This window comes from Chanodichthys erythropterus, chromosome 8, assembly GCF_024489055.1.
Source record: "Chanodichthys erythropterus isolate Z2021 chromosome 8, ASM2448905v1, whole genome shotgun sequence".
Classification (NCBI taxonomy): Eukaryota; Metazoa; Chordata; class Actinopteri; order Cypriniformes; family Xenocyprididae; genus Chanodichthys; species Chanodichthys erythropterus.
In genome coordinates this window covers 11895794-12120793 of record NC_090228.1, presented here as the reverse complement: position 1 = coordinate 12120793, position 225000 = coordinate 11895794, and the positions used below count along the sequence as shown (strand labels likewise).

At 36.5% G+C, this 225000-nt stretch overlaps 8 protein-coding genes across 22 annotated transcripts; 2 read left to right on the top strand and 6 right to left on the bottom strand.

Moving 5' to 3' along the window:
• Positions 1-21429: 21429 nt before the first annotated feature.
• pdzrn4 (PDZ domain containing ring finger 4) lies at positions 21430-51504 on the bottom strand. The gene is made up of 9 exons (XM_067391003.1): positions 51436-51504; positions 32889-33136; positions 31885-31987; positions 27682-27780; positions 26201-26263; positions 23404-23505; positions 23110-23206; positions 22308-23054; positions 21430-22184 (listed from the first exon to the last, which is right to left on the bottom strand). The coding sequence occupies exons 1-9, from the start codon at positions 51502-51504 to the stop codon at positions 21430-21432; spliced, it is 2283 nt and encodes a 760-aa protein (XP_067247104.1).
• Positions 51505-88518: 37014 nt separating this feature from the next.
• cntn1b (contactin 1b) lies at positions 88519-102267 on the bottom strand. Its single transcript, XM_067391832.1, has 23 exons — positions 102213-102267; positions 101352-101393; positions 101082-101208; positions 100725-100906; positions 100518-100613; positions 98102-98308; positions 97882-97981; positions 97443-97624; positions 97052-97176; positions 96846-96963; positions 96599-96749; positions 96361-96488; positions 95642-95814; positions 95422-95545; positions 95020-95187; positions 93714-93863; positions 91819-91889; positions 91500-91731; positions 91310-91422; positions 91048-91237; positions 90819-90934; positions 88995-89151; positions 88519-88772 (listed from the first exon to the last, which is right to left on the bottom strand). Exons 1-23 carry the CDS (start codon positions 102265-102267, stop codon positions 88690-88692), a joined length of 3090 nt encoding a protein of 1029 aa, XP_067247933.1. The 3' UTR covers positions 88519-88689.
• A 3184-nt stretch (positions 102268-105451) lies between these two features.
• nrcama (neuronal cell adhesion molecule a) lies at positions 105452-164948 on the bottom strand. Of its 8 annotated transcripts, none has more exons than XM_067391823.1 (30): positions 164877-164948; positions 143405-143476; positions 130844-131058; positions 127157-127174; positions 126573-126678; positions 123888-124081; positions 123652-123774; positions 123167-123337; positions 122772-122831; positions 121767-121878; positions 121428-121612; positions 120946-121077; positions 120264-120407; positions 120015-120126; positions 119731-119894; positions 119440-119587; positions 118192-118316; positions 117227-117328; positions 116938-117135; positions 116780-116850; positions 116366-116588; positions 115560-115675; positions 115247-115451; positions 115012-115134; positions 114738-114914; positions 111260-111382; positions 110381-110536; positions 109763-109894; positions 109457-109535; positions 105452-108012 (listed from the first exon to the last, which is right to left on the bottom strand). In XM_067391823.1, exons 3-30 carry the CDS (start codon positions 130935-130937, stop codon positions 107778-107780), a joined length of 3828 nt encoding a protein of 1275 aa, XP_067247924.1. In that variant the 5' UTR covers positions 130938-131058; positions 143405-143476; positions 164877-164948; the 3' UTR covers positions 105452-107777. The 8 variants fall into 8 exon arrangements, with proteins under 8 accessions (XP_067247924.1, XP_067247925.1, XP_067247928.1 ...); XM_067391824.1 differs by lacking the exon at positions 164877-164948 and adding an exon at positions 146283-146383; XM_067391829.1 differs by lacking the exon at positions 105452-108012 and adding an exon at positions 109156-109334.
• A 6508-nt stretch (positions 164949-171456) lies between these two features.
• Positions 171457-186908, bottom strand: pnpla8 (patatin-like phospholipase domain containing 8). 2 transcript variants are annotated; one of them, XM_067391821.1, is made up of 10 exons: positions 186778-186908; positions 182917-183941; positions 182100-182249; positions 181834-181985; positions 180828-180922; positions 180560-180731; positions 180283-180340; positions 180009-180203; positions 174741-174939; positions 171457-172646 (listed from the first exon to the last, which is right to left on the bottom strand). In XM_067391821.1, exons 2-10 carry the CDS (start codon positions 183793-183795, stop codon positions 172372-172374), a joined length of 2175 nt encoding a protein of 724 aa, XP_067247922.1. In that variant the 5' UTR covers positions 183796-183941; positions 186778-186908; the 3' UTR covers positions 171457-172371. The 2 variants fall into 2 exon arrangements, 1 of the variants encoding a protein (XP_067247922.1); XR_010895707.1 differs by lacking the exons at positions 171457-172646; positions 174741-174939 and adding exons at positions 176204-178847; positions 179038-179217.
• Positions 185688-186764, top strand: akap14 (A-kinase anchoring protein 14). The gene has a single exon (XM_067391822.1). It carries the CDS (start codon positions 185909-185911, stop codon positions 186374-186376), a length of 468 nt encoding a protein of 155 aa, XP_067247923.1. The 5' UTR covers positions 185688-185908; the 3' UTR covers positions 186377-186764.
• A 995-nt stretch (positions 186909-187903) lies between the features above and the next one.
• ccdc87 (coiled-coil domain containing 87) lies at positions 187904-197628 on the bottom strand. The gene is made up of 19 exons (XM_067392231.1): positions 197008-197628; positions 196772-196923; positions 196313-196563; positions 196039-196195; positions 195870-195963; positions 194741-194820; positions 194479-194633; positions 194259-194379; positions 193964-194161; positions 192597-192716; positions 192353-192468; positions 192136-192265; positions 191938-192038; positions 191587-191702; positions 191457-191488; positions 188744-188926; positions 188542-188656; positions 188270-188412; positions 187904-188192 (listed from the first exon to the last, which is right to left on the bottom strand). Exons 1-19 carry the CDS (start codon positions 197168-197170, stop codon positions 187965-187967), a joined length of 2655 nt encoding a protein of 884 aa, XP_067248332.1. The 5' UTR covers positions 197171-197628; the 3' UTR covers positions 187904-187964.
• Positions 197629-198449: 821 nt separating this feature from the next.
• Positions 198450-207984, top strand: irf5 (interferon regulatory factor 5). 6 transcript variants are annotated; one of them, XM_067391819.1, is made up of 11 exons: positions 198450-198727; positions 200584-200618; positions 200703-200757; positions 201791-201913; positions 203969-204155; positions 204463-204488; positions 204603-204630; positions 204706-205152; positions 205628-206017; positions 206559-206677; positions 207259-207984. In XM_067391819.1, the coding sequence occupies exons 3-11, from the start codon at positions 200707-200709 to the stop codon at positions 207445-207447; spliced, it is 1560 nt and encodes a 519-aa protein (XP_067247920.1). In that variant the 5' UTR covers positions 198450-198727; positions 200584-200618; positions 200703-200706; the 3' UTR covers positions 207448-207984. The 6 variants fall into 6 exon arrangements, with proteins under 6 accessions (XP_067247920.1, XP_067247917.1, XP_067247921.1 ...); XM_067391816.1 differs by having other exon boundaries at positions 200552-200618; XM_067391820.1 differs by lacking the exon at positions 200584-200618 and having other exon boundaries at positions 198450-198677.
• A 246-nt stretch (positions 207985-208230) lies between these two features.
• Positions 208231-224035, bottom strand: tnpo3 (transportin 3). 2 transcript variants are annotated; one of them, XM_067391812.1, is made up of 23 exons: positions 223632-224035; positions 222032-222232; positions 221720-221793; positions 220476-220632; positions 219732-219875; positions 219463-219638; positions 216316-216454; positions 216091-216237; positions 215830-215937; positions 215592-215683; positions 214212-214351; positions 213931-214122; positions 213679-213770; positions 213520-213596; positions 212208-212280; positions 211977-212117; positions 211757-211873; positions 211243-211337; positions 210961-211117; positions 210706-210873; positions 209989-210101; positions 209307-209399; positions 208231-209025 (listed from the first exon to the last, which is right to left on the bottom strand). In XM_067391812.1, exons 1-22 carry the CDS (start codon positions 223749-223751, stop codon positions 209339-209341), a joined length of 2784 nt encoding a protein of 927 aa, XP_067247913.1. In that variant the 5' UTR covers positions 223752-224035; the 3' UTR covers positions 208231-209025; positions 209307-209338. The 2 variants fall into 2 exon arrangements, with proteins under 2 accessions (XP_067247913.1, XP_067247914.1); XM_067391813.1 differs by having other exon boundaries at positions 208232-209025; positions 212220-212280; positions 223632-224034.
• Positions 224036-225000: the final 965 nt, after the last annotated feature.

The window sequence follows — 225000 nt, the reverse complement described above, 5'->3', positions numbered from 1 at the left end:
AAATGTATGTGGGGTAAAGCAGCGCTGTTTATCATATTAGATACATTTGTGTTTTGAAAGTTGATATAATGCTACTCTGCGTTTGCTCGGCTGCTACTATAGACACTTGTTGCACAATGTAGTAAGCGAGATCAATATTTGGCATGGTAAAACATGGTACTCGCGGTAAATCAAGAAAACGAGATTTAAAGGTGCCCTAGAATTTTTTTAAAAAGATGTAATATAAGTCTAAGGTGTCCCCTGAATGTGTCTGTGAAGTTGCAGCTCAAAATACCCCATAGATTTTTAATTCATTTTTTTAACTGCCTATTTTGGGGCATCGTTATAAATGAGCCGATTCAGGGCTGCTGGCCCTTTAAATTCTCCTGCTCCCCACCCCCGGAGCTCGTGCTTGCCTTGAACAACATAAAAAAAGTTCAAACAGCTAATATAACCCTCAAAATGGATCTTTACAAAGTGGTCGTCATGCAGCATGTCTAATCGTGTAAAGTATAGTATTTATTTGAATGTTTACATTTGGTTTGATGGTGCTCCGTGGCTAAAGCTAATATTACACACTGTTGGAGAGATTTATAAAGAATGAAGTTGTGTTTATGAATTATACAGACTGCAAGTGTTTAAAAATTAAAATTTTAAAATAAAAATAAATGCATTTTTTTAGCTATTTTTTTATTTTATTTTATTTATTTAAATAGATTCTAGGTCATCTTGAGGTTTAAAATCCTTTAAAAGTTTGCTGGGGCCCTGTGGTTGAAACAACCAACAATCAACAGGAGACAAGCTAAAATAAAAGACAAGATAAATCAACCTGCATCTCTTACTGTGGAGAACACCCTTAAATGAAAAGAAATACGATTAAGCCGTTTCCTGTGATATGTCTCACAAATGTCAGTATTCATCACCCTGCTACTGAATTAATGTATGTGCTTAAGGTGACCTGAATAGACATCTCTTCTCTTATACTGTCTCTGGAGCTAGAGATGCCTTCTTCCCAAGTGAGCCAATTTACATTGGAGTCCACTTCATTGTGTGCTATATCGATTTAGTTTGAACTCTTTTTCCTGATAAAGAAAGCCAGTGAGCTGGATGCAGATGTCTGCGGGGTGAGATGGCAAGGGAATCTCATTCAGGAAATGAGAGCAAAATTCAACCTGTGGGCTTCAAAGTGGCAAAACATGTCAGTCAGCTGTCCTTGCCCAAAGGGTAATTCAAATCATTTTTTTAGGTGTATGTCAATGAGAAGCTACTTGTGTGAGATTACAGCTTTCAACAAACCCACCATCATATGTGTATTATATTGCATGTTATGTTACACTAATGGACAATTTTTTTGTTGAAAAAAGAAGAGGACCATTTCTTCAGGATACTATAGTCAATATGAGTGCTTTGGCTGGTACCTGAGCAGAGGAAAATACCAAGGACATCTTCAGGGAGACAGATACACTTTGATCTGAGTTAGAGCTGGGAGACACTAGGTCTGACAGGTTATATAACTTTAGCTTTTGTGACTTAGTTCATGACTGACTCGATGTTGGGGCTGGGAGAAAGGAAGAGGAAAAGGGAGGAAAATCCTAATGAAGATTAAAAGTCAAATATTAAATTCAAACTAAACATGTAAATGGGTAATGGACAGATAAAAATGTGAAGTTCACGTCCTTGTTAAAGTTAAAACAAATCAAAAAGGAAAGTGTCTATTTTTTTTAAGAGCTCATAAAACCTGCATATATATATATATATATATATATATATATATATTTACAGTGGGTACGGAAATTATTCAGACCCCCTTAAATTTTTCACTCTGTTATATTGCAGCCATTTGCTAAAATCATTTGTTCATTTTCCCTCATTAATGTACACACAGCACCCCATATTGACAGAAAAACACAGAATTGTTGACATTTTTGCAGATTTATTAAAAAAGAAAAACTGAAATATCACATGGTCCTAAGTATTCAGACCCTTTGCTCAGTATTTAGTAGAAGCACCCTTTTGATCTAATACAGCCATGAGTCTTTTTGGGAAAGATGTAACAAGTTTTTCACACCTGGATTTGGGGATCCTCTGCCATTCCTCCTTGCAGATCCTCTCCAGTTCTGTCAGGTTGGATGGTAAACGTTGTTGGACAGCCATTTTTAGGTCTCTCCAGAGATGCTCAATTGGGTTTAAGTCAGGGCTCTGGCTGGGCCATTCAAGAACAGTCACGGAGTTGTTGTGAAGCCACTCCTTCGTTATTTTAGCTGTGTGCTTAGGGTCATTGTCTTGTTGGAAGGTAAACCTTCGGCCCAGTCTGATGTCCCGAGCACTCTGGAGAAGGTTTTCATCCAGGATATCCCTGTACTTGGCCGCATTCATCTTTCCCTCGATTGCAACCAGTCGTCCTGTCCCTGCAGCTGAAAAACACCCCCACAGCATGATGCTTCCACCACCATGCTTCACTGTTGGGACTGTATTGGAGTGCCTGGTTTTCTCCACACATACCGCTTAGAATTAAGGCCAAAATGTTCTATCTTGGTCTCATCAGACCAGAGAATCTCATTTCTCACCATCTTGGAGTCCTTCAGGTGTTTTTTAGCAAACTCCATGCGGGCTTTCATGTGTCTTGCACTGAGGAGAGGCTTCCGTCGGGCCACTCTGCCATAAAGCCCCGACTGGTGGAGGGCTGCAGTGATGGTTGACTTTCTACAATTTTCTCTCATCTCCCGACTGCATCTCTGGAGCTCAGCCACAGTGATCTTTGGGTTCTTCTTTACCTCTCTCACCAAGGCTCTTCTCCCCCGATAGCTCAGTTTGGCCGGATGGCCAGCTCTAGGAAGGGTTCTGGTCGTCCCAAACGTCTTCCATTTAAGGATTATGGAGGCCACTGTGCTCGTAGGAACCTTAAGTGCAGCAGAATTTTTTTTGTAACCTTGGCCAGATCTGTACCTTGCCACAATTCTGTCTCTGAGCTCTTCAGGCATTTTCTTTGACCTCATGATTCTCATTTGCTCTGACATGCACTGTGAGCTGTAAAGTCTTATATAGATGGTGTGTGGCTTTCCTAATTAAGTCCAATCAGTATAATCAAACACAGCTGGACTCAAATGGTGTAGAACCATCTCAAGGATGATCAGAAGAAATGCACCTGAGTTAAATATATGAGTGTCACAGCAAAGGGTCTGAATACTTAGGACCATGTGATATTCCAGTTTTTCTTTTTTAATAAATCTGCAAAAATGTCAACAATTCTGTGTTTTTCTGTCATATGGGGTGCTGTGTGTTAATTAATGAGAAAAAAAAAAGAACTCAAATGATTTTAGCAAATGGCTGCAATATAACAAAGAGTGAAAAATTTAAGGGGGTCTGAATACTTTCCGTACCCACTGTATATATAAATTTACTAAATGCGATTTTTTACATTGATTAAATTACTCTTAAAAATGGTACTGTCCCTGGGGCAGTACCCTTTCAAAAGTACATTTTTGTACTTTTTTTACCCATAAAGTACTGCATATTAGTACCGGTATATTTTATTACCTAAAGTGCATATTTAAAGTACCTAAAGTACCTACATAATTACTACCTTGTTGTTTGGTGTTTCCCAAACTGACAGCTGTTCTATCATTTTTCTGAGAGTGAAGCAGATCACATGAGACCCTGCTATCACTTTCCCAAACATCAACTACCAAATGTTTTTTCAAACCATTAAACCTTGAATACACTGTGGTAAAAGCAACATCATTTAAACTCAGCAAAGCGAATGGCGTTATGAACACAAAGTCTAATCATGTCTGATTTCAGCTGCGGATCCATGTGAGGGATGAGGAGGTTCCAAAAGTGCTGTGCTTGCCAAAACAGCAAGCGTTTGTGTGATTCATAGGATCATTTAAAGGAAAAAAACCCACTGTAAAATGTACATGTGCTCTCAATGACTCAGACCCTTTCCATCTTCACGTTAGGCAAAGGTAATTAAACTGTCACGTTTGCATTAAAATGCAGTAGTCACCACATTCCCCTAACGTCGAGGAATATCTGTCACTTGTGGATGACTTCTGAATGGTTCATTTCCTTATCTGAACCTTTGATTTGTGCGAAGACGCGTGTCAATAAAACCCCCCCTCCTCCACATCACCGCTGATGTTGTCTCAAAATGAACATCTCCAATTAGACACAAGCAATCATTCATTTATGGCTTACTGTTTACGTTCATTGTCGCAATATGTGCGAATGTGTGTGAGATAATTCGTTGTACCTTGAGGGAAATCTAACTCTTAATCACTGTATGAGAATAATTATGGCTCCTTTGTGTTTATGCTGATAAACTCATCATAATTTGGCACCACAACTTCATCAAATTTTAGACAAGACAGATTAAAAACAGATAAAAACGCAACCTGGATCATTAAAGAAATGGTATGCGTGAAGAGTAATGAATTGTCATTCAAAACACTTGAGTTAGCGGTTAGCGTTAGCTTAGCTTTGTATTTAGATCTTTTTTTCCTCAATGCGATTGACTCAAGCACACAAACAATAACATGAGACTTTGAGGGGCTTTCTGTATTCGTTTGTGCCGGGATACGAATTCTGAAAGGCCTGTGTAGTCCTTTGTTTTCGTACTGTGCGCTACTATGCCGTCTCCCCACTCATTAAATTATACATGAATAGGAAACAATTGAGCCATAATTGATAGGCCTCTCCGTTCATTCTCCTCACAGACTCTCTTTATCAGCCACGTAGTGACAAAAATCACAAAGGCTGTCTTCTCCGCCACCTTTTCAGTTCATTCAGGCTTGGACTGGTACCATTGTTCTGGCCCAGGCCTGATAAGGCACCGATAATGTTAACCGGTTATCACATTTGCAGAAAAGAGGGCAAAATAAAAGACCCAAGACAGCCGGCGAATTAGCGACTTTGATGAATCGTCGGTTTGAACACGAGATTAGCATACTGATTGGACTGATTATTTGTAATTGCGGTTGGAAGTGAAAGCGGGCCGCACTGGATCGTGCTGGTTTCTGTTCCAACCAGCTGAAATCATGAGCTTTGTAATGACATTGAATTAATCTTTCTTATCCTCCTCACCGGGTTAATATTATTGCAAATCAGGGGTTTTGTTTGAAAAATTGAATTGTGAAACGGCAACAGACGGTTTTTCTGAGTACATACTTCTCCGACACATGGCAGCGTCTTAAGGGGCAGACAAGTTGTACGATAAGGGAAATCTACGTGAATTTGTGCAAGTGCTTTCACCTGAAGTAGAGCAAGTGTCCTTCAAAGCCATCTGTTAGAATTTGCAGCAGCTAATTAATTTGTCCTTCACAGGATGTGTCGGTACAGGCAGGGGAATACAGATCCTGACAGATGCTGAACACTAGACAGTCCTGACGCTCGGGGGATTCTGTGCACCGTCTAGAGGATATCGAGACACCTAGCGAGATTAATCAATCATGATAGCGCATGAAGTTGTTTTGAAGAAAGAGACACTCAAGCTGAGGTAAAACTAGGCCTTCAGCATTTACATAATATTACATTTCTTACACAGCTGACTAAAGCAGGAATCATTCCTTTGTAAGTTCAAGATGATTGATGTTTGGTTGTGGATGTCAACTGATACCCCCATCATCTCAGATACCACTAGGGAAACTGGCCAAGAGCATTATCATATATTACTTTTTGTAAACAAGCTCTGCCTGCAGTAAAAACCAGTGTAGATTGCTTTCTAGAATCCATTTATAGACACTTCCATTTCCAGTACTTCAAAAAGATCATGGCAGATGACACTAGAGACAATCGAAAGAGGAAAAATAATGTCTGCTGTTCAACTTACAACTGCAAGTTGTTGGAAGAGTTACGTTTTTCAATGGAATATGGCAGCTATTTATTGGTAAGGTGCGATTCTAACATACCTACATTTTCATATATATTAGTGGCAGCATATAATATATATTTAACTTAATTTAATTTTTGATATTTTGCATCATGCAACAGTTAGGTCCTCAAAAACACTGACTCACTCAGGAACTAAACAACTGGCTGAATTCAGAATTGCATACTATTTATTCCATGTCTTTATATGACAGAAATAGTAAAAGTATTCTAGTTTACTATTCAGAATTCAACCACTGTCTTTATAAGTGAGTCACTGAATCATTAATTGATCATTACTTCATTTCATACTTTATCATCTCATTTTAATAGAAAAGGTGGGGCAAAAATGAACCATAATATAATAACTATAGAAGGAGTATAGTAAAATATAACTATACAAGCATATAATATAACAGTATAAATTGTTCATAAAGACCTTGATGTTTCTAATGCTGAGCATACATAAATACTTTTACTTTTTTATTGTAAACCTATCCGGTAACACTTTACTTGAAGGGGTGTGAATAAGACTGACGTGGCCCCTTCATAATCATGACACATGTCATGAATATGAAAGAGGTTTTATGCATGGTTATGACAACTGTCATTAAATGTCATTCACTCAATTATGTCAGTTTTAATGCAAAGAAGATGACATGTTTGAGATGTCTGTGTTATGACAACTTGACATGAACCAATACATCATAACCTGTCAGTGTCTTTGTCATGACAACTTGACATTATTTAGCTTTATATGTTAACATTACATTAAACTGTCATGTGGTTGGTTTTGATATTGGCTGTCATGAGGCCATTATAATAGTGTCATGAATATTTTCTTGACCTCAACTACAGTGGTACAAATTGAATTTGTCATTAAAATGTTATTAAGTGTTAATACTTGTATGTAATAATTGTATAACAGCATCATGTATAGTTTTAATTTAATAATGTTTTTTTTTTTAAGGTCAGATAATAGACAATATCAAATTTCTTAAAAAAAGATGACACTGTTATAAAATAATGGTAACACTTTATTTTAAGGTCTTTTAACTAGTTGCTTATTACCATTAGCATGCATATTACTAAAATATTGGCTATTTATTAGTCATTATTAAGCACATATTAAAGCTGTATTCTGCACGACCTTATTTTACATTCATAATCCTACCCAATACCTAAAGTTAACAATTAACTATTAATAAGCAGTAATTAGGAGTTTATTGAGGGAAAAGTCATAGTTAATAGTTATGTGTTCCCTATACTAATGTGTTACCAAAATAATGTAATGTAATGTTAACCCATAAAGCTAAGTAGTTTCTTAAGTTTGATCATTTATCTGCTATGTCATGTTTATGACAGGTTATGTTGTCTTGGTAATGTCAAGTTTTCATGACAAAGATACTGATAAGTTATGAGGTATTGGTCAAAGTTGTCATAACACAGACATCTCAAACAATGTCATTTTTGCATTAAAACTGACATAATTGAGTGAATGACATTTAATGACAGTTGTCATAAACATACATAAATCCTCCTTTATATTCATGACATGTGCCATGTCAGTCTTATTCACACCCCTTCAAGTAAAGTGTTACCGGATAGGTTTACAATAAAAAAGTAAAAGTATTTATGTATGCTCAGCATTAGAAACATCAAGGTCTTTATGAACAATTTATACTGTTATATTATATGCTTGTATAGTTATATTTTACTATAGTCCTTCTATAGTTATTATATTATGGCTCATTTTTGTCCCACATTTTCTATTAAAATGAGATGATAAAGTATGAAATGAAGTAATGTGTCATGTCATGATTATATAGGGGTCACGCAGTCTTATGCACACCCCGTCAAGTAAAGTGTCACCATATAATGCATATTCTTGCATGTTTAAACATATCTCCAAACAATGAAGAACGTGTGTAAAACCATTACATGAGCACTTACGAATAAGGAGATCAGGCTGAAATATCAAATTCAAAACTTCAATCATTAGAAAAATACTGTTCAAAAGTTCACCTAGGTCTATAGTTCATTGAAGTCAAAGCATAATTCTGTTTTGATGGAATATATCATCACATTCAAGGAATATCAAGAAATACATAGTTCACAAGACCCTTACACGTCTCTTCACAATAGGTTGCATTCATGCAACCGCACACACATACGCTAGTTCTCAGTCTCTGTATCTAGGTCTTGCTATATTTGCCCAGTTTTGCTTTCCACAGCACTTTTTATGAACAATTACTCCCTTTCGAGTTATAAGCAATACTCCCAGCAAGCTCACTGGTTCATAGAAAGAAACACCCAGTGTATTGAGGTCAAAGAAAGCCTGGAGATTATATCTATGCAGACACATAATTACATTTGTGCATTTATAATAGCTGAAATCAGACTTACACAAATGGATAAGTGGGAAAAATTCAAGGACCTTGCATACATCACCAGGCCTGGTTTTGTTTTGAGTGAACAGCTGTTCCCAAAAGACATTTACTCTAATGAACAGCACATCATCATAATATTGCAGTGCATCGTTGTTGCATGTAGGCATTAAAAATGAAGAAAAAAAACTCTTCTAATTTACTCTAATAGGAAGTAAAAATGTTGAATGCAATAGTCCACACCTCAACCATTAGTTCAACCAGTTTAAAAGACACCTTCTTTCATTTCTGACAGCCTGCAGTCATGAAACATAATAATGATTATGACGTTAAACAATCTCTGCTTACATTCTTTTAATGCATTATCTAATAATAAAATGAGCAAAGAAATAGAGTCATCATCTTGCCTTGGGCCAGTAATGAACCTTGTTGGAACAAAATGCAGGTATCAATTATGAGCTTGACTAGACGAACTAGACGGCACAAAACAGTCACTCTATAAGCTAGATAAGAGATGAACAGTTTAGAAAATGTAGGTGTAATCAATTGCAGAAAAATACCCGTTAATCATATTTTTTTCACATGGACTGGGATTATAGCATGATCCACTAAAACAACTAGATTTTCCAAAGAACTTACCTATATACGAACTATATATGTATGATGGATTTTCAATCCATTACTAGTCCCATGATAGAGCAGGTGGCCACTATAGGTGCAAAAATACACACATGATTGTTAGTGTGCCCTAAATCCTTCTCTTTTCACTTGGTTTTGCATTTTTTTATCAAATGAAGCTTGACCTTTCTCCGAACTAACTTCACTTTTTGCAGCCATTTTTATAGAGATATAAAGTCATAAGATATAAAGTTAGTTCTCCTCAAATTCACACAAGGTCCTAGCAGACAAACCACATTTGTAGCTCATCACATGATGACATCAGCATTTAGGTAAATTACAGCATTCTGGGAAATGAAGTGTTCTTCCATTATGGCCCATAAAATGAAAGGTAATTTAGTAAATAAAGAAATAAATGGGCTATATATTAAGTGCAAAATTTCAACAGTTATTCATATTTATATCTTCTAGTGTGTCTGGAAATACCCTGTGTGTGTGTGTATAATAACATTAACGTTAACATTATAACATAAAAAATATGATTTAGAAACTAGCTACATTTAAAGCAATCATGTGTTGTTTTTTTCATTCTACTTTAATTAGATCTGATTTTTGTGCATATCCGATTGAAATTCGATCAGATTTAGGGTGCGTTCACACTTGTCATGTTTGGTTCGATTAAAACGAACCCTGGTGCGATTGCTCGGTTAGTGCGGTTCATTTGAATATATGTGAACGCTGTCATCCGAACCCTGGTGTGCACCAAACAAGCGGAACGAGACCGCTGAAAAGATGGGTCTCGGTCCACTTCCAAACGAACTCTGGTGCGGTTCGAATGATATATGAACGCAACACGGACCAAAGACATGTAAATGAACCAAAAACAGGAAGACGAGACCCTTAAAAGGACAGAATCTTCACGCATGTCGGTTTTTCTCGCCATAGTCGCGAGTTTGCCCATCACAGGCACCAGACGCGCGTCTCCACGCAGCAGATCGTTTGTGTGTGTGTGACGGATGGATTCCCGTCACTGTTTAGGGTGCGTTCACACTTGTAGTTCGGTTCGTTTGGTTCATTTGGTCCGGACTATGACGAGAAAAACCGACATGCGTGAGGATTCTGACCTTTTAAGGGTCTCGTCTTCCTGTTTTTGGTTCGGTTACATGTCTTTGGTCCGTGTTGCGTTCATATATCATTCGAACCGCACCAGAGTTCGTTTGGAAGCGGACCGAGACCCATCTTTTCAGCGGTCTCGGACCGCTTGTTTGGTGCGCACCAGGGTTCGGATGGCAGCGTTCACATATGTTCAAATGAACCGCACTAACCGAGCAACCGCACTACTTTACACATTTTATAAGCTCTTCACGAGTTCCCAGCTGGCCAAAATACCATCACATACAGGCTACACACACACAACGAGCGCATTTACCTCAGCAAACAGCATTGTTTTGAATGTTCGGTAAGTTCAGTCTCAAAATATGCAATATGTCATAAAATCCGACCAATCAGGTTGTGAATGTATCCCTTTGCCTTTAGGTTCGGTATCTTTTGATTCGGTGATAAAATTGCCAATCTGAACGCTAATCGGACCAGGACTAAATATTTTTCTTCTTTGGTCCGGACCAAATTAACCAAACGAACTGAACTACAAGTGTGAACGCACCCTTAGGGGCCGTTCACACAGAACGCGTCTTTGCGTCTAAAAAAACGAGACACGGCGCTCAGGAGTGGTTTTAAAAAAAGCGCAGCGTAGAACGCGAGGGTCTCGAGACGCGCTTTTAAAACGTGAGGCAATAACGGAAAAATAGAAATAGGCAAACAGCAGAATTGACAGATACAAGTTTTGACATGGAAAAAAAGAAAATAAGATAATAATGAGCGCCCCCTCCGCCATGTTGCCGTCATATAAAACAGTTGTCATGCCAACTTGCTACTGTAAACAGAAGCTCGCAACGCTTGCCCCGCCTCCGAGTTCTTCTGATTGGTCCACTGTTTTGGAACTGACATTGATGAGCGGCGCTTTTAACTTGACACGGCGTCTTAAAAACGCGGCGCTCATGTGAGAGGCGCTGCAAAAGACGCGAGACGCGAGCGTAACGGTCATGCACGTCCGTCAAGCGCGTGTCATAGAAAAACAATGGGAAAGTAGCGCTTTGGAATAGAAAAACGCGTTCTGTGTGAACGGCCCCTTAGCCAGTGTAAAAAAATGTGATTCTTACAAATCTGTTTCAAGCTACATTCGGAAACGCCAGACGCCAGAAACAAGGTAGTTGTTGCAAAGTGACGGACGAGCAGAAAATGACAATATAACAGAGACATGTTTTGAAACTGGCGGAGACGACAGCACGAAATAAGCCGTTCATACCAGCCTCCTAAACGTTTCTGCCATTGCCTCAGAAGACGCAGTAGTCAAGTGTGGCAGATATACATCGTTATGTAAACTGCAATATATTGCAAACCCCTCCATGTTGCGGTTGTTGTTGTTGTTATCATAGCCTATGCCTACCAACGCAATGTATTCAGGTGTTGTGCCAACTTCTGACCCCCGCCAAATTATTACCCCTTAGTAGGTTTAGGATTAGACGTAGGGGAGGGGTTAGGATTAGGGGGGATTAGGATTAGGCAATCAGGTAGCGACTTCAAAGAGGGTGGTTATAATTTGGTAGGGAGTCGAAATTCAGCACAACACTGAAAAACGAAAGTACGGCATGGACACACAAATCGGATCTGAACAGTTGCGATATACAATGTGGACATCAATAGTTTTAAATTAGATTCCAAATGGATAAACAAATAATCTGATTTGGTTTAACAGTAGACTAAACATAGCCTAACTGTACTTCCTTAAAGTTGTCTCAAAATTCTACATGTTTGCTATTCAATCGATTTAATTGGAATTTAAAAGGCATTCTTATTTCAATAAATCCTCTGTGTAGATTTTAATTGGGACTGCCCACTTGCTTACATCTAATGGACCCTCTTTTATTTTTAATTAAAATAAAAGCTTTCCATGACATACATGCGCTGATCCCATCTTCACTCCTAACGCAACAAGTTACTCAAGAACACTCAACTTAACACAACAGTCTGGAGCCGAAGTAATGTGGCGCCAAAGTATGTTCAATACATTGGATACACAAATGCAACAAGTCTCATTTGCAGACCCGCTTGCATCGACTGACTTTTGGTTATGAATCCAATCACAAACAGAACTTTCATTGAGTTTAATTAGTTAAATCAATATCTCCATGTAGGACTGTTCATCTTTCTGTCAGGTAATCTGATTAGTCTGCACATAGAGTGGCTGGGCGTTTACTTATACACTCACATCCTTTCCTCAAATGAATCTTTTATTGATCACAGAAGTGCATGTCTGACTCTTGCATTATGCATCCTGCAGTTTGTGCACTTTTGGAGTGATTTAACACTGCATTTATTGTGGAACAAAGTGTCATATTTCAATTGAATTCCTTCTACTAAAGAAGAAAAACAATGGCATTAGGGATAATATTTTCTTTCTGAAGTCAGTGCTCTGCTAAAATGTTGATTGCATATCAAACAATGAGATAAAATAAATCAATAACCTGCCACAATGTGAAATATCAAACATCCGTCTCCTTTCTGCAATAAAAGTCTGGCGATCACACTTCTGTTTCCTGTAAAGTCTGAATCAGCCAGTTCAATCTTCTTGAGTGGATCTCTTAATTTATTTTCACCCGCTCTTCATTTTTCATGGCTTCAAAGGGATTTCAAAAGGATTTCTATGAGAGGGGTGCCATCTGCGCTCCTCAGTCGGAACAGGAGTGGGCCGTCAGACTTCACACCTCCATAAAGTTTTTCACAGAGAGAGAAACAAGTGGAAGACCAGCCACATTCATGTTTATAAAATGAGTCTCACTTACTGCACCAAAAAACACTTAGAGTAGTGTTGGAGATGGAGGAAGAAAGGAAACTCCATATGGCTGATTGGCACATGCCATTTCAGGCTTATTAGATCCAGCACTCAGAATATTGGGGAGCCAAGCTGAACAATGTGCACCGCAATAGCGGATGCAATTATTTTAAAAGGAAAAACTAGAATAAATCAGTTCCTTTTTAAAATCTATATCAAAATTTTATGTTTAAATATAAATGCAATAAGGAAAGTATATAGTTATAAACATTTTTAAATATGTTTGTCAATGGCTGCCTTCGGAGGATGCATTCCAAGGTAGGAGGGCATCAGGGCACATCCGAATCAATGTTAGAGATTCACTTCCTGTCACCTGAGATACCTTCATCTTATTGATTTTTTTAAAGGCAGCATAAATGTATCCTTTGCTGCCTTTGATATCCTACAGTGCTTTCCATTCTATGACAGCTGAGCTAAAAATAAAAATAAAGATGGCGTCTGAAAGTTGTGGTTGGTGGTCATTTTGTATGTACAAACCCGATTGCAAAAAAGTTGGGACACTGTACAAATTTTGAATAAAAAAGGAATGCAATAATTTACAAATCTCATAAACCTATATTTTATTCACAATAGAATATAGATAACATATGAAATGTTGAAAGTGAGACATTTTGAAATGTCATGCCAAATATTGGCTCATTTTGGATTTCATGAGAGCTACTACACATTCCAAAAAAGTTGGGACAGGTAGCAATAAGAGACCGGAAAAGTTAAATGTACATATAAGGAACAGCTGGAGGACCAATTTGCAACTTATTAGGTCAATTGGCAACATGATTGGGTGTAAAAAGAACCTCTCGGAGTGGCAGTGTCTCTCAGAAGTCAAGATGGGCAGAGGATCACCAATTCACCCAATGCTGCAGCGAAAAATAGTGGAGCAATATCAGAAAGAAGTTTCTCAGAGAAAAATTGCAAAAAGTTTGAAGTTATCATCATCTACAGTGCAATATCATCCAAAGATTCAGAGAATCTGGAACAATCTCTGTGCATAAGGGTCAAGGCCAGAAAACCATACTGGATGCCAGTGATCTTTGGCACTGCATCACATACAGGAATGCTACTGTAATGGAAATCACAACATGGGCTCAGGAATACTTCCAGAAAACATTGTCGTGAACACAATCCACCGTGCCATTTGCCGTTGCCGGCTAAAACTCTATAGGTCAAAAAAGAAGCCATATCTAAACATGATCCAGAAGCGCAGGCGTTTTCTCTGGGCCAAGGCTCATTTAAAATGGACTGTGGCAAAGTGGAAAACTGTTCTGTGGTCAGACGAATCAAAATTTGAAGTTCTTTTTGGAAAACTGGGACGCCATGTTATCCGGACTAAAGAGGACAAGGACAACCCAAGTTGTTATCAGTGCTCAATTCAGAAGCCTGCATCTCTGATGGTATGGGGTTGCATGAGTGTGTGTGGCATGGGCAGCTTCACATATGGAAAGGCACCATCAATGCTGAAAGGTATTTCCAAGTTCTAGAACAACATATGCTCCCATCCAGACGTCTTCTCTTTCAGGGAAGACCTTGCATTTTCCAACATGACAATGCCAGACCACATACTGCATCAATTACAGCATCATGGCTGCGTAGAAGAAGGATTCAGGTACTGAAATGGCCAGCCTGCAGTCCAGATCTTTCACCCATAGAAAACATTTGGCACATCATAAAGAGGAAGATGCGACAAAGATGACCTAAGACAGTTGAGCAACTAGAAGCCTGTATTAGACAAGAATGGGACAACATTCCTATTCCTTAACTTAAGCAACTTGTCTCCTCAGTCCCCAGACATTTGCAGACTGTTATAAAAAGAAGAAGGGATGCCACACAGTGGTGGCCTTGTCCCAACTTTTTTGAGATGTGTTGATGCCATGAAATTTAAAATCAACTTATTTTTCCCTTTTTTTCTCAGTTTAAACATTTGATATGTCATCTGTGTTGTATTCTGAATAAAATATTGAAATTTGAAATCTCCACATCATTGCATTTTGTTTTATTCACAATTTGTACAGTGTCCCAACTTTTTTGGAATCGGGTTTGTAAATGTATACATTTTTGACCAACCTTTTTCACTTTTGATGTCCTTTCTAGTGAGAAATTACTATTGCAGTCATTAAATATTCACTTAGCTATCACCAAGGCTCACATTATTTTGTTGTAGATCATTAAACAAATGTTACACTGTTTCAGAAGTCTGTCCGAATGTACCTTCGTGATGTACCTTTATCTGCAGAAGCTGCCTGCAAAGCAAGGCAACAAGTCAGCTGCCTAAGCTTTCGGACACAGCCAATATTTCACTGTTTTTTTCCTACACTAGTTAATTTTAAAGCTGCAGTTCGTAGGTTTTGCCTCTTTCTTGCATCTCTGTTTGAAACCTGTACTTGCAGTTATTTGCAGAATTATCATCTTTACGTGGGTTGTGCATCAGCATGGCTCCTCAGAGGGGATGAATCTAATGTTTTGAGGAGAATGTTTGCTGTCAGTCACCACACTGCTGGATACTGTACTTCAGAATCACAGATTCTATCACCAAAATAAGAATATTCACTGGAAAATGTCAACATGAACAAGTAACAAATCTGACATTTTTGTTCAGACCAACTGAGAAAAAAGGCATTACAATAAATCTCACTAGCAATGGTGATTAAATATAACGATTGCTTATCTCATATCCAATCAAAACGTGCAAATTATTGTTGTTATACTTTGTTCTCACATTGTTATTGTTAACAACATTAGCATTGCATTGCTATGTGTATTTAGTGTGTATTAGTGTTACCTGTAGAAATTTCTGTACAGTCTAATCTCTAATCTCTAAAAAAAAAAAAAAAAAAAAAAAAAGAGCTTTAAGTGGTTAAACAGTGAAAAAATTAGTATTTTAAAATACAAATGTTCTATAGACTCTCAATATGAGTGCACTAAGCTGCGTGCATAATAATATAATTATAATAATTATATAATTAATGATCAAAATATTATCAAAATGGTTTTTAGATGGAGTACAGCATGTCACACCACAGGACGTCAACTATCCAAATGTATTCATCTACACAGTAACAAAATACCTGAATGCATGTTTTTATCAGATTTGAGTACAAAAAAAAAAAAAAACTCAAAAGGCCATTAAAGCTCATTTAATTCAAATGAAACATTTTTACTAAAGAAATTGTGTTTTTGAGGGATATAAAAGGAACAAAAAGAAACATCCTTGCCATGTATTGCTCTCACTGGGGTTTTGAGCATTTTTAAGGACTGGCGAGCTACAAAAGAGTCAGACAACAAAGAGAGGATCTATGAGATGTGCCAAGAAAACATCTCACCTGTGCTGGATCAATACAGCTGAACTGAGCAGCTATAGAAAAGAAGACAGCTGAGCATCTTCAGTGAAGAAAAGGAGAAATTATCTTTTGTCATAAAACATCACTGTTTCCTTTCCCAACCAACACCCATCCAACAGCCAAATTTCTGCAAATCACAACCTATTCTAAACAAAAGAACAATAATAATGCGGAGGCATTGATCCACAATACCAAACTCTTATTCCATTAATATCAGTATGTTACTATAGATTTCCAATCTGGATAATTGCTTGAAATGGCATTTGAAATACAACAAAGTCAATGTAAGAATAGGTTGAATGTTCATTCTTTTGAAGCAAAATGAAAAGAAGACAAAATGAGACTGAAAAGTGTATTTGTGTGTGTGAGCTGCTGGCATGCTGTCAGCTCAGCTAATTATTACTATGCTTCTCCTCCTGTGTGCTCATGTTTTTGACTGCCAAAACTTGCCTGTGCTAAAAACTGCACCTTAACAAACCAATGAGAGCTGAGGGGCCAGGAGGGGGTTGATTTGAAATGTGTAGTGCACCTGCTGAGATCTGAGCATGGAGGCTGAATGGATTTTCAATGGGCCTTGCACTACATGCAAAGATAGAAATGAAATCACTGCATAAATTTAAACTTTCATTAACTTTGTCATTGGACATCAGTCAATGTCCTTCATGTCGCTAAATTCACCAACTCTCATTGACAACGAGTGACTTCAGGTCAGTTCGCTTCTGCCTACACTATCAGTGTGAACGACCCTTTATGTGTGACACAAAGTCACCAAACCTGCCAAGATCTACAGATGTCCTCATCTATTTTTCCTCTGTCTTTTATTTCTTCCCTCTGTCTATACAAAATATTCCTTCTTGCCTGCAGAAATTTATTCTTTTTGTTCTCAGTGTGCACAAGTGTTGTTTTCCTGAATGCGAAACATGAATCCGTAATGCCGCGTGGAGGATTAGAGTCACTGCCGTGTTTGTAGGAGCACTGCCTTATAGTTTCAGGTTGACTCCATTTCCATGCACAAACAGCTGCGTACTGTGGGATTAACACCCATTGTTCAGTGAATCTCAACATGGGCACTGATGTCTCACAGTATAAGCCTTTAATTATGCCAGACACTGTTTTTCTCTGTTTCAAGACTCTGTTTTCAAATATGGTATTTCATAAGACTCACAGTGAACTGCACAAGAAAAATCTAACAGTTTTAGTTGAAATTAAATCATGTAACATTATTGTAGTATTATATAGAGTGCAACAGTTGGGTTCCGGAACTCCATTCATTTTCTCCATAAAGAAATTGATTTTGAACGATAAATTATAAACCTTTAAAGACAGACTTACTGCACTCTAAAAAAGAATTGTTGGTTTAGCTTAAAAAAGTAAGTTACCTGGTTGAGTTCATTGAAATTAAAAATTTGAGTTAATACAACAAAGTTTATTGGTTTAATCAACAGAAACTCTGAACCACATTAATTATTGAAGTTGATTTGAAAAAAGAATTTTTTTTTTGATAAAGCATAAACATTTTTTTTTACAGTTTGTGAGCTACGAGGTTCTTAATTGATGCTATTTTCGTCTGATGAAGCCATCAGCCCGCATTATTTCAGCTTATTTAAAAAAATAATCGTTAACAGTGGAATTCCTGGAGAAAAGCTACATTACCCATGATGCAAGACAATCAGAGAGTCCAAAAAAGAAAACACGATCCAAAATATCTCTTTAGCCCTGCCCACTTCCATGAAGCACTGAGAATGACGTAATCGAGTCAATCTCTTTTTGTCTCCATCGTTTTTAATTTGATTATGCTGTTCACAATGCTTCATGGGATTCTTATCCTCACTAAAACCTTTAAGAACTTGTGTCTTTGTCTTTTTGTCTGATATGTAGTGTTGTGATTCACATTGGCTTGGTTCATAGCTTATAACTCTTTAACCAAGACTATTTTAAAATCCCTATGGGAAAAATGAATGAAAAAATACTTTTTTCTTCTTTACTTTTTTCACTATTATTTTAGTTTTAGATTTCTGCTTTGACCTGAATTCCTCTATTAACTTTTCATCTCCATCTTATTTTTTGTGTTTGACAGCTTGTTAAAAAATGCCAGAAAATAAATGTTCACAATGCAGATTCATAGCCTGTGTGTCCATCACCAAAGTCAGAAGATGTCATATAGAAAAGATACACTACTGTTCTCCTCCCACCCCGTCAGCTCTCTATTCTTTTGTCTGTTCATCTGCCCTTGTTTTTGGATTCACCCCATTATTTCTGTCATGCTCTCTCATGTCTCTGCTTTCCCAACGGGCTTAGAGAGAACTGGAGCTTCAAAAAACATCAAATACTGCTGAGTTCAGCTCAAGTACACTAAAAACTTAAGAGGAATGTGACACTCTACACCACTGAAATGAAAAGTCATTACACAATATCAGGAGAGAAGTTGTGTCAGGTAAGTTATACTGTGTATTCTGTGTCTAGACGGCTGACATTATTTTCTCACACTCATGTTGTTTCCAACCTGTATGCATTTTTCCCTTTTTTCTTTTTTTTTTTCAAAAAATATTTATATTTTAGGTATACTATATATATATCACACAGCTCTATGAAATGTATGAATCTGACTGGTCAGTCAGTTCTATTTGCTATATATATATATATATATATACATACACACACACACACACACACACACACACACACATATATATATATATATATATATATATATATATATATATATATATATATATATATATATATATGATTGATTGAATGGTTTTGAATGATGTGAGGGTGAGTATAAATTATAAATAATGACAGGATTTTCATTTTTTGGTGCACTATTATTTTAAAGTGGATGAGGCTCTTCTGCTAGGTGTAGTGTGAACATCACAGAAACTGACAGCAGTGCTCTCCATTATTCTTTGTAGTAAAGTAGGGAGAGAGAGAGACAGCGAGGAGAAAAAAAAGGCACTTGCTTTGATATCCCTTCTCCCGTTTCACAAATCTCCGCTCTGTCAGTCATAATGAGCATTTATGAATAAATAAATGTGAAAGAGAACCATAACGAGGTAAACGACTGGCACACATACATAATACAGCATTATTTCGCCATATTCAGTCCGAGAGAACATCTTTCCACATCAGGGCCATAACGCAAGATGGGAGCAATTTCTGTAGCTGGTAATTAGGAAAACTTCATAAATCTGAGAGTTCAGCTTAGGCGGAAGTTTGAAAACATGAAAGATGGGAAGAATCTAATGATTGAACAACTAAAAATGGAGAGGATTTATGATGAGAAGATGGATCCACCCACCTCTACATGCTGAAATATTCAAGAGCTCCTGTGGCATGAATTTTGTTGGCATCCCTGATTTATCATAACACAAAAGAGCCTTCTATCAACTGTATCACACAGGTGATTTGGGATACATTCTTACAATTAGAATACTGTCAATTTCTTCTCAAATTTGGCACATAGTGTTAATTTTAGACCCCAATTAGGATGTCACAACGAAATCAGTTCTAGTGATTCAATGCAGCTAAGATTTATGGCACCCGTGCATGAGATTTATGGTAGTGTTATCACTTTGAAACAGAGGCAGACAGGTCTTTACATGCAGCACACATTCAGACCAAAGATGAAAAACATTAGACTTCAAAAAGCCTCCCTCACACACAAACCACCCTAACAGCCTCGGGCAGCTTTCATCCATTCAGAACAATCTGTGTAAAAATAATATGCACATATTACCAACCTAATATCAATCGAACCTTTTTATGTATTCATTTTGATTATTGGTTTTTAGTGCATTTGTTGTCACACTACAAAATAAGCAAAAGTTTGTCTGGTTTTCTATCTAAATATCCTTAAAAAATACATATACTTGTGGAGCAAAATGGCATAGGACTTGTTTTCAGAGAATATATTTGCTACCATTGGCAAATAAACCAATTAAGCATAAATGTAACATTGTTTTATGAGGTTTGTGCTTAAAATAAGACTGAACAATATGCTAATTGGGTAAGAAAAGTTAATATCTTAGTCAATTTTTGTTTTAGGTATTTAGGTTAATTAAGAACATGATCTTTTTTTGCAGTGCAGTGTTTGAACGGCTGATGGCAAGATAACCATTTAGATATTCGTGTAAAGAATTACACTTATACATAATCAAACAGATCTGATTTTAATGCTACTGTCTGACAGGATGTCAGTTTAACAACGACAGGTGTGGTATTTGGGTGAGATGCGAATCGACAAATGTCAATGTTGTCTGACTTTAATGATATAGCCACAGTTTATCTCAGAAATGCGGTTCTTGATCTCGAGCTTAATTAGTTCAAGCCGTCAATCAAGAAAACGAATCAATCAAAGCCGTAAGCTACAAATATCTTTGTATGCTGAACAAAACTAGAAAATCTGGAAACCATCATTTGAGAAGAAAGGATAACAAAACTGGTAATGTTTATTAACTTATATAACAATAATTTATTATCCTTTTTTACCCCATGTAGCACACCTAGAACACGTAGACCCGGCTACAAAGATGTCTTACACATCAAAAAGAGACTAAAAACATGACGGCAAGATTAATTAGGGTGTCTCTTCACAAACTGTGGTAGAAAAATGAGCCTCCATACAAGGCACAATGAGTAACTCCATGTTTAGCGCTTGACTGAGATACAGACTGGGTCATTTGGCATTATAAAGATGGAATAAGATAACTTATTAGACTCAAAAATATAAATAATGTTCATACAGAGCAGTACAAAAACTGTACGTATTGTATACAATACCATTAAAATGGTAACATTGTGTGGTATGTCAAATGACTCTTGTAAACCCATTAAGCTGCAATGAAGACCTTTACCCATGAAGATCTCGATAAGAACAGTTACAGATATTTACATTTCAGATTTAAAAGATGTAATGGCAGCAAAAGCCAATATTCAAGTACTGTATTTTATATCGCATGAAAACTTGCCGTTTATAAAATACAAATGCATGGAAAGAAACACTACATTAAATGACAATGTAGTGTGTAAAATCCTATTAAAACAGTTTTTTATACATTCTAGTATGAAAACACAGCGAGGTCTGTAACGGTAGTGTAAAGGTGTCAGTATATCAAAAGAGTTTTTGAACATTCACATTTCTTGAAGTCTTGAGTTTAGTTGAAATGAGTTTTCACAAAGTATTACTCGGTTTCACAAAACATGAAAAATATCTGCATCTTCACCTTTAAAAAATGGCCACTTGGAATGAGGCAAGTACATAAACCGAGATCGCCTGGGGTGGCGTTCTTCACTAAACTGTGGTGACTGAAAGGAAGGCATTGTGAACTTTGGTGCCCTCAGGTGCTCTTGCTCCATGGCTCATGAGCTCTTGAATGGTCATCCAGTTGTCAAGGATCTTCTTGTTTCGTTTCTTCAGCATCTTCTTATGGCTGAGCTCCAGGATGCTGACTTCCCCACTTGCCGTCCCCATGGTCTCCCTGAGGCACTCAAGCCGGCTCCTCTGCATGAACTCCCTCCTGCGTCGCTGTTCTCTTGCTCTTGCTAGCTGCTGTTTTCGTTCTTCTTTACTCCAGTACCGCCCCATCTTCAGCTCGCTGACTGCATCGTCATCCGTAGTCATCCCACCGCTGCGTTCCTCTCGGATCCGTAAGGCTCTTTCGCGTAGGATACGGTCTCGTGCGGGCCGACGTGCCACATACCTGGTTCCGTCTGCTCGCACTTTAACTTTCCATTCAATTCGGCCAGGTTGTGAGGGTCCAGGCCGTCCACGGAGGCTGAGGAGGCTAAGCTGGCTCTGGGAATATTCCAGAGAGGAAGAGGAATGTTGTTGTAGGAGCTGTAGGTAACTCTGGTAATGGCGTGTGCCGGGAGGCTGGGTTGTTGTGGTGTTGCTGTGATAGGGCGAATGGTAGTGCCGAGCGGTTGCAACCCTATTCCGGTTTCTTTCTTTCTCACAGCGCTCGTCATCAGCAGGAAGCGCTGGGTCTGACTCCGAGGGGTTACTGGGGCTTTGTTCCAAGCTGCTTGAAAAGGCCTGGCTGGGTCCTTGTGAACCGGGACTCGTGATGGGGGTCTGTAAGGGTGGAGTGGAGCTGGTGTTTGTATGGGCACGACTGCAAGTAGGGCTACTTTGGCTGGGTAAAGACAAGATGGGACTATTGTAGGGACTCTGCAGGTGTTGGGTACTCCGCAGATTCCTCTGATTGGTCAGGTGGACTCGACGCTGTAGCGAGTGGTCGGGTGATCCTTCTGTTCCCAATGGAGTTGAGCGGGAACTTTCGGCTGTATTGTAGGCACTAGAGCTGTCTTTATCTCTGAGCTTCTCACTTTGTAGTCTCTCAGGATGCTCGTTAATATCCGCAAGCTTGCCACGACGCAGTCGACTTTCCTTATCCGTTCGGGGTGAGTCATGCTTACTCCTGCGCAACTGGTGGGCTTGCATGATGCTCTGGCACTCACGTTCAATGCTGCGCAGCTCTTCGTTGAGCATGTGCAGCTCCCGTGCCACTCCACTTCCACCCTGCTCAGTCAGGCTGCACTCGATAGTACTACTTCGCCTGTAGACCAACCCGCATTCTCCACCATTGCGTATCTGGCACTTTAGCTCCAGGAGTTGCTGGAAATGGTCACATTCCACCCCATTCTCACTCAACCTGCCCTCCTGACCCTTCTCCTGCCTGGCTAAGTTAACGGTGTCCATAGGAACCAAATGCGAGCCTGCTTCCCACCTGTCTCGAAGTTGTTTTTGAGTCTGTGTTTGGGGATGAGAGAGCAATTCATATTCAGAACTCTCCTCAAAGCTGCATTTCACACCACTGTCCTTCTCTAGTATGGAAGAGGAACATGTTGCTGTATCTGTACTTGCGGAGGCTTCCTCGTGTCTTTTTGACTGCAAAACATTAACAGATACAACCCCTTAATGCCTTTCAGAACATAAAGACTAAGGAAGTTTTGTCAAATATGGTCACACTTACTCGCTTTGCTTCCCTTTTCTGTTCTTCTAAAATCTCCATCTTCAGCTCCTCTAGAAAATCATGATGGTCCTCATCGAGCCAGCTTCCATCCATCTAAGAGAGAAAAGCCCAATAGGGTTCACCAGTTCACCTGGACTATCAGCCAATCAGAATTTTACTGATATAATTTTCACATGGCTTTAGAGAACATGGCATTTGGTGATTGGCTCAAAATAAATACATAAAGCCACACAAATAAAACTGTGGCATTAATGTGGGATAACTATGGCAACTATGTTTACTAGTCTCACCTGTCCTTCAGGTCTGGTGACGAGTAATACTATGGATCTGGAATTTTCATTTGAGAGGAGAGCAACAGCCTCTTCCCTGTTCTGTACGTCATGACCATTTATCTGGAAGAAACATAGACACAGAGTGACAATTACATACACAAAAAGATAATGACAGAGTGTCAGGATTTCCATACAGGAAGCACACTTCAGTGACAGAAGTACAGCAAAATTGCATTTCCTCATACACACCAAAAAAACTAGGCCCCCCTCGTGAGATAACAACCTCAGTCAATTATGCATTTACTGGAGGAGAGACTTTGAATCGATTACTAAGACTGCCGACTGGGCTGCAGGAGCCAAGCATTTATAAAAAGCGTTGTGACTGTACACGCCCAGACACACAATTAAGCAGCCTCTGACAGGTGCCGTTCATCTTTTCTTCTATAGAGTAATAGCACTGTCAAAAGAAGATAATAGGGGTGGAGAGAGTGAGACAGACATGCACTGAACCACTGTATTCATCTCCCTCAATGTTACATCCACAGATGCCTTGCGTCCTTTGTATCTTGCTCTTTCTTTATCTTCTTTTGCTCATAAATTCTCCAAACCTTTCACCTTACTGTCTCTGCTGAATGTCACACCAACTTGGTCTACATTCGGCAAAAGCAGATCCATTTAAGATTGCTATTTAAGTGCAATTTATCATGATGATCCAGTTTATTTACTAGTGGCTGACTTTGTTTTTTAAGATTTGTATACCCACACACACATACAAATATCTACAATGGGAAGTCTCAGACCACTAGTGAAAATCCATTGTAGATTATTTTAGATTTTATATAGTCATTAAAAAAACAATGAAATATAGCTGCAAACAGCAATTAACAGGGTTCAAGCATTTTAAGGCCTTTTGTTTTTTTGTCTTTTTGATTTTTTGTTTTATTTAGCAAGCCTGTAACCATCTCGATCATACATGGAAAAGACCATTTACAACCAATACAGGCAATTTACAATAGGAAATATATGATTTTTAAAGCTTTTTAACAGTTATCAAGGTTGAGACAAAAACCTAGGACTAGTTCGGCAAAGTTGGTTTTTGAAATAATCCCCAATAGTTAACGAACGATTCAGTGGACAGCGGTGGTCCTACAGGCAAAGTTGCTCAGAATGAGTTCTACCATGTGGAACGAATGTCATGGGCATGCGAGAAAAATTGGCAATACACAATACTTTACGTAAGAGAAAAACGTGAAGGCGTGCCCCGGTGGCCTATTTCTTTCAAATTTCTCAAAGGCCTCTCGGGCTGTGAGTCAAACAGGCCCAGCGACTTTACATTCTGATCGGCCTCTGTTAAAGGGATAGTTCACCCAAAAATGAAAATTTGATGTTTATCTGGTTACCCCCAGCGCATCCAAGATGAAGGTTAAAAACACGAAACGATCGGTTTGTGCGAGAAACCGAACAGTATTTATATAATTTTTTACCTCTAATACACCACTATGTCCAACCGCGTTCATCACTCGATTCGTTTGGTCTGATCACGCTCTGACAACAGCAGTAATGTCTCGCGCTTATACTTCAATGAGTGCTAGACATCACTTCCGCTGTCAGAGCGTGATCAGCCCTCACTAAGCGAGTGCTGAACTCAGTTGGACATAGTGGTGTTTTAGAGGTAAAAAATGATATAAATACTGTTCGGTTTCTCACACAAACTGATTTCTGTTTCTTGTCTTAGGACATCAATGTGTCATCACGAGCCGCAGGGTTTAATTTGGATTTGTCTGTGCGTCTTTTATTTACTCTTATAGTAGAAGTTCCCATTCACTAGCATTATTTGACTGACAGACGGCAACGGTTGGAGTTAAAAATCATAATTTGTGTTCTACTGAAGAAACAAAGTCACCTACATCTTGGATGTGCTGGGGGTAAGTAGATAAACATCAAATTTTCATTTTTGGGTGAACTATCCCTTTACCCTTGTCTGATAGCTGCTCAAATTTCAGTGGCCAATGGCATACATTTTTTTCTAGATGCATCAATGTCCTCAGGCAGTCGTGGCCCTTCGGACAAAGACACTGCATGCCAATTTTCAAGTCAATTGGACCAACAGTGAAGTAGTTTTAGCCATTTTCATGTTTTTTTTTTCCTGTTATAGCACCACCGGGTGGCCAGTCGCCACTTCCTTTTTCTCGCAACCACAGAATGAACTCTTACATAGGTGTACTGAGTTTGGTGAAAATATCTCATTCCGTTCACGAGTTTTAGTAAAGGGGCTCCACCCACTGCGAACATTGTTAAGGACCGTGAATCGGAATTTCAACTTTTTTTTTGATAACTATTGACTCCAAAGAATCTTGCTGCACTGGTTTGATTCCGATCAGGTCAAAAACTTAGGACTAGTTCACAAAAGTAGGTTTTTCAAATCCAAAATACCCAAAAATTCTAGGTCTAACAGTTTAGGAGTTATAAGCCATTTCGTACTTTTGAACACCGTAGCGCCCCCGTCAGGCCGATCGGGTCAAGCCTTGGTGACGTCATAGAAGGTGTGAATACCACCTGCACTCAAAGTTTATGTAATCTCTACGATTTACGATTTGGTCTGCCTGATCACTTTTAGGGGAGAATGCTGATCCTTGGAAAATTGAACAATTACAATAGGGTTTCAGCACTACATGCATAAATTCAATGAGTTTCTAGACTTTTTGACCCACTATATCTATTAAATAAATAATCAAAATCTTTATCTAGATTTATAGGATGGTTGTAAGCGTGAATGAGCCTGTGTATATGTGTAACAAGATTAAATGTGTCCCACCTGTAAAATTCTGTCTCCCTCTCTAATGCGTCCATCCCTTGCAGCTATGCTGTTGAGCTCGACCTATCAACAGTACAAAAAACATGGCATCAATATGTAAATTGTCATAATTCATCTCAACACACCAGCAATAATTCCATGACTTATCACAAAAAGAATTCATTATTGTAACAGATTAATTTGCATATCTGTTGTATAATGAGAAAAATCCATTCCTTTCAGACAATTTACAAAAGAAGGCAATATAATGTAATATCATATAGAAGGATTGGAAGTGAATACTGCACTGCAAATATATAAAGGATGTGGGAATATTTTTGTTTTTCCCCGTCAAAATAATACATATTTATCATTTTACAAGATTGCTGATTAAAACAACCATATTCTTTATGAATTATAAGAATTTACAAAAGAATCTGATTAACTTTTCTCCCTCTAAAATGAATGGCCTCTCATATCAGAGACATCCTGATAGAGGAAGGAGGCTGAAAACATCATTGTCGTACACAGACAAGCATTATACGCATAAATGCATTTTTAATGACTAATATTAGCATAACTTACTTCCACAGACATGTATTAATAGAACATTTCTGTAGGTTGTTTATGAAACATTTTCTGGAGATGATGAAAAGCAGAAGCAGTTCCCTTCTGTTTGATGTCAGGTGCTCCACATTTACATATCTCTGAGCGAGAAATGGTGTAAGAACAGGCAATATCTGTACAATAAGTAGAATTCTCCCTGTTGAAACGCAGTCCCTGTTTTCAGCCTTTGTTTTCCTTTGGTGTGTCAAGGAGGTGAGAGCGAAAAAAAAAAGTGCCATTTTACACTCCACAGGAGACAGGAGGGGTGCCATTCCTTGCTAATTAAAATCAGCAATTAAAACAACTGTCTGTATGCAAAATAATTTTCCAAACTTGACTTGCTCTCTTCATGCTTGGCTCAGTCCTGGTAGACTTTCGTCTGCCATTTGAACTTTGGAAAACAGGGAAATTTTCCATATTAAACACTTTCAAATTCAGTGAAGGAATACAGTGATGTGGAACAATGAGAATGGATCAAACTGAGCTTTTATCTTTTAATTACTTTTCACACAATTTAAATTGATGTTAAAAAAGGGTTTGGTCCGATTAATTTGATTGCCTGCCTCAAATTTGATGCTCAGTGCCACATCTTACAGGTGACTTCAACGTGTGCTGATGAATTAAGCACAGATCACCACATTAACATAATAACGTTTGTTCTAAAAGCATTATTCAGTTCATTTTCAGTAGATCTTTGTCTGTTAAATTGAACTGCTGCATTAAAAACCACAAAATTGAGTCTGAAACTATAAAGTCACCTTTTTTTCCCTTTTTCAACACTTGGTCTATGAAAGGAGATGATTAACCTTCAGAAAATGTTGAACTTCGATAACAAGAACTATTTTAATGTCCATCTATCTCCAGTTAAAATAAATAAAAATAAAATAAGTACACACCTGACCAACAAAAATTGCCATATCTTCCTCATCATCAGTGCGATAACAGAGAGTCAGGCCCAGTTTTTCCTGGCTGTTCATTCGACAGAGCTCAACCTCCTGTAACACACACACACACACACACACAGATATATATTAAAATGCAGGAGTAGTTTACCATTTTCCTTCCTATTTAAGGGCCAGAAAGAGGAAAATACATGCAGTTTGAATAGAAACATGAGCAACTATGAGCTGAACTATAATCAAAGCTCAGACTATTTCATTTATGCTGATTTACCAGGCATTTCACTAAAATAACTCAGCTCAGTACAGTTCTCTACAGCATTTCTCTTTTTTTTTTTTTTTTTTTTTAAAAAGCCACCTCTGATAGCTTCTAAACTCCAGCACTAATAGCATTGTTTTAGAGTAGCAAAGTCATCTTAAATGTTTGGCTTTACATTAAAATGAAACAACGACCAGTTCCTTTGGCTACAAATGTGTCCAACAAAAAGATGAGGCCACCCTGAAATATGATATAATCAAGCAGGCAGAGAGGGGTTATATGTCAAGACTGAAGCCTGGTGCAGGTGACAGGGCTGCATTTGAGAGACATTCATCTGTCAAAGCAGAGCAGTTAGCCACAGCTCGACATACCACTGACACGAGTCTCAGTTCAGTCAAGCAGAACGACTCATTTATCGGTTGACGCTCCTGACCGAGCACTAGCATCATACATCAAGATCTCAACCCTCCACATTAACCAGATTTACCACTCCATCTATATTAGGTTTTCCCTTTTCTTCCACGAACACATACACCGAACTGTCAAGTGTTCTTATTTGGCAAATAATTTCTAAAAATGCGATACCAACATGTTCACGGCAATGACTGTGGTGTGATATAAACAGGCTAACTCTTTCTTGTATTTCAGCTGAATCTGGGTTACTGTCAGTCTGCACAATGGATGCAATTCATCACCAGCAGCTTTAATACGGCTTCATATTGATCTGCTCCATAAGCTCAGCGATACTTCATATTTTCTGCAAGTCTATTGTTCAGACCCCATGCTCATCAAAGAGGATCAACCGACCTGCCGAGTAAAATGATCCACACAATCTCCCCTTAAACTACTGCAATGAGTGACGAAACTGGAAAATCAGAGAGATAATTTTACAGATCATAGTATTAATCTAGGATTTGTTCAGTATTCAGAGAGCTAAAGTGGTTCTGTGGTTTTCTTCTTGGCCTGATATGAAAAATTTGCTAGTGATTGACAGAAGTTAACTTAAAAGGGTTCATCCAGGCATGAATCAATGCAGGACCCATAGAGGACATTTATCACTGCTTATACATACTTCTGCAAAACGGTCACTAATTCACTTACAGAAAAAAATGATCATCATACATATATATATATATATATATATATATATATATATATATATATATATATATATATATATATATATATATATATATATATCCCAAAATCTCACTCTTTTGAAGAAACATGTGGTAACAAGCTGATTTTATACCTTCAAACAATCCTAATAATAATGATTCATTAAAGGTGCCCTAGAATTAAAAATTGAATTTACCTTGGCATAGTTAAATAACAAGAGTTCAGTACATGGAAATGACATACACTGAGTTTCAAACTCCATTGTTTCCTCCTTCTTATATAAATCTCATTTGTTTAAAAGACCTCCGAAGAACAGGCGAATCTCAACATAACACCGACTGTTACGGAACAGTCGGGGTGTACGCCCCCAATTTTTACATATGCCAGCTCATGATCGAGGCATTGCACAAGGGCAGCCAGTATTAACGTCTGGATGTGCACAGCTGAATCATCAGACTAGGTAAGCAAGCAAGGATAAAAACGAAAAATGGCAGATGGAGCGATAATAACTGACATGATCCATGATATCATGATATTTTTAGTAATATTTGTAAATTGTCTTTCTAAATGTTTCATTAGCATGTTGCTAATGTACTGTTAAATGTGGTTAAAGTTACCATAATTTATTACAGTATTCACGGAGACAAGAGCCGTCGCTATTTTCATCTTTAAACACTTGCAGTCTGTATAATGCATAAACACAACTTCATTCTTTATAATTCTCTCAAACAGTGTGTAATGTTAGCTTTAGCCATGCAGCATAGCCTCAATCTCATTCAGAATCAAATGTAAACATCCAAATAAATACTATACTCACATGATTCGATCCATGCACGCAGCATGCATGATGAACATCTTGTAAAGATCCATTTTAAGGGTTATATTAGCTGTGTGAACTTTGTGTTTGCTGTTTAAGGCAAGCGCGAGCTCTGGGGCAGGGGAGCACATGATTTAAAGGGGCCGCAACCTATATATCGGTGCATAGTTAATGATGCCCCAAAATAGGCAGTTAAAAAAATTTATAAAAAAAAACATTTGAGCTGAAACTTCACAGACACATTCAGGGGACACCTTAGACTTATATTACATCTTTTAAAAAGAAGTTCTAGGGCACCTTTAACACACATGCATTTGTTTTCCAAAATGAGCAAGAGACCCAGTAGGAAAGAACATTAATGTCACTAAAATAAAACTAATTACACCTCAGTGGAGTCTAATCTGCCCCTGTTTATTAGTCCAAGGAAAAATGGCATTGTTTGAAAGCTCTCAGCTGTAACATGCTACTTTAACTCATTAATAGTGAAGGAAAATGGCTTTTTGAAACTCTAATTTTTTAAGTTTCACAACTCAATACCTCATTTGACCATATAACTCATTCTGTTAACATTTAATTCAATTATTTATAAAAAAGGTAACACTGTACAATATAGTTTCAATTGTTAAAGTACATTAGTTAACATGAACTGACATACAGCATTTATTAATCTTAGTTAATCTCAACATTTACTAATACATTTTAAAGGGTTAGTTCACCCAAAAATGAAACTTATGTCATGTATTACCAAAGACTATAGAATAACACAAGACATGTCACTCGTATTGTTTTGAATGGGAGAAAGTGTAACGCGCAATATGGCGGAATAAGTCCCGCCTTCAAAATAAGAGCCAATCGCCGACTGGTAAAGTCATCGCGTCACTTCAGCGGCCGTTAGAATCACCGGTTTCAATAGAAACAGTCAGACGCGCGCCTCCGAAGAGAGGCGCATTTAGGTCTGCGCATGCGCATTAGCTTGATCCAGCCTGAATAAAGTTTTTTTTTGTCATGATTCGAGCGTTTAGAAACTAAATTTATGAGCCGGTTGTTGTTAGATTTCATTGTTGATTTCAAATATCAAATTTAATCGTAAGGTTGGCGAACAGTTTTGGAGAATCTGATGTTTCCCCATTCAAAGAGATAGGAGCTGCATGATGCCCAGGATGCCCGAGAGGCGTTTCAAAGATGGCCGCCGAGTGAAATGACTTGTCTTAAAGGGACTTTGGTATTACTCACCCTCATGAAGCTTCAAAGCTTTACGAATCTTTTGTTTTGAATCAGTGGTTCGGATCACGTATCAAGCTGCCAAAGACACATGAACTATTGAAATTTCGAAACACTTATGATTTAACGAAGCCTCGTTTAATGAAATCATGTGATTTTGGCACTGATTCGAAACAAAAGATTCGTAAAGCTTCGAAGCTTCATGAAGCAGTGTTTTGAAATCGCACATCACTATATATTGTTGAATAAAGTCGGTATTTCGTTTTTTTCTCATCGCTTCATAACATTAAGGTTGAATCCACTGTGTTCACATGAACGGTTTTAAATATGTCTTTAGTCGCTTTCTGGGCATTGAAAAATGAAATGATCTTGCTGGCAATGCAGGCCTCACTGAGCCATCAGATTTTATCAAAAATATCTTAATTTGTGTTCTGAAGATGCACAAAGGTCTTACGGTTGTGGAACGACATGAGGGTGAATAATTAATGACTGAATTTTCTTTTTTTTGGTGAACTAACCCTTTAAGATCAAAAGTTGTATCTGTAAACATTAGTTAATTCAGTGTAAACTAGAACATGCACATTTTTATTAACTAACATAAATTAGTTATTTTTATTTTTTTGCATTGTATCAACATGCATGAGCAATAATGTAGTGATGTATTTAATCATGCCATCAGAGTCCCTTGCATTTGAGATGCATGTAAAGTCATATGTTTATATTTAAACAGTAAGTAAGTAGTGTATATGTCACTATTCAAAGAAAGCATTTTTCTTTTACTTACCTCACACTCAAATTCAACTGCCCTGTCCACCTCTGCCTGAGTGCTGGCCACATATTCTGGACAATCAAAATATTCATGCTCCATAGTCTGAATGGAATGACAACTAGAGAAAGAAAGAACAAGAGAAATGAACTTTATGCCCTAGGCTATAGCTTTATGCCTGCAATTTTATTTGCAGAACTACAGACTGACCCTGAAGCCATGCATTACACTTCTAAGAAGATAACAGAATTTGTTTGTAGTCAGGGGAAGCATGTAATTACAAACAATACTCATTAATCTGTTAACACATCATGCTGGGGTACAATTGCAAATGCACTGTTCCAAGAACCTAAGCAATCTGTGCAAAGCGCATACACACACAAATGAGCTGAATCTTTGATTTTGCTGAGTTGTAGCCAGACAAACAGATTAGCATAAAGCACATGCACATAAGGAGCCAAATAATCAGATGTGGCCTATCATCCCCAGTCACAAGTTTTATTGGACAAACTCAAGCAATTGAAAAGCTGTAAAGTGCATTAAACACCAAGAGAAACCTCTGTACCAGCATGTTTGATATTTTAGCACTCCATTAGGTTTTAATCACCCTGTATACTACTCATTACAGGAAATGGATAAGGGAAGCCACTACAATAATTACACATCGGCCCTGGCGTGACTTTTATGACAGAAGAGAGGGATATTTCATGGGGGGAAGGAGGTTATGGCTGTTGCCTGGTGATGAAGAAATTCTTGATAATAAGTGGTGCTTATGTTAGTATGCATTGTCTGCTGGTTAAGAAAGCATAACTGGTTTAGGCTGCATTTGTCAAAACAAGTAACAAACAAATAATAATAATAAGAGAAATATATACTGTATATAATAACTCTGAAATAAAAATGTAATAAACAATTTATTTATTTATATATTTTTTTTATAGTAACGACATATATATAGGATTAGTTCTGAATCTAATTAAGCCTAAATGTAATTAACAGTTTTGGCAGCATACTGTATGTACCTGTCCGACAGCAGAAAGGGGCAGATGTCTGGCACAGGTGGGGTAGTGGGTCTCATCTTAGCCAGAGCCATGATGTGCTCAAAGGTGATGTCTGTCTGAGTGCATACATCCACCACACACACTTCCTGTAGGCTGTTCTGGTTCCGGGCAGAGGGTCCCCGCCTCAGCACCTGCACCACAATGGGTTCCTTCCGCATGGCCTCCACTGTTCCCTCATGTCCAGACTTGGAAAATTCACGCCCATTCACCTAAAGAGATAAGAAAACCAATAGATTTATTCACGATTACAAATTATTATATAACTTTTTTATTCTTTAAGTCATATAAGGGTCAAAGACGGCGACGAGTCATTTTTTTGTCCAAAGGCCTTAATAATAATAAAAAACAAAGATATGACATCAAAAGTATGTAAGGTAGTACAATTAGATCACTTTTATTGAATGCAAAATGTTTTAATTATATTTTGCTACATATAAAGGTATTTTAAAGATTTTGAAGTGTCAAAAGGTCATTTGGTTTAACCATCCAAAGGCCAATACAACCATTTAATATGTGATTAAAATATCTTAAAATGTAATAAATGTATATATTTTTTATTCTGCCATGATTTTATAGTGCAAAATGGTATTAAAATTATGTGTAGAAATCATTGCTTTGTTATGAGAAAGAATGTCCAGAAAAATTAATTTAATTGAAGTCATTCGGAGTAACCAATATAATGGGACCATTTTGGATCGAGTCATGCGGTCAATATCATGTGACAGGATGTGACATCATTCAGACACCTGCAGAGGACCACATGGTCATGAAGCAAAGTAACTAACTCTCTCTTAACTGAAAAAAATTCATTGCTCATACACATGTTCCGAAACATCAGGTCATTCAGTATAACCGCTATAAAACATGGAAAATGTTTAAAAACTTGTACTAAATATAAAATGTTTGATTGTCCTTTTGCTAGATAGATATCAGCCTGTTAGCATTGTTTGAAAATATCTTGATTCAGTGTAACCAAAATTTTAGTTAAACTGAATGACTTCTTTGGTAACAAATTTTGTCCATTTAGTAAAACATGACAAAAGCAGTGATTATAAAAACCACATAATCTCATTGTTAACACTTTATAAAACTTCAAAATTAATTATATGTCCATTAGGTTTCTTACACTTTTAAAAACCTTATTCGTCAATGACCCATGAATGAATGATTTCAAGAGAGTTCCAGATTCCTAAATCAGAGCGTGCTTGTGTAGCTCTGATATATGGATCTCATAAGTGACCAAACAGTCTTCGTAATCATAGTGACATCTGACATGTTGCACCTGACACCTGTCAAAGCCTCCCCATCAGAATTCACTCACCCGCATCAGCAGGTTCACTGCCAGACCAATTAAATGAGCTTGTTATAAGCTCAAACTACTCAGCCTTTCAACCATTTATTTAAGACAGAATCATACCCGAGGGAACACACAAACCCCTTTACCTTTATATTATAGGTTTGCAATATAAATGACAGGTCAATTCCCACCATACCGCTGCTGAAAATATTTTTGTCATTTGTCTTCAATGTGTAAACTTATTTTACTGGCCCACAAACACACAGAAACCCAACAAAAATCAATGAAAAGTGGACCAAAACCTTTATTTGGTCCACAAATAGCTTCAGTAGTGCAATGCAATGCGATTTGAACATACAGGCAAACTTACTTTGGACTCAGCTAATGTTGAAAGTCATATTGTCCACAGTGAGATTGCAAGGCTGGAGCTCCTTAAGTAGCTTTACACATGATTTATTCTAAACTGAGCAGTTTTCCTTCACCTATGTGGTTCCTGTAAGGCATAACAGGCATTAACTTCTTTAAGATTCCTTATCCTTGTGAGAAATTGCTTGTAAGTGGGAACAACTAAGAGTGGCCTTTAGATCTTTTTCATCTCTTCTTTTGTTTTAGGGCAGTGCATAGCATTTTGTGCCTCAGGCTGTCAGGTACAACCGCTGTTGAACGACCTCAACATTCAACACAACATGACAGGAACCTTTGCTCTCAGACATTCATCAAGTCATACTTGCATCTTGCACTGTTCCTTACAGGAAGAACGAAGAGCTAGTTGTGTCTCACCAGATGGGCCAATTAACAGGGAAAAGTATGAGATGTGATCCTCAACGCTGAGAATGATACTTGTGTCTGGTTGAAGCTAGTTAAATTTCACCCACAAAAGAATGGCACACCAAATGAGACACCAATACCAATGAGATATCAACCAATAATGAAGTCACTCAAATATCTGCATTGAATTACTGGACTTTAAACAAATTAAACTGAAAATAGGCATACATGCTTGGTTTACAAGGCTGGCTACTTTGTTTTTTCACATAACATTTGTTACTTACTGTTTAAAATCAGGCATAGTCAATGAATAGTCACCGCCACAGAAACCGGCAATTGATTTCTATATAGGTTTAGATCTTGTCTAAAAGATCAGCAGGTGAAGAAACTCTGAAGTTCATGTTGGTGAACGTTGATCCACAGCGATATGAATTTAAAGGTCATTAACGCCAATGAAACATGGCCATCGCACACCAACAAAGCTTCACCTACCCACCTCCACATTCCACCTCAATACATGACTCTGAAAAGGTCAGGTGCCAACTGGGTTTGATAACAAGGTCTGAAGCTGGAATGTACCACAGTCACCTCAGACCCGTCATATTGATTTCAGACTTATAATACCGGCTCTGCCTCAAGAGGACCATGTATTACATCTGAATGCTGAAGTGGAGAGCAGAATCACAGCTAACATCAGTGGTGGAGACTATAATGTGTGTGTGTGTATTGTCGGAGCTGTCATATTTGGGTCAGTTCTTGTCAGGTGACACATATCTAGAGGCTTGTTTATTTTCTCCCAGCTGAATGATTTTGCACAGGTGAGATAAGCACAAAGAAGTGATAAGACTGCATGTGTGTATATGTGTGTGTGTTTAAACACATGTGGCATGTGAGATAAGAATTGGATGAGAACCTCTTGGCCATACAACCAAATAGTGGAAAATGCAAAAGCTACTGGCACATGCACACACAAACAGCATTACGTCAACCCAAAAAGGGCCAATGGTTGTTTGGAAAGCTGACTGTGGTAACAAAGGACCACAGTCCAATGAGAAAAGCCAGACTATAGTCTTTTATATGGCACATTTGTAAGGGAGTCACACTGAGTTTCTCAACACTGTGAATCCAAAAGGAATAAAAGAGAGCATAACATAGTGAAATCCCACCCGGGAAGTGTCAAGCAATCAGAAGAGATTCTTCAGGGTATTATGTGCAAGCGAAAAAACAATATCTGACACACGCTCCCATTCAAAACCCCAAAACGTATCTTATTTTCGTATTGAGCACATGGCGAGACACCCAGACACACATCTATTCACTGCAGGTGCTCAATGACAATGCCACATGGAAGTCTAATTGAAAAAAGAAAGACTTTCTCATCATTAGAACTTATAATTTCAATAAAAAGAGTCTCTCTTTCTCTACACAGCTGCAGGAGTCTGTAAAACGCTTGTCGACAGCCATCATTTCACTTGCTAACTGCGGAAAAGAAACCACATAGACTCTGTCACACAGTCTGTTATTATTCTAATCCATTTTCTTCATTAGATTTACTCAGAGACTGATAACTAACTCACCATGTCGTTAACTATTCAGATATTCAAAAAGAGACTATTAACTATTTGCATATGCTATTTTCCATGTCTTCTCTGTGCTGATTAATCAATGTGGCAAGAAAATAATGAGAGGCAATTAGTCCCCTAACGAAATGCATGACTGAGTGACAGATCAGTAGAGGGAAAAAAAGTGCAAAGACTTTCTGTATAAGTAAAATTTGGTGCAAATTACTGTTGATGTGTGGAAGCAAAAATTGAGTTTTGTCTCATTACAAGTATAATCCAAGCATACTAAACAGCTTGTAAACAAACAAGCAAATTGAGCAGATCAGTCATGATAATAAATTGGGGTAATTATTTAAAATCAGTCTCTACGCCATGTACCCACATTATTCACCATTACGAATTATGTGAAAATTTGACAAACCTTAACTCTTTCCCTGCCATTGACGGAATTTTTTGTCATTTACGAAACCATTGACAAAATATTCCCACAATACATGTTTTCACTGTTTTACAGTAGGGGGCGCTATTACGCATCTTCTGAAAGAATACAGAATCTCTTGTTCAAAACACAGGTGAAGAAGAAGCAGAAACAAGTGACAGAAGCATTGCTTATGCACGTGTACGGTAAAATAACACGATTATCAAACATTAAACACTATTTAAATCAAAACTGCATAATGTTAAGGCAGGAACACCCCAAGCCGATGCCGACGAACTAGTGGCGACGAAAGCAGACTGCGGGGTTGGCTCACATCGGCAGCGTCTGGGTCCAAAGTTCGACAGCCAACGGCCAAGTAGCACGTCCATTCTGCGCCTGCGTATGATGAAATGCCTTTTCTGTACCAGCAGATGGCAGTAGCTGAACAGCCAATGAGAATGATCAGATGGTCTGACGGACCGACGAGCTCCGACGGCGATTCAACATGTCGAATCGGCCGAAAAAAAGCCAACGAGGACCAACGTCAGCCAACGGACTTAGAAAACTTAGTCAGCTGATGAACAAAAACTGCCCAACGGCCGACCGTCTGCTTGGTGTGTTCCTGCCTTTATAGAATGAAATGCCATCCCAGGAAGAGCTTTAGGGGTGTTGATAGAAGTGAAAAAAAAAAAACGCAAATTTCTCAGTTTTTTGTTAAAATTTTTCTTTTATTGAAACTTACCCAGTGTTGATAAAAAGGAATGCGTGAAGCTTTTCATGGAAACCTGTTTGAAAACAATCAGTTTTGCTATTCTGTTTGGTGATGCTATTACAACAGAACACTTATACAAACTTCACCTTTTATTATTCTAAACCTAATACTATGTAAACAAGATATAACACCTAGAAATCCTTAAGCACCTGAAGCACCTCCCCCATTTTGTCATTTTTTTAACAAACATCACATATGCACAGTATTCCCACATCAGTATCTGTGATTACACAGTATCACCATAGAGATTCAACCATCTCCGCTGCCATTGCTTATGCTTTTGTGTTAAATTAAAATTCCTCTTTAGGGACAAAGAATTACTCCTCAAAGAGGTTTTCGACATCAATATGCCACTGACTTATTCCGTGGGAATCATGCAGTGGGAGTTTGACTACACAACACAACGCTGACAAAGTTCACCCTGCAGGCAAATGTCTATGTTTCACAACATAATTAAATTCTCCATTAGCACCAACCTTGGGTTGATCTTCCGAGCAGAAAAAATGCCTCTCATTCTTCTCTATTTTCAGGTACAAAAATAAATAATGCATTTGAAATAACAGGCACATATATCACAGAGAGCTGTGTATGTGTAACTAATGAGTCCTTCAGCAGGACCCAGCCATGGATGACATGGGTTATGACAAACTGCGTCAACAAAACGCTTATTTAGACTCAGTACATCGATACAATAACCTGATGCAAGCGCTCCCCAAAAGCACGATCATACCGCATGCTGTCATTGAGTACATCATGTGTGCTGAATCTAGATGTAGGGAATTGTTTTTCCATTACTTGTCTACAGGAGTGTGAATAAATGAAATATTCTCAGATTGAGAACAGAGTTTTTTTGACAGGGTTGTGTCTCTTTCTCCATGTGTAGCCTGCCCTATTTCCAGGCCTTAAACCAAACGTGCCACAACATGTCCAGGCTTGTTGTTCTTCTATGGTCACTGTTGGGTTTCTTTGGCACTAGAAATTGGTTTCCCCAACACTCCTCAAACCGCCACTGGACATCTTTCTATGGCAGAAATAGTAATAGCACTACGCAAGTTTGTGGTTCCAAATTCAGCAAAAGTTTTGATAGTATTTTAACACTGAAAAAAATGCACACTTTAGCTTTAAATCTACCAGCCTTCAAAATCACTGATCCTTATTGAAGCAAAAAACTGGACCTGAATTTAGCTATTGGCTTTGCTATGCACTCGAGTTCACTTCAAGGTTCACCAATAAATGTCATGGCGAAAGTGCTGTGGAACGAGCCAACATTAATCATAACCACCACGACAATAACACAAGGCTATGCAATACAATAGTACAAGTAAGGGAGACCTAAGGTTCAGGGCTAACCCTGCCTTTTTTGTACATGCTGACTCCCACTTGACCTAATGCTGAAAATTTTGATTGTTCCTGAAAGGCAATGAAGCCGGTGTCTTGGCCTTAAAATGCCTGAGAAATCAGTCAAGCGAGCCAAGGAGAGTTATGGGTACTGCAGTCAGGCTGAGAGAGAGCAGGAGAGACAGATCTGAGGGTGATTTGTGGTTTCAGTGGGTATGCTTCATTATTTTATCTGATTTCACTAGCAGGAGTGTCCCACCATGCCTCACTAATGACTTTAATGAAGGACTCTCCTCTTGAGAAATACCAGCTCTGTTCCAATGCCTATATGAGCTACCTCACTACATAGGCAGCATTCTAACAAAGGCATGGAACATCATAAGTGACTGATTTGGAACGCTCTCAGCAACTCTACTTGCCAAACAAATGAACAAACATTTGATTTCATTAGAGTTTCATGTTAGCTTGTTGAAAGAATTTGTAGTTCATTTCGGCATTGAAATAAATTTTTGATATTCCTCTAGCTTCATCCACAATCTTGATTTTCCTCACAATGCATTCTGTGGTTGCCTTAGTGGGATGAATTTTTTTTTTTTTTTTTCCATGAACACAAACTTGCGGTAGATTGCATATTTTTACATTTTTTATGTATTGTAGTGGTGTCAAATCGATTAACCATGATTCATCGCATGTAACATAAAAGTTTATGTATATATATATATTATATTATGTATATATATTTCCACATATTTCTGATGTCACCTCTCACATTGACTACTGTAGTTCTCTTTTAATTGGTTTACCACACAAATCTCTTCATAAACTCCAACTAATTCAGAATTCTGCTGCTCGTATCATAACCCGGACTCCATGTGTACAACATATTTCCCGATCACTTCAACAGCTACGCACAAGTTGCACAATGTCCTTTGAGTGAAAACTGTAGTACTAGTGTCCTAGTAAAGACAAACAGTCTAAAGTAGTGCCTTATCTTCCACTGTGAACTCATATGTCTCCCTCTCGGACTGACTCTAATGTGGTGAATCTAGATGTGGTGTGTCCAGTGCCAGAGGCTTGTTGTCTGTTACTTCCTCCTACACACATTACACACAGATTAACCTTACATCTGCCATCATTACAGGCAGGAACACCACAAACAATAGTCATATGAATAGACAAACACACACATGCACTATGTTTCAGGCAATATTTCTAAATTAAATCAAGGGAGGGATACAGTAACTGCTTTCTAATCTGATGTACGCAAGTTCAAGAGGAGGTCAGAGCTTTAACCAAAGCAAGCATTCGACAATGCATAGTTTATTTCTGAATTCTGAAGTTTATATAACCTGAGTGTGGCCTAGCTCATCAACATAACAGAAAGCCTCCTGTTAATGTAGTTTTCCCCCATAAAAGCACAAAAATTGTTGTTGCACACTTCCATGCCAATTCAAACAAATCTCTACACAAAAAAACATACTAATCAAAGTCCCTCCATCCGCATGATTCTTTTGTCCTGCATCCCACGTTTGTGGATCCAAAGCCTGATGAATGCATCTGGCAGTTGTGCGTGGGTTGGCACGGGTCGTCATGCTCTGCGTGTAGTTAATGCACCACTACAGGTGTGGCACATGGCGGCCGCCACCACACGGCCAAAACCGACATCTGCTCCCTATCAAATCTTAAGCCCTAATATTAAGATTATACCAATAACCAGCCGCACAAACGTAGCATTTAATGTGAAAACCTGCACCTTATGAGTAAAACCGGGTACATTGTGCGAGTAGTTTAATGTGTGAACGACAGATTTAAATCAAATTATGTCAACCTTTTAATGAGCTACCAGCCATGTGATTTTTTTTTATTTCCATTAATATGTGCGTAATTCCTGGCTCTTTCTGTTACACGCCAATTAGCATTATTCATCATGTGTGGAGTTGGATTCCACTTTCAAGGAAGGCGGATGGGAAAAAATAATGCACGCCTTCACACCTGAACAGTCTTCAAGAACACATCAGATGTGTGTGAATGGACATCCAAACATGCACGCTTGCTTAAAGATTGTCTTTGACTCGCACAGCCACATAATGCACAAAACACTGGGATGTTTTGTGGTGTAATTTAGCTCCATTCAGCCTGTCGGCAGTCAGTCAGCTCCTGCTTTCACAGTTGCTCAACGGATGACTTGGAGTTTGAATTGGGAGTAATTGGCTAATCAGAATATGGAAGAATTTGAATGAGCAGATAAAAAGACAGAACAATATTTTTCTTAGGATAGTGCAAGGATAAGGGTAACACTTTTGAATTTTTGAAGTTTATATTATATTATATTATATTATATTATATTATATTATATTATATTATATTATATTATATTATATTATATTATATTATATTATATTATATTATATTATATTATATTATATTATATTATAAATGTTGAATAGTCACACTTTTGACTCCAGTCAGTATTTCTTAATGTACATTTGTGTTTCAATTTATTAGATTTATTCTAAATAAATGCAGCAAAAACAAACATTTTATTTGAAATAATATATAATATAATATAATATAATATAATATAATATAATATAATATAATATAATATAATATAATATAATATAATATAATATAATATAATATAATATAATATAATATAATATAATATCCGTAAATGTGGGATATTCTCACTTTTATATTTATTATAAACAAACAAACAAATAAATAAATGTAACCATGGACTACAATAACAGTCAATTGGTCAGTTTTGTGGAATTGAGATTTATACATCATCTGAAAGCTGAATATAAGCTTTCCATTTATGTATGGTTTGATAGGATATGACAATATTTGGCCGAGATACAACTTTTTGGAAATCTGGAATCTGAGGGTGCAAAAAAAAAAAATCAAAATATTGAGAAAAATCACCTTTAAAGTTGTCCAAATGAAGTCCTTAGCAATGCATATCCACTCACAATTTTATATATATTATATATATTATATATATATATATATATATATATATATATATATATATATATATATATATATATTATATATATTATATATATATATATATATGGTAGGAAATTTACAAAATATCTTCATGGAACATGATCTTTACTTAATATCCTAATGACTTTTGGCATAGAAGAAAATTTTGAGCCATACTATGTATTGTTGGCTATTGCTACAAATATACCCGTGTGACTTATGACTGGTTTTGCGGTATAGGGTCATAAATAGCTTTTGAAACATTTATGGATTTTAAGTAAATTATTCTCATTTAAGAGAGTTTTGAACTAGATTTTGAAATCAACACGCTAAACAATAATATTTCAATAAACTTCTAACCTTAAAATCCTTAATATTCAGCCCTTGTGACTACTATATTTTATATTCTTTAATAGGCCAATGCTACATATGAAAGCACACGATAGGACACAAAAATGCTCATTTCCCAGAAAGGATCTCCTGTAAGACTTGAACCCTACTGATGTTTCAGAGAGCAGATCTGGTTACTGAGCGGAGACACCACGGTGTGCCCCACAGATGGGCCGCTTGATACTTAATACGCAAACGGACGGCGCTAGAGACCTTAGAGAGCTGCTAATGACTTTTCAAGCACGCAAGAAACCCAATTCAAGTTTGATAGTGTCACAGTATCGAATGAACATACAGAATCTGTCCAAGATGTGCAAGTTTGGACTCATTGACTGAAAAGACCTGTGTGACAAGCAATGACAAGGGGGATCAAGCGAGGACATATGAGATCTACACAACTTACACAATTACAGACTTTTTTCCAGTCAAACACACTACAACCAAACACAGATATTAATGATTGGGAGGGATTTTAAGAAAATAAACAAATCTCAACCTCTCAGACATGCAAGTTTGCAGTTAAAGAACACTTTCACTCATAAGGAATGTGTGACTGATATCAGCTTATCATTGTTGTTGAATAAAGGATGTCATTGTGTGCTGGTGTCAGACTCAGAGGAAATGACCCAGGCCAGTTTGTGTCTCACACTGACAGACTGTTCCTCACACAGGGGGCCGGGGCCAGCCAAGAGGAACAGACAGGAGCAGTGACCTCCCTGTTTGTGTGTGTGCGTGTGTGAGACGGATGAGAGGTGAAATGCGTCCGATCCTGTCTGCTATTGCCAGATGTAAGACAGCATGTCTGCAATGACACAAGGTCTCTCTCCATACTTCATCTCCATATAACAGTCCATTCAAGTGTACAAACAGTGTGAAGTTGACTCTGATAAACATTGCAATTTCAGTATCCCATAACTCCTCAGCCTTCTGCTCACTGTTTTCTGTCAGAAAATATCTCACCTTTGGAAGAACAAAAGAAGAGACAGAAAGTGAGGTGGGGGAGGGGTATCATCCATCGTTTCGTGTGCTGTACAGACACAAAAATCCACTGAGATCTATTTCTGTGCTTTAACCTTGCACACACAGACGCTTCATTAACCTATTTGATCCTTACCAAGTAAATGCGCTACTGGGCTGAGCTGCAATGCTTACAGATTTTTAATTTTAATATTGCACATCACACATAACCCATAAATTAACTGAATTTGACTGAAGAGCCCTTGAACTGTAATTCTTCACAATACACTGGCAGCTGCACAATGCACAAGGTATTTCCTCCCTGGGTCCTCGGCCAGATGGGATATTAGGAATTGTCATCTAGACTTATGTACCTGCTAATTGTGTGTTAATTACAAATGGATCAATCCGCAATCCTCCAGTGCACTATAAACCTGCTATAGAGACCCAATCAGTGCTGAACAAATCAAAACAAAACAACCTGATTTACAGTAGATGTGAATTGCCATTTGAAGCCAATTTTAATAGCTTGGTGTATTTCAGATTGAACTGCGATATTATGAATGGGACAAAACATTGCTGGTTGATTTTATCCATAGGAAATCAATTGGATAATGTTATCTACCTTTTAATTTGGCACTAAAAACTAAAACGATGCTACGATGGGAATTTAAGCATCACAACATTATAATGTACAGTGTGGGAAAAAAATAGATAATTCAGTTTGTGTTATAGTGAAGATTATTAACACACTGTAAAACTGAAGAGTGACATTAATTAAATGAAATGAGTTGGTTTAACTCAAATAATAATGAAAGTTCATTGTACTTAATAGAAAAAAAGTTGCATGAACTTAAAATGTCATTGTAGTAAGCTGAACTTAATATGATTGAGTTGTTGCAGATTTCTAATTCCCAGAATCCTTGTGTCAGACTGTATAAATAAATGTTGAAATTAAGTGTTATTTTGTGTGTTTTTACACAAGATTAACATAGGGAGACATAAGTTAGTGTTTGATGTTGTGTTATGTTGGGATTTACAGGGGGTTCTGTTATGTTAGTTAGTACAATAACAGGATAGTTATAATAGCATGTGTTATTTCTACTATTTAACTAAGATCTAAATGTGATGTTTATGTAAATTAACTGTATATAATTAACATTATGATGAGTTGGGCAAACTGTGAAGCGAAGGGATGCCGGTGACGTGATTGTTAATCAGAGACACCTGTGCACCACACTGGCCTTGCTCCGCTTCCACGGCTCTTGGCCCCGCCCCACTTGTCACAAAACATTTTAAGTTCTACACTAATTAAAAAAAATGAGTTAGATTACTTAAATGTTGAGGTAATAAGTTTCCTCAAATGTTTAGAATATTCTGAACATATCGGGCCCTATAATACACAGCGCAAGTGTGTTTGCTAGTTTGCGTCCGGCGCCGTTCGCGTTTTCCCGTTCAGCGCCACGTCCTTAAATTAGTAAATGCATTTGCGCCAGTTAGTGCGCCCATGGGCGTGCTGGTCTAAAAAAGAGGTGTGTTCAGGTGCATTGCCGGTGCATTGCTATTTTAAGGAGCTGAAAATAGACTGCGCCATAGACCAACTCAAACCTGGTCTAAAGTCTAAAGTCAATGGCGCAATATTTTTTTGTTGGTAGAAACTGCGCCTCTGGGCGCGTCCACAGTGCGCGTTGACTTTGCTTATTACACACAGGGATGCGCTTCACACAAACATGCCAAATATTAAAAACAAAAGGATTACAGTGTAAAAGAATATTATTGTGTAGGCTACAGAAATATAAAAATGTAATGATGAATAGTCATTGCGTGTATTGGAATTAGGCTACCTATTTTCAATTCAGCCTATTACTACTTATAATGATGAACGAAATTGGCTAATTAACTGAACAATCGTGCCAATACACACACATATATATTAACTGACTCATTGCGCGGAACTATTTGAAAGCCTGCATTTGCAAGTCCGCTTTAACTTCGCGCACGAGCAGATCGGTTTCAGCATTTCCGCCAACAAATTCCGCCATGTAAATAGCAATCCGCCATGGCACAAGCGCATCTCGCTCTTAAAGGGAATGGGAGATGACACTCTGATTTATTGAACGTTACGCCCATTACTCATTAAGAGAATAGGGACAACCCATTTCAAAACACGGAGCGTTTTTCCGTCGTTAAAATAGCAAAAGTGGATTTGGACACACCCTGAGTGCACCTGCGCCGTGCGCTTTACACTTTGCGTTTAGATCGTTAAAATAGGGCTCATTGAGTTTTACAGTGCAGTGTTATTAACATTTGAGTATTTTCATGTATTTTGAACTAAAATATAATAGAGAGTTTAAAAAGCAACAATTTAGGTTGATTCTATCCACAGGAAATCAGTTGGATCATGAAAAGTGGATGTTGCATAACAGCTATTTTGCTATTGGTTAACATTATTTTAAGGCCTAAATGACATCTGTGGACAGGCAAGTCGTTTAAAAGAGGAACTTATAAAGATTATAAAGAGAAAATCTGATAAACGATCGCAATGAATTAATTAGAAAGTAAATAGTCAGTTCTGATTTCATTCTGCCTTCTTTTGTGTAAAACATGAGGCAGTAACAGGTTCTAGCTCAGTTTAACAATATCAGTGATTTTATCCAAGAACCGTGACAAAAAACATCACTGAAAGATTTTCCAATTTTTTTAATGCTAGATCCATCACACTAGTACTAATCATTAGTCAAGTGAACAGTGGTGTGTAGATTTAATGCCCTGTGTTTCATTCGTGTAGCACCCAAGTGTGACGGAGGTGTAATCAGCCCCTTTTGACTTGGCAAGTGGGCCGACTCAAAGAGGATTGCATGATGAAGGAAAGACAAAACTCCATAACTTCTTATAATTACCAATCAGCTCTGAAGCCCAGCACTAATTACACACCAGTGTGTCTAGGGCAGACAAGCAGGTCGTCTCCACTGTGGTTCCAGACAAAGAACTTTTATTATCTCTTCTGCTGAAATTAGACTATGATTGTCTTAAGACTGAACGAGAGGACAGGATCAGTTTAAGAATATAAAGTGACAAGTTTGAGACAAGATGCACATATTTTTTTATGCGTCGTCATCATTTTTGGTTTGTTTGGACTTCATAGTTCATAGTCAGGGAAAAACGATGCTAAAACCCAAACAATAAAATGCTCCTAACTGCAACTTGGCACACTCGGGTGCACCAAAAAGTGGATCAAGGAAAAAATAAAGCATTTTAAAAGGGGAGTTGTGAGTTAAACCCTATGCAACAAATATCCTCCAGAATGTCAGGCTGATGCAAAGAACATTTTAGCATGGATAGTGCAGCCACAGGTGGTGTATATGGGAAAAAATGAGAGCAGAGAGAGGGGCTGATAGTGAAGAGCTTCAATCAGAGGGTCTGACTGGTCGAGTGGTTTTGTTATACGTAAAGGTCAAGCCTGCACTTTTTAAACTGAAATAGCACAAAAAAAGAAAAGGTCACCTCATAATTTCACTTGAGATACAGGAAGCAGATCAGACAGAAGTGTAAAATCCCATGAAACTTAATCCGCATGAGCGGTCGAGACAGTAACAGCAATAACAATGTCTCTGTTTGGACTTCTAATTACAGTCAATGCTATACAAATTCTGTCAAGAATATTAAAACATATTAAACATATTAAAATTGTGGACGATAGCAATAAACCAATGGTAATAAATAATCAGTATTTTAAAGACTAACCTGAATGTTAGATTATGATAAAGGTAATCTAAATGTTTAAATAAGCATTCACAATTAATTATCCAATCTCATCCCATTCAAATGAATACATAAATAATCAGAATTTCCACTTATGACTAATATGGTACCGAAATATGCTGCATCTCTAACAAAAGTGGCTAATTTCAAATATGTATTAACTATCACACATCTGTTCATGTATGCTATTAAAAGTTGAGATTACCTTGTACATATTCACATGAAGTGTGAAAAATGTAATGTGGTAAATGTGAAACCATACACACAACAGTAGGTAATATGGTGCGTCTGGTAAGGAAGATCAGTGACTGTGTAAATGACATGAGACAGAGGTTTAGATGAGGTCATCTGCTCTCTTTCCAGATCAGGATGAAAATATGAACACAGCATCTGTAATTTCACTAAAGCAAAAAAACCACCCAGACCACTGAGAGAGAAAAGTCTATTTTTAGCAATAATTATGCAATGTTATAGCCAAAAAGAATGATATGGGTTTTAAATGGGATTTCCATGATATGCACACACACACACACACACACACACACACACACACTTCGCCTAGGCTGGAGTTGGCAGGGTCTGCTGATATGATCACCCCAGGGCCTGTACTATCTGACAGGCTTATCATCCAACAAGCTCACAAGATCAATCAAAACTACATGTTTCTGTATCTCTGCCTTCTTTTGCTCCACACCCATCGCGTTTCATCAGCGAAGAGCATCATTCAGAGAAAGGCTCCGGGACAGGAAGATGGATGAGAGTGTTCTGAGAGAGAGACAAGGGACGTGGCCCAACAGTGACGATGCCAATAAGCGAGACCTCAGTTCAGGCAGGAGTGTGAAGCATCCTTACACACATACACACTCGAAACTCAATCTAACACTCTTCACAAAAGCCAGTTCCTTTTGGCAGGTCTCTCTAAAGGTTGTCCTCCATCTGGAGACCCATTAAACTTGAAGGCTGTGATACACTGAGTGCACAATTCACTCGCACGGAGCCAGATCGGTATGGTTGTTAGCGCTCTCGGGACCGACACTTCATGTGACCCTCACTGGACAGTGTAGAAGGTGAAGAGGTAAACTGGTGCCTGATTTTCCTTGTAAATTTAAAATCTCATTTTTATTTCAATTGAGATTTTGGAACAGATCTTTTAGAGCAAGTTGAATTACAAATAATTCTTAGTTTGGATAGGGTAAAATTAAAGCTGAGGATGTAATTTCGATTTTTTGGTTTGTTTGTTTTGTTGTGTTTTTTCATTATCTCTGAATTTGGTGGATCTATAGATGCTAAAAGTGAATGTGTGAGCGAGAGTGAGTGAGTGAGTGAGTGAGTGGGAGGTGATATCTCTCCTTCTCCCATGCTGATTCACAGACTGGAAATTACACTGAGCATCTGTCCCCATACAGGCTCCTGACCATGGCTGTAAAATGCACTGCTCCCATGAGCCTCAGCGTTTCAGCTCGACTGAGTGAAATAGACTATCACCTCAAGATAATACAGATTCGCTGCTCAGCAGTTACTAGAGTTTTAGAGATTACTGAGGAAGTAAATACTTTAACATCTGGGTTTGATTTTAATAGTTGACTGACTTGCACCTTGCGAATTTAGTGAATTCTTAGCACAAGACAAAATCTTTAAGTAAAATCAAAGTTGCCATAATAACAATGTGTTAAGTGATAAGTTCATTGCACATTTTTGACCATTTTGGATTCCTATGCTGATGAAGAATTGTTATATAGTTTTAAAATGAATTAATTTATTTACCTAGCATGTGCTACTTCCCATTGGGAGTAAACTAGTTAAATCCAAGGATTCACATAATTTTATCATTTTATGCAGAAATCCATTCAAGGGTGCACATACTTTCCCCCCAGCAACTGTATATTAATAAACATCCACCATAATGTAATCATATCCAACTGTCTCATGGGTATTTGCAGTCGCAGACTTGCAGAAAATAACATTTTGTTTCTCAAAAGCTGTCATTTTGAAAGGTTACCTGATTTCATTTAGTGTTTACGTCACCCTCAAATCAAGACATCTATAATAAGACTTGAAATTACATCACATTTTACATCATAATGGATAACCAGCAGCCAATCACAGAGCCTGCCAGCCAAATTAAGGTGAAATGGCTCAGATCTTACAATCCAAAACCTGATCTTGCTGACGGAACACAAACACACAGCTAAGTCCTCTGAGACTGAGAGTAAGAGAGAGAGGGAGAGAGAGAATACGGGATGTCTTTGTAATGTGGCTAACAAAGAAAGAAGAATATATTTCCATGGTGAGCCCGTTGAGGGTGAACACTCACACTAAACTCATAAATCTCACAGACTACCAGGGCTAAAGGGGCTGCTGCCAAGAATAGTGTCAAAATTGTCAAGGGGCGTGAAATTGCAGTGTAGGTGTGTGTTTGTGTTTATTCATGTCCGCTTGCTGTTGTGACTTCAAGAGTAACACTGTGCAAGATTTTCTTTGATTTCTTGTTGCAAACATAAAAGCTCAAAAATTTAAATTGCTGAATACCAGGAACGGAAACATCTGAGGCAAACACTTCCTTGACACACTTTCTTTTCAGCTTGGGAATTTACTCCAGGGAGAGCAGATCCAGATTTCCCTTTCCTTTCAACCTTCCCCAGTACCTTCATCCTTCCTGGAGACATTGTATTATTTCTTTCTCTTCCCTTTCTGGTGTTCTTCTACCGAGAGTTGCATTCCACTGCTAAAACACCAAAGGGACCAACATGTAACATAAAAAAAAGCAAACAGTAACCCACCAGACACATACACACAATGTCTAGGGTGTCAAAGCGGCAACACGCCGCTCGAAAAATGCTGCCAGACCCTCTTCACTCTATAATGCCACAAAAGAGCAAGCGCGTATACAAAACTCACAATCACAGGACGTGCTACCCTGCTGACAGCAAGAGGCTAAACAAGTCACTCCAAAGACAAGCCCACTGTTTTGAACCAGTAGAGATCAAACTTCTATTACCTCAGTTCAGCCACCAACAGGGATAATCTCCCAGATTGGCGTCCACACAGACAAAAGGCACATTTTACCATCTAATTAGGGACCAAAGACATTTTGTACAACAGCTTAATGAGGCGGCGATCAGAGCAACATAAAAATATAATTTTGCACGCTTGATGCTCGGGGAGGGAGCAGGGACTCTGACCTCCTGTGCAGCACTGGAACATGGGTAATTCTCCATTCGGAGAGGAGCGGAGCCAAGGGTTGAGTCAGCCTGAGTATAGCATCAACCCTGAACATTTGTGATGACCAACAAAGCAAAATGATCTTCCGTTGTATTGTAGTACATACTATTGTGCAATCTGTTGCGGAGTTCCAATGGGTGCCAACTACAAAGACAAGGGTTTGGAAATATAATGGTATTATTCAGTGATATAATAAGCTACATAGATATGATATATGTTCCTTTTGCAACTATTTGAGATAGGCTTTATCCAATTCTGGAACTAGCACCTTATCCAGGCTTGCATCTCTTTCTTGAGACTTGAAAGACAAGTTTCACCAGTCTGTGCAATCCCAAATTCTCATCCTCCTACCTGCGAGCATCTTGTACAACAGTTGTACCCAAATGAACAAGAATATTAGAACACTTGTAAAGAGTGTGTGCTGCAAAACTTCCTTTGATCCCTGACAAATGCTTCCAGGTAAGTCCCCAATGCAGTTGGGAATTCATCACACAACAACAAAGAGCTCTCCTAAAGATCTCTTCCCACAAGATCCCAAAACAGAACAACTACTAGAATCAAACTGAATGTCTTAGAAGACACTTTTAAAGCAGAGAGGTTGAAGACTCATGGGCAAGCATTCTGACACGCAGCTTTGGGCAACCTGAGTTTGAATCCCAGCTTGTGGTCCTTTCTATTCCCACCCACCTCACTCTCTTCTATCCACTTTCTGACTGTTGTTATCCAATTAGGACAAAAAAGCTCAAAATAAATCCCTATTCACTACTTGTAGGAGTATGTGTAGTGTCCCATCCCTTGAAACAACTGGTTCTGCATGTGATATTCTCATTTGTAAGTTTCTTTGGATAAACAAGTCTAAATGAATAAGGGATCCATTAATCAGAATGAGATGCCCAAGAAAAGATAGTGAAGATATGTCTAGAGAAGGTGAAAACTTGTGTTTTAATATGGAAATCCCATCTGATCTCATAACCCAACTTCACAAGGATCTCAGGATATTCCAGAGTAGGTTTAACAAGTCGACTTACCTGTGCAATCTCGTACAGCAGCTTATAGTGCTCCTCTCTCTTCTGCAGCGTGCACAGGTTACAGCCCATCTCGGCGTCGCGGGTCCCCCAACAGATCTCTGGCAGTAGTGCACGCAGACAGGCACCCTGGGGATTTCCCTCAAATGTTGAGTAACGTCTTTCATCAGTGGGTACCTTTCACCCGTTCTTCTTTGTGTAAAAATCACACATTGACCAGGCTGCCTGATGTAGCAGAATTCCTTGTGAATGACTGTGTGTGTGCGTGCATCATACCCCCTCGATCTCCTTGTGTCTATCTCATCCACACTAGCTGACTCGCAGTCATCCACGCACGCTGTACTAAACCCCTCTTCAGAGAGACACACCCCCCTTTTCTCACTCGCCCATCTCTCTCTAGCTTCCTCTCTCTCTTTCTCTATCTAAAGCTCAGTGCACATGACTACACCTACTCTAGCTCATGAATAATAATGACTATCTGTTGGATATTCATAAAAGATGATGCGTAGAAGGTGCTGTGACTGTGTTAACTGGGTATTTATCTCAAGGCATTAAATAAGGTGGTAACGACCACCAACTGAACAACTACAAATGCATCTCACATTCAGACAACACTAATTTATTTAATAATTGATTGATTTATGTTGTTCTTTTCACTGTCATTAGTGAGTATGCAGTATTTCAAGAATGGTGATCAGCCTTCAATATTTTCAAAGTGAGAATTAATGTTGTCTAAAGAGATTTCAACCATTTTGTGAACACTGTGTCCAATCCAGACATGATGCAATACAGCAATAAGAGATAAAAGTATGTATTTTATGTAAATCAGAGTTTTTGTTTTAACCAGCTGCAATTGCAATAAGCAACAGGACATTCTGTCGGTGGCTTGGTTTCTATGTCTGCTGTGTGGGTTAGCCTTGCCAACTGTGAAATATCATTGGTTCAAATTTGCCTCCCTAGTGGTAGTTGTAATGAACTTTCATGAATTGTGTTGGCTTGTTCCTCCAGTAAAGCAAAATGTGAGCAAGAGCTCTTCGCTTATCATAACTATCCATTTTTAAAAAGTAGCAAGACTTGAAATCACATTCAAAGCTCAAGTTGAATCCGAAAATCCTATATCTCACAGAATTTATAATAAGCATTGAAAAGGAAGCTAGACAAATTGCTCGAACTTTGCATAGCAGCCCACCTTGTTAGGTCATACTATCATTAATTGCATTATAACTGACATTATATTGGCCATCAGCCACCCTGCTTTTTATATCGGCAATGACATTTTAAACTATAAAATCGGTTGACCACTACATGTAGCTGCATATCCTGGACAGGGAGAAGAAATCGACTACTGAAAAATCTTAACTGGGCAACCACTATTCTGAATATGGCAAGGGGACATCTGTAACTCATACTCTATGCTGTTGTATTTACCCACACATGTCAGTGGTTGATAAATTAGATTTATGTTGAAAGACAATGGTCCAGTGAATATGCAAAAGAAATGGGAAGAGACACAGACCACTTTTGATTGTCCTCAAATTAATTTCCAGATTCACAGTGAGAGTAAAAGAGAGAGACGCGTGGTGATAACAGTATACCACAGAGGCAGTTGTCCACTGGCTGCGAGACAGCTCTCTTGGGAAGCAATAATCCGATTTGCAGAGCTTTAATTTCACTCGGCGGGTTTGGAAAGAATCTGAGCCAACTTTGCCCCAACAGGAGCTTCTCTCTCCCAAAAGCATCTCTCAACAGTCATCCAAAACCTACGCCTGGAGATACTGAATTCTGGAAGGTGCTTACTAACTCCATTTCTCTCCTTTTATATTAAAATCTATCTCTAAAGAGCCTCTAATCAGAGATGGTGGATTAAGAAAAAAAGAAAAAAGAAAAAAAAAAGAATCACAACTACTATTACTACTAATAATAACACTGATACTAATATAATCAAAAGGTAAAAGCTTTAAAACAAACCATGTTTACTCAACCACAAAAGATAATATACTGTTGGTAATGAATCAATACTTAACCATTAACCATCAAAGGGTTTCTTTTCCATTTAATCTCATTCCATTTCATTCATTGCCATTCCATTGTATTCTATCCTTTTCCATTCTAATTCAAAATTCTAATCCATATTCACCAAGGAGGGAAAGGTCATCTGCAGGGATCAGAAGGCGCTGTTGCAGATAATATCAGATGGTGACACCATGGGTCACTGAAGATGACCCCTAAAGGTGACATCATCAGGGATAAAAGTGCCTAGAGATGCTACAAAAAGGTGACCCCATGTATCTATTGGGCGAAAGAGAGAATTGAAACTGCTTAATAATATGTCTGAGTTAGCAAATACAGCTAAAGCAATGCCCGTCAATAGGTTAAGATTAGCATTCATACTTCTACTCTCATTTTATCTGCAGTTAAGACAGCAGGGGTGCGTGATCTTTCATGTAGCTACTGTTCAGGCACCTTGAGAACTGCACTTTTGTTCTTTTGCTATCAAGAGCGGGAGGAGATGTGAAACGCCCTTCAGTGCCATTCACACTGTTAGGACGAGTCATCAGTTTAGAGACACAACATCCAGCAGACATCACCATCTGGGCCTCTGATTTCTTTCGAGTATTATACAACTTGTTTATAAAAGTCCCATATGTTAAAATGATAAATAAATGAAGTTAATTATGGTCTAGAGCCATTAATCATGTTACAGATATCTAATGGATGGTCTTTACCTATTATACGGGATACTTACGAAGACAATACTGCATTACGTAATTGATATATATTATTTAAGGGCTATTTGAGACCCTCACATGTTGGCGTATGTGAGCAACTTTAGATGACTGTTCACACTGTACACAAACATGAAAATACAGACTAAAATGATGCACCCTGAGCAGGTGGTGTTTGAATGGAGATATCAGAATGACTGAGGGCTAATGTGCCGTGTATCTCAATGCCCAAAAAACATCAATTATTTAAACCTATGAATCATTAATTGGAGCAAAAACACAGTATAGCTGTTGTTGGAGCCCAGGTTGAGGCGTAGGGACGTGAAAACACTCCTAATGGAGATGCTTCAAAGAGCGATGTTCAAAATGTATGAATACTTAAGGCAGCAAGAGTTTTGAATGAATAAAATAATAAAAATCACAGAACTCAAGACAATCTGTTACAACAATATGCAATATAAACTTATGAAATATTAATACAATGGGGTGAAAAAGTGTCACAAAGATGGGATTCAATATCTAATTTAAAACTGGACTGGCCAGATGTTTGTCTATTCAACAATCTTTTCAATTTGTCAAATATATATATATATATATATATAGTGCCTATACTATACTAGAGTGCCTATAGAAAGTCATCATACCCTGTGAAAATCTTTACCTTTTATCACCTCCTGGAAAATAAAATAAATGAAGTCTAAATTTTTGGAGCTGTATGTACACATTATAACCCTCATCATCAAAGTGAAAATAACACTTAAAAAAATTCTGGAGGATTATAATTCGTGAAACACCTAGTTTGGTAAAGTTATCAGTCTCTATAAACTTGCTCAGGTGCAACAAATCCTAAATTGCCCTACCTGACATCAGTAGTGGTAGTGGTTTTGATTACTTCAGAATAAAACCAGCTGTTTCTCGAAGATTCCACTGTTAGTAGTACATGGTACTGCAAAAAATTCACCATGGTTGGGAAAGTGCCTCTGGTTTAAAGGCACAAATTAAGAGAAGCCTACAAAAACAATTCAAAGGCTTTAGCTATCCCTCTGAGTACTGTGTAGAGCATCATTAAGAAGTGGAAAAAGTTTGGCACCACCAACACATTGCCTAGATCAGGCTGTACGTCAAAACTGGATGACCGAGTCAGGAGAACATTGATCAGAGAAGCTACCAAGAGGCCAAGGCAACCTTGAAGGACTTACAAGGCTTTATGGCTGAGACTGATCAGTCTGTGCACGTGACAACTATCTCACAGGCTTTACACAATGCTGGCTTGTATGGCAGGGTGGCAAGAAAGAAGCCTTTCATGCAAATACACACCTGGAAAACACTGATGCCATCTGGCAAAAGGTGCTATGGTCTGATGAGACCAAAATTGACCTTTTTGGACTGAACTCCAAGTGCTATGTTTGGCAAAAAGCAAACACAGCACACCACACCACCCAAAACACATTGTGAAGCATGGTGGTGACAGCATTATATTATGGAGGGTGTTTCTCTTCAGCGGGGACTGGGCAACTAGTCAGGATTGAAGGGAAAATGGATGCTGCCAAGTATATCCAAAATCTGTGGATTGACTTGAAGAGAGCAGTCCATTGCAACTCACCATGGAATTTGACTGAACATGAGAGATTCGGCAAGGAAGAATGGGCAAATATTCCCCAATCTAGGTGTGCAAAGCTAGTACAGACATATCCAAAAATATCTTTTCTTTGCGTGTGAGAGCTCATTAACATGCTGTGACAATGGCAGATGCACAAAGTTCAATATTACGCTTTTTCAAAATAAGCGAGAAGGAGAAAAAGTGGCATCTACATACTTCACCTTTCCACAAGGAGACAGTGAGTGACCTGAGGCTTACCATTTCCAGGACATGCATATTTCACTGTGCTGTAGTAGTGAGACTTCCATGACACAAATTGCCTCAATGCCTAATGATTTTGTCTCATTGCAGGGGAGATAACTTAAAATACTCCATTATTTATAGTCATACAGATAAGAGTAAGGCATCATTCAAAACTATTTTTATTTGTGTACACTCACAATAAAAACAAAACCACATGCTGTTTTTGTAAAATAAAGAAAACAAACAGGAAGCTGCTTTCTATATATACAAAAGGAATATCATATTGTGGCCCCCTCATTTTAAGATTCAAAATGACCTCCACTGACTGTCCCACCCACAAACACACTCAGACATAACTTGCTCTCACAGACCGCCCCAGTAGTGGCCCTAGGGCACGATAACCAACCAACACAAACACACACTGCTGGAGGCCTATTCCATCTCTGATGTTTTAACTCAATAGACCACTTCTCATAAAACGCATTATGGGGCTTCCCTGGTGCCCCCTCCGGCTTCCACTCTCAGGTGGTCGAATTGGAAACAGCACTGGAGGGCCCCTTTACAGCCAAACAGCATCTGTGCCAAACGTGAGATGCCTGCCATTAAGAACTGAAATAAACTGCTCGCCATGGCCGAGATAGCTATACGGTTTCATTTCAACAGCAGGTCTACCGTAAACCAATGCCTTTCTGTGTCTGACTCCATCCTTTTCTCTCTAGCCATCTCTTTAAACTCCTCTCTGTCTCCCTCTCCTGATTAGTTGAACATCCGGTTGGTGTCAGGTTGTTCATGGCCAGCTGTCTGTTGCTTCACGTTTGCCCCACATTTATTGTCTCAAATGAGCCACTTCACACTTTCTGCTCAGAGTGATTGTGTCTGAGTGAGTTTCACGAAAAACATTTTCTGGTCATATATCACCCTAAAAGACAGAAAAATATAGGCTATAATATAATAGGCTATAATAGGCTATAATAGGCTATAATAGGCTATAATATAATAGGCTATGATAGGCTATAATATAACATAACATAACATAACATAACATAACAAACATAACAAACATAACATAACATAACATAACATAACATAACATAACAAAACATAACATAACATAACATAACATAACATAACATAACATAACATAACAAACATAACAAACATAACATAACATAACATAACATAACATAACATAACATAACATAACATAACATAACTAAATATAATATAATATAATATAATATAATATAATATAATATAATATAATATAATATAATATAATATAATATAATATAATATAATATAATATAATATAATATAATATAATATAATATAATTATTATAAAATGTAACAACAACAATACCAACAACAATAATTATTATATTATATTGCATTATATTATAATAGGCTATAATATAATAACATAATATAATAATTATTGTTGTTGGTATTGTTGTTGTTACATTTATAATTATTATATTATATTATATTATATTGCATTATATTATAATAGGCTATAATATAATAACATAATATAATAATTATTGTTGTTGGTATTGTTGTTGTTACATTTATAATTATTATATTATATTATATTGCATTATATTATAATAGGCTATAATATAATAACATAATATAATAATTATTGTTGTTGTTCCATTTATTATAATAGGCTCTAATAGGCTAAAATAGGCTAAAATAGGCTAAAATAGGCTAAAATAATCTATAATATAATAGGCTATAATAGGCTATAATAGGCTATAATAGGCTATAATATAATAGGCTATAATATAATATAATAGGCTATAATAGGCTATAATAGGCTATAATAGGCTATAATATAATAGGCTATAATATAATAGGATATAATAGGCTATAATATAATAGGCTATAATATAATATAATATAATATAATATAATATAATAGGCTATAATATAATAGGCTATAATATGCTATAATATAATATAATAGGCTATAATATAATATAATAGGCTATAATAGGCTATAATATAATATAATAGGCTAGGCTATAATATAATATAATATAATAGGCTATAATATAATATAATAGGCTATAATAGGCTATAATATAATATAATAGGCTATAATATAATAGGCTATAATATAATATAATATAATATAATATAATATAATATAATATAATATAATATAATATAATATAATATAATATAATAGGCTAGGCTATAATATAATATAATAGGCTAGGCTATAATATAATAGGCTAGGCTAGGCTAGGCTAGGCTAGGCTATAATATAATATAATATAATATAATATAATATAATATAATATAATATAATATAATATAATATAATATAATATAATATAATATAATATAATATAATATAATAAATATAATATAATATAATATAATATAATATAATATAATATAATATAATATAATAAAATAATATAATATAATATAATATAATATAATATAATATAATAAATATAATATAATATAATATAATATAATATAATATAATATAATATAATATAATATAATATAATATAATATAAATGTAACAACAACAATACCAACAACAATAATTAATATATTATATTATATTGTATTATATTATAATAGGCTATAATAAAATAACATAATGTAATAATTATTGTTGTTTTTTCCATTTATTACGATATGATATGATATGATATATGATATGATATATGATACGATACGATACGATAAATGTAACAACAACAACAATACCAACAACAATAATTATTATATTATATGATATTGCATTATATTATAATAGGCTATAATATAATAACATAATATAATAATTATTGTTGTTGTTCCATTTATTATAATATAATATAATATAATATAATATAATATAATATAATATAATATAATATAATATAATATAATATAATATAATATAATATAATATAATATAATATAATATAATATAATATAATATAATATAATAATTATAAATGTAACAACAACAATACCAACAACAATAATTATTATATTATATTGTATTATATTATAATAGGCTAAAATAAAATAACATAATATAATAATTATTGTTGTTTTTCCATTTATTATAATATAATATAATATAATATAATATAATATAATATAATATAATATAATATAATATAATATAATATAATATAATATAATATAATATAATATAATATAATATAATATAATAAATGTAACAACAACAATAACGACAACAATAATTATATTATATTATATTACAATTATTACTAATGTATTCATATATTCAATATATTTTGACTTTTAAGATTTTTTTCTTTTTCTTTTTTGCACTGTGCCATTACTTTAAATGACAGCTATAAATATTTTCAGGATTTGGATGTTTTACTTGTAAATTTGTTTATCATTTCTTATATATTTTGGGGAGAAATATATGCAATTAATGCAAATTAATAATTTGTATCAGTAAATTATAATTAATATTAATATTAAAAATGTTGGTCTAAAGGTTGGTCTAGAGTCTATAGTAAGTAGCTTTATTAAAAAAAGTCTCTATATAAAAAAGTCTATGGTATATATTCATATAGATAGCTAAGCAAACATATGTCTACACCAGCTGTTCCCAATAATGCCACTGCTTAACTTGATTACTGTTGTGCATGATAGATCAAATGATGGGCTGAAGATGCCACTCTAGTAAATAAACAGGACAGTCTTTCTCTCTTCCTCTCAACACTTTCTTCGATCTGTGTGTCCAGCGCAGTGAATCTGATATTTATCCGAGGTGTGGTTAAAAGCCAACACACTTTGCATTTAAGCAGCCTAATCTAAGCTTACCCAAGAGAGAGCTGGAGGCTTGGGGTCAGATTTGTCACACTTCAGCAAGCCCCTCTCTGGGTTTAAAGGAGATATTCAGATATCCACATGTACTTCCGTCTGGTTATGTGGTTCCAGCTGGTCGTGATCTCCTCTTCCTCCTTGCTGGCCGGGTGGTGCGCGTCTGTTCCTGTGATAAGACGACACTTCCATTGTCTCTTCCTTCCTCCCTGGACACTCTTTTATCCACAACTCAGCTGTATAAGCTCAAACACATAAGCTTCCCCTAAACGTTAAACTTTATCACACTGAGGATTTACATACAAAAGAGGCCTTTATGTTGAAGTTAAGCAGAAGGCGACAATATGCACAGTCAGCAGGGGCTTGAAGTGGCGTGTGGCATCTCTCCTGAGAGAAAGTAAAACAGTAGGAGGTGCATTAAGCTGGATGTGGCGGATTTTAAGAGCTCAGGTCTAGTCAGAAGCTGTAGTGCTTACTAAATTCATTTGAAACTCTTTCGCTGGGACTAGCCAGCGACCAATCAATACTCCACATAACAGTCTAGATGGAACAAGGGCTTCGGATCCTGTGGATCTGGCTAAAACAGATCTATACGACCAATCTAAACAAATCCAAACACACAGCTCTACACCATCAGGCCGCCCATTGCTGCAGTAAACAGCCCAATAAAACTTTTACTGGTCTTGATCCCCAGGGCAATGTAGCTTTTAAATGATACAATGACCTATCTGACACATTTGTGATCCAATTTTACTGCCATCATGGGGCACAGTAATCGTTGAGGAGAATATAACATGGTTGTGGTTAGCACTCCTCCTTGTATGGTCAATACAAAGCTAGTTTTGTCCTTTCATGCAACAATTTCGTTTTACACTTTTTTCCTCATTAATCAAATAAAATATGTTGAAGTGCATCCCATTATAGCACTAAAACTCCCTTTTAAAGGGATTGTTCAGAATAAAAATAGCTATTACAGAAAAATCATCATGTTCAAAAATATCACAATAAGCTATTACATGTCTAAAATTAAAAAAATATATATATTTATATAAACAAATAAACCTATATATAAAACCTTATATTGGCACATTACTAGTACCAGGTTGGATGCTTTTTTGCATTCAGAACTGACTTAATTCTTCATGGCATAGATTCAGCAATGTGCTGGAAACATTTCTCAGAGATTTTGGACCATATTGACATGATAATGTCACACAGTTGCTGCAGATTAGTCAGCTGCACATCCATGATGTGAATCTCCCATTCCACCACGTCCCAAAGGTGCTCTATTGGATTGAAATCTGGTGACTGTGGAGGGCATTTGAGTGTAGTGAACTCATTGTCATGTTCAAGAAACCAGTTTGATTTGAGCTTTGTGACATGATGCCTTATTCTGCTAGAAGTAGCCATCAGGAGACGAGCACACTGTGGTCATAAAGAGATGGACATGGTCAGCAACAATACTCAGGTAGGATGTGGAGTTTTAAAGATGCTCAATTGGTAGTAAATGTCCCAAAGTTTTCCAAGAAAATATCCCCCACACCATTACATCACCACCACCAGCCTGAAACGTTGATCCAGGATGTATCCATACTTTCATGTTGTTTAGGCCAAATTCTGACCCAACCATCTAAATGTCACAGTAGAAATTGAGACTCATCAGACCAGGCAACGTTTATCCAATCTTCTATTGTCCAATTTTGGTGAGCCCATGCGAATTGTAGCCTCAGTTTCCTGTTCTTGTGTTACTTTTGCCTTTCTATCAGTTTAAACCAGTCTGGCCATTCTCTTCTGACCTCTGGCATCGTTCTCTGGATATTTTCTCTTCAGACCATTCTCTGTAAACCCTAGAGATGGCTGTGCATGAAAATCCCAAAAGATCAGCAGTTTCTGAGATACTCAGACAACAACTATGCCATGTTAAAGTCACTTAAATCACCTTTCTTCCCCATTCTCATGCTCATTTTGAACTTCAGCAGATCATATTGACCATGTCTACATGCCTAAATGCACTGAGTTGCTGCCGTGTGATTGGCTGATTAGATATTTGCATTAACGAGAGGTTGAACATGTCCTAACATACCTAATAAAGTGGCTAGTGTGCAGGTGTTTGTGCAATATATATATATATATATATATATATATATATATATATATATATATATATATATATATATATATATATATATATAGTACAAACTCCCGCACACACTGCATACACACTATACACACTGCATAGCTATATAGAATATATAATATGCAATAGCTATGTAAATCCCATTATTCAGAATTCACATAGCTATTGCAATATATAATACAATATGTGAAAGAATGGAAGAAAGCAGTTTGTTAAGGAACTGGCCACACAGCTGTGACACTGAATGAAGCTTGACATGAGGTTTGTGCTCATGCCCTCTTCAATATGCTATTAGAATGGTGTGGTACACTATCAGCTTACAGGCCCATCCACAGCCTCGCTGAATACACACACACACACACACACACACACACGTAACCTTAGGGAAACACACAAAATCATTCAATAAAACTAGACACTTCTGCAGAGAAAGAACCTATTGAAATGTTTTTTTGTGCTGCAAACAATGGCAGCAAAAGGAAAGAGCCGAAGAGAAAAAGCGAATGTGGCCCTGGGGAATTATTCCTCATTTAAAGATAACCACATAAAAGCCCCAGACTCAAAATCTGAGTTATAAAAAAAAAAAGATCATTTAAAACAGTAAAAATGCAGGACTTCGGAAAAAAAAGGAGAGCTTAAAAGGAGAGCTTAAAAGCTATAGAAAGATGCTAATATTTTCCAGGAATCGCTTAACATTAAAAATCACAACCTTCTTTGCATATTAAATATTACAACTCAACATATTTTTGAGAATCAACCACGTCTTTCTCCAATAATCATGCACTTTACAACTGCGTTTCACAAATCCTATGACGGTAAAGTGTGACACTACACATTTTACTGGAAAAGCAACAAACACACCATAAAACAAAACATCTTTATTACGAGTCCGAGAGCCCTCAACCCGAACGAATGTGAAGTTTTACTAATAACCTTGTAAAATAAGCAGAGCGCCTCATAAGCAATGGCTTAACTAGCAAACCCATTTCCAAGGTTGAACATCGATTTTCGAGTAGGGTCGAGCAAAGACGCATGCATGGAAATCCACTTGATGGAGCGCTGGCTGTTATGATTTTTCTTTCTCTCACCCTCTTCAAAATTGTTCCCCCAGCCTTGTTGCGGTTGTCATAGCAACCCTGCTGTATGACGGAGTTGGTGACAAAGAGGTGGAGAGGTGAGATTTATCTCAGAAATGGGCTGTGGAGCCGCAACGGTGCTCCTCGCGTTCCTGCGAGTGCTGTCGTTGCATAAAGCATGAATGCGTTTATTTAAAACAGGCCTGACAGATGACATATGCTTATATGGCCACGTCTTCACATGCCATGGATGGACGGAGCACTTGATGAAAGGAGCAGCTTTTATCCTTCTAAAAGCGCATATAGAGGTTGACTGATTCAGAAACAGCAGAATAAAGGCTGTAAGTGACAGTTGTTTTATTTCTGAGGTAGCGATTGCTCCTCGTTTTATTGTCATCGAGACAGATGTCATTGTGCATGTGCCATCAGCAACAGTCCACTTAATAAGTGTGCTGTGCAGCTGCACTTTTTTTGTTATTGTCCATATAATACATCACATTCACAGAAAAATAGTTTCAATAGAAAAAAATTGATGTTGATCCAATGACTTTTATATCTTTTAACTACACTGTATTTTAAATACATACATACAAGTTACAATTATATCATTAGCTTAAATATTTGAATGAGAATCAAAATATTTATATCATTTAGTTGTGAAATGGTTCCCAAATTGACTGACAGGCTCTTTATGCTATTAAGACCCGTTCAAACCAAGGTCGATAACTATAAAGATAAAAAAAAAAAAAAAAGTTTTTTTAAAATCATTTCTAGGGCTTACATTCTCATTTTACATGACAGAGTTAAACAAAACAAAAAACAAAACAAAAAAAAACACTTTGGACGTTAATTTACAGGACAACAGCATTTCGTTTTGAAAACGCAAACTTTTGAAAATGTGTTTCAAAGTGCATGTTTTTGCAATTTGTTATTGTCACACAACACAACAACAACAAACAAACACACAACAAAAACGCGAATCTGTGAAAACGGTGTGGTGAGAAATTGAGTCCCCCCTAGGAATAGGGACTGTTTTAGGATCCAGGCCGTAATGCCTGATCAAAAGTTGTTATCACAATGTTTTGACTAATTATAACCTATTTACCTATTGTATGATGTTTAGTAAGTGCACGAAACAACATGCTTAAAATTTAAAATAAATGCTTATGTATTGCATAATAAAACAAACTGGAAACACAATCATGCCTAAAAATGTATTTATTTTTATAAGGATAAGCATTGTTGCAACATACTATGTTGTCTAAAAGTAAGTTAAAGGTGCCATAGAATGGAAAATTTAATTTACCTCAGCATAGTTGAATAACAAGAGTTCAGTGAGTCTCAGACATCATTGTTTCCTCCTTCTTGTGTAAATCTCATTTGTTTAAAAGACCTCCGAAGAACAGGCGAATCTCAAAATAACACCAACTGTTACGTAATAGTCGGTATCATTAATATGTACGCCCCCCAATATTTGCATATGCCAGGCATTAGACAAGGGCAGCCAGTATTAACGTCTGAATGTGCACAGCTGAATCATCAGACTAGGTAAGCAATCAAGAACAACAGCGAAAAATGGCAGATGGAGCGATAATAACTGACATGATCCATGATATCATGATATTTTTAATGATATTTGTAAATTGTCTTTCTGTTTCGTTTGCATGTTGCTAATGTACTGTTAAATGTTGTTAAAGTTACCATCGTTTATTACTGTATTCACGAAGACAAGAGAGCCATCACTATTTTCATTTTTAAACACTTTCAGTCTGTATAATTCATAAACACAACTTCATTCTTTATAAATTTCTCCAACAGTGTAGCATTAGCCGTTAGCCACGGAGCATACTATCAAACTCATTCAGAATCAAATGTAAACATCCAAATAAATACTATACTCACATGATCTGACGCATGCATGCAGTATGCATGACGAACATTTTGTAAAGATCCATTTGAGGGTTATATTAGCTGTGTGAACTTTGTTTATGCAATGTATTAGAGTCGAGAGCTCAGGGGTGGGGAGCGCAAGGATTTAAAGGGGCCGCGCGCTGAATCGGTGCATAGTTAATGATGCCCCAAAACAGGCAGTTAAAAAAATTAATTAAAAAAAAACTATGGGGTATTTTGAGCTGAAACTTCACAGACACATTCAGGGGACACCTTAGACTTATATTACATCTTGTGAAAAAACGTTCTAGGGCACCTTTAATATTAATTTTTTCACAATAATAGCAATGTGGTATAGTATATAATAATGCTATAATACATTTTTTAATAAATTAACTGTCATGCTAAGTACACACAAACATCATTCATTTGAAACATGTAATTGGGAACAATAATGGAAGTAAAAAACATACCTAATATAATATAAGCTAAGCTTGCAAGTTAATCAGGTAGAGAGCCAATCGGCCAGAGAGCCAATTATATATTGAAAATATAGGAAGTGAAAATTACAACTCAGCATTAATACAATCAGTAGGGATTGTAACTCTAAGAAAAGCAACATGTTCTCTAAGCATGTAATGGCTAGACAGAGATACAGAGACACAGAAAAACAGGCACAGGATGTTCTTAGAATCTTACAACCATGTTATTTAAAAGACATTATTGGTCATTATAACGCATTTTAAACAATATAAACCATCACATGATTTTGCAGGAATTGTAATCAATTGCTAAAAATACAACCCATTAAAAGTCTGCTGAAACAATGAAATCACTCGAGGTCCTAAAGGAGACCCGATTCCTGGGGGACTTGATTTCTCACCCCACTGGCATGCATATGTGTATTATGTGTTTAGTCTATGGCGCGAGTGCTTTGTAAAAGAATGCGTTTGTGTGCAGGCGTGTAGTCTTGCTTTACAAAGTGACATCGCAAACTACTGACCCATAATACAGCATATTTAGTCATTTTCACGGACTTGTGTGGATTCAATGGGGGTCGTTTTGATAACATTGTCATTTGTTAAAAGAAAGAATCTTTTGGGGGTTATTTTACATAGTTGTCGTGTAAACGTACCCTAAATTTAGAAGAAAAGCACATTCCACACCACAGCTAGATTAGGGAGGGGAAAAATATCTTTGGAATCACTTTCAGAATGATTTTTCTCCAGCTGAAGAATGATAAAAACACAATCAGAATCCACCTGAATTTAAAGTGGTAAACGACAGAACTAGTGCTTACAATAAACAACATTATCATCCAATGGTGTGGACACTAAAGTTACGGTTACAGTTATATATCGTCCTTGGTGTGAACAGGCTTTTAGTCTTATGTAGCTATTCTTTTGTCCAGTCCACTTTGCAGCTTATTGAGTCCAAGAACTACCTAATTAGACAGGAAGCTGATGCTCTTTGTAGCGCTTCCAACCAGACATGACATTGATTTCTTTAGCACATAGGAAAGTGTGAGGAAAAACTTGCTTAAAAGCTTAAATAACAACTTAATTTCACCTACTACTGGCTGCCTCTGAATCACTTATGACCCATTGAGTTCATGTTAAACCAAGCACAAACCACCTATTAAGTAAGGCTCTTACTGTAAAGACCTTCAGAAGAGTTACAGATGGCAAGCAATAACCCTGGAGGACAATAAGGCAGGCAACCTCACAAAAGCTGTCACTGTAAGAGCAGATCGACTTTGTGTTATCACACGGCTCAGTGAAGACAGATATCACAGAACTCTAGTTCAACAGATTTTTGATCTAAAGAACTGTGCTCACTCATGCACAGCATACTGCAAACCATTCTGCAACTGATAAAGTAAATGCAGTAGGCGGCTTAGTGGTGTTTTGGCTTAATGTCATCCTTTACCTTCACATAACTTCAGAGAATTTGAACTAGTATAGAGTTATCCTTCTAAAATCACCTAATTTTTAAATCAAAAGAGAGGATATCTTTGTCAAATGAATCATTTAGAATGAATCATAATGGTGCCATTTAGTTTTTACCGACATATTTCCAGAGAGATAATACTAATTCACAGTACCAATGCAGTAACTCCTTTTCATCAGTTTCTCTCTCCATAATGGTCGTTTTACCCAGTCTACTGCCTTATGAGAGCATTATAAGCCTTCATATTCTTTGTGTCTAATTAAAAACTGATTTATAAGACCTCACGGACCATAAGTCCCAGGGTCAGAGGCGGTCAGTGAGACGCCCATCAACCAGGAAGTGAATACCTCACTGATCTGGGAATGACATATGTAATGGAACAAAGAATTGTGGGATCAGGTGTTTCGGCCTGAACTGTACATGGCTTTTTGAGCACCTGCAGCCCACCCCCTCAATTTGGTCCCAGGACAGCCATTTGCTCATTGGCCTGTTACGTCCAATAGCAGCTGCAGTAATTGGCTATTTCAGGGCCGTGAAGGTTGAGCTAGCAAGGGGAGAAAGGCCAAGCAAGCCAGCTGTCAGTAACAAACACGGCCCTCATTTATCAATTACCACAACCTACATGTGAGTGACATAATCGTGGTCTGGCTGTTTGTCAGCTGAAGCATCCACCAAGAAAATCTTACATACTTCCTGTTGAACATGAGTGTTTTTTGCAGATAAAAGCATGAGAACTTAAAGGGTTAGTTCACCCAAAAAAGAAAATTCTGTCATTAATTACTCACCCTCATGTCATTCCATGACCTTTGTTCATCTTTGGAACACAAATGAAGATATTTTTGATAAAATCCGATGGTTCAGTGAGTCCTCCATTGACAGCAAGTAAATTAACACTTTCAATGCCCAGAAAGCTACTATAGACTATAGTATTTAAAACAGTTCATGTGAGTACAGTGGTTCAATCTTAATGTTATGAAGTGACGAAAATACTTTTTGCATGCCAAAAAAACAAAATAACGACTTTATTCAACAATATCTAGTGATGGGCGATTTCAAAACACTGCTTCATGAAGCTTCGAAGCTTTATGAATCTTTTGTTTCAAATCAGCAGTTCGTGTATCAAACTGCCAAAGTCACGCCCCCCATGGTGAACCATTGAACATTTGAACCATTGAACCAGGGAACATTTATGTCGTAACGAAGCCTCGTTTAATGAAATCACGTGACTTTGGCAGTTTGATACATGCTCCGAACCACTGATTTGAAACAAAAGATTCGTAATGCTTTGAAGTTTCATGAAGAAGTGTTTTGAAATCACCCATCACTAGATATTGTTGAAAAAAGTTGTTATTTTGGTTTTTTGGGGCACAAAAAATTCGCTTCATAACATCAAGGTTAAACAACTGTAGTCGCATGAACTGTTTTAAATGTGTCTTTCGTAGCTTTCTGGGCATCTGAAAGTGTTGATTATCTTGCTGTCAATGGAGGCCTCACTGAGCCATCAGATTTCAGCAAAAATATCTTAATTTGTGTACATGAGGGTAAGTAATTAATGACAGAATTTTCATTTTTGGGTGAACTAACCCTTTAATTTCTGGCCTGGTTTTGCCAGTGCTTCTTGTCTCAGCTGACCACTTCAACACAGGAAAAGCTGTTGTACATGATAAAATATTCCTCATTTCCAAAAGGCACTGGGCTTTTAAATTTAATTTTCAGCCTTGGTGATAATGCCTCCATTTGTGTGCTTGTGTATGTCTGGGTGTCTGTTATCGAAGGGCTCTAACACTATAGTCCGGCTGCTGGTCAGATGATTAAGAGACAAAATTTTATGACTACTCACAGAGTTCCAATAATAACTAAGAGATGGAAGGAAAACACCATTTCAGAGTCTTCTAATTAAAATATTAGACTTTCAGGAATTAGGGTCTCCAGTGATGTCAAACAGATATATAGCTGCTTTAATACGCAAGATGGTGATTATGGCAAACGACAGAGCCCTGCTTTATTCCTTCTCTCATTAAAGACGATAACTGCACCGCACATCAAATAAAAATAGACAGGAGGGTATCAGAGTGTAAGCATGTTTAATATTGTTACTTTTCCGGCGCAATTTTAACTGGACACATTTGCTAACAGCATAGCGGCATCCATTACGAAAGGCTTGATAAATTACGGAGGTCCGAATTGCAGTGGCAGAATAAATTTCAATTACTGTCTCCATTATCTAAAATTGGATTTCTCTGAAACCCACAAACACACACGGACACATGTATCCACCCACTGAGCACACACAAAAATCACAGATGCAAAAAAAAAAAAAAAAGGTCACCCAGAAGCTCTGAATCAAGACTTTGATGTGGTCAACAAAGTTGGTCAAAATCAAACGATTCGCATAAAGCATTAGCATCTTGCAATTCTTTGAAGATGAGCAAGTGTATTTGGACCACCGCCTGTGTTGTGTTTGATTGTGAAGACTGCTGGTTTCTCTGCAATTTGAGGTTATTTCCCAGCAACCATTGTCCACTGATTATCTGCTGGAAACGCAGTGCATCTCAGATAAATCAATTGGTAAAAATACAGACTATAAAATAAATAAACTGCCAAAGTACATACCAGTGGGTTCACAATTAAGATAACAGGTTTTGTTTCGAAAAACTAGTCAATAGACCTTATTCACAGCAGCACCATCTTTGATTTTTAGTGGGCTGTACTGCTATTTAACATGTTTTTGGATTGTTCTGTTGACGAAACGCTGCAAAATGATCTTTCCAAGACATTTCTCTAGACAAAAAAAACTAGACAACATGAGCTGTGGAAAATTATAAGTGATCTTTTTAGTGACATGTGACATGTGAACGACATTGAAAACATGGTACGGTAAGTCTATCCCTCACAACCTCGCTTTTATACCTGTCATGGCCTTGCTCTGAATAAGAAGGGGAAGCATTGTGTCATTAATGACAGAAAATCTCATCAATAGAAAGACACCCTATATCTTCTTGGAGCATTCATGATGAGAAGAATCTATGCCAGATTTGTGAACAAACTCAGATCTTCTTGATGAATTAGTTGAACTAGACACTTTGCACCAATATAAGGGGGAAAAAAACTTGAAATCTGAGATCTGAGAACTTGAGATCTGACAGATTTCTGAGACAAAAAAAAAAAAAAAAAGCATAATAGGATTTCAAACCACATATTTCTGTGGCTTGGATTAGGTTTGCAAATATGGTTTTATACAGTTCAGACTACAAAATAATGAAACGGATTTGAATCACATATAACAAAAATAGAAAAAAAAAAAATGTCTGAACAAAGAGTCCAGAATCCCTCTCTTCAGATAAAAACATCTTTATGTGGATTCTCAAAGGTGGGCAATCATGATTTCAGCTAGACTAATGGCATTTGAGTATTTTTTGCTCTGGAGGTAATTGCAGGTGTGTGCTCATATTTACACAGGAAAACTCAGTTATCATGAAACAGAAGGTATAATTGCCCTGGTAACCTATAGACCATCTCTTCTCTGCCTCAAAAATGGATCTGGTGTCTTATTTTTCACAAGGAATGGAAAAGACAGTTATTGAGACCAAACACAGATGTTCTTTCACTATAATTACTTTGTCTTTAACTGATGACTGGACACACAATAAACTTACAATATACACACACCAGCCACTTTATTAGGTACAGTGGCATGAAAAAGTATGTGAACCACTTGCAGAATCTGTGAAAATGTGAATAATTTTAATAAAATAAGTGAGATCATACAAAATGCATGTTATTTTTTGTTTAGTACTGTCTTGAGTAAGATATTTTATATAAAAGATGTTTGCATTTAGTTCACAAGACAAAACAATAGCTGAATTTATTAAAATAACCCCATTCATAAGTATGTGAACCATTGATTCTCAATACTGTGTGGTTACCTGATGATCCACGACTGTTTTTTTTTTTTTTTTTTTTTGTGATGATTGTTCATGAGTCTCTTGTTTGTCCTGAGCAGTTAAACTGAGCTCTGTTTTTCAGATTAATCCTCCAGGTCTAGCAGAAATTTCAGTTTTCAAGCATTTTTGCATATTTTAACCCTTTCCAGCAGTGACTGAATGATTTTGAGATTCATCTTTTCACACTGAAGACAATTGAGGGACTCAAACTCAACTATTAAAAAAGGTTCAAACATTCACTGATGCTCCAGAAGGAAACATGATGCATTAAGAGCCGAGGGGTGAAAACTTTTGAACAGGATGAAGATGTCACAATTTTTCTTATTATATTTAAAAATCATTGTTTTTTATTTAGTACTGCCCATCGGAAGCAACAGAAGATACTTGCATGTTTCCCGGAAGAAACATTAAGTACAATTTACCTTGATATTTGAATACAAAAGTTTTCACCCCTCGGCTCTTAACGCGTCTTGTTTCCTTCTGGAGCATCAGTGAATGTTTGAACCTTTTTTAATAGTTGAGTTTGAGTCCCTCAATTGTCCTCAGTGTGAAAAGATGAATCTCAAAATCATACAGCCACTGCTGGAAAGGGTTCAAATATGCAAAAATGCTTGAAAACTGATGAATCCGCAGGAGCTGGAGGAATTTTCTGAAGAACAGAGCTCAGTTTAACTGCTCAGAACAAACAAGAGACTCATGAACAATCATCACAAAACATAAAAACAGTCGTAGATCATCAGGTAACCACACACAGTATTGAGAATGAATGGTTCCCATATGAATGGGGTTATTTTAATAAATTCAGCTATTGTTTTGTCTCGTGAATTAAACGCAAACATCTTTTATGTAAAATATCTTACTCAGGACAGTACTAAACAAAAAATAACATGCATTTTGTATGATCTCACTTATTTTATTAAAATTATTCACATTTTCACAGATTCTGCAAGTGGTTCACATACTTTTTCATGCCACTGTACGTCTATTCAACTGCTCGTTAACGCAAATATCTAATCAGCCAGTCACATGGCAACTCAATGCATTTAGGCATTTAGACATGGTCAATATGATCCGCTGAAATTCAAAATGAGCATGAGAATGGGGAAGACCAACAAGTTTGTTGGTCTAAGTATTTAAGAAACTGCTGATCTACTGGGATTTTCACACACAACCATAGGGTTTACAGAAAATAGTCCAAAAAAGAGAACATTCTGTGGCAGTTCTGTGTATCTGAAATGCAACAGTAACTCAAATGTCCAGTCGTTACAAGTGAGGTCTGTAGAAGAGCATCTCTGAACACACAACATGTCAAACCTTGAAGCAGATGTGCTACAGCAGCAGAAGACACACCGGGTGCCAGGACTGTCAACTAAGAACAGGAAACTGAAGCTACAATTTGCACAGGCTCACCAAAATTGGACAACAGATGGACTGCCTTGTCTGATAAGTTTTGATATCTGCTGTGACATTCAGATGGCAGGGTCCGAATTTTAGCATAAACATGAAAGCATGGATCCATCCTGCCTTGTATCTATGGTTCAGGCTACTGCTGGTGGTGTAATGGTGTGGAGGATATTTTTTTTGCACGCTTTGGGCCCCTTAGTACCAACTGAACATAATTTAAATGCCACAGCCTATCTGAGTATTGTTGCTGACCATGTCCATCCCTTTATGACCACAGTGTACTCCTCTATTGATGGCTACTTTCAGCAGGATAACACATCATGTCACAAAGCTCAAATCATCTCAAACTCTTGAACATGACAATGAGTTCACTACACTCAAATGGCCTCCACAGTCACCAGATCTCAATCCCATAGAGCATCTTTGGAATGTGGTGGAATGGGAGATTCACATCATGGATATGCCGACAAATCTGCAGCAACTGCATGATGCTATCATGTCAATATGGACCAAAATGGACCAAAATGGACATGGGCCAAGGAATGTTTCCAGCAGCTTGTTGAATCTATGCCATGAAGAATTAAGGCACTTCTAAAGGCAAAAAAGGGTCCAGCTCGGTACTAGCGAGGTGTACCTAATAAAGTGGCCGGTGAGTGTAATGAAGCTGGATGTGCAAAAAGTGAACCCAAGAATCAGTAACAATTGATCTTGGACTGAAAACCATTGTTTTTCAATACAGCACCTCCAAGATGGTTAGTCTGACTGCTAGTCTTCACTAAAAAGCTGTCTGGATTGCCTCCTGAGAACAGACAAACTTGCAACTAATGATGTATCTCCTGAATTAAGTACAGCTTTAACCACATAAACATTAACAATTAAAGTAAGGATTGACAGATGGGAAATCCATTTGCATGCCTGAGACAACATTGAGCCTAAACTCCTACAGTAACAATAGGAAGGAAACTGCAGTGCTGCTAATGTTTTCAGATAGTTAGCATAATTAGCATTAATAATAACTAGAGTTAAATGCCAATTCATACATGCTGTAAAAGTACATTTTTGAACATTCTTCAGTGTTATAAAAGTTTGTTTTGATATTACAATCTGTTTATTTTGATATTAACAAATTAACATTCTGTTTGTATTAGCATGCAAATGTTAGCATCTAGCTAAATTCATTCAAAACAAGTCACTATACAAGCAAAACCATAGTTTTTTTTTTTTTTTAATTATTTTGCTTCAGTAACATCCTAAAAACTCAAGGGCTTATGAGTAATTTTAAACTAAAGCCATGCTGGGATATGTAGTACCACAAATAGTGAACCATATGGACACCTCTGGCATACTATGCTCAACATAGCCTACTGTGATTCGGGATGCATCTGTGATCTGGTATACTAGTGTGGATGTTAGGATCAGCTGTTAATTAAATGCAGACAAACTTATTATGACTCTTTAGAACTGGTTTTCGGCAAAACAGCCATCAAATTAAACATAAAATGCACTGAAATTATGGAAGGCAATACGACCTTTCATTCCTCCAGAGATATTTACTCTAATGGAGTGTTATGTTGCCTAAGCCAAAGACATCTGGTTTCATTAAACACACCGAGGCACTCAGCAATATCATTTTCATACAAAGCAAACACAATTTGGCTAAGAAACTGAAGTGTTTACGCTGATTAAAGGCTGATAAATGTGAGCAATTCTAATGAGAATGAGTTACTGGGGGAAAAACTGATGAGTCATCTCAAAATGGTATTTTGACCTTGTCATGGTCGGGGGTTTGGGATGCCATGAGTGGGATGGACCAGATGTTGTTCGTTCTCTCTGGAACAGATTCAGCTTCACCCCTAAATCCCAACAGGGTTACTCCTGGGCCAAAGGTCATTGGAAAGTCCACACACAAAATCTGCATATATTCAAGGGTATGTAGCTGTCGTATGATGGGATAGACGGAATGGGACGTAGGCAACTGTTACCAGATATATATCTTTTAAAACAAGCCACGATAGCTATAAAACATGTATTTAAATGCAATAAAGCTTTTTATTAACAGGCTCCTACCACATTCAAAGCTCAACCTTATGAATAAAATCAATTATATTATACACACACTCTATTACGAACGATCCCATATATCTCCAACGACTCACAGATAGGCATTATATTAAAGTGCGAGCACTGTAATGCATCATTGTCTGACATAATTAGCCTGACACGGACCTTGTGACCTCTACACAATGCTCCCAAGTACCTTGAGGTCACCAGCACCTGGTGTGTACTATAGTGGTGCGCTAATAAGCAAAAATATTATGACAAGGTGCACCTGCGCTATTTACATCCAACACAAATTAACAACGCTTTGATACTTAAATGTGTGACTTTAAGGGTTGTGAAAAGCTAATTGCTAACATTGGTCCTTCTCGCGACTCTCTCACAAAGTCAAAACACGGACCCAGAGGAGTGGAGCGGCTGGGGGAATGTGTTTAGTGCTAATTTGAGTGCGGCTCAGACACGAAAGGACAAAGTTCACATAGACCACAGCATAATCCATCAAATCCTAAATACTTTGCGGAATCAGACAGATTTTCATATGTCTATACTATACTCTGAGTGAATCAATGTTATTTTAGTACCATTGAAAACTGAAAATATAAAAATTTAATATAATTATTAAACCATTTTAATAGTTTTAGTTACCTATTACAAAACTGGATTGAATCACTCTAGAAATAAAAGAACTTTGCACGTCATAAGTGTGTTTATATGAGATTATAAAACGTGTTTGCTAGCCACCATCTAAAATAATACAACAATCTTTATGTCATAATAAAAACAGTTATGGAAGAGATATAACGAACATTATTTTTGAAGTTTAGAGGGGTGATAATTGTCCAGCTGATGCAGGCAGAGACATTTTAACCTGATTTATATATCATATAAACCCGGACATGTATATGGTGTAGCGTTTGCACTTTATAGAGTCAAGGCCTGCGTTTAATGGAAAGTGCTCGGCTCACATCCATGCTCAGGGTCTCTCGCTCTCATTTTCTCTGAGTGATTAAGCTCAATTAACTCATCTCATTAAGGTTAATGATCTACTCCACCATTTTCCATTCCAAGTTCTTGGATGAAGGAGCAGCATAGACTGAAGTTGACATCCGTTATCTTCCAGTGAAAAAGGAACAAATCATTTTCTCTCAAATGACTTTTGTATTGTGCTTTAATGTGCTTTAATTATTTGTTTCATGCGGTCTCCATTGCGGCCTTATTGCAGAAACATTGGTGGAATATTGTGTTTTCTTCAGCTGTGGCTGTGAAATGGGCCATTTCATGTCATGGTAGGTTTTAAAAACCCATTGCTAATTTATTGGCTATGTTTGGTACAGCAAAATTTGTATACTCAGTATGGAAATACTACTTGTGCTATTTTTACAGTATGTGTCCAGGGCACAATATGCAAATTTTCAGTATGACCTACTATATTTGGCATAAGGTGCAGTAATCCTACAGAATGCATCCCACAATGCAATGCATTTGACTTGACCTTCAATTTCCAGTGTGAGGAATTAACCTGAAATGATTATTACATCTCCTTGACCCATTATTTGATCAGAATGACAAATATTAAGCCATTGCATATATATACTAGGGCTGACAAATGAATGAAGAATAAAGAAATTGGCCATAAATATTAGGGTCCCACTTTATGTTAAGTGGCCTTAACTACTATGTACTTACATCAAAAAATAAGTACAATGTACTTATTGGGTTCATAATGAATTGTAAAACACTTTTGCTGCTATTGAGGTGGGATACGGGTTAGATTAGGGAAAGCTTTGGTGGTATGGGTAGGTTTAAGGGTAGGGGTAAGGTGTAAGGGATGGGTCAACAGTGTAATTATAAATGAAATTACAGAAATTAATTACAGATCTAATTACATGCCTGTGTTTTTAAAATATAAGTACAATGAAAAAACATGTATGTACACAATAAGTGCATTGTATCAAATGATTAATTTAAATCTAAGTACATGGTAGTTAAGGCCGGGGACCCTAATATATATACTTTTCCATTTTACAGTGAAATTATACAATAATGGTATTCCTTATCTTGTAATATTATTGCCTGTATATGGACAAATAGTGCAGCCTTACTAAAAAGTACAGCAAACCTCGAGCTGAAAAAATAATAATAAATTTAAATCGCAATCAATTTTTTCCCCTAAATCATGCAGCCCTAGTCTATACCGCATAGTACACAGTAAGCACGTCACTAATAATCCGTTCCAAGCATGGCATTGCCCGTAGCAGAATCCACATATCCCAGCATGCACTTACGCATTCATCTCTATTCCACTGACGATCCCCGGCTGGAAAAATCATCTATGCAACCATGAATACTTAAGACGAATATCTAATGCTTTCTGCAGCCCGTGGCTAAAAATAAATGTTACAGATTGCAAAAACATGAGTTATTGAGGAGCAGATTAGATTACTGTGCTTTCAAGGACATCGTTATTCTTCCCGCAAGCAGAGCAGGTGTTCCTAAAATGCATCCCGCCTCAGATGCTGGGAGATTTGGGAGTTTTCTTCCTCCTTGTAGAATATTTCATTAATTACCGGTAGGTCCATGGGAAAACGACATGTTAACGCTCATTAACGGGGCATAATGGTGTAGAGGGCAAATCCTTTCTGTGCTAACCTGTGAGGATGTGAGGTTGCGAATAACGCACTGATAATGAAGAACCTGGCATGAGCTGGAAAATGCTCACAGTGTTTTATTAGCTAATCCTGAACAACATTTATCCACCTCTATCTTGTCCCCGAGGTACCATCTTTCCACGGGGGTCGATTTCCTGCTATTTTTGTGTTCTGTCTGAACCAAGGATATCTTTCATAAAGCTTTGCATTATCTCTGGAGACTCCTCTGGAAAAATACACACTTTGTTGCCAGACAAAAGAGTAGACAAGAGAGTGTTTTAGGAAGCATTTCTCTCTCTGCTGGGGAGACGGTGGAATGGCGAGGAGACTTTTACCTCCAGCACTGTCATGCTCACTAAAAAGAAAGAGAAAGAAAGAGTGTGAAAGAATGAGGTTTCTGGGGGAACAATTATGCCCCTTGAATCTGAATCTGAGGAGCTCAGTTCTGCTGATACTAAAGCATAAGGGGTTCAATCCCCTACTTAAGGCTTGAAGCCTGCAGAGAAAGTCGAAACAAAAAGCTGGATCTTAAAAGTACACGTAGAAGTGTCTATTTGGATTTTCTAACATTTCAGTAACCACAAGTTAGTAAAGGCTTATTTTCCACTGCAGGTAAATAGACACTTAGGTGCGAAGGTAACCATAGCAACTGCAGACTCGAGCACTTTTGTTAGGATCATTATCGGATAGTGCATCAACAAAACATAAATACTGTCATTGCTTATCATTTTATTATAGATTTACATTTCACACAACTGTAGTGTTTTGTTTACAAAAGTTGTGTCCTATACACTATACATGATGTTAATATACATAATGTAGGTACATTTGGGTATTATCTGTGTAAACGCACGTACAGTACGAATCTTGACGTTTGGCTAACTGTGCTAACTAATTGTGCCTTGAAAACATTCCTTTCAAGAAGTCATTTTATAATTTGTTAGAATGTTAAATGTTAGAGTTATTAGCTCTTAAAATGGAGGCAACTCTCTAAAAATACAAATAGTGTTCCACACATGAGCAGCAGGAGACCAATACAATTTGACATTAGCATGTTGCTAAGCTAACAACACAAACACTTTAACAAGCATAAATTCACACCGCTTACACAAATATCAGGTAAAATGGTCCATTTTGATTCAAAATTCAATGTAAAGTTCTCACATCCTCACAAACATTTCAGTGAGCATACTCAAAATGCATTTTGGGATTACATCTGTGAAGGACACGTGCAAATCCATCTTAGCATGTTGCTAAGCTAACAAAGCAATGTTTTAACAAGGATAAATATATACAGCTCACAATAATATTAGGTGAAATACTATTCCAATTAAAATTTCAATGGAATATAAGTGTTTTTAAAAAATAAAAAATTTTCACATCCTCCATCATGGATGAATATTTTCAACAATCTCAGTCACATTCTGGGATCACCTAATCTGCAAAGCACACATGTACCAAAATTAAGAAACAGCATAAATAGCAGTATATTCTTTCATTTTCAAAAACCTCTGTGACAGAAGCGCCTGTGATGCCTAAAATGCTAATTTACCTTCCATCTGAAAAGTCTGGTTGATTAGGAACAATGTCCTAATTGCAAAAAATGCTAATCGTAAGGCTCTAATCGTCTAATCTACAACATAACCTAATTTGAGCGACTCCAGACGGAGCGAGCAACTGGCGTAAAAGCTCTAAACCATTAGTAACAGAATGGACAAACAATACTGTTTTAATTGAATTTATGTGCTTCAGAGTAACATCACATTTTCCTAATCGAACCCCAGCGAGTCTTCGCCTTCAGAGTGCGCCGTCTCCTTCTAAAAGACAGACAGCAAAGTCGAGACTAGAGCTAATTATACATCACTGTGTGAGGAATTCCTGCAGAATCAGTCCTATTCAGAGGGGGAGCATCTTCCCAGATGATTAATTAGGCACTCGTGTGTGTGTGTGTGTGTGTGTGTGTGTGTGTGTGTGTGTGTGTGTGTGTGTGTGTGTGTGTGTGTGTGTGTGTGTGTGTGTGTGTGTGTGTGTGTGTGTGTGTGTGTGTGTGTGTGTGTGTGTGTGTGTGTGTATGAAATGGAAACTGATAAAATTCAAATCAAAGTCTGGAACTCACTGACAGTAAAAGCAGATATGCTCATACATATACTGCCTTTAGGTGTCTTGTCTTCAAACAAAGAATACCACAGAGATGACACGCTCTGCATCGTTAGACGGGGCTGATGGGATTGCAGAACAGTGAGGGTGGGTCTCGCCACAGAACAGCTTATTAGTGCAGTCCACTATGTGGGTAAATTTTAATGTCTTCCACAGCAGATGAGGTTCAATAAAGGCTGCTTGGTCATTAAAAATGCATCCATCTCAATTAGGTGATGAGTTTGGTGATTTCCCACAGAATATCCATTATCCTCAGTTCACGGCAATGGATGCTCACACACACACCTCACAGGTGTTCTGCATGTGTTTTTTAGTGGGACAAGGTTTTCTCACGTTAACTGATACACGTGTGAAAGCAATTCATAGTTAAAGAAAGACTAAATAAATACAGTGACGGTTAAAGTCGTAATGTAACAGAACTAGAAGTAGAGCTTTTGGTAACACTTTATTTTACAGTGTCCTTGTTACACGTTACATGTACTTACTATAGTAATAACAGTAAATTATGTGCAATTACATGCAACTAACCCTAAACCAAGCCCTAACTCTATAAGTACATGTTGTTAATTAACATTACTCAGTAGGCTATATAATTTCACTGTAATAGGGATAGGGTTGCAGATTTTCGGGAATTTTCAAAGCTGGAAACTTTCCATGGGAATTAACGGGAATATATGGGAATTAATGGGAATAAACAGGGATTTTGCAAAATTGCAGGTTAGCCTATAACAGGGTACTTAAATGTAGTTGAAAAAACATCTTGCAACATAATTTTGGTTAAAACAACCATATTTAATGCAATTTTAGTTAATTTTTTTGTTACCCTGCACATTCCTCACAGCACACTACTCACTGCAGAGCAATTGCATGCACTGTGCATTCCCCCAATCCATAACATGCACATTTGATCAAAAATACAGAAAAAACTGGTATTGTGAAACATAACTACAATTTAAAATAATGGTATAATATTTGATATACATAAAAATATATTTCTGTGATCAAAGCTGAATTTTCAGCATAATTTCTCCAGTCTTCAGTGTCACATGACCCTTCAGATATCATTCTAACATGCTAACACAACTGTTTCCAACAATGATAATAACAAATAAGTATCAAATCAGCTAAATTAGATTGATTTCTGGATCATGTGACACTGAAATAAATAACACATAACAATAGCTGCAACAAATATATATTTAATTTACATATTTACTAAATTAGAATGAATTGAATACGAAAAATAAATAACTTTTATTTCATGTTATGACCAAACACAATGTTTATATTTGTTTTATATGATACATTTTATATAAATATTATAAATCTGTATAAATTTCCCAAAATTTCCAATTAATTCCCATAAATTCCTGTTAATTTTCAAATTGGAAATAATCCAAATTTGAATATTTCCAAAATTCCCAAGGTTCCCAAAGTTCCCATGGAAAGTTTCCGGAAATTTACCAGAAACATTCCGCCCCTTTGAAACCCTAAATAGGGACACCTTAAATAAAGTGTAATCAAGCTTTTCTTTTATTTTGCGACAATATTGTTTATATCTGAGTGCAACAAATTATCAAAAAAGAAAAAAAGAAAAAAAAACTGTAGGGTGGGCACTTTGAATTGGTTGTTGATTGGATGGAGGCAGAATGGCTGAATGTGAGTTTGCTGTCAATTGTAAGAAAGGGACGGGGTTTAAGCAGACTAAGGCCTGGTTTCACAGACAGGGTTTAGATTAAGCCAGAATTAGGCCTTAGTTCCATATTATATATATATATATATATATATATATATATATATATATATATATATATATATATATATATATATATATATATATATATATATATAAATATATAAAGTAAAACAAAACGTGAGGGTGATACAAGTGTCAGTGTCCCAGTGAAATATCATAGAGAAGACCCCTGAAGACCCTTATGACTGCAGTCCAAAATATCAGATAATTTGACCTGACATGGAAGGTTACAGTAGTTCAGATTATAAAATGTCACATGCTACAAGCCCTAACCTAGCCCCTTCAAATAATGAAAAATAAACAAAACTAAATACTAATTTTGTCTGTGCTGGGTTAATATGACCATTTAAAGTCAGTCAACCTAGTAAATTTTGCCTGAAATGAGCAATGATACTAGAATGGGATTATTAACATTGAAATAATCCACCCAAAATATGAGACTTAAAAAATACTTTAAAATACTTTGAAACCATCCTGAATGTTTTTGTTTTACTATTGGAGGGATGAGTGTGTGGTTACCAAAAGCATATACTGTAGCTTAACTTGATATAAACCCATATAACTCCACAGCACTACATAAGGCATGACTGTAACACACACTTCAGCTCATCTGCTGCTCCTGGGCTCAAAGTGATGAGCACAAGTGACATCTCCACTGTCGATCTGTCTCCCTCACAAGCTGCTCTCAGATTGTCAGCCCTGTCATTTTGCTTCCTGTCACTGTAGGCGAGTGATGACAATTCCTGTGCCTTGAGTTTACAGTACACCCCCTCTCACCTCTCCTTCTCTGTTGGAGGGGCTCTTAATAAGGTAAAATACTGCTGTAGAAAAGACTGCAGGAATTAGCTGACAGGAAACACTCACGTCGAACACTTTTTGACATTTTAGACAAATTCAAGCTCAGTTATTCCAACAGGGTGAGAGAAAGTTGTGCATCCATACCTCTCCAAGGAATAGTTCACCCAAAATGTTGTTTGCAAGCAAGAATAAGGGAAAAATCGACTTAAATAATTTCTATTGATCCCTTAATAATAATAATAATAAAATCAAAATCTGACCACAGAATACAAAACAGACATCTTCACTTTAATGCTCCTAGTGCATTCCCTGTCTTCAGTCAGTACCCATCCTCAAAGCGAATTCAAAGGTTGGGTTTTTGAGAACATCATTCTGTTCCCAGCATGACATGAACAGACCTGCACTGTGTTAGACCAGCCTCAGAGATGCATTCGAACACACACACACACACACACACACACACACACACACACACACACACACACACACACACACACACACACACACACACACACACACTGAGAGTTGAGAGTGTGAAAAACCAGAGTGTTGGTTAGAGGTTACTATAAGAGGACAGTGACTGTCTCAACAATGACATACTGCACTCTTTCATTGCCTCTCTCTCTTTGTCTCTCATATTCACCCTTTCCACTGAAATGTTGTTGTTGATGCTCATATTAGGCCCAGTACATGAAAAAAAAGATGGTTTAACTCGGTGTGTATGTTATAATAATTACAATTATTATAATTCATAAATAATAAATATAAATAAATGCTTAAAAATATAAAATTACTATATATTGTATGGTAAAAAAAAATATGGCAGCTTGCTGGAAATTTACCATAAAAATACGGTAGCAACATTTTAGTTTTTACAGATTTGACTTAAATTTTCAGTAACTGATATAATGTTAATTTACCAACAAATCAAAGCTCATAACAAGCAGCTTTTCCACAAGCTGAGAAAAACTGTAAATTTAATGGTATTTTGCTGTAAAATTACATTAAATGTTAAAATCACAACCATTTTTACAGTGTATGTGTGTACATGTGTAAAATGTAATCATCATTATTTTTATATTTGACATGAAGGAAAGGTGGTTCCAATTTTTGAAGCAAGAAGATTTAAGAGACCAATGCAGAACCAGTTTTTCCTGGATCAAAACCACCTTTCCTTCATGGAAATGGGACTGGACCAAAATGGGTTTCCACAGCACTATTGTGGAAAAAGGGTAAAACATAAACAAGAATTGATGCTATCTGTGTCCATCACTATCACTAGCAAGTCAAAAAGTGCATAACATAAAACATAACATTACACAAAATAACGGGTCAATTAATAATAATAATAATAATAATAATAATAACAAGCCTTAATAATAATAAAAAAACAAAGAGATGACATCCAAAGCTTGTAAGGTAGTACAACTAGATCTCTTAATGAATCTAAATTATATTTCGTGTCAAAAGGTCATTTGGTTTAACCGTCCAAAGGCCAATACAGCCATTTCATTTGTGATTAAAATATCTTAAAATGTAATAAATGTATATATTTTTTATTCTGGCGTGATTTTATAGCATCAACATAGTGCAAAATTGTATTAAAATTATGTGTAAAAGACTAGAAGTCATTGCTTTGTTATGAGAAAGAATGCCCGGAAAAATTTATTTCATTGATGTCATTCGGAGTAACCAATATAAATGGACCATTTTGGATCAAGTCATGTGGTCAATATCATGTGACAGGATGTGACATCATTCAGAAACTTGCAAAGGACAAAGTAACTAACTCTCTTTTAACTATCTGAAAAATTCATGTTTTCCGCTATAAAATTTTAAATAAAATTTATAAATTCCGCTATTAATATTTTAAAAACTTGTACTAAATATAAAATGTTTGATTGCACTTTTGCTAGCTAAATATCAGTCTGTTAGCATTGTTTAAAATATCGTCATTCGGTATAACCAAATGTGTCATTTGGTAAAATCAAAGTTTTGGTTAAACCAAATGACTTTTTTGGTGACAAATTTTGTCCATCTTGTAAAAAAAATGTCAAAAGCAGAGATTATAAAAACCACATAATCTCATTGTTAACACTTAATAAAACTCCAAAATGTATTATATCTCCATTATGTTTTTTTTTTTACACTTTTAAAAACCTTATTCGTCAATGACCCTAATATAAAATAAAACAAAATGCCATTTTGATGTGCCTTAACAGACTATTAACTCAATCACAAGCACAGCCGGTTATCTGTGCTTGGCTGTTGATGCTTTGGGCTGGATATAATCAGTGGTTCAGAACTCATTTCAGAATTCTGGGTAATCCTTAATTACGCTGGGAGATGATGGTGTTGATTACCATCTGTATTGCCAAGCTTTGTGCAGGAGTGAAAAATTGTGATTTGGTAGGAAGAGCCTATGGAAGTAAAGGGTCTCGCAGCAGGCGAATACGGCCAAAGTGCTGACAAGCCAGAGAAAAGATTTGAAGAGCAATATCAGACTGAGCACACTAAAAACCTCAATATTTTCTCTAAAGGAGGTGAGCTTCTATTGTGGGCCGTAAAACGCAATCGATCACCTCTGCGGAGCTTAGAGTCACGAGTTAAATGAATTTACACAACACATTTGGTTCTCCGAAGGCTTCGTTTTCAGATCCGCCTGATTGTTGCATTAGGGGTGCGAAATGCTGTTAGATGATCCTAAATAAGATGTCACAAACAAGCAAATCAGCATGGGATATGTTGAAGTGGAGGCACAGGGGAACACGTAGCGCTTCTTTACTGTGCAAACAATCCAATAAAAACGTCCGCACAACCAGCAATTACGCACATATATGACACCCCCTGCCAAACCAATAAAACTACAGGGGGTTTGACAAGCGCCGTAATGCTTTGGTGTGTAATATGAATGACAATCCGCATCAAACCGGCCCAGGAGGGTTGTATATGTCATATATGTCCTCACCGAGACCCCGCTGAACCCTGAGATTCAGCAGCCCACTTCTCAAAAAATGCTTGCAACTGCACCGCAGGCCCTGCCACACACATACAGTGATTTATGATCGTCTGTCAGAGCAAATACAGCCTATTTTACATGCTCCCTACCAAGCAAAAGGAAAGCCAGACCCGTCCACCAGCACTTCCATTCTGCCTTTCTGCCACAGTGGCGCTCCTAAATAACAGACAATGCGCTGGAAGATGAAACATTGAACGTATGGAGCACAGATGCACACCTGATCTGCATAAAATGCATCTGTAGGCGGACACAGAATTACCTGGAAGAGGAAAAGCAGACAAGCTCTAAATCACAACTCTTGAGTTTTCCTGGTTTATTGGTGAGGCATGAAGTGTTTTGTTAAAAGGGTTCCAAACCTGTAAGACCTTTGTTCAATTTTGGAACTGAAATTAAGATATTTTTGATGAAATCCAAGTTTTTTTTACTCCCCATAGCAAGCAATGTAATAACCACATTCAAGGTCCAGAAAAGTAGTAAAGACATTGTTAAAGGTGCCCTAGAATGTTTTTTCACAAGATGTAATATAAGTCTAAGGTGTCCCCTGAATGTGTCTGTGAAGTTTCAGCTCAAAATACCCCATAGATTTCTTTTAATTAATTTTTTTTAACTGCCTGTTTTGGGCCATCATTAAATATGCACCGATTCAGGCTGCGGCCCCTTTAAATCTTCGCGCTCCCTGCCCCCCCGAGCTCTCGACTATACAGTGCATAAACAAATTTCACACAGCTAATATAACCCTCAAAATGGATCTTTACAAAATGTTTGTCATGCATACTGCATGCATGCATCGGATCATGTGAGTGTAGTATTTATTTGGATGTTTACATTTGATTCTGAATGAGATTGAGGCTATGCTGCATGGCTAAAGCTAACATTACACACTGTTGGAGAGATTTATAAAGAATGAAGTTGTGTTTATGAATTATACAGACTGCAAGTGTTTAAAAATGAAAATAGTGACGGTTCTCTTGTTTCCGTGAATACAGTAAGAAACGATGGTAACTTTAACCACATTTAACAGTACATTAGCAATATGCTAACGAAACATTTAGAAAGACAATTTACAAATATCACTAAAAATATCATGATATCATGGATCATGTCAGTTATTATCGCTCCATCTGCCATTTTTCGCTATTGTCCTTGTTTGCTTACCTAGTCTGATGATTCAGCTGTGCACAGATCCAGACGTTAATACTGCCTGCCCTTGTGTAATGCATTGAACATGGGCTGGCATATGCAAATATTGGGGGCGTGCATATTAATGATCCCGACTGTTACGTAACAGTCGGTGTTATGTTGAGATTCGCCTGTTCCTCGGAGGTCTTTTAAACAAATGAGATTTATATAAGAAGGAGGAAACAATGGAGTTTGAGACTCACTGTATGTCATTTCCATGTACTGAACTATTGTTATTCAACTATGCCGAGGTAAATTCAATTTTCAATTCTAGGGCACCTTTAAAATAGTCAACGTACCAACAGTGGTTCAACCTTAATGTTATGAAGCGACTTTGTGCGAAAAAACAACAATTTCTTCTCTTCCCTCTCGGTCTCCTACGCTGTTGACGTAGTAGACAGTGCAGCGCTTCTGTGTTTACGTCCGAATGGTGGCTGCGTTTATTGTGACAACGGCATCTGAGACTGACAGGGAAGAGGAGAATATGAATAAAGTCGTTACTGGATAAAGTCACTTTATAACATTAAGATTGAACCACTGTAGTTACCTTTGCTTTCTATGTGGGATAAACAAAAAAAAACTTGGATTTCATCAATGATATTTTAATTTGTGCTCAGAAGATGAATGAAGGTCTTACGGGTTTGGAATGACATGAGGGTGAGTAATTAATGACAGAAATTTCAGTTTTGGGTGAACTAACCCTTTAAGTTACAGTGCTGAGAATCTTACTCTTGTAACACTGAATTTTGTTCAAAAGTCTCAATGTAATCTCAATGCTGTAGAAGAAACAAATGAGATATGAAAGAGACACATATCTGTACCCAACCAATACAATCAATTCATAATAAACATCCACTTATTTTCTGGTAATGCATAAACACTATACATTAACATTACACATAGTCAGTTATATTCAAAAACTTCCACCACCATAACAACTTGCAAGGACAAAACCTCTGAATGATAAGACAGGATTAAATTAAACACACAGAAGAAAAAGGCCACGTGTGGTGTTACAGAAGAAGTAAATCTGTGCTCTGTATGTCACTGCCAGTGCTGCTTCATTAAGAGCCCTAATGATGATGTTTAATTAGTGGTTTCTCATCCACAACTGATGATATATGAGTCAACCAATGAGAGATGAAGCAAGATGTGTATATGGACCATGAAGTGTTTAGAGTACACAAACACTAATGCATTTCTGTAATGCAGAACAACTCTATTCTATCATACACAAACTATATTACAATCATCTCCACAAATGTAGGCAAAATATGACTTTGAGGTACATTTCTGTATATTTAAGCATATTTTATCACTCTAGATATTATATTAGGCTACAATTTAATTGCATACTATAAAGAAAATGAATGAAATACAGTACAGTATATGAAATGGGATTCATTGTTCTGCCTCTATTGTTTATGTTATGCTGACATCTACTGGATGACTCCGAACATCAAGGCCAGTGCGTCTATTGTTGGATGGCGCCATTTGGATTTTGAAATTAAAACATTGCAATGTTGTTTTAACAATTACCAGGTGTAAAACCTTGTTTTTTCTTCAATAAGAATGAGAGATAAACCGAAAAACTCACTCATTTTGCTTCCAACGATAAGCTGCTTTTATGGACTTAACAGATGTGATTGTTTGTCCAGTTTAAGTACATTTATATGGGATGAGAAGATAAATACCGCACGTGCACCACGCTGTTTATTGCGTCCTGTCTGTTGTACCACTGATAGTCACTAGAGGACGTTTATTAAAATAATTTAGACTGCTTATGGATTTATATCTAAATTGAAGTCTGTTGTTAACATTACTTTAAGAGACTAGATACGTTTTTGTACAAAATAAATTACACACATTCATTCCCAAAACGTGAATTATTAAGAACTATTTCGCTAACAAGTTAGCAAGCTAAATAAGGACAAGTACCACAAGGATGTGTTCATTGACTATTGTGACTGTTCAGACCAAAATTGTGAAGTTAAGGTTTTTAATTAATGAATAAGGACATTTGAAGTGTTTAAAATTAGATACTTTTCATACTAGTTTAATGTTGTCACATGATTTATCAAACATATACATAGTTTTCACAAAAGATTTGTCTGATTTTGGAATGTAACACTATGGCATTTAGGGAAAAAAAGTTGAATATGATATAATTTTTGTGAGCATATCAGCATGATTCAAACATTCTTTGTTTTTAGGTAGAGACTTTAATGGTAGGATTTTAACAGGGAAATATACTGTAACTGGTGGTTTCAATGCCATTTCTGAGATGAAAGATTGGTAGGAAGACAAAAGAAAAGCAATTTGTTTAATGTTTTCGATGTTTACTGATATACAGATGAAAATTGCAGTGTACATTTTTAGCAAAATAGTAGGAAGATACTAAGAAAGTCACTTTAAAATCAAACACAGTGACAAAAATAGATTTGTAAACATGAAACGCAAATTAAATGTGGGCAAACAAGTGTAAAAAACAAACAACTGAAGTTTAAACATTTCTATGAACATCGCAGCTGATGACATGAAAAAAATGACTTACAAAGCATGTTCTGTAATAAATACATATGTCTTATTTTTGAATAATTGATGGAAAGTCATCAAAAAAAATATCCTGATACTATATATTTACTTATTTTACAACACCATTTCATTAGTTGATTGTGGGCATTTTGTAAGGCAAATCAAGAGGGAAAATACAAACTTTTTTTTATATTTTACACTCCCAAACAAACTTTATCTGCACCATGAAAACCTTCCCTGTGAGGAAATGCACTCAGACTATATTAGGATTGTTTCTCAGAAGTCGACTTTGCCAAAGTTTTGACAGTCTTCTTGTTTGCCTACAGGCCTAAATTCATCCAGCCCAGAGCCAACAGCAAGACAGAGGCAATGCTGAGAGAGTCAGCACTCAGAGCCGCTTTACCTGAAAACAATACAAAACAATGGTAAGAAACACAAGTATACGATCTGTGGAACTGCATCAGTCTGAAAATACTGAAAAGGATGAGACTATGAGAGGGATTTCAAATATATTTTAAATGATGCTAAACTTCAGATATCATTTTGCCATCATCAGCATGATTGGGGTAAGAAAATGATGAATGAGGTGAATCATCTTTATTGATTAGTGAAAGGAAGTATTCACCTTGTACTCTGATCTGTGATATGGGTCCATCACCTCCCTCACAGCGGGCTCGGACCTCTATGACGTAATCGCCGGTCTCTGGCATGGGGAAGTCGATGTAGTGCCTGCCGGTGGTGTAAAGCTTCCCATAACGCTCTCCTTCCTTACGGAACAAAATCTAAAAGAAAGATACAAATGTTCACAATATTTCTAAGGCATCAATAAACAACAAAATCAGTGAAAATAAAAAAAATAAATTTAAATAAAAAGAATGAATTAAAATAAAAGCATTAAAATAAGGTTTCAGTAATAAAATAATAGAGCAAATAAAATAAAAAAATAGTATAAATGATAAATTGAAATAAGGTAATAAAATAAAATAATAAAATAGTATAAATGATAAATTGAAATAAAGGCATTAAAATAAGGTTCCAATAATAAAATAAATAAAATGAAAAATAGTCCAAATGATAAACTGAAATATTAAAATAAGGTTTAAGTAATAAAATAAAATAAGCAATAAAATAAGGTTCCAGTGATAAAATATAAAAAATTATAAATGATAAATTAAAATAAAGGCATTACAATAAGGTTCCAGTAATAAAATAAAATAAAATAAAATAAAATAAAATAAAATAAAATAAAATAAAATAAAATAAAATAAAATAAAATAAAATAAAATAAAATAAAATAAAAATAATAAAAGCAATCAAATAAGGTTTTGGTCTTAAAATATAAAAATGTATAAATGATAAATTAAAATAAAGGCATTACAATAAGGTTCCAATAATAAAATGAATAAAATAAAAAATGTCATAAATGATAAATTGAAATAAGGGCATTAAAATAAGGTTTTGGTAATAAATAAAATAAAATAAAATAAAATAAAATAAAATAAAATAAAATAAAATAAAATAAAATAAAATAAAATAAAATAAAATAAAATAAAATAAAATAAAATAAAAAGATTTCAGTAATAAAATATAAAAAAAGTATAAATGATAAATTAAAATAAAGGCATTACAATAAGGTTTCAATAATAAAATAAAATTGATAAATTGAAATAAGGGCATTAAAATAAGGTTTTGGTAATAAAATATAAAAATGTATAAATGATAAATTAAAATAAAGGCATTACAATAAGGTTCCAATAATAAAATTAATAAAATAAAAAATGGCATAAATGATAAATTGAAATAAGGGCATTAAAATAAGGTTTTGGTAATAAAATAAAATAAAATAAAATAAAATAAAATAAAATAAAATAAAATAAAATAAAATAAAATAAAATAAAATAAAATAAAATAAAATAAAATAAAATAAAATAAAATAAAAAGATTCCAGTAATAAAATATAAAAAGTATAAATGATAAATTAAAATAAAGGCATTACAATAAGGTTTCAATAATAAAATAAAATTGATAAATTGAAATAAGGGCATTAAAATAAGGTTTTGGTAATAAAATATAAAAATGTATAAATGATAAATTAAAATAAAGGCATTACAATAAGGTTCCAATAATAAAATAAATAAATAAAAAATGGCATAAATGATAAATTGAAATAAGGGCATTAAAATAAGGTTTTGGTAATAAAATAAAATAAAATAAAATAAAATAAAATAAAATAAAATAAAATAAAATAAAATAAAATAAAATAAAATAAAATAAAATAAAGGTTCCAGTACTAAAATATAAAAAAGTATAAATGATAAATTGAAATAAGGGCATTAAAATAAGGTTCTAGTAATAAAATGGAATAAACATTAAGATGAACAAGACATTAAAGAATGTGTCTCTCAAGTCTTTTGTCAACAGAATACTAGGTAAAATATAACAGACTCACTTTGTAACCCTCCACATAGGACTCATTCCAGTAATTATAGATGTGATCCCAATACAGATAGAGCCATTTGCGCGTAAAGCTGACATATTTGTATACTCTCAAACGACGACTTGGAGCTGGAAAGATAATACACATATATTATCAGTACATTTAAGCTCTCGTTTCAAATGTAAGGCCTGTATAAACCAATAATCTGGGCGAGTGATCTAGAGAAGTGCAAATCTCTTACGAGGTCTCCTGGTGAACATTTCACAGTGCTCACTGGGCGGCCCGAGCCCAGCTCCGTTGAACGCTCGAACCTCTATAAGGTAGTGAGAGTCAGGCCGCATGTTCTCCAGGCGAGTTTGGTTAATCATTCTATGAACAATGACTCGAGAGGCAGCAGCTTCATTATCATCGTACTTTCTCCAGTAACGAATCTAGACTCCAAATGAAGAGACATGAGGATCAAAACTTCATGATTATTTTCTGTTATTTCACTTAGGACTCACCTGGTATCCGTCAACCCAGTTTGGCGGCACCTGATAGACCGGTAACCACCAGACCAAAGCCTCTGTAGAGGTGACCTGACGGGCATAGACGTCTAATGGAGCTTCAGTCGGAGCTGAGAGTGATATTACATGTGTTAAAGGATACTAATTTAAGAGCAAATAAGAGCTGAATACCATCAAACCTTCTCACCTTGGCGTGGCGAGTAGACCACAGATATAAGACTTGAGGGTCCTTCTCCTTTGTTGTTGTAGGTGTTCACTTTGACCTGTATTTCTGTGTCTGGGGTCATGCTCTCTTTGTAGACATACCGTCTCGTCTCAGGATCCTCCACGGTCGTCCATTTCCACTCATAATCCTCATGCGGCTTGAACGCCACAACGTAGCCAAATTTTTTACCAAAGAAGAACTGAGGTTTCACGGGCTGCAATGGAATGAAGGAAATGAGAAATCTGCCACTGACCACTGATCAATAAATATAGCATAAATGCAGTAGCATATGAAGACGTACAGTCCAGGTCACGATTAGCTCGCCAGTTATTCCTACTTGACCGAAGACGTCAGAAGGAGCTACTGTAGGCCCTGAGATAAGAGAAAGACTGGGTGAGACTACATGTGCTTCACAGAACTGATTTTACTAAAACATGGATAAATATGTATGTATATATATACAGTGGGTACGGAAAGTATTCAGACCCCCTTAAATTTTTCACTCTTTGTTATATTACAGCCATTTGCTAAAATAATTTAAGTTCATTTTTTTCCTCATTAATGTACACACAGCACCCCATATTGACAGAAAAACACAGAATTGTTGACATTTTTGCAGATTTATTAAAAAAGAAAAACTGAAATATCACATGGTCCTAAGTATTCACACCCTTTGCTGTGACACTCATATATTTAACTCAGGTGATGTCCATTTCTTCTGATCATCCTTGAGATGGTTCTACACCTTCATTTGAGTCCAGATGTGTTTGATTATACTGATTGGACTTGATTAGGAAAGCCACACACCTGTCTATATAAGACCTTACAGCTCACAGTGCATGTCAGAGCAAATGAGAATCATGAGGTCAAAGGAACTGCCTGAAGAGCTCAGAGACAGAATTGTGGCAAGGCACAGATCTGGCCAAGGTTACAAAAAACTTTCTGCTGCACTTAAGGTTCCTAAGAGCACAGTGGCCTCCGTAATCCTTAAATGGAAGATGTTTGGGACGACCAGAACCCTTCCTAGAGCTGGCCGTCTGGCCAAACTGAGCTATCGGGGGAGAAGAGCCTTGGTGAGAGAGGTAAAGAAGAACCCAAAGATCACTGTGGCTGAGCTCCAGAGATGCAGTCAGGAGATGGGAGAAAGTTGTAGAAAGTCAACCATCACTGCAGCCCTCCACCAGTCGGGGCTTTATGGCAGAGTGGCCCGACGGAAGCCTCTCCTCAGTGCAAGACACATGAAAGCCCACATGGACTTTGCTAAAAAAAACACCTGAAGGACTCCAAGATGGTGAGAAATAAGATTCTCTGGTCTGATGAGACCAAGATAGAACTTTTTGGCCTTAATTCTAAGTTGGCCTTAATTCTAAGCGGTATGTGTGGAGAAAACCAGGCACTGCTCATCACCTGTCCAATACAGTCCCAACAGTGAAGCATGGTGGTGGCAGCATCATGCTGTGGGGGTGTTTTTCAGCTGCAGCGACAGGACAATCGAGGGAAAGATGAATGCGGCCAAGTACAGGGATATCCTGGATGAAAACCTTCTCCAGAGTGCTCAGGACCTCAGACTGGGCTGAAGGTTTACCTTCCAACAAGACAATAACCCTAAGCACACAGCTAAAATAACGAAGGAGTGGCTTCACAACAACTCCGTGACTGTTCTTGAATGGCCCAGCCAGAGCCCTGACTTGAGCATCTCTGGAGAGACCTAAAAATGGCTGTCCACCAACATTTACCATCCAACCTGACAGAACTGGAGAGGATCTGCAAGGAGGAATGGCAGAGGATCCCCAAATCCAGGTGTGAAAAACGTGTTGCATCTTTCCCAAAAAGACTCATGGCTGTATTAGATCAAAAGGGTGCTTCTACTAAATACTGAGCAAAGGGTCTGAATACTTAGGACCATGTGATATTTCAGTTTTTCTTTTTTAATAAATCTGCAAAAATGTCAACAATTCTGTGTTTTTCTGTCAATATGGGGTGCTGTGTGTACATTAATTAGGAAAAAAAATGAACTTAAATGATTTTAGCAAATGGCTGCAATATAATAAAGAGTGAAAAATTTAAGGGGGTCTGAATACTTTCCGTAACCACTGTGTGTGTATATATATATATATATATATATATAGAGAGAGAAATTAATAAATAAAATTTCATATAGATATTGAAAGCTGTACTCTTTCTAAATAAACTCACTGGCATCCCATGTCTTGATTTTAATGGACGGGCGGCTGTTTTCCCCAGCTCCAAATTCATTGATGGCATACACACGGAATTCATATTGCATCCAGGGGTAAAGGTCAAGAACTGTTGCTGACTCCGTAGATCCATCCAAAAACACAGGAGCTGGGAAAACAATATTTGTTCACTTACACAAGAGCAAAATTCATTAAAATCACATTAAGAATACATTAAGATCTTCTCAAATGTGACAGTCAAATCAAATTTATTATATTTTAAAACAGAATGCAAATACCTACGAAAAACTCCATTCTGTATTATTGTAAAGTTTTCTAAGGAAATTAGCTGGAAAGGGTTAGTTCACCCACAAATGAAAATTATCCCATGATTTACTCACCCTCAAGCCATCCTAGATCTTCTTTCAGATGAACACAATCAGAGTTATATTTAAAAATATCCAAGCTTTATAATGGTAGTGAATGGGGGATGTGATTTTGAAGCCCAAAAAAATGCATCCATCCTTCATAAAAATAATCCATAAGGCTCCCAGGGGGTTAATAAAGGCCTTCTGAAGCGAAGCAATGGGTTTTTGTATCCCAAAAATATCCATATTTAAAACTTTATTAACTATAATAACTAGCTTCCGGCAGATGGCTGTACGCATCGATTTACGGCGGAAGAGAATCCTCTGACCTGACGCATGACGTAATTACAAACGCAGAAGCACAGAGGATAGAGCAAAGCAAAACACCGGTCACGAATTACAGTAGAAGTCTAAAACGAGAAATTTTAAAGAGAAATGTGAGAGGATGATGATATAAAAGAAGAGGAGCTTGAGTTTGTTGCACAGCCCTATTTGTTTAAACCGCGAGAGGCGTCTAAGCTTACGATGCTCCTACATCCTACAGTGTACATCATACATCGCATCAGTTGATACTCTTTTGGCAAAAGTCGACTTGCGTAGTATGCGTACAGTTTTGCCAGAAGCTAGTTATTTTAATTTATAAAGTTTTAAATATAGATTTCTTATAAATCTATAAACCCATCACTTCAGAAGGCCTTTATTAAGCCCCCGGATCTGTATAGATAATTTTTTTTTTGATGGATGGATGCATTTTTTGAGCTTCAAAATCTCACTCCCCATTCCCTACCATTATAAAGCTTGGATATTTTTCAGTATATCTCTGATTGTCTTTGTCTGAAAGAAGATAGTCATATACACCTAGGATGGCTTGAGGGTGAGTAAATCATGGGATAATTTTCATTTCTGGGTGGACTATCCCTTTAAGATATGTGTTTTGTCTCCCTCTAGTGGACTCACAAGTGGATGCAGTTTTCCAGTCCTCTGGATCCAGGGCGTAAAAGTCTCGTGTTTGTACAACATGCTGGATGAGGGGACTACCATGGTCCGATCCCAGACACCATCGTAGTTTTACTGACGTGTCTCCAATCTCTTCCACGCGGATGCCACCCGGAGGACCAGGCAAGCCTGAAGCGAAAACAGTCGACATTCTCGACAATGTCATGATGGTCTATTTGATGTAAATAATAATACAATACAAATGGTTAGTTGTTGAACGGCTAAACACCACTGCATTGTTTTTAAAGAGGCCACATATTATTCTTTTACAAGGTATTGATTTTGTTTTTAGGGACTACTAGAATAGATCTTCATGCTTGAATGTTCAAAAAAAGCATTAGTTTAATAAGCTAGGACACCAACCTTTGACAAAAACATCAGCTTCGGCGGTGGCGTTGTCCACTATAGTCTGAGCTGTGCAGATATAGTGTCCTGCATGCCTCACCTGAATATTCTTGATCAGCAGGTCTCCACTGTGCTCATTACCCTGCAAAAACAAACACAAAGAAACAATCAAAGTACTTCTACATGTCCTCCTGTATTTCTCATCAAAAGAACTCCTGGGATTCTTGGCTCTACTCACCATGAGCTGTTCGTAGTGTTCAAAGTCTGTGAAGAAGTTGATTTCGTAGGAATCGACATTCCAGATGAAGGTGATGTCCAGGCTGGGGTCATATGATGCAGAGCACTGGAGAATTCTACTGTCACCTACAACCGCCTCAGTGTCTGATGGAGCCACTGTAATCTTGGTGGCCTCTGGGAAAATTTAACAAACGATGCATTCAGCAAATGCATTCGCCTCATATTAAATAAGAGGCTACATGGAATATCTATAAAAGTGAAAAATGTATAAAAGGAATATTTGCAAAATTGACCAGTCACAAAACCTATGAGAAATACTTGCCCTTATAAATGTATATACTGTACTGTACATTTTAACCTAAAATCTTTATGTTGATAAAAGAGTAAATTAAAATGCTCAACTATCTATTCAGCCCATAATAATTCTATTTATAAGATAATCTCAATTAATTTCAGAAAAATTCAGTTAAAATTATTTTGTTAATTAATTATGATTAAAAAAAAAAACTCAATTAAATATCTACATTTAAGTCTACATATAATTGGGCAATTTTTCATTTTCATTTTCATTTTCATTTTCATTTTCATAAAATAAAATAAAATAAAATAAAATAAAATAAAATAAAATAAAATAAAATAAAATAAAATAAAATAAAATAAAATAAAATAAAATAAAATAAAATAAAATAAAATGGTGACAAGATTTGAATTTTGTCTGACCAGTGATAGTGAGGGTCCCTGTGCTGTTGGATTTGCCGCGGTCATTCTCAGCGTAGCAGGTGTACGAGCCCTCGTCACTTTTTGTTGCATTCAGAATCTCCAGACTTCCATCATCCCAAATTAACATCCTGAAAAATGTGAAATGATGATGAGGCTAAGCTTCTATCACCACCACCACCACCACCACATTTTGATTTAGCTGTAACTAAATGCATGTATTTAAGATGGACTGACTAACCTTGAAGAGTTGGTCAGCAGCTCTGAGCCTCGTTTCCAGATGAACTTGGGTTTAGGAGCAGCACGGGGTTTGCACTCAATAACCACACGTCCATTTTCAGCCCCTAGCAGAACCTTCTTCACTGGATTATATATGAATGTTGGTGCACAGGCTGTGAAGAGACCATTGGAGACACTCAACCTTTCTATTTTTCTATGTAGACTACTACTTCAGAAGCACGACAGTAAAGAAGTGTGTTAAAGCTCACAGACGACCCGAAGCTCTGCGCTGGCATAGATGGTCCCCCATTCATTCTCAGCAATGCACTGATACATGCCTGAATCCTCAAATGTGAGGCTGGAGAATTTCAGCTCTCCTTTGCCATACTGGAGATCAGAAAAAACACACATGATTACTTGAACAACTTGAAGTACTCATATGGGATTTTCACAGCAAATAAAACAGGGTATTAACCGAATAGCCATCCTTCAGCCAGCGTATCCATGGTTGGGGCTTCCCTACGGCGACACATCTGAGAGTGAGTTCACTACCAACATCTTTTTCTGTGTCATTGATGTGCTCCGCCCACTCTGGAGCACCTGAGGAGACAATATAATATAATATAATATAATATAATATAATATAATATAATATAATATAATATAATATAATATAATATAATATAATATAATATAATATAATAATTAAAAATCGATTAATCGCGATTAATCGAACTACTGTTAGATGCGATTAATCGATTTTACAGCACTTTATAATATAATATGCTTTCTGTAATTTTATATAAGCCATGTTTATCCAGCAAATACATAAAACAGAACTAAACCAGAGTCTGAGTTTGTGTTACCTTCCACATAGAGCCACTGTCGATACCAGTCCATCCCCTTAACATTGAGCGTCTCACACTCATAGCTGCCCTCGTCCTCGTACTGAACATTAATCAGATGCAGTAAAGCTCCATTCATGCTGACCTCATAGTTGGGTGGGAGATCAGCGTCTAACTTCCTCCAGCGAATGTGTGGGAGCGGACTGAAAAGTATAATGATTGAGTTTATATGGTTGGAAACAACCCTAAATGAGTGAGGAACAAATTTAGTGCTATTGTGTGAGTAACAATGCATTATTAGCAAAAAAGTACTATTGTATTACCATGTTTTTTGGACATATCATGATTATATCATGATATTCTTTGAAATGACTGTTAATACTATGGTAATATGTAATACCATTGCAATGTATATATGAATGTACTATGGTATCAACATGCAGAGTATATACTGACTCACTTTCCAAGGGCAAAGCACTCCAGAGTGATGTTTTGTGCCACCAAAGCATAAGTCTTGGGAAATTTCACACGGATATCAGCAGGATACCGCTTCACCTCCTCTGTGTAAAGGACAGAGATGTAAAGCTAGGTCATTAATTGACCTTTAAAAACAACAGTGGTCTCAGTAGGGTAATTATGAGTTAAACTCTTGGTATTGTGGGTAATGTGAAAGCACTCACTTTCTATTTGTGGAATCAGAGAAATCGGCATGCTGAAAACGCTCTTGCCAATGGTGGGACTTGACACAAAACAAGAATAATTCCCAACATCGGACGCCTCGACTTTGGCAATGTACAGATTCCCAGTGGTCTGAGACACGAAACGCCTCTGGTCTGGGATGATGAAGTTGGGGAAGTCGTTGTAGATCCAGCGGAACATCACTTCACCTGAAAGACGAACAAAATAATTGACAGAAATTTGATTTCAGGTGCTGGAAGGCAAGTGGATATGAATTGTCTTTTTTAGCACTTCTTTTTTTACTACGGATGATGGTTAGGTAATTATGGAAGTTTGTTTCCTTTATGGAGTAAAACAATAAAAAATGTAATTTCAACATTTTATCTCACAATTCTACATTTTTTTCCCTCACATTTCTGAGTTTAAATCTTACAATCAGGGTTCCCACTCGCCTTGAAAGTACTTGGATTTCAGACACATGAATTCAAGGCCTGGAAAGTACTTGAAAACAAATATTGGTCCTTGAAAATGCTTGAATTAAATTTGAAATAAATTTTGTGGAAATTATAACATGCCCCTCTTAGTCCAAGTATATTTTTTTTGGAATATTGTTTTGGAACCAAACAGATATCGCCCCCCCATTGATTACCATAGTAGGAAAAATAATTACTATGGTAGTCAATGGGGGGCGAGATCTTTTTGGTTATTGACATTCTTCCAAATATTTTTCTTTGTGTTCAGCAGAACAATGAAATTCAAACAGGTTTGGAACAACTTGAAGGTGAATAAATGACAGATTTTTCATTTTTGAGTGAACTAACCCTTTAATAAGTCAAAATTGCATGATTACACTCTAGAAAATGCTGGGTTGAAAATGGACCAACCCAGCGATTGGGTTGTTTTAACCCAACTGTTGGGTTAAATGTTTTCCCAACCTGCTGGGTAGTTTTATTTAACCCAACTATTGTTAGAAAATGACTATATGGCTGACTTAAAATGAATATAAAATGAAATTAAAATGTTCATTTATTAAACATATTAATAAATGTTAATTTTCAAGATATTTTGGGTTCATTTTAAGTAAGCAATACTGTAATTTTTAAACAATAGTTGAGTTAAGTAAAACTACCCAGCAGGTTGGGCAAACATTTAACTCAACTGCTGGGTTAAAACAACCCAATCACTAGGTTTGTCCATTTTCAACCCAACTTGGGTTGTTTTTAACCCAGCATTTTTTAGAGTGTATAAAGCCACAATTGTGTCTTATAAAGTCAGAATTGTGATATATAAATTGCAATTCTGATATTTTTCTCAGATGTGTTAATTTATATCTGTCAGTTCTGACTTTCTTTTCTCAGAATTGCAAGCTTATATCTATAATATATTGTATATATTCTGACTTTAAGCCACAATTATGATCCATATGATACTTTTTTTCACACAATTGCAAAATGTATTTTTATAATATTCTCTTTATATTATAATGTTTTTTACTCAAGTAATGATTCATAAAAAATAAAAACCAAAACTAGTATGGAATAATTGTTAACATTAAATCATGAAAGTTCATGAAAGAGTGGGAACCCTGTACAATTCTGACTTGTTTTCTTGCATTACTGAGGGGAACAAATTCAGAATTGTGAGATATAAACTCACAATTGCACGAAAAAATTGCGACTGAGATAAAAAAAATCACAAATACAGAGTTCTGTCATGAAACTCTAGATGGCGCAGACTGACAGGTCCTTAACTCAATCTGCTTGCAATCACATCATTCTCTATAGGGCACGTCTGATTGGATCCTGATGTATCAGTAGCCAATGAGCTCGCTTCTCAACCTTCAAATAATCAGTCAGCATTTGCTGTAGCAGTTGCAGTCCATTTTCAGAAACCCTCCACCTTCCCCAGCTCCACCTGTATGGATCTGCAATGGGTTATTCATGCATGCTATATTGTACAGCAGCAGCATGTCTTACTTGCTACTTATAGCCCACAGTTTTGAGGGAAAAGGTCAGGATTTTGCAAGATGTAAAAAAAAAAAGTCAGAATTGCAAGTTATAAATTTGGAATTGCAAAAGTCAAAATTATGATACAAAAAGTCACAATTACCTTTTTTATTACTCTATAAACCATATATTTTTAATTATATTTACTCTATTCAGTAAATTCATTTACAATTATTTATATTTATTAAATGATTACTTAATTTTAAATTTACTTTTATAATTTAATTTAAAATAGTGTGCAAAAACTTGCAACATATATTCTAGTTAATGTTATTTGTTATTCTTTCAGAGTTGAGACTAGCAGAGAATAACAAATGGGGTCATATAAATCTCCTAGGGAACTTTGTATAAAGTTGTATAAGTTTTATATTACGAGTGGGTTCTCCTGGTAATATATGCCATCATGTCTTACTTGGATAGCGAGAGGGAGGAGAACACAGCAGGACGGCTCCCTGTCCCTCCTTAACATTCACCGGCTCTCTCTCATCTGTAGGGAACTGGTTCAGGTCTGCGGCCCGAAAAATAAAAAAAAATGAACTAAGGAGAGGATATGACAAAAGAGACATCTGGTAACAATTCACAGTCTTTACAAACACAATAAGTCCCGTCTGTCACATACATCCAAATTTGACGGTTGCCTCTTTGCTGATGACAGTGCCGTAGACGTTCTTGGCCACACACACATATTTCCCAGCATGCTTGCTCTTATCTGGGTTGGTGATGACCAGGTTTCCTCCCACCAGGCTAAAGTGTTCATCAGGCTGTTCCATCAGTTTAATTTCCCAGTTGTTTAACCACCATCTGTGAAATACAGGCTTTCATTAATGACCTTCTGACTGATTTTCTCAAAGATTCTTCTTGTAAGTGCAAACAATTTGGTATGTAAACACCTCCCTGCAATTTGGCTTTTCCCCAAAGATAGAGTACAGAGAGGGGTCATGACAACAAACAAAGCACAGGATTAGAAAATATTTACTTGATGATGGCCGGTGGGTTGGCCCGCACCCTGCAATTCATGGAGATTTTGTTCTCTGGTGAATCCTCTGCATACACAGTGTCTAGAGGCTCCTCCTCAAATATAGGGCCAAATCCTGTGGCCTCCTCTGATGGACATGACATGAGCCAGCATTATACTCAATCTACAAAAACCTAAACCTAACTAACAACAAAATAAATTATGGTGAAAAACATCAACATACTGTCTACTAATGTTTGGTGGACTTCTAAGTGAAAGTTAAAGACTTACTGTCAAAAATTCTGGGTTCAAATATCCTGGGTTTAATTGCAGCTGGAGTGGGAAGAAAACAAATCAGAATTATTTTAATTCAACTTCATTTACTTGGACAGCAAGAGAGACTATCCATAATATAGACCTCATTTTTACAGGTTTAATTTTTAACGAATTCAGGTGAATCACACACATCATTTAGTGTGTTTATTAAGCTGTTTTCTTCATGGGGATCATTGACTGCACCTACATTTGGTTTTAGCAATACAGGCAAAATCTACACAGCAAAATCCCCAGAGTTAAATAAACTCTGCTAAGATTACATATTGTCCCTCTCTGCTTAGTGTTAAAGTATAACACGGAAGCAGAGTTAAAGTTAATGAGATAATTAAGTGATTAAGTTATGATTGAGCTTTAGTGATGAACACCTGCTGTTAACAAGCAGAATCACTGAAGAAAAACACAAGAACTACAACTGACTTCAGCCACAGTCTTAGATGAAATCAACTGAACGTAAAAGACATAAAATCTCTCAAGATCTGATTAAACAACTCCACAAACAGCATGTTATCTCATTAACTTATTTTAACTCTATGTAGAGAGGGGCCATATGTTCTCTAAGCAGAGTTGATTTAACTCTGGAGATTTTGCTGTGTACAAAAGTACATAAAATAGACTTTTGTAGATTTTACATAAAGTTCATTCTCATGACTACAGACTAATCCAAACCAAAACAAAAAAGATTTTTAGAGTTAAGATTATACTACATATCTTGTTTAATGTCATTTTCTACTCTTGAAGACATTCCTATAAAGAAATGATTGGGATAATTATGTTCCCAAGTGTGTTCAAATTAAACACAAGCATTCAGTTCCTCACCGGCCGATAAGAAGAAGTAAGAGAGAGCACACAGAAGCACGGCTGGGGTCACCATCTTGAAAATCTGACAGTTAAAAACCAGGCCTGAGGAAGAGGAATGGAAAATTAAAATGTGTGTGAGAGTGTGTGTGGATGAAGTGTTGCAGCTGCATTGTCTTGCTCTGATGTGCCAGAAATGGAAATATCAACAATTTATCAGTGAATCAGCGAGAACATGCATGTTTACGCCCAGAAGTTTAGTCATGACTGCAGATGTAACACATTAAGCACAGTTAAGTCTAAGAGTGTACACACATTTATGCACACATACTCGCACAGTTGCTATATTGTAAATGCACTTCTAAGTATGAGAATGCAGTTTCCTTGATAACACATGCAGCATCTCTTTATCTGCTGTTGCTGCACTTTTACACTTTAACCCTTGCAGACAGTTAGCAAGGACATTTTTTGTATGCCTTGCAAGACATGTCCATTCATTATGCATCTCAAGAACCTGGCTAAGACTCTCACACATGCAATTTCATCCTTGAGCATCTTGTCTGTCCCCATGTTTGGCCATCCAGCTCACAAAAATACTCGTAAAAGACTGTCTTTGTAGCAAGTTGTGCACATGTGGTCTACTTCTATCCATGGTATTTTCACCAATCTCTTATAATCTCATTGCATCCTCTGATCTGCTGTCTGCTCTTGTTCTGCACACTGGGATTTAGGTCACTGCCTGTAAGCTCATACTAAGGGAGTGGCAGTAAAAATCTAGCTGCTGATTCCAAATGATCTTTAAACACACTGGAATACTTTATATTTTAATTTAGCAGAGCAATAGAAATCATGGCTGATGTCACTGTCCTTTTCCTCAAAATTTTTGCAAAACTATTATGCAGAGAATTAAAATCGCGTGATCTTAAGTGTATATTCAGGCCCTAATAAATGCGTCATTGATAACTGCTATTTAGCGCCGCCTTCCGACATAACACTGTCATTACAATCTTTATTGTTACCAGGAAACCGAGGACTAACTTCTGTCCTGTTTAAACTTTAGACAAGTAAATATCATGTAATTTAAAACATCACAGTTTGTTTAAGCATAAAAATTAGAAAATGTAGGCTATTTTTTTTAATAATGTAATTTGTATGAATCCACACTTTTTATTTATTAATTTTATTTGTTTGCATTTGTAATTTAATTTAAATATGTAAGCTATTCTTATTTTATTATGTATTTGTTTATTTATTTTATGCATTTTTTTTTTTTTTTTTTAAACGGATGACATCAACTATGACCGGACTCGTCCACCCTGTTCTTCTGCATTGCGGTATTCCCAAACTGCGCGGAACACCTTCATCCAGACTTGAGCATGCAGAATAAACTCTTGAAGGTCATAACATATCATATTTTCACCAGAATGCCCCATACATATCATTCTATCAGCAGCAAACTTACCGGAAGAATGTGTTAAATCCTTCGTCAAACCCACAGACCTGGATCAGAACCACCGCATCGTCCCGCAGCCCAGTAGGGAGACAGACACATGGCCCGTGCGGCACCAGCCTGCTATTGGATGAGAGCGGAAACTGCGCATGCCAGGATGCCGTAACACAGACTGATGCTCTCTGAGTCCATGTGCTGCTGCAGTGATCTTAAACTGGTCAAGGTGATTTTACGGCATTTGCGAATGAATAAAAATGTATATGGACTAAGATATTTGGTGGTTTAAGGTAATAAGAGGCTTATCCACACACATCTGTTCAAATCCACTGGATTAAATTCTTACACTGGCAGGGGGAGGGAGAGAAACAGATTATTTGTTGTTTATATTGAGTAAAATCAATGTAGAGAGGAAAGTTATGCCACATATATCTCATATATATGCTTTTTTTGCAATCTAATCGTGCTGTTTTACTCTCCAGGGCAGGAAAAGTGCATAAAACCTGAATGCGTACTGTAACATTTAGGGGTAAATTGAGCTACTGTTTGCTTAAGTTGTCCTTTAGGCAAGAAGAAATTACAAAGAGGTCAAACTAATGTACTTAATTATATATTGCGGGATTCTATAATGTTAAGTCAGAAACATGGCATCATCAATCAATCAATCAATCATGGAAGTGAACTTGCCTCATCATCAGAGGTACTGTTTCTTTTAGTTTATACAAAAATACATTATCCACATTTTGATGCACATTATTAACAGTAACACTTTTATTAACCAAAAATAACAAAATAACGACTTATTTAGTGATGGCCGATTTCAAAACACTGCTTCAGGAAGCTTTGGAGCATAATGAATCAGTTTATCGAATCATGATTCAGATCGCGTGTCAAACTGCCAACGGCTGAAATCACGTGACTTTAGCGCTCCGACTGTAAATACTTACAGTCTACACAACAGTTTCCGTGCTCACAGCTCACAGACATTAATATTTTAACGATTTATAAAAGATGAATCATTGTCTGGCCATCTGAAATTTTAGTGTGGAGTTAAAGGTTATGATTATACTTTTTTGGAAGTATTACACCACATCGTGTGTGTATATTAGCATCATCTGTTATTTTCTTGTGGTATGAGATAGAGCTTTAGGACCCGGAAGCGCTGCCGCGTGACGTCAGACTTAACAACCGAATAAATGACAGAATTTTCATTTTTGGGTGAACCCTTTAATTCATGTTTATTTCAACATTTATTAACATTATTCAAAATAAAAGTTGTATTTGTTAACATTAGTTAATGCACTGAACTAACATAATGGACTGTATTTTTATTAACTAACATTAATAAAGATTAATAAATACTGTAACAAAGGTGGCTTATTGTTAGTTCACTTTAGTTAACACATTAATGTTAACAAATGAGACCTCATTTTAAAGTGTTCCCAAAATATAATATATAATTAATAAATCAATAAAACAGCTATGTGAATGTCTTTTTTTTTTTTACTTTTAGCAAATATATAAGAAAATGAATGTTCTTTGATTAATAATTGTGTATAAGGAATACAATCAAAAACAGACAGATGGTAGTGAAATCCAGAAACCAACATTTATTTTAATTCTTTTATATACAAAATATTTTTTTTGCGATTATATTATAGAGTAAACCATTTCACAGCCTTTCATGCTTTATTTTCATGTAGCTTTAACATTAACCAGAATATTATTTCACACACTACGTTTCATTCCTCTTTGCCCCCTCCGACATAAACACATCAAAAGATTCAGCACCCACAGCAGTGCAATCCGGCCTCCTTCTTTGGGGATGCATCCATTTTTTTCTTACTTTTCCTACAGAAAAATGTCATAAACTAGCTGGCCAAATAGAAAAGAAAACAACAGTGCCATTAAAAGAATAAGAGCTGATGCGTGTGTGTGAATTCAGGTGGAACACTGTGCGGTTTTCTGCAGCGCTACCTTACAGTACGTATACTCGTTCATCGGTTGATCCCTGTTTTTCTGACTCATTTCAGGTTCAGGAAATGGGGTTGTCGTCACTTTTCAAGTGGGTTTCTTCATCCGAAGTGACTTACAGTACATAAATTGCTGGGACAGTCCCCCTAGAGCATCCTGGGATTTAACGTCATGCTCAAGGGCATGGTAGGATATCTGATAGGATATCTCAGCAGCTTTTCCCTGCATCCTTTCATGTGTCTAAAATCATTTTGGCTGGATATTTACAAAGCAAATGTCATATCTATACATTAAAAAGCAGACAATTCCAAACTAAAAAACTTGATGCAAGTTATGACAAGCTAAATCATGAAAATCTAGGGCCTTGCCAAAAAAAAAAGAGGCTCGCCCCATATATACAGTGGACAGACATATACTCAAACACACATTCACATCCATCTCGCACAAACATCCAAACGCACACATGTATATGCATGCCTGCATAAACCGCACATACTCCAGCCATATTTGACGACAGCACCACTGCCGACTGTGTTTAGTGAAGCCCTGATTTCACTACACTCGACAGCTTGTAATACTTCATAACATGCAATAACATGATTTAAAAAACAGTTACATGTGATAATGTGTATATTTCTGCCTACTGGTGTTGCGTATGTTGTGATTTTTCCAAGGACAGGCTACTGCAAATACCACAGTCAGATGTTTCCATTGCCTTTATGAGTTGCCATCAATGTGTCAGATCTGACCAATCAACAGCAGTTCACTCATTACAATAAAGTGGCAGTATTTTTAGCTGTCAACAAGGGGAATGAGATGCCCCTCACCCCAATTTGAGGTGATTTCTGTGGCGGCTGAGTAGGTGACATCATTTCTTTGTACATGTAAGTCTTGCGGTCTTCAGTCAGCCCTGGACTTCAGTATCACTTGCAGTGCTGATATAAAAGGACTCTGAGAGGGATGAGAGGGAATCTTTTATGATTATAGAATAATGTTTTCTACCAAGGCACTAAGGAACCGTGCTGAGGGGCCTTCGTTGCATCCCATACTGTAAAACCACACCAGGGGTGGCGTGAATTTTGGCGCCCAACGCGGGGCTAAGGGTGGCTACATGGCTGACTGGGGGGCATTCCTTCACAAAAAAAGTCCTGGATGAAGTGAACCTTAAGTCGGTCACTGACTTTTCTGCAGGGATAAAACATTGAAAGATGCTCGTCGTAAATAAATAAAACAAATATAGGGTGCAAAAAGAACTGAAAAAGGACAAAACCACATCTGCGTGTCTGAAAAGAGTGCTTGTGTGTCAAAAACATGCTACCTCATCCCTGATAACCAGTTTTTAAATTCTGTGATTTTTTGTATATTCAAAACTGTCTGCCAAAAAGACGCCTAAGAACAGCTTTTACACGTATTACATACTTCACAACAATGCCCACAAAGACATTGGTGCCTGAAATGTGCATAATACCGATTTTAACACTGACGACAGAACGTAACAGGCATCGGCTGTGAAGCAAAAGTGAGTATCATACAGTTAGACGAGGTTCACTGTCTCCACAAAGCTGGCTAAAGGTGCGGTCACATTAGCGAAATTTCACATGTAAAAAGGTCCATTGAATATTGTCAATATGTGTGGGGATATCTTTCACCCTTACGCAAAATTCTCAATCGCGTGAATTTCTATTGAATTCGCCTGTGAAAATTCGGTGAACGACAGTAAATGTGACCACACCTTAATGCTAATTCGCAGAAGGCATGATGTCAATAACTGATTCCATGCGTGTCCAGGGTACGAGATGGTGTGATATAATGCCATCTGACAGTAAATAGGGCCATGTTAATAAAATATTTTCTTATATATGTCAATTTATATATTCCTATACACATATATTAATATATATGTATGTTTACCATAAGATAATACACTTATTACGTCTTGTAATGTCATGTGATGTTTGCTCTGACCAATCACGGTGAAGCTAGGACTGGCCCTCTGCTCGCATTTTGCATAATTTCTCACTGTCTTACGTTAGGGGGCATTTGTTTTATTTCTTTTGTTGTGTGATGTCGGGGTCACAGTGCAACAGAGAATGTTCTCCGTATGATGGTGTGACAAGGAGGAGGGGCGTTGGATGGGTCAAAGGTCACGAGGCATATCCAGGCAGTTACACAAAGGAGTTCATGGCGTTGACTGGGGAAGGAGCCTCCGAACTTTCGTTGCCCTCCGCCGTGTCTTTTTCCTTCTTCCCACTGTACTGGCCGATGAACGAACCGTCCTCATTGAACTGGCCGTCTCCTCCCTCGCCGTAATCTACCAGGCTGTCGTCACTGTCGTCCTTCTTGACCGTGCCATTGGATGGGGTCCGGCTGCCCTTCAGGGGCTTGTGATCCTCCGTGTCACTGATGTAAAGAGCAGAGACAAGGGGGAGGGGAGGATATTACAACAGCACAATTTAAAACTAGATATTGGAGATTGTCCATTTCCAACATGCTGTTTAGTGCAGGTATTTTCACGACAGTCCTTAAATGCGTCTCTCCTATATCCGGGAGGTAGTAGATGGTAATAACTGGTCATAACGTGCATTTCGAAGGGTAAATTAGGGCACATTCATCATAATGCATAAAACACTTCTATCAAAATGAAAAAAAAAAAAAAAACATAAAATGACCATTGAGGATTTCTAAACAAATGCAGTAAAATAATAATTTAAATGAAGTAAAATCACAATAAGCAATTAAAAAAAAAAAAAAAAAAAATACAACTATGAAGTTTTTTTTTCTCAGATTTAACAAAAACAAAGGTTATATTTGTCTCGTCCATGAGATTTACAGCTATTTGTTTAATGATCTTCTATAACTAGGATATGAATAATGGGGGAACATATGCATGCAAGATTTACAAAGCCCCTCTTACCTTTCTAAAGACCTGAACTCCCCCCAAAATCAAAACACATAGGAGGAACAAATGAGACAGACTGACAAGTTTGCCAATGAGGTTATCACTTTACAATAAAGACAAACGTATGCAGTGACATTATACACAACAAATGATGGACTTTATGAACAGGACATGGAATGTTAATACATGACAAAACAAACATCAGCCATGGCTTCAATTGCAATTCTGATTTGGCACATTCAGAATATGAAATTGAATTTTAATGATTTAAATATTTAAGGGTCCATTATATGTTTAATTATGTAATATAATTATTTAATTAATATGTATTAACATTTAATAAATAATATTTATAATAATTAGAATAAAGATTTTCTCAAATAATTTGTCCTGAATTAACTACTATACCAATTCATCAGTCAGTTTTCAATCATATCTACTGCATTGCAGCAGCAATAATAATGACAACATGACCAGACATGTTACTAGAAATTCACACAAATACAAAAGAATAAATTAAAAATAATAATAAATATCATCCATGACAATAAATATTAATGATGACACAAAACATAATCACAGCCATAAATCCAGCATTAACGTAAATCAGGAAAGCAATTGATTTGACACATTTAAAATGTGTTAAATTAATTAAAAAGTAAAAAAATGAAGAATTTAAATAAAATGTTTAAAATAATTGTATACAGTCATATAGTACACTTGGTTAATGATTATAAGCTCCTGCTTTCCTCAAGCTGTTTGTGGAGGGGCCACAGATGTTTACATTCATCTCAGAGGAATGAAAAAATTACGGTCTGAATCCCTGAGCAAGAGAAGTAAGTTTGCTTTCAATGAGTTGTGAAACCACAACAAAATCACAATTGATTGTGTCTGTAGTGGTATAAATAATTGTAGATTAAGTCCTTCATGTAGGGTTCTCCTCACCTGTACTCCCCAAATGTCCCATCATCCTCTTTCATGGGCTGGATCTCTGGGTCTTGATGAGCATCTTCTTTTTCTTTTACTATGTGATTGGAAAAATCAACAAGTTGCATGGCATTAAAATTCAGATTTTTGTAGTTCACATGGTCAAAGCCATAGAATCTTAAATATTTTTTATTTCATGTTGCATATTTTTGAAAGTGGTCTCAGAAAATCTGTTGCATTGTTTTAGATTCAGCATTTGTACTACATTGATGTGCTTAAATACCCGTTTCTAACATCTCAGATCAATTTTGTAAATTCACTTACCTGGATATTTGCCTCCTTTGTTCCTCTTTATGAAGCAAACAATGAGGAGCACCAGGATCAGTAAAGCAATGGCACACATCAGCCCGATAAACCAGCCCTGCGTGGCAATGTCAACCTGCTTGTTGGTCATGGCTGCACATGCACAAACAAAAGAGACAGGTAGCAGATACAAAATGAACAAATTCTCACTTTCCTTTTATTTGAAAGGTTAATTTATCATGCAAATGTCACCAAAAAACAAAACAAAACAACACAACACAAAATAGTGGCATCAACAATAAAACATCTAAATCACGGCAACAAAATCAGAAGTCTCATTTGTATGACGCTAACAAAAAATGACCACCATGGATTTGAGGAAGTGTGTTTAAAATCCTCTGAAGACCTATGCAGGATGTCAAAAAAAAAAAAAGGAAAGAAAGAAGGAAGGAAGAAAAGATGGGCAATTCTGGCATGCATTTACATTTCCATAAACCTGTCTGGACTCGAAGCATGCGTAATTTCTTTATATTCCAAACCAAAACAACAGTTGATGTCTGGAACTGAGACTGGGCGGGGCTTCACGGATGAGTGACAGGTGAGGTGGATTCTGCCAGTCTACAGATATGCTCTCCTCACCTGGAACTGTAATCAACAGCTCCTCTGTACTGTGGACCGTTGCGTCTGAGTGGTCTTTGGCTACCACCCGAACCCTATAAGACATCCCAGGCTTTAGTCCTCTAAGTTGATATGTCCGAGTGCCATTTACAAACTCTGTTTTCCAGGGTTCTTTACCTGGAGAGAAGGACCGACGGCAGGGAAGAGATTATGGCAATTACCAAGCAAAAATGTAAAAAAAAAAAAAAAAAAAAAAAGTTTAAAATTTAATTAATTCAATGTTACAATATAATTTGCCCTTTAAAGGGATAGTTCACCCAAAAATGAAAAATCTGTCATTTACTCACCCTCAAGTTCTTCCAAGCCTGTATGAATTTATTTCTTCTCACTCTAAAAAAATGCTGGGTTGTTTCAACCCAATTTTGGGTCAAATATGGACAAACCCAACTGTTGGGTTAAAAATTAATTTCGAGATTTAACCCAATGGTTGGGTTTGTCCATATTTGACCCAAAATTAGGTTGAAACAACCCAGCATTTTTTAGAGTGAGAAGAAATAAATTCATACAGGTTTGGAAGAACTTGAGGCTGAATAAATGATTACAGAATTTTTGGGTGAACTATCCCCTAAGTCGCTTGTAATTATTAACAAGACAAAAAAAAAGTTTTTAAATTTAGTTATATGTATTAATATTGTTTTAAAGCATAATACTTTATAAGACTTCATAAGACTTTTAAGTACTCAAAATTGTATCGAAACAATATTTTTATACTGATATTAGACAATAAATTCCAGAAAATAACGATCTTTGTACTTTGAACTATGATTTATTTCATTTAACTAAGGCTATTTCATATAGAAATGCACTGCAGTAGTGAAATTTTAAGGAGGAAAGTCTTACTGTTATCAACAACATATTCCACATAAACATTCCTATCCGGCCAAGAGTATTCCCAGCTTATCACAGCATGGTCCTCCTCCACCGAGGAGTTCACACTCCCAAACATCCGACCAGCAGGTGGTGCTGATCAAACAAGGAAAAGTAGAAACGATGTAAGAATTTAGAGATTACGAAGAAGTTGCCACAAAAATCCTGTATTTTGAATGTCTTGCAGCCCCAAAAAAAGTATTTGGACTTAGTTCAGAAGGTAGTTCTGATAAAATCTCTAGCATAATTTACTTATACACCACTAGTTTTGATATTTGATATCTAGTACAATGAAATTCACATTATAAGTGTCTTTTTGGGGCCACTAGAGATACATATGTTTTTAATTACTCGCACCATCGTTCAAAAGTTTGGGGATGGTGACATTATTTCATTTTTGAAAAAAGTCACCAACAAGTTATGCTCACCAAGCATGCATTTATTTGATCAAAAATACAGTAAAACATTAATGTTGTGAAATATTATTAAAGGTGCCCTAGAATCAAAAATTGAATTTACCTTGAGTTCAGTACATGAAAAAGACATAAATTGAGTTTCAAACTCTATTGCTTCCTCCTTCTTATGTAAATCTCATTTGTTTAAAAGACCTCCGGAAAACAGGCGAATCTCAACATAACACCGACTGTTACATAACAGTCAGGATCATTAATATGTACGACCCAATATTTGTATATGCCAGCCCATGTTCAAGGCATTACACAAGGGCAGCCAGTATTAATGTCTGGATGTGCACAGCTGAATCATCAGACTAGGTAAGCAAGCAAGAACAACAGCGAAAAATGGCAGATGGAGCAATAATAACTGACATGATCCATGATAACATGATATTTTTAGTGATATTTGTGTATTGTTTTTCTAAATGTTTCATTAGCATGTTGCTAATGTACTGTTAAATGTGGTTAAAGTTACCATCGTTTATTACTGTATTCACGGAGACAAGACTGTCGTTATTTTCATTTTTAAACACTTGCAGTCTGTATAATTCATAAACACAACTTCATTCTTTATAAATCTCTCCAACAGTGTAGCATTAGCCATTAACCACGGAGCATAGCCTCAAACTCATACGGAATCAAACGTAAACATCAAAATAAATACTATACTCACATGATCCGAAGCATGCATGCAGCATGCATGACGAACATCTTGTAAAGATCCATTTGAGGGTTATATTAGCTGTGTGCACTTTGTAAATGCACTGTATTATGGGCGAGAGCTTGGGGTGCAGGGAGCACGCGATTTAAAGGGGCCGTGCGCTGAATTGGTGCATAGTTAATGATGCCCCAAAATAGGCAGTTAAAAAAATTTATAAAAAAAAATCTATGGGGTATTTTGAGCTGAAACTTCACAGACACATTCAGGAGACAACTTAGACTTATACTACATTTTGTAAAAACTGGTTCTAGGGCACCTTTAAAATAAATTTTCTATTTTAATGTTTTAAAACATGTCACTTTTGATTAATATATGTCCTTAGAAAAAGGCACAGACCCCAAACTTTTGAATCTACACTAGTTAAAGGGATAATTGTCATCACTCACTTTTTTTTTTATTATAGACCATGAGTAAAACTCAATGCGACACCTTGTGAGGTATTAAACAGTAGTGTCTACATTTTCCTGTTCAACACAGTATCACACAAGCATAACAATCGAGGAACAAGAGAAAGGGTGACGGGACAGGAGTGTTTGTACCCTTGTGAAACGGGGGCTGCAAAGATTGAGTGACAGGGGGGGTTGGTGGTGGTGAAGGGGGGGCTGAGCCTGGAAGAATACAGAGAATAGTGAAACACACAACATGAAACACAAAACATTAGAGAGAGAGAAAACAAGGCAGCGAAAGAGAGAAATGCAGATCAGAGTTAACAGCATGCAGGAACGTGCAGTTTACTGGTGCAATGAAAGCTAGTTACTGTGTGCTTCAAAGAGACCCTGGGATCAAGGCAGTGAGATTTGGGTTTGTCTCATCATATGTTCGAACATCACTCTATACAAAAAACAAAACAAAAAAACCATCTAAAGTCCTTGTCTACACTAGTTAAAGGGACAGTTCACCCCAAAATGAAACCTCTGGCATTTTTACTCACCATAAAATGATTTTATATTATGAAAATTATCACAGGTCTTTTCTCACAATAACCACAGTTGTTATCCTTCCAAGAACAATAAAAGTAGACCATATGACTTGAACAAAAGCCTTTTGAAGTGACACAATACTGTAGCTTTGCTGTGACGAATGGACCAAAATTTAAATCAGTACTCACTGATAATCCTTCATTACAATGAGTAGTTAACTCTCGATGAGTCGATGAGATGATTCAGTTCAATTTATGAATCATTTCAATTCACGAACAAATCATTTAGCCCAATTTGTGAACATCATCATTGAAAGGAATTGACTCAGAAGAATGATTCATTCACTGATCCGGTTCTTGATTTGAATTCAGTGATTGATTCAGTCACAACAGTTAACTGGAGTGAATAATTTCAATTTGGTCTGATCTATACACAAATGTATCATATGGCTTTGAAAGTCTTAAAAATAGTGACCATACTGGCGTATAATACAGGCGTTCAGGTATTAAAGCTACAGCATTTATTATTAAGGTGAACTATTCCTTTAAACAACAGATGTTCTAGCTAAACCCTAATGAAAGCAGTGGGATGGAATTTGCATTTCTTGGTAACATGATTCTCCATGACATATGGAGCAGGCCGGGTCAGGTGTAATAAAGCTTTTTGGCCTGAGAAAGTTCATGCATATGTATCTATCTCCGTTCAGCGCTAAAGTGGCTTTCTAGTCTCATAGCTGATGCTCGACCAGCATGCATTCTCATCAGCCTGATACTGGTGTTACCTTTACCCGCCTCTACTGCGGGATGCCGAATTAACGCTTCAGAGAAAAGAGAGAGACAGAGACAAAAGAAGACAAAGGTAGAGTGGATGTAAGTAGTGGCCACCTGACAACCAATAATTTAAAAATAGAATGTTTCCAAAAGTGTAAATCATGAAATAGGATGCTGTTGGAAGGTACATTTGAATTCAATTAAAACAAACACAAAAACAAAGGAGTTTTAATCATGGAACTCAACAGGCCAGAGCACCATAACACATAGTGTCCATTTAGAAGATCTAAAGCGTCTATTAGTTTCAAAGAGAGAATAAACAAAATGTAAAAAAAAAAGAAGAAGAAAAGAACAAATATATGTATGTAGCACTGAATGTATAACAGTATAGTCATATAACATTGAATGGCATCAAGATCAATCATCTTCAGGAAACTGAGAATAGGATTCCTCAGTTGAAAAACAAACTTTTGTATAAGTTTTATTCTGCTTGCAATTAATGCATAGCCACCAATGAGATCTGGACCCTTGCATCAAATCCTGAAAATATTATAATGTAAAATCAGTCACAAAGCTAGTCCTCACCTTCATCCATGATTGTGACGGCCTCTTCTGTGACGGCGGGGCCAGAGCCCTTGACAGTCATGGCATTCAGATAGAATTTGTAGCGCGTGCTGTACTTGAGGTTATCCAGAGTGATGCTGGTCTCGTTTGCAGGTAGAGTCACCTCTTTGATTGGCCCAAGTTCATCGGTTGTATTAACTACAACAAAAACAGAAGGGTGAAAAGTATAAGGAATCTGTATCTTTTCCTAAATCAGCAACAGATTCCCATTCAACATGCTGTAATTTAGACCTACAAGACTGGTATTTGAGCAAGTATCCTGTCAAGTGGCCATTATCTTCCAGAGGTGGTGCCCACTCCAAAATCAGTGAGTCCAGGTTCAGATTTCGGACTTTTAAATGTGTAGGAGGCCCGGGAACTAAAAAAAACAAAAAAACAATTTATATAATTTAAACTAATACAATAATATTCCACACTTTGACAAATGAGTACATATAGTAAATGAGTACATAAAGTACACAGTACTGTACCTCCCTCTGGTGTTTCAAATTGCTTATCTGAGCTGGTGGGTCCGTCTCCTTTCCCATTGAAAGCTCTAATGTTGAGGGCGTACTGGCTGTAGGGATGAAGGCCGGGCAGACGAACCTCTGTCTCGTTCCCACTGAAGATGAGCGCCTGTGGCTTCTCAGGCTCAGAGTCTTGCTTATGTAAGCTTCTCATCTTCCAGTAACTCACCTACAAAATGTAAGACACCTCAGAGACTGTTTGCAACATATTTAGGTAGATGACTGTAACGGGAATTGGATATTTGATGTAAATGCATTTTCAGTGTTCAGCAAGTACCTTATATCCCTTCAGTCGACCCTGGACTGTTGAAAGAGGAACAGCATCCCAGCGAACTTCAGCAACTGTCCCGTTCTGAACTGAAACTTCTATGTTCTCTGGGGCCACAGTTGGTACTGAGATGATAAAGACATACACAAAAATATTGAGTGATTATTTTAAAATTATAACTAACATTGGGAATGGATTATTTTCTTCTCAGTTTCTTAACATTTTCCAGACTCTGTCCACTATCTTGGAAGTAAACTCTTAGTGAGTAAACTCTTTAATAATATAATATAATAAATTATTATATTATATTATATTATATTTATTATATTATATTATATTATATTATATTATATTATATTATATTATATTATATTATATTATATTATATTATATTATATTATATTATATTATATTATACTATATTATATTATAATAATTTATATAACACAATATATATTTTAATATAAATATAATAAGCTATATAAACTAACACACAAACACACACACACACACATACACATTTATATATATTAAAATAATATTACATGTTTATATTTAATGAAATCAATATTTCCGTGGAAAAATCTAATATAATATAATATAATATAATATAATATAATATAATATAATATAATATAATATAATATAATATAATATAATATAATATAATATAATATAATATAATATAATATACATTTTATAAATAGAAATATGTATGTTATACAAAATATGTTATATGTATGTTATACAAAATAATACATTATTAAAATAATATGAATAGAAATAAATTTGAGTACTTTCTGCAGCTCACTCACAGTCCTCTCCTGAATATCCCAGCACCACCTCTGGTCTGGGGCCAGGTCCATAGTCATTGACCGCCTGCACGGTGACTTCATAGAGTTCAAAAGTGGGTGTTCCTGTCACCATGTATTGGGAGACATTGGCCAGAGTGAGTGACGTCCAGCGGTCCGCATCTTTCATTCTCCAGCTAACCTTGTATTGTAGGCCTGGACCGTTCGACTCCAGCCCAGTCAGCTCCTGCTCACCAGACATTAAAAAGAAAACCAGTTTTACTGTCTGTCTATTTGCTTTGAAATTATATCATCTATTCAACTATATTTTTAATTCTATACAAATACTTTTAGGAGCCATTATAAAACTATGAACTACATTAAAATAAATAAATAAATGAGTAGATACTGTATTAAATCAAATCAAAAGAGTTTTACCCTCCAAGTTATTGTCATACTGTCAGGGGACGTTCCTATGACTTCAACGTCTGATGGATTCATGTCAGGCTCTGTGAGAATCATAATCATAGACTTTGAGCCATAAAAAATATAAGGAAGATTTTAGAGCATTCTACATTCTTGCTAGGGTCACTCACGTGCAGGGTTGGTTCGGTACTGTCTGGATGGCGCACTGGGTTCACTGGGACCCACGTCATTAAGTGCCAGAACCCTGAAGGAGTAATACACATACGGGGAAAGATCCAGTTGGGATGTGATGCTGGTTCCTGAGACGCTGGTCATATTGTGCCATACTCCAGGCTCGTGGAGTGAATCTTCATATTGGATCAGGAACACTAAGGTAACCAGGGACAAATGGATCAGAAGCGGTTGTTCTAATATGTGGATTTGACACAAGGCATCAAACAAAGATCAGATTTAACTCACAATTAATAGGACTATTGTTTTCATCGCCAGGGATCCATGTAAGCCGAACACTGCGTTCTCGCTGGTCCGTCAGCTCCAGGTCTGTGGGCGGGTCCGGTTTCTCTGTTAAACCAGATATTATGAGACACAAAACTCGATCCAGCTTAAGTGCACCAGACAACATGCAACACAAGCCAAAAAAAAAGACCACCAACTTAAAAAATGCCACAGTCTGAAATCTCACATTCTGTTAAAGGCATGATTTTAAAAAGTTTACAAGGTAAAGCCAACCTGATCTCATGAGAACACAAAACTATTATACATTTTGGCGAATTCGTATGAATTTGTAAGATTTGAGTCATATGAAATGTACTATTTTTAGAAAAAAAAAATCTAAGCATGAAGGTTCATCCCTAAACCAAACCCTCTGTGGGACATTAGATTGTACGAATTTATACAAATTCACCACTAATTCGTGAAAATGTAAAATAATCACAAATTGCCACGAAAGTATGTTGGTAAAGCTGAAACCATGCAGGCCTTTATTTTAAGTTTAGTGAGCTGCCTCATTTGTAAACAAAATTAAACTAAAAACCAAAATTGCCTTTAACAGTTTATTAATGGGCAAAATCCACAAAACACATTCATAAGCAAATATTAGGAAGGTGAAGAAGGATAAACAAACAAACAAAAACAAACAAACAAACAAACAAACAAACAAACAAAAAAATACAAATGTGTCAAATGGGTTTGGGACCTGTTTGGGAACTGAAAGAAGTGAGCTTTACCCAGTACTATAGGTGGTGTTGGTGTGGCCTCTGACAAGGAAAGCAGGTTTGAGGAAGTAAAAAGTTATTTATACAAAAAGTACAATTTCAACTCTTCAACAGCACCCATATAATCTGTATAAACAAGATGAAGCCATGTCTAGGAAGCCATATTGTATATTTTACAGTTTTTGAGAGAGATGTATAAACTGAGCGTACCGACAACTCTGAGGGTGGCGCTGGCTGAATCGTGGTCCAGGGTGGTGTTTCTGATGCAGGTGTATGTGCCCTCATCATCCTCCGTCACGTCACGTATAGTCAAATTATCAGGGCCCACCTCAAATCTACACACATACACACCTGTTAGTCACAAACTAGCAGCTACAGGCCACTTTCAAAGCATTTAAACACACCTTTCAGAACATTTAATGTTTTCACTTTTCTCAAACTTTTTTTTTTTTTTTTTGACATGAAATACCATTTTAGCATGAAAGCAATTCAGAATCTAAATGTTTTTTAATTTTTGTATATTTTATGAAAGGTAATATAAATTTAATAACAGTCTAGGATTGTTTTAGTAAGGCTCAAATACATATATAATAACATGTTTTAAATTATAAAAAAAAAAAACACTCCTTACAACAGAGGTATGCAGAAGAGCATCTCTGAGAGCACAACACATCGAACCTTGAAGCAGAAACTGAATCTACAATTCGCACAGGCTCACCAAAACTGGACAATAGAAGACTGGAAAAATGTTGCCTGGTCTAATCAGTCTCAAATTCTGCTGCGACATTCAGATGGCAGGGTCAGAATTTGGCGTTAACAACATGAAAGCATGGATCCATCCTGCTTTGTATCAACAGTTCAGGCTGCTGGTTGTGATGTAATGGTGTGAGAGATATTTTCTTGGCACATTTTGGGCCACTTAGTACCAATTGAGCATTGTTTAAATGCCACAGCCTGCCTGGGTATTATTGCTGACCATGTCCATCTCTTTATGACCACAGTGTTCCCATCTTCTGATGGCTACTTCTAGCAGGATAACGTGCCATGTCACAAAGCTCAAATCATTTCAAACTGGTTTCTTGAACATGACAATGAGTTCACTACATTTAAATGGCCTCCACAGTCACCAGATCTCAATCCAATAGAGCACTTTTTGGATGTGGTGGAATGGGAGTTTTGTATCATGGATGTGCAGGCGACAAATCCGCAGCAACTGTGTGATGCTATCATGTCAATATGGACCAAAATCTAAAGGCAAAAGCGGGTCCAACCTGGTACTAGCAAGGTGTACCAAATAAAGTGAGTGTATACTGTCAATGCTATAGAAATTTAAGTGGCAAAAAAACACTTAAAATATAAAACATAAATTTCCCTTGCTCTTATCATGTGCAGCGCCTGTGGTGCTGATCCCTGCTTTAGATGGTGCTTATATTTGAACAACAAATGCAGCACTCATACCGAGGATCATCAGGAAGCTCTCCGTTGTCTTTGAGCCATATCATAGAGGGGAAGAGAGTGGGGTCATGTTTGACCTTACACTCAAACACAGCCATGCTGTTTCTGTGGACCACATTATACCCAGGCTGTGTGAGGATCCGTGTAGGCTCTGTGGAAAGAGAGAAAATGAAACAAATCTTCCTCTTTTCCCCAACATTTCCCATCTTACTACTTCCTTTATTCCTTCATTCATTCAACATATTACAAATACACTGATTTAAGCTGGACAAATTCAATTTAGCTTTCACTCACCTTTCACTTCCAGGTAAACGTGATTCTCTTTGTTGCCAAGATTGTTTGAGGCCATGCAGGTGTATTTGCCACTGTTTAGTGACTGAGCCACACTGATCTCTAAGGTACCGTTTTTATGAATGATGTACGAGTCGCCATCCAGTATGCTCTGACTGTCTTTAAACCTGCGGATCACAGACACATAATCAGCATGCAGCATTAACCTACAACAAACACTTTTCTGGAATGAAGAATGAAAATTAATGCTACATCAAAGAACCAAAAAAAAATAAAATAATAATTACCATGTGATCTTTGGGAGGGGCGAGCCAAATGAAGCACAGTCTAATAGAGCCCTACGGTTAGTGATGACTAGGTACACATGATTTGGAGGAGTCAGCACCCTTGGAGGTTCGGCTAAAACATAATATAATATATTTACAGAACAGTTGAAAAATATAGAATAGAATAGAATAGAATAGAATAGAATAGAATAGAATAGAATAGAATAGAATAGAATAGAATAGAATAGAATAGAAATACATATTACTAACCCAGGACACTGACAAAGGCATTGGCCAGCAGGTAACCGTACTCATTGGAGGCGTTGCACTGGTAAACAGCACTTGAGCCTGTCTGAACATCACTGAGAATGATAACTCCATCTTCGATTTTCCGACTGGGGTCCTTATGTGAGTCTACGAAGAAATCACATAATAATTTATAATCATATTTACACTATAATCAAGCCATTGTTTTTGAAAAAGCTATGCTAAAAGCTATTAACACAATGTGTTGAACTACATCTGAAAGGATTATTACCTTTTTTCTATATATTAGATTATATAAGTCATAATTTAAATCAGAGCAATATTTTCCATTGGCACAAAAACAATAGAATGAATTAGTGCAAAAGCATCAAACTTTAACATGTAATATAATACAAATGAAAAAAAGAAATTAAAAATGTATGTAAACGATAGTGATGGAAAGCAGCATTTAACAAAATATTATGCTACAAAAAGAAACCCGGTTCAGTGAATCATTTTATTGAATCAGTTCATTTACATGTACTGTACAAACAAACTGATAAACTGTAAATCAGAACTTCCTACATATAAATATAAAATTTGTTACGTGTTGAAAATAGTAGCTAGATACTGGAAGAGCTACACTATTATTATTATTTAATTTTATTTTTTTTTTTACAAAAGCTTATGTGAGGGGGTGACATACTTTCAATGGGAATTCCGTTGACAGACCATGTGACTTTGGGTGTAGGGTTGCCACCCACCCGGCAGGTGAGCATTCCGGTTTCTTTCGGGGCCAGGATGAGGTTCTGAGGGGCACTGATCCAAAAAGGAGCCGCTGTGGAGATGGAGAAAGTTCAAAATCAAATTGACAAAATTTGAAATTTAAAAATTTGAGTATAAAATGTAAAAATGTGAATTTAAAATGTGAAAATTTGAATTTAGAATGTTATTGTCCTGTTCCACAGATTAGAATTATTCCATCATATATCACAAAAGAAATAGTAACAAATATTTTAGGATATTTGGCAAACCAGGGGCTATTTTCTGAACGACAAGAAACACAAAGGGTCTTTCAAATCAGCTCAAGTCCATGAATGGTTCAGGATGGTGTCCCGGGGTCACTGAATGATGTGACTAAACAGGATTTTTAAGATGTGACAGATGAAAAGACATCCTGCAACAGACCTCTGACTGCTACAGTGATGGTGTGATGGTTGTTCCCCAACCGATTCTTGGCTAAACAGCGATAATCTCCCCCATCCTCTTCTGTCACCTCTGTTATCTTCAGAGTTTTCTGGAAATTGTGAAATGAGAAACGGCCACTTGGCAGCTCCCCGACCACCTTAGTCCAGGAAATATCTGGCGTTGGACTGAAAACACACACAAAAAAGTTTTGAACTGTTAGTCACATTTATGCAAAACCTTTGATACTATCTGACCTCGATCAGAAGAACAAATGGACATTGAAGCAAAACATTAGCTACTCTCTCAAGACTCATGATTTATCCACTTCCTGCTACTTACAGGCCATCGGCGATGCATTCCAGCTCCAGCGTGTCTCCTTTCAGGACCATGGTGGTACTGTGCGTTCCTGTTGGGTGCATGAAAGTGGGCGCTCTCTCCCCAGATGGACTGTCTACAACAGGGATTGGTCACAATCAGAAAGACAAGTTTTGCAACCAGCCAGTTATTACCCAGGACTTGTGTGAGGGGGAAAACACTCTATTTTGGTATGTAAAACCACACATGAACAAGGCAGATAAAACTAGAAGTAAACAAATAGCATATTGCTGATAAAATGTGACGCTTAAAATGAAGTTTGAAAATATATTTATGAAAAGTTCTCTGACTTAATCGCCCTGCTATCTTTGATCAAGTGAACCTCATATTGAATGACAAGAATTTAATCCTTCCATTTCTTCTTTTGGATGGACAGGGCCTTTAAAAGAGAATGGAAGGATCCAAATGAAAAATATAATAGAAATGAACAATGTTTTCAAGAGATATCTTACAGTACCTTATATAGTGTTGTATAAAATGTAAAATGCAAAACTAATACATTTCTTTATTTCAAAACAAAGAAAGGGGAAGGTTTAGTAAACAAAAGACCAGTAGAAGATAGTGCAGCCTAAATGTTAATTAGACAATTAAAAACAAAGAAAAAGGACTGATTACCATTCATACACAGTAATCTTGGAAATGTTTGTTGCCATAAACAATGCAAAATGTATTGTTTCAAATCATTCCCATGATAGTCAACTCCTGTAGTGTTGGCTTCAGTCCTTTTGTCAGTTTTCATTAAAAAAAAAAAGATGCAATGAAATGAATATTAATGCCAAGTGCAGCAAGGTGTGAGACCTTCATAAAGATGAAGTTGTTTGAGATCAGGGTTGGGATTCTACAGAAGTGGGTTATATTTCTGGTTATAAGTGATATATTAGGTAATGAGCTATTCCTGGTTAGGCAGAAACACAAGTTATGGGAGGGATGAAGGCTGGGTTCACTTGGAGAAGTTCTGCTAGCACTCACCACCCCAAAAATCTGAGCCATTCAAAAAAGCTGCCAACACAGTGTCATTCATAGCTTCGACTGGAATACAACAGAGAATAATGAGCATGCAGTGCTTTTTACATTTACAGGTCTCTTTTTTTATTTAAACATAAAAGGGACAATGCAACACTGTTGTTTTTTCTTGAAGCAAATATATATCTTTTTTTGTGTGTGTGTGTGTGTGTGTGTGAATAATTTGACAAATGAATCAGCATATTATGAAATTAATGTATATAAAAAATTAATGTAAAATGTAATTCTGTATATATTGTGCTAACCTAACTCGACATAAAAAGTCAGAGTTGCTTCTATTACATAACCTGATTTACACAAATGCTTGTTTGGAACAGAAACTGGTGACTAAAAACACTTACTGTCCAGCACGTTGACAGTGATTGGCTGTTTCTGTTGGATAGTCTGAGTGTGTGGGAAGCGGGCATAGCAGATGTAGTCACTTCTGTTGTCCTCCATGAGCACATTGGAGAAATACAGGTCTCCGTTTAAAGCCTGGGACACACGACTGTTTTGAGGAAGTCTCTGGAAATCTGACAAAATGGAGTAGTCAAATGTTGTTTGTATTTGATTTTTGGCCTTTTGCCACCCTTATCAAGTAGTATAAGAGCAGATGGAAGCATACAGTATAAGGTCATTGTGAATACCATTTGCCAATAAAAGAAGGACCATGAAATAACAATGAGCTAAACCTCCAAAAACAGAGCAGCGAATTTACATACTTGGGTTGCCATGTATGTAAAGTATATGAAAACATAACCAAATGACATTTCAGTGGCTGCTTACACTTGGATGTGCAAGATGTGCTATTGTCATAAAAGTATGTGAATATGTGATATTTTCTTACTGTTATCCATCCAGAAGATGATTGGAGGAGGCAGGCCAGCCGGGGGTCTGCACTGCAGAACTAGAGACATTCCCCTCTGCACCGTGATTGGTTCATTTTTCTCTTTTGACCACAAGGGGGACCCTGTGAAACAGCAATGGACCCTCAATAAAAAAAACTGACAGGAGGCAACTGGAGAAATATTAAAAAAGCATTCCTGTGGCAATTTTCTCTGTGTTTAGTTGGGTCTGTCTTACTTGACTGACGAATGACGATGTTACTGGACAAGGCAGAGCCATGCTCGTTGCGGGCGATGCACTGATACACGCCCTCGTACGCCTCTGCTTTCTCTCCGCTGATGTCAATGACCAGAGTGCCTGAGTTGGGCTTCATAATAACTTTCGAATCCTTTTCCACATCAAAATGAGTGCCGTTACGTGTCCATGAAAAGCTAGAGTGAAAAGAGAAAATCCATTACGACAACATTCACACAGTGATGTTACAATCAATATTTTTATTTATAACAACATTAATCGTTCCTTACTTGTCAATCAAGTTGTTTGCATAAAGGAACAGTTCAAAAAAATGAAAACTACTTTAAAATTTGTCCACCCTCACACATCATTCAGATCTTTATTATTATTATTATTATTTTACGTGAAACATGAAAGGAGACATTTAACAGAATGTCCAAGCTGCCCTTTTCCATACAAAAAAACTGGATTGTAAATCACTTTTTAAACTTTAGTAATATTGCCGTTTGAGCATAAACAACATCTGCAAAGTTACAATGCTCAAAGTTCAATGGAAAGGGAGATCATTTCTTTTACAAAAATCGCTTTTTAGGGACTACAACCAACAGCTGGGGCACGTTCAAGCTCAAATCGGTGCGCAACGTTTTGCTACGTTTTCCGGGTTGAACGACATGTTTCCTGAAAAAAAAACAGTGTGCAACGGGTTTGAGATACGTTTTCTCTTGTTTGGTGTCAGAAATGTCAGCCCAATCAGTGGCAAGATGTATATAAACCACACGGTATTAAAGAGACGGCTCGCACAAAGGGTATTAATGTAACATAAAAATACTATACTTATATATTTTGCTGTTGTATTGTGAAGTGACACTTTAATAACTCCTCTATACTCTATACTCCTCTGATTATATAATGGTAAATATTACAATATCATAGCACAACAACAGTGATCAGCAATAATGATAAGCCTAATACAAACAATAAAAATAATATAGATCATAACACAGTCTCGGAGGTAAGAAGTGGATTATCCTTCACCTGAAATGTTTGTCTTTTCATCCTTAAATGCGAGGCAAATGTTGGATCACAATAATTAGAAGTTTCCACAAATCCCCTGACTCGATTGGGATGTTCTCTTTTATTCTGGATGGCAAGAGCAGTGACTGTAACATCGAACGTATTTTGCAGTATTAAACACGTATTTATACAGACTTCATCAACTCTTGCGTCATCAGAACAGGGTGCTCAACACATCACTGTTTCCATTTAAAAAACAATGTTTGCAACGTATTGTCGGGGCTGAACGCAGCCCTGGTAGGGATTACAACGAGCTTCCTCTCGGGTTGGTGACATCACAAACATCAAAATTTACATAAACCCTGCCCACAGGAACACACAACAAAGGGGGCAAGACCATGTTGGGCTGATTTAGAGTAGAGGAAGAGTTGTTGTAGTATAGTGTTGTTACCATACCATCATTTTACGCCGGACTGCTTCACAAACAAGGGTCAATTTAACACTGGATTTGCACAAAAGATTCAAGATCAACTCCACAGCAAGTAGATAAATTTATAAAATAATCATTCAGAAATGTCCAGTTGCGTTCTAAAAGTTGAGTCTCTCCATCAGTGTCCAACTCCGGTTTGAACAATGTAAGGCTGACAATTGTCATTTTGGCTGCGTGAGATTCTCCAACTTTGTTGTTGTTGAGCAACCAAAGCGTGAGCTGTTAAAGCTGTAAGGATGTAATATAAGTCTAAGGTGTCCCCTGAATGTGTCTGTGAAGTTTCAGCTCAAAATACCCCATCGATTTTTTTTATTCATTTTTTTAACTGCCTATTTTGGGGCATCATTAAATATGCGCCAATTCAGGCTGCGGCCCCTTTAAATTATCGTGCTCCCTGCCCCCGAGCTTGCGCTTGCCTTAAACAGTGCATAAACAAAGTTCACACAGCTAATATAACCCTCAAAATGGATCTTTACATCATATCAGTTATTATTGCTCCATCTGCCATTTTTCGCTATTGTCCTTGTTTGCTTACCTAGTCTGATGATTCAGCTGTGCACAGATCCAGATGTTAATACTGGCTGGCCTTGTCTAATGCCTTGAACATGGGCTGGCATATGCAAATATTGGGGGCGTACATACAGTATTGATGATCCCGACAGTTATGTAACAGTCGGTGTTATGTTGAGATTCGCCTGTTCTTCGGAGGTCTTTTAAACAAATCAAATTTACATAAGGAGGAGTAAACAATGGAGTTTGAGACTCATTGTATGTCATTTCCATGTACTGAACTCTTGTTATTCAACTATGCCAAGGTAAATTCAATTTTTCATTCTACGGCACCTTTAATAAATGATATGCGGGGTATTTTGAGCTGAAACTTCACAGACACATTCTGGAGACACCAGAGACAGAAAGGGGCATAATAGGTCCCCTTTAAGGTGTTTGGCAGTGTAAATTGCCACACACTTTTGTTGTATGGAAAAGAGCAGCTTGGACTTTCAGCCTAATACCTCCTTGAAATAAATAAAATAACAAATAACTAACCGATGACACAATAGCCACCATTTAAAGACCTGCATAATGTCTGAAGAAAAGTTTGGTAGGTGTTAAGCACCAAGCATCCATCCACAGCAGTGGAATCTGCAGTAGTGGTAACCATGGTGATTCAAAGTGACACCCACCTGGGATGAGGCTTTCCTTTCGCTTCGCAGTGGATAATGATGTTCTCCCGAGGGTCGATGATGTAATCCTTGGGGGACTGATGAGTTATTGTGGGAGGCTGAGGCACTGAAGCACAGAAACCAGCGTGAAGACATGCATTTCTATTTCACACACACACACACACACACACACACACACACACACACACACACACACACACACACACACACACACACACACACACACACCTTGGCACAAACCAGCACAGATGCACCACCTTTGCAGAAACTGATTCCGCAAGAAAATATCTAAAAATATAAATGTGCCCAGCTTTAGTTTATCAATGTAACAAAACCCAGAGAGACAAACAACCAAAGAGCATGCAGCATGCAGCACAAACTGTAATGAAAGTTCTTGCTGGCATGACAGATCATAGCTATAATTTACATAAAGCTTTATAGTAGGATCATTAAATGTTTAATAAAAGATATAAGAAGTTAATATGCATATCAAAATCATAAACACTTCAAACGGAAGAAAGCAAAAGAAAGTTACAGTAGATCTAATTCACAACAAATTTCACAGCAAAAGTGCCCAGACTTACATCCCTCCAGAACTTTAGCTTTTTTGTCCAAATGAATCAGGAAATACATAAGCAGAGAGTAAAAGAGTTCAAATTAGTGTAAGAGAAGAAGAGAGAAGAGAAGATCCAGCAAAATCATGTTCCCTCAAAGAAACTTCCGGAGGTGTGTTGGGCACTCGTTACCCATCATGCAACTCTCATGCCATTTCATTGTTCTAATGCAGTTGGGATGATGCTGATTGTTTGTCGATGATTCATTGGCTTTACCACCCTGACAAGGGTGCTTCATGCATTACAGACTCCAAAGATTGTAAAACAAAGAATGTTAAATTGAATTCTGAGAGTAAGAAGACAAACTACATTATCATTAAAAAGATGCTTCACTCTTACTTATGCAATCTTTTGTAACATTATACATGTCTTTACTGTCACTTTTGATCAATTTAATGCATCATTGCTGAAAAAAGTATTAATTTCTTTAAAAAAATCTTACTGACCCCAAACTATTCGCATGTAGTTGATTATCACAGCCACAGACAGAGTGATAGAAATAGAAAGATGGAGGGAGAATGACTAATGCTCTCTAAAAGTCCTTGTATACTCTGCTTACACAGTAGTGATGCTGACTTAACACACTGTCAGTATGTAAAAGGGGAAACACATCTCTAGAGAGCAGCAGCTGAGAAAAGATAAACACACTGCGAGGACTCACAGTGACATACTCAAGTGCATTTCCATTTTTATAATATTTTAGTATTTTTTTTGTGAATATTTTTTAATGAAACTAGATTAACAATCTTTAAAGGGGTCATGACATTGATTTTTTTATTATTTTATTCCTTGAGGTTTACTTATGATGTTAATAAAGTTTTTAAGGGGCAGCTTCTTAAAGGTACAATATGTAAAATTTTTGCAGTAAAATATCCAAAAACCACTAGGCTAGTGTTACATATTTTGTCCAGCTGATTACTAACAATATCTCTAATGTTTTCAACTACTTATAAATCATGAGAAAATTCCCATTCTAAACAGTGACACGGGGCAGTGCAGTCGCCTGTCAATGACATCGGTTACCCTTTGTTACCGCCTTTACTGACGTAGAAACCACATGACAACAGTGCCGTGGAGCAATACGGAAGTAGAGTCTAGCGTCCAGCAAACCACTAGTTCGCTTCAAGCAGTTCCTTATTTACTTCTTGCACGTTTTATGGTGGATTGTGTTACTTATTTATGTAACATAATTACTGTTTACCATCTGCCGCTGGTTCTGTCGACAAGGACAGCTCCCGTAAACTCATGACCGGAAAAGCGGAAGCGGCGCCGGCGACTGTGTCATAATGAAAGTCCCGCTGCTCGTTCAGCTCCCGCAACACTCGGTCCTGCTCTGCTTCATACTACAGTAACGTTAATAATCGCATCCACGAACATGAGTTCTTCCAGACTCCAATCCCTATTCTTTTCCACCGCCCGTTGAGATGGAGACCACATGTCCCAAGTTTCCGCTCTAAAACTTGACGTCATCAAACTACGCCTTTGTTTTGAATAGGCTTCTAGCGACCTCTAGCGGAAAAAAATATCACAAATTGTACCTTTAAGGCCCTGTCAGTAAACAGCCACTGTTATGATTGGCTAACGTCATTGCATAGGAAACAGTATCAACACCCACTCGATATTGCATGCTCCTATGTTGAAAAATTAAGGAGCGCAATCAAAAAAAAAAATATTTATGCATATTGTGGGGCTTTACATCATAAACAAAATACACCAGGACTCTTATTTTGAAATGCTTTATTCAAACAGATGATGGAGATAAAATATGCTCTCTTACAACCGTTGACATTACAATACAAACACCTTGAAGTAAACATAATTTCATCAACAGTAGTTCATAAGCAAATGCGTCGCATAAATGCTCGTTATTCATTTATTGCGAACTGAAACCGCGAGCCTGTTGAATGCACAACAGCACCTCGTTTTGACTTTAAAATGTGCAGCGCTTCTATTTTTTAAATGAAATCATATCCTTTGGAAGATTAATAATAACATTAGGCTGTTTCTTGATTCCTGTTTTTTCCCATTGCCAAATTTAAAGGTCCCGTTCTTCGTGATCCCATGTTTCAAACTTTAGTTAGTGTGTAATGTTGTTGTTAGAGTATAAATAAAATCTGTAAAATTTTAAAGCTCAAAGTTCAATGCCAAGCGAGATATTTTATTTAACAGAAGTCGCCTACATCGAACGGCCAGTTTGGACTACATCCCTCTACTTCCTTCTTTAATGACGTCACTAAAACAGTTTTTTGACTAACCTCCGCCCACAGGAATACACAAAAAAGGGGGCGTGGTCTTGTTTTGCACCCACGGAGAAGAGCAAGAGTTGCGTTTGTAGAGTGTGTTTGTCACCATGTCGTCGAAACGCTGTTATTTTCGTCCCGCAGTCCAATCACCTTTGTTTGGCCTTCCCAGGGACGCTGTACTTAGAGATCAATGGTTACGGCTGTTTTCCGTATGAGGTACTCTTCTGAGTGAGTGCTAACGTTGTACATTTTCTGTCGCTGCTTGTGGAGATTAAATAGTTCAGTCTCTCGGGAATTATTGTCTTTTGTGTTCATTCGGCACAACACCACAATAATCCACATGTAAAACTATGTGCAGCACATGTTATGGTAAGAGGCGTGTTCTTTCCGGGCAAGGAGCGCTAAGCTGCTGTCGAATCACAACACAGGAACGAACCGCTGGCACAATCAGAACTCGTTGCGTATTTCTGCAGGAGGGACTTCATAGAACAAGGAAGTCATCAGCCGTTATGACAGTGGAAACAGCAGTATACAGATAAGTAAATTATGTGAAAAATACTGTGTTTTTTTACACGCGAAACATGAACATGTTATATTGCACACTATAAACACAATCAAAGCTTCAAAAAACCACGAAAAACGGGACCTTTAAGACCTTTTAAAATCATAATTAAGACGTTTGTTATTGAATTTAAAAAAAATTGAGGGACATTTTTAATTTGCATGCTCCTAAATACATTTTACAGTTCGCACACATCTATTTTTAGTTGTTTATGCAAGTGAAATGCTCGCAATGTCAAGCCCTGTGTGTGGAGTACATCAGAAACTGAATGCACATCTGTATACTGTGTCCAGTGTAGACAGCATCAGTGATCATAATGGGATCTATTTGCATTTGACGCGAAGCTCACATCCATTGTAGGCAAATGTCAGCTGTTAAGCAACTGAATGCCAGTGGGCGGGGCCTATGGTGCGATGATGTATAACTATTCGTCAATGTCTTGCTCTGGAGGCAGTCATATGCAAATGTGTTTGCCTGTGTGACATCACAAATCCCACAATATTCAAACGAGCCATTTTTGGAACTTGATTAAATAAATGATTTGTTTATAATGAGGATGTTTTAAGCCATGAAACTTGCAGGATGTTCTAATATTACAAGACCTCTTTTATGTCAAAAGATTAAGGTAAATTTGATTTCATGTCATGTCATGACCCCTTTAATTTTATTTCTAATCTTGTCTAAAGACAAGATCTCCATGTCAATCACACATCTTGACTTAGTGAACTAATTCTAAAATAGGTTAGGCAGCTTTTTTTGTGCATCGCTGTCAAATTAAATCTATATTTGTGGGAATTATTACATTTTATTACATCCCATCAGATTTAATTTTGGTCACTGCGCAATACTCACGATCTAGAGGCACTTCTAATCCAGTGGTCATGTGACCCAGCAGCAGCAGCATCACAGCTCCTTCACAGAGCGTGCAACTCCTCTTCCTGTCCATGGCAGGGTGCGTTACATGAAAATCCTTCCCCTCCAGGTCAAAGCAACTGGGCCTTGTGATTCGCACTCAATGTGACCATTCAAACATGCAGTACAGGGGCATCCAAGACTAGCCAGTGAGTCTGAAAGAGAAAACAGATACAAAAACAATTACCTTTTATGCTAGTAAAAGCTTAAACAGATGGCAAGATCTTTATTAGGGAATCCATGCTGGAGACGGACAGCTCGTGTGGCCTCCGATCGTCCTGACGTACACAGAGACATGTGAGGGCACTCAGCTGGAAGAGACTAGGATGCTGTGATGGCAGCACCCTCAGCACTGGCATATGGATGTCAATACACATGGCTGAAGCACAAAATTACACAGCCTGCTGTCTGGTTCTTCAGAGGTGGGTTAAGAGACCAAAAAAAAAAAAAAAAAGGACAAATGCCTTTCCTGCTCCAGAAAGCCTTTTGTTTTATTGTTCAGCTTTTTGCATGCACTGAATAGAAATTTATGAAGCACATTCTTTCAGATGGTTAAAAGCAAAATGTGGTTTAAAAATGCAATGCCTTTCAGAAGACAACATAAAACAAAATAAAATAAAATAATGTGTATAGGAAAATAAATATATCAACTTATTAGATATATTAATTTATATTAATTCACGATCTAAACAAAACAAAACCAAATTGATTGAGACTCTTAATATAAGCTATAACATGAGTTTCCAAACCTTTTAATGTGGCATAAACATGTATACACAAGAAACTGTAAAACACATCATGATTATGATGGATGAGTGACTGCAATGTTTTCAGTGAGGAAGGAGTATAATGTGTCAGAGAAGTGAGCTAGCATTGGTGGTTCCTGCCGGTAGGTGAAGAGAGTGCTATCTGAGTGATTCTGCTGTGTAGCAGGCTGTGTCAGGAAAATGGGCTCTGCTTTGCATAATTCATGAGCTCAGAAACCTTGACGGAGTCATACAGCTAAAGAGAGAGAAAGTGAGAGAGAGAAAAGGTGCATGATTCTGTAGAGCAAAAAAATGTATCTCAAGGTGAAGGTTTCAGACATTCTCGATAGAGACAGGTTCTTTTGGATATCACAAGCACTGTGAGCATCATCCTGATCTGGAATCTATATCAAGTTTCTCTGATTCAGGACGGGGTACCTAGATACATTTTAGGCTGTGATAAATCTACAGTAAAGGCCAGTTGCTTGGATATGGTTTAAAAATGCAATGCTCTTCAGGTTAAGGCAAGTCTTTAGGAGACCCTGATTTAACAGTCTAGTCACATTACAAAAAAATGTATGGATAGGAAAATAAAAATATTAAAATTAATTTATTTATATTAATTCATGATCTAAAAGGCCTACAAAAACTCTTTAAGATGCCATAAGAGAAATAAAATGTTATTTAAAAGGCATAATCAAACATGGTGGGTCATGAACCAGGACAAAAAAAAAAAAAAAAAGACAAAACAATAAAATGTGTGGATAGGAAAATAAAAATATTAAATTTATTTATTTATATTAATTCATGATCTAAAAGGCCTACAAAAACTCTTTAAGATGCCATAAGAGAAATCTAATTTTATTTAAAAATACATAATCAAACATGGTGTGTCATGAACCAGGACAAAACAAAAAACAAAAAACAAAAAAACAAAACAAAACAAAACAAAACAAAACAAAACAAAACAAAACAAAACAAAACAAAACAAAACAAAACAAAACAAAACAAAACAAAACAAAACAAATCACAAAACAACAAAGACAAAACTAAGACAAAACAATAAAATGTGTGGATAGGAAAGTATTTAAAAGTAAAATACTGAATACAGTCAAAATGACAGATGTGAATAAAGAAACTCAAGGACCTTTTAGCACATTTTCTGGCTGAAGAAAAAGGCAAGACTCCCTCAAACACACAAAGACAAGTAGATTGAGCACATTTTCAGTATTTCAGACACAGCGTGTCTGATGGCTGCTATGGTGACAGTATGTGCTCAAGCGCCCTTTGGAAAAACCTGAACCGGTCAGCTGCAGTAGAGAGAGTGACAGTGACAATGTTTTAAATGGAAACTGTCAATCATATTTCCTGTTGCAATCAGCTTAACTTGACTAGTTATTCTTGAATATAAGAATCAGTGAAAAAAAGTAGTATGCAATGTCATCTGTGCCTTTTATGAGAGTATAAGATGTAACACAGGCCCTGTTTACACCTGGTATTAAGATGTTTTGGTTGATCAGATCAAAAGTAGATGAGGGACAAACATTCACGTTTACCTGGTGTTTTATTCTGTCTCTTTTGTCCACTTTCAACCACTTCTGTCCTGATTTCTTCGAGGAGAGGGTCTATGGGTGGGTAAATGTATGACATTTTTCAGATCTTTCTCTCTAATAGACGAAATAAGCTCACGCAATTTACATATGAATGCAATTGGAGACAACGGAAAAAAACACGGAGAGCAGAAATGAAAAATAGCCGCAAGACCACTCTGAACGTAGTCAGTGCATGTTAGAAATCAGGAATGGTGAGAGAACATTGTGCTTGGTAGGTATTTCATCTTTTTTCAGCCGACAAAGTTTAATCCTGCCCGGCTAGCGCACTTTCCATAATGTTTACCGTTAGGTCAGTAGGCAGAGAGTATGTGGTCTTTTGTGGTCATTCGAACACATTCGACCACATGAGCGTTTACACTATGAAAGCAATCTGGTCGTTTTTGACTTCTTGTGGAAGTGGTCTAAAGTTTTCAGCTGTATTTAGCATCGTCTACTTGTGATCCGATCGACCAAAACGCATTTTAATACCAGGTGTAAACAGAGCCATTAAGAAAATTCATAAAGATTCATGTCTGTGTTGGCATATGGTAGAGATGTTGCAGTCATGTCTGAATTACAAATTTGCATAGCACAAACATCATCATTTCTAATCATTAAATTCTCTGGCAATAATTCATGATTTATGACTGAATGAATTAACCAACAGATGTTGTCCCCGAATTCAGGCTATTAACATTCTGGTCAAATTAACCGAATCAAGACAAACTAATGAAAAATTCAATTACATCTCTTCATTTTTACATATATTTTCATAATAGCTCTCAGATTTGTTTTTTTTCTTTGGCCTTAAGCCACTTTTGTTAAAAAGGAGAGTGAGTAAAGACAGGAAACGGGGGAAGAGATTGGAAAATGTCATGAGATAGACTGCAGCAAGGCTCAAAATTCATAATACAGTTTTAATATACTATCTTTTATGTAATAATTATTAAATATAAATATTTATTTTAATATAAATAATAAAGTTTGTCTGCTTTTAAATAGTGGCTTTTTAAATAATAGCTCAGAGGGATGTTTTGGGTAACATCCTGGTCTCTAGAACAGAAAAAAAACTGATTTAGATACTGTGCTGAGTCATTCATATCATGACAGAACCAACAGAGATGGAGATGGCAAGATTGCTTGGATGAAGGACTAAAGGCACAGGCATCTGTCCTAAAAGTTGGATCTCAATCTAGGGCAGCAGGGCTTCGGAGGCCCCTTTTCTGGATCAACTTGGCTAAAGGCCTCTTTATTGGATGAAGACCACCCTGGATGGGCAAAAAAGATAAATACACTAAAGGGAATATGTGTCACTAAAAAGCCAGAGTCAACCTTTTTATCAACAATTTTCCATAAATGTCCAAATAAATATCCAAATATGTTATATTTAGAGACATTCACATAACTTGTGTTATTATCTATGAGTCATTATGCAAATTCACTTCCAGCAAGAGAAATTTTGCCACAGGCTTTTCCAAAACCAGTCTATTTTAGTATTCATCCCAGCATAATCCCTGCATAAATTTAGAAGAATATATGCAAATGAATGATATAATTTACATATGAATGTACTTCTACTGTAAAAAGTGAACAGAGACCATACCGTACAGTCAAAAGGACTTAATTCATATGAGTTTGTTTTGACCACATCCTACTGCTGCCTTTTGCAGGTTTGGTTCACTTGTTGTTTGTGTTGACAAGTGGTTATTCTCTTCCACGAGAAGGGAAAGATCAGAAGTCCTTGTTGCCAAACTGTCTTTTTCGTATTTGAGTTTGTTTCTCGCTATTTAAACTATGTTTTAAACAAACCTTTAGTCCGTTACCATACCTTAGTCAAGAATGTTTGCTTTTTCTACTGAAATGTCTAGTTCTAAGAATACTGTAATTACATGAATCCCTTTAATGAAACTTGTACAAGGCCACAGAAGTGTGAGAACCATCGACAGAATGTCCATTTCGGGTCTTTCAGAGTGTGTGTACTGAGGAGGGCTGGATATTACCATGAGAATGAGACACAAAATAAACTCAGACCAATATTATTAGTGACACTTCATGAAAAGTGAAAGTGTGAACTTATTCAACATTACAGACACACTGCCTAAAGCCTAAAGAAGCACTTTACAAGACAAAATTCAAATTTGTCATTTCAATTATTTCTTTAGATTTAGAAATGTAAAAACTGGATACACTGATGTAAACACTCAAAGTCAGTGGTTCATCAAAACAACACAAAACAAAAAAATACAACAACTTACAAAACAAAACAAAAAAAAAACTAAAAAAAGAGAAAATACTATGTAATATAATGTCAGCTTTCTTATAATAGTCATTTGAGCCTATTCAGTTTATGTCAAATTAATAATTCCTGTTTAATTATATACAATAAACTATTTTGGTAATTTGTTGGGTCGCAACTTAGCCTAACTTTGCCAATTTTTAACCTGCTTTGTACTGGTACAATGTCGGCAGTATACGATATGTAAATGAACAATTGCATGTCATAAACTTGTAAATGCAAGTTATAAAGTCATAATTGTGTGTTATAAAGTCAGAACTGTGAGCTATAAATTCGCAATTCTGAGAAAAAAAAAAGTCAAGTCTTTTTTTCCCTCAGAACTGGACTTTATAACTCGCAATTGCGGGTTTATATCTCACAATTCTGAGAAAAGTCAGAATTGCGAGATATAAACTCACAATTGCGAGAAAATAAGTCTGAATTGCAAAATATATACTAAATTGTGAGAAAAAAAGTCAGAATTGCAAGATATAGACTATATAAAAAGTCATAATTGCGAGTTTATTTCTCGAGTTTATATCCCGCAATTAGTATTAAACTCACAATTGCTAGTTTATATCTCGCAATTCTGACATTTTTACTCGCAATTGCAAGTTTATATCTTGTAATTCTGAGGGGAAAAAAAGTAAGAATTGTTAGATAAAAAGTAACAATTTTTCTTTTAAATTGTTTGATTCTTTGGCGGAAACGAGCTTGCATTTAAAACACTGTGTTCGTAGTCATTCAGTTGGAAATGCTAACTGCAAAATACAGAGGTTTTTCAGATTTTCATTCATTGCGTTCTCTCCATATTTACAATTCTTTGCATCCTTTAGCCACTGCCTACAACGCATCAAATACATCCTTCAATGGAAACCGAAAGTAACTCACTCCCGCTAAATGTTTACTCTATGAATTCTAGCACCCGGAAACAAAACACGTTGACACCATGACTAAATGTTTTCTAAGAAGTATTTCCTACTAAAGCAAGGCAGTATTTGACTCTGGTCAAGTGTAAAGCAGACTGATGGAAGTGGCCTTAGAAGGCAACATGTCCAGTGCATTATGAGTGAAAGGGAAGACAACAGCCTTTTTTCTTTGTTTCTCTAGTCAGGTAGCACCAATTTTTAAAATGGTTCTGCATTTCTAGTGCATAGGCAGCCAAGTTGTTTTTTTTTAAATGCCCCTTTTAGCAGTGAAGTACCCCTTTAAAACTTTTCAGAACTCAAAACAAGCCTTGACTATCATAACAAGTTGACCTCAGAAATACATAAATGATTAAAAATAATTTAATAAAAAGTTGTTGTTTTTTTAAATCACCCTTTTAAAAGTACTTTAACTGGCAAAATTAAGTACTGTATTTGCAAGCTTTCTTTTTTTTTATAGTTCACTGCCATCTGGAAAATGCACTCTCAGAAAGAGTACATGGGAAACTTATTTCCTCTGATAATACAAGTTCTTCTCAACAGCTCCTTCACTCTGAAGAAGACCTGAGTCAAGAGACCGAACCGGGCTGCTAATTTAACGATCACTCCGTGTCCATGGCAACACACTTATTACACACACATGCCTATTATAAGACACACAAAACGCAGCCAAACCCATCCATCTTTTTAATGTAAATCCAAGGAGAGGACACTACTGAGAGAAGCCCTCTCAACAGCTCTCCTCTGTCATTGGAGACTGAAAAGAATGAACCGCTCTTTACTTTAGCACAGGATGCCTTCAGGCCAAACGAGAGGGGACATGATTAAATGTCTCTTTTCACACCAAAGTCTGAAGCCCATACAGAGGGAATTAGATAAAAACAGTGGAGAAACAGATGATACAGCAGCTTTTTGCTAAAAGCTTTTGCCGTTTTTAAAGGGTTAATGTTTGTTTACCAGCTAATATGTGTTCTCTAGACAATATGCTGTTTTGTTTCGCATTTTAATTCACAAAGTGCCTCTGGGCCAATCAAATCCCTGTTTACTCGATCGGTTTTTGGAAAACATTGCTTTGACTCATTTGCAAGAGCACAAATGAAGAAGAATCAATAAGTCAAGGAAAGTGATTCAGTTATCCGTCTGAACAAACTGAGCTGGTTTCACAGCATGCATTTAATTTCAGATGCTAACACTATATGACACAACAAACTAATTTGCCTTTTGAAAGTCATATTTAGCTGTCAGTTGCACAGTATAAGCTTACAAACATTTAACTGTTCTTATTGAAGTGCTCCGTTGGCAGTTTGTCTGCCATTACCTCGTTGTTATGTTTGAAAACCAACAACTGACGCTTTCGGAAGCAAGACAATGCTAAACCACCACGCCTATTGTTTTAGAAGTTCCCTGCCAGGGTTTAGCATAGCGTTACTATCTAAATAAATGAGCTAACTTCATTTAACTGTGGTCGTATGAGGTTATCCACAGCTAAAGGGTCACTTGTTCTTGCATTGTCAGCAGAATGGGAGAGCTTTCTTTCTCTCCTGAGCTTTGGGAAGTTGCTGATTGTCAGCACGCTCCTGTCTGGCAACTCACAAACTGTATTGTTGCTTTATGCTGTTTATAGTTCAGTTAGGCTGAAAATACAGTGTGACCCGAACAACTCTGAGCAGAACTATTCTCTTCAAATATAAAGAACACACTCTAAAAATCTAAGAAGAACTCAGATGTAAAGGTGCATGTGTTTCACATTGCTTTTAACTCATACTCTATTAGACCTAGGGCAGCTTCAATCAAAATCACATGATTTCACAGGGGAAAGATAGTCTAGACTCTAGAGTAATAAAAGCTTCCTGTGAGGGCCTGTTTTTCAAGTTTCTCATTCAGGTAAATACCAGTCACTTGCATTGTAATCACAAAACTCAGGAGAATGTGGAGCACACAAAGTCTAAAATTACCTTACTAGAGCAAAATTACCCTTCTAGGTTAAAAAAAAAATGATCTCAATATAATCAAAGTGAATCTCAGACTAAAATATACTGAAGACAGAGACAGAGTACTTTTTGTCAAGCCTTCAGAAACTACTACAAAGCATTAATTATTTAAAAAGCAGCCGGGAATGTCCAGAAATGACTCAATGGTTCCTCAAGGCTGCGAGTCATAAGTCTGACTTCATTCCTGCAGTGCTTTTCCCTGAGCACATGTGTGACTATAACAGGGGGAACGTTATGTTTTATTCAACACTGACCGTAAAGGAGCTCTCAAATGTCCTGCAATCTGTTGATCAGACTATATAATCTGCCTCAGTGCTGTCCACTTGTGTAAAATCTATACTCTCTTCTCATCAGTGATGAGATACTGAGATGGTGGGTCACGCATTTCATAAAAGACCTCCTCTAAGAGAGGCCACAATACTGTAAACCAGACTTATTTGTATTCTGGAGAAACACAGTGAGGGTTGGGGGGGGGGGGGGGGGGTCTCAATGACCAGACATGATGACTCTAGAAAGATGACAAGAAGGTCAAAGCAGTGAAAGAAGCATTTCTATGGTTCCAGCATGGTTTGAATGTGAATTATTTTTGCTATGGTGGTTCTCAGTGTTGGGGGTAATGCATTAAAAGTAACTTGAGTTACGTAATCAAATTACTTTTTTCAAGTAACTAGTAAAGTACTGTTAATTGAAAATAACTGACAGAGAAGACAGAGCAGGTTACTTTTGATATGAAAGTCTCAAATTTTGTCATTTTTAAAAGAAATTTAAACAATAAATACCGTTTTGTGGCTCTTTAATGTGTCGTGATAGATTGTTGTAGCACCTCAGTTCAAGCGGCTCGTGAACCGATCATCTTTTCCTACTAGTTAATTTATAGCATCAAATAAACATTAATGAACATCAGAAGGAATGTTGTTATAACTGCGGAAAGACATCAGTACGCACCATTTTTCAAGTTCAAGTCCACTGACGTTAATCTACTAACTCCCCTGACTGCTTTTCCAGACAAAACAGCGGATTTGGCGTTATGATTGCTTAGATCGCCTGTCAAATCAAACTCCCTTCTGGATCGGAGTGTGGATCACCTGTGACTGAATGTATTCATTGTCTGACTGTATGCACTAAACCGTGACATCCATACAGTGACGGTTCAGGACAAATACATGTACCATTACACCCCTAAAAAAACAGTAAAATTTATGATATATCATACCTTAATTTAAATACATTAATTAATTGTACAGATAATAAATAAATATCTATGTGCATAACCTGCTAAGTTATTCAACAGAATGAATAACTAGGAGAGATTATTATATATATATATATATATATATATATATATATATATATATATATATATATATATATATATATATATATATATATATATATATATATATATATATATATATATATATATATATATACTATTCTATTTCAGAATACTGGAGGAAATGACAGAGAACCGGATGTTATTAATTCATTTGTTTTAAAGGTGCCCTAGAATAAAAATTTGAATTTACCTGGGCATAGTTAAATAACAAGAGTTCAGTACATGGAAAATACATACAATGAGTTTCAAACCCCATTGCTTCCTCCTTCTTATGTAAATCTCATTTATTTAAAAGACTTCTGGAAAACACGTGAATCTCAACATAACACCGACTGTTACGTAACAGTTGGGATCATTAATATTTATGACCCCAATATTTGCATATATGCCAGCCCATGTTCAAGGCATTAGACAAGTAAAGGCAGTATTAACGTCTGGATCGGTGCACAGACAAGGTAAGCAAGCAAGAACAACAGCGAAAAATGGCAGATGTAGCAATAATAAGTGACATGATCCATGATCCATGATATCATGATATTTTTTATTTATTATTTCTTTCTAAATGTTTCATTAGCATGTTGCTAACGTACTGTTAAATGTTGTTAAAGTTACCATCGTTTCTTACTGTATTCACAGAGACAAGAGCCGTCGCTATTTTCATTTTTAAACACTTGCAGTCTGTATAATGCATAAACACAAATTCATTCTTTATAAATCTCTCCAACAGTGTAGCAATAGCCATTAGCCACAGAGCACCATCAAACTCATTCAGAATCAAACGTAAACATCAAAATAAATACTTTACTCACATAATTCGAAGCATGCATACAGCATGCATGATGAACATCTTGTAAAGATCCATTTGAGGGTTATATTAGCTGTTTGAACTTTGTAAACGCGCTGTATTATAGTCGAGAGCTCGTGTGGCAGGGAGCTGGCGAATTAAAGGGGCGGCGCGCTGCCAAAATCAGTGTATAGTTAATGATGGCCCAAAATAGGCAGTTAAAAAAATAAAAAAATAAAAATCTATGGGTTATTTTGAGCTGAAACTTCACAGACACATTCAGGAGACACCTTAGACTTATATTACATCTTGTGAAAAAGCATTCTTGGGCACCTTTAATTACGAATTTAAAAATATGCTACCAGTTTACTACCAATTCTTTTTTTTTTTTTTTCATACTTTATTTTTAAATAATACATTTAATAATAAAATGTATTAATTCATTCATTCACTATTCTGTTTCTATGCAATTTTCTATTATCTCTTTTGACAGTTTATTTTAGAGAATACAGAAGGAAAGGATGGGTTGGCACACTGCTCTCTCTGTTCCATCTGTTCGGCACTCGGATAAACTGTGGTCATCTGTCCACATGCTGTATGTGGGTAAAAAGGAGATTTTACAGTATGTGCCGATATCACTGCCATTACAGAGTTCAAAATGCTCTATGATGTAATAGTTGTCATCTAATCCTTTTGTGGAGCAGGAACAGAATTCTCAAGCAATACATTTAGCTGTAGTTATAAAGCTAGAGTTCAAATCTGCATTGCAGGCAAATATTAAAGGGATAGTTCACAAACAAATAAATAAATAATTAAAAAATACTTGGAATATAGTGTACAAGTTGACTGCTTTTATGATGCTTGAGGTAGTTATTCACTGAAAATCAGGCTTGCTTGCCCTGGTCACCATTCACTTTTATGGAAAAGAGAAGCATGAACATTCTGCTTTTGTGTTCCAATGAAGAAAGTATTGCAAGTCATTCAGGTTTCAAATGACATGAGGGTGAGTAAATAATGACATTCAACTATTATTTTAAGTCAGACTGAAAAATCACCATGCAAATATATCACAAAATGTGTCTCAGTCCACACAAACAAACAAATGTTGACAGCATTATACGTCATAAAAACAACTGCCCAACAGCATCATCATCATGGCACAAGATCACTGTCTGTTTCTATCTGCTCTTTTCTACTAAACACAGCTGAGCTCTAGAGAACACCGTCTGCATATCTGCTCTAACGGGGACAGACGCTCTCAGTAATGTCTGAGCACAGCAGGGATCATCATTAGGGAAAAATCACATTCAAATTCATTTCAAGTTAAATCTTTAAAACACAGTTTTAATCATATTATCAGTGTCTGAAGCATGTAAAACATATTCAACCCATGCCACTCCTTTGAACCACTATCAACTGCATTCCTACAGCAAGAAGTCAAGTATGTAGTGTGTTTTTAACACATTAGTCATGGCAGGAATATGAAGGATTCTGGATAATCTCAACAGAACTCAATCAGATTTGTCATTATTTATTCTACAGATTCATCATATTTGCTATGGTGAATTTCCCTGAATTAAATCAGATTAGATTATATAAGGCTTTTCTGATCCATTGGCTTTTTTTGTAGGAAGTGTCTCACTTGTTGCCTAACACTGCTGACAGCCCGGTTTGTGCCCTCAGAGGCAGAATCGAACGCTTTGGATGACAGAAGCAGCATATGTAAGCTTCAACTGCAGGTTCAGCATAAAAACTGATCAGCACTTTCAAGTTTTATTCCCCCTACAATGTGTACATTTGATCTTACTATGTGTTTTTGTATACTTCACACTTTTAGCTACTACCTTGCATCTTAATTTATTTATTATTTTGGTTTCAGATCCCTCAAAATGAAAGTTAAAAATAGTCCACACAAAAATGTTGCCACAAACCAAATCCATATGACTTACTTTCTTCTGTGGAACGCAGATTGAGAAATCCTGTCACACATTTCCATGCAATTACAACAAATTTGGACTCAAAATGACCCAAAAGCAGTAAACACCATCAGATTATCATAAAAGTAATCCATATGACTGCATGTGTTGAGAGGAACAAATTGAAATTTATATTGACTTGGCATCCATGCTAATTTTGCAAGAAGTAGTGATGCCCGATTCACAAACAAATAGTTCTTTCCAGATCTTTTCAATCAACTGATTCACTTCAAAAACTCGTCTGAATGATTTGTTTTCATGAATGATTCAGTTCCTAACCTAACGTAACCTAAGTTATCATACAGTATGAATTCAGAAGTCCACTTTTATGATACTTATAATTCTTTTGGGTCCTTTTAAAGCTTTTAAAGAGCCAGTGCCCAGTCTTGTTATTGAAGGAAAACAGTGTTCAAAATGTTTTCATTTTGTGAATCAACATAATTGTTTCATTTTTGGGTGAACTATGATTTTTTACAATTTATATACAAAATCTATTTTAGTGTATAATAAAAAAAAAGCATGCAAAAGAACACAACTGCACAAACAACCTAATCACAGAGTATAAGAGAGATCAGACACATTTCACAGCTTTCAACATGGTAACAATCTGTCAGCACAGCAGTGTGTGTAAGCGGCCAAAATATGCTAATTTCTTTCAGTTTCAGTAACAGTTTTTAGTTCTCATGGTGAAATGAGGAGGGATATGTGTCATAAATCCAAACTTATCAATCATTCTTTTTCATCTTTTTTCTTTTCATGTCTCTACTCTGTTCCTCTCTCTGTCTGAAAAGAAACAGCCACTGAATTACAATCACTACATCAAAAAGTCAGTGAAAACGCATACAAATGAAAAAATGCAGTGAGCCACATCTTACCCGTTCAGACTGTAAGAAAGAGCAGATCCTGTAGTTCCAACCAGACGTCAGCAGCTCAGAATGGTGTGGACACTGTAAAAAACAATCCCACTGTTACAAGAAGAACTCTGATCTGACAAAGGAAATGACTGAGGAACGTGTCAAACGACTGAAGGACATTATGACTAAAGGACAAAAGACTTTCTAGATCACAGATGCACCAAAAAGTGAATAAAAAAAGTGTTATTTCATGCCCCACTGGGATTTCTAAACATTATTGCTTCTGTGCAAACACAAAGCCATGCCGTAGATCAGCAGAAAGAGTAACAGAGGGACCTGCTTTCAACGGCACCCCCTAGGCACCTCTACATCACACGTGCTGGTTCATGGTCGTGCATATATTAGCATTCTCCCTCGAGACGCACGCATTCATTTCACATTAACAGAAACACCGCCGCTGACACAGCTTCCCCCCTCCATCTTTTGATGGGAGACGGACCACAAAGACGCTGTGAGGGAGAGCCGCGTCGCGTTACTGCATTGTTTTCTCGAATTTGAAGCAAACTGAGGAAACCTTCAGCCTCTAGTGAAGCTGTCACACACAGCTGCCGTCTCACAGAGACCAGAAAGAGGGAGAGAGAGAAACAGGCAATAAAACAACAACAAAAAAATTCACACTAACTACCTCCCACCTCTCAGAGCTGACCTGAGGTGTTGTCATGGAGACGGGCCGCATGCCGGCACGATGGGGCAAGAGAGAGAGAAAGAGAAAGAGGGATGAAGGGGGTTCTGAGAGAATGCAATATCTAGAGACTGAGAGACAGATCTAAAAATGTATCACCATTATCTGCACCTGTCTTTTCTTTTTACATCCATCCATCTTCCATCCATTTCCTTATTCATTCAACTATCCAATTCTTTTTTCATCCATCTATTTCTTTTTTCAAACATCCATTTATTTATTTTTTTTATCCATGCATCTATTCACCCATTTCCCAACCATTTATCCATCCATTCCTTTTTTCATCCATCATCCATCCATCTACCTACCTATCCATACATATCAATTTCTTGTTTCATCCATCCATCCATTCATCCCTTTCCCAACCATTCATTTATCCATCCAACAATTTATCATCCATACATTCCTTTTTCCATCCATTTATTTATCAATCTACCTATCCATTTCTTGTTTCATCCATCCATCTACCTACCCATTTCTTGTTCTATCCATCCATCCATCCATCCATCTACCTATCCATTTCTCATTTCATCCATCCATCTACCTATCCATTTCTCATTTCATCCATCCATCCACCTATCCATTTCTTGTTTCATCCATCCATCCATCCATCCATCCATCTACCTATCCATTTCTCATTTCATCCATCCATCCACCTATCCATTTCTTGTTTCATCCATCCATCTACCTACCCATTTCTTGTTCTATCCATCCATCCATCCATCCATCCATCCATCTACCTATCCATTTCTCATTTCATCCATCCATCTACCTATCCATTTCTCATTTCATCCATCCATCCACCTATCCATTTCTTGTTTCATCCATCCATCCATCCATCCATCCATCCACCTATCCATTTCTTGTTTCATCCATCCATCCATCCATCCATCCATCCATCTACCTATCCATTTCTCATTTCATCCATCCATCCACCTATCCATTTCTTGTTTCATCCATCCATCCATCCATCCATCCATCCATCCATCCATTTATCCATTTCTTGTTTCATCCATCCATCTACCTATCCATTTCTTGTTTCATCCATCCATCCATCCATCTACCTATCCATTTCTTGTTTCATCCATCCATCTACCTATCCATTTCTTGTTTCATCCATCCATCCATCCATCCATCCATCCATTTATCCATTTCTTGTTTCATCCATCCATCTACCTATCCATTTCTTGTTTCATCCATCAATCCATTTATCCATTTCTTGTTTCACCCATCCATCCCTCCCTCCATCCATCCATCCATCCATTTATCCATCTACCTATCCATTTCTTGTTTCATCCACCTATTCATCCTACCTATCCACCCATATATCAGTTTCTTTTTCATCCATTCATCCATTTACACATCCATTTTTTCATCTATCTATCCACCCATCCATCCGATTTGTTTCATCCATCCAATTCTTTTTTCATCCATCCATTTCTTTTTTCAAACATCCATTCATGTCTTTTTCATCCATCCATTCATCCATTTCCCATCCATTCATTTTTGCATCCAACCATTTATCATCCATCATTCCTTTTTCATCCATCCATTTATCCATCTACCTATCCATTTCTTGTTCCATTCATCCATCCATTTATCATCCATCTATCCACCCACCCATATATCCATTTACACTTCCTTTTTTTATTTTCATCTATCCATCCACCCACCCATCCATCCTATTTTTTGTTCATCCCTCCATCCACCCATCCATTCTATTTTTGTTTCATCCATCCATCCATCCATCCATTTCTTTATCCATCCATTTTAGATATCCATCCATTTTGTCACATACTGACATCAGCACACACTAGGGCTCCAGAATAAACAAATCAGCACACACACAGACAAATCTGACTGGTTTTCACAGGAAATGTGATACCAGGTGTGTACCGTGCAATGGACAAAATGTTGTTTGTTCTAATGACTGTAGTCACAGAACCTGAGTCAAAGAGGTGAAAGGAAATAGTTCACCCTGAAGGTGTAACTTTCACCCACAGGGTGTGAGAAACTCAAAAGTTACCCTAATAAATACCATAAAAAAAAACTCATGATCAAATCACTGAGAATAAACCAAACAACAAACTAAACAAAGGGTCAAGCAAAAAAAAACAAAACAACAACATTATTTTTTAACAACCAGAGCACTATTACCTTGATACTGAGTCAACAGCAGTCCTTTCCTGGTCACGGTGTGTATCAAGTGTGTATCTCTCTAACCATTCTCTGAGCCTCGTATAGCATGTGTGTGGCCGGTGAGTGCTCTGACAGGCATCTGCCTCTCTCTCTCTCACACACACACACATGCGGTCGCTCGACTCTGCCTGGCATCCACCCCCATGTGCCTGCCTCCTAACTCGGTGAGATTAACACACCCCTTTGTCACCGTACAAAGGGGGTTAACGCATTTCCTGGAGCAAACCAAAAGCATCCGTAGGGACTGAGGGATGGAGCGAGGAAAAAAATAGAGGCAGAGAAAGAAACAGAGAAAAAGATATATAGTGCAGGTAAAGTGATATTTGTACATTTAAAGAGGTCTCAATGCACGTCAGGCTCATTTAGCAGGTCTGTTTGTTCTGTCAAGTGTTTGCTTGAACGTTTCCTTTAAAAAGAACAGAATCGCAGATGTGCTGAAGATCCCAATTAACCCCTAAGAGTGTGAAATGACTGTCAAATACAAAAGCTGTGCAGAGCTTCAACACTTAACTGACAAAAGCCTCAATCATTGACTGAGGAGCCTCGGAGAACGATTCAGCACTGATTTCAGATCAGCTTTTCTGAACTAACAGAAAACCAATCTTAATACTGGGATAAGATAAACACATTTAGACTTTAATTTCTACAATAAAAGTCATATTGCAAAGGCAGTGCCCAATGGCAACCAAGACATTCATCCTAATATAGCTAGAGATGACTTTACAGCCCTCTGAGTACATGAAAGAGTCTTCAATGTTGACATAATGACTCATATAATGGTCATTTTAAAGGTTCAGAACATCGAAAGTCACACAAAGTCAACATGATTCTCATTTGCAAGCCATACTGCTTTCGTAATGTGACATATTTTCAAGCAACATATATTCAAAGAGCAAAACCATATGGCAAACTTTTCTTTTTTTAATTATCTAAGAAAAAAATTCAACAATGCCTACAGATATAGTAACATCTTATCATCAAAAAGGGGAAATCTAAGTCATGATGAAAAGCAACACCAATAAGATTTAAAAAAATTATTATAATAAACAATTCTGCCACCATGAAATATAGTTCATTAGACTAACTGTAGGCTGATAGTGGTTGCCAAGCAACGTAGCAACTCAGTGCATTATTGTCGAAATCAACTTGATATGTCATAAGTGTGTGCTTCTGTGTGTGTGTGTGCACAAGCATAGGCAATTAAATAAAGCTCATATAATTAGAATTTAAAAGTAGAAAAGTTTTTTTTAAACTGAACATTTTTAAAAATCACTGGCTCTGAAAAGATTAAAAGATGTAAACTAAAATGACAAATACAAGACAGTACACACCTGTGCCTCTTTGAATTGTATATTTTTGCTACCATGAACAATTATATCTCAGTAACTTAAAAGTAAGCTATGTTATCCAATAATGAAGGGTCCATTTTGCCATACTTTGACTTTTAAAGTTTCATAGGAGTGAGGACATGTAGATACAGTCTAGAGTAAATATGAAGAGAGAGAAAATCTCTGATTACTTTCCCCAGCTCTCAGTTTTAATTTACCCAGTCTGAGTGTTAACATCCGTCAAACTGGGGTCCCTCACACACACACACACACACACACACACACAAATGGCCGAATGGACTGAGTGCTGAAGAGCTGCACAAAAGGGCATGGAGAGGCCTTTTCACACAGCAGATTTAGCACACACCAGCTGGGCTTTCAGCACAGAGACGAGTCGCCACTGAACTTTGTCATTTCCACTTCAGCTCTAAGGACACAGTTATCCACACTAGCAGACAATACACGGACATAATTCCCACCAGACTCCCAACAGGACTAGAAAAGAAACAAAAGGCCTGCTTTTCTTTTTAGCTTTTCAAGTTCATAATCCACTTGATCTTGTGTAGGGCTATGTATTTGATTTATTTATTTTTATAATACATTTTATATTTTATATTAAAATTAAAAATATAATTTATATAATACTAATATACACGTGCATAGATAGATGGATAGATCATAGATGGATAGATGGATAGATAGATAGATTTTTTTGTCTCAATTGTATCCATTAATTAAAAAAAGTTGTTTTCATTGTTTTTGACCCATGTAACCTTTTTCAGGTAGGTCTAGCAGGTACAGAAGTTGAATTTCTGTATCTGTGCAGTTAATAAACACTGCACCGTATTCACTACATTCATTTGCAGAGCAAATTGAATATAGATTAATCCTTATTAAAGCAATAGTGATTAAGTGCAGTTAGTGATATTCTCTTTGTCTTTTGTTGATTGACATTAATGACACAGACAGCAGCAGGTTTATTAGGCTGCTGTCACTTTAAGATCTGATGCACATGACGTGGATCTGACACACATCCTCTTTACATTCATTTACTCTGCTTCTGAGGATACTGACCAATTACAGGCATTTTGAAATAATTTTGCATGTTTTTGTCCATCTTTTGATAGCGCGCTGTCTGCAAGCAGCATTCTGTTCTTGTGTTTCGGGTGTTTATTTACAGAGAGCCGCTTCACAGACAGTGCGCCAGTACAGATTTGTGTGGGTTTTTTTTGTTTGTTTTTTTAATGTTTTTTTGTTTTTTTTTGCATCTTATTGCACTTGTATGGTTTAATAGCACTTGAATGAATAATAGCGTTACCATATAATAAAACAGTAACCAAAAGATGGCAGGAAAAAACAGATGCTGCGTTAATTGCGTTAAATAGTTTTATTAAATTGCATGTGTTAATGTGTTATTTTTGACAGCAATGTATATAAGCATTGCATTGACATTATGAGAAACAAAGACAGAGAAACAAAAGAGAGATGGAGGAAGTGAACTAGAACTGTTGGCATGATGCACCCTGGAGAGGCCACACAGTGCAATAAGACAATGTTATTTGATTTTTATGTTAATGATGTGGTTTGAGCAAGGCCACATGCCAAGAGAGAGATGGAACGGCTGTAGGATTACACATATGGTCGTATAGTTCTTGAAAGTCTATTGGAATCATCTATATGCAATAAAAGAAGTGGTGCTATATATATATATATATATATACACACAGTACAGTCCAAAAGTTTGGAACCACTAAAGATTTTTAATGTTTTTAAAAACATTAAAATTTAATTAAATAAATGTATTTTTAATTAAAAATATTTTTTAATTCTGTATTTTTAATTAAATAAATGTAGCCTTGGTGAGCAGACGAAACTTCTTTTAAAAACATTAAACATCTTAGTGGTTCCAAACTTTTGGACTGTATGTATGTATGTATGTATGTATGTATGTTTGTATGTATGTATGTGTATATGTATATGTATATGTATATATATATATATATATATATATATATATATATATATATATATATATATATATATATATATATATATATATATATATATATATATATATATATATATATATATATTTAAAATGCATATACTGTATATTAAAAATTAAGTATATTACATTACAAAAATATATAAATGAAAAAATATATATATTTATATATATAAAATAATATAAATATATAAAATAATTATATGTTAATTGTTTTTTAATTTCTATTTTATTATATTTTTTATTTATATTTAGACAAAATAGTATAGAGATTTCATAATGGCTATTTATACATTTTTAGCCACAGCATTAAAATGATTTTTAGCACTTTTTAAAGTCAGATGTCTTCCATTTTAACCGCTTATTCAGGTGAACTGTGTATGAAAGCTCTCTCAATTCATTTTACCCGCTGATGACTTATGTGCCTTCCATTTTATTGATCCGCCTGTTTATATAAAGGCCACAGTTCTCAGAAAAACAGTCAATAAAACAGCATTCAGCCCTCTCTGATAAGGTCAGCATGTATTGGCAATATTTTCCACACAAAGCGCTCATTACCGCGCTGATCTTTATTTGTTCTGTAATCTAGATAACCCTTGGGTTTATAAAACACGCAATGAACAATGACGGCAGAAATCAGCTCTTATCTCTGAACGGCCACATAACTCGGTCTCCCTTTCAAGCTCCCTTACAAGCCACGCCGATCACACAACATCATCACCATGGAGACCCACCGCAGCAACGAGGCCCGGTGACGAGGGGGCCACCACGACGACCCTGACCCACCAGACATTAAGCCGGCACTCTGGAGAGAAACTAATCTTGTGTAACATACAATGAGTGAGCACGGAAAGAACAAACTAAAGCAAAGAAGCAGACACAGAGGGAGAGTCGGCTGCGAGAAAGCTAATGAGAAACGTATTCTTCAAAAGAAAACACAACAAGCTGGTGGTAATAAAAAAAGAAAGCGGGAGAGATGGGGAACTACGGGGCCGTATTTTACTCAGTGAGGTCCTATACATCTGATGGATGAGAGAGGAGAGGGTCAGGAAAGGCTTGTGTGCTGGCTATTATTAGCCACACTGGAGGGAACAGATTTCTCCTTAAGCCAGGAACTCAGCTGATTGAGAAATCTACTCAGAGCAACTCCCTGAGGCTCGTGAATCACACCGGACACTCTCGCCCCGTGGGCTGCAGGCTGAACAGTAGCAAAGTCAAAAGAAGATGTCAGCCGAGAGAAGAATTTGAACATATCCCAGCTCACTAAGCATCCAAAGTGACATTCTTGATTCTAATTTCATGTTTTTTAGTTTGATAGCCAACAGCCAATAATAGAAATGATTGCATGGATCTATGAAATAACTGATTCTGATTGAACAATCAGTAGTCAAATATATTTTGTAATGACCACTAATGTTTTTATTTGACGGATGTCCCTTTAAGGACACAAAATAAATAATAAAATAAAATAAAAATCATTAATAAAATAAAATAACCATTAAGTTTATATTTGAACACTGTCCCTTTCTGAATAATTAATAAAACAGTATAATAAAATGCACATTTTTTTTATTAATAAAATAACCAGTAGATTATATTTGACTGTTATCCCTTTCAGAATATAAGACACAATATTATAAAAAATATATAAATAAATTATTTATTTTAATTTTAAAAATAAATTAAAAATAACGACTAAAGCTTACTAACACTGTCCCTTTCAAAATAGACAATAATATAATAATACAATAACAAAAAAAATATTTTATGTTATTAATAAAATTACAATAACCACTAAAGTTTATATTTTCAGAATACATAATAACATAATATAATAAAACAATATAAATAAATTATTTTATACTTTGGATTTACATACATTCAAACATTGCGAAACCCTCATCTTAACGTAATTTTAAATAAAACAATGAGATGTATTTCAGAAAAGCAAACACTCAAAATTAGCCTACATTTTCCAGATGAAAATGCACATACAGTACAGTTGTGCTTTTGGAAATACAATTCACCATATTCCCACCTGCTTTCAAATGCACATATACATTCCTATCCTTCATGAAATAATTCTAGCATGTATGTTACCCTAATTCTGAAAATGTTACAATGTTAAATGTGAAAAAGTACCCTAATTCAGCTCAGAGTCCTGCAGTGACATTCCCAATAAAAGATTTTTCAAGGTTGACAACTGACAATAAATTAAGGAAATACCTTGACTCCATACTGTGACTGTGAGAGTGTGGAGGTCCAGAATAATATTATTCACACAGCAGAACCCCATTAATGCAGGATCACACTGCTACCTTCCAGATAATTGAATAAAATGACAATATGTCCAAGAAAAATTAGTTAAAACTGTGTGTGCTGAGCAGACAAACACATTTTATCATCTTAGAAGGTCACAGCATTGGCACTAGTAAAATAAACACCTCCATATCAAGGTTTGCACATAAAAAAAACAAACATTTTGAAACAGTCAGCTATATCTGGCCTCTACCTGACAAAATGACAAAAGAGATTGTCCACAACAGAGCAGCATATTAGAGTCCCATTTGGCCTTATTTGTATCCAGTCAGGCTTGAGTAGGCAGCAATGTCATTTCCCAGTGCACGTCTGTGAATCTGATGCCTCTGGCAGCAACTGACACTCAGAACACACATGCAAAATGAATCGGAGTCTTGATTTCCATTATACAAAGTGGTTTTATTAAACCATGAGTGACCTGCATTCAAATTCAATTGTCATGTGGACAGTGTAATAAATCAAAAGCTGTGCAGTGTATTGTGGAGCAGCCCTGACACTGATTTCATGGACACAGATGCATGAGTCAGATAAATATGCAACTTTTCCTTCTAACTATGAATACTGAATTACCTTTATCTTTTTAAATGGTTAACATGCATTCTGAAAACAGCAAGTTGGTGTAAAACAAAACAAAACAAAAAAAACCTTTATGATAAGGTGGAACATTTTTTTTTTACTTAAAACCAACCCTTTTCATGTTTCCATACTCAGGGAAACTAGAAAAGCCTGTTTTTGCTAATGAGAAAAGTAATTGTGATTTTATTTACAGCAACTGTAAAATTATGTCACAATTGTGACTTTATGTATATTATTTATGTACCTATATACATATCTCACAATTTCTACTTAATTTCTCATAATAGTCAGCAATTGTGACTAAAAAGTATTTCTTAAATTCTCAAAATTACAAATAAAATAATTTGTTTTTTAACTAAAACTGAAACAGACTTCCATGGAAATAAATTGAGAATGTTACAAAAATCTATAAGTGAATGAAAATGGTAACAAAAGTAATACTTTAGCACACTTACCCTCTCTAGGGACAGAAATTACATCAAACTACTGCTTCACCATATTCCAACGAAAGACAGTCTTTCTTTGTAAAAACAAAAACCTCCAAAAAAGAAAGAAAAAACAAATAAACAAACAGTCAACTGTTGACTTCTGCTCTGATGGTTTAGAGCCCTTGAAGGTCGTATGCATAACAGATTACAAGCTTGGCATGTGAAGTAGGAAGTGAAGTGCTATTCAAACTGAGAGCAAGATCAAGCCAAAGACTTAATTCAGGAACTTCAGAGCTTTAGGATGCAAATTACAAACTAGTTGCCTGTTCTAGCATATACTGTACCTGACTAATGAATTTAAAAGAATATGTAGCTGCTAGACAAAATTAGTAGACTAAACTGTGATAAATTATTCAGTGTTTATGCCGCTGGCGTTAAACGGCCCTATTATTATCCAGAGTTACCTACATGGCCAGAGGTCTCACTCTGCCTTTTTATATCACTCTCTGTCACTTTACCTTAATAGCCTCAATTAAAAAAAATCATAATCTGAGCTCTGTGGAAAATATACCCCAATAATGCATCAGCTTGACAAAAGTTCTTTAAACGCCCCTTCAAGCCATGAAACTGGCACTATACGAACAGATAAACAGCAACAGAAAAACTACTTTAATGTTAATGTTTAATGTTATAAAATAGCATTCAGAATATAAGTGAATCCAAGTGAAACTGAATATTTAATGAGGAAAAAAAAATAGGGCAGGCTTGATTTGATCTGTTGGGAATATAATGGTTCATGAAAAGTGTAAATTTATACAAGAGTGGAGCCAAACCTTAATGCAACTTTTTAATATGCTGTTATAGCTGTTAACTGAAATGATAACCAATATTATATTACTGTATTAAATACTTGGAACATTTTAAAAAGACTGCAATAACAATAGCCTAAAAAACAATGACTACATAGGTATTGTCTGCTGGTTGACATCAACATTTTTTAAAAACCAAGCAGCATGGTAAAGACCAGAATCCTTTGTTGTGGTGTTATAATGTCTTGCACTTTGCTATATTGATTTGTTATGCTCAAATCTGAGCACTGAGGTCTATTTTAATCCTGGGCTCAATTTGTCTATATTGCTGATGTACTATCTATAACACAACCACAGGCTGTTATACTGTATGCACTAAATCAATCCCTAAGTCCCAACCGCACCATATAGCACAATGCATCAAGTAACTACGGAGCCCCTAAAGGGACATGACAATGTAAAAAAATATGAGATGGGAGGGGGAAAAAAAAACATTTCAATGCTTTTGCGTTCTCCCGCAAAAACTGTTACATTCCCCCAAGAAACTTTGTGTTCGCTCACAAAGAACTCAAAAGTTTTGCAAGCAGTTTGCAATTTGTCTTTTTTTAACAAGAGAACACAAAGTTTCTCGGGGGAAAGCAAAACATTTTTCGAGAGAACACAAAGTTTTCAGGGGAACACAAAACATTTAGAGAGAGAACGCAAAGTTTCTCTGGGGAATGCAAAACATTTAGCGAGAGAATGCAAAGTTTCTCAGGGGAACGCAAAACATTTAGCGAGAGAACGCAAAGTTTCTCGGGGGAATGCAAAACATTTAGCGAGAGAATGCAAAGTTTCTCAGGGGAACGCAAAACATTTAGCGAGAGAACGCAAAGTTTCTCGGGGGAATGCAAAACATTTAGCGAGAGAACGCAAAGTTTCTCAGGGGAATGCAAAACATTTAGCGAGAGAACGCAAAGTTTCTCTGGGGAATGCAAAACATTTAGCGAGAGAACGCAAAGTTTCTCAGGGGAAAGCAAAACATTTTGCAAGAAAACGCAAAACATTTAGCGAGAGAATGCAAAGTTTCTCTCGGGGGAAAGCAAAACATTTTGCAAGAAAACGCAAAACATTTAGCGAGAGAACGCAAAGTTTCTCGGGGGAATGCAAAACATTTAGCGAGAGAACGCAAAGTTTCTCAGGGGAAAAGAAAACATTTTGCAAGAAAACGCAAAACATTTTGCGAGAGAATGCAAAGTTTCTCGGGGGAAAGCAAAACATTTAGCGAGAGAACGCAAAGTTTCTCAGGGGAAAAGAAAACATTTTGCAAGAAAACGCAAAACATTTAGCGAGAGAACGCAAAGTTTCTCTGGGGAACGCAAAACATTTAGCGAGAGAACACAAAGTTTCTCAGGGGAAAAGAAAACATTTTGCAAGAAAACGCAAAACATTTTGCGAGAGAATGCAAAGTTTCTCGGGGGAATGCAAAACATTTTGCGAGAGAACGCAAAGTTTCTCAGGGGAAAGCAAAACATTTTGCAAGAAAACGCAAAAAATTTAGCGAGACAACGCAAAGTTTCTCGGGGGAATGCAAAACATTTAGCGAGAGAACGCAAAGTTTCTCGGGGGAATGCAAAACATTTAGCGAGAGAATGCAAAACATTTAGCGAGAGAATGCAAAGTTTCTCGGGGGAATGCAAAACATTTAGCGAGAGAACGCAAAGTTTCTCTGGGGAAAGCAAAACATTTGCGAGAAAACTCAAAAGCATCGACTTCTTATATCTCCCATCTCATATTTTTTTTCCACCACCATGTAATGGTTATGTAAGTTACCAAATAACCACAATTTTTGAAAAATTCCTAAAGATTTGTATGCTTCAAAAGTTGCTCACAAACATATTTGAGCCCTATTAACCATACTGTCTGAACAAAAACATAAAAGCCAAAGAGTTGTTACAGTCTGGAGTCAAATGAAAAAGTTAGTCATACTGTACGTAGGAGGGCCCACATGCCTGAGTGTTTTCGATATTTATACCTCATAAATCATATGTCAGGAGTGACACTGTTATTCAATATAACTGTACTGCATTGATCGCCCGCTCAGTGGTAAGTTCAGTCAATTCAAGCCTCTCTTTCTCCCAGCAAGCCTCCAGTCTTTCACCGCTCTATTCAAACGTTCATTCTGTTCTTCAGTCAGACTGAACACCCGCCAGACCCTGTCAATCTGGATTCAGTGGAACTAACAAGGAACTCATAAAACACAATTTACACAAGAACTGCCATTATTTATAGACTATAAACTGCAATTAATTTGGGGACATAAAATAAAAAGCAGTTCAGTATAGATTAATTTTTAAAAGCAGCGTGTTTAACTATGTACACTAACAACAGTTAGGATCAATTAACCCTTTATTAATTAATATATATATATATTAATGTCAGCTTTAAAAATTATATTTTTATAGGTTTAACAAAGCAAAGTGACAAATAATGTAATTGTCACACATTTGTTTCATCTTTAAAAGAAAAGATAAAGAGAGGCACATGACTCCTGTAGCATATTTTTAGAAATGAATGCTACAAAAAAATGGTGGGCTTTCCCTAAACTGATATTATTTTAAGAGTTAAAGAGGAAACGAGAAACAGAGAAGGAAAAAAAGCTCTGTTTAAGGTGTCTGTATCAGTTTCAGAGGGTGTGAATGCGAATGGGGACAAACATGATAATGAAGTCTGCTAAGAGTGATTTAAGTAAGTAAAGTTGTACAACTTATAAACATAAAGATCTTCATTTTTACAGACAAATCTGCATAATGGTAGACATGATCAGAAATAATTAAGAATCCATGCATTTCGGATTCTGAGTCCTCAAAAACCAAAGTAGTATCTGACAATATCAGACACATGATGCCAGTTAGTTAAACTACTTGAATGTTCTTAGTTATTGTTGGTGGTTTGGTTTACTGCAATAAAAGTGGGGCAAAACCAGGAGATACAAAAGAATACATTTTAGCATTGCACCACTGAAGAAGCCAAAGGCGGCTTATTATGTTAAACTTAATCTAACCATATTTCCAGAACTCCTAATATCAGTGCGCTTACATAACTGGCAGAAAATAATCTACTCCTTCTTTTGATATAACTCATGTCAATGACTTTTCACAGTTGACAATGGACTCAGATATGAAGCTCAAAACATCATTAAACTAGACTACAGACTACAGAAGTCTGTCTGTGAGTCTCGGGTGCACAGGGGAGTTTGAGGTCTTTAAAGCAGGAAGTTGGATTATTTTAGGCCTCCATTGTGATTCACAGACAGAAGCCAGCTGCCAAAGCTTTTTGGAAAACTTTTAAAAAGGCAAAAACATGCTTGTGACTCACATTAGATAAACATTAAACCCCCATCAAAGCGTACAGGAGTGTTTGGAGTGTGTTTTGGAACAAGGGAGGATACAGGGTTCAAGAAGGAGGCCAGGAGGACAAGAACAGAAACCTGTCCCGCAGGAGCGAAATTTCACAGAGCTTGTGGGCGCCATGACCTCCGAGTTATTTACACCAAGTCATAAAGTCAACACACATCTCTCCAAAGCAGCAAGCAGGCCTCAGACCACAACTCTCAAATACCCATAAATCAGCAGGGTTAAAACACAATGATTCCACGCCAATTTAAATATTTCACATTTCTCCGTGGTTAGGTTGGTCGGACGTTAGACGTTTTGCAACTAAACACACGTTCTTGAGATGACACTGATATGTTGATGCAAAAATACAAAGAAGCAGTGTCTGAAAAGGTTTGTTTATTCTTACTGAAGTTGATATGACAACTATAACTTTGAAATATTCACATTATATAGTTACATTTATAGTTACATTAGTCAAAATTCTGGAATTATTACGATTTTTTAAACGTTTTTGAACAAAGTCGCTGATGCTCACCAAGGCTGCACTATACCTATATACTGCAGCCTTGGTGATATACACACACAAAAATAAAAACTCTGCGACACAGATATCAACATAATACTCAGATTTCCACTCCTAATGATTACTGTAAAACCAAAGAATTACATCTTGAACTGTTATGAAGAATTATGTTACTGAGGCATACTTGAATTGCCAACACAGACACTGAGACCCATGGGAAAATAAGAGGAGGTGATCATAAATGATCATTTTCTTTTTTAGCAAGGGTGAGAGCATGTGCCCAGTGAATGAAACAAGAGTATATAAAATACACTTCATCATAAATGGACCTGAAACCCATCACAGGATAAAATGACCCACAATTCAATAGTTTTTTCCAATAACTATGTTATGTAAAGAGACACTCTCTTGGTGCAGGAGAGGACATGGCACTAACCAACCTCATCCTGAAAAATGACTAGCTTCTGCTTTCAGTCACTGAATTAGCAGATGACATTATCAGGGCTTCAGTACATAGCCAGGCACAGAGAACAGTGCCTCATCCGATCACTGGACTGAGAAAGCATTGCATTGTGGGGCAGAGAGGACATCAGTCCTCATGATATAAGTGGGGCAATTGTTACTCAACATGCTAGGGACAGTGTTGTCCAATTCATCTGGTTGCAGTTTTCTAGCAATTCATAAATTTATACAAGCAGATATCCCTTTTTACTCCACAACGCACTTAGGATGAACTCACTGTGTCCTCAATATCAGCTTCCATAATGGTTAAACATAAAAGATTACATTCCTTTACTATAAACAGTCCGAGATTTGAACTCTGTAGCAAACCTCAATCAAAGAGCATTTCCTCCTCTGCAAGAGATTGTACAGTATTTGTGGTTAGTGTTGAAGTCAGTGGACAAATGAACTAAAATGAAGTTCATGAGATGAGATGACAGTTTTCAAGGCCAAATGTAAACATGTATTCAAAGCATTTTTTGCAGTGCTACATTTTTCTCAGCTCATACGTCATTAATCAAGCCAGACAAATGGAGCTCAAAGAGCTCAGCCTATGTTTTAATCAGCACAACATATAAGTACTCCATATAGGAGGCAAACGCATGGCGCATATTACTTGTAGTTTTCACCACTCAAATTTCAGTGCTTTATAATGTAATTCAATTAGAAGCATGCAGCTTCTGCATCGACTAAAAGGCACACATATCATACAGCACATGGAATAAATTACTTCTACTAAGAGAAACGAGTCACTATATGAGCAGTCTGTCATGTAATATTGCTGATCACAGCTTTTTTTAGTTGGACCCACAATTCTAAAAAGAGCAAAATCAGTCAAAACCCATCAGAATGCAATAATTATTACTTGTATTTACCTATTTTCTGTGAATTTCACAACCAAATCCAATCATTTCAATACAATTAAATGTGTTACTCAGTGCTTCCCACAGGTTTGAAATACACTTGCGATGGTAGCCGGGCGAAAAAACCTCCTATTACCCACGGCACAAAAATGGTCTACTACATGTGACAAACAAATAATGTGTGATTTTTAACAGTATTTTTATTTATTGAAATTAATTTTAATTACATAGCATATTACATTTAATTACATACTAATACTATGCATTATTATGCATTGTAAATTATGCAAAATTACAGCATTTAAATGGTTCACCTTTTCCTATGTTCTCCTTGCTGTCATATAGTGTCTCTCTCAGTGAATGGGACACAGATTTAGTAGTAAAATTTATAAAATTAATAATATGTGTCAAATAATGTTCTTAGTCTTTTCTTCCTGTGGGGGAGACTACAATAATTTACTATGAATTAAATGAAAATCAAATTAAATACAATTTATTGTGTAACCAAAATACCAATAATGCCCAAAAGAAAAAGAAAAAACTTAGCATGTGAATTTTAATTATAAACAAGCCCGAAATACACAGGTACTCTTATTTTGAAATGTCTGTTCTATTGCAGGCTGATCCTTCAGATTCTTACAATCTTCTAAAACATTTTATATAAAGGCCATAAAGTAGACATTGTAATAATTCATCAACTTGAGTTCATTAGCAATCGCTTGGCATAAATCTGCGCTTTTCATTGATTGAGAATCACTTTGAAGCAGACTGTCAGCGGGAGTAAACAGTTCTGTCACGCACGTAACGAGCAGGTATGAAACGACTAGTTTATCGATCGCAGATGGTTTCATTATCTTGCGTGGATATAAAAGTATAAGAGGATAAAAATAATAAAAGCAAAAAAGTGTCTCCAAATATACTTGGGCGGCCGTTATTATACGTGGGTGGCCCGCCCAAGTAAAGTCTATGTGTGGGAAGCACTGGTTACTTGTCATTTCTTTATAATTATTTGTAAAATTTCTGATTGAAAATTGTTTCAAAGTAAATCCAACATTAGTTTTTTTAGTGTAGGAAATTGGAATCCGCAAAATCCGCATAATCAGGAATTGCATGTGAAGGCAAAAGATTTCCCAACACAGATTTCGCAAGTTGTTCTCACAAATTTGCCACTTGGACCAACAGAAATTTTAAACCCCTGTGTGAGCTGTGCTATATACATCGCTACACTATTTAACCAGAAAATTTCACTTATGTAACCGCATCTTAAAAACACAATCACCAGTTGATTGGTTGAAAGAGAGAAGCATAATCACATAATTCCACGAACATGTTGTCCATCTTCGGGCATGTTTGACCTTAATCTCTACTAATCGCTTATCAACCACGAGGAAGCAAAAATAGTTCAAAGTCAGCTTATGTTTTTTTTAAAGATAACACGTAAAGACAGGCATGTGAACAGAGATATTACATGTGGCCATACTGTATAAATCTGTAATCCCAATGATAGGCTATATTATACAAGACTGATCTAAAAGGAAATAGAGTCAAAAGTATGATACTACACCTGTTACATTTCTGCTGGTAATCCCTGTCACAAAGACTATTGTTCATCAATCTACCACACCTACTATGTAAGATAGAATTACAATAAGTTAATGGCGCTTAAATCAGGCTCAGAATCTACGATGCATTAAAATCAGGACACAAGGTACATGTGGCATATTTGCAGAGCAATTACGAGCATGCAAATGTCTAGCCTGCCAATGGCAGCTGGTGCAATGTGTCTATGTAAATATCCAGCATCTGAACTTACTGAGTCACAAACCCACACTCCAAAACCACAGCAAAAGCTATTTATTTCCTTCCCTGTGATCCTCTCTTTGAATTATTGTCCAGTCATTCCATTCCAGGTGGTAAAAAAGTGCATGGCTAGAAGGCAAAGGTCCATGATGAAGCACAGCTGGCTTGGTGGCACGTACCTGGTGCCTGTTGTGCTTCATCAGCACTGATATTCATTCCCATCCAAGAAACCTAAAAAAAGCGTTTGATGTGGTTCCACCTGGACTGAATGTGCAGAATACAATTTCATGGACTTTGAGTATAATGCTGAGCATAATGCATCGACCGGACAAAGGCATTAGAATATTACAATATAAAATACAATTCTTGACCTATCTGTAAAAATCCATCAAATTCAGATTTCCTGTCTACTTCCAGAGCACATGGATTTGATGGAGCAAAAACAAAACAAAAGGCACCAAAACAATCAAATCACACCAAATTGAGAATTTCAGAGCTAGTAAAGAATTATAAATCAAATTCAATTTAAAAACAATAAAATTTACACCCCTAAACATAATCGGCTTTCTGTGCCTGTCTTCAGCTCTGATCTCTTTCTCGGGCATACGCTCTCAAACAGACTCATTTCTGTCGTTACAGCCCTATACAAATGCTAATTAAAAATTGCTATGAAATGCTAAATGGGAAACTATTCTCATCTCACTAAGGGACTTGTGGCTCTGCAGCACACAAACTAACAGCTGTTATGCACACGTGCATACTAATATCCCATTGCCAGGGACATGAAAGCAAATGTCCCGTATTTTTTCATTCATTAATCATCATTCAGTTGTGTCGATGTTAGACCGCCTGCAGGTCAACTATGAAGCCATCGAAGTATTTAAAATCCATGAAAAATGACAATGAATTAGTGCAAAGCAATAACCATTCATACAATAAATTCTCCTACCAAACCGCACGTCAAAATGAAATAGCTCTACAGTGACCTGAAGTGTGACTGTCAAAAGCAATGGGTGAAAAAATCAATGTCCTGAAGATTTATATAAAAAATAACTTTACATCTTATCACCAGTCCTAATTCAATCACTGGCACATTTAGCATAATGATGCATTCAGTATTAATTTACACCTGAGGCCCATTAAAAACATTGACCAATGCAGTTGGCCTGTGTTTCCTCACTTGACAGAAAAGTGTAGCATTTTACATTGTCCATTTCTCATAATTTATATCTCACAATTGTGTTTACAACTCGCAATTCTGACTTTATTTCTCACAATTGTGAGTTTATATATCACAATTCTGACATTGTAACTCGCAATTCTGACATTATAACTATGATATTATAATTATATCTCAATTCTGAGAAAAGAAGTTAGAATTGCGAGATGTAAACTCGCAGTTGAGAGAAAAAAAAAGTCAGAATTGCAAGTTTATATCTCGCAAGTGCAAGAAAAGTCAGAATTGCGAAAAAATCTAAATTGCGAGTTTATATCTCACAACTGTGAGTTTAAAACTCGCAATTCTGACTTTATTTCTCACAATTGTGAGTTTATATACCACAATTCTGGCATTATAACTTATATTATAATTATATCTCTCAATTCTGAAAAAAGAAGTCAGAATTGCGAGTTTATATCTCACAATTGCAAGAAAAAGTCAGAATTGCAAATTCTAAATTGTAGGTTAATATCTCACAATTGTTTATAACTCGCAATTCTGACTTTATTGCTTGCAATTGTGAGTTTATATAGCACAATTCTGACATTATAACTCACAATTCTGACATTATAACTATTATATTATAATTATATCTCTCAATTCTGAGAAAAGAAGTCAGAATTGCGAGTGTATATCTCAAGGTTGCAAGAAAAAGTCAGAATTGCGAAAAAAATCTAAATTGCGAGTTTATATCTGACAATTGTGAGTTTAAAACTTGCAATTCTGACTTTATTTCTCAAAATTGTGAAATTATATAGCACTATTCTGACATTATAACTATTATATTATAATTATCTCTCAATTCTGAAAAAAAGAAGTCATAATTGCAAGTTTATATCTCACAATTGCAAGAAAAAGTCAGAATTGCAAAAAAATCTAAATTGCGAGTTCATATCTCACAATTGTTTATAACTCGCAATTCTGACTTTATTTCTCGCAACTGTGAGTTTATATAACACAATTCTGACATTATAACTGACAATTCTGGCATCATAACTATTATATTATAATTATATCTCAATTCTGAGAAAAGAAGTTAGAATTGCGATATGTAAACTCGCAGTTGAGAGAAAAAAAGTCAGAATTGCAAGTTTATATCTCGCAAGTGGAAGAAAAGTCAGAATTGCGTAAAAATCTAAATTTAGAGTTTATGTCTCACAGTTGTGAGTTTAAAACTCGCAATTCTGACTTTATTTCTCACAATTGTGAGTTTATATAGCACAATTCTGGCATTATAACTATTATATTATAATTATATCTCTTAATTCTGAAAAAAGAAGTCAGAATTGCGAGTTTATATCTCACAATTGCAAGAAAAAGTCTGAATTGCGAAAAAATCTAAATTGCGAGTTCATATCTCACAATTGTTTATAACTCGCAATTCTGACTTTATTTCTCACAACTGTGAGTTTATATATCACAATTCTGACATTAAAACTCGCAATACTGACATTATAGCTATTATATTATAATTATATCTCACAATTGCAAGAAAAAGTCAGAATTGTGAAAAAAAGTCAGAATTGTGAGTTTATAACTCAATTCTGACTTGATTTCTCGCAATTGTGAGGTTATATATCACAATTCAGACATTATAACTATGATATTACAATTATATCTCACAATTCTGAGAAAAGAAGTCAGAATTGCGAGATGTAAACTCGCAATTGTGAGGAAAAAAGTCAGAATTGTGAGATAAAAAGTCATAATTACCTTTTTTATGTTTTATTTAGTGGTGGAAACAAGCTTCCATAGAAACATAAGTTCACAGCTAAGAACCAAAATTTGGTCCCAAACTAGGTGGATAATATTTAAGCTAAATGTTACAGCCATAGTTTGTTTGTTTATTTATTTATTTTAAAACATTTTGCCTATTTCATTTAGATGTTTATGTTTATGTCTCACAGTTGTGAGACATAAACATAAACATCATTTAGATGTTTATTTCATATAAAATTTAAATAAAAACACTATTTAGACACGTCCCAAATTTTGGTAACGGTTGCAAAACTTAGTACAAACCTTATAGAAAAGGAAAATAAAAAACACTTTAAATAATATTTAGTTTGAAAACATGGAGGCTGACAATCAACATTTCCTGAAGGTTAAGCATAGCCTACCCCCTTTCACAATTTGTTAAAATAAAAATAATTGTGTAAAATAAAAATAAAAAAATGTACGAGTTTAGGGCCCCATATGCACCCTATTAATAAAAAAGTGTCTATAAACGATTTTAAACGTTTTTAAAAAGAAACAAAGACATGAAAGGAAGATGCAATAAAGAAAGAGCCTTGTTCCCGTTGTCTGGGGAATCCTGGCTGTTTTTGTCTTCATGCAATGACAGTCAGCAGGTCCATCTAGCTCTCAAATGAAAATGAATAAACACCCAATTCAAATATTTACATTTTAGAAATGCGCCATTATGAACAAATATCGAGGGTGAAGCCTGAGAATGGTGGGAACACCTGCTGGTGACCGAGCAAGATTTGAATTAAACATAGACTTTCATGACGGGCCGTTTAACGTGTCAATCAACACGACACACAACGAAAGCTTCATTTTAAACGCCGTTCAGATTAAACATACAAGTTTCGTGGTATTTCAAAGAAACGCATCCTTTGTGAGACCTGCCATATTGCCGTGAAAATCCGCATCCTCATCGGTTGCCATGGGAGAAGCACGACTGGATGCTCCTCATCGACTCAAATACTGCACCTACTGCGCATTCTCCTTACGGAAAAGCGTCTCGCCGCAAACTCTGAGAGAATAAAGCTGCATTCAGGACAATGAAACGTAAAACTCACCGACTGCAGCGATGAATCCTCGACCTGTCCGGTTTCATGGGATTGATGTACGTTTGGTGTGTTGTCTAGTCGGCGCGCACCGCAGCTTCTCTTTCTCCTCGAGCGCTCCTGCTGCTGTCAAACGCGCAGCGCCGTCACGCGCACGCTCAGTGCAGGCGCAGCTGCAGCGACACGAGACTAATCAGCGGCTGAGGAGCTTCAGGCAGACAGGCGCAGGACACACACACACAGAGAGAGATGCACACAAACCACTACTAGACTCTATAATACAGAGAACGCTGTATATTCTTAACGTAAAAAGAATTATGGTACAAAAGTGTGTTTGTTTTTGAAAGAAACGCACACTTTTATTAATGACAGATTTAATTGATCAAAATTTACAGCAAAGGCTTCACCTGTGTGTGTGCGTGTGTTGTCATGGAAAACCACCAGTTCAACTCCAATCTACAATTTTCAGTCACAATTATCTAAATTACTTTGTCAAAGTCATATTTAACTCTGTGTTTGTGCAGATGGATAGAGTTGCTTTGTGATGATTTTTTCCTCAATGCAGGACATCTAATTTATGATAGCTGTGCAAGTGAAAATGAGCATGTTAGTCATTCCACTGAACACTATTATGTCTGAAACCCAGCCACATCTCCTCAAAATGTGAATAGATATACTTACTGTACAAGAAATCGTATTTGTCTTGAATCTCATGGCACATTTGTAATATCGGGAACAAATTAAGGATTACAAGACACAAAAGACATGGAAACTAATGTCTAACCAGTTTCAAATAATTTTAAACAAGAAAGTCTGTGCTGATAGGCTACCTAAAGTGCACTTTCAATACAGTAATAGCTCACGTCTCTCTGAGGTAACACAGGCTGGTTTTGTTTATATGTCCCACTTCCTAAGTTGGTTTGCAGATGGCTTAAACACATATCATCTTGAAATAATTCATACAGTATGTACCAGAGCCAACCGGTAGTTCCTTAGACAGTCTGTTCTTTTTCCAGCAAAGGAATTTTTGAGTGGCTGATCACTGGGAGGAGCTTGACATCCAGCTCCGCCTCCCTGGATCTAATTGGTGGAGCTACAAGATCCAACCAGACCCAAACCCTATAACCTTAAAGGGTTAGTTCACCCAAAAATGAAAATTCTGTCATTAAAGGATTAGTTCACTTTCAAATAAAAATGTCCTGATAATTTACTCACTCCCATGTCATCCAAGATGTTCATGTCTTTCTTTCATCAGTCAAAAAGAAATTAAGGTTTTTGATGAAAACATTCCGGGATTATTCTCCTTATAGTGGACTTCTCCTTATAGGCCGTATCCAGATCAGATGGAGAACCTGTGTCTTGACCTGACTACAACGTAGCCCAGGAGACAATGGGCCTACAGATCCAGTTCTGGCTGCATCTATATTTCAGATTTTTAATCTCTGTATCCGCTTACATATATTTATATATAATCCATTTCTAATCTCTATAATAAAAATGTATAATTCAGATTTTGATCTCCATATCCATTTACATATATTATATATATATTCCAAGGGTTTTTTTCCCTCCTAGGACTTTTTTCCCAGTGTTAGCATGCTGGGTTTTTCTCCTAGGGTTTTTTTTCCACCCCTGGGAGTCAGCCGACATTGGCTTAATGTAGTACCATCTTGTATATGTTATATATTACCACACTTGCTTGTACAGCTTATTTTTAACCACTTCTCTTTTTCCTGTGCTTTTAATATGTAAAGCTGCTTTGAAACAATTACCAATTGTAAAAAGCGCTATATAAATAAATTTGACTTGACTTGACTTCAATGGACTCAGTGCAGCTTCAAAGGGCTTATCTAGCGAAATGATTGGTGATTTTTTAAAAAAATACAACTGTATATGCTTTATAAACACAAATGATCGCCTTGCACGTGCTTCCACTTTCCATATTCTTCAAAAAGCTTACGCTGTATGTCCTACGCCTTCCCTATTCTACGGAACGAACGCGGCGCCAGTTTCATTTTTTCTGTTTTATTCCTCGTCTGGTATCGTTTAAAGCCCTTTGAAGCTGCACTGAAACTGTCATTTTGACCTTCAACCGTCTGGAGGCCATTGAAGTCCACTATAAGGAGAATAATCCTGGAATGTTTTCATCAAAAACCTTAATTTCTTTTTGAATGAAGAAAGAAAGACATGAACCTCTTGGATGACATGGGGGTGAGTAAATCATCAGGAAAATTTTATTTAAAAGTGGACTAATCCTTTAAGTACTCACCCTCACATCGTTCCACACCCGTAAGACCTTTGTTCATCTTTGGAAAACAAATTAAGATATTATTTTATAAGATAATCCGAGAGGTGTGTGACTTATCCACAGACAGCAATATAATCAACACTTTCAAGGTCCGGAAAGGTACCAAAGACGTCGTTAAAACAGTCGACATGACTGCAGTGTTTCAACCTTAATTTTATGAAGCCTGCAGTAAGCACAGTGAAAGCTTCCGTGTTTATGTCCGAATGCTGGCTCAGTATTGGCCAAAGTTGATCACATGACCGGCACGACGACGCATGTGTGTAATACTGACGCAGGAGCAGGACAATAATGAGTCGGCATTCTGACGTAGAACCTGGAAGCGCTGGATGTAAACAAAGTCAAGTGTAACTGGATGTGAAAGACAAGTCATCTCACTCGGTGGCCATCTTTGAAACGCCTCTTGAAATCACCAATAAAATCTGACAACAACTGTCTCATAATTTATTTCCAAACGCTCGAATCATGACAAACAAACCTGTATTTTTATGATGGATCAAGCTAATGCGCATGCGCAGACCTAAATGCGCGTCTCTTGTGCTTCATTTCGGAGGCGCGCGTCTGACTGTTTCTATAGAAACCGGTGCTTCTAACGGCCGCGCAGTGTCTTTACGCGATGACTTTACCAGTCGGCGATTGGCTCTTATTTAGAAGGCTGGATTTATTCCGCCATATTGCGCGTTACACTTTCTCCCATTCAAAACAATACGAGTGACACGTCTTGTGTTGTCTTTGACCTAAACAACGTATTAGAATGACATAAAAGAGAAGATATTGTTGAATAAAGTCGATATTTTTGTTTTGTTTTTGCGCACAAAAAGTATTCTCATCACTTCATAAAATTAAGGTTAAACCACTGCAGTCACATCGACTGTTTTAAAGTGCATGAGTGCAATTCTTTGTGCTGATACAACCATGTGCACTTCTCAGTCTCTGAAAATATCATAAACCTTACAGTAGAGAACAGAAATGAGAGCTTAAAGTCCAACATTTTCAATTCTGGCTCTTCTGAGCTGAACAGATGGTTGCTAGGGAACAGTTCTAAATTACATATATGGGGGACTGAGATATAATAATTACATATAAATTTAAAAAGGAGATGAGTGTGACAAAATTCAGTACTATTTTGTGAAACAGAAAATAATAATATTGCAGTAGAGTATATAATTTAAATAATTTTAGTGATATTTAAGTTAATGTTGTAGTCTGGTCTTTTATTGCTTTCCTGAGGGGATTCTGGGAGGGGATGATGCAAGAGTTGAATCAGACATGGTCCTATCTGCTGTTAGAGTGTAAAGCTCCGTGATCGATGGAGGGAGCAACCAGTGACCTTCTCAGCTACACGTCTAGCATCTGTGTGTTTATGGATTAAGACAAAAACTGCAGTGACTGAGTAACAGTATAAAAAAAAAAACTGGACTGGATACAATACAGATTAGAAATGGTTAAATAAAGAAGGCATTTGTACTGCAGTCCGCTCTCTCACATGTACACGGCAGCTCCCAGTAGCACTGAAATGCGTATTTGAGCATATTTCCATCAAATATAGTCTCTTCTCGCACTCACCTGTGGGATTTGACACATCATTGAACGTTTCCATGGATAAGACACATTCCTCACTTCAGGTTAGGCTGCATAACTGAGGTCTGATGAGAAAATAACCAACCTCACTGACCTTTATTGCATAAAGGTGGCTCATTTTTAGAGGCTTATCAATGTTTATATTTCTCATTGGGCTACAATTTTCAATATATACAAGAACATCCGTGTGTTTGATTCAGGCTGAAATACCAGCTAATGTGCCAACAGTGTGGAACAACTCACAAACAGAAATCAATTTAGCAATTGGAAAAAGCAATTAAATACTGCCAGATTAATTACAAATGGAATAAAGTGAGTGCGCTTCAGATAGCTTTCAGCTCAAATAAATGTTAGATTCCCAATGATCAGCACTCTTTATCAGTATTAAAGGGATGGTTCACCCAAAAATGAACACAAAAGAAGATATTTTGAAGAATGTTGGTAACCAGACAGATTACTTTTGTCTTACTTTGGAAGTCAATATTTGCTGTCAACTGTCTGGTTACAAACATTCTTCAAAATATCTTCTTTGTGTTCAGCAGAAGAAAGAAACTCATACAGGTTTAGAACAACATAAGGGTGAGTAAATGATGACAGAATTTTCATTTTTGGGTGCACTATCCCTTTAAGAGGAACAAAAAAATAGTTCATTAAGAGGGAATACAATCCAACTAAGATTAATATACTTTAATACGGAAGAGGATTAGGACCAAGCAATAATAAAAAATAAAACAGAGAAAAGTCAAAATAAAATGTTGAGAATAAAGTCATTAAATTACGAGAAAAAACACATTAAATTTCGAGAAAAAAGTTGAGATAAAATGTTGAGAATAAAGTCATTAAATTATGAGAAAAAAGTCGTTAAATTACGAGAACAAATTCGTTAAATTATGAGAACAAATTCGTTAAATTATGAGAAAAATATTGTTAAATTTCGAGAAAAAAGTCGAGATAAAATGTTGAGAATAAAGTCATTAAATTACGAGAAAAAAGTCGTTAAATTACGAGAACAAATTCGTTAAATTATGAGAAAAATGTTAAATTTTGAGAAAAATGTTAAATTTTGAGAAAAAAGTCGAGATAAAATGTTGAGAATAAAGTCATTAAATTACGAGAAAAATGTTGTTAAATTATGAGAACAAATTCGTTAAATTATAAGAAAAATATTGTTAAATTTCGAGAAAAAAGTCAAGATAAAATGTTGAGAATAAAGTCATTAAATTACGAGAAAAAACTTGTTAAATTTCGAGAAAAAAGTCGAGATAAAATGTTGAGAATAAAGTCATTAAATTACGAGAAAAATGTTGTTAAATTATGAGAACAAATTCGTTAAATTATAAGAAAAATATTGTTAAATTTCGAGAAAAAAGTCGAGATAAAATGTTGAGAATAAACTCATTAAATTACGAGAAAAAACTTGTTAAATTTCGAGAAAAAAGTCGAGATAAAATGTTGAGAATAAAGTCGTTAAATTACGACAACAAATTTGTTAAATTACGAGAAAAAAGTTGTTAAATTATGAGAACAAATTCGTTAAATTATAAGAAAAATATTGTTAAATTTCGAGAAAAAAGTCAAGATAAAATGTTGAGAATAAAGTCATTAAATTACGAGAAAAAACTTGTTAAATTTCGAGAAAAAAGTCGAGATAAAATGTTGAGAATAAAGTCATTAAATTATGAGAAAAAAATTGTTAAATTACGAGAACAAACTGTCACGATCACCGTCTGTTCCTGTCAGTTCCTGGACTACATTACCCACAATCCTCCCTGCCAGTTACATGTTCACTCCACACCAATCACTGTCGCCACATACAGCCATGCACACACTCCTCACTAATCACCACACCCAGCTGCAGTACATTAACAGGACTATAAAGGACTCACACTCACACCACCAGTTTGCGAAGTCTTGATTCCTTGTGACAATTCTGAGCGTTTCCTTGTTTTCTGTCTGCCTGTGATTGATCTTGCCTGTTCCTGTTTTTTGACCCGTTGCTGCCTGTCCTGACCCTTGCCTTGTATACTGTTCTGCGAATGATATCCGCCTGTCCTGACCATTGCCTGCACCCTGACTACGATCCTGCCTGTCCCTTGCTGTTCTCGTCTGCTCCTGATTGACCCTGCCTGTACGACATTCTTAATAAAGCTTGCATTTGGATCTTACCATGACTCCCGCTTCGTTACACAAACTCATTAAATTACGAGAAAAAAGTTGAGATAAAATGTTGAGAATAAACTCAATAAATTATAAGGAAAAAAGTCGTTAAATTACAAATTTGTTCTCATAATTTAACGACTTTTTTCTCGTAATTGAATGACTTAATTCTCAATATTTTATCTCGGCTTTTTCTCGTAATTTAATGACTTTATTCTCATAATTTAATGACTTTATTCTCAACATTTTATCTCGACTTTTTTCTCGAAATTTAATGACATTTTTCTCATAATTTAACAAATGTGTTCTCATAATTTAACAATTTTTTTCTCGTAATTTAATGACTTTATTCTCAACATTTTATTTCGACTTTTTTTTCGAAATTTAACGAGTTTTTTCTCGAAATTTAACAACTTTAATCTCAAAATGGTTTTATTTTTTTTATTATTGCGTGGCCCTAATCCTTTTCCGTACTTTAATATCTTATCTGAGAGAGAAAAAAAAATGAAATTGGAATAAATTGAGATTTAAAATAATTTATTTCTCTTCATAACCACGAGGTAATACAGTTTAAAGGTGTTATGAGGAAAATGGTATTTCGGAATCAAGCTGTTAAAATTGAATCTACAACACTCATAATTTTACTCAACACATTCAAGGATTAATGATATTTTACATATTATACACTCGATCTGAACAGAACCAATAAATTATGTAAAATATTTTCTTCCCAAGTGCACACAGAAGCAAATAAAGATGTATACTGAAAAACAGCTGAGGCATTCAAACATAGTAGTAAATCAATGATCATTTCATTAGTATTTCCACAATAACAATGTAAGAGCCATCTTCAGCAATAATACAACTGCACTGAGTGCTTTCAAAACATTCTGTGCAAACTTTTTAAAACATCAGACAGTGCTGTTAGTTCCCTTTGTGGTCTGACATGAAATTTCAAGCTTGATAATTATGAGCATTTCACTCTGAATGAAAAATTGAAAACTATTTACACACACTTCAATCTGTGCACTAGCAACTCACCTCATGCTAACTACAGTACTGTTAGTTCAGTCAACTCTACCTGCATTATTGTGCAGAAAAAAAGCAATTTTCTTGAGGAGAGACACAAAACAACAGCAATTGTATCCTATACTATTGCAAATTAATGGATCAAAATTACATTATTACATCCCAACAAACAACAAGCAGCAAATGCAAGTAATTACTAGTCAGTGTTGCTGCTAACATTTCATGCTTGCAAGGCTCTTTGTTTCAAACAAGACCCACAACAGAGACAATAATGAACCTAATCAACCTATTCAATCTTCTTAAGTGCTCGATATGATGCAACAGACTTTGACAATGTAACTTAATTCCATTGTAATGCACTGTTTTCTTTGTTATACATTATAGAGAGAACGGAAAAGGTCAGTGGTTGTGCTAGATTAGTTTAGGGTGCGAGTTTTAGAGTTTGGAGCGAAAGGGAAATCCATCATACATGTCAGCTTTAAGTTGTGCCCATTCGGCTAGCTTCTGAACGACGCCCTTTTCTTGAGTGAGAACACTAGCCACTTTCCTTAACTTATTCTCGTTGCGCTCCAGGTAGTTGCGACCTTCAGCTAGCATAAAGTCCAGCCTGTCCTGCCTGTTCTCATCCAATGGGACATCCTCACTCATGTAAGGGTTCAAACGAAAGTAGGTGTTCGGGGGGAGGAGGGCGTCCAGCATCGTGTGGACCTCTACAATATAAACAGAAATGATTATTAGTAGTTTATGTAATGAGTGAAAAAGGGCTGCAACAATAGCAATGCTTCCTCATTTAAAGAGGACCTATTATGCTTTTTTGACATTTTCAACTTTCTTTAGTGTGTAATGTTGCTGTTTGAGCATGAAACAGGTCTGCAAAGTTACAAATCACAAAGTCCACTCCAAAGAGTTTTAATTGAAATAATTCCCGCCCAAGGTATACGCAAACTAATGGGGTGAGGCCTGGTTGAGTTGGGTTAGTAGTGTGTTGAAACTCACGATTATGGTAAGAAGTGTGATTTATAAAACACACTCAAAATGGTTGACCAATCACAACACAGTGGTCCAGCTGACCAATCAGAGCACATTGAGCTTTTCAGAAGGAGGGGCTTCATAGACACAGGAAGTAAACAGAGCATTAATGACAGACTGGGAAGAGAGGTGCTGCAATAATATAAAAATGCGGTTTTTTTAACAATGAAAATTTTTTAACAAAAATGCGTTTTTTGAACATTCAAGCATGAAAACTAGTATTCTAGTAGACACCAAAAACAAAATCCAGACTTTGTAAAAAAGGCCTATAATTGGCCTCTTTGAGAAAGTCATATTACACTTTTAATTTATATATTTTTGAATAAAAATGTATACTTTAATTGTTATTTAAATGTAATTAAATTAAAGGAATTTTAATACATTTAGTTATTTTATGTGTTTGTGCCAAAATCAAAATCATTCTTATGGAATTAGTTTTCTAAATGATGAATTCATGCTCAAACTGTTAAAATCAGACTGAAATGATCAAGGATCTTGTTTAAAAATAAACCTAAGCAGTTCAATTCTATCTTTGGGATTCGACATCTAGATATGCAGAGCTGTAGGTGCTACATTTTCTCATTATTCAGATGACCAGGGACTTTAATTTTGTAGCATATTCAACCAAGCATCATAACACAAGGAGAGATCATTAGGGGACAATAATATATGCTATATTTTTTATATAATTTATTAATTTTATATAATCCAATTTTTATGTTTGTATATTATATGTTACAGTGGGGATCGAAAGTTTGGGGAACCCCTTTCAGAATCTGTGAAAATGTGAAAAATTTTAACAAAACAAGAGAGATCATACAAAATGCATGTTATTTTCTGTTTAGTACTGTCCTGAGTAAGATATTTTACATAAAAGACGTTTACATAAAGCCCACAAGACAAAAAAAATAGCTGAATTTATTAAAATAACCGCCTGCAAAAGTTTGGGAACCATTGATACTCAATACTGTGTGTGGTTACCTGATGATCCACGACTGTTTTTATGTTTTGTGATGATTGTTCATGAGTCTCTTGTTTGTCCTGAGCAGTTAAACTGAGGTCTGTTCTTCAGAAAATTCCTCCAGCTCCTGCGGATTCATCAGTTTTCAAGCATTTTTGCATATTTGAACCCTTTCCAGCAGTGACTGTAGGATTTTGAGATTCATCTTTTCACACTGAGGACAATTGAGGGACTCAAACTCAACTATTAAAAAAGGTTCAAACATTCACTGATGCTCCAGAAGGAAACACAGTGCATTAAGAGTCGGGGGGTGAAAACTTTTGAATTTGAAGATCAAGGTAAATTGTACTTATTTTTTCTTCTGGGAAACATGCAAGTATCTTCTGTTGCTTCCGATGGGCAGTACTAAATGAAAAAAATTATATTCCAACAAAAAAAAAAAAAAAAATGTGGACATTTTGTATGATCTCTCTTGTTTTGTAAAAAATTTTCATTTTCAGATTCTGAAAGGGGTTCCCAAACTTTCGATCCCTACTGTATATATTTATGTTAAATAATTTCATTTAATTTTAAAATAATTTTAAAAAATTAATTAAAATCGTTTTTTTTATTTTAATTTTTTTTGGTGCAAAAACATGGAATTAATTTGTAAATGACACAATTCATGTTCAAATGTGTTGTATAAATTGTTAAAATCAAATTGAGAGTTTCTAATTTTCTTTCAGAGGGATATGCAGAGCTGTAGGTGCTACACACAGCACAGAACAATGCACTTACAGCATACAAATGTGATCATGTGACCCTATCTTCTCACCTTCGGTGTCTGTGGCGCTGCTGATGACGTTGGTGAGTTTGGTCTTCAGGCTGGTGTAAGTGCTCGAGCTGGTCTTGGCAACGGTTTCGTATCGGCCTGTGCCCAGAGACACCACACACTGCACAGGGGTATTGGGCCACAAACACTTGCTCTCGTGGATGGCCAGAGCAGTAGGGTTGTTGATCAAGAGACCACCGTCCTGAATAACATCAAAAACATTAACCACATTTTAACTATATCACATTCAACTAACCGTATGTGTGAGAAAGCGAGAAGAGATTCTTGTGTGCTCCATCTCAACTGCAATTGGAGAAACTAAAATATACTATTTAAAAGAAATCTCAAGGTTCTGCCAGACTGTATCTATTCTTGTCCAAAAGCAAGTCTTCTTTGTGGAAATCTGGGTTATTCTTTGAAATACTAGAGTTACAACATAAAAGAGGTGAATTTGCATTTCCAGCTGATATGATTATAGGAATCATCACTGTTGAGTATAATGCATGAAGGATCTCTCCTCTGTAGGAGACGTGGGTAGATGTGTTCATTTAACCTGAGGCATATGAAATCCATTTACTTGGCATCATTCTTCTCTGTTTCCAAGGAGTACATCATAGAAAACAAGATGAAATCATCCGCTAAACCACATCCTTTATTTCTCTAGCATGCCCTACATTTTAGTGACATGGATACTGATGCACATCAGAGAATTACATGCTGCTTTCTGAGTCCAAAGTTAACAGATGATACCTCATTAAATCAATCAATTAAAAGCTAATTAATGGGATATTTCACCCCAAAATGAAAATTTTGTCATTATTTACTCACCCTCATGTCTTTTGAAGCCTGTATGCATTTCTTTCTTCCATGGAACAAAAAAGAAGATGCTTAGCAGAATGTCTGAGCTGCTCTTTTCAATACAATAAAAAAGGGAATGGTGGCCATGGCTGTCAAGCTTAAGTTTCACTCTGTTATTCTCTGAAAACTATCATATTGCTTTAGTAGACTTTGAATATAATGCATATAGGTCATAAGGACTACTTTTATGATGCTTTTTGCAGACGGTCACCATCCAGTTTGTAACTAAAACTAAAAAATTTGAAATAAAATAAAACTTCTTATTTTGTGTTCCACAGGAGAAAGAAAATCCTATTTCCTCAATGAAGGTGAGTAAATGATGACAGAATTTTCATTTTTGGGTGAAGTATCCCTTCAATGAATGAATCGATGAATCAATCAAACAAAGAAGAAAAACAAACAAACAGTAGAGGACTGACTTCTTGTTTGATGGTTGAAAGCCCTTGAGAAGAGTATGCATAACAGATTACAGGCCTGGCATGTTGAGAAGAAACTGGAGTGCTATTCAGAGCAAGAGAGAGAGAGAGAGAGCGAGAGACAGAGAGCGGCTTTGCCACTGGTGGCATTCGGAGTCTGGGCATCGAGTGCTCTGTTGGCAACAGGTTTTAGAGCCAAGAGCCTCCACAACATTTGCATTTTAATGAGAACACATTCATCCCACACTGCAAAAACATACATCAAAACACATCACAGCATTTTTAGATGAGGAAGATTGGATCATGGGAAGATTAACCTAATGAATGTGCACTAAGTGGGTTTGGTTGGCCCTTAGGCCAAAAAGTTGGAATCATCTACATGGGCTATTAGATGAAGAATGAATACCAACTAAAAATAGTTCATTCTCATCTTGTTCGACAATAAATTAGGCCTTCCCTGAGGGCAATGTCACTCAAAATTTCTCTTCTATTGTTCCCCAAAGAACATTTGACCGCAAAATGAGGGTTATTTCTGATGGACGCATGAAAGCATCATGTGGGTCAATGGTATGTAAGAGTGTCCATGATAAAGAAAAGGAAGAATCTTATTAAATAATGGAAAAAGAAAACATTTCAGCTTTTCTGGTTGCACCACATGACTTTATTAATAAGAAGTAAAGAATATTTCATAAAAATACTATTATTTTTATCTAAGAAATAATGATAAAAAATAAATGAGATTATTCATTCTTTTAATAAAGTTTTTTTCTTTATTATGATATCAGGACATTTTTAACTTTATGCCCCCCTAAAAATATTACAATTAATTTCAATTCAGGGATGAACTGTATTTTTGGTGTATTTTTAATAAATGACGAGATTGAAAATACCTATGTGACATATAATTTTTTGCTTAATGGCCCCAAGAAATATCAAAATGAATTTTAATTCAGAAATGAACTGTATTTTGAATAACTTAATAGATTAATTTTTTTTTTTATATAAATGAACAGAAAAAAAAAAAAATCATTTACTCATGTGACATATCAGTACATTTTTTTAGTTTATGCCCCCAAAAATATCAAAATGAATTATAATTCAGAAATTAACTTTATTTTAAATGTACTTTGAATAAATGAATACTAATAGGTACAATATTACTCATTTATATATATATATATATATATATATATATATATATATATATATATATATAAAAACACACCATTTACCCATGTGACGTGTGTAAAACTTAAAAGTCTCACATGCCGTTTCATTCTGCCATTTCTATATAATAACAGGCTCATCTTCCTATTGACCACAGATCTCATCGGACTCTGAATGAATCTGGGCATTCATTTAGTTCGGAGAGCAACAGCTTTATTGGCCTTTTTGGGACAACAGGGACATTGTGGAAAGCTGTATGTGAACTTGGTGGGTGTCAATAGGCAGACGGACAGAATGACGCCTTCCTAATGGCTTAACAGGCATCGCTGAGGGCTACGATTCAACATTAATGTCTGCCGCTTGGCGGAGAGACTTTTAGGCTGATGAAATCTCAGGCTGTGAGGGTGCGTTCAGTGTGGCAGAGGTGGGTCTGTGCCAGTTTGAGCTGGATGAAGACAAGCAGACAGGCAAAAAAGACCTGACAGCTACGCCAGTGTAGTGCAGACTGCAGACACATATTCAGGTCATGAACTATTAAAAATAATACACTTTCCTGAACAAATCTTGTTTGTGTATCCCTTTTGTTTTACAGTGCGTATCTTGATGCATATTTTGAATATGCAATCACACTTTAAAGGCCTGTTGATTTCAAGAGCAATAACTTTAAAGATAACTATAATGATAACTATAATAGTGTCCACATCAACGCACGATAGCATTCTGTTTATGATAAGCACGCTTCTGCCGCTGTATGCTCAAGCTCTTTAAAGCAGGATTAGCTGTCATAGTTTTTAGTGTTCATCAGCTGGAAAAAAATGTGATTCCAACAATATCGTTCCTCAGTAGCCCCGCCCACTGATTCGAGCACGACAAGTAGTTGTAGGTAAATAATAGATGTGACGCTAACACTGGATCGAGCAACTGCGATAAACATGCCTTTGAAGAGTGCAAAACGTTGTGCAGTGCCAGGTTGTCGAAAAACACAGTAACTGTTTTGAATTTGCAGAGAGCCTGAAATTAACAAACGATGCTGTGCCTTCTATATTGGATCCAACAGGAATGGTGCAACACACTTTTTTTTTATGTGTCATTGTTGCTTTGTTACAGATCGTTTGATATGTATGGATTATATGTACATGTCTAACCAAAATCACCAGTCCGATGTTTTTGTCTCAAAATCGTTTAGTCAGAAATCATCAAACCAGTCAACTTCACATTGTTTCTCTTAGTAGGATGAAAATAATCTGTTATTTAAACTGTGATTAAATGATACATAGAAAGCAATCAAAGAACGCTCCTTTTACAATCGCTGGTAATCGCTGAGTGTTCTGGACTCTTGCCAAAACTCCCGTTAGAATCAACAAATCTCTTATTTACATTGTGTTTGCACTGTTAGATATGAAGAAAGCATACATTAGTGTGACAAGATTACTGCATTCATTCACTCAACATGATCAGCTACATGTTCATCACTGCAACCTGTCATGCCACGATCTAAATATAATGCTATAATCAACATGATTAGAAAACCTTGAGAGCTGTAATAGTAAAAACATGCTAAAAGTTTTCATGAGAATTCCACACTAATACTTAGCTATTTCCATATGCAAAGATGTTAGCCAATCACAGCAGTGGGCGTTTACACTGCAGTCTCACAGCAGACACACCCCTTAAAACAGAGGGCTAAAATCAGGGTAAGAAAAATACCTTTTATTTCTAACTTTATAAAATAATACAATAATTAAGTTCATGACCTCTTTAAAACGATATCTTTATTATTATAGTTATCGTCCATGGTGTGAATGGACCTTAAAGGGTTAGTTCACCCAAAAATGAAATTTTTGTCATTAATTACTCACCCTAATGTCGTTCCACACCCATAAGTCCTTCATTCATCTTCGGAACCCAAATTAAGATATTTCTAATGAAATCCGAGAGGTTTTATTAACAAAAAAAATGACCACATTCAAGGTCCAGAAAAGGTCCAGAGCTTCCGGGTTCATTATTGAGTCGACGTTCTGACGTAGAACCCAGAAGTGCTGCAACGTAAATAACGAAGGAAAAAGACAGGAGAGAGATGAATTTGTTAAATAAAGTCGTTATTTTTGTTTTGTTTTTGCACACAAATAGTATTTCTTTCGCTTCATAACATTAAGGTTGAACCACTGCAGTCACGTTGACTATTTTAATGATGTTTTTACTACTTTTCTGGACCTTAAATGTGGTAATTTTGTTGCTTTCTTTGGAGAATTAAAAAAACCTCTTGTATTTCATCAAAAATATCTTAATTTGTGTTCCGAAGATGAACGAAGGTCTTACGGGTTTGGAATGACATGAGAGTGAGTACTTAATGACAGAAATTTCATTTTTGAATGAACTAACCCTTTAAGGTTATAATGATTCAGAGAGAAGTAGTTTAGAGAACTGAAGAGTCTAAACAATCCCTCTGACAGGAATCTCTTCAAACAGCAATTTGAGAGCCACTTTAAGGTAGCCGAATTGAAGGGCCCTGAGTGACGGCACTCAAAAACACTAATGAGTCCGAATGTGCGGCCCTGATGAGACAGCACAGGAAATAGTCTGAGTGCATGTACTGTATGTGCAGAGTTTGCTTTCCCTCCCTCTTCTTCTGACAAGAACCTAAAAGGGTTTGTAATGATTTTCAATACTGCAAGATGTCTGACCAAGGATGATGTCAACAGTCAGAGAACTTGGTGGCATCTTAACATGTTAAAAAGGTCTTTTAAAAATAAATAGTCTTGCAAAAATAAAGTTGATAGCAAGAGCGAATATAGTGTAGATTATGCAGACCGGACTTTGTGTGGTTTACCTGGTGGAGGTCATTTCCTAGTACATATTCCTGGAAGTAGCCTGGAGCAGCGGAGGAGGCTCGAATGGCCTGCCACATTTTATGTTGACAGCCGCCCAAATAGTGTGAGCGAACCCCAGGCAGAAAGTTATAATTCCTGAAGACATACGCCTTCAGCGGCAGGCCTCTGTTCACTATGGTGCTCACTGCTGACACCTGGAGGAAGCATTGAGTGATTTATCTAAACAGGGAAAAGAATTGCATTTTTGTTACAAATATATATTTTGAAACCCACCTTGGGGCATTTAGGGTTCTTGGAAGTCTCGATCATTAGTCCATGTCCCATTCTCTCTCTGTGGTGAATAAAAGGAAAAAATAATACATTTAATGTAAATAGCAAATGAGATTTAATGTATTGCGATTTATTTTTGCTTTTATTTCAATGTAGTTTTATATGTGTTTCTTTCTATTTCAGCTTCAAAATATTGTTGCACTATTACAAAAATAAAATAAAACAAAACAAAACAAAACAAAACATTGTTGTCCAAATACAGTACGCTTTTCTGTCTTACTTGAGGATCTCCTCCCAAATCTGGCTGTCATAGTATGCATGACTCCAGCCCATTTTCACTGTGCCCACAATCAAGTTTTGTTTAAAGACATCCGATCCCAACTTCCGATAGAGTTCCTCACACTCATCCAGAGGGATCTGGAACACACCCAGCATAAAGGCCAGAATGGCCCCTAAGAAAAATCATAGAAGATTTAGAAGATATAGAAGAAGAAGATCGTTCACTTCTACACCTTGTAGACATTTTGCAAGTAGCTGTAATAATATACCTGTACTAACTCCACATATGTAGTCAAACAGCTGGTAGATGGGCTTCCCTGTCAAACTCTCCAGCCTGTGCAAAGCCTGTAATGCTACCAAACCCCTACAAAACAAATACATAATGTTCATAAACCTTATAACATCATGAAAGGATCAATTCACTGAAATAAATTATGAGTTTAAGAGTAGTTGACATGGACAATATCATGCACGTGACGTTTTTTTTTTTTTTTAAATTAGGATCAACATTTTTTAGGGAAATTTACGCAAATGTGTTCAGTGTTCAGTTACAATTCAAATCCTGTAATTGGTCACAATCTTTAATTTATATATTTATATGTTTTTTTTTCCACTACATTAATTACATTTTAGCATTTTGCTGTTCACTTAAAATGTAATTTAAATATTTCATATGGTCTTTAATTGATAATTATATCGGTAACACTTTACAATAAGGTCTCATTTGTTAAGATTAGTTAACTAACATGAACTAACATTGAGTAAATATATTTTTACAGCATTTATTAACCTTTATGTTACTTAAGAATGTTCATATTCCTGTTAGTTCACAGTGCATTAATGTTAACAGATACAACTTTTGATCTTAAAAATAATTGTTGAGATTAACATTAGCTAAGATTAACAAATGCTGTAAATGCTATTATAAAGTGTTACCATTATACCAATTAATTTATATATATAGATCTATAATTATTGATAATTATCCAAAAAAAAAAATTTACTTTTAGATTAAGTATAGCATGTCCCACTGCCATTTTTATTTTATTTTCATTTTATATTATGGATAAAATTGTGATAAATTTAAAACATGAAAATGAGCCTAAGATGATAGACAACATCTAAAGGGATTGCAAAATTGTGTCAGTTCTATTTTTGGATGACCTACTTTTAAGTGAATTTGGGCTGACCTACTTTTATCTTTAAAGTACTTTCATAATCTGTTAACTTTAGGTTAATCATTTTTTTTCCCCCCAACTGTAATCAGTCTGTCACCTGGTGCCTCCTCCGTCAATGGAGAGGACACGTATCCCTCTGCCTTTGACCGGGTCATTGTAGCCCACCAGGGCCAGAGCCTGTCTCACCGCAGCCTGCAGCTTGACGTCTCGTGCCTGCCTCAAACGCAATAGACACGAGATGATCTTCTCCTAAACACAGCAAGAGAAAGAAAGAAATTAAAAATAGAAAGTTATTGATTGAGACTACAATGCAGAAAAATAAAGTAGTCTTCACTGCAAAGACATGGTTGGACACAGACTTACAGAGACTGCCACTCCTCTGGTCTCAGGAAACTCCAGCAGGTGGAAGCTCAGTTCCTCCACCCTGCTGATAGTGATCTTCACATCAGTGACTCGCTGAAGACTCTTGACCAGCGCTCGGGTTCGGTTATCCACACTAACACGTGCTATTATCTACATACAACACAGTTACGTTTAATCTTTAAATATATATATATATATATACACATTTATATATATATATATATATATATATATATATATATATATATACACATACATACATACATACATATACATACATTTATATAAATACATTTTAGCAAACAAAATTAATAAAAATAAATAAATAAATATATATATATATATTTATTTATTTTTATTTTATTTTTTTTGCTAAAATGTATTTATATATATATATATATGTATTTATATAAAATATATATAAATAAATATGTATATATATATATATATATACATACATACATACATATACATACATTTATATAAATACATTTTAGCAAAAAAAATAAAATAAAAATAAATAAATATATATATTTTTTTATTTTTATTAATTTTTTTTGCTAAAATGTATTTATATAAATGTATGTATATGTATGTATGTATGTATGTATTCTGCCAACTTTATTTAATTTTGTAAATAATTTTTATACCCAATCATGTTGCCAGTTGACCTAATAAATTTTGTATTTAATTTTGTATTTTTGTTTGATTCAACCCCAAAACTATTCTGCAGATAACACTGAAATATATGTAATAATATAACTCAATTAAAAATAACTCAATATACTCTATTATGTTTACAGGGATATTATTGTACCTTTTCCCTCTGAGACAGCAGCCTCTGTGCTTTCTCCTCTGCCTCTTTCTGCTCCTTGCTTTCTGCACTCTTTGGATCCTGGGGCGCGGCCACTTCGATTCCAGGCGGTTTGTCCTTCTCCGCCATGCCGGCCTTTGAGTCTGTTCTGAACTTTGGAACGAGAGGAGTGATGTAGTTACCTACAAAAGCCTGGACGCTTGGCCTGGGGTAGGACAGATAATGACTGATGCCTTTCCTTGGCGATATGGGGATGGCTGAAACGCCCTCGTCCTGAGCTGGGGCAGAAGGGGCTTGTGGACTTGGGATGGAGGCATCCTTGTCAATTGCAGATGGACCAGCGGGCGTTTCAGGTGTGGATCTATGGGATACAGGTGCTGCCATAAGGGTATGATCCTTGCTAACTTTGGGAAGAGTGCTAGGTTGGATCTGAGATGTCGAGGGTGTTGTGTCTCCCTTATCCAGTTGTGATCGTTTGTCCTCTCGTGTGTCACTTCCAAAGTAGGCATTGACATGTTCAGCCAGGTGACTGTACGTTTCATCCATGTTTGTTGTGAATGCAGCAGGCTGGAAACGTTGCAGAGTTTGCTTTGCAACCCCGCTGGATGTGTTTCCTGTGCTGCTCGACGGATTACTAATAGATTTTGGGGTTTCTTTATGAGGTTCCATGTCTTTTTTCACCTCTTTCTCCCTAGGCGGATCAGGTGCTGCCACAGTCATGACAGCTCCAGCCTCTGCCTCAGCGCATTCCACTTTAACTTCTATAGTTTTGCCCTGGGGGGCACTGGGTTTGAGGCGTGTGATCTTGGAGAGGAGGTCGGTGTTCACCGTTCCGCTCATGGCCTTGGTAACGGTGTCCAGTGTGCTCCTGATGCGCGACATGCGGCGAGGTTACTCGAGGGAATTCTGGGATATTCCTTGAGGAGACACACTTGTGTGGTTTTGGCATCAGAGCTGCTGAGCCTTGCAGAGGTCAGTCAAAGCTTTAGCCATTTTTATTTAGGAGCTTTTCTCATTTTAAAGGCGACCTGTAAAGTAAAAGATTGTTATTTTTTATTATTAAATTAATAATGTCTGATATCATAAAAAGTAAGAAACCATCCAAAACACAGCAACTGCATGGAGTTATGCTAAATTCTCAGAATACTTGAGCAACTTTATAGCAATGCCCAGGCAACCAACCACAATATTTAATATTCAAAGTGAATGAGTATAATGAAAGTAAAAAAAAGTTTTTGCATAAAGACAACGGGCCTCATTCATGAAGCATGAGCCGAATGAGTGCTTAATTTTCATTTTTTTTAAACAAATTCTCAAAAATTATGCAGTTTTTAAAAATAAATATATATATATATATAAACCTGATTCCAAAAAAGTTGGGACACTGTACAAATTGTGAATAAAAACAGAATGCAGTGATGTGGAAATTTAAAATTTCAATATTTTATTCAGAATACAACATAGATGACATATCAAATGTTTAAACTGAGAAAATGTATCATTTTAAGGGGAAAAAAAAGTTGCTTTTAAATTTCATGGCATCAACACAAAAAAAGTTGGGACAAGGCCATGTTTGCCACTATTGTTCTAGATCTTGGATATACCTTTCAGCATTGATGGTGCCTTTCCAGATGTGTAAGCTGCCCATGCCACACGCAATAATGCAACCCCATACCATCAGAGATGCAGGCTTCTGAACTGAGCGCTGATAACAACTTGGGTTGTCCTTGTCCTTTTTAGTCCGGACGAAATGGTGTCCCAGTTTTCCAAAAAGAACTTCAAATTTTGATTTGTCTGACCACAGAACAGTTTTCCTCTTTGCCACAGTCCATTTTAAATGAGCCTTGGCCCAGAGAAAACGCCTGCGCTTCTGGATCATGTTTAGATACGGCTTCTTTTTTGACATATAGAGTTTTAGCGAATGGCACGGTGGATTGTGTTCACTGACAATGTTTTCTGGAAGTATTCCTGAGCCCATGTTGTGATTTCCATTACAGTAGCATTCCTGTATGTGATGCAGTGCCGTCTGGGCCTGAAGATCACGGGCATCCAGTATGGTTTTCCGGCCTTGACCCTTACGCACAGAGATTGTTCCAGATTCTCTGAATCTTTGGATGATATTATGCACTGTAGATGATGATAACTTCAAACTTTTTGCAATTTTTCTCTGAGAAACTCCTTTCTGATATTGCTCCACTATTTTTCGTTGCAGCATTGGGGGAATTGGTGATCCTCTGCCCATCTTGACTTCTGAGAGACACTGCCACTCTGAGAGGCTCTTTTTACACCCAATCATGTTGCCAAGTGACCTTATAAGTTGCAACTTGGTCCTCCAGCTGTTCCTTATATGTACATTTAACTTTTCCAGCCTCTTATTGCTACCTGTCCCAACTTTTTTGGAATGTGTAGCTCTCATGAAATCCAAAATGAGCCAATATTTGGCATGACATTTCAAAATGTCTCACTTTCAACATTTGATATGTTATCTATATTCTATTGTGAACAAAATATAAGTTTATGAGATTTGTAAATTATTGCATTCCTTTTTTATTCACAATTTGTACAGTATCCCAACTTTTTTGGAATCGGGTTTGTGTATATATATATATAAAACAAATATTTATGTTATAATTATTTAACAATAACAATATTTTTTTTTTATAATTGTTCTTTTGAGTCAGATCTTTTCAATAAATCATTTGAACCAATTCACAAAAACCGTCCTGCATGATGAATCAGACTGAACCAGTTCTCAACTCTTTCAATTTATTGATGATATAAGCTATGGTATGACTTGAAAACTTGAAAAATGCTTTTGTGGCCTTTTTTAAGGTTATAAAGCTCCATTCACTGTAATTGCATGAAAAGAGTAGCCATTTCATTCTTTGAAATATTTTTCTGTGCTACACAGAAGAAAGTCATACATGAGCAAAATGGAATATAAAAAACATTTTAAAACATTTAATACAACACCCTCCCCCAGTCAGTCATCACCATGGAAACCGACGTCAACATGACAGCTATGGAGTTAGACAGCGCAAATATCGCACAATATGAGCATCAAATAAAAAATATCGACTGGATCTCATGCAAAGACTTTACAATCGAGATCGGGGAGCAGCAGATCAGGCAGTACATGGACACATGGGAGATACAGCAGCCCGGCTGGCTCTACAGTCTGAAGTTTATCCAGGAAACAGAGCTGGAGTTTAAAACGCAGTACCAGTACGAAGCCAAATGGAGCATCCCGACCCGAACTTCCCCGATCCCCACAGCCACAGCCAGCGTGTATTTCATCATAGAAATCTCCAAAATCAAACCAGACACACTGCCTGTGGACGTTCACTTCCTCGTTGAAACCAACAGGTTCAAGCATATTCCAGGACAAACGAAGTTCAGGGAAAAGTGGCTGATGGATGTCATTGAGAGCAAGACTCTGCTTATAGACACCGTTGACTTTTAAAACGTCAAAGTCTGTCATTATAACTCTGCAGTGCTGTTTACAAACAATGGAAATAAATGAAAACTGCTGCTTCATAATCGTTGTTTTGTATCACTAGAAATAATAATAATAATAAACTCTCTAAATTGCCTCATATCAACCATAAAATTTGCTGTTTTTGCCAGTGTAACGTTAGATCGAATTATCTAAGCGCAAGGTGACTCTTACTTTTATCAAAATAATAAATAATCTATATATACATTTAATATGTTTATAGACATAATTTATTGTTTATATATGTTTATTAATTTTCAATAGGCTGCTCATTGGACGACTGGTGCTGTTATGATCAGCTAAAATAAATAATTCGGCTCCTTTAAGCGGGAATTTGAAATATTAAGCATACAAATAAAACTACATACCCGGCGACGGCTTATTATTCGCTGTCATTTCGTTCGGAAATATTTTGACAATAGAGAGATGTATGTATCCCAAATGGAAAATTCGACAGGAAACGTTTGGAAACAGAAAACATGATGTGATGTGCACACAGCCAATCAGAGGGCCGTGAATCTCCTCTTCTCTTCAGTTGACAGGATCAACACAAACAAAAGGGAAAGAGAGCACTGCCAACTACTGGTAGTAAGTGAAACAACATATAGCATATTTCCTGTATAATGCATTTAAAATATTCAACCAAGTTTAGCAGTTAAAATATTAATAAAATAATAATTAATGTATTTCATACCATCATTTGTCATTTTCCACACTACTTATAATTATGTATTTATATAATGTAAAATAATTAATAGCTACCATCATTTGCAATTTTCTACACTACTTTAAATTAATAATATTAATTTAATTATATATATATATATATATATATATATATATATATATATATATATATATATATATATATATATATATATATATATATATATATATATAAAACTAAAAATAAAAAAATACTTGAAATACTGGGAAAAAAAATAAACATTTACTGAAAAAAAAAAAAAAAATCTTCATATAATCTTCTTTTATTTCAGCTAGTTGCCAAGGCAATATTAATCATATTCAATTAGTTTAACTTGATATACTAAAATAACTAAGACTGAAATAAAACTATACAGACATTAAAAAAAAAAATGCCAAAAAAAACAGAAATGTAAAAATTGCTAAAAATGTAACTAAAATTAAAATGAAAACAATATACAAAAAAATATACAAATGAAAACTAATTCAAAATTTTAATAAAAACTATAATAGTATCTCAATCATACTAAAATACCACTGTTGTGTAATACTTATAAACAACATGTATTTAATCTCGTTTTAACACAAAACTGTAATTGTTTTCACATTTTAATGATATAATTCTGATATATCTGCCCAAAAAAGGGATATATAAATAAATTATAAAACGATTAATAAAAAAATAAAAAATAAAAAACTTACGCATATTTCTTTTTAGAGTCTGAAAGTTCATTAGCAACTACTAAAACAATAATAATAATGAAACAGGTCTATGAAAATTGGCATCTTACTTTATTTGCTAGTATTTGGCCTACATTGATATATTATATTAATATATTAATATATATATTTAGAGTTTACAGTGTTGCAATAATCGGCCATTTCTCTCACAGTCTGATAGAGGTTGTTTGTGGAGAGTTTGATGGTTCTCCTGGTTTTGGCTCAGAGGAGGAAGCCTTACAGGCAGAGCTGTCCGTCCCTCTACAAACATCTCCAGTGCCTGGACCCTCCTCTCCTGCTGCAGCCAGTACAGCATCTCAGTACGGTCCCAGCGCATCTTCTCCCTGTACGGCCGACCCTGTGAGAAAAAAACAGCAGCGATAAGGACGAACAACAGGATGAACAGTTTGTGGTGCAGATAACCAATGCACTCACCTTATAGCTGATGTTGTCATTGAAACGGGTTGTGATGTGAACCATAGTTTTGGACAGTTCTTGGTCTACAACTGCAATCTGAAAGTTGAGCTTCTCTCTATGACTTGCCTCCTCCATTCTAGCGATAGATGAACCATGATAACCTGTGTATTCGCAACGAATCTGTATTTGATTCATAATAATGTCTCAAAATATAAAGCCATGCAGGCAATACACCATCCCAAATGCAGATTTCAGGGGTCAAAATTCATTATTCTGTGCCTCTGATGTACCTTGCAGGAAAAATCTGTTGGGGTCAGATGCCTCTCTCTCAAAGTCCTCTAACCTAGACAGCAACAGCTCCCTCTTCTGGATCAAACAAGCAGCCTGCTCCCATGCAGCAATTGCCTAATAGCACAAATATATCCATGTGACAACATAAAACCTCGATGATCATGATGGAAAGGCAGAAGAGTTCATTCTCATTATCTCTACCTCCTGCAGATGGTCTCTGTACTCATGGGAGCTGTATTTGATGGCCATGTCTAGCCGCTGTCCTTGTGGCAGATGCAGGGCGTTCCAGACCCTTTCCAGCCTGACCTGCATCTGTTCTCCATCCAGCAAACCAGCAGCTGGACCTTCATCTTCCTCTCCAGGACATGCAGCCTGTCCCCCAGACTGAAGATCAAACAATCAATCAATGTCATATCGTATCGATCATATCGTATCTATCATATCATATTGTATCGTATCGATCATATCGTATCTTATCTATCTTTTGTATCTATCGTATCATATCTGTCGTATTGTATCGTATCTATCTTTTGTATCTATCGTATCTTATCTATCTTTTGTATCTATCGTATTGTATCTATCTTTTGTTTCTATCATATCGTATCGCATCTATCGTATCGTTTCTATCACATCGTATCTATCTTTTGTATCTATCGTATTGTATCTATCATATCTATTGCATCGTATCATATCGTATCGTATCTATCTTTTGTATCTATCGTATCTATCATATCTTATCTATCTTTTTTATCTATCATATCATATCTATCGTATCTATTGTATTCTATCTCTCATATCGAAACTATCATATCGTATTCTATCTATATATCTATCTATCTATCTATCGTATCTATCTTTTGCATCTATCGTATTGTATCTATCTTTTGTATCTATCATATCGTATTCTATCTATCGTATTGTATCTATCTTTTGTATCTATCATATCGTATTCTATCTATCGTATTGTATCTATCTTTTGTATCTATCATATCGTATTCTATCTATCGTATTGTATCTATCTTTTGTATCTATCATATCGTATTCTATCTATCGTATTGTATCTATCTTTTGTATCTATCATATCGTATCGCATCTATCGTATCGTTTCTATCACATCGTATCTATCTTTTGTATCTATCGTATTGTATCTATCATATCTATTGCATCGTATCATATCGTATCGTATCTATCTTTTGTATCTATCGTATCTATCATATCTTATCTATCTTTTTTATCTATCATATCATATCTATCGTATCTATTGTATTCTATCTATCGTATCGAAACTATCATATCGTATTCTATCTATATATCTATCTATCTATCGTATCTATCTTTTGTATCTATCGCATTGTATCTATCTTTTGTATCTATCATATCGTATTCTATCTATCGTATTCTATCTATCGTATTGTATCTATCTTTTGTATCTATCATATCGTATTCTATCTATCGTATTGTATCTATCTTTTGTATCTATCATATCGTATTCTATCTATCGTATTGTATCTATCTTTTGTATCTATCATATCGTATCGCATCTATCATATCGTTTCTATCACATCGTATCTATCTTTTGTATCTATCGTATTGTATCTATCATATCTATTGCATCGTATCATATCGTATCGTATCTATCTTTTGTATCTATCGTATCTATCATATCTTATCTATCTTTTTTATCTATCATATCATATCTATCGTATCTATTGTATTCTATCTATCGTATCGAAACTATCATATCGTATTCTATCTATATATCTATCTATCTATCTATCTATCGTATCTATCTTTTGTATCTATCGCATTGTATCTATCTTTTGTATCTATCATATCGTATTCTATCTATCGTATTGTATCTATCTTTTGTATCTATCATATCGTATCGCATCTATCGTATCGTATCTATCATATCGTATCTATCATATCGTATCTATCTTTTGTATCTATCATATCTATTGCATCGTATCATATCGTATCGTATCTATCTTTTGTATCTATCATATCGTATCGTATCTATCATATCGTATCTATCGTATCTTATCTATCTTTTGTATCTATTGTATCGTATCTATCGTATCTATTGTATTTTATCTATCGTATCGTAACTATCATATCGTATTCAATCTATCTATCTATCTTTTGTATCTATCATATTGTATCTATCATATCGTATTCTATCTATCTTTTGTATCTATCATATCGTATCGCATCTATCGTATCGTATCGTATCTATCTTTTGTATCTATCATATCGTATCTATCTTTTGTATCTATCATATTGTATCTATCATATCATATCTATTGCATCGTATCATATCGTATCGTATCTGTCTTTTGTATCTATCGTATCGTATCTATCATATCGTATCTATCGTATCTTATCTATCTTTTGTATCTATCATATCTATCGTATCTATTGTATTCTATCTATCGTATCGTAACTATCATATCGTATTCTATCTATCTATCTAATCTATCTTTTGTATCCACGTATTGTATCTATCTTTTGTATCTATCATATCGTATTTTATCTATTGTATCGTATCTATCTTTTGTATCTATCGTATCGTATAGTATCTATCTTTTGTATCTATCGTATCATATCTATCGTATCTATTGTATTCTATCTATTGTATTCTATCTATCGTATCGAAACTATCATATCGTATTCTATCTATCTATCTATCTATCTATCTATCTATCTATCTATCTATCTATCTATCTATCTATCTATCTATCTATCTATCTATCCATCTATCGTATCGTATCATGTCTGTCTGTCTATCTATCTATAATTATTTTTGCTAAATAGAAACCTGTCCTAAATATAACGCTAACATGATGTAATAGATGAAGCAGAAATCAGTGGAAAACAGAAGTGCATAATTATGAGGAAGAGAACATGAACTCACTGCATCTTGTATTTCCTCTTCTGGATTTCTCTCTGAAACACAGATATTTCAGCACGCATGCCTTTTAGGACACTAAATAATGCATGTTCATGAATGTACCAATATTTTTTTATAGAAAACAACAACATGCCATCCAGTTCTGGTTCCCTCCCCAGTCCTCCCATCTTTATAGTATTGATGTTCCAGAATCCAGGAACAAATTCCTGTTTCTGTCTCCTAAGTGAACGCATCCTTTCCTGCTGCCTTCTGGAAGAGATCACAGTCAGATTAAAATTAGAAGCTAAATCTACAGACTAACTTTGATTTAATTATAGAAAATGGAACAGGCAAAAAAATTGTGTTTAGCCATTTGCTGACAGTCACATTCCCGGTATTAGAAGTGTTGTGTTATGGACGAAACAATTGCAAGTCATCATGTGTCATTCTCAGAGTAAATGAGGGAGGATAAACTAGAAATGAATCCCATCTGTTAATACCAGACCTTTTCCTCTCATCTCTCTGCAGCTGAGTCAGCTTGTGTCTCTCTGCCTCTTCATCATCACTGTCATACAGGTGAAACAGCACTGACAGATAATCAGAGTCCTTTAAAACCAGGGCACAAATAACACAAGCAATGAGCCTCCATCCTGAATATATTTAGCATTTATTACTCATAAACACACTCCTATTATAAACTTACCTGGTTGGAAATGTAGTTAAGATAATCATCCATTGATAGTTGGCACCTCCACCACTGAAACCAGGCTCTATACGCTCGTGTGGTCGCATCCACAGGCCTCTTTTTGTTTGCAGCCCTCTCTGTTCTCTCTCTGCATTTATGTTGTTAAATTAAAGATTTCTATAATTTTGGGGTATCAAAGAACCTCAATCATAGATAATAAGAAAGAAGTGAACACCTGTGGGATATGCTGTATGGGTTGGGCTTCCTGAATGATGGGTTGATTAGCTTGTCATCAATTACTCTTTTTGAGCAGCATGTGGAATTTTTCAGAGCAGGCTCAATCCTGGGGTCCTATAAAAAATAGAAAACTGCTTTTAATGTTCTCAACTTCATGATATGAGGATGTTGTGATATGTCACCTACAAAACATGTACATCTGAAAATACCCCAGGTAGTCCACAAGCACTAACTCAGCTTACCTCATCAAAGTTGAAATACTTTGTTGAAATACTTTTGGATAGTTCTTCATAGACTTTGCTTATTTCCATATTTTCTCCAACCAAGTTCCGATCCATCTGAATGACCGATGCTGAATCGATCTAGAGGTTTATAATGATTATATAGGTAAGTCCAATATAACACAAATGAGATGTTGTAGCCTAGTTGATATATATATATATATAAATATTAAAGGTGCCATCGAACGTTTTTTTACAAGATGTAATATAAGTCTAAGGTGTCTCCTGAATGTGTCTGTGAAGTTGCAGCTCAAAATACCCCATAGATTTTTTTAAATAAATTTTTTTAACTGCCTATTTTGAGGCATAATTAGAAATGCGCCGATTCAGGCTGCGGCCCCTTTAATTGCTCGCGCTCTCCGCCCCCTCCCGAGCTCTCGACTCTATCATTGCATAAAAAAAGTTCACACATCTAATATAACCGTCAAATGGATCTTTACAAAGTGTTCGTCATTCAGCATGTCTAATCGCGTAAGTATGGTATTTATTTGGATGTTTACATTTGATTCTGAATGAAGTTGATAGTGCTCCGTGGCTAACGGCTAATGCTACACTGTTGGAGAGATTTATAAAGAATGAAGTTGTGTTTGTGCATTATACAGACTGCAAGTGTTTAATAATGAAAATAACGACGGCTTTTGTCTAAGAAACGATGGTAACTTTAACCACATTTAACAGTACATTTGCAACATGCTAACGAAACATTTAGAAAGACAATTTACAAATATCACTAAAAATATCATGGATCATGTCAGTTATTATTGCTCCGTCTGCCATTTTTCGCTGTTGTCCTTGCTTGCTTGCTTACCTAGTCTGATGATTCAGCTGTGCACAGATCCAGACGTTAATATTGCCTGCCCTTGTCTAATGCCTTGAACATGAGCTGGCATATGCAAATATTGGGGGCGTACATATTAATGATCCCGACGTAACAGTAACAGTTGGTGTTATGTTGAGATTCGCCTGTTCATCGGAGGTCATTTAAACAAATGAGATTTATATAAGAAGGAGGAAACAATGGAGTTTGAGACTCACTGTATGTCATTTCCATGTACTGAACTCTTGTTATTCAACTATGCCGAGGTAAATTCAATTTTCAATTCGATGGTACCTTTAAAAATCTGTTTTACTAATTGAAATAAAGTTGAAATAAAATATAAATATATAATGAAAAACTGTTGCCTTGTCAACTAACTGAAATAAAATAAGCTGAAGTACTAAAATTAAATCTAAAACTGAAATAAAAAAATTAAAACTAAATAAAAATAATTAAAAATATTAATAAATATTATAAAGTGCTAAACACTGCTGTGATATCAGAGTACCACCTCTTTATTGAGGTCATTGTAGACTGGTGGGTACATTTTGATGGTCTCCGGGAGAACCCTATCGGACACTCGGGCTGCTGTTATGTGCATAATGGTTTGAGGTGAAACCGCCATAATGACCACGTCTCCTTGTGTGTCTGAAGGTTTCTCCACAAGAATTTTGTGCTTCTTTGTTTCTTCCTCTTCCTCCATTAGTTTCTAAAAAGAAATGCCAATAAAACAACTGTAAGTCACATTTGCAGATGGTACAGGTATTCTGCACATGATTATGTCTGCAGTTAGTTTATTTCTGTACCTGTAGTCTTTGTTTGAGCCTTTGGAATCTGCTAGAATTATAACAGATCATGGCTTCTATAAGCGGGCACAGATCTGTCTCACAGTTACTGTCATCCTTGTAATCGCTCTCTTGTAATAATCTAAAAACACATATGCACAAATGCAGTTTCAGTTCAGATTACTCATGCACATAGATACTGTGATGGTTATGGTGTATGGGTACTTCGTTACAGCCCAACCTCCTCAGATCCTCCCCAGGACTGATGTGTGTCTCCAGGCTGGAGGGAGGATTTGTGGACAGTAGGACCGATGGGGATGGAGGCCGATCAGGCAGTGTTATCTCCAGTTCCTCCAGCAGTGTCTCCCTCTGTAGATCAGGCATGGAATGGCATCCCTGAGAGGGTGGAAGGACAAATTGTGAAGAATATTATAAAATCTACAAGTTTGAAAAGTTGTAATATAGAATTTGTGCAATGCAAATGATTAAAAAGTCTTGTTCACCTTCATTCTGCACAACCGATTTGGACTAGGACTCTGATCCTGGTCTTGTGTCGGTATACTGGCCATGCTGGCTGTGGAACCTGGATACATGCAAAAATGACAATGTCCTGGTGCCACATCCTGAATTATAACCCATCAATTTAAAGGGGTAGTTCATTCAAAAATCAGATTCTGTCATCATTTCAGTCTGTCAGTTAATCTACCCTTCTGTCTGTCTATCTATCTATCTATCTATCTATCTATCTATCTATCTATCTATCTATCTATCTATCTATCTATCTATCTATCTGTCCATCTATCTATCTATCTATCTATCTATCTATCTATCTATCTATCTATCTATCTATCTATCTATCTATCTATCTATCTATCTGTCTGTCTGTCTGTCTGTCTATCTATCTATCTATCTATCTATCTATCTATCTGTCTGTCTGTCTATCCATCTGTCTATCTATCTGTCCATCCATCTGTCATCCATCCATCTATCTATCTATCTATCTATCTATCTATCTATCTATCTATCTATCTATCTATCTATCTATCTATCTATCTATCTATCTATCTATCTATCTATCTACCCATCTGTCTGTCTGTCTATCCATTTATCTATGCATCTGTCTATCTATCTATCTATCTATCTATCTATCTATCTATCTATCTATCTATCTATCTATCTGTCTGTCTGTCTATCTATCTATCTATCTATCTATCTATCTATCTATCTATCTATCTATCTATCTATCTATCTATCTATCTATCTGTCTGTCTGTCTGTCTGTCTGTCTGTCTGTCTATCTATCTATCTATCTATCTATCTATCTATCTATCTATCTATCTATCTATCTATCTGTCTATCTATCTATCTGTCTGTCTTTCTGTCTGTCTATCCATCTGTCTATCTATCTGTCCATCCATCTGTCTATCTATCTATCTATCTATCTATCTATCTATCTATCTATCTATCTATCTATCTATCTATCTAACAACATTACACCCTATTGACTTTGATTGTATGGGAAAAAATACTATTATTCCAAATATCTCCTTTTGTGTTCCATACAGGTTTGGAACAACATGAGGGTGAGTATATGATGAACTATCCCTAAATGTAACTGTGTATCTTGCCGTACACTGTGTGTCTCTCTTATTGCAAATTGGCTCCATGTGGCAGGGCAGGAGGTCATACACATTTTGCAGATCCAGCTCCCCGATTTTCTCCTGAATCTGGAAACACAGAAATTCACTGATTTGACCTTACAGTCTTTCTTTAAAACACACATACTGTACACACAAGCACACCTCCTTGAGGTCATCCTCAACAGCTTTTTCCCATGGTGTGCCCGTCATGGACCTCTCCATGCTCCGTGCCTTCTGCTCTGTAACAGCATTTGTTCTGGCCTTCCGTGCAGACTTGATTCCTGTGACAATCCTGCATCTTATGGAGCGAACATTCAAGCTGTAAACAGAAACAGTTACATAAGCAGTGCCACACTATATGTCATCAAATGGGCTATTTTATGGAATCAAAGCTTGTAAAAGTCACTATAATTCAGGTAAAAAGAGCAGCACTCACAGTCTGGTACAGTCCATAGCGAGCTGAGCTGCCAGCCTACTGCGATTAGCACAGTCACTGAAGACGCCTCGCCTCTGTAGAGTTTTCGTCAGCTGCAGGTAGTGAAGAAACAGCTGCTCACAGATGTGCAGCACTTCACTGAATGTCTGGCAGTGCAGCTGCACTTTCTCTTCCTGGGTCAGTGTGGTGTCCACACACGGGGTTTTCAGGTTCTGCCAGATCAGACCCAGCTCAGAGGTCAACACTGCCGTCTGAATGTCAAAAGCAAAAAGAAAAGACATATATCACTAATTTAAAAAATGAATTCATACTTCCTTCATACTTTAAGTTTGAGATTGAATGCATAAACAATAACATCTGTTTGTTGCGGCTTAATTGTCTATATTTTTTCAATTATTTTTCAAATGCTTCCAATGATTTATTATTTAGAATTTATTAGAGTGTCTGTTTGAGACTGACCAGAGACTGTCTGTCTTCATGGCAGATGGAGTAATGTTGTGATTTCTGGGTGATTCTCTCCTCCAGCTGTTTGCACAACTGTGTCAAAGAGGTTGGAGTGCTTGTATCCTTCTTATAAGCTGAAGACTCCGATTTCACCTCCTTAGACCTGTCTAAAGATGAATTTGTACTGTATTATTGATGTCAAAACTTCAAGAATGAATAAACTAGAGAAAGCTTGTGAAGAAAGTACTAACCATTCATCCTGTCACCATTGATGTCCAAGTGCCAGAGCAGTGAAAGAGGTCTCAGGTTCTGAATCTCTTGACTGTGGAACAACATTTGGAGGTCCTCACATTTGATACGCTTACGAACTGAGTGACCATCAAACCTGTGTGTGCTTGTTATTTCCCCAGTCATTCTCAAAACAAGGATTTTTAAGACATTGAGCTTAAAAAATGTCTTGTAGACTTATGTACTGCACTAATTATTTTAAATAAGCTGCCAAGTTTGACATTATATTCAAGCCTCACAAGCCTTGTCAAGCCAAATAATAATTTAAAATCAAACTTTTCAGCATTTAGCAATCAACATTTCATAATAAAAAATCCTAATAAGACGCAACAGTCTTTTCAGGTTTAAATGAATGTGACCTGATTTATGTCACAACTACATACGGGTAAAGTTTAAAATTACAATGCACCAGATTAAAAAACAAAACGGATTAATTAGGATAGAGTACGAACGTTTTAACAAAAAATATATATATTTTTATCGAACGCAATAATGCGACTAAATAGCTACTTGTTTAGAGTCCTAAACAAGTCACGTTCCCCTGGAAACACCGGCTGGTCACGCGCGACGTCATTACGCAACTTTGGAATGGATACGGCACTATTTTTAACTACTTTTTTAAAATTTATTTATTTAAAGTTCATTTAAATACTCTTGAAATTAATTTTAAAAGAAAAATATTTAATGTAGTCTAGCTTTTAATGAACAATTAAACAAATTAAAAAGCAGTTTAGTCTTAAAAAATAAAACAAAAGTATACTAAGCTTATATGGTGGCAAATCTACACTTTATGCTAGTTTTCAATCTTTGAAACCCCCAAATATGATCATGCTCGTGTGAAGGACCCCCATCCCCCAAAATTTAAAAGGCATCTATCTTTTATAAACACCCAAATGTATACACTAAAAAATTATTATAAATCTAAAATATGCTTCTATTAAGTTACAACTTAAGTTATATCAAACGAACATATTTTATTTTAATCCCATTTGTATTCATTAATTTAAAGTAGTTTATTTTATAATCTTATTATTTATTTATTTATTAATTTATTTATTTATTTTACAGTTTTTCTCTAGGGGTCAAATGGCGTATTAATAAATACCATAAGTCACAGAACCCACCTAGTGAACAAATAAACGCATTGCAGTTTAAAGTCTAAACAACACTAAATGTAGCCTAAGAACAGTCTTAATAAATGAGTATTTGCCTCCTGTATTTCTGTCATTTGTCATATTTGGTGAATGTTTACAGTTCAGACATTCGTTATTGGTATAGGATTTACCTCTCTCATTTAATGATATGCACTATGGCATTTTCTTTTTGTCAAACGCTACTCACTATAACACAGACAGAGCGCAGTTGGGTCACACAGCATGTATGAAAACTGAAACACACACCACTTCCGTTTACATTAGCCCATGTCATCCGGAAGGGTGGTACCTGTTCAACTTCTGCAAATACGTTTTCTGTCGTCTCATGCCTGTAAAAAAAAAACAAAAAACAACATGGACATGAGAGAGTCCGACTGGAGAGCTGTGATCAGTCAGTCCACGACCATTTGACCTGCTGGAGCTGAGAGGACGAACACGCGCGGATCTGAACCTCACCTGATCTATTACGCGCCCGTCAGGTAAACGCTGAACTGAGCCCGAATCAAGGTTTGGATACTTTTCATTGCAGGTAAGTGATTTTAGGTTCGTTTAACGTTTGCAAAAGTTACAGAGCATTAAATCTCGATGGGTTTGTCGTATAAATGTTGGTTAAGAAGCTCTGGGCGCGAGTTATTTTTGGACAGGTGGAACTTAAATGGGCGTTTTGGCAACATTTTGGTTTTTGAGTAATAGGCAATGTGTGTATCTTTTGTTAGTATTTGCAAGTTACTCATTTTAAAGGCATAATGTTAGGCACAGCAAAATCCTTCATTAAAACCCTCTTTTGCTTGTATTTTGAAACCAAAAAAGTTATTTTCTTGCATAAATTTGTCCTCATTACTTTATATATATATATATATATATATATATATATATATATATATATATATATATATATATATATTAGTAATTTAAAATAAATAGTCAATAATAGGTGAAATTTATTTTTATTTAAATATTGTAAGGGAAAGTGGGTGACTAAATATTAAATGAATATATAAAAAAAATAGCTTTAACTGCTGACAGTATCTAATAGAATTATCTTCTACATTCTAATAGAATGTTTGCCTTAATTTAACTTAAATGCTGAGTGGGTAATAAAAATGTTGATTAATAATAATGGATTATTCAACAAAATGTAAATAAGAAGATTTTCTCATAACATAAACATAATTTATATGACTCTAAATAGATCCTATATTTTTTTTATTAGTTAAAAATGAATAAAAAATAGCTTTTTGGGGACCTTCACATGCACCATGTCATCCCTACTTAGGTAAAGTTGGTTTTATATTCGCACATTCGGACATGCGTATTCAATAGCCTTGTTAATCACACTACATTGGACATTCAGTGGACATTCACAAGTAAATATGCCATTAAAACAATACTTGCCTATTTTGATCGACTGTGAAAAATGTTGTAAGTTGACAATCGTTGGTTGTCAATATCATGTCGCTGCTTAAAATTCGCAAACATTAATTTATTGCACATTTATTGGAAAGTCTGAATTTATCAGAATGTGCAAATATAAAACCAACTTTACTTAAGTGTCAACCCTTCACTCTTAACCACATTATATGCACAGAAAGTGGAAAACTGGGGTTGTTACCTATAGAGATAACATTGTGTCATAGAGGGTTAAAGGAACTAAATTGGAGAATGCCGAACAGATTTGATTTATTTAGGAACCCCACCTACTTCTCTATCCTAAACCAAATCTAAATTACTCTTTAGCATTTGGTTAATATTGTTCCTCTTAACAATTCATAATGAATGAATTTAGTAGTATTTAGAACTTCCTTTATGGGAGTGCAATAACAAGACAACATTTTACACTCATTGAAAAGCTCACATGAAGCTCTCATGACTGTTGGCGTGTTTAATAAGAACTGGCCTTGAAAGTTTCACAGCCTCTTTTTCATTTCTGCATAAATCAGATACACAGACAACACCTTTCTTGAAATTACTTTTTCCCCTTTAAAAAAAAAAACAGAGTTTGCTAATGGTGGCGTTAGAGCTTGGCTGTTATTGTGCTCAGTCATGTTGTCGTTTATTTACAGAGGTAACATGACCTCCCCGCTACTGAGCTTTTAAAAAACTAAATACCCACATGCTTTCTGTTTTCCCACGAGCACCTGCTTTTATAGCAGCGATTTGAGGACTTGGCAGAGGCCTAAAGGCTCATGTCTTGTCACATTTGTCATTGTACTGCTTTTGTGCTGAAGATTTATTCAACTTGTTGCCCTAAAATTGAGTTAAAGATACTTTTTATCCAGTATTTTTGTTGTTGTATAAAATGTTTTTTCAGCTTTTCCATCTCAGCGTCTCTTTGCTTGTGCAAACTTTTCAGATTCAACTTATAATTATGTTCCTCTCTGATAGTTGCCAACTTCCACTCTAAATCATCAGTCAACAATGTAACTATTCCCTTTTTTTTTGATAATAGCTGACCAAAATAAGTGTTCACCATTACCACCTCCTCCGACCCCCTTGTTTTCCAGCACCATGAGTGGTCAACCACGGAGGATTCGTCTGAAGCCATGGCTGCTGGCACAGGTGAATTGTGATCTATTAATCATATTGTAATTTTGAAGAATCTTTTTGAAGATAAGCCAAAAAATGGCGGACATTTAAAGAGATCGTTCACCCAAAAATTAGAATCTTGGCATCATGTCATTCCAAACCTGTATGACTGTCTTATGTGGAACATAAAAAGCAGATGCTCTTTTAATACAATAAAAGTGAATGATGACCAGGTGCTGTCAAGCTCCAAAAAGCACCATAAAAGCAGTTCTAATGACCCTGATCATACCCTAATATGTATTTATTCTCACATCAGGTGACCAGTCATGACTCAGGATTTTTTAAATATGTGCATACACAAATTACATGATTTTTACAGCAGTGGGAAAGTTTTTCAGTGAATATCTTTATGAGGCCCTGTTTACACTAGTGCTTTTTTGTTTTAAAACGCATCATTTTTGCTACGGTTACGCCTGTCATTTCCACTACGCCGACATTTTCGAACTAAAACAGGGTCATTTTCGAAAGTCTCCGTTTTCGAGGTAAATGGGGCCTCAGTCTTTTCCTCAAATGACACCAGAAACAGAATGTAGCGCAAAAGTTTGATAAACTACTTTTATGACACCTTTAATTTGCTTTAAAGGTGTGCATTTGCAGAAATGTGAAATCCAGTCAAATCAATTGGAATCCACGCAATTGGGATTGTAGCTTCAGGGCTAAAAATGTTTCCCCATACAGAGTTTGCAACAGGTTCAAGTTGAATACCTGAATTCACTGAACAATAGAAAGCTGCTTTGTTTGAAAGCAACTTTGGTGTGAAGAGTGCTTCCTGCATCGCTTCACTATTGACATTAGTATAAAAGTGAATAAATGAAAAAATGGTCATAGAATAGTTTTAACCTGATTTCCAAACCAGCAAAGAAATGCATCAAACCACATTGGCAATGTACTGTATCCCTGTTTCAAACACCAAATATCAGCATCTAAAATGGAGGGAATAATAGAAGAGGATTATCATCTTGAGCGAGTTCAACATTAGTAAAGTAAACATTTCTCACTTAATCAGATTAACAGTGGGAAATACCCAGGACTGCACTGGCTCAATCAAGAGCGCAGACTGTTTCGGATCCCATGGAGACATGCCACCCGCCATATGCCTACCCTGGAAGAGGAAAACACTATATTTAAGGTGAGTCATATGGTTTTGGCATCACCCGTTCTGTTTTCATAACCCTTTTTGTAGATGTTTAAGTGATATTTCCCTAAATAGGAGCTTAGATTCAACACCAACCTAAGATTGTCACCTGGATGCAGAGGTTACATTCTTTGTCACAACCCTTATTCTGTTCTAAAGTTAGAACTAGGGGGTATTTTGGGCTATTTTAGAGTTTCAAAGTAATGAAATACCTAGTAGTTTCACTTTTCAGTATTTATTAGTTGTAATAACAGAAAATGATTGAAATGTGAACCACTGGCTTCACATGCTTTTTTTAAAAACAGTATTTAGTGCAGAGCATTGAACCATTAAATGTCTATATTTACAAGTTTTAGTGATGTGTTCAAAGAAAGGCTTTTCAGTACTTTTGCAACCACTTTTGGAGAACTAAAAATGAGTTTCAATTCCACTTGACTTCACTGCAGCAAGATTTTAAGAGGAAGTCATAAGTTTAAGGACCCTGTGAAATAATTAGAGTTTTCTGTCTGTTTTTTTGCATCTTTATGCAAGTTAATATTAACAAAGTTCACATTTAGCGGATATATTGTTGACTCAGATTTTCTGCAGATTTTTGTCCAATCAGATGCTAGGATAGGAATGTCCCACCCCCTAATTACAGTTGAAATATACTGAGACTTAACTAAAGCCCATTGTCTATTTAAAAAATGGACTGAGACTTAACTAAAGCCCATTGTCTATTTAAAAAATGGACTGAGACTTAACTAAAGCCCATTAGTCTCACGTAGCCAGACTGTCAGACTGACGGCAGAAGGTCTGGACTCAGAGCTTTCATTGGCCAAGGACCGCCCAAGACGACGTTTGATTGACATGCTACGCAACCAATCATGGTTCGTTTTGTTCTGCATCACGTTTAGGGGCGTGAAAAATCGATGAAAGTCGATGTCCCTATTATAACAGACCGGCGTGCATCTAATAAATGACTTATTCAAGAACCTGCAACAATGGAGCCGCAAACTTCGAATACATTTGAAAATCCAGAGTTTAGTTGATCCTGGTAAGCACTCATTGGGTCTCATTCATGAAACACAAATTTTTGTGTAAATTGTGTGTAAAGTGGTTCTGGCGTAAATTTTCGGATTCATTAAAATGTTCGTATTTTCCAAATGTTAGTTGGTAAGAAAGAAATCTACACCTGCTCCCAGCCACACGTAAATAGTGCGTTTAACATCTGAACGTTTTGCTCATTAATAAGGCTGCATTTTAATTCACCTTAATAAGGTACATTACACAGCATTTTGAAAAAAATATTATACATAGTAATTACATACGTTTTTTCTCTTTAGTTTTATTGTGAGAGCCAGTAATAGCATCTACAAACGGAGCACTTTAATCAAATAATTAATTGATTTCAGTAGGGCTGGGCAAACTAATGGCCCCTTAATTGTTATGGAAATTGCTTCCTATAAAATGGCCAAAATCCTTCGTTTAGTGTCATAATATGATGCCCATATATAGTTGTCAGTCGGATATAATGGGCGGGACTTATGGTAATTGAGAATGAGCGTGCACGTGCGTCCCTTTTACGACTGATTGGAATTCATTAACACACACATTTCACTATCACTTCTGACGTTTACAAAGTATTTGTGAATCAGGAGAAGAGTTTTCGGGAAGGACTCTTTACGCGCAAATCACTCACATATTTACTCATATATTTACGAATGTTTCATGAATGAGACCCATTGTCACAGTTGTAAACACGATTACGTTCTTCTTCCACGTGGGGGTTTGGCGTCAGGACATTTGTGTTCAGGCGAACGTTAAAGAACTCGACACGCGCATCTCCCAGACATCCTGTAGAATTCAACCAATCAGATGACGACTTTGAAAATCCTGAAGTGTTTCTAGTTAAGTGTGCTATATTTATCAGATTCAGCCAATGGTCTGTGGCGTGACGTCTGAGACTCAGACAAAAAGCCCATTGTCAATTTAAAAAAGAAATTGACAGATTGAAATTGAAAGATATTTCCCATAAGCATCCATTCATTCACTCATTTTGCTCCACAGGCTTGGGCTCTGGAAACAGGCAAGTACCAGGAAGGAGTGGATGAGCCAGATCCAGCCAAATGGAAGGCTAACCTCCGCTGTGCCCTTAACAAAAGCCGAGAGTTCGGACTCCACTATGATGGCACTAAGGACACCCCCGTCCAGCCTTATAAGATCTATGAGGTGTGCGACCAGTCAATCAATGGAGGTAAAGACCCCAAAACGCATGCCTGCAAGCCAGTAATATTGGACACTAGTTCAAACGACACTGTTGGCTCTTTCTAAATTGGCTCTAAAATGAAAGTCATGTTTAAAAAATAGATTAGCTTAAAACTGTTCTGTTGCCCATTACTATCAGCTACTGACTAGCACAAGAAGATCATCCAAAATAAGGACAAACTCTTCAATATTTCCCACCTTCTTGTTTAAGTAGGAAATACATCAACACAGGAATTAAAACTCAGTTTGTCAAGCCAGAGTCTTGAACCAGTCATGTCTTCTTTTGTTGATTTTAGATGCTGGAGAGGATGAGGAAGAGGAGGTAAGTGCTGAAGAGCATGGAGCATAGAAGAATAGCTAACAACTTTTGAAAGAAGTAAATGGTAAAATCAGCATGATTTTCGCCACTCTGATTTTTTTTTTTTCCCCATTTCAGCTGCAAAACTTTGTCAAACTCTCCATTGGTAAGATTTCTATATTTATAAAATTATTGTTTTGAAATAATATAAATATAAAAATATAATTATATTTTCCGACAGACCCAAGAGTTGGCGAACCTTCCAGCTACCCAGGATACCCCCCTAGAGTTGACGTTCCATTCACATCTTCTATTGCCGATGGCTATAACCCTGCTCACCATAACACTCATATGAACCTCTTAGGAGAAATTGTCCATAATAACCCCAATGGAGGTGCTCCTATGACCACTCATCTCGCCCAGCCCGGCACAGGACCTTCTGAATTTTCCAGTCACAGTGCAATCAAAGTTGAGCAGGGATCGTATCCCGTTCATGGTGGAGGACTTTTGAATGGTATGGAAATGGGCACTGGAGTCATACCGCCTCCTGTTCTTCAGGATGTAGTCTCTCATTCTGTAGGCCCTTCAACCATGGTGGATAGCCCAATGCAAGAGGTGCCAGCCCAGGCGGAGAACCAGATTCATCCCTGCATCTCAGAGTTACTGAGCAGTCCACACATGTTGCCCTGTAAGCCTCTAATGCCTTGTTCTTCTGGATTAATGTTGCAATTTATGATGAAGACATGCCTAAATCTCAGAAAAAGTCAAGTCCCACCCTCTCATTTTGAGTAATGCTGTTGTGAAATGACTTTTGGTGCACACCTTGGCTGTGCTAATATAAAAAAGTTCAGTTGTTAGACTGCAAATGTTTTATTTAAGAAATATTTCATCTAAAAATGGAAGGTCTGTCATCATACACCCTCATGTCGTTCTATAGACCACAAAAACAGAAAGTTAGTCTGGATATTCATGCTGCTCTTTTCCATACAATATAAGTGAATGGTGACCAAATGGGAGAAACAAATCAAAATTTGTAATTTAATTTTCATTGCATGGAAAAGAGCAGCATCTTCTAAATATCTTTTGTGTTCCACGAAAGAAAGAAAAAAAACAAGAAAGGAGGGTGAGTGAATGATGATAAAATGTCTCTTTTTCTCTTCTAGTAACTGATTTGGATATCAAGTTCCAATACAGGGGTCGGACAGCTGGTTCTTTGACCGTCAGTAACCCTCAGGGTTGTAGACTTTACTACGGTAACCTGGCACCCACACCAGAGCAAGTAGAGCTGTTCGGTCCAGTCACGCTTCAGCAGGTACTGTTTCCAGGAACCGCTGAGATCCCAAACGAAAAGCAGAAGTTCTACACCGATCATCTGCTGGATGTGATGGACCGAGGGCTAATTTTGGAGATCAGGGGTCAAGATATTTATGCCATCCGATTGTGCCAGTGTAAAGTGTTTTGGTCTGGACCAGGTGTGCTTGAGCAGGGTCCACCCAATCCAATGGAAAGAGAGATGAAGATAAGGGTCTTCAGTCTGAATAACTTCCTTCAGGGTAAGAGGAGTTTTGGATTTCAAATTTATTGGGACTGCATTACAGCAATAACGAACAATTACGAACACATATGAATTACAACCCAATGTCACAATTGGGAACCTCTGGATTTTATTTGAGCCTCAAGTTTCAGAGTTCAGAAAAATTATAGTGGAAGTGATATTAATCGGAATAAATGAGTAATTTTGAATATTGACACATTTTATGTACTGTTGATGAAGAATGGCTATAAAACTTGAGAAATGTAACATTCACATCCATTCTCTGTGGCAGCATGTGATTGATAAAATCTGTCAATTCAACACCCTTTGCGCTTCATTTTGTCGCATTTGTGCTACAGAAGCTTCCTGTCTTTGAGGAAGTGAAAAAGAGAAAACATTGCCCAACTCCATTTTATTCAGAATATATATAAAACTCTTCCAAACTCGTATACATGTACTTCCCACGAGACACCAAAAGTGCATTTGACCACCATTGTGTTGATTTGTGGTAGATTCAGTTAAATGAAAATTGATTTTTTTGTTTTGTTTTTCCCCCTCAGATCTCATTTTGTATCAGAAAGGGGAGGCACCCACTCCGCCACCCTTTGAGATCTACTTCTGCTTCGGTGAGGACTGGCCAGATAGAAAGCCCAAGGAGAAAAAGCTCATCATTGTCCAGGTATGAAGATGAAATCCATGACACTAGTCATTTATTTACGCAGGAAGGTGTACAAGGCCATGCTATATTGCTAAATTGAGTTTTTAGCAATGACATACGGCATTGTATTGACAATATAGCATAGATATAACGAAGTAAACAGATGTTTCACGTCATGTATGTTGCCATATAGTGTTGTGTAGCCAATCAGCATCCAGAGCTGTTTCAGAATTTTACATTCTTCAAACTTAGCAAACCATGCTATATTTCTAAATTGGGTTGTTAGCAATGACATACGGATTTGTATTTAAAATATAGCATAGTGAACAGGTGTTTCACATATATGTTGCCATATAGTGTTGTGTAACCAATTAGCATCCAGAACCAGAGCAGTTTTAGAATTTTACATTCTTTGTATTCACAATTTAGCAAAGCTATAACTATTTAAGCCAATCAACATTGCCATAGCCATTATTATAGCGACTTTTAGCCAATCAACATCCAGAACTAGATTGTATAATTCAACAATTGTTACACCTAGCATAGATTGCTTTATCAAAAAACTGAAAAAGTTGAAAGTATATGCTGTCATTTTTTTCTAGGTTGTTCCCGTTGTTGCAAGAATCCTTACCGAGATGTTTTCAGGGGAGCTTTCATGGTCTACAGACAGCATTCGGTTGCAGATCTCCAACCCTGACTTGAAAGACCAGACAGTGGAGCAGTTCAAAGAGCTTCATAGACTGTTGCAGAGTCAAAACGCACACTCCACCTGGCCTCAAAACATCCACTAACTGAAAGAGGAACCCATTTTTCCATCACCAACACAATCTTGTTAATTGCCTGCTCAAAATTGGAGGTCCTTTCAGCATGTGAACACTGGACTATATAGGTGCCCTCACCACTGCCTTACTGAAAACATTTCCATTGGAGACCAGGCCTTCTGACATTTTTTCCCCCAATTTTTTTTTCTTCTATGTAAACTTGTCTTTTAAAATGTTAGTTTTCAATAAATACCATTGCAGTATTTTAAATGGTTGCTGGCATGATCATGTTACCGCTGTATGATTCATCCCATGAACATTTAGTACTCTGTAACTCTGACTCTGTTAAACCCTTAAATAAGCTGTATCACTCAGATTTAAGACTCATATTTCATGCAAGTTCCTTGCAAACATTACGGGAGCAGTCGGATAACATCTGCTGACCTCATCCTATAGGGTCCGTGCCAGTAACATGAACCTGTCGGACTTGAACGAATATGACTACGTACTTGACTACATAATGTTCATTCAGCAAATGGGATGCGGGAGGGGTGACCTGAGGGTTTTTACACGTGCAATTGTGAGAAACACATGATTGTAGGGCCTTAGACAATAGAAGAGGGTTCAATTTACTCTGTGACTCAGAAAACGAGACCTAAAGGACCCATGTAACTTTCTTAAAATGAAACCTGGTCAAACAGGTTCTGAGAGCTCCAGAAAGTGTGTAAATCAGTTCTAAATCAACAAACAAGTGCATCCGAAATGATACTCGAGACAAAGATTAGTTTGTTCCTCACAATGTTGGTTTTATTTCGAACAATCGGCCGGACACGCTCCTAAGATGATCTCGGAGTCTCTTGAGATATGCCAACATAGTAAAAGAACAAAAAAAAAAAACACCTGCCAGTCAGTCCCCTCCATAAATTTACAGCATAACCTGTACGGATAAAATTCCAGCCAACTTTAAAAAGATCAAGGGTGACGCCAACTCTCCCAAGATTCTCCCTTTGCAAATGTCCCACAGGCGCAGGCTGCTGCTGTGACAATCTTTAGTTTGGTAATCATTTTTATGGCACTGGCAGCAAAGCCATATCTTGATCTCTAAACACACATCCATGAAAATAAATCTCCATTTTGTTTTTAAAAACGTACAAGTCTTTTTTTAACGATGCATTATGATTTGCAACCAGGCACATCCTTATTTGTTGATGTTTTTTTTTTTGTTTTTTGTTTTTTGATGGATCCCCAAAAATCCGACTGATGCAGACGTTGAAATGGGTGTATGCTTTTCAATGTCCATTCGATGGCCCACCCCCTCTCAAGACGCTGATGTCCCTTCCGAAATTCCCCTCTCTCGCTGCAGCTGGCATCAGTGTGCTTGGAGGGGTAAAAAGGGAGGGATGGGGCTGCGGTCTTGAGACACCCACAAGGCAATTTGCTTTTCCTGAAACCCTGCCACTCCATAGCTCCAATCCAATTGGTTGGCTTTCCCATGGTGCCAAGTCCCACAAATCCTTCATGCAAGAGTTCCCTTTAGTTTATCAACAGTGGTCATCATGGCTCCCTTTGCCACTTCCTCCAAATGTTAGCAAAACAAAAAAATCTGACCTGTAGAGTAAAAAAAGAGAATTTTATAATAGCTTTATCATTTACAGGGTTCCCACAACTCTAACCAATGAAATAATTTTTTTTTATGATTATGGCTTGTGGTTGTGGTATGGATTATGGTTGGATTTGAGGGGAAAAAAAAGTGTTCATTTAAAATAATTACAAACATAAGTGAGGAAAAAATCTTAAATTGATTTATTTACATTAATTCAAATAATTTCCTGAAAAAAATTCCCTGTTATGTACAATGAGACAAATTTTGTTTAATATGCTTCTCTCACCTGGTCTTGCAGCATCAGCAGGTAAAAGACAGCTATCGGTACAGCCTTGTAAACTCTCTTATCGCCCAACAAACCTGTTTACATTCCTCTGCACTGGGATGACAGATTGATTGATAGAATAAAAAACAAAACAAATTAGCATCAATTTTCAACAAACTGCTTAACAAGTTGGCCTATTATAACTAATCAGTCAGAGATCAATTTCCAAACACGCCGACAGGATGGGCGAGGGACGCAACGGCACTGCATCAGTCTGGCGTGGTTTGGACTTTCCACGCAAGGCTGTGACTCATTCTGCACTGTCAGAATATGTATTTGGCATCTGTGCATGACACCATGTTGGGAGGCTCCTAGTTTCTCAGGTCAAGACTTGCTTTGTATGAGATACTTCACCCTCTTGGAGGACTGGTTATGGGTACTTGTTTAGGCTTGTCATGCCGATCTAACCACAGGGAAAACTGAACGTGCACCAGCTTGCAATACCTCAAAAGACAAATGCTGCCTATAATCTGCACTGATAAGCACTATTTTACTTTTTATTGTGGATAAAAGCACTTTTAATTAGGGAACAGGTCAGTTTCTTTCGGGAGTGTTAGGACATTATAATGAAATTATCCTAATGCTGTTGCTGTTAACAGCCGCCTTTGAAGGCTCAGGTGACGGCAGGCACAGACAAACTCACCTCGTGACCTGCTTATGGAAGTCCGTGAGCTGCTTGTGTGTGACGGTTACAGCGCCTCCTGCTGTTTCTTTTGGAAGACCCTTCAGTGCGGTTTCCAGCCAGCGACAAAACGTCTAAACATACAACAAGTAGAAAAACATCTTGTAGTTTTCACAACATTAAAAATAAAATGAAAAGGAAATTTAGGAATACAAAATAAGATCAAATAAATACATTTAAAAAAAAAAAAATGCAATTCAGCCTCAAATTTTATTCTGCACATTGAGAAAAACACCGATAAATTGCAAATTGGGCTGCAAAAAAAAAAAAAAAAAAAAAAAAAAATCGAAATATAATAGATGAGATGTAGTAGAAAATAGATAAATTAAGATATTAAATTAAGATAAAATAAATTTTAAAAATGCAATTCAGCCACAAATTTTATTCTGGGTGTTGAGAAAAATGCTGATAAATTGTAAATTATAAAGCATTAAAATGTAAAAAAAAAAAATATATATTATATATATATATATATATATATATATATATATATATATATATATATATATATATATATATATATATATATATATATATATATATATAAAAAGCAGCTTATTTTAATAATAATAAAAATTTGCTTAACATAAGAGCATCTGCCAAATGCGCATGTGTTAATATAAATCCGTATTTGAGTGACGTTCAAGAAGTGGTGCGTGTTCAAGGTTGAAAACATACCGGCCGATCAAAGACCATGATTTCCCAGAGTACCTCCGCCACATCCGGCAGAGTGTAAGGCGGCAGGCAGAAACAGCAGGTGTTGATCAGCTGAGTCACTAGCTGCTGCCCATGCTGCTCCATCGCCTGGCCAATCAGACGCTTCCGCACCTCAAAATCATCCTCATGCTGAAAGAGAGGAAAATCAGTTATATGCAATGAATGAACAGGAACGACAATGTATATACAAGGGCTTTCGTTTAGTGCACCGCTTACGTCATTGGAGACCCCCGTGTGAATAAGGTCTCTGATGAACTTCATAACGCTGCAGTTGGCATCTCGATGGTCCAGGGTGGTTGCAGCGATGGCACACTGGATGATGTGGACGATAATAGTGCTGCTCAGCAACGTGACCGGACTGCGCTGGACAAACCTGAAATTATGAGAAAAATAGGTTCTTTTGGTGTGGCAAGTCACTTATTTTGGGCTTGTTTTATCATTTCAGGTTGCTTGTTTTTCTAAAACTGCTGGAGAATTATAAAAACACAGAACTGGTACCTTGTGGCGAGTCTAAAAAGATCATCCACTGTGTCCGGGTGATTGCGCAGTCCATTAGGCTGCTCTAACAGCTGGAAGGTCGGCATACAGAGCGCCTGCAAGGGTGAGAGATATAGCCGCTGATCAGTAACACTTAGTTCATAATCATCTCATCACAAGATTTAAATGAAATCACTTTGTATGGGGATCAAAGACAAGAGTTTCCAAGATAAAAATCTATTATTTATAAAGATTTCCTTATAAAAATATTTTTAAAACATGAGCCAACAATGTACTCTCTGTATTAATGTTTCATATGGTTTTGATATTGTATTTGAGATATATTTAGTAGTAAGTCGTAACCTCACAATGTCATAAAAAGGTATACATTTCCTGTATATTGGTTACACATAAAAGTTTCACTTTACATGTTGGTCACACGGCCCCTCACTGCTGCAATGTGGACCACACAAAGTCCAAAGTCTAACTACAGAGACTATAAGTTGTTAGACTGGAGAATGTTTGCGTGTGTTACCTGTAGCATATCCAAAAGGCCTTGTCTACATCCTTCCTCCATGCCATACTCATCCACTAGAATACTGCCCAGGTACAGGAAACAGGAGTGAGGGTACACCTGGTACACACTCACCATCTAAAACACAAACACACACACCTTTTAGAGACCTACACCAGCTCTATATTCCAAAGACACAGATACAGATCAGATGAAGTCCATTTTTAGGGCACAAACATACCTGAGTAACAAGTGGCTGTAAAAGGGAAGCAGAGCCTTTGCCAACGCAACGCACTGCAAACCTCAGGCAGCGGCAGCAGCGCTCCACTATCCGGTTATCACCCTGATGGGCGTTCAACGTCTCTGACAACACCGGCCAGATCTATAACAAATGAACACAGATGATGTTTAGAAACAAACTAATTTGCGGACAGAGTAAATGTCTGTAATTTTGAAATACTGTCAAACTCACATTTAAACATACCTCTTGTATGACTTTCTGGCAGGGGTGTGTCTGTCCATTCTCTACTATAGGGTTTGTGTGTCTAATGGAGAAAAAATAAACATTTTAGAAAAGAAAACAAAATCAGCAGCACTTTAATAAAACAAAATAGCATGATTTTTTTTTTTCAACACATTTAACATCTTTAATATGATCTTTTCTCGGAGAAAAAAAATAATATTTAGAGGGAAATAATGGATTTTTATTCAATGCTAATCAAAGACTTTACAACATACATACACGGATAAATTGTGCAAACTAAGAGCGAGAAAATATTGTGCAGAATTCAGATATTTAATAGCTTTTTATATGTACAATTTAAATTTACCAATTATTTGCAACAAGGACAAATTCTACACTCGATTTTAACATTTTCTGAAGGTTTAAAGCAGGAGTGGAGGTCCTGGAGGGCCATTGTCTTGCAGAGTTTAACCCCAACCCTAATTAAACACACCTGAAACTAATCAAGGTCTTCAGGATTATTAAAGTTACAGGCAGAGTGTTTTTTTCAGGGTTGGAGCTAAACTCGGCAGGACAATGGCCCTCCAGGATAAATATTCCCCACCCCTGGTTTAAAGCCATGATACAAGGATTATTTTCATATGTTTTTAACACCATGACAGCTCCTATGGCTATTTGCGTGGTAAAATCCAGGTTTAAATAATAATAATAAATAATAAATTAATAATAATAATAAAACAAATAATAAATTAAAACAAAAGTGACAAACAAACGGTCAATCAAACAAATAATTAATAAATAGAAAACCAAATCAAACAAATAATCACTCAATCTATAACAAAAAACAATAAAAACAAACAAACAAATCCATTCATATATAATTAATAGATTAAACCAATAAAAACCCTTCCTGGAAAGATTTTAAAATCTTTTTCAAGAATGTTAGTGGGGGAAAAAAAAAAGATAGCTACTGAGCCTATGAGCTTTACTAAAGTAAAGCTTTATTTCGAAGCTTTACTAAAGTTTGTATAAAGCGCGCAAGGTTTATGCGCATACTCCAAGCCTTCTCCATTTTTAGTGCATGTCTATGGCAGAATTACAGCGGCACATACTGGTCTGGCATGTATACTACATCATTTTGAGTCTGTTTCAGTGGTTTCACGTGTACGCAGATATTTCTTGAGAAGAGGGGAAAAAACGATCGGATAGGAAAAGCTGGATGTGGCCTCAGGGGACTAGAAATAGTCACAGCCCAACAAAATGTTTTACAGACACTAAGCTCTGGCATAAAGCGCAATGGTGGTGATGGTGAGTGTCTAACCTGAAGATAACAGCCAGCCTGTCCAGCCACACAGTGGGGTCTGATGATTTCCCACTGCTGGAGTCCTGAGCCAGTAGCTGGATAGAAAGACAACACATTACTTTATCGAGTTAAACACGGACAGAAGACATACAGACCAAACAGTCATGAGCATCTAACCTTCTTCAGTGCCATGACCTGAACTGCACACAGATCGTTCAGACACTCCGCGATCTTCTCCAGGGGGAGTCGGGCCAACACCAGCGCTGTGCCTGAAGCAAACCAATCACACCACTTAAACCAAACCAGCCATACAACAAGGGCATGACTAAGATCAACAGAAAAGTGTTGAACGCTACTTTAATGTGAACCGTGTAAAACACCAGTTAACAAACCATCAAAGATCAACAAACGTGTAAACGTGTACCACACCTTTCAGCAGGCCAACGGCAGCATCCGTTGACAGGGCAAATGAGTCGAGAGCGCGGGCGATGTCCAGCAGGCCCTGGAAGTGCTGCGCCATGTGGTCTCGACACACCGAGCAGATGTTGTGAATGGCTTTAGCTGCCGCAGAGGCCAACGGCTTCTCCCGCAAACCCTTCATCAGGAAGTTCAAAACAGGATCTGCCAACCCAATACATGCGTCATGAATACACAGAGAAAACAAAACATCCTGCAGGTGAAAATAAACCAGACTCTTCTGTGACAGTCACCTAGCATGCAAGGGTTCCGGTCGATCACTTCACTCATTTCTCCGACCAGCTCAATGCTGGTGTAGCGGACAGCAAGATGGACAGTCTCGGGAAGCAATACTATCTGCTCCAGCACCTCCGTTAGGGTGGGATTATTCTCACTAAGGACCAGCAGAGGGAGACATTTTAGCGTTACAAACATTAAGCTTCATGTAATACAGAATCCCCAGTTTGAAAAAGTGTTCTGGAAAAATGACTAAGGCTGAAAAATACAGATTTCATGATTAATTGCTAGGGGTGTGACAAGACACGACACGAGATTGGGTTCAAGAAAATAAGATTTTTTAAGAAATCCTCAATAACAAAAATTCATGACTGGTCTTGCAGGTGCATTTTGGAACATTTCGCTTACGATTTTGCGATAACACGTACTAAATTCTACAAGATTTCTGTTACATTCTACATGATTTATACAATCTACAAGATTTATTTTAACATTATCTGTTACACAACAAATCCTCAGCCATGGTCTCGTCAGTCATCTCGCCTACTCTCGTCACGTGATCAGCGAACTTTAATTCCTGCTGCACTGTACGCGACTCTGCACTCACGCTCGATAAGAAGAGCAGACATTTTAAATAGTTCACAATTGAAAAAAACAGTTATACCACTGAATTAAATGATTTTTATTTCTATAAATAAAAGCAAAACAACAGTGGAGGCAGTGCCACGGTGGGCACTGTATTGTAATGTAAATGTAGCGTTGGCATATTATTCTATGCTAATTTCACTCTCACGGTCCGTCATGGCAATATCACGAGACAGCACATGGCACGAGATCTCATCACACCCCTATTAATTGCAATCTTTATTTGAAAGGTCCTGCAAAATACTGGATTTCTAGTGAGCCGTCTTCAAGGGCTGCATGCAAAAAAATAAACATTCAACAATCATGTTCACGAAAAAAGTCATTTGTGAGTCACTTCACTGGCGTTCTTTGCTTGATTTGCTAAATAGAACCTGCTCATAAGAATCTAAGGAATAGTTCTTTGAATCAAAATCTAAATGAATCAGAAAATCTCTTTCAATACCTAGCCATAAAATTGACAAGAATTTATTTTATTATTTGTAACTTCAGCATCAAAATTATATTCATGTCAAAATAATAAAAAATACAACATACAGTTGTATACACATCTATAATCATCCTTCCTTTTACAAAAGACAAAGTTAAAGATTTTGTCATTTATAAGATTACAAAAAAATGTTGGTAATATTTTAAGCCTTAAAACACAGGACAATAAGATATTAAATGTATCTAATATGCAAATATATTACTCAAATTTTATGCCACAAACAAGAAAGTTAAGCTGCTGTGTCATGACTGAAAGTGATACTCACGGATCGACACTCTTAGCAATGGAAGCCATGATAAACAGAACAGCCTCAGTTACTTCCCATGGGGGGTTTCCCTCCTTCAGAGTCGAATACAGCTGACAAGAGGACACAAAATTTAACTTAGGTTGAATATTCACTCTCGTTTCTCAGTAAACCAAGCTAAATTCTAAAAATCGCTTTGGGTTCTGTACCTCAAATCAATTTCACTTCATGTTTCTATTCTTGAAACTATAAATTCTACCTGTGAGAAACACTCCATGGAGCCGACTAGGAAAATCACATCCTTCACAAGATCAGACACTCTCATCCTGAACTCCCCAAAATCATCCGTGTCCTCAGGGACTCCCTCCTGTACAGGAGTCACAAAATAAGAGATGAAGAAAAAAAGCTGGAAATCGTGAACCTCATTCATTTTTATTGCACATACTACAAGCCATCAATTAATGATTTGAGCTTCCTGTGAAGAAGCAATAGAGACAAGTGGAAAGGGAAGAATGCTTACATGATCTGGGTCAAGTTGGCAGTGGCGGGCGAGACTGTGAAGTAGCCTCTGTATGAACGGCCTGAACACTCTGTGCAACGCTGGATCGTTCATTTTATAAAGATGCTCTCCCAGACGGTACCAGAAGTTGAACGAGATCTCAACCACCTGATGAAGGACAGATATACATGCTCACTTGTCATTATGGGTGCAGATGATTAACTACGTGTCAGCCTTCACACTCACCTCATACTGGGGATGTCCGGCACAAATAAGCAGCAACTCCAGGGTGCGTAGATCTCCCATGCCCTGGCCAGGAGTCCTTACTGTCATCTCCAAAAATGTCTCACACAATTCAGTGAAGATCCGGCAGTAATTTAGCACCCTGTAGTGGAAAAATGCAAGCAAGATCCAAAACCATCCCAAAATCTAGTAATCTTTTTACTTCAGGAGCATGAATATGCTGCTTTTAAAATTACCTTATTTTGGCCAAATTATAAGGCTTAGTGAGGTTTCTTTCACTGAGAAGGAAAGCCATTAACATTGCGTTTAAATGAAAAAATATCCATTATTGCGGAAACAGCGAGTAAAATTTATAGTAATACATTTCAATTGAAAGTTCATCAAAGTTGTCCTAAGAACTAAGTTGTCCTAAGAAGAAAGTTTTAGGACAACTTTGATGAAAGGTTTTGATCCACTTCAAATGTTGACTACTGTATTTAAAAACATTCTTGCTTTATAATGGTTGTGAAGGGGGGACCAGATTTTGAAGCCCAAAAAAATGCATCCATCCAGAATAAAAGTAATCCATACGGCTCCAGGGGGTTAATAAAGGCCTTCTAAAGCAAAGCGATTGATTTTTGTAGGAAAAATATACATTTTTTAAAACTTTATTAACAATAATTACTAGCTTTCGGCAAATGGACGTACGCATCGATTTGGGCAGAAGAGTATCCTCTGACCTGACGCACGATGTAATGATGAACGTGGAAGCGCAGAGAATAGAGCAAAACAAAACACCAGTCATGAATTAGAAATCTAAAACAATTTTTTAAAGAGAATCGTCAAAGGGTTTCGATATAAGAGAAGAGGAGCTTGAGTTCGTTGCACAACCCTATTTGTTTGAACCGTAAGAGCTTTCGATACTCCTACATCCTGCGTCATACATCGTGTCATTTGGCGCAAGTCGTCTTGTGCAGTATGTATATGGTCGTCCGCTGGAAGCTAGTTATTTGAATTTATTGTTTTAAATATAGATATTTGTCTTACAAAAACACATCACTTTGCTTCAGAACCCTTTATTAACCCCATGGAGCCGTATGGATTACTTTTATTATGGATGGATGCAGTTTTTTTGGTTTCAAAAAGTCTTAGGCACGTCAGTATTTTCACACCCCCAAAAAGGTTTTAAGTCAGATATTTATATCTTTTGCTGTAGTGTCAATAGGAAATATCCGTTCACATTCCCAAACATTCATTTTGCCATTAATTGTAATAATCCAGTGAGATTTTTGAATACACAAGGAGTCTGACAACAGCCGGTGCTCCACACAGTGATCTGATCTCACCATCATCAAATCCGTCTGTGATTACATGAAGAAACAGATGAAACTGAGACTAACTAAATCCAGGAGAACTGCGGTCGTGTCTCTAAAATGCTTGAAGAAACCTGCCTGCAAAGATACAGTACTGTGAAGAGTTTTAGGCACTTGTGTAAAAATGCTGTAAAGTGAGGATGTTTTTAAAAAATACTGTTATAGATTTTATTTATCAATTAACTTTATTAACTAAATCAAAACAATATTTTGTGTGACCACCCTTTGCATTTAAAACAGCTCTTGTCCAGGTACACTTGGGCATCATTTTTCAGGTAGCTTTGGAGGCAGGTTTCTTAAAATCTCTTGGAGACACAGCCACAGTTCTTCTGGATTTGGTTTGTCTCAGTTTCATCTGTTTCTTCATGTAATCACAGACGGATTCGATGATGGTGAGATCAGACACTGTGTGGAGCATCGGCTGTTATCAGTCTTATTGTGTATTCAAAAATCTCACTGGATTTTTACAATTAATGGCAAAACGAATGTTTGGAAATGTGAACGGATATTTACTATTGACACACTACAGCAAAAGATAAAAATAACTGGCTTAAAACCTTTTTTGGGGGGTGAAAATACTGCCATGCCTAAGACTTTTGCACAGTACTGTATCTCTGATTGTGATTGTCTGAAAGACAATTGAAATCAATTGAGAGTTAAACTCCCATTTAAGGAATTTCCCAATTTGAGATTTCAGCATATCAACATGCTAATGTCAAACTACATTAAAAATAAATAAATAAATTATGAGTCAACAGTTTAAAGTATTGCGCAACTTTTAGCATAGCAACATATTAATGTCAAACTATATCCAAATCAATTCAGTAGAGTGCTCCATTTAGTAAAATGCTAACATCAACTATTGAAACCAATTGTGTTGAGTATCCTATAGGTTTTGTGTGACAAACGCTATTTGGTTTTAGCTATTCATGTACACCGTTTCAACTGTCACTTATGATCCCATGTGACAAGCAGCATGCAGCTCACTGGGTATGGGAACAGAGCCATAAGGGGCTTTCACACCAGGTAATTCTAGGAACCAAGGTGGTTCCCCAACAACTAATATTTCCTCCAGGGCCATTTTCCTGGTTGTATTTGCACCGCCAGGAGGAACTCTGAAGTGACGTAAGCCACACTTGTTTCTGTGACTTTTATTTTGAAGGCGCCGAGAATGCCAGAGCCTGAGAACACAGCACTCCTATTTTCATTTAGTTTATGACCCGTTTTACAGTCCTGTATAATATGTTATTAGATAGAACTGTTATACAAAGAAAGTAGACAGTATATGTATAAGTATGTGCGATTGCTGTGTCGTTGATGCCCAACATCACTAGCTTAGCAGAAGTACATAATCATGTTTTGCTTGGTCCCAAGTTGCATTGGATCTTCTTCATAGCGTCAAGGTTGAGAGGTCCATCTGTCAGCGTTTTCCATGTTTGTAGAGTTAGTTTCTGGAGTAAATATATAGGCTAAAATCTTTGTTTACACAGCTTCTTTAAAAATGGTGGGTGCTAGTGTTTCGCTTGTGTTTGGCCAATCAGCGTACACTTACGTCACTGATAGTTCCTTTAGTGCTGGGTTAGACCCTACTCTGAAGTAGGAGCTAATTTAGTTCCCCCAAAAGGAGTTCCTAGAACTAAAATAGTTTCTAGTTCCTGTGGTGCAGATGCGCCAAAAAGCGGGTACTTCCACCAATAGTTCTAGGAACTATGAAAAGGTTCCTCAGGTGCAAAAGCCCCCATTGTGTTAGAGGTCTGCACAAACTCCATGCATTGATCATAAACAATGCCACACTTACTTGTCGAGGTCCTCTCGGGCTACGGCCATGTGGTAGGCTGTTTCTAAGGTAAGGACTCCCTGGAAGAGCTGCATGGCCAGGGGCATGTTTATGGCCACGTTCTCGATCGCATACAGCGCTGAACAAACACAGTCTGATGCCGCCTCGTGCAGGTTTGTAGACGTCTCATCCCTCTGCTGCAATAAAAAGGGTAAAACAAAAACAGATTTTTAAAAATAAGTGAAAAGGGAGAAAGGAAGTGAACATCTGATCATATTTGCTGATCTCACCAGCACTTGGAAGAGAATCATAAGCAGTTGATTGTTGGCCATGAAGTTGTTGTCCAGCACTCCTAAATTAAACCAGCTCCCCAAACATCGGAACACCTTGATAAGCATCTTCTCAGTGTGTCCGGACTTCTCCGCACACGTCACCTGATCATGGAAAAGCAACAACAATATCAAAAACTATTTAAATGTTTAGGCACAGTCTAAACCACAAAAGTGATTTGCATGGATCGAATGATAACAAGGAACAAAGGTTGGGCTTTATTAAGGGTTAAGAAAGCAAAAGCAACATATGATGGGCCTACAAAATAAGAGATGTTTTTATGCCTTGCAAAATACATTTTGTGAATTCTGCTGGTATAAATTAAATAAGGTAAATCTATCTGGCAGACTTAGATGATGTCCAAATTACAAGAGTGAACTTGATAGCTTTTTTAAACCATATAATTTTTCAGCAAAAATTATATTATAGCCACCATGGAGTTATATTAAAGCTCTAAATGTATTGGTGCATTACTGCAAATAAAAAAAAAAAACATGTTGTAAATATTTTTTTGAAAAGACACATATTAATAAAAAGTAAATAGTAAATAGTTGAGCCCTGCATCATTTTGCTGACAGCATAAAACGGTGGTGATTCAAGCCTCTTGCATCAGCACCATTAGGCTATGAACAGACAGGTTAGGCATCTTGTTTATGTCGGAAAGTGGGCAATAAATGATAGAATAGATAGAATAATGTCTGCACCAGAAGAGTGACCACTGTGGTAGAGTAGTAGGCCAGATCTTCAATGATCTCTGTCCGTCGATTGGCTCCGATCCTCAGAGAGCGGCTATGCACCTCCTCCGGCAGTACCGTGAGTATCTCAATCAGGAAAGGCATGGAGGACACATCATTATTGTATCTGGAAGGAAGCAAAATCAAGCGTTTGGTAGATGATAAAATTTCAAGGTGTGACAATGGACAACTAGAATTATTACACAAATACTGTTTTTGTCTGAGACCATATGGAATAATTGTGCTTCAATGTAGGGTTGCACCAGCCGCTCGTAAGTTCTTAGTTAAATTGGAAAGTCCACACTAGAGGCTTAGTAACTACTAGCTAGTTTGTAACTAACTCTGTACTTTTTTCGGTTGCACCATTTGTTCTTAAGGCAGAACGTAGCTTGTAGGTCGTAAGCTCTCCGTTATGTAATGCATAGTCGCATAATATGACGTTTACCCTCAATATTCCAATAGCAGCTTTCAAATATGCCTGTAGAAATGTATCCTTTATTTTAACTTTTTTACTAAAAATAAGTTTCAAATAAATACAATACTACTTAATCATGAATAACATAAGATTTTTTAAATATAAATAACATTCAGAAACTGTATTTAAAATGAAATTAATAAGGATCAATAAATAAATAATGATATTAAAAACAAACAAACAAGAAATTACATTTATTATTACAACACAGAATGATGGGACCAATGCACATAGCAGCATGTCGTTTAGGAAGGGTTTGTGCTAAAGAGGTGCTAACAAAGTAATCTTTTCACATAATGTTCTGTCTCTTAAAATGTAAGCAAGTGTAAATTTCAGTATTATCATATATGTCTAGTTTGTCAGGTAAAACAAGAGCTTACTTATGCAGTTCACTTAGTCTGCCATTTTATTCCAACCATTACTCTTGATCGGAGGCTTCCGTAAATATTTAGTTTATACATAGTTACTCTTCAGCTAAGTTTAATGGTGCAACGCAAAAATATTTAGTAGTACGCATAGATGGTGCAACCGGCCTCAGTTGATTACAACTGGTTCTATTTAGGTAGTTTTGCAGCAAAGCAACCCTAATTCCGACTCGCTTTCAGAATATGGCAGGGGAAAGCAACATAACATCCATTCTGGTGTGAACTATTCCTTTAATATCACTCATTAACAGAGCCACAGACAAGAAACCTATCAATAAAATGTAAATGAGAGAAAGTCTGTAGAAGATTCTTACTTCTCTATGAGGGTGTGAACACAGCCTTTCCACGAGGCCATCTGAAGAGCCAGATCTGCGATTGCCAATGCAAGCTGGGAGAGAAAATGACATTAGAACACCAGCGCCACTTTCTTAACAGCTCTCAATATGTAACACTGCAGTGTGGTCGTGATGGACGGTCCCTCTCAACACCTCACACAGCATGTTCAATATACAATCATCAACGGCAGATGTTTGAGGTCATCAGCAGCACTAACTTACATTTCAGCGATCACAGGACACAAATCATGTATGTTTAGCGCATACGACCAACAGACGATGGAATGTTACCTGTGTGACGATGATGGGAGACAGGTCTTTGAGGTTCTGGATGTGAGACAGGAGCGAATCTCTCAGTGCGGTGTGGGTCTCTGGGGGAAGCTCGTAGAACGAAGTCTGGATCTTCATCTTCATCGTCTGGGCTGCAAAGTAACACGATTCCACGTCCTGCTTCAGCTGCAGGAGCTGATCCGAGATCTCCCACGCGTACATCTGCAAGGTTCAGCGCAGAAAAAACAACTTCAATAAGGTGGTGCCAATAACATCAGATGATTATGAGATGATTGCCACCCTCAATGCATAATTTCTGTTTTTGGATATTTCTAATGACTAAATAGCGTTAAAAACTATTCCTTCACATCAGTAGCCTTAAATAAACTATATTAACTCATTTCACTTATATATTCAGCATTATATTAACCGTCCCACTCTCTAGTTATTACTATCGACCACTGAATATCAAGTCAGACCAGTTGCCTTTTGCATAAGTAAAGCAAAACTTGAACATCAGATGCGTCACAACAAGATACATATTACTCATGCAAATAAATTGAAACATCAGGAACCAGGAACTTGTGTGTAACATTATAATGCACAACCTGAAGAGACAGATCATCTCAGTGAGTGAGGAGCAGGACAATCAACTTAAATATCAAGGTGAATCCATGCAATTCATAACACTGATGCCATATTGTGCCACACATTGGAGGAAAAGCTGATTCTTATTGAATTTACTGCATTCAGCAACAGGACAAATTATGGGGTAATAATACAATATTGTGTCACTTTCTTCTGCAAAATGCAACATATGCTTTGCAAAATCTCACCCATTGGTTTGTGGTTTATAAATTTTAACACCTTCTATTTCTCACAGTTTGCTGAAGCGGAACTAAATCAAGAGCCAGTAACCCAAAGGGTGAAACGGCAAACTAATGGCGTTGAATGCCCTACAAAGTTGGCATAAATGCATATACACTTGAATTACAATCACAGTATTGATGTTATAACTGTAATATTTAAACTATATCTTGTGATGCCCAGAAATGCTCTAGAATAGATTAAGCCTAGTTTGAATTCAACATACCCTACCAGTAAACCATGTTTTGGAATATGGTACCTGGCTTTTAGCTGGCCCAAGATGGTAAAACATCTTGGAACAGCAAAAATCAACTACTAGTTGTTCATTCCGGTTTATAAGGTGGTCAAGCTGCTTTTTGGAATATGGTCAACTAGGTAATGCCCAGCAACAAACTCGTTCCCATGTTACAAAACAACTACCAGCTTTATAACGAGGCAGTCAAGGTGATAATAACTAGCGCAAATCGTGGTTATGATTACATGAACTATTTCCGCAAAACTTGTTGCTTAAATCCACTTATAACTCGACCATCAAACCACAGACAAGCTAGATGGATTTAGCAATGGATACAAATAAACCCCCACAACAGCCCAAACACATGTGACCACCTCCACTTCCCAACACAGCAGATGTTGTTGCTTTAAAAATCTGCATTGCGGCCTAAACGGACACAGTTTTAAATAAATAGCATATTGTAAGTGCTAATTAATGAGTGACGGTGCTGTGGCGCAGTAGGCCCGCTAATGAACGCACCGATCTCTGCAGCTCTCCCAGCCAGACCGAGGCGCGCTCCTTGCCGGCAGGGTCCGGGTCGTGATACAGCGCCTGCACGGCCTGGTAAACCAGCGGCAGGGTAGGTTTCCCGCCTTCCATGGCGCTCTTCTGTTTCTAGATGATGTAGATATGGAATAAATGACACGGCTTGCGCTTCTCGGAAGGTTGTAGACGCGCAGGTTTACTGTTTATTCGGCCCTCGCGTTCTCCGATCTGGCCGCCATCTCAAGCAGACACAGGGCGCTCCTGTCAAACAAGTCCGTGTGGAAACCGAGACACAGGAACTATAATTAGTCAAGACTAGAGCGATTTTTTTAATAAGAACGCGCTATTCGGACAGTTCATAGAAAGATATCCAGTTATGAAGAAGAATGCATCAGGTTTGATTGTGTTTTAATGTTTGTGAATTCAGCATATTACGAGGTATACTTACTACGGCGATAATTTCATTGTAGACACACCCACTGCTACACATGAAACGGTGACGGAGCCATTTGTGTTCCATATGGGAGTCGTCAGGAATCGATTATTATTCAGAATCGATTCCTGACGACTCCCATTTGGAACATAATTGGAACCAGATTGGTTCCAATTCTATCCCGATACTTCTTTACGATTCAGAATCAATGATTCTTCAATGATTCTTTTAGTACTTTCAAGGGTGAAATACTTTGAGGGGAAATGCAATTCTTATTGAATTTACTTAAATCTTTTGTTAAAATATGGCATAATTTCTCATATGTAAAGAGCAGAACTAACAAAATGTAATAAATATATTTCTGAAGGGTATGTTTAACTAGTAAGCCAAGGCTATTACATAAACTATAAAAAGGTAATGTTTATATTTATTTATTCAGTAAAATACCAATGATTACAATAAAACACATAGGCCTATTATGTACCTTGTCTGCATTTAATTTATATGAACAATCAGTTTTGACATTTCTGATTTAAGTCTAATAAGTCTTAGTTAAGACATAAAGGGTTGGACTTTGAAACTGAAACTGGCCAATATAGAGTTGGAGGTTTCAAGCCTATTTATATGCGGCCTGGTGGCCAAACTTAAGTTCACCCAAAAATTAAAATTCTGTCATTTATTACTTACGCCAAAAAACAAAATAATAACTTATTTCGTGATGGCCGATTTCAAAACACTGCATCAGGAAGCTTCGGAGCACAGTGAATCAGTGTATCGAATCATGATTCAGATCGCGTGTCAAACTGCTGAAATCACGTGACTTTGGCGCTCCGAACTGCGGATTCATGAAGCAGTGTTTTGAAATCGGTCATCACTAAATAAGTCATTATTTTGTTTTTTTGGCGCACCAAAAATATTCTCGTCGCTTTA

What these genes read in the sequence shown, in the direction of transcription:
- pdzrn4 (XM_067391003.1), bottom strand. Translation starts at nt 51,504, where the DNA reads ATGGGCTGTAACCTGTGCACGCTGCAGAAGAGAGAGGAGCACTATAAG. An exon ending in CAGTTGAATTTGAGTGTGAG is followed by an intron (nt 27,781 to 31,884) that starts GTAAGTAAAAGA and finishes TGTGTGTTACAG; the next exon opens with GAGGTTGAGCTCTGTCGAAT. An exon ending in TGGCAATTTTTGTTGGTCAG is followed by an intron (nt 26,264 to 27,681) that starts GTGTGTACTTAT and finishes TACTGTTGATAG; the next exon opens with GTCGAGCTCAACAGCATAGC.
- cntn1b (XM_067391832.1), bottom strand. Translation starts at nt 102,267, where the DNA reads ATGGTGACCCCAGCCGTGCTTCTGTGTGCTCTCTCTTACTTCTTCTTA. An exon ending in TCTGATTCCACAAATAGAAA is followed by an intron (nt 97,982 to 98,101) that starts GTGAGTGCTTTC and finishes TCCTTTACACAG; the next exon opens with AGGAGGTGAAGCGGTATCCT. An exon ending in CGCAGAGCTTCGGGTCGTCT is followed by an intron (nt 96,750 to 96,845) that starts GTGAGCTTTAAC and finishes GTCTCTTCACAG; the next exon opens with CCTGTGCACCAACATTCATA.
- nrcama (XM_067391823.1), bottom strand. Translation starts at nt 130,937, where the DNA reads ATGGACAGGAAGAGGAGTTGCACGCTCTGTGAAGGAGCTGTGATGCTG. An exon ending in GTACCGAACCAACCCTGCAC is followed by an intron (nt 116,851 to 116,937) that starts GTGAGTGACCCT and finishes TGATTCTCACAG; the next exon opens with AGCCTGACATGAATCCATCA. An exon ending in GTCGACTGAAGGGATATAAG is followed by an intron (nt 115,452 to 115,559) that starts GTACTTGCTGAA and finishes TACATTTTGTAG; the next exon opens with GTGAGTTACTGGAAGATGAG.
- pnpla8 (XM_067391821.1), bottom strand. Translation starts at nt 183,795, where the DNA reads ATGTCGCGCATCAGGAGCACACTGGACACCGTTACCAAGGCCATGAGC. An exon ending in TGCTGTCTCAGAGGGAAAAG is followed by an intron (nt 182,250 to 182,916) that starts GTACAATAATAT and finishes TGTTGTATGTAG; the next exon opens with ATAATAGCACGTGTTAGTGT. An exon ending in CAGCGCCACAGACACCGAAG is followed by an intron (nt 172,647 to 174,740) that starts GTGAGAAGATAG and finishes TTTATATTGTAG; the next exon opens with AGGTCCACACGATGCTGGAC.
- akap14 (XM_067391822.1), top strand. Translation starts at nt 185,909, where the DNA reads ATGGAAACCGACGTCAACATGACAGCTATGGAGTTAGACAGCGCAAAT.
- ccdc87 (XM_067392231.1), bottom strand. Translation starts at nt 197,170, where the DNA reads ATGACTGGGGAAATAACAAGCACACACAGGTTTGATGGTCACTCAGTT. An exon ending in GCTATGGACTGTACCAGACT is followed by an intron (nt 196,196 to 196,312) that starts GTGAGTGCTGCT and finishes TTCTGTTTACAG; the next exon opens with CTTGAATGTTCGCTCCATAA. An exon ending in ACAATGACCTCAATAAAGAG is followed by an intron (nt 192,717 to 193,963) that starts GTGGTACTCTGA and finishes ATAAACCTCTAG; the next exon opens with ATCGATTCAGCATCGGTCAT.
- irf5 (XM_067391820.1), top strand. Translation starts at nt 200,707, where the DNA reads ATGAGTGGTCAACCACGGAGGATTCGTCTGAAGCCATGGCTGCTGGCA. An exon ending in AGGAAAACACTATATTTAAG is followed by an intron (nt 201,914 to 203,968) that starts GTGAGTCATATG and finishes TTTGCTCCACAG; the next exon opens with GCTTGGGCTCTGGAAACAGG. An exon ending in CAGTCCACACATGTTGCCCT is followed by an intron (nt 205,153 to 205,627) that starts GTAAGCCTCTAA and finishes TTTCTCTTCTAG; the next exon opens with TAACTGATTTGGATATCAAG.
- tnpo3 (XM_067391812.1), bottom strand. Translation starts at nt 223,751, where the DNA reads ATGGAAGGCGGGAAACCTACCCTGCCGCTGGTTTACCAGGCCGTGCAG. An exon ending in CTCCCATCATCGTCACACAG is followed by an intron (nt 221,794 to 222,031) that starts GTAACATTCCAT and finishes TTTCTCTCCCAG; the next exon opens with CTTGCATTGGCAATCGCAGA. An exon ending in TTCCATAAGCAGGTCACGAG is followed by an intron (nt 209,400 to 209,988) that starts GTGAGTTTGTCT and finishes CTGTCATCCCAG; the next exon opens with TGCAGAGGAATGTAAACAGG.